Source organism: Leucoraja erinacea, chromosome 8 (assembly GCF_028641065.1).
Source record: "Leucoraja erinacea ecotype New England chromosome 8, Leri_hhj_1, whole genome shotgun sequence".
Lineage (NCBI taxonomy): Eukaryota > Metazoa > Chordata > Chondrichthyes > Rajiformes > Rajidae > Leucoraja > Leucoraja erinaceus.
In genome coordinates, this window is record NC_073384.1 from 36044709 (window position 1) to 36317542 (window position 272834).

The 272834-nt window shown below is 43.8% G+C and overlaps 6 protein-coding genes across 10 annotated transcripts; 2 read left to right on the top strand and 4 right to left on the bottom strand.

The window, feature by feature from the left end:
* The first annotated feature begins 69923 nt into the window (after positions 1-69923).
* On the top strand, positions 69924-102951 carry unc93a (unc-93 homolog A). Of its 2 annotated transcripts, XM_055639449.1 has the most exons (8): positions 69924-70112; positions 84220-84401; positions 87594-87823; positions 93638-93772; positions 94913-95124; positions 98323-98458; positions 98960-99091; positions 102327-102949. In XM_055639449.1, exons 1-8 carry the CDS (start codon positions 70020-70022, stop codon positions 102599-102601), a joined length of 1395 nt encoding a protein of 464 aa, XP_055495424.1. In that variant the 5' UTR covers positions 69924-70019; the 3' UTR covers positions 102602-102949. The 2 variants fall into 2 exon arrangements, with proteins under 2 accessions (XP_055495424.1, XP_055495425.1); XM_055639450.1 differs by lacking the exon at positions 84220-84401 and having other exon boundaries at positions 69957-70112; positions 102327-102951.
* Positions 102952-110387: 7436 nt separating this feature from the next.
* Positions 110388-121622, top strand: ttll2 (tubulin tyrosine ligase-like family, member 2). 4 transcript variants are annotated; one of them, XM_055639451.1, is made up of 2 exons: positions 110388-110448; positions 118747-121622. In XM_055639451.1, coding segments are annotated over exons 1-2 (1953 nt in total). In that variant the 5' UTR covers positions 110388-110446; the 3' UTR covers positions 120698-121622. The 4 variants fall into 4 exon arrangements, with proteins under 4 accessions (XP_055495426.1, XP_055495427.1, XP_055495428.1 ...); XM_055639452.1 differs by lacking the exon at positions 110388-110448 and adding an exon at positions 110482-110778; XM_055639453.1 differs by lacking the exon at positions 110388-110448 and adding an exon at positions 110482-110720.
* Positions 121623-126686: 5064 nt separating this feature from the next.
* Positions 126687-154903, bottom strand: si:ch211-140l13.3 (centromere protein J). Its single transcript, XM_055639457.1, has 11 exons — positions 154803-154903; positions 152597-152725; positions 150642-150794; positions 149881-149992; positions 148618-148727; positions 140764-140907; positions 136953-137057; positions 132890-133030; positions 132216-132300; positions 131032-131152; positions 126687-127635 (listed from the first exon to the last, which is right to left on the bottom strand). Exons 2-11 carry the CDS (start codon positions 152639-152641, stop codon positions 127446-127448), a joined length of 1206 nt encoding a protein of 401 aa, XP_055495432.1. The 5' UTR covers positions 152642-152725; positions 154803-154903; the 3' UTR covers positions 126687-127445.
* Positions 154896-171002, bottom strand: LOC129699551 (centromere protein J-like). The gene is made up of 6 exons (XM_055639456.1): positions 170676-171002; positions 169191-169290; positions 164510-166136; positions 160509-160638; positions 159068-159230; positions 154896-155018 (listed from the first exon to the last, which is right to left on the bottom strand). The coding sequence occupies exons 1-6, from the start codon at positions 170693-170695 to the stop codon at positions 154968-154970; spliced, it is 2091 nt and encodes a 696-aa protein (XP_055495431.1). The 5' UTR covers positions 170696-171002; the 3' UTR covers positions 154896-154967.
* Positions 171003-180112: 9110 nt separating this feature from the next.
* LOC129699553 (uncharacterized) lies at positions 180113-193149 on the bottom strand. The gene is made up of 3 exons (XM_055639458.1): positions 192621-193149; positions 187192-187309; positions 180113-180819 (listed from the first exon to the last, which is right to left on the bottom strand). The coding sequence occupies exons 1-3, from the start codon at positions 193047-193049 to the stop codon at positions 180548-180550; spliced, it is 819 nt and encodes a 272-aa protein (XP_055495433.1). The 5' UTR covers positions 193050-193149; the 3' UTR covers positions 180113-180547.
* A 12455-nt stretch (positions 193150-205604) lies between these two features.
* On the bottom strand, positions 205605-216481 carry ccr6a (chemokine (C-C motif) receptor 6a). Its single transcript, XM_055639459.1, has 2 exons — positions 214464-216481; positions 205605-209062 (listed from the first exon to the last, which is right to left on the bottom strand). Exon 2 carries the CDS (start codon positions 209042-209044, stop codon positions 207968-207970), a length of 1077 nt encoding a protein of 358 aa, XP_055495434.1. The 5' UTR covers positions 209045-209062; positions 214464-216481; the 3' UTR covers positions 205605-207967.
* Positions 216482-272834: the final 56353 nt, after the last annotated feature.

The window sequence follows — 272834 nt, forward strand, 5'->3', positions numbered from 1 at the left end:
CTGATTCAGAGATTCTTGGATTGGTTTTCACTTACATAATATGTTTATCAGCATCAGCAGTTTCTTGTGTATGTCATAAATTTACCATGTCCATATTATGAGAAAAAGATAATTGTAATTCAAGACCCATGTGCATCTTCCACCCACATTGGGCAACAAAAATAATTTGCGTTAATTATACAGGAGAAATCGATTTCCTATGATATGGAAGAGTAAATTGTCCAAAGCTTCCAAAATAACTCGAAAGATAAATGGATTTCAGGAACTAATAATTTTAATGAAAAATGTTCCACCATAACATTATTGATTTTCATCCAACATCTTGCACTTATTCATACATTTAGAGAAATTAAGATTTACTTCTAAGGACATTAAAAAGCAATTATAGATAAATCAGACCAATTCATAACGAGTTGGTCTCCATTTGTCGTCTTTCTGGAATCATATGGTGCAACACAATTGTAAAAGCTAACTGTTTCAGGACTGGACGAGGGATGGTCAAGATTATAAACAATGACCTCCTTACTTCTTTTTTTATTTCTTACTCTCTTTTTCCTATTTTCTTTTCTTCAACTTTCTTCATTCATTCTTCTTTTTTCTTCTCTTTCACACACGATATATCTCACGTTTTTCTATCCTTTACTATCTAATTTCTTTTTCTTATTCTTATTCTTCTTTATTATAATTTAAAAAAAATAAGAAGCTGTACATAAAATGTATTATGAAAATAGATATTAGGCATTTTGGTGCCATATGATTGTACTTACTTCTAATAAAATAAAATAAAAAAAATAAAATAAAAAGCAATTATCTTCTTGTTGTAGAAACAAGGAGCTACTGATGCTGGTTTACACGGAAGGACACAAAGTGCTGGAATAACTCTGTAGGTCAGGCAGCATCTCTGAAGAACATGAATAGGTGCCATTTCGGGTCGGGACCCCTTTTTAGACACTGTTGTTAGGGATGATAATCAAAACCTTTTGAGAGATCATTTTGTAATGTTCCAGTCTCTTCATGGAACCTTGCCACATAGTGTTAGAACGTGTACATGAACACAGGGAATGTTGGAGATAGCAGGTGTGGGGAGAGAAAGCTTATTGTATGAAACAAGGAACTGCAGAAGCAAAGAAAACACAAAGTGATGGTGTAACTCAGAGACCCATGTGCATCTCTGGAGAACATGGATAGATTTTAGGTCAGGATTCTTCATCAGACTGAAAGAGAGCAACAGTTAATGTTTCAGCTTCAGGTTGATAGCTTATTTTTCCGGAATTGTCTTACTGTTTCAGATCAATGATATTTCTTCAGTGATCATTCTGAAAGAAAAGCTATCGATCTGAAATGTTAATTGTTTCTCCCTCCGCAGGTGCTGTGTTTACAGCATTTTCTGATTTTAGTTCAGAATTCCAGCATGTGCTGTTTTATTGCTCTTTGGTTAGAAGTTGCATGATAGCAAAATAAATGATGAAGAGTCAACCCCGGTTCAATGGAACAGGACAGAGTAGTATTAATGTCCCATCTCCGGGAAATGCTCTAAGTGACAAAGCTGGCAGAGCTTCACAGAGGCAGAGATCCAGGTTCAATCCTGACCTCATGTGCTGTCTGTATAGAGTTTGCACGTTCTCCCTGTAATGGTGTGGATTTCCTCCGGGTGCTTTAGTTTCCCACCCACACACCAATGACATGTGGGTTTGTAGGTTAATTGATCTCTGTAAATTACCCCTAGTGTGCAGGGAAAGGATGAGAAAGTGGAATAACATAGAGCTAATGTGAACAGGTGATCGATGGTCGGCGTGTTCTTGGTGGGCTCAAGGGAAACTAAAGACGCTGATAAATTTATTATTTAAGGGAGAACTGATCCAAGAATCTCTGAATAAGTTTCTTACAGATTTTTCTTCAGATTAAAAAAAAAATGTATCTTGATTTCAAACTTTTCAATTAAACCTGTATTCATTCACTCTCGAACAGCCCTTTTCTGTTCTCTATTTCTCTATTTAACTGGCACCATGCAACCACTCAGCAGATCACCTCATTTACAGTTTATCCCCACAGCAATGTTGGCCTCACCCTATCTGACTGTGCCTACCATTTCTGTAATTTAAGAACTTGTTTTCCAAAGATTTTGCAAATTGTAACATTAACTCTCTTTCTCTTTCAATGAGAGGTTACCACTGTTTTCTGTAATTGTTTTCTGTTTTATGATCTCAGCATTTCTTTCCCCTCACTACACCAGATTACATTACCCACCAAAATCCCAAATCTTGCTCTATATGGAAACAGTACTCCATGTTCTGTGCAATAGATCACTCCTCTGCTTTTATATCAGTTAAAATTCCGAGGAACTGAGTCAACCCCTCCTGACAGCAATTACCTGATAACCAATTTCAGTTAGTCACCTACTTAAATGAGTGGTGGGGCGGGAGATTGCAACCTTCACATGGTCCGCCCTGTTTCGACGAATGCAATCAACCTGGCGTGCACAATCAAATAAGATCAAATAGAACAAGTTGTCCTACAACTTTAGGCTGTGCACACCATACGCAAGAAGAAGAACTGAGTGGTTACCAGCAGGAATAGCGAGTGACTCACACTAACACAATAGAGACTGCAAGATCATAATTAAGTTACTTGTTAACAGCTAACTGTAAAAATTAATTAAATACCAGAGAGATCAACCCCACAAAACCCTTAAAATTCTATCTCTAACCAGAATCCTGAGTTTCATACTCTGTAGAACAGTTTCAGGCGAGCTGGATTGTGTGCTCTTGAAAATCAATCAACAATTTATTGGAGATTTTTTTTGACAAGCAGAATGGATAAAGGGGAATCTATATCTGTCAGGGGAAGTAATCGTGGCATTTTATTTTCCAGAAGGAATTCAATAAGGTGCCACATAGAAGATCAGTGCACAAAAGCCCACAATATAGGGATAATATGGGGAATGGATGGAGGACTGGCAAATATCGAAGAGTCAGCATAAGTAAGTCATTATCAAGTCATTATCAAGTTGGCACGTTGTACCTAAAAGGGTGTCACAGAGATCAGTAAAAGGACCTAAATGTTTACAAAAAAGAACACAAGGTTCTGTAGTAACTCAGCGGTTCAAGCAGCATCTCTGGAGAACATGGTGTAATGCTTCGGGTCAGGATACTTCTTCAGACTGATTGTAGGGGGGGTGGGAGTAGAAAGCTGGGAGAGGGGAGCCAGGACAGAGCATGGTAGATGACACGTGGACACATGCAAGGTGGGGGGGGGGGGGGGGGGGGGGGGGGGGGGGGGGAGGTAGATAGGCAGATGGTTGGAACAAAGGCTGGAGATTAAAGTAGCAGGTTTGAGACACACAGAATGAAGAGTTACAAATTGTAGGCCTATTGCGAGTTTATGTACAGGGACATATCTATCCATGCCCTGTATATTTGTATTTATACTTATGCATCTTAATAATAATAATAATAATACATTTTATTTATGGGCGCCTTTCAAGAAACCTTACAAAAATTTAGCAGGTAGAGGAAAAACATGTAAGGGGAATGAAATAAATAGTAGAGACATGACTAGTACACAAATTAAAGACAGAATTCAATTCAAAACACAATATGAGGCAATTCATGCACAGATGAAAAGGGAGGGGGACGTGGGGCTAAGGATAGGCAGAGGTGAAGAGATGTGTCTTGAGGCGGGACTGGAAGATGGTGAGGGACACGGAATTGCGGATCAGTTGGGGGTGGGAGTTCCAGAGCCTGGGAGCTGCCCTGGAGAAGGCTCTGTCCCCAAAACTGCGGAGGTTGGACTTGTGGATGGAAAGGAGACCGGCTGATGTGGATCTGAGGGACCGTGAGGGTTGGTAGGGGGAGAGGAGGTCAGTGAGATATGGGGGGGGCCAGATGGTGGAGGGCTTTGTAGGTGAGGACCAGGATTTTGTAATTGATCCGGTGGGAGATGGGAAGCCAGTGAAGTTGTTTGAGGACTGGAGTGATATGATGCCAGGATTTGGTGTGGGTGATGAGTCGGGCGGCTGCGTTCTGGACCAGTTGGAGTTGGTTGATGTAGGTGGAGCTGATGCCAAGGAGAAGTGAGTTGCAATAGTCCAGTCGGGATTTGGTGCCGAGGTAGATCTGGGTGTCATCGGCGTAACAGTGGAAGTCCAGGTTGAAGTGGCGGAGTATCTGACCAAGGGGGAGGATGTAGATGATGAAGAGGAGGGGGCCGAGTATGGGCCTTGGGGAACGCCTTGAGTGACTGGCTGTAGCAGAGGTGTGGTTGTGGAGAGAGATGAAGTGGGATCTGTTGGAAAGGTAGGAACAGAGCCAGCTGAGTGCAGAGCCTTCAATGCCGAGGTCTTTGAGTCTGGTGAGCAGGATGTTATGGTTCACTGTATCGAAGGCTGCGCTCAGGTCGAGGAGGATGAGGATGTTGAGGAAACCAGCGTCAGCAGAGGTGAGGAGGTTGTGAGGACTTTGAGGAGAGCAGGTTCTGTGCTGTGGAGGGGGCGAAAGCCAGATTGGAGGGGTTCAAGTAGGTTATACGCAAGGAGGTGGGAATGAAGTTGTGACGCAACGATACGCTCCAGGGTTTTTGAAAGAAAGGGAGGTTTGAGATTGGGCGGTAGTTAATGAGAGAGGAGGGATCAAGACCAGGTTTCTTTAAGATTGGTGTGACAGCAGCAGTTTTGAAAGCGGAGGGGACAATTCCTTGGGACAATGAGGAGTTGAAGAGAGTAGTGAGGTAGGGGCAGAGAACGGGGAGGCAGGACTTCAGCAGGGGAGTGGGGAGAGGGTCGAGGGAGCAGGTAGTGGGTTTGGAAGAGCTGATGAGTTTGGAGATTTCAGGGGTGACCAGGTCTTAAATATGTATGTTATGTTTTATACTTTGTCAATATAACAATGTATTTTTATCATGCCAATAAAGTTTTTAAATTGAAAATTGAAAATTGAATTGAGGGGGAGGAGGGGGGGAGAGAGGGAGGAGAGAGGGGGGAGGAGAGGGGGGGAGAGGGGGGGAGAGGAGGGGGGGAGGGGGGGGGGGAGGGGGGAGAGGGGGGGGGGGGGGGAGGGGAAGGAGAAAGAGAGGGGATGGGAGAGGGAGAGGGAGAGGGGAGGGAGGGGAGGGGAGAGGGAGAGGGGGAGGGAGAGGGAGAGGGGGAGGGAGAGGGAGAGGGGAGAGAGAGAGGGGGGGGAGACCTCTCACAAGTTAAGAATGTATTCCCGACCCTCCAATCTGCCTCGTTGCGACCTTTGGATTTTTTAAATCTGAACTGTCTCTATATTTTGTACTCTGTTTCCATTCTTTTTGCACCAGTTGTGCTCACGGATGGTTTTAATTGTACTCATGTATGGATGTTTTGCACCGGGATGGCACACAAAGCAAACTATTTCACTATATCTCAGTACACGTGACAATAATAAACCGAACCTAATAATGTTCTGTCGAACTGAGGGCCATGGATGTCGTCATGCAGGAAATATGCAAACCTGGCAAGCAGGTTGAGCAAGTTAGGAAGTCAAATGGAATGCTGGCTTTTATTGCTAAGTGGATGGAATATAAAAATTGGGAAATCCCTGTTATAATTGCACAGAGCATTGGTGGGACCACACCCAGAGAATTGCAAGGGAAGTTGAACATGCTCGGCAAATGAGACAGCACCTGAGGAGGAAGAAACAAGAGACAACCTTTCAGATGAGGACGAGAGGGCAAAGTTTAAAGGAGATATCTTGTCGGGCAGGAGTTACAGAAGCTTAAAAATACGCACCACTAGACTAAGGAACAGATTCTTCCCCTCCGTTATCAGGCTTCTGAACAGGGTACTGTTCAATTCACCTCTTCCCCATTGACGTCATTGGACTTTGTCTCTGGAACTAGTGTGCTACACTATTCGCAATTCTGCACTTTTACTCCATATATTGTACTTGAGTTTGATCTGATTGTATCTATGTGTGATATATCTAAACTATTTGGGTAGCATGAAAAATAAAGCTTTTCACTGTACCTTGGTACATGTGACAATAAGAAACCGAAACCTAAACACTTGTTAAATAGATCAAGTTAGCAAATGGAACCATGACAGATACAGATTTTTAGCTTGCATTCAATTTTGACGTGCTGCTCATCTATTCTTAATTTCATTACTTTAAATCCTGTTGTTTTCTATCTAAAAATTAATGGCTGCATTAACTTTGACAAGTACTATTAGCCAAGGTATTAAAAATAACAGAGGGCATTAAATTCCTAATTGTGAGATATACGAGTCATTCCATGCTAGTTCAGAACATAATTAACTCAATTTGCCTGTAAATATGTTTGTAATATCATTATTTAAATTCAATTCTGGGAAACATTATCTCTGCTGTCAAAGCACCACTGTTGAAATATTAAACCAAGTTCATTCCTGTATAGGAATGTGGCAATCGCAATTGTTTAGATTTAAACGGGTGAGAGTCAAGTTATAAAGCAGGAAAAATGACAAGGAGAGACAAATAGCAGAGTAGCAATTTGGGCCGTTAAAGCAGAGAATGAGTGAAAGGAACCGTTAGTCCAGTCCATCGGTGAACAAGGTCGCATTGCAAAATGGTTTAAACATTTGTAAATGCTTTATCTTAACGTACAAAGCATGCAAAACAAGATGGACAAATTATTGCTACAAATAGATATGAAAGGAACAAATACATGGTGGTATTCTGAACTATACGCAAGTTCTGGAAGCCCTCAGGTCAAAGAGAGTTTCTGGAGAGAGAGTTAAAGTCTGAGGTCAATAACCGTGCACCAGAATCCCTGATCCAAAATGTTAACTCTGTTTCACACCAGAAATGCTCTGGTATTCCAAGTATTTCCAATGTGTTCTGTTTATTGGAAACGAATAATCCATCTTACTCAGGACTGAAGTTGCAGAGGAACTGATTATCTAGACTATTAATATGCCAATACAACATTAGTTCTCTTTTTTATAAATTATATCGTTGGATAATATATTTTTAAGTGAAGATAGACACAAAATGCTGGAGTAACTCAGCGGGTGATGCAACATTTCAGGAGAGAAGGAATGGGCGACGTTTCGGGTCGAGACCCTTCTTCAGACATACTGTATTCTTACCTATTTTTAAGTAAACCTGGCAAATATAAGGAAGTAGAATCTGGTCTGTTTCTGTTGTAAATTTTGGCTTGTCAAAACACTCTAAACCCCGATTCTGGCTGCAAACCTACCAAAGACCAGAACACATTATTTTAAATATTTCAAATATATATTTTATTCAGTAAAAAATGTATACAAAACAAAAACTGTGTAAAAACTCAGGATATCAGAGGTTATGTATGTTAAGTGATATCCAGAGTCTGGATATCTAATATCGTACATTGATAAAATCAGATCAAACTCAAGTACAATAGATAGAACAACAGGGAAGATATTGAGTGCAGAATACAGTTCACAGCATTGTAGCACACCAGTTCCAGAGACAAAGTCCAATGTCGTCAATGGGGAAGTGAATCAAACTGTTCAATACTCTATTGAATAATGTAACAAACAGCCTTTAGTATTTTTAGCTTACAGTAAGAAAAATACATTTTTAGCTGTTTAAAAAAAACTTTATATTTGAAAACAACTAATTTTATGAAGAAGGGGCTCGACCCGAAACGTCACCTATTCCTTCCCTCCATAGATGCTGCCTCACCTGCTGAGTTTCTCCAGCATTTTTGCCCACCTTTGATTTTTCTGGCATCTGCAGATTTTTCTTAAACATTGTAACATGGAGTGACTGCTTGGTCGTTGGAGCGAATCCCTTACTGGGTTATAGCATAAAATCGGCAATAACTAACACCATACCCTCCCCCATGGTCCGTTATAACAAGGGTTATTTGCATAGTATTATCAGATCTGATTGGACAGAATACAAAACAAAGCTTTTCACTGTACCTCGGTAAATGGGACAATAATAAATGTCAACCAAGGATGACTTGCTTTTACTCTGGTTTTCTGGGTTCTGAGACCAAAGTAGGAACCACAGACTCTTCTACTAACAGGACAGGTGCCACCTGACAAAATGGGTAGATAGTTTGGGAAGTGTGTTTTCACTGATTATGCAAAGTATCGTTGTGTTTGGGATGCCTAGACAAAAGGATATGCGGATACTAGAATCTGGAGCAAAACAGTGTTGGAGGAATCAAGGAGTCAGGCAGCATCTGTGGAGGGGATGAACAGACAACATTTTGGGTCAGGACCCTTCTTCAGACTGGATCACAGTGTTGTCATGAATGGTCCTTCTCTGCTGTGAGTTGATATAGGCAAAGAAGCTTCAACAAAATCCTTGAATCTTTTCCCATGGAAGAGTTCAGAATAGAGTGTCTGCTTTGGGAGGTTGAATTTAGGCAATCAAATTATATGACCTGCCCAGTGTAGACAATTAAATGCAATTGGAAGCTTAATATTGAGGACATAAGGAACTGCAGATGCTGGTTTACAAAAAAAACGACATAAAATACTGGAGCAACTCAGGAGGTCAGGCAGCATCTCTGGATAAGATGACTAGGTGCTGTTTTGGGTTGGGACCCTTCTTCAGACTCAGACGTTTCAGGTCAGGAATTTTTCTTCAGATTTCAGAAGGGTCCCAATTTGAAATGTCACCTATCCATGTTCTCCAGAAATGTTGCCTGACCCACTGGATCAAGCATGTTGTGTCTTTTAATGTTGTGGGTATTGGCTTGGAAAAGGACATTAATGTTGGTTATCTTATATTTACCATGAATTTGAAGGATTTCATAGAAACAATCTTGGTGACATTACTCCAGTGCCTTGACATTAATTGCAGTATGGTCTAAGGCTTAAAACCATACTGGATGGCAGGGATTGTTGCTGTCAAAAGATCTGAAATTCTTTGCCAAATCTGAGGTCTTGATCTTCGATTAACTTTTCATCAATGGGGAGATAGACTTGTGCAGTTCTGGTCGCCCAGCTATATGAAGGAAACAGAGCAGCAGAGATTCACCAATATGTTACCAGGGCTTGTGGGCTTGGGTTATACAGAGAGATTGGATAGGCTTGGGCTTTTTTTCTTTTGATAATAGAAGGCAGCGAGGTGATCATATTGAGGTGTAGAGGATCATGAGGGGCATGGATAAAGTGAACGCTCACAGTTTTCCTCTCCCATGGGGGACCTCAAAAACTAGAGGGCTTTACTTAAAGCCTTCTCCATGGATTGTCACCTTGTCGTGGTGGAGAAGCTTGTGTGGACCTGAGATCCTGAGAGCGATGCCGTCTGGAGCTATGCTCCTGGTAGGGCCACCCATAGCGGTAAGGTCGAGGGGGAGGTCTCTGACAAAGAGCAATCCAACCAAGACCTCAACGGTGGAACAGGCGGAGGATGATAGCTGACCTTAGTGGAGCGTCACAACGGCTGTGAAGGCGGATGAAGGCAGCAGCAGAAATGGGTCTCCGGTCGTGTTGGACTCCATGCCACTGGATCCTGACCCAGATCTGTCAAGGACCATGGGGTGGCTGTCTGTGCACCAGTCTCCCCACGTTAAACAAAGTCATGCACAGGCATCCTCCATATAGGGAATAGCACCCTGGAGACACCTATGGACAGCCATGACTGAAGGGGGCCTAAGAAGAAGAAGATACTTAAAGGTACACAAAAATGCTGGAGAAACTCAGCGGGTGCAGCAGCATCTATGGAGCGAAGGAGATAGGCAACGTTTCGGCCCAATCTGGGCGATAATTAAGATTTGTAAAGAAAAAGTCCAAGACTAAATCAGCCAAGTGCCCCAAGTCCCTAGGCTTCAGAAATAGGTGGCTGAAAAGAGCTGATCCTGCCCAACCTGAATCTCCCAAGCATTCCACCTGTATCCTTCCCTCCAGCTTTACATTTCACTCTTCCCTTTACTTACTCTGTTTCCTTTTCATTTCTAGCCTTTATTACTTACCACACACATCTACCAATCAAACTACCCTCACCCATATCCACCTTTCACTTGCCAGACTTTGTCCCACCCCCACCTCTCTACCAGCTTTTTACTCCCTATTACAATCAGTCTGAAGAAAGGTCCCAACCTGAAATGTTGCCTGTCCATTCCCTCTGCAGATGCCACCTGACCCACTACTCCATACCGGAACACCGGGAAGAAATCCTCGTGGTCACGGGGAGAATGTGCAAACTCCACACAGACAGCACTGGAGATCAGGATTGGACCTGGGTTTTTGGCACTGTGATACAGCAGCTCTATCAGCTGTTTATTCCAGTGCTGTGATTGAAAACATTGGAGTCCACTCTCGTTTAGAGTCAGAGTAATGCAGCAGGGAAACAGGCCATTCGATCCAACTCGTCCATGCAAACCAAGATGCCCCCCATCTAAACTAGTCACATTTACCTGCATTTGGTCCCGATCCCTCTAAACCTCCTGTGTTATAAACTCTTCCAAATTGGCTTTAAACTTGTAACACCTGCCACCTGCCACCAGCCCATTCACTAATAATGCATCTCCTCTTCAAGAGATGCCAACCAGCTCTACCCAGAGCTAACAACACTGGCCATCCGTTATTGAGTTGGTTTAGCACCAGCTGGACACAGGTCATGGGAATAAGCAGTCAGTAAAGATACTGTCAAACTGCCTTAGTGTATGCTGATTAATAGCGCATCACAGTCTCAGTGTTAGTTTTGTTAAATGTGGACAATGGTAAATTTCTGCATTTTCTGTGGCTGGATTCTGTGATTTATTTGACTGCAGTCTTCAGTTTAATTCTGAATATTCCTGTGCAACATTGTTAATTTGGCTACAAATTGCACACACTTTCAGTGACTGAGTTATGACGAGGCGCATTGCTTGCCCATATACTTTCCACTGTCCTAATCCTTGATTTAGTACTTTGTCACATGCAACATCAGCTAACATTAGGAATATTTTAATGAAAGGGTGTGCAAGAACCTTTACTTCAACCACCTAGTCCTTAATTAAACAAACTTGCAGCTGGTCTGATTAATGCTTCAACAATGTTAAAACACCACAACAACCTTCAGTGACTTGACAGTAGAGCAGAATACTGTCAAGCTAATCTTGGCACTTGTCATCTGGGTAAAGGCCTATTCATTTGCAAAGGCTTTAATCATCCCTGCTCAGCTTTCTCAGCAGGTTAGACAGCATCTCTAAAGGCCACGGATAGGTGATATTTCAGGATCTTTCTTCAGTCATCTATCCATGTCCTCCAGAGATGTTGCTTTACCTGCTGAGAACTCCGACACTTTGTGTCTCTTTTCTGTAAACCAGCATCCGCAGTTCCTTATTTCTATAACTTTTTGGCGTGGAATGGGATCTTGAAAGATGGGATAGAAGGGTAGTTTAGTTGGAGAGCTGTGTCGTCATAGCAGACATGAAAGTCAGAGTCTCCTCAGGGCAGATGCACCAAAGTGTCATAACACCAGGTGTAGACTGGCAATGGTTTAAGAGCTCTCTCCTCTCATGTCAGGTCGGGGGGGAGTTCCCCCACCACGGGTACCATGTAATCCCGTGCTACCTGCTTCATGGTCAGATAGTCAGCGACCAAACCGTCTCCCCCACCTGGTTTGCCAGGTGCGGAGGGGGCTGTGGACCCCCAGCAAGACCAAAAACAAGAGGGTGGATGAGCTTCTAGCGAGCCAACGGCCATCCACATTTCAGTAGAAGTTGCGATCACTGTCGTACATAGCATTGAAAGGAATGATGATGAAGCACACACACCAAAATCCTATACTTCCAGCAGCGGAGGTCCGCAGGAACTGGAGGACAGAGATGTGTGGTGCATCCGTCACTGTTCCCATCGGAAACCAGCACTACTGCGTCGCTAATGTTTTCAATGATGATGAATCCTCTCATGTCATTCCCCTCAGTACACAGCTGAATATTTCTGTTATATTTCATAGAGGTATTAACTTTGTCACACTACTGTCAAACAAACTGGTTGCTATAGTGCAATGGCAACTGATACCAGACAAAGAAGATAGAATGATTTTGTGCCAATGACTAAGTGACAGGGTATGTGTCTCTCTTTATTAAACACATATGGGATTATATTCCACTGCACAGAAAAAATGTTTGTCTTTGTGGTTGGAAAGGCTGTTGTTAAATAAACACAGAAAAAATGTTGCTAAAAATATAACCAGCCAGCATATACTGCAGATGGAGACTTAATATCCTGGTAGCATAAAATTATAACCAGCCAGTATATAGATCAGGGGTCAGCAACATTATTTTGCATAGGGGCCAGGGCATATGTCTGTGAGTGGATGGCGGGCCACAGCTATCACATGTACACGTGGATCCCGCCCCCATACTGCCCTGGATGGCAGGCAACAAATCACGTGTTCACATAGATCCCGCTCCTTCGAGAACCCCACCCGGAGCACTGGCCCCTAGTCAAATACTCACACTCACTCGTCCCTGGCCTATTCAGAACCCTGACCCCGACAGTGAAGCCCAGACACAGAAGGTGCGCGGCCGTGCCGGCGGCTTTGCGCAGGATGCGGTACATCCAGAGTTCGGTGCTGCTCTGCGCCTGGCGCTGCTTGGCGGTTCTTCCATTGTGGTCGCCAGCGCAGGCGTCATTGCGTTACCACGCTTGGGCACCGCTACCTCAGGCCCGGGACATACTGGAGATGACGGAAGTCTGTGGGACGGATAATTTACTGGAAAAAATTTACGCCTGCAGGCCGGATGATTTCGGGTTACGGGCTGCATTCGGCCCGGGGGCCGTAGGTTGCCGACCCCTGATATAGATGGAGACCTAATATCCTGGTAGCATTTTTTTATTTCTATGACAATTTTCTCTCTGTGGCGGTTTAAGCTGCCCTAATGATGGGCTACACACAGCTGAGTTGGTTGTTATGTACTGAAACATTTGTGGCTGTGCACGCTTCAACTAAACATTGATCATAAGTATTTTTGTTTCTAATTACTTAGAGTCATCGAGGCACACAGCACGGAAACCAACCCTTCAGCCCAACCTGTCCATGCCAACTGATATGCTACATCTACGCTAGTTCCACGTATCAACGTTTGGCCCATATCCTTCAAAACCTTTCCTATCGTGTACCTGTCCAAATGACATGAACTTCCTATTAAATTTGGTGTCAGATACAAACCTTCACCTAAGCATTTAGCAGAATGCTGCCTGGATCAGGGGGCATTAGCTATGCAGAGAGATTGGACAAACTTGGATTATTTTATCTGGAATGCAGGAGGTTGAGGGAAGGACTGATAGAAATATATAAAATTATGAGCGGCATAGATAGGGTGCACAGACAAAACATTTTTCTCAGGTTGGAAATGTCAAAGTCAAGTGTGTACAGTGAAAGGGGAAAAGATTAAAGGAGATGTGCGGGCAGGTTTTTTACAGAGGGTGGTGAGTGCCTTGAACGTGCTGCCGGAGGCAAATACGATAGTAGCGTTTAAAAGGCTTTTAGATAGGCACGTGGATGTGCAGGAAAAGAAGAGATTTGCATCATGAACAGCCAGATGAGATAATTTATTTTAGTATCATGTCCTCACGGACTGTGGGGCAAAGGGCTGTTTCTGTGCTGCCCTATGCTCTATAAACATGGAACAGCTGTGTTGCTTATACTTTGTAAACTACATGTCATTATATCCTAACACCAACATGCTGTGGAAGAAGCATTTGCTGCTACAAGGAGTCCTTCTTGCTGACTTGCAGAACAGGATTATTCCCAGCTCCACTTTAAATTCTGGATTCATTATATGGGTCGATTTATTTTCTAAATGGAAACAGATATGATCCACTGTAAATATAATAAAGATATTCATTCAACCTATTTTAAGGGAACATTCATTTTTGATTACCTCTTCCACCTACAGATATACTTGGAAGAGGGTGGCACGGTGATGCAGTGGTGGAGTTGTTGCCTTACAGCACCAGCGACCCGGGTTCGATCCTGACTATGGGTGCTTGTCTGTACGTTCTCCCCATGACCTGTGTAGGTTTTCTCCAGTTTCCTCCTACACTCCAAAGATGTACGGGTTTGTAGGTTAATTGGTTTGGTATAATTGTAAATTGTCCCGAGTGTGTGTAGATAGTGTAACTGCGCGGGAATCACTGGTCGGCACAGACTCGGTGGGCCGAAGGGCGCTGTATTCTAAACTAAAAGTAGTTTTTCCTCCGATCTCAATGATGCAATTTGTTCCTGTGGTGTAGTGAAATTATTTTTTTGTGTACAGTTCAGTAAATTATTACTAGACATAAACACAATCCGAGATTGAGTGCAAAGTGTATAGAAATAATCCACCAAGACCATATACAAGAGTCGCCAGGTTTTGGTTCTATTTTCAAAGTCCAAGTTGCTTTAAGTGCATCTGGCTGTTAAGGCCCGTTATCCCTGCGACTTTGCTGGGTTTGCCTGGCCAAGTGAAGTTGAACCATTGCACCACCGCTCTGTATTTATGCAGGTCGCGTCTGGTCCACACATTCAGTCTCCTCGAGAGAGACGTCCGATCCAGTTGAGTCCTAGGCTGCTGCAGAGCCCCCAACCGTCACCTCAATATGAATCGGCCAGCGAACTGTCATCCCTCTTCTCGCCCGTCCACCATTCAGCCTTTGTGCTCCGGGGTGCCTCCCACGTCCGACCTCGCAGGCGTGGAAGATAAAGGGCCTGTCCCACGAGCATGCGACTGCATGCGGCAAGTGCGACCAAACCAGAAGCAGAGGCGGTGCGGAGGTCGAGTGATCCCCGTACAGGGCCTGTCCCACCAGCATGCGACTGCATGCGGCGAGCGCGACTAAACCGGAAGCGGGGGCCGCGCGGAGGTCGAGTGATCCCGTATGAGTTGACAAGAGCGAACTTCGTGCGTGACATACGCCGTCGAGGCGGTGCGTACGGCCTCAATGCGGCTGTGGGCCGGCAGGCCGTTGCCGCACAGAATTTTTGGACAGTGTCAGTTTTTCGGAGTCCCACGCGATATCGGGACCAGCACCGCACAACTCCATACGGCTCTGGCGATCAAAGTGGGACCGGCCCCACGAGGCCGTACGGCTCAAGCGACCACGTTAGGTCGCGCTTGCCGCATGGAGTCGCATGCTCGTGGGACAGGCCCTTAAGACCCTGATACCTCTTACCGGCCTTTTGTTCTTGGATCCGCTGCCATCTTAACTCTCCCTCCCCCACTCTCTGGTCCTTGTGGACAAGCATGGGCCGGGCCTGGCAGCTTCCCTCTTCAGGGCGAGTTTTCCAGTACCGAGGCAGGCAAGCCGGATTTCAGCTAACTTGACAGAGACAGAGTTTGTTTCTGCTTATACCACCATCAATTGATATTGTCATTTGTTTATTACATTATGTACATAACCCAATCAACATGGATGGTGCCGAAGTAGAAATGATTGAGAGCTTCAAGTTAATTGGCGTTGATATTACCAACCATCTGTCGTGGACCAACCACGTTGAAACTTACAAAACTCAGCAATGTCTCTACTTCCTTGGGATACTGAGGAGATTCAGAATCTCCTGAATATGAGATGACTCCAATGACTCTTGTAAATTTCTGCAGGTGGACCATGGAAAGGTTGGTTTGGGAACAGTTCTCCAAGATTGCAGTTAGTTGTAGATGTAGCCTAGTCCATCACACAGACCAGACTTCTCACCATTGACTACATCTATACTTCACGCTGCTTTGGAAAAGCCGTCAACATAATCACAGACATGTCCAACCCTGGTCAGGTTTAAGTTTAGATCTATTATTGTCACGTGTACCGAGGTACATTTAAAAGCTTTATTTTGTATGGTATTTAATGGATCAGATATATCGTACAAAAATACAATCAAGTCAAACTCAAGTACAATGGATAGAGGAAAGAGGCAGATACGGAGTGCAGAATATAGTTCTCAGCATTGTAGTGCATCAGTTCTGGAGACAAAACCAATGTCCACATTTGGTAGAGGTGAATTGGAAACTACCTCACACGTGGCAGGATCGATCGGAAGCCTGATAACAGGTTGAGGAAGTTGTTCCTGAGTTTGGTGTGTGCGTTTTCAAGCTTCTATACCTTTTGCCGGATGGGCGCAGGGAGAAAAGATGATGGTACATGTGTTCCCAACTGGAAACCATGGATGAACCACGAGGTCCCTTCCTAAGTGAAGCCCAAGACTGCTGCATTTTACATCCTTCACAGCACCTTCAAGGATACCACGAAGGAATTACAGACCGCTGGAATCCCAAGGAAATGACATGGATACCATGACAATACAAAACCTAAAACTAAACCTATACGCTTCCAACCCATCAATGAAGTCAGGTTTGTGGATGCTTGTCTTTCCCTTTCCCCTTCTAAAATCAACAATCAGCTCCTTGGTCTTGCTGAAAAATAAATATTCCCTGTCAGCACCCCCTGATCCCCTGAGACCCACAGAATTGCAGGCAAAAGCAAAAACACATCATCGTTTACATTTCTTCCTGTCCCAACTTCATTTTCTGCTGAGTCGACTGGCTCGGTCATCAGCTAGAGGTTCCATATGGAAGCCTCCAATTAAGATAACTGTCAAATCTCAGTTGGATGTAGCTCTTTAAAATCGTCCCCACTAGCATCCCTCTAGGAAGCTCAATTGATGTTAAGACTGTAACCTGGAGACTGGAGTTGGGCCATTAGCAAGTCGGTCTCATGGACCACCTTGCTTACCTGGGCTCTGGTGAATGCTTTGGATTAAACTTGCTCTTGGCAATTTGCGAAAAGAACTGGAAGCACACAAGAGGAAATACTGCTTCATCTAAATGCAGCTTAAAGTCATCATTCAAACTCGGTCTTGTTGTCAACCATCCCAAAGACGTGCCGGTTCATACATTAACTGGCCTCTGTTAATTCCCCCTAGTGCGGAGAGAGTGGATGGGAAAATGAGATAACATAGAATGAGTGTGAATGGATGATCAATGGTCGGCATGGACCTGGTGAGCCAAAAGGCCTCTTTCCACACTGTATTGTAAGCTACGCTAAACCATGCATCTCACTTCGGAAATGCTATGAGACATATGTTCTTTGTAGAACATACGCTGGTATTTAGAATAGGATATATAACACCCACTGCTGCAAAACAAAATTACATCTCACCTTATTTCCTTATGCAATTAAGATTCTAAAATTGTTAGCAGGAGTGCTAATATATGAAATGTCGGAGAATATTTTAAGTCTCAGACACTGATAACTATTGGGAGACCATATGTGCTGCTAGACTTTATTAAAATATCCCCACTTTAAAGGTTGTGGCAAGACATTTGGGTGAATCCATTGGAATACAAGGGTATGTTGCTGGGTTTACCCTGCGTTCGGCAATACTACCATACCTTTACAGATGATACCAACCAACTCCCTTAAAATAATAAAAATTCAGTTCTCCGAAAGCTGGCGAGAAAGATTAAAATCTCAAAAATCTGAAACTTGACATAACCAGCAGTAAAAATGTCCACATAACCACGTTAACCAAGATTAGTTGGGGAAATCACCAATTCTCAAGAGATGGATGCATGATTTAACATAGAATAGTACAGCAAGGGAACAGGTCCTTCGGCCCACAATGCCTCTGCCGAACATGATGCCACGATCAACTCTTATCTGCATCAAATCTTATGTACTGTAAAAATGTATATTCCCACATTTCCTGCATATCCTTGTGCCTATCTAAAAGTTGCTCAAATGCCACTAGTATTTGATATTTCCATCACAGGTGCCAGGCAGAAACAAGTAACAGCTACGAACTATGAACAACTAGAGGGCAAATTAAAGAGGTCGTTGTGAATTCCTTTCCTGACAATCTCCATATAGTTCCAATGACTTTAGAGGTGGGAGAAGGATTTAATAGGAATTTGAGGGCCAACATTTTCACACAGAGGGTGGTGGGTATATAGAATGCGATGCCAGAGGAGGTAATTGAGGCAGGTACTATAACAACATTTAAAAGACATCTGGAGAGATGCATGGAAAGGAAAGGTTTAGAAGGATATGGGCCAAGCGCAGGCAAATTAGACTAGTGTAGATGTGGTAGTTTGGTCGGTATGAGTAAGTTGGGCTGATGGGCCTGTTTCCGTGCTCTATGACTATCTCCAGTTGACTCCCAATCTGTGAACTCAGCACTTCCTTTTGCAGATCTTATAAGGGATGATTGATTCACCGATGTAAATGTTTCCGTTGGATTTTGTGAGCCCTATGCTTTATTCTATGATCCTGCTGAATTCATCATATCCTTATTTATGTAGTGATCCATTAAAGTAATAAATTACAATAATGCAGATTAGATCTTAGAGGCCTAGATAGAGTGGATGTGGATATAATGTTTCCAGTACTGGGAGAGTCTCGGACCAGAGGACAGCCTCAAAATAAAAGGATACTAGACCAAGTGGGACCCGTTCAACGCGCGATTGCGAGGGGAGGGGGCGGCCTGCGGCATCACAAACACACTAACCAACCTCTCACACACACACACTAACCACCCCAATTGATACTATATTAATATTATTCATTCACTCCTTTTACCCCATGCCCCGCCCTAGCCACACGCATAGCCCCCAATTCGCAGGTGCGGCTAGAGAGGTAGGGGGATAGAGAGAGAGACACACAGAGGCACAGAGAAGGACACGGGCCACCTTCTCATCGCGCTGCCCCACGCTCGAGCGACGATAACAACTCGTGGCATTGTCATTTAATTTCATTTCATTTCCAATTAAGCATTTTACTTTCAAGCACAGGCAGGGCAGCAGGCCAAACAACTCATGGCATTGTCATTTCATTTCCAATTATGCATTGCACTTTCAAGCACAGACAGGGCAGCAGGCCAAACAACTCTTGGCATTGTCATTAAGTGCTAACAAATCATTTATTGCAAGTACATTGCAGACGCACAGTTCAGTTGATTCACAGCTTAGAATGACAGTCGTGACCTTTCCCTCGCGATCTTGCAGAGTGACTGACTCACATCCAGGCATCCGGGATTTTATAGTCCTGCGCCCCCCCCCCCCCCCCCCGCCCCCAGAAGGGGCGGTAACTTCATCACGGTGATTGACAGGCGAGAAGACCAATCAGCTGAAGGCTTTTTAAACACTCATAACTTTTTTATCTTTCATCGATGGGAAAATTCCATGGGGGCTGACTCAGCGGAGGAGGACTGTGAGTAAGATGGCCAAAAATAACAGCAATACACGGTAGCATTTTTTTCTAAAATCAATATACAGCGCAGACAGGAAGTGGTCAAGATGAGACTTTTAACTATATAGATATTGTTACAATGGATATGAGAAGAAATTTATTTAGCCAAAGGGTGGTGAATCTGTGGAATTCACTGGCAGAGACGGCCTTGGATGGCAAGTCATTGGGTATTTTTAAAGCAGAGATTGATAGGTTATTGATTAGTCAGAGCATCAAAGGTCACAGGGAGAAGGCAGGAGAATGGGGTTGAGAGGAAAAAATAGTTCAGCAGACTCGATGGGTCAAATAGCCCAGTACAGCTCTGACATGATGTTAGGGTTGAATTTATGTAAGTAGAGTTCTTTCAGGGGAGAAAGATGACAGGGAGGCTGGGCTTGTGAGTCATATCTTCTGAGTCAATGATAAACTGCTATTATAGACAGTTTCTATTAAAAGTAGGTGAGAGCAAATGTGGTGATGAGGAAATACGGGAGTGTGTTGGCACATCGGAAATTATCAATTCTGCAAGCAATGCAGAATTGTAATGGTGGAAAAAAAACTTAGACTAAAAGCAAACCATATCCTCTTACAGTCACATCATACTTTCAGCGCTGCAACTTGGGTTCAAACCAGCGCAGTTCAGAGTCAAGAGTGTCTAATTGTCATACGTACTGACAATAGAACAATTAAATCCTTACTGGCAGCAGCTTTATAGATAACATAACAAAAAATGCAATAAAGTCATACACTAGTACAGAAGTCCATAGTGCAACCATTGTTCATCGGTCATTGTTGTGTAATGTTTTAGAGCCTGATGGTTGTTGGGAAAAACGATTCTAGAACAGGATTAAAATAGTGGAAAAAAATACTTAACCTAAAAATAAACGACCTAACACATAAGCACTCCATATTTTCATCTCTGCAACTTGGATTCAAGCCGACCTTCAGATTGTTTTAAGTTATTTCTCTGCAACACTGCATTAATTGGTAAGACCTAATAAAAATAGCTCTAATAAAATAGTAGCCAATATGCCTGAAACACAATTAGTTGGGAAAGGCAGCAAAATACTAAAAGGGTTTTCCATTGACCAAAGACAACATTCCTAACTTGAATGAACACATTGAATGAACCATCCAGAGAGTTGTAAATCACCCAGAGAGTTGTGACTGTGGAATTCTCTGCCACAGAAGGCAGTGGAGGCCAATTCACTGGATATTTTCACGAGAGTTAGATACAACTCTTAGGCCTAACAGAATCAAGGGATATGGGGAGAATGGGGTAAAGATTTTGATGATCAGCCATGATCATATTGAATGGCGGTGCTGGTTTGAAAGGCCGAGTGGCCTACTCCTGCAACTATTTGCTATGTTTCTATGTTTCTAAATTATTTTTAAAAAACAGCTCTATATTATCAGCAAACAATTTAAACTTGAGGAGCAAGCGGTTTGGTTCTAAGTAAAAATGAGGATGTAGAATCTGGGACTTAAACCTGAAAACTTTAAATTGCATGCATTTCAAAATTCAATGACAATTCAATAAAGTAGGACACTTCACAGAGTGGCTGTTCTGGGGATATGTAACTAATTATGCAATGCATATGCTGCAAATGGACCTATTTTTCGCTGAGTTTGAGAAAATGGTTCATTCTTCATCTCGAAAAGCTCCTGTCAAAGAGCATAGCAGTATTGGAATAGATGCCACACAGCTCCAATCAATAACAATCTGAGGCTAACGATTACTCAAACCACATGAGTATATTTTATTGTTTTGACTAACCGAGTCATTTCGGTGGAGGGTGGGCGAGTTAAATTGAAAGTGTGCCTACCATTGTATTTTAAGGTTTACACAGAAACAGTGTTAAACCTTGTTAAACAGTGTTAAAACTGCTTATAGCTGGAGATACAATTTTAATTAACTTATCACTGATCAAATTATTGCTAGTCAAAAGAGACTGCAGATGTTGGCCAAAAAGCACAAAATGCTGGAGTAACTCAGCAGGTCAGAAGCAGCATCTCTTCTTCAGTCAGAGTACTGAGTATAGAAGTTGGGAGGTCATGTTGCAGTTATATAACACGTTAGTGAGGCTGCATTTAGAATATTGTGTTCGGTTCTGGGCACCATGTTATAGGAAAGATGTTATCAAGCTGGAAAGGGTACAGAGAGGATGTTGCCAGGACTCAAGGGTCTGAGCTATAGGGAGAGGTTGAGCAGGCTGGAGAACAGGAGGATGAGGGGTGATCTTATAGAGGTGTATAAAATGATGAGAGGAATAGATCGAGAAGACACAGTCTCTTGCCCCGAGGAGGGGAATCGAGGACCAGAAAACAAAGGTTTAAGCTGAAGCGAAAAAGATTTAATAGGAATTTGAGGGGTAACTTTTTCACACAAAGGTGATGGTGTATGGAACAAGCTGCCAGAGGAGGTAGTTGAGGCAGGGACTATCGCAACGTTTAAGAAGCAATTGGACAGGTACATCGATAGGACATGTTTAGCGGGATATGGATAGCAGGCAGGTGGGACCAGTGTAGATAGGGTATGTTAGCCGGTGCAGGCAAGTTGGGTTGAATGGCCTGTTTCCACTCTGTATGATTCCATCGCTCTATGATATGGATAGGAAACATTGCCTGTCTGTGTCTGTGTCTGAAGAAGGCACCCGTCCCGAAAAGTCGCTTATCCACCAGAGATGTTGCCTGACCCACAGAGATCCTCCAGCACTTTGTGTTTTTCTTGTTCAAGATTTCAGCACCTGCAGTAACTTCTCCATGTTTGTGGATAACACAAAGCTGGGTGGCAGTGTGAGCTGCAAGGAGAATGCTATGAGGCTGCAGGGTGACTTGAATAGGTTGGGTGAGTGGGCAGATACATGGTAGATGCAGTATATTGTGGAATAATGTGAGGTTATCCAGTTTGGTGGCTAGAACAAGAAGACACGTTATTATCTGAATGGTGTCAGATTAGGAAAAGGGAAGGTGCAACGAGACCTGGATTTCCTTGTACATCAGTCACTGAAAGTAAGTATGCAGGTACAACAGGCGGTGAATAAAGCAAATGGCATGTTGGCCTTCATAGCGAGAGGATTTTAATATAGGAGCAAGGAGGGCATACTGCAGTTGTACAGGGCCCTGCTGAGACCACACCTGGAGCATTGTGTGCAGTTTTGGTCTCCTAATTTGACGAAGGACATTATTGCTATTGAGGGAATAGGTTCACCAGGTTAATTGCCAGGATGGCAGAACTGACATATGATGAAAGAATGGATCGACTGTGCTTATATTCACTGGAATTTAGAAGGATGAGAGGATATCATAGAAACATGTAAAATTCTTAAGGGATTGGACAGGCTAGATGCAAGAAAAATGTTCCCGATGTTGGGGGAGTCCAGAACCAGGAGTCACAGTTTAAGAATAAGGGGTAGGCCATTCAGGACTGAGATGAGGACAATCTTTTTCACCCAGAGAGTTGTGAATCTGTGGAATTCTCTGTCACAGAAAGTAGTGGAGGCTAATTCACTGGATGTTTTCAAAAGAGAGTTAGATATAGCTCTTAGGGCTAATGAAATAAAGGGATATGGGGAAAAAGCTGGAATGGGGGACTGATTTTGGATGATCAACCATCACCATATTGAATGGCGGTGCTGGCTTGAAGGGCCGAATGGCATACTCCTGCACCTATTTTCTATGTTTCTATGCAGTTCCCTGTTTCTTCAGATGTTAGAATCTAGAACAAAAACAGACTGCTGGAATAATTCAGCGGATTCAAAGCATCTCTTGGGACAAAAAGCTTGAATAGGCATTTCAGGTGTGGACCCTACATCAGACTTGAGTGGGACGGGGGCCGGTAAAAAGGGATGGGATACAGGATGATCTCCTCTCCATCTGGTTTCACCAATCCTTTACTAGACAGTTCTATATAGGTGCAGGGTCTATATAGGAAATGTCAACTTACATATTTTGCCTCCACAGATGCTGCTTGATCTACGTAGTCGCATGTTACTGGTACTATAGGATGGAGATCAGACTTTAACTAGTAGTAGTTTGCTCCTTTACAGCTTCCTAAATACCATATCCATGCCTTCTCCTTTATCAATTTTAGCCAGTATTTCTCACCTCACTGTTCCTCCTTCCAAGGAGGAGTAGAAGAAATTAGTGCATGAGTAGGCCTTTCAATCCTTTGAGCTGGGCCTGCTATTCATCAAGATAATGGCTGGAAAGTTACTGCATTGGTCCCACATCCATTTAATTTACTTGTTTCAATTTTGAATGAACTCAATGGCCTCCTTAACTCTCCGGCATTGAGAAATCCAAAAGTTCACCACCATTGAGTGAAGACGTTTCTCCTCTCCTCAGTCCTAAGCAACTTCCTGGTTCTGTTCCCTTCAGCCTCCCTACAACTATCCTGTTAGAACTTTGTACGTTCCATTGAGATCTCTCATTGTTCTAAACACTACAGGCTACAGACCTACTCTCCTCAATCTCTCGCCATGCAGACAATATCTCATCCCTGGAACATTTCTCATGAATTTTTGCCGTGTGCCCTCTGAGGCAGGTAGGTCCTTTCTTAGGCAAGAAGTCCAAAACTATACACAATATACTGCGGTCTCACAGTTTAGGTTTATTATTGTCACATGTACTGAGGTACAGTGAAAAGCTTTATTTTGCACGTGATCCAATCAAATCAGATAATACTATACATAGATAATACTAATCAGATAATACTATACAAGGGGTCAGAAAGTATTCAGACCCCTTCACTTTTTCCACATTTTGTTACGTTACAGCCTTTTTTAAATGGATTAAATTCATTTTGTTATCATCAATCTACACACAATACCCCAGAATGAAGAAGTGAAAACAGGTATTTAGAAATGTTTGCAAAGTAATTAAAAAGAAACAACTGAAATATCACATTTACATAAGTATTCAGACCCTTTGCTATGACACTCAAAACCAAGCCATGAAGACGAAGGAATTGTCCGTAGACCTCCGAGACAGGATTTTGTGGAGACACAGATCTGAGGAAGGGTATCAAACAATTTCTGCAGCATTGCAAGTCCCGATGACCACAGTGGCCTCCGTCATTCTTAAATGGAAGAACTTTGGAAGCACCAGGACTCTTCATAGAGCTGGCTGCCCAGCCAAACTGAGCAATCGGGGGAGAAGGGCCTGGTTTTGCTTTTTTATTCTGTGGTATTGTGTGTAGATTGATGATAAAAAAAATAATTTAATCCATTTTAGAATAAGGAAAATCCCTAAACAAACTAAACATCTCTCTTCACTGTGCCAGGGAGCAAGGATGAAATGCCTTCACAGCTGACGAGAATAAACTTAGCCAGAGGTTCCACACTTGTTCATTGACGATTGCCTCTCAGCTGCAAAATACAGGTGCATTAATTCCGAGTAAGATTAGGTTTTGACTGTACATATACTCAAAAGCGAATGAATAGTTTTTGTTCTGGCCTCATACAATGTTCGTTTGGGTGTAGGCAGGTGATGATAAACATGTCAATCCTTTTATTTAAAAAAAACAGCTTTTCTCTTATGGGCAGCTGAATAAATGACATCAGTTTTCCACAGGATATTCCATCGACACTCAGTATCTATATTCTGCACTTTGGATCTTTCCCTTTGCTCCACCTATTGCACATGAGTTTGGCTTGTCTATTTATGTATAGTTTTATCTGCTTTGATTGGATAGCATGCAAAACAAAGTTTTTCACTATACCACGCGACACATGACAATAATAAACCTAAACATAGAACAGTACAGCACAGGAACAGGCCCTTCAGCCCACAATGGCTGTGCCCAACATGATGTCAAGACCAACTCTTTTTTGCCTACATATAATCCATATCCCTCCATCCCCTGCACATCCATTTACTTATTCAAAAGTCTCATAAATTCCACTATCGCATCAGCCACCACCATCATCCTGGTAGCAAATTCCAGGCACACACCATCCTCTGTGTAAATAAATTGGCCTGCACATCTCTTTTGAACTTTGCCCCTCTCCTCTTAAAGTTATTCCCTCCAGTATTTGATATTTTAATCTTGGGTAGAGAGTCTACCCTGTCTATGCCTCTCATCATTTTATATATTTCTAGCACGTCTTCCTTCAATCTCAGACGATCCAGAGAAAACAATCCAAGTCTATCCAACCTTCCTGTAACACCCCCTATACAGGCATCATTCTGGTAAACCTCCTCTGCACCCTTTCTGAAGACTCAAAATGCGGCCTAATTAAAGTCCTATAAAGCTGACTCTTATACAGTAAACCCTCGTTATTACAGACCTCTTTATAATGGATGTTGGTTATAGCGAACTGTCTCTTTAAGGGTCTGTCCCACTTTCCTGAGCTGCTCATGAATTCTCCCGAGTTTCCCCTTGATTCAAACTCGGAGAATGTTCGTAACGGGTCCGTAGGAGTCCGTAGATATAGCGTAGCGGCTCGTTATGTAAGCCGTAGGTACTCGGGGCATCAGGTAAGTCGGGACGTTTTCTCCAGCAGGACAAAAAATGTCCACGAGTAAAAAGATAGTTGGGAGGAGAAAAATTGCAGCATTTAATGCCCCGAGTACCTACAGCTGACATAACAAGCCACTACAGTATATCTACGGACTCCTACAGACCCATTACGAACATTCTCCAAGTTTGAATCAAGGGGAAAACTCGGGAGAATTTGTGAGCAGCTCGGGAAAGTGGGACAGGCCCTTTACGAACACAAGCTGTTAGTTACACTGCGGAGGTCAGTGAAATTGATAAGGCTATGAAATTGACAAGCACTCCCGTTGATCGACACTTAACTCTATTGAGCAATGTAACAAACAGACGTTAGTATTTTTAGATTGTAGTAACAAAATTACAAAAAATGTATTTGAAAACAACTCATTTCACAGGGTGACCGTGAGGTGGGTGGAGTGAATACCTTACTCAGTTATCGTGGACAATGGGTAATAACAGCACCATTCTCCCCCCCCATAGCCTGTTATAACGAGGGTTTACTGTATTCAATATCCTGGTCGTTGGTCTTGGCATCATGTGTGGCATAAACATTGCCAATTCCTGTGTTCCACTGTTCTATGTTCCAAATTAATAACCATATAACCATATAACAATTACAGCACGGAAACAGGCCATCTCGACCCTTCTAGTCCGTGCCGAACACATAATCTCCCCTAGTCCCATATACCTGCGCTCAGACCATAACCCTCCATTCCCTTCCCATCCATATAACTATCCAATTATTTTTTAAATGATAAAAACGAACCTGCCTCCACCCCCTTCACTGGAAGCTCATTCCACACAGCTACCACTCTCTGAGTAAAGAAGTTTCCCCTCATGTTACCCCTAAACTTCAGTCCCTTAATTCTCATGTCATGTCCCCTTGTTTGAATCTTCCCTACTCTCAGTGGGAAAAGCTTTTCCACGTCAACTCTGTCTATCCCTCTCATCATTTTGACTAGAATACACTAGCATTCTGCTGAGAAGCAATTATCAATGAACAAGAGTGGAATTCAGGGCTAAGTTTACTCTCTTTAGCTGGAGATACAGAATCCACGTGAAGGCATTTCATCTTTGCTCCCTCAATGACTTAGCACAGATAAGGAACTCATAAACTTCTGCTTGCTTTATTAGGTGCAGCACATGACTCTGTTATCCATTGAGCAATTAGTGGAGAGCTACTGGAGGCTTATCTGTACATTACGTCAGAAGGGATAAATGCAGATTTCTCATTCTTATGTCTTTCTGTTCAGGTCCAGTGCTGCTTTTGTGACCTTGAATTAAATCAGTCTTGTTATACACAGATTTACATGTGGTTCCTTCACACAAACGGCAACATTTTAATGAGTTTGGACTTTGAATATCATCCTTCTCGGCACAATGAATTTCACAAGAGGCTTTTAATCTTTGTCACTTTATGAGAATAGCACAAGGGTTCCCTTGATTAAATCTTTTACATTTGGGAATTGAAATGAAGTGAGCTACATAAGAAGATAGACACAAAATGTTGGAGTAACTCAGTGGGTCAGGCAAAATCTCTGGAGAAAAGGAACAAGTGACGTTTCAGGTCGAAACTCCTCTTCAGACTGAGAGTCAAAGGGGAGGGAAACTAGGGGCACAAAAACTTTTGACATCTCTAGTTTTCCTCCCCCCTGACTCTGTCTGAAGAAGAGTTTCAACCTGAAACGTGACCTATTCCTTTTCTCCAGAGACGCTGCCTGACCCGCTGAGTTATTCCAACATTTTGTGTCTATCTTCGGTGTAAACCAGCATCTGCAGTTCCTTCCTATACATAAGAAGCATATTCGCTTGTTCAAAAGTGTGTGCACATCTATATCTATCTATCTATCTATCTATCTATCTATCTATCTATCTATCTATCTATCTATCTATCTATCTATCTATCTATCTATCTATCTATCTATCTATCTATCTATCTATCTATCTATCTATCTATCTATCTATTTATCTATCTATCTATCTATCTATCTATCTATCTATCTTTAAAACTCTGTGGCTGCCATCCGCCGTCCGTCTGGCTGCCTTTCTGCTTTTTGATTCGTTCCATCGTGTGATGTCACAATGCCCAATGCTCGTAGATGTCCAATCGGAATTGATTCATTTACATATGCCTTTGCACCAGCCCCAGCCCCAGCCCCTGGTGAACGTTCCATCATGTGATGTTACAATGCCCAATGCCCAAAGACATTCTTGCCATAGAGGGAGTACAGAGAAAGTTAACCAGACTGATTCCTGGGATGTCAGGACTTTCATATGAAGAAAGACTGGATAGACTCGGTTTGTACTCGCTAGAATTTAGAAGATTGAGGGGGGATCTTATAGAATGTTATGTTTCTATGTTTCCCTCTCCTCACCCCTCACCCTCTCCCACCCATCCCTCTCTCCCCCACCTCCCTTCACTCTCTACCCCACCCCTTCCCTCTCTCCCCGTCCCCTTCCCCCTACCCCTCTGTCCCTCTTCCACCACTCCCCCTACCCCTCCCTCCTCACTCTTCCACTTCTATCCCCCTTCCCCCTCCACTCTCCCTCCCCCCACTCTTTTCCCTCTCTCTCCCCCCCCCATCTCCCCCTCCCTCCCTCCCCTCCTCCCCATCTCCCCCCCCCTCCCCCACATCTCTCTCTCCATCCCTACCTCGCTCTCCTTTCCCTCCCAAATCTGTCCCATTTCCTCCTCGTCCTCTCCCCTCCCTCCCCTCCCTCCCCTCTTCTCATCCCCCTCTCCCCACCACCTGTGTTTGGGGGGTGGTTAATGTGAGTGTGATGATGCCGCCCCCCCCCCCCCCCCCCCCCCCCCGCAAAATGCCGTTGGGGAAACAGACCCAACGGGTCTGCACTTGGTCTAGTTATTATATAAAAGTCTGTGGCTGCCGGTGTCCGTCCGACGTCAGGCGTCCGTCCGGCTGCCTGTCTGCCTTTTGATTTGTTTCCATCGTGTGATGTCACAATGCCCAATGCTCACATATGTCCAATCGGGATGGATCCATTTACATATGCCTTTGCACCAGCCCCAGCCCCTGGTGAACGTTCCATCGTGTGATGTCACAATGCACAATGCTAACAGATGTCCAATCGGAATGGATCCATTTACATATGCCTTTGCACCAGACCTACACCCCAGCCAGAATCCCACCCCGCAACCGTGCTTTGGAGGAATAGACCCAATAAACCCAGGTGGTTAATGTGACGCCTCACCCCTCCAAACGCGCGTTGGGGAAACAGATCCAACGGGTCTGCACTTGGTCTAGTATAATATTAAAACTGTGTGGCTGCCAGCTGGCTGTATGTGTTTTTTGAAGTTTATTTCCATTTCGGTAGAGATTTCACTTTTCATTCCAAGTATCCACTCCTCATTTTGTCGCCTCCTGCTGGCCAGCGACCATAACAGCTGTTGGCGCCCGCATCTCGCCTCAAAGACGGCATTTAAAAACAGCTGCACTGCTGATTCCTGAGCCGCTTGAGTTGGAGGACCACGTTTCCCGGGTAGAGAACGGCTGCGTTGGGGGAGCAGACCCAACGGGTCTGCACTTGGTCTAGTCACTCTTAAATTTAGATTAGTTTAGAGATACAGTATTAATTTAGAGATACAGCATTAGTTTAGAGATACAGCAAGGAAACAGGCCCTCTGGGCCATAGATTCCACGCCGACCATCGATCTCCCATTCATATAAGTTCTTTTGCTTCCACTCTTACTACACTGGGGTTAATTTTACAGAGGCCAATTAACCTACCAACCCGCACGCCTTTGGGACGTGGGGGGAAACTGGAACAGCTGGAGGAAACTGACGCAGTTACAGGGAGAATATGCAAACTCCGCACAGTCAGCACCCGTGGTCATGGGCGAACCTGGGTCTCTGGCACTGTGAGGCAGTGGCTCCACCTGCTGCGAAACTGTGCCGTGTATTTGAGTAGTGCAGGCAGCCAGAAGAAGCTGCCCGCATCACCTGGATGGCATTTCATAAGTTAACGAACTTAAAATGATTAGAACTGAGTTCCACCTTAATTGCACAAATGCACAGCTTTAAGGGGCTGTCCCATTGCGGCAACCTAATCTGCGAGTTTAGATGAGTTTGCCCTCGACTCAAACTCACAGCATGGTTGACACAAGGTCCTAGGAGGTCCTATGTGGTCACTGGAACTCTCCTTCATGCTCGAGGGAAGTTCCCGAATACTCGTGGCCTCAGCTAGGTCGCGGTCAGCATGTTGAGAAATTTTCCGCGACTAAAATTTGGTCGGCATGGTTCTTTGTGACTCGTAGTGCAGTGGAGTGGGGTCGCTATTTAGTTACAGGCAGTCAAAGGCAGCCGTAGGCAATCTCCTTCGCTGACCGGGCATTTTGATTGGCTCAATGGGGTTTTCAGGACCAGGGAAAACCGACTGGTAGGTAAAATTCACGCTAAACTTAATTATACTTCTTAAAAGTGTCTCCACTCCTTCTCCCCCCCTTTGCCCCCCCCTTCTCTCCCCTTTTCTCCCCCTCTGTCCCGTTCTCTCCCCTTCTTTTCCCCCTCACTTCCGCGCTCTCCAAAGGACCTACCATACACTGTGGCAGCCGTTTTACGTTCCTCTTCATCGCGGGTGTGAATTTCAGACAGCGCTCCCCCGCTTTCCCTGGTCCCCGCCTTTGCGATGTGTGTGTGTGTGTGTGTGTGTGTGTGTGTGTGTGTGTGTGTGTGTGTGTGTGTGTGTGTGGTTGTGTGTGTGTGGGGGTTTGTGTGTTTGTGTGGGTGTGTTTGTTTGTGTGTGTGTGTGTGTGTGTGTGTGTGTGTGTGTGTGTGTGTGTGTGTGTGTGTGTGTGTGTGTGTGTGTGTGTGTGCGTGCGTGTGTGTGTGTGTGTGTGTGTGTGTGCGCGCGGTGCGCGCGGTCGGACGATCCAGCTTGCAGTTTCAACGCGGACGGTCGATCCAGCTCGAGGTCTTCCAGGCGAGAGCCCTCGAGCTTGAAGGTCGAAGGCAATCTTTTAAATTCGCGGATTAGGTCGCCGCAGTGGGACAGCCCCTTTTGTATGTTTCAGTGCAGCTGGTAGAGATCAGTAATAAGTCCCTGTAGAGAATAATATCATCTCATTAGGAATCACTCAGACATTCCCAGTTAACCCATATTTAATTGCCTATTTTTAGATTTTCATACTGCAATTAAACAGCCATGTTGAAATAACAAGTTTCCTGCCCTGTACTAAACACTGAATCAAGGATACACATGGAGACAGGCGGCACAGTGCTAAAGGTGGGTGAGCTGTGCTTCACATTGCCGGAGACTCGGATTCGATCATAACCTCGCACGCTATCTGTACGGAGGTTGCACATTCTCACTGTGATCGTGTGGGTTTCCTCAGGGTGCTCCAGTTTCCTCGCACATGCCAAAGAAATGTGGGTTTGTAGGTTAATTGACCTCTGTGAACTGCCCCTACTGTATAAGGCAGTGATTCTTAACCTGGGGGTTGTTTGGGGATTTGCCGGGGGTCATGAAGAGGACACAAATAACATATCAATTTGTTGAGCCCATGTTTAGGAGCCTAACAAAAGTACACACCACATACAGTGTTTGGTTCGCATATGCGCGTACTGGTGACAAAAAGGTTAAGAACCACTGATATGCGGAGTGGATGAGAAAGTGGAAAACATAGAACTAGTGTGAACGGATGATCGATTGTTGCCGTGAACTCGGACTGAACGGTCTGCTTCCATGCTATGTCTCTAAATTAAAAACTAAAAAGTATGTGAGTGCAGTAGCACAGGTAAAGTCCTGGAAAGTTTGTGACAGAACCTTGTGACAATGTTTTAACATCTTGTCATCCAGCTCCTGATCAAAATGACATTAAGCTGCGCCTCAGGTTTCCTGGAGTCGCTTGCCTACAACTCAATGGATCAATGGTACTCTATTGCCACAATTTCACTAGGTACAGTGAAATAATTTGTTTTGCATGCAATTCAGTAAAATCATACCATATCCAAGCACAATCGTAACTAAGTACAAATGTGCAATGATTGTAGTGTAAGAATAAAGAGTCCTCACATTTCCAGTGTCATTTTGCGCCCTTCAAGTTTCAAGTTCTTAAAGAACAGTCTTAACTTGGCCATGAAGGCCCGTTGGCTTGGCGGAGACACTGGGTTAGTGTCGCAAGGGTCAGCTGGCCTGGCAATGCTGTTGGTGTCCACCGCAAATCCGGCACTCCGTGCCGCTGCAGGCCATGTCCGATCCGTGCGCTCATCCGACCACTGTGGGGCCACCAGTAGCACTTGAACCCTGGCTGCTCCCTCAGCCCACTCCACCTACACCTCGTTCTACAAACATGTCACCCCTTGCCTCCCGCAGCCTCCGCGCTCCAGTGCATCTTCCGCCACCAAGGTTCGAATCCCCAGAATACTTTTGAAGGCACAGAGGCTAGCACACTGCCCTCTCACTGGCACCGATGGACTTCTCCTTCCACTGTTGCTGCCATCTTGAACTCCTGAGCTGGGTGTATGGTGGGACTGACCTGGAGATCAGGGCTTGGAAGTGGAAGTGATGGTGACAGGTTGACCAAGTTGGAAGAAAATAAATTGGTATGTTAAGAAGTGAAGGGAAATGGTAAAGATCACCATGAAGGATGAGAGAGAAAGGGAGGGAAGGAGATACCAAGCCAACGTTGGAGGCAGGAGATTAGAGGTTGGAAAGTTGGATGATGCTGAGAATGACTGTCGAAAGTTTTTGTTGGAATGCGAAAACAAGAGATTGGGGTTTGGAAATGTTGGTGATAGGTGATTGAGGGGCAAAGTGTGAGATTGGGATGTGAGGGGAATGAGATTGCTGAAGGGAGAGACAGACCATCGAATGATTGACAGAGGAAGAGCTCGAGGTTTGTTCATGGGTTGGAGTAGGAGTAACCTTCCCAAGAAGGTGGGAAGTAGAGATGTGGACGTGGGAATGGTGGGAATGAAATCATTCCAGGATGGAAGGAGTAAGTGATTGAGGTTCATTGTGGGAGCTAGAGGCCACAGTTAGAGTGGGGGGTTGGAAGGGGGGAGGGGAAGGAGATCTGTTGAGTAGTAGAGGTGGGAAAGGCTGCATCAAAGGACAGTTGTGGAAGGTCTTTGACCAATGAGTACTACAACCCAACTCAATGGTAAGATCACTAATTTCAAGCATCCCTTACATTCCCTCTCTCTCCATCCCTCCTCCTCCTGAGCCATCCTTATAGTTTCATTGTTCGTATCTCTTCGTTATCATCTCCTCCACAGTCAACAATGCACCAGACTCAGTCAAATAGACGGCAAAGATAGAGCGATTTTTGATGACATAGTGTGAAAGGTTATTGCAAGAAAATATGAATGCAGGATTGAGGTTATCAGAACACCCATTACTTTTATAAATGGCAGAACAGGTTTGAAGAGCTGCCTTATTCTTGCTCTTAATTCGTACATTTGTATTCCCCTGTGACAGTTTCTAGTTCCTGTTAGCAACTTCAAAGCTCAGAGAACTGGAATGATGGTGAGTCATCATTCAACCTCAGGGCCAGCCTGCAAGACTAGAGCATCTTTGAGAAAGCGACATCATCACCTGAGGGAGTGTGGCAGGTGTCCTTGTGTTTCTGTTTAATATTTTGTGATGTCACTATTTGCCTTGCATTCGCTGCCTGCCATTTTGTAAAACAAGTATGAAAACCATGTTATCATGGAGTTAAATAATACTTAAATAATAATAAATAATATGTAAGCATTTTTACTGAATCAATGAGCTGCTGTTCACAGCTCAGTTAATTTTCCAGTGCTAATGTTTAATTTACTGATTAACAAGGACATCTAATCCACCTAACACGCAAGTACCTTCTGCAAATCATTGTGGGGACTGCGGGCAGACATGAGTCATGAGATATTTACATAACCTGGAGCCGGTGCATAGTTGAGTTGCTGTGCATTGTGACAAAGGAAGCAATTCACACTTATTATTATGTAATCAAATGCTAATTTATACTTAAATAGAATTTTAGGTTACATTAATGGAGATTTCTGTTTGAGAAAAACTGTCAAATAATTACTGTTTAAGAGGGAGCTGCAGATGCTGGAAAATCGAAGGTAGACAAAAGTGCTGGAGAAACTCAGCGTGTGCAGCAGCATCTATGGAGCGAAGGAAATAGGCAATGTTTCTGGTCCCCAACGCAATATTCCACCTCTCCACCAATTCCAATATTGGTGGGCAGTGGGCAGGGGGGGGGGGGGGGTTGGCTTCTGGAGCGCTGGTATGGGTGTTGTGGGCTCAAGGGACTGGTCTCCAGAGGGCTAGTATGGACATTGTGGGCCAAATGGATTCTTGGGGTGGCAGCTCAGTCCCTCAAGCCTGATGTGCTGGCAGCTCACTCATGGCTGGTGGGCTGTTAGTTGACTCACGGCTATTCCTTGAAATTCCATTTCAAGCAGGGTGCCACCAAATTCAAATCCATTTTCCTACCATTTCAAGCAGGGTGCAAGGCCACCGAATTCAAGTGCAGTTTCATACCATTTCATGCAGGGTGCAAGGCCACCACATTCAAATGCAGTTTCATACCATTTCATGCAGGGTGCAAGACCACCACACTCAAATGCAGTTTCATACCATTTCAAGCAGGGTGAAACCACCATAAAACCACACAAAACTCCACACTCACAGTTCAGCAAACATTCAGTGTGTTCAGTCGATTCACAGCTCAGACAGAGTCGTGACCTCTCCCTCCCCCATCATGCAGAGACTGAACCACACCCACACTTCTGGGTTTTATAATCCCTCCCTCCTACCACCGGAAAAAATGTGGCCTTCATGGTGTGATTGACAGGAGAGACATTCTCAACATTTTTTAAACACTAATAACACTTTTATTTTTCATTGCTGGGAAGAATCCTCTGCACCTGATGAACGGAGGGGGACTGAGTAAGATGGCCAAAAATCACAGCCGTAAATGGTAGCGTTTTATCGAAAATCAATATACAGTGCAAACAGGAAGTTGTCATGTTTAGACCACCAACCATTTGCAGTGCTTTTACTTCAACCCAACTCCCACCAATCATTTGCAATGCTTTTACTTCAACCCAACTCCCACCAACCATTTACAGTGATTTTACTTCAAACCAACCACATTTTCAAACCACATTAAGGGCACTCAAGGTAAGTAAAACCACACTGACAGTTTAGTAGACGTGTTCAGTGTTATTCACAGCTCAGACTGAGAGACGTGACCCTCTCACTTCCCCATCTTGTAGAGACTAACTGAGGCACAACACTTCGTGGTTTTATAGTCCATCCCCCCTCCCACCAGCAGGGGCAGCAGAGAGAATCTCAACATTTTTTAAACATGAATAACTCTTTTATTTTTCATCGATGGGAAAAATCCCCATATCCTGCGCAGCGGAGGGGGACTCTGAGTAAGATGGCCAAAAATCACAGCCGTAAGTGGCAGCGTTTTTTCTAAAATCATGAAACAGAAAAACAGGAAGTGGTCAAGATCAAACTTTTAGTAATATAGATATTATCTGATTTGATTGGATAGAATACAAAACAAAGCTTTCCACAGTATCTCGGTACAAGTGACAATAATAAATCCTAATCCAAACCTAAACCCAAACCCATAGTCTTTTCTACCTTTCTCTCTCTAGCAGCTTATTTAAATCTGCATTGCCTCTTTTCAGTGTACCAGCCATGTTTCAATTTTTTGATATAACAAAGAAGGTTTATGTGATGGATGTCATTTACGTAAACTTTGAAAATGTACTGCATAGGACCCGGCGCAAATGACTGGTTAGGAAATTGATGTCGGTGAAATTGCAGTTTAGGTGGGTTAGAAGCAGAGGGCAGAAATCCTTGGTATAAGATTGTTTCTCAGATTGGTAAATGGTAAGTTGTAGTTTCCCATGGGTACAGTGATGTGGCCACTGCTTTTTATTTTACATCAATGAAGGATGAAAACATGTGGTTTCAAGGTAAAGTTTCCCAATTTAATGTGTGGAAGTGTGAAGTGATACACTGTGGGAAAAAAAGTAAAGACAAATAAAATTAAATGGCACCTTCCTGAGGAGAATGAAGAACAGAGGGACTAGAATGTTTATGTACACAGTCTGAAGAAGCGACCTGATCCAAAACATCACCTATCCATGTTCTCCAGAGATGCTGCCTGTCCCATTTAGTTACTATAACACTTTACGCTATATTTAAGAGGGAGTTAGATGTGGCCCTTGTGGCTAAGGGGATCAGGGGGTATGGAGAGAAGGCAGGTACGGGATACTGAGTTGGATGATCAGCCATGATCATATTGAATGGCGGTGCAGGCTCGAAGGGCCGAATGGCCTACTCCTGCACCTAATTTCTATGTTTCTATATTTCTATGTCTTTTTTGGTATATGTATGCATATATCCATATACTGATATCCAGAGGTCAACCCAATGCTTCACTCCAGGCTGAAATGTACCCCTTTGCTACGATGAATTTAGCTGTGTCCATTTCTGGCACGTTACTTTATGTAGGCCATGATGGTTTGGAAAGAATGCAGATATTTATCATTACAATTCCAGCAATGAAGGAATTTATAATGTTTACAACCCGGAAAAGATGAGATTATTTTGCCATGGAACAGAGGACGCTGCATGGGAACAACATGGGAATATCTTTAAAAGAGATATTTAAAGTCAGGAGGGTATAAACAGTAGAGATTGGGAACAAATCAAGGGATCACTAAATGAAGATTCATTCTTTTGACAGTGAATGGTTGGGGTCCAAAATACACCGCTAGGATTTGTAAAAACAGATTTAATTGTACCATTTAAAAGTTAACTCGATAAGTATCTGAAAGGAAACAATTTTAAAGGCTATTTGGAGAAGCCAGAGCTGGTATTGACTTGATGATCAGAAAAGCCTCCTTCTGAGTTGCAAAATTCTGTAATTCCGTAAAAAACAGTGAATGCAGTACAAGTATAATTTGGTTTGGCTAAACATGAATTAGATAACACAAAATCAGGATGCAGAAATATCACCTGTGTATGCTGCATGACCCGCTGAGTTATTCCAGCACTTTGTGTCCTTTTTTTAAAACATAAAGTGAGGGTTTGTCAGGTTGGTTTATAATGTTTCCTGTGATGTGCGCCATCTTATAAATAAATGCAATTGATAATTCAAATGAAGGAAGAAAAAAAAACATTTAAGTTTTTAAGAATGCTAAATGATTCCGTGTGTTGTGTCAAAGTAGCTCAAATGTCTGGACAACCAACTCTGCTTTTGGAATGTCACTAATGATAAAAAGCTGAGAAACTAATCAGAGGAATGTGTTGTTTCTCAGTAATTCCAACTATCATAAACACAATTGCAGCTCAGAGCTGAAAATCCTATCACCAAGAAGCATTTCAAGGGAGAATATGGAATTTGAAAGACGTGCCAGAAATGTGTTTTGTTGTACAGGGTCAGACACTGACTCCTCTGAGAATGGGTGGAGATAGCAACACGATTCATGTTTTCTTGCAATGCTTTATAATCACTTTTAGTTTTTTTGTATTTAAGGAGAACGTTCACATGCTGCTGGCCAGGGACTTTCAGAACTTTGACCAAGTATTAAAGATACATTTCGAAGCAGCTGCAGATGTCCCCCTCTATTTACTCCCTTCATCCTCCTGGGTAGTCGAGGTCACGGGTTTGGCAGGTGCTGTTGGAGTAGCCTGCAGTGAATTTTGCAGACAGTATGCCGTGCAGTCACAGACGTTGATGGAGGAGCGAATGAATGCTAAGGATATTGGATCAAGATAGAGTGAATGCACAGTCTTTTACCCAGAGTAGGAGAATCAAGAAATAGCGGGCATAGGTTCAAGGTGAGATGGAATAGATTTAATAGGAACCTGAGAGGCAAACCTTCCACTCAGAGGGTGGGGGATACATGAAACGAGCTGTCAGAGGAGGTAGTTGAGGCAGATACAACAGCATTTTAGACATTTGGACTGGTGGATGGATGGGAAAGGTTTAGAGGGATATGGGCCAAACACGGGCAGGTGGGATGCCCATAGCAATATCCATATGGAGGCTGATGACACTGAAACAAAGGACTTTAGTTGAAAAGATAACTTCATGTTAGAATATTGATTGATAACATCACAAATCTGAGGAGGGAACTATCTCCTGACTATCATCCAGACTGGGAGTGTAGCACCTCAGTGAAGTGAAATGTACTCAACCTTATCTCATGCTACAGAAAAATGCTCCATGAGAAGGAAAGAATGGCAAGTTTAAACTCTGATTTTACTTCCTTAAATAGTCACGACAAGGCCAATCTCCCCAGTAGGCTTGCCTCATCTCTCCAGTTGTAAGCTTTTCAACTCTTATTGTTGCTTTATAAATGTTCCTTTTTTCAGTTTACATTGTATTTTGCATTGCCTCATTGTTTGTTCACGGATTAATAAATAATATTGCATTGCCTAATGTTTATCTTCAATGAAATCCTCATTTATGATTCATAGGTAGGAAAATAACACTCTCAGTAATGGAACTCCAAATGTAATAGCATAATGACTCCTTTTAGAGCTGATTAAGTTGACACTTTCACGTCCAAGAATACATCCTGAGGCCTGGAAGGCAGAATTCACTATACAGCTGTACTCTGTGGAAATTATTCTCGCTAAGAATCTCCATCATTATTCTGGGTTCCATTCCTGAGCATCCCGACAATCCATCCAACCACTCCCAAATGCTGGTTTAGTTTAGTTTAGTTTATTGTCACGTGTACCAAGGTACAGTGAAAAGCTTCTTTGATGCGTGCTAACTAGTCAGCAGAAAGACAATACATGATTACAATCAATCCATTCACAGTGTACAGATACATGATAAGGGGATAACGTTTAGTGTAAGGTAAAGCCGGCAAAGTCCGATCAAGGGTAGTCTGAGGGTCACCAAAGAGGTAGATAGTAATTCAGCACTGCTCTCTGGTTGTGGTAAGATGATTCAGTTGCCTGAAAACAGCTGGTAAGAAACTGTCCCCGAATCTGGTGGTGTGCGTTTTCATACTTCTATACCTTTTGCCTGATGGGAGAGAGAAGAAGGAGTGGCCAGGGTCCTTGATTATGTTGCCGAGGCATCATGAGGTATAAATGGAGTCAAGATAAGGGAAGCTAGTTTGTGTGATGGTCTGAGCTGCGTCCACAATTCGCTGCAATTTCCTGTGGTCTTGGATGGAGTTGTTCCCAAACCAAGCTGTGATGCATCCTGATAAAATGCTTTCAATGGTGCATCTGTAGAAGTTGATGAGTTGTAGGAAAAATGCCAAACCTCCTAAGCCTTCTAAGATACTTCTTTGGTCGTTACATCAATATGCGTGGTCCAGGAGAAGTTGTTGGTGATATTTACTCCTAGGAATTTGAAGTTTTCAACCATCTCTACTTCATCACCGTCAATGCAAACCGGGGTATGTGCACCGCTTCACTTCCTGAAGTCCATCACTATCTCCTTTTTTATTGCTGATTGAGAGAAATGTTATTGCCTTGACACAAGGACATGTGGTTCTCAATCTCCTTCCTGTACTCCGTCTCATCATTATTTGATATCCGGCCCGCAATGGTGGAGTCATCTGCAAATTTGAAAATTGAATTAGATTTGTACATAGCTGCACAGTCGTGGGTGTACAAGGAGTAAAGAAGGGGGCTGAGAACTCAGCTTTGCCAAGCTCCCGTGTTGAGGATTATCATGGCGGATGACTTGTCCCCTATCCTCACTGATTGGGGTCTGGTGGTCAGGAAGTCGAGGATCCAGTTGCATAGATGAGTGCTGACACCAAGTCCCGCTAGTTTGGTGATAAGTTTGGATGATATAATGGTATTAAAGGCAGAGCTGTAGTCTATGAATAGGAGCCTGACGTAGGTGTCTCTCTTATCCCGATGTTCTAGGGATGAGTGTAGGGTTAGGGCGATGGCATTATCTGTGGATCTGTTGTGGCAGTAGGCGAACTGCAGTGGGTCAAGGCCGCTGGGTAGACTGGGTTTAATGCGTGGAACTGTAAGCCAAAATCTGGTTAAAAGGTAAATAGACAAAATCAAAAATCATTTCTGTGGTAAACTGAATGATCCTGGAATGAAAAGAAAAGTTAATTAACTATAGTAAGAGAAAATAATTAAAAGATTGAACAGAACAAGGTACATAAAATATTAAATGAGATAGATAGAGTGAACCAAAATGTTAGTATAAAATAGGTAATGACACAAGTTAATAAAAAATTAATTCAAAAGATATGTTTGGAAAATGTTATTTTAAATTATTAATATGTGGTAATAATTTACGAGTCAGAGAAAAAAAAACAAGTATTTAAAAGTAGCTGGATGTTGGCATTGGCGATTTATGATATTGAGGTAAGGGGATGCTTGCCACAGTTGGTCAGATGTCCCCTTGCTTTGGCACATTTTCTCTCCGATAAAGATTGTAGTTTTGTGCTTCGGGGATACAGCAGGACAGAATCATGTCAGAGGTGCACGAACACCATTCAAGCAGAATTTTTACCCCACAGGGTCTGAGCACATTGTCAGAAATAACAAAGGATTTTGAATTACAAGTAATTATTTTGGCTGGCTCAACTCCTTTTTATGTGATTGTGGCTGCCAGTTTTCACAATAGCAAGGTTTTGATGCATATGTTAAATGAATGGTCAATGTCAATCTATTCTTGACAATAATGATTGAGCGATAACAACTCTGGTCAGGAAAATATAAACTCTCCAGTTTTCTTTGATTAATGTTGTAGGATATTTAATATTCATCTAAATGAGCAGACAAAGTCTCACAGTAAAGGTCTTCTGAAGGACAGGACTTCTGGCAAGGAAGCACTGTAAGAGTTTGAGATTCAAAGTGGAATGAGATCACAGTTCACAAGTTGAGGTACTGTACCTGCATATTGAGCTTTGTTACAATAGTAAGACAGACCAAAGATTGGATGGAAATTTAAAATGAAGGAACTGCAGATGCTGGAATCTTGTGTAGAACACAAAGCGCTAGAGTAACTCAGTGGGTCAGGCAGCATCTGGAGGATATTGATTGATGATGTTCTGCATCAGACCCTGCCTACAATCAATCTGAAGAAGAGTCTCAACCCGAAACGTCACCTATCCATGTTCTCCACAGATGCTGCCTGACCTGCTGAGTTACTCCAGCACTTTGTGTCCTTATATGTGCTACTAAAATTTGTCGTCCCAAAGACCATTACCTCACACTTGTCTGGATCAGTGCGAGTCGAGTTGTGGGGTAGGTACCCACTGCAGTTATTTGTGTTGCAAAGCAGCATAAGTAAAGGAAAGCTCTAGGAATGAAAGCACTTACTTTGATGTACCTAGTAATTTCTTGGAAGAAGAATGTACTACTTTGAAACCGTACCACAGGATCTTTTCTGTCTTGCTGAACAGAACAGATAAGATTTTAATTATCATTTGCAGGACTGGGTTTCTGACCAGCCACAGAAAAGCTGCAGACAAGAAGGCACACCAACGCCTACTTACTGAGGAGACTGTGGAAATTTGGCATGTCTCCAATTACTCTTACAAACTATTACAAGCTGCCACAGATGCACCATCGATTGAGTGCTGTCGAGTTGCATATCATTGTGTCCATCTAAAAGACTCTAATTGCCACTATTGTTTCCACCAGGAGCATGTCCCAGGAGGCTGTCACCTTCGGTGTAAAAACACTTGACCCACACATCTTAGGGCAGCATAGTGGCGCAGCGGTAGAGTTGCTGCCTTACAGCACCAGTGACCCAGATTCGATCTTGACTACAGGTGCTATCTGTATGGAGTTTGTATGTTCTCCCTGTGACCACTTGGGTTTTCTCCAGATGCTCCGGTTTCTTCCCACATTACAATGATGTGCAGGTTTGTAGGTTAATTGCAAGTTGCCCCTAGTGTGTAGGATAGAACTAGTGTGTATGGGTGATCGTTGGTCTGCATGGACTCTATCTGTGTGTGGAGTTTGCACTTTCACTCACATGGTTTTTCTCCAGGTACTCCGGTTTGCTTCCACATCCACAGATGTGCGGGATTGTATGCTTTTTGGTCTCTGTAAATCGCCTCTCGTTTGTGGGGTGTGGATGTGAAAGTGGGATAACGTAAACTATTGAAAACGGGAGATCGATGGTCAGAGTGGACATTTCCATGCTGTGTCTCTAATCTAAATTAATTTGTCCCATTCTGTGTCTGCCTTTCCATTCGAACCAAGCCACAATTGACTGACCAGAGACAAGAGATCTACCTTGAGCCATGGCATCTGTTATGTTATATTAGGAGGGACTGCTTTAGTTATATGTACCACATATGATTTTAGAGAAGGTTGGCAGCAGTTTAGTTTACACAATAAATAGTTGTTTGCTCCTGGGCACGGCCCTTTTGTATGATTTTAAATGTGGGGCCATAAATAACATGTGAGATCAAAGGTCACAGGGTATCAGCGAGGCTTATGGTGAGAAGCTGCAGTACACGCTGACAAGACGAAAAAGCAATCACAGCTCACAATCCGCCAGTCTAAAAACAGAGGTCAGTCAAAGGGCAAGCAAGCCGAGGCACTCAATTGTTTGTAAAAGGGTGTGTGTATGCTGATGGACTAGAAAATGAAACAAAGGTCCAGCGTAGATTTGCTTTCTGTGAGTCTCTGTCAGGCAGTTCAGCTCCACCTTAATACAGTGAACAGCATGCCACTCCCCCTGGAGTTTGCTGGTCTAATGATGCACATTAGACTCAAGGAACCGTAGATGCTGGGACCTCGCGTGGAACACAAAGTGCTGGACTAATTCACTGGGTTAGGCAGCATTTCTGGAGGACAAGCGTAGGCGGTGTTTCGGGTTCCGACCTTCTTCAGATGTCATTCCGATACACATTCTTGGGATGCCCTTACACTGAACTCTCCTATCTGGCTGCAGTGTCTGATTACATCTCCACTGTTGTAACTTTGCATTTTATCTCTTTTCTAATGATTATTCCAAGAATCAAATTTTGTTCAGAACATCCTGGCAAGTTATCTATCTGTTGCTCAAAGAACTGCTTTGATTCACTTTAGTAATTCAGAAATAATTTAAAAGGCCCTTTCCCCTCTGAATAGAATGCAACAATTAGTTTAGTTTAGAGAAACAGCATGGAAACAGGCCCTTCGGCCCACATCGATCACCGTTTCTCACTAGTTCTACATTATTCCACTTTCTCATCCACTCCCTAAACACCAAGGACAATATTACAGAAGCCAATTAACCTACAAACCTGCACATGTTTGGGATGTGGGAAGAAACCAGTGCACACACAGGAAGCCCAAATGGTCACAGAAGAGCTTGCAAACTCTACACAGACAGCGTCCAAGGTCAGGATCAAACCTAGCCATGTCACTGTGAGGCAATTTCTTCATCAAAGTTAAATAAATGGATAATGAAGGTTGTTTAATTTAATTTATTGTCACATGTGCCGAGGTATAGTAAAAAACCTTTATTTGGTGCGTGCCTTCAATTCAATAAGCTCATGAATGGAGACACAAGGAACTGGAGATGCTGGAAACTTGAGCAAAACATAAAGTGCTGGAGGAACTCAGCAGGTCAAGCCGCATCTCTGAAGGGAATAGATAGGCAATGTTTCAGGAATTGAAGCGTTCCATTGCTGAGAACCAGGGGAGGGTTGTGGAGGCGGGGAGAGGAGAGAGCTCGGAGAAAAGACGGGGTAGAGCACGAAAGGGGGGTATCACAGGGGAGGGGGACAGGAGCTAGTGAGGGGGACCAGTGGGGAAGGGGCTGGAGCTGGCGGTGCAATGGGGATTCACAGCGGCCGCTGGATGCTCTACTCCGCCTGGACCGGATTATATGCTTTCTGTTTGCCTAGCCGCTTCCAGTCCCTCCGAGAATTGTATCCGGTTGGAGACCTCCGCTGGCCACCCTTAGCTCCAGTAAAGAGACCTCCTAAATGGCTTACCCCTTATTCTTAAACTAAATGGCTTACGTCTTATTCTTAAACTGTGACCCCTGGTTCTAGGCACCCCCAACATCAGGAACATTTTTCCTGCATCTAGCCTGTCCAATCCCTTAAGAATTCTATATGTTTCTATAAGATCCCCTCTCACCCTTCTAAATTCCAGTGAATACAAGCCCAGTCGAGCCATTCTTTCATCATATGTCAGTCCCGCCATTCCGGGAATTAACCTGGTGATCCTACGCTGCAGTCCCTCAATAGCAATAATATCCTTCCTTAAATTAGGAAACCAAAACAGCACATAATACTCAAGATGCGGTCTCACCAAGGCCCTGAACAACTGCAGTAGGACCTCATTGCTCCTATTCTCAAATCATCTTGCTATGAAGGCCAACATGCCATTTACTTTCTTCACTGCCTGTTGTACTTGCATGCTTACTTTCAGTGACTGATGTACAAGGGCACCCAGGTCTCGTTGCACCTTCCCTTTTCCTAATCTGACATCATTCAAATAATAATCTGCCTTCTTGTTCATGCCACCAAAGTGGATAACCTCACATTTATCCACATTACACTGCACCAGCCATGCATCTGCCCTCTCACTCAACTTTTCCAAGCCACCCTGTAGCCTCATAGCATCCTCCTAACAATCCGATTCAGATTCAGATTCAGATTCAACTTTAATTGTCATTGTCAGTGTACAGTACAGAGACAACGAAATGCAGTTAGCATCTCCCTGGAAGAGCGACATAGAATATGATTTCAATAAATAAATCTATTTACATGCATACAGTCATAGTCCCTAGCAATAAGCATACAGTCATACAATCCCTAGCAATAAGCAATAACATTCTGTTGAGCTTCGTAATTCATTGCTGTGCCGGCACGTTAGTCTCTCTACATCTCAGAGCTCTGCAATCCCTCATCATTGACGTTGCCTAACCTTTTGATCATATTCAGCTTGCCAATTATCTAAGATGGAATGCTAAACATTAAAATATGACACTCTCCATCCCCATGTTGTTGTGTTAATTATTACCCTCTGTTTCTTTGATTCGTTGAATGTCAAAAGTCAATCACCACCCATGTTGCTCCATTTCTTATTTAAACTACACCTGACCTTTACTTTTTCCCCTATTTATTCTATCCTTATCCTTATAACTGTAAAAATCTGATCTTGTATATGGATTTGTGTATTTATTTGTTCGTGTGCGATCACATCTTCTCAAAAAAATATTTCAGTAGAGATTTATCCCGTGGTCAAAAATCGCCTTATCTGAAAAATTCATGCATTATTTCTCGAGTTATTAATCAAAATGTTCAAAAATCTGAAGAAACTTGGAAAAATATAACTGCTTTTCCCCTGTGCTTACCAAAGCTCCTCTATAATCTTTGGTGCTTACAGCTGTGATGTCACAATGGGATTGTAGCCCTGCTCGCAACGTTGTTGCTATCCAAGTACACTGAGTCCTGCTAGCCCTAGCAAGTACAATACATTTTTTTTAAGTCACAGTACACTGAGTTCTGCTAGCGCTACCAAGTGCAAATTCATTTTTTTAAAATCACAGTACACTGAGCTCTGCTGGCTAGCAAGTGCAATTGCATTTTTTTTTTTTTGTTTAAAAATGAGGGAGGGTGCATAAGGCAAAATGAGCAGCCCCTGCACTGTTGTCGTCTATGGGTGAGTGGTGGAATATTGCGTTGGGGAACCAATTGCATTGGGGTACCAGGCCTCCCGTGGGGGCTAAGGGTAAGTGGTGGAATTGCATTGGGGAACAGGTTGCGTTAGGGGACCAGGCCTCCCATGTGACAGGGACCCAACGGGTCCCACTTGGTCTAGTATTATACTAAAACTCTTCCCTTTGTTCTCAACATTCTAAATTCCCGTGTGTATGCAGGGTTTTGTTGGCTTTCTTTTAATCTCCATAATTTGCATCTTCTTCCAAAACGCTTGGCCACAGCCTTCCCATTTTCACACATGCTACTCACATTTTTTCCCTCGACAGGATAAACATCTTCCCGTCGCATTCCAACCTATATTTCCAAAGTTTTTAAAGTTTTAATCATCTATTTCAAAAAATTAACTGCTGTTCAGTAGGAGACTCTTGCAGCATTTTCCATTGATGTCACAGTGCCATCTCATAGATGTCCAATTACAATGGATTTCATTTACGTATGACATCATAATGGGACAGGGGTGGAAACTTTACTTTTGTCCCCGAATGCAATCAACCTGGCGTGCACAATCAAATAAGATCAAATAGAACACGTTGTCCTCCCCATCCCTCTAAACCCCCCCCCTCTCTATCTACCCCCTCCCTATCTACCCCCCTCCCCTATTTGCCCCCCTCCATCTCAACCCCCCCCCCTCCCTCTCTACCCCTCCCTCTCTACCCTCCTCTCTCTACCCCCTCCCTCTCTACCCCCACCCCCTCCCCCTACCCCCCTCCCCTCCCCCCCCTCCCTCTCAACCTCCCTCCCTCTCTGCCCCCTCCCTTTTCCGTCTCTTTCTCTGCCTTCCCCCTCTCTGCCCCCCCCCTCCCTCTCTGCCCCCCCCCCCTCCCTCTCCCCCCCTCTGCCTCCTCTCTTCCTCTCTACCCCCCCTCCCTCTCTAGGGAGTGGTGAGTATTGGGACGTATGGGTGAGTGGTAGAGTATTGCGTTTGGGCACCAGCCCTCCCCTGTGACGCAGCGCCCCCCCTCCCCCTCACTCTACCCTCTCTCTCTACCCCCTCACCCTCTCCCTCTCTACCCCTCCCCCTTCCCCTCTACCTCCCTCCCTCTCCCTCTCTAACCGCGCCTGCGCAGTTGGGGGCTATGCATGAGTGGATAGGGCGGGGGATGGGGGAAAAGGAGCAAATTAATAATATTAATATAATTTCAGGGGGGGGGGGGTTAGTGTGTGTGTGTGTGTGTGTAGGGGGTGGTTAGTGTGTGTGTGTGTGACACCACAGGCCACCCACTCCCCCACAACTGCTCGTTGAGGGGACAGGACCCAATGGGTCCCACTTGGATTAGTCACATATAAAGCACAAATTATATTTGGACCACACTCCCGCAACTTGCAGAATCTGCTTCAGACCAATGTCTGGAGTAGCTAGAGGAACTCAAGAATCTCCAAGAGGCCCAATAGGAAAATTTAACCTTCAATACTAGTTAAGTGAGTTTAGCCCTGAATATCGTTTTGCTGCAAGAGTTGAATGCTTGGCCAAGAAAGGCTGGCCAGCATGTTGGTGAATAGCCTATTCCACTTTGAATGTCTGATGGAGCTCATGAAGGAAATTGTGTTGCATCTAATGGCTAATGTTTTTTTCTGCTGCAGGTGACAGCACTGGAAGATATTTCAGTCAGTATCTTCATCCCACACCTCCCCTAGAATTCATCAATCCTCACAAGTGCAGGGCATATCTCCTCCTCTAAACTCCCTGCATCAGGTCCTCCAAACCAAGATGAAGGGTCCAATCTGAAGTGTTGCTAATTCATGTCCTTCAGAGATGTTGCCTGACCCATTCAGTTACTCCAGCACTTTGTGTTTTTCTCTCCTCCAAACTGATAATGAGTGCTTTGACCTGGTAATGAGTGGAGACAATATTTATGGTAGATATAAGCACAGCTAAAGGGGATACGGGAAAAGCAAAACATTACAGATTCTAGAAATCTAAATTAAAAATGCTGAAATTCCTCAGATCAGGAAATCTTTCAATTATTTTGTCAAGGCATCAACACACAAGGAATGTTTCTCAGTGAACCTCGCCTAAAAGGAGTGTGTGTTGCTGCTTCGGCTTATTTTCAGCTTGGCTTGCGAAGAGCTTTGCCCAAGCCTGAGAGAAATTCCAGAGAGTTCTGCATGTAACCCAGTCCATAGACGGATCAGATCGCACCATGACTCCATCTACACTTCATGCTGGCTCACCTTAAAACTTGGCCGTCTGATATTTGATATTTCCATCCAAGGAAAAATATTTATTTTTCAGTAAGTTATCCTTAAAAATCCTAATTGGATTTTGATGGACACAAAATTCTGGAGCAACGACTGACCCACTGAGTTACTCCAGTATTTTCTGTCTATCTTTTGTATAAACTAGCATCTGCAGTTCCTTTTTATTGCATTTAATTAATAAATGTATTTTGAGAAAAATATTTCAGATTATCATAAACCACATATGTTAGATGTATATGTAATTATATGTACATATAATTATTAGTGTTATTGGTAGGGTAGACAGTCAAACTTTTTCACAGGATGGAAAATCAAATACTAGAGGGTATAACTTTAATGTGAGAGGGTAAAAGTTTAAAAACTTGCAGGCAGACTTTTTTTCACACACACAGGGTGGCGAGTGTCTGGAACATGCTGCTAGGGGTAGTGGTTGAAGCTGATACATTAGTGGCATTTAAACTATTTTGGATAGGCATATGGATATGCAGGGTATGGAAGAATATGAGTTATGTGCAGGTAGATAAATAATGATCTTGGAATCATGTTCGGCACAGACATCGTGGGTACTGCGGTACTGTTTTATGTTCTATTTACTGCACAATAGACAGGTGCCATATTAAATTCAATTTATAAAAAACTGCAATGCTTTACTACTGTACATCACTTTCATCTTCTTGCGAATGAAACATAAACCAAAGGCATAGTTAGATCTCACCGGGTGTTGAGACACTCTCATGTGTCTATGTTTTAAAAGAAAGGAGAGAGAATGAATTTAAGAAGGGCTATTATAGGAGCATCATTCTTCACTGTTGAACAGGAATGCATGACTCTTACTCCTCTCCCCCCCCCCCCCCCCCCCCTCCTCCACTCGAGCTCTTCAATGGAATGCCATCTTAGAATGTCAGATAGCAATAAAAACCAAGAGATTGAACAGACAATTTAAATCTTGAGCAAACCCATTCATTTGGAAAGGTCATGGTTTCATTTAAAGCCATGTGCTCTGTGTATCTTTTCCATGAACATTTATCAAGATTGCTGATTTGCACATTGAGACAGGACTCAATTCTTTGACCAATGACTACAAACCAGCCATGGTGAAAGTAGTGTAATTACACCACCTAGCTGCTGCCCGTTTTCATTCAATAACAGGCAATTTGGTTAGACAAAGAATTGCAAGTGCAGATTTACAAAAAATGACAGAAAGTGATGGAGTAACTCGGGGGTCAGGCAGCATCTCTGGAAAACAAGGATAGGTGACGTTTCGGGTCGGGACCCTTCTTCCGACGTCACCTGTCCATATTCTCCAGAGATTTTGCCTGACCCATTGAGTTTCACCGGCACTGTGTCATTTTGACAGATAATTTAGTGATACTTTTCCAATTTATGCCCAGGTCATTCCAATGTCCATTGTTTTTGCTATTTGACAATGATGTTTGGTTGTTCAAGAACACATCCACTCCATGAAGAAGCCCTTGTTAAATGTTTCTTGGCACACAACAGCAACAATTTGGATTTATACAGCATCTCTAATGTACTGAAATGGTTCAAGGCAATTAAAAGGGGCATCATTAAGAAAAAACTTTATAAAAATGTATTATAGAAGACTGCCAGGATGAATGACCAAAGGCTGGGTCAATGAAGGACACAAAGTGCTGGAGTAACTCAGCGGGTCAAGTGGCATCTCTGGAGAATATGGATAGGTAATGCTTCCAGTTGGGATCCTTCTTCAGACTGCTGGAGGACATTTCAATTTTGGGACTCTACTTCAGACTATAATACTCAATGAGGTAAGTTTTAAAGAGCATATTGTAGGAGGAAAGGGAGTAGTAGAGGCAGAGAGATTTATGGAGGAAATTCCAGCGTTTAGGATCTGGGACGGCATGGTGGTGCAGCAGTAAAGGTTGCTGCCTCACAACTAGAGGAACCTGGGTTTGATCTTAACCTCAGGTCTTGCCTGTGTGAAATTTGCACATTCTCCTTGTGACCTTGTAAGTTTGGTTTCCTCACATCCTAAATGGCCACTATAAATGACCATTTAGTGTAGGTTAATGGACATGAGCGTAGAAGGAGAGCTGACGAACATGATTGAGAATGAATATGTTGCACGGGTACAGGACCCTGAGATTAGAGAGGATTAATGGAATCACTCGCCTGCAAGGTGGGGTAAATGGCCTCCTTCTTTGTCAAAAAAAGACAAATTGCTGGAGTAACTCAGCGGGTAAGGCAGAATCTCTGACGAACGTAGACTGAGTAACATTTTAGGTCTGCTTTGGTGGGAGGGAGGGGGGAAGCTGGATGCTGGGGGGGGGGGGGGGGGGGGGGGGGAGGGCAGAACAAAGCCTAATGAGTCCTCACTCTATCCACCGAACACCTGGCAGGATTTTGTCCTGCCCTCATCTATCCATAATCTCCAGAGACGCTGTCTGACCTGCTGAGATACTCCAGCACTTTGTGGGGGTTTTTTGTGAACCAGCATCTGCAGTTCTTTGTGTAATCAGCTATTACCCTGACTTTCCTTCCCAAGTGTGACTTCCAATGCAAGCTTTAATACTTAAAGTGAGCCCACAAAATGTACTTGTTGGTTCGTTATAAACTATCAAGTTCCATGTATCTTTAGATGCATGAGCAAATCCCCGGCATAAAGATTCAGGTGATATTCTGCCATCTACTGGTAGCTCCTGGAAACTACTGGAAATTTGTCAGGAGAATGACTGCAGTCTTCTCCAAGCAAACAGGGAAATACAAGGATGTATTTATACATGCAGATGCGGAGGTCTTGTGGAGAATACAATTGCTGGAGAAACTCAGTGGGTCAGGTAGCAACTCGAGAGGATATGGATAGGCAATACTTTGAGTTAGGACCCTTCTTCAGACTGAGAAGAGAACTTCAAAGTAGGTTTACTTCAAAACAGACACAAGGAACTGCTGGTGCTGGAATCTTGGGTAGAACACAATGCTGGAATAACTCAGTGGGGCAGGCATTTCAGGTTGCCTGTCCATCTTCTCCAAAGATGCTGCCTGATCCAATGAGTTAATTCAGTACTTTGTGCTCTAAGTATTGAGGTAGATATTCTGCTTTCCCTATAACTAGGCCAGGATGAAGAATCACTCACACCTGGTCATTTACTCTTCTTCTCGCTCCCATTGGGCAGAAGATTCATAAGTTTGAAAGCACGCACCACCAGATTCAAGGACAGCTTCGTGCACCAAGTCTTATAGAAATATTACTTGTAACTTATGTCCAATTCATTTTCTGTGTGTGTTTATCTGAAGCCATGTATCTATGATGCTGCTGCAAGCAAGAATTTAATTATAGGACCCAAAATGCTGGAGTAACTCAGCAGGTAAGCCAGCATCTCTGGACCTTTCTTCACAACCTTTTTCAATCTGAAGAAGGGTCCTGACTCAAAACGCCACCTATCAATGTTCTCCAGAAATGCTAACTGATCTGCTGAGTTACTTAAGCACTTTGTGTCCTTTTGTGTAAATGAGAATCTGCAGTTCCTTGTTTCTACAAGATTTTATAAGTTCACAAGTTATAGGAGCAGAATTAGGCCATTTGGCCCATAGGGTCTACTCCACCATTCAATCATGGTTGATCTACATTTTTCTCTCAACGCCATTCTCCCCATACCTTTGACACTAATCAAGAACCTGTCAATCTTCACTTTAAAAATATCCAATGACGGTCTCTGCAGCTGCCTATGATAATGAATTCCACAGATTCACCATCTTCGGACCAAAGAAATTACACCTAATTTCCTTTCTATAGGTACGTCCTTTTATTTGAGGCTGTGTCCTCTGGTCCTCAACTCTCCCACCAGTGGAAACACCCTCTCCACATGCATTCTATCCAGGTGCACTCTATCCAGGACTTACATTATTCGGTAACTTTCAATGATCCTTCTAAACTCCAGCGAGTACTGATCCACAGACCTCATAGAATCGTAGAGTGATACAGTGTGGAAACAGGCCCTTCGGTCCAACTTGCCCACACCGGCCAACATGTCCCTGCTAGCAGAAGACCTCCCGACGGGCCGCGTGGCCAGAAGGCTTCCCGACAGGCCGCGGCTGTGGAATGGGAATGCGGCTGGAAGCCTTTATCGAGGCGCCGCAGTCTCGATTGCTGCATAGAAGCCCGGGTCGGGGCAGAGCCGGGGCAGAGCCGGGTCCTCGCGGGTAGAAGCCCGGGTCGGTGAAGCGGCTTACGGAGTCCGCAGCTGGGGTCCGGGTCGGCACCATGGAGGCGTGAAGTGGGCGTTGACAGCGGTGAGGCCTCGGCAGCAGTGAAGCCTCGCGACGATGGGGCCTCAGCAGTGGTGAAGCATCGCAGCAGCGGCGATGCCTCATGGGTCGATGAGAGCATGGAGGACCACCGTGAGGGAGGAGGGGGAGAACAATGGAGGATCCAGCCTGGGGGAATCGCTGTGAGGGAGGGGGGGCAGGACAATGGGGGGTGAACAAAGGACGATGGGGACCCTGGGTGGAAGAACCGCTGTGGGGGAGGGGGACAAAATGGGGAGCCGGCGTGCTTTGTAACCTTGTCAGTGCCGTAGGTGGCTGCTATTTGTATACATTGTGTCTGCAGCAAAGAATCTCACTGTGCCTAGTCACATGTGACAATAAAGTATTCCTATTCCTACACTAGTTCCACCTGCCTGTGCTTGGTCCATATCCCTCCAAACCTGTCCTATCCATGTACCTGTCTAACCGTTTCTTAAACATTGGGATAGTCCCAGCCTCAACTACCTTCTTTGGCAGCTTGTTCTTTACACCCACCACCCTTTGTGTGAAAAAGTTACCCCTCAGATTCCTATTAAATCGTTTTCTCTTCACCTTGAACCTATGTCCTCTGATCCTCGATTCCCCGACTCTGGCCAAGAGACTGTGCATCTACCCAATCTATTCCTCTCATGATTTTATACACCTCCATAAGATCACCCCTCATCCTCCTACACTCCATGGAATAGAGACCCAGCCTACTCAACCTCTCCCTATAGCTCACACCCTCTAGTCTTGGCAACATCCTCGTAAATCTTTTCTGAACCCTTTCAAGCTTGACAATATCTTTCCTATAACATGTTGCCCAGAACTGAACACAATATTCTAAATGCGGTCTCACCAACGTCTTATACAACTGCAACATGACCTCCCAACTTCTATACTCAATACTCTGACTGATGAAGGCCAAAGGGCCAAAAGCCTTTTTGACCACCTTATCTACCTGAATGCTCATACATCAAATACTCATCAAATGTTAACCCAATCATCCCTGGAAGTGCTAACACCAATAGTGAATAATCCGGTATTTAAACTATCTCTTATGGATAAAACATAAAGACAATGGGAAAGATTGGGAATTAAAAAGGTAGGTGACATGTATGAAATGGGAAATTTATTATCATTTCAAAAATTTAAATTTAAATTTAAACTGAATAACAACCAATATTTTAAATATCTACAGATATGTGACTTTATGAAGAAATATACACCAAGATTTCAGAGTATAATGTTAGATCCACTGGAAAAAGCAATGAATATTAAGGCGGACTCACAAAAATTGATATCATATCTATATAATAATATTCTAAACAGAGAATTACCATCAACAGAGGCAATTAGAGAAAACTGGGAAAAAGAATTAACGATAAAAATTTCAAAAGGAACATGGGAAAAGTATTTGATATATATACATAAATGCTCGATTAATGCTAGACACAATTTAATTCAATTTAAAATATTACATAGATTATATTATTCAAAAACTAGGTTGAATAAATTCTATCCAAATATCTCTCCCATCTGTGATAAATGTCTTTCTCAAAATGCCAATATCACACATTCTTTTGTTTCTTGCACAAAACTTCATAAATGTTGGTGTGATATATTTGATATATTCACAAATCTATTTAAGATAAAAATGGAACGTAATACTGAAATTATTATATTTGGATTAATGGGAGACGGGGACAAATTAAACATACCCCAAAATTCATTTTTTAATTATGGGTTAATAACAGCAAAAAAACGTATACTTACATTTTGGAAAAATGTTACTATACCAACGTTTAAAATGTGGATCAGTAATTTGTTGGACACAGCACACTTGGAAGAAATGAGACTCATCATAATGATTCCTAATAGACAAACAAGACCAATTCTTAACAAGTTGGTCTCCATTTATTGATTTCTTGGATTCATGTGGTGCAATGTGGTAGATTAGTTAAAACAAATGTAGGTCTCTTGCAGTCAGAAACAGGTGAGTTGATCATGGGGAACAAGGATATGGCGGACCAATTGAATAACTACTTTGGTTCCGTCTTCACAAAGGAAGACATAAATAATCTGCCGGAAATAGCAGGGGACCGCGGGTCAAAGGAGTTGGAGGAATTGAGTGAAATCTAGGTTAGTCGGGAAGTGGCGTTGGGTAAATTGAATGGATTAAAGGCCGATAAATCCCCAGGGCCAGATAGGCTGCTACTTAAGGAAGTAGCTCCATAAACAGTGGATGCATTAGTAATAATCTTTCAAAACTCTTTAGATTCTGGAGTAGTTCCCGAGGATTGGCGGGTAGCAAACGTAACCCCACTTTTTAAGAAGGGAGGGAGAGAGAAAACGGGGAATTACAGACCAGTTAGTCTAACATCGGTAGTGGGGAAACTGCTAGAGTCAGTTATTAAAGATGGGATAGCAGCACATTTGGAAGGTGGTGAAATCATTGGACAAAGTCAGCATGGATTTACGAAAGGTAAATCATGTCTGACGAATCTTATAGAATTTTTCGAGGATGTAACTAGTAGCGTGGATAGGGGAGAACCAGTGGATGTGGAGTATCTGGACTTCCAGAAGGCTTTCGACAAGGTCCCACATAAGAGATTAGTATACAAACTTAAAGCACACGGCATTGGGGGTTCAGTATTGATGTGGATAGAGAACTGTCTGGCAAACAGGAAGCAAAGAGTAGGATTAAACGGGTCCTTTTCACAATGGCAGGCTGTGACTAGTGGGGTACCGCAAGGCTCAGTGCTGGGACCCCAGCTATTTACAATATATATTAATGATCTGGATGAGGGAATTGAAGGCAATATCTCCAAGTTTGCGGATGACACTAAGCTGGGGGGCAGTGTTAGCTGTGAGGAGGATGCTAGGAGACTGCAAGGTGACTTTGATAGGCTGGGTGAGTGGGCAAATGTTTGGCAGATGCAGTATAATGTGGATAAATGTGAGGTTATCCATTTTGGTGGCAAAAACGGGAAAGCAGACTATTATCTAAATGGTGGCCGATTGGGAAAGGGGGAGATGCAGCGAGACCTGGGTGTCATGGTACACCAGTCATTGAAGGTAGGCATGCAGGTGCAGCAGGCAGTAAAGAAAGCGAATGGTATGTTGGTTGTCATAGCAAAAGGATTTGAGTATAGGAGCAGGGAGGTTCTACTGCAGTTGTACAGGGTCTTGGTGAGACCACACCTGGAGTATTGCGTACAGTTTTGGTCTCCAAATCTGAGGAAGGACATTATTGCCATAGAGAGAGTGCAGAGAAGGTTCACCAGCTGATTCCTGGGATGTCAGGACTGTCTTATGAAGAAAGACTGGATAGACTTGGTTTATACTCTCTAGAATTTAGGAGATTGAGAGGGGATCTTATAGAAACTTACAAAATTCTTAAGGGGTTGGACAGGCTAGATGCAGGAAGATTGTTCCCGATGTTGGGGAAGTCCAGGACAAGGGGTCACAGCTTAAGGATAAGGGGGAAATCCTTTAAAACCGAGATGAGAAGAACTTTTTTTTCACGCAGAGAGTGGTGAATCTCTGGAACTCTCTGCCACAGAGGGTAGTTGAGGCCAGTTCATTGGCTATATTTAAGAGGGAGTTAGATGTGGCCCTTGTGGCTAAGGGGATCAGAGGGTATGGAGAGAAGGCAGGTACTGAGTTGGATGATCATCCATGACCATATTGAATGGCGGTGCAGGCTCGAAGGGCCGAATGGCCTACTCCTGCACCTAATTTCTATGTCTATGTTTCTAACAGTATCGTAAAAATTAAAAGTTTCAGGTAAGGGTGAAAGATGATCAATAATATAAAAAATCATCTCCTTGTGGCGATTGGATAATTTCGCTCCTGTTTTCCTTTCTTGCTTATTTCTTTTCTTCACTATCTCTTTTTCCCTCTTTTTATTCACACACACTATACTTTCCTCTATTCTTTACTATCTCTTTCTTATTTCTCTCTTTATAAAAAAAAAAAAGTTGTACAGAGAATGTATTATGTTAACATAACTTTGGGAACCTGTAAAAAGGTACCACTGTACTGTACTTACTTCTAATAGATAATTTTTTTTTTAATAAAATTTTTTTTTTTTACAAATCCCTGGAATCATTCTTGTAATCCTCCCCTGGATCCTCTTCCTCAGATATGGGGCCCAATACTGCTGACAATACGCCAAATGCGGTCTGACCAGTGCCTTATAAAGCCTCAGTATTACATCCCTGTTTTTATACTCTATTCCTCTCTAAATAAATGCTAACATTGCATTTACCCTGCTTACTACTGATTGTGTCCATTCTCAAGGCTATCATGTACATTTCCTATCTCCTGACCAAAAGGACAGAGAAGTAAACCAGTTGTAAAAGGGGACACTATTGGGGTCCTTTCAGGCACTTGTAGTGTGTTGCACAGTATAAATAGATGATCCACGAAGACTAGAGTTAGGTAAGAAAGCCATGGCAGACCACTACAACCTCTTCTGACATAAAAAGGCAATTATAAAGTGTAATTAAAAACTTCCTTGATGTGCCTTGTTTACAGTATTTTCCCGATAGGTCTGATCTTTTAGAAAGCAATGCTAATCTTAAATGTACAGATTAGATAATGCTAGCACACTAGTGAAGGATTTTTATACTGGGAAAGGAATCTTCGAATTATGCTACTTGCAATTTATAATCACTTAGGAGAATCTAAAAGAATGCCATAAAAGTGTCCCGCAAAAACCTGTACTACAGATAGGGAACAGTTGCTAAATAAAAATCAATATGTTCCTCTTACTTAGTTGATAAGAAATTAATAAACAACTTGTTTCATAATTGAACCTTCAACTATGTACCTTGTTGATGCAATTAAGCTTATCATTTCAGAGCTTAAAAATATGTTTGGGCTGCAAAATTTGGACCCTGAATAGCGTGTTGCCACAGTGCTATTAGTGTTGTTATGCTGAAGCAATCCAGTAGTTAAATGATTAAGAAGGAACTGCAGATGCTGGAAAATCGAAGGTACACAAAAATGCTGGAGAAACTCAGCGGGTGCAGCAGCATCTATGGAGCGAAGGAAATGGGCAACGTTTCGAGCCGAAACGTTGCCTATTTCCTTCGCTCCATAGATGCGGCTGCACCCGCTGAGTTTCTCCAGCCTTTTTGTGTACCTTCAATAGTTAAATGATGCAGCATAAGAGCAGGCCCTGCCATGCAAGAAAATATAGATGCTGGTTTACAAAAAACAACAAGTATTGGAGTAACGCAGCAGGTCAGGCAGCATTTGTGGTGCACATGAATAGGCAATATTTCACATAGGGACCCTTCTTCAAACTGATTGTAGTACAGGTGCACAACCTTTAATCCGAAGATCCAAATAACGAAAACCTCCGAATAGCGACATTTTTTCGGTCCTTGAAGAAAGGTCCTTGAAAACGTTCACCGAGGGCGGCCCGCAGAGGTGACAGCGGAACCTCCGGTCGGTCCTCGAAGAAAGGGGAACTAAATCCCCATTCATAAAAGAGAAGGTGAGGGTATATTGCGCGGGAGGGTTAATAATTGACAATATGCTGCTACCTGCCAGCTGAGTTAAAAAGTTCCCACGGTAGACTCACGATACACAGTGTATCGTGAGTCTTGCGTGGGAACTTTTTAACTCAGCGTGCAGGCAGCAGTAGATTGTCGCTCCCTTCAGTTTCACCCCACCTACACCCCTCTGCTTCCCGGCCATGTGTGTGACCCCATCCCTCCCCTCTCCAGCTCCCCGCTCATTGCACCGGCGCGGGGGCTTTGTATTGTTTTCGCACTAGCGGCGATGGCAGTCACCGGAGTCGTCAGGCACGTCACCGGAGACCCCCGCCCACTGACCAATTGGACACCGACCACCCCAGCCAGCCCCGCCCCCACCGCAAAGCACGGAGGAACACCCCCGTAGACAGAAGCTGATGGTGCCAACAGTCAGTTCCCAGCCCAGCCCCGCTCCAACTACAGAGGAACCTGGAGTTGAGGGGGATGATTGTGGTTTGCGCAGCTCAGGGAGGACGTCGTAGAGGGCCCATCGGGTGACAGCGAGGTCGGTCCTCGGGTTCCCCCTGAAGGTTGGTCCTGCGCGGACGTCTCCGTCTGCACCTGCTATCCTCCAGGATAACTGTACCTTGCCTTTTTAACTCAGCGTGCAGGAGCAGATTGTCGCTCCCTTCAGTTTCACCCCACCTACACCCCTCTTCCCCGGCCATGTGTTTGCAGTTGCAGAGGGAGGGGGCGCGGGGGCTTTGTACAGTTCCCAGTCTCAGCTCCAGTCTACCGGGGGTGGCCGGAGATGTCAGAGACCAACGGGACAGCGACCCCCAGTCCCACCTGCAAGCACGCGTCGTAGGGGCCCCCAGTTGGTCCTGACGGCCACAGCCAGGAACTGTAGCAGGAAGTGGGGTTGTTTGCTCCAGCCCAGCCAGCTCCCTAGGGGGGTGGCCCAGACTCCAGACAGCGAGGCCCACTGTAGCACGGGCAGAGAAGCGGACGTAGGGGTGTGCAATGGGTGTTCTTGGGGTGTCGCAGCTCGGGCTGTGGGCAAACTGCCACTTGTCGCCGTAGCGGCCCATCGGGGAGCGGATTCCTCTGGAGTTGGAGGGGGAGGGGGGTATTGTGCTGTTTGACCGCCCCCTGCTATCCCAGGGACATATAGACACAGCGGCTTTTTAGACTGGTGGGCAATCACTTCCAAAGTTCTGCCCACACAGTCAGTACACCTCTCCTACACTGCATTTCATACAAACATTTATTCTGCAAGAAAAAACGACATTGAAGACTCAAACTCGCGACCGAGTAACTGCCGGGATCAAGGCGCAAACTCGCGACCTTGCGGATATGAGCCGAGCACTCTACCACTGAGCCAGCCATTAAAATCTACGCTAAAAAATTTCCATTCCGAAGACCGACAAATTCTGAATTACGAAAAGTGCCTGGTCCCAAGGCTTTCGGATAAAAGGTTGTATAACTGTAGCGGGGAGAAAACTGTAATAGTGGTGCGTACAGGACAAAGCCTGGTAAGCAATAGCTGGATACAGGTGAGGAGGGGTGGGAGTTTGATTGGCAGATGTGGACACCTCTTTTATCCTTTTTCCTCATCTGTCTTTTCACCTTTGGCCTTTGACTACCCATCAGTCACCTATCCATGACCTCCAAAGATGCTGCCAGACCCACTGAGTTATTTCAGCACTTTGTGTCTTTACCTGCTGTGCAATCTCAGTTTGTTATTGTTCTCCACTTAAACTCAAGGATGTCAAAACATTACAGCTTCTGGTACAAAGGTTCCCAACCTGGGATAAATTTATCCCCAGGGGGTAAATTTCACCTACCCAGGAGGTAAATTTGTTGATTCTGGATTTGTACATATTTGTTCTCATTGACTGACTGTGTTTGGTTCTGGTATACCAGTATCTGTTCATCATAAATAAGTGAAATAACATTATGTGCTATTAAAGTTGCCAGGGGTAAACGGGATGAAAAAGGTTGGGAACCTTTTAGGCAGTTTTCCTGAGAAGTCTCTGAATGTCAAGGGACAAATGATCTAGGGGTGGGCACACATATTATGGCAAATAATTAGGAAGGCTAATGTAAATTTGGCCTATATTGCGGAGTTTGGAGTATAAAAGCAGAAATGATTTGATGGAACTTTAGATGGTGATGTTGAGAGCACCCACTACAAACAATTTAGTCTGCAAATTTAAGGAAGGATATACCCGAGTACAGAGAAAGTTCACCAGGTTGAAGAAGTCAACGTATTAAGAGAGGTTGGACAGGTTGGGCCAAGAAGTAATGATGACACACGATGATATTCTTGAAACATAAGATTTTCAGGAGGACTGACAAAGTGAATGGTGAGAGGATATCCCCCACCTCCCCCAGCAGAAATATCTAGAACTAGTTGACATCGCAAGAAAATGTAGAAATGTGAATGGAAATTTTTCAGAATAAGGAGTCATCTATTTAAGACACTGTTGAAGAGGATTTTTTTTCTCAGAGAATGGTGACACTTTGGAATTTTCTATCCAGGAAGCTATGGAAGCAGATTATTGAATATATTCAAGTCATAGGCTAACAGATATTTAAACTGATATTTAAACAGGTGATTTGGAAAGAAAGCAGGAAAGTGTTGTTAAAAGCAGAGTGGATCAACTGTGATCTTAGTGAACACCACTGCAGGCTTTAGTGTTTAAGAGGGAACTGCAGATGCTGGAGAATCGAAGGTTACACAAAAAAGCTGGAAAACGCTTGGTCTCCTCCATGGCCACAGCGAGCAGCACCGGAAATTGGAGGAACAGCACCTCATATTCCGTTTGGGGCGTCTGCACCCCGGGGGCATGAACATCGAATTCTCCCAATTTTGTTAGTCCTTGCTGTCTCCTCCCCTTCCTCAGCCCCCCTGCTGTCTCCTCCCATCCCCCAGCCTTCTGGCTACTCCTCCTTTTCCCTTTCTTGTCCCCACCCACCCCCACCCCCGATCAGTCTGAAGAAGGGTTTCGGCCCGAAACGTTGCCTATTTCCTTCGCTCCATAGATGCTGCTGCACCCGCTGAGTTTCTCCAGCTTTTTTGTGTAACCACTGCAGGCTTAAAGGGTTGATTAGTTACTCTACACTTTTCTCTTCGTATGTTTTACAGAATGGGAATGACAGTGCCTAGGTACAATTCCACAGCCCTCACAGTAAGTCTGATTGCATTACTTCTACTCCACCAATGTTTTTGATGTTGGCCTTATGCAGTTTAGTTCAGATGTGTATCTCTCATGGCAAGATAGCATATTTCTAGCTAAGAGGGTGAGGTCTTGGTTCTTGGTTTCTTGGTCCTCCAACATATTCCAAATGGAATTTAAACTGGAGGTGGTGAAGGGTGGTGAAGGGAGGTCATCCCAATGGACTATCTGCATCCTGGTCTATTGCAAGTGAGCAGTGTTTTATCAGCTCTGCCATTGGGGGAGAACTGTACAACATGATCGGATTGGCAAAGGTCTATGAAGGAAAGTATTAAAGATACACAGAAAGCTGATTAGAAAATGAATGCATGCTTTTGATAAATGTTGCTGAGCAATCAATAACTATTATGTAGATAAAAAACTAATAAACAACTTGTTTCAAAGTTGAAACTTTGAAACTGTGTGTAGCCCAGTACCATCGCATCGACTAGACTTCATGCTGCTTTGGAAAAGCAGAAAACATAACCAAAGACTTCTCCCACCCCGGTCATTCCTTCTTCTCTCTGTTCCCATCAAGTAGAAGATATAGAAGTTTGAAAGCACACCGCCAGACTCAGGAACAACTTCTTCCACTCTTTTATCAGGCTTCTGAACGGTCCTTCCATGAGCTAGGGTACTGTCTGATTCACCTCTACCCCATTACGGACTTTGGACTTTGCCTGTTGAATTGATGTGCTACAATGCCCGCACTCTATATCTTCCCCTTCCCTCTATGTATTTAACTTTAACTTGGGCAGGGTGCGGGGTGCGGGGGGGAGGGCGGGGGGGGGGGGGGGGGGGGAGTTGGCGGAGGGAGCGGGGGCGGGCGGCGTGGACTCGACGTGTGGGGTAGAGGTTGCGGGCACTCTCTCTCAGTCTATCTCTCTCTCTCTGTCTCTCTCTCTCTCTCTGTCTCTCTCTGTCTGTCTGTCTCTCTCTCTCTCTCTCTCATTCTGTCTCTTTTGCTCTCTGTGTCTCTCTATCTCTCTCTCTCTCTCCCTCTCTCCCTCGATGGCAGCGCGCAGCATTGTCCTCCCCTGTGACGACCAGCGTTCACGGAAGGCCTCCAGCGTCCCCGTGGACACTGTGTGTTCCCTCTCCAGGGACACGCGAGCATGGACGTAGGCCTGGAAGAGGGGCAGGCAGCCGACTCTGGTGTGACCATCAACCGCCCTCTGCCTGGACCCATGAATGAGCATTGGCCAGTTACAGGTGATGAGTATTTAACTAATCAAGAGACTGACACGGACCATGGACATACTGTGCGAGAGTAAATTTAAAGAAATCGATGAGGATGTCTTATCCTCAGGGGATGTAGATAAGGGAAATGGAAACCTTTTTGTCCATAGATAGACACAAAAAGCTGGAGTAAAGGGGCTGTCCCACTGCGGCGACCTAATGCGCAAGTTCAGAAGTGTGTCTTCGACTTTCAGGCTCGAGACCACTCACCTGAAAAAGCTGGATCGACCGTCAGCGATGAAACCGCGAGCTGGATCGACTGACCGCACACACAAACACATCGCAAAGGCAGGGGCCAGGGAAAGAGGGGGAGCGCTGTCTGACATGCACACCCTTGATGAAGAGGAAGGTAAAAGACGGCTGCACAGTGTACGTTAAGTCCTTTAGAGAGCGCGGGGAGAAAAGGGGAGAAAAGAAAAGGGGAGAAGGGGAGAGAAGGGGTGGAGAAGGGGGAAGAAGGAGTGGAGACACTTTTAAAAAGTCAGATAACGTTTAATAAAGTTTAGCGGGCATTTAACCTACCGGTCAGGTTTCCTGGGTCCTGAAAACACCAATGTGCCAATTAAAATGTCCAGCCAGAGAAGGAGATTGCCTACGGCTGCCCCCGACTACCTATAACTACATGGCGACCCCACTCCACTGCACTACGAGTTCAAAAGAACCATGCCGACCAATTTTTACTCACGGAAAATTTTTCAACATGCTGAAAGATTTTCCACGACCTAGCAAGTATTCGGGAAATTCCCTCGAGCATGAAGGAGAGTTCCAGTGACCTCATAGGACCTCCTAGAACCACGTGTCGACCATGCTGCGAGTTTGAGTCGAGGGCAAGTTCTTGTAAACTTGCAGATTAGGTTGCCGCAGTAGGACAGCCCCTTAACTCAGCCTGACAGGCAGCATCTCTGGACAGAAGGAATGGGTGACATTTCATAGAAACATAGAAACATAGAAATTAGGTGCAGGAGTAGGCCATTCGGCCCTTCGAGCCTGCACTGCCATTCAATATGATCATGGCTGATCATCCAACTCAGTATCCTGTACCTGCCTTCTCTTCATACCCTCTGATCCCCTTGGCCACAAGGGCCACATCTAACTCCCTCTTAAATATAACCAATGAACTGGCCTCAACTACCCTCTGTGGCAGAGAGTTCCAGAGATTCACCACTCTCTGTGTGAAAAAAGTTCTCCTCATCTCGGTTTTAAAGGATTTCCCCCTTATCCTTAAGCTGTGACCCCTTGTCTTGGACTTCCCCAACATTGGGAACAATCTTCCTGCATCTAGCCTGTCCAACCCCTTAAGGCTAGATTTCGAGTCGAGACCTTTCTTCAGACCTTCTTCAGTTGTCCATACCTCTAAGTCAGATAAAACAGTCAGATTAATTAAGATACACAAAAATACTGGAGAAACTCAGCGGGTGCAGCAGCATCTATGGAGCAAAGGAAATAGGTGACGTTTTGGGCCGAAACCCTTCTTCAGACTGATGGGGGGGGGGGGGGGAGAAGGAAGGAAAAAGGGAGGAGGAGGAGCCCGAGGGCGGGGGGGATGGGAGGAGACAGCTCGAGGGTTAAGGAAGGGGAGGAGACAGCAAGGGCTAGCAAACTTGGGAGAATTCAATGTTTATGCCCTCTGGACGCAGGCTCCCCGGGCAGAATATGAGGTGCTGTTCCTCCAATTTCCGGTGTTGCTCACTCTGGCAATGGAGGAGACCCAGGACAGAGAGGTCGGATTGGGAATGGGAGGGGGAGTTGAAGTGCTGAGCCACCGGGAGTTCAGGTAGGTTCTTGCGGACTGAGCGGAGGTGTTCGGCGAAACAATCGCCCAACCTCCGCTTAGTCTCACCGATGTAAATCAGTTGGCATCTAGAGCAGTGGATGCAGTAGATGAGGTTGGAGGAGATACAGGTGAACCTTTGTAGCACCTGGAACGACTGATTGGGTCCTTGAATGGAGTCGAGGGGGGAGGTGAAGGGACAGGTGTTGCATTTCTTGCGGTTGCAACGGAAAGTGCCCGGGGAGGGGGTGGTACGGGAGGGAAGGGAAGAATTGACAAGGGAGTCGCGGAGGGAGCGGTCTTTGCGGAAGGCAGACATGGGGGGAGATGGGAAGATGTGGTGAGTGGTGGGGTCATGTTGGAGGTGGCGAAAATGGGGGAGGATGATTTGTTGTATTTGCCAGCTGGTGGGGTGAAAGGTGAGGACTAGGAGGACTCTGCCCTTGTTCGAGTGCGGGGATGGGGAGAGAGAGTAGTGTTGCGAGCTATGGAAGAGACCCTGGTGCAAGCCTCATCTATGGTGGTGGAGGGGAATCCCCGTTCCCTGAAGAGAGAGGACATTTCCGATCAATTAAGATGGTGGATTAGTTTGGGTTAGCAGGAGTTGGCTCACAGAGCCAAGACCTGTGGGTAAAGCCAGGGGCAAAGATGGCTCAGTATTATCAAACCTAATCAAGTAGAAGTTGGTTATAGTACACACTATTTCACACCACACATTACTAATGTGAAAGACAACCCCATCACATTACTTCAGTCCATTTATTAGTGTAGGAGGAAAGCCAAGCGGTTACAGGGAGAACATGCGAACTCCACATAGGCAGCCACCAAGATCAGGATTGTGCCTGGGTCTGTATCGCTGTGAGGCAGCAGCTCTATCAGCTGTTTCACTGTGCTGCGGATATTTATACAGAAAAGTAAACACGTTTCTTAACGCTGTGCACGAAGGTTCTAGCAAATTGTTGAGCCAAGCAGTTAGTTTTGCAAATGCGGAAATATTTTGGAAATATCTTGCGACAGAGAACGTGATTGAGATGAACTTTGTGACTTGATATGACTAATTATAGCTGTACTTTCACTGTGGTAATAAAATGTATAGCTTTTGTGTCAACTATCCAAGCAAGCACTTTGGCAATTGTCATGTTATTCTTCTACAAACCCTTCTTCAGACTGATCGTCAAGAGTCAAGAATGTTTTATTGTCATATGTCCCAGGTTGTTGTGACCACTGCCCAGTCCATCATCGGCTCTGACCTCCCCACCATCGATGGGATCTATCGCAGTTGCTGCCTCAAAAAGGCAGCCAGGATCATCAAGGACCCACGCCATCCTGGCCACACACTCATCTCCCACCGTTACCATCGGGCAGAAGGTACAGGAGCCTGAAATCTGTTCCATCCAGGTTCAGGAACAGCTTCTTCCCCGCAGCCATCAGGCTATTAAACTCGCCAACTAACAGACTGTGAACTGTAACAGCCTATTGCACTTTATCTGCTTATTTATGTGTATATTGAATTGAACTATTCTGTATTTTTGCTTACAATATTCTGTTGTGCTGCAGCAAGCAAGAATTTCATTGTCCTATCTGGGACACATGACAATAAAATCTCTTGACTTGACTTGAGATGGAACAATGAAATTCTTACTTGCTGCAGCACAACAGAATATGTAATCTTAGTAAATAATATAACAAAAACTCAGAAAAAAAGAACAAACAATAATAGTGCAATAATAATAATAATAATAATAATAATAATAATAATAATAATAATAATAATAATAATAATAATAATAATAATAGTCTATTGTAGTTCATAGCTTATGAGGTTGTAGTGTTTAATAGCATGATGGTTGTGGGGAAGTAGCTGTTTCTGAACCTGGACGTTACAGTTCTCAGGCTCCTGTACCTTCTTCCCGATGGCAGTGGTGAGATGAGTGTGTGGCCAGGATGGTGTGGGTCTTTAATGATGTTGGCTGCCTTTTTGAGGCAGCGACTACGATAGGTCCCTTCGATGGTAGGGAGGTCAGAGCCGGTGATGGCCTGGGCAGTTGTAGTGAGGGGGCGGGTGTGGGGGGTCAGATGAGAAACCTGGAAGAGAGGTGGGAGGGAGACAAGGCCTTGCCAGAGATAGATGAACACAGGTGAATGGCGTTTGATAGGTAGATGGGTGGACAAGGGCCAGAGATGGAAAGAAGATGGAAAAACTGTGAGATAAGGAGATAGGGAGACTACCTGCACGAAATGTGAAGTTGGAGGAAGGGATATAGGTGGAAGGGGATGGGGGAAGAGGAAAGGGTTGTTGTTGGTACTTAAAATTGGGGAATTCAATATTTCATGTTGAATCCAATGTTCTGGTGGTGCTGCCGCGGCGGCAGATGCCTTCTGGAGGTGCCGCTGAGAAGCCGAGTCCATGCCAAAAGTTTCACTGTGACTTGTCACATGTGACAAAGTATTCAATTCAATTCAAAAACTATACTGATAAAGTTAGTTGAAACAGAAGGGATGAGGTTTATAAACCATAACTGCTAGTATTAGTCACTTTAGCGTACTTTAAATATTTTCATTTCCATATAATGCACATCACACATAAACTGCAATTTCTGCAATCCAATCATATGTCAGTCGTTGTATATATAAATGAAAAGTAATATCATATAGTGGAAATAGAAAAGAGCGTATACTGTTTACAGTACTCCAGCATGTATCATTTATCAAGTGTGTAATAAAACATTTTTGGCAAGAACTCAAATATAATTTTCCTTCCATTCTATTAACCTGGTTATTCATTTTAATATTGGCAGCAAAATGCTGTTGATTTTATTTTGTGCATAGATGAAGAATCTCCAACAACTTTTGTGGGATAAATGAAATCCGCTTCATTGTATTTGTCCTGACTGTCTGGTTACCTGAAATTGTTAAATTTGATGGTAGACAAAAGTGCTGGAGAAACTCAGCGGGTGCGGCAGCATCTATGGAGCGAAGGAAATAGGCAACGTTTCGGGCCGAAACCCTTCTTCAGACAGATGCAGGGGGGGGGGGGGGGGGGGGGGGGGGGGGAAGAAGAAAGGAAGAGCCAGAGCGCTGAGGGAGAGCTGGGAAGGGGAGGAGACAGCAAGACTTTCTTTCATTCCTGACTACAATACCCTAACCATTACTCATATATTAAGTTGTTATGTTGTGATTCTATGATTCTAAGTCCTCAGAATCGATGAACCAATATCAGTAACTTCCTCTCACCTGACATGCCCAGCACGAGACTTTAATCACACTTGGTTGTGTCCATTGGGTAGTCACTGACTTGCTCAATACCAGCCCCAAGAGATAGAAACTCAACTCCCAACTTTATTTTTGGAAGAGCTTACCAGGTCGACTGTGACAAAGAATAAAGAATGTTCTCAAAGCCTCCTTGACAAAATTGCAGCATCCCCATTTACTCCTGACTTTGATTGCTCAAAGTGAAGAAACTTTCAGGATAGCACTGAGAATTTTACACATGATAATAATAAACCTAAACCTGAAACATATGCTCGGCAGCACACAGAATCTCAGTGTAAATGACAGAAGGCGCTCCATCTCATAATCCATTCACTCACCCACTGAATCATTTCCTGCTCCATCGGTGGAAGAGTCTGTGGCTCCCATATTGAGCTCATCAGCCCTCAGAACCCACAGAACTGCTGTGGAAGCGAGACATCCAAGGGACTGCCTAAGAAGGAGAAGAATATACTTATGGTGATGGTCATTATGTAATCTAGCAAGATTATTACAATCTTTTAGTCTCCAAGTAATATGTCTATTCTGAAAATCCAGGAAAATTAGAGAAGTACAATTATTGTGCCAAGAAGAAGCACCTCCCTATAACACTTTGTTATTGTTCAATTTCAAAGCAATAAATATTGAAACTGTATGATGTTGCCACAACAGCATAGCTCTAGACTACGGCACATTGTTTCCCCCTAAATCAATGTAATCTTTTAGTAGCTAGGTTTATTATTAACAGGAACTAATTTCAACATTCAGATGCTATATTTGGGATCTGCTCTTTTGCACTATGATTCAGATTCAGATTCAGATTCAGATTCAATTTTAATTGTCATTGTCAGTGTACAGTACAGAGACAACGAAATGCATTCAAGCTATGAAGCTATTTGTCATGTTAAAATCCGCAAAATTTATAAATAATTGATGAAAAAATAATTTAGAACTTAGCGTTTTTTGCACATTATTTAATAGTACTGTTAAGATTCCCATTATCCTTTAAAAAAAAAGCAACATTTTGCAAAGAAAAACTTTCCATAAATATCTCTATGCAAATATAACACCTGGAAAGCAAAAATAATTGGATTATTTTTGTTATTATTATGTACAGCAGCCAACTAAACATTTAAAATTATAAAATAAGCGGTATCAGTAAATTTGATAAGGCAGCAAAATGACAAATAATCATAGGAAAATTACAATGACAACTAGTGAATGTAAGGACAACAGAAACAAGAGCAGTCTACTTTATTTTAAATGGATATAAATTTCAATGTAATACTTGCCTTATGACACATCCAAAAAGTGACAGTGGACTGTTACTTCATATAAAGTTCAATGTTACTTGGAAAGGTTTATTTTGCTACTTTAAAGAAGGTCGGTGGAATTGCAATTGGGGTATGGCAAATTAGTTTAGTTTAGTTTAGAGATACAGCTACAGTTTAGAGATTCTAACTTCTGGTTGTTCTAAGGACTTTTGTTTTGCACTATTGTGGTTAGCTAGTATCACAGTTATTAATTTATTATGTTATTGATTATTACAGATTTATCTGCCTGCTGCTATCTTTACAGGCATGTTAAGCCACAGCAAATAAAGATTTCACCGTTCCCTTAATGGTACAGTTCTGTTTGGGGGCTGCACATTGGTGCAGCTAGTACAGCTGCTGCCTCACACGCCGTGGACTCAGAATCGATCCGGACTGCAGGCGATGTATATATGGAGTTCGTACATTCTGCCTGTGACCGCACGGGTTTCCTCTGGGTGTTCCTGTTTCCTCCCACATCCCAAAGACGTGTGGGCTTGTAAGTTAATTGGCCTCTGCAAATTGCCCCAAGTATGACAGGGGTAGATGTAAAAATATGATAACATAGAACTAGTGTGTGTGAATGAATGGTCGGCCTGGACACGGCCAAAAGGTGTGTTTCTATGCTGTACCTCTAAACTAATATTAAACAATCTTGCCTCTTGACAAATTTATTTTCCACATTTAAGGAAGGATGTGTTTGCATTAAGATAACCATATAAGAATTACAGCACGGAAACAGGCCATCTCGGCCCTACAAGTCCATGCCGAACAACTTTTTCCCTTAGCCCCACCTGCCTGCACTCATACCATAACCCTCCATTCCCTTCTCATCCATATGCCTATCCAATTTATTTTTAAATGATACCAGCGAACCTGCCTCCACCACTTCCACTGTAAGCTCATTCCACACCGCTACCACTCTCTGAGTAAAGAAGTCCCCCCTCATGTTACCCCTAAACTTCTGTCCCTTGATTCTGAAATCATGTCCTCTTGTTTGAATCTTCCCTATTCTCAAAGGGAAAAGCTGATCCACATCAACTCTGTCTATCCCTCATCATTTTAAAGACCTCTATCAAGTCCCCCCTTAACCTTCTGCGCTCCAGAGAATAAAGACCTAACTTATTCAACCTATCTCTGTAACTTAGTTGTTGAAACCCAGGCAACATTCTAGTAAATCTCCTCTGTACTCTCTCTATTTTGTTGACATCCTTCCTATAATTGGGCGACCAAAATTGTACACCATACTCCAGATTTGGTCTCACCAATAGCTTGTACAATTTTAACATTACATCCCAGCTTCTATACTCAATGCTCTGATTTATAAAGGCTAGCATACCAAAAGCTTTCTTTACCACCCTATCTATATGAGATTCCACCTTCAAGGAACTATGCACGGTTATTCCCAGATCCCTCTGTTCAACTATATTCTTTAATTCCCTACCATTTACCATGTACGTCCTATTTTGATTTGCCCTGCCAAGGTGTAGCACCTCACATTTATCAGCATTAAACTCCATCTGCCATCTTTCAGCCCATTTTTCCAAATGGCCTAAATCACTCTGTAGACTTTGGAAATCCTCTTCATTATCCACTATCTTGGTATCAAAAACATATTTTCTACATCAACTATATCTAGACCTTTCATTATTTGGTAGATTTCAATGAGATCTCCCCCTCATCCTAAACTCCAGTGAGTTACGACCCAGAGACTTCAATATAAGAAAATACTTCCTCCCTCATATCTGTCCGGAAATAGCAGCTTGTTAATTTCATCACTAAATGGAATGCATTTTATCAAGTGCAGTATGCACACTGAGTTCCATGTGAACTTTAGCATCAAAGCAAAGTTCATCTGACCCATTTAAAACCGGAAGGAAAGTTTATTGCGGGATCTTTTCTATCCAGTGGCTGCACAATAGGGTCATCGGGAATTGCTCTGGTTTTAACTGCAGTGGGCAGAAGTCACTCGGGCCATAACCAATCTTCAGAATGCTAATTGAAAAAGAAACAAAGAATATCATTGTTGTCAGCTTTGGATTTTTACTGCTATTCACTGCATATGGAGGACTTCAAACAGTCCAGGTACATTTTTTATTGACTAAACACTTAAATGTAACTGCCAATTTTATGGGGAGGGGATGCTGTAGTTTTTTTCTTCCCCTTTTGTGAAGTGATAACTCTACTCCGAGATTCATTTAGTTTATAACAGGGCACGACCATGTTGATTTGGACGGTGCAGTGGAACAGCTGGTAGAGCTGCTGCCTCACAGCGCCAGACACCCGGGTTTGATCCTACCTCAGGTGCTGTCTGTGCAATGTTTGCACGTTCTCTCTGTGTCCTGTTTTGGTTTCCTCTGGGTGCGTCTCCCACATCCCAAAGGCACGTGGGTTTGCCGATTAATTGGTGTCTGTAAAATGACCCTCGTGTTTAGAGAGTGGATATGAAAGTGGGATAACATGGAACTAGTATGATCGATGGCTAGCATGGACTCGGTGGGCTGAAGGGCCAGTTTCTATGCTGTGTCTTTCAATCAATCAGATATCTGTCCCATCGAAAAAACAAACCTAGTCTATCCAGTCTATAATAAATGCTTGTCCGAGACAACATCTTAGTGAATCTCCGCCACAACTCCATTTCACTAATCTCCTTCCTAAAGTCTGGTGAAAAGAACTGTGCACAGTTCTCCAGCTGGTGCTTGTCCAATCTTTTGTAAAATCGTATCAACATCTCCTACTCTCCCAGGCTAATGAAAGTAAGTATCCTGTTTGCTACTTTATCTGCCCGTGCTGCCAACCTCTGGTACACTTCTGCACCAAAAAAACAGACACAGTGTTCGAGTAAATCAGTGGGTCAAGCAGCATCTCTGGAGGACATGCTTAGGTGATATTTTGGGTCAGGACCCTTCTCCAGGCTGTCCTCCAGGGATGCTGAGTTACTCGGGCACCGTCTCTTTTTTTGTTAATCAACATCTGCAGTTCCCTGTGTCCATGACTGGTGTAGGAAGGTCACTCTGATCCTCACTGCTGCTTAGGGCCCTGTCGATCTTTCTGTAAATCCTATCATTATTAATCCTCTCAACGTGCACCACTTTGTGCACCACCCTGTGGGGGCACATAAATTATGGCTCCAGAGATTGAATTAACTCATTTAAATGGGTTGGAGGAAGCCTGGCAAGACTATTGAAGCTATCACGTTTAGAGATAACAAAGGGTTTGACAGATGAAAAGCTACATTGATGAGAGAATACAGAGCCAGAGACAAATAAATGGTGAGGTTTAAAATAGTCTGGTTAAGCCTTTCACATTTTTCAAATGGGATGGTCACAAGAGTAATGGGGACAGGGTCAAGATGACTTTTAAGTCTAATGAACTTGGCGTGCCCATGTTCATAATGGTGACAGGACCTTGGCAGTAGGGCTGTTGAGCATGGTTTGGGAGTAATGTGGCAGTGGCAAATGAATGAATGGCCTCTATCTTAGTGACAGATAATTGGTAATTGGTTTATTATTGTCACATGTACCAAGATACAGTAAAAAGCTTTCGTCTTCATTCTATCATCACTCATTGGAGACGCCCGGACTATCTTTAATCGGACTTTACTGGACCTTATCTTGCACTAAGCACAATTAGCTTTATCCTGTATCTGTATACTGTGGACGTCTTGCAGCATCTTGCACAAAATTGTACAATTTTAACATTACATCCCAGCTTCTATACTCAATGCTCTGATTTATAAAGGCCAGCACACCAAAAGCTTTCTTTACCACCCTATCTATATGAGATTCCACCTTCAAGGAACTATGCACGGTTATTCCCAGATCCCTCTGTTCAACTGTATTCTTTAATTCCCTACCCTTTACCATGTACGTCCTATTTTGATTTGTGGGAGGACCCAACACCGATCCCTGAGGCACCCCACTAGTCACCTGCCTCCAACCAGACAAACAACCATCCGCCTGTACCCTCTGGCTTCTCCCATTCAGCCACGAACCTGCCTCCACCACTTTGAATCCATCTTGTTTCCCCTACCCTCCTGCAGTCATGTCCTCTTGTTTGAATCTTCCCTATTTATACAACTCCAACAGTTGTCCCCCCTTAACCTTCTGCGTCGAGAATAAAGACCTAACTTATTCAACCTTTCTCTGTAACGTAGTTGTTGAAACCCAGTCAACATTCTAGTAAATCTCCTCTGTACTCTCTCTATTTTGTTGACATCCTTCCTATAAACCAAAATTGTACACCATACTCCAAACCAATGCCTTGTACCATGATTTATAAAGGCTAGCATACCAAAAGCTTTCTTTACCACCCTATCTATATGAGATTCTCACCTCAAGGAAATATGCATGAGGAACCCAACAGGAGTCACCTGCCTCCAACCAGACACAAAACAACCATTACTCTGGCATTCAGCCACCATTATATCAAACAGTTGAATTCCCTTCTCAACTGTAACCAACCTTCCATGAGGAATCTTGTCAAAGGCCTTACTAAAGTCCATATAGACAACATCCACTGCTTTACCCTCATCAATTTCCCTAGTAACCTCTTCAGAAAATTCAAGAAGATTAGTCAAACATGACCTTCCAGGCACAAATCCATGCTGACTGTTCCTAATCAGACCCTGTTTATCCAGATGCTTATATATATTATCTCTAAGTATCTTTTCCATTAATTTACCCACCACTGAAGTCAAACTAACAGGCCTATAATTGCTAGGTTTACTCTTAGAACCCTTTTTAAACAATGGAAGAACATGCGCAGTACGCCAATCCTTGGGGACTATTCCCGTTTCTAATGCAGTATGTACATTGAGTTCCATGTGAACTTTTGCATCAAAGCAAAGTTCATCTGACCCATTTAAAACCGGAAGGAAAGTTTATTGCGGGATCTTTTCTATCCAGTGGCTGCACAATAGGGTCATCGGGAATTGCTCTGGTTAACTGCCAATTTTATGGGGAGGGGATGCTGTAGTTTTTTTCTTCCCCTTTTATGAAGTGATAACTCTACTCCGAGATTCATTTACTTTATAACAGGGCACGACCATGTTGATTTGGACGGTGCAGTGGAACAGCTGGTAGAGCTGCTGCCTTACAGCGCCAGACACCCGGGTTTGATCCTACCTCAGGTGCTGTCTGTGCAATGTTTGCAAGTTCTCTCTGTGTCCTGCTTTGGTTTCCTCTGGGTGCGTCTCTCACATCCCAAAGACACGTGGGTTTGCAGGTTAATTGGTGTCTGTAAAATGACCCTCGTGTTTAGAGAGTGGATGTGAAAGTGGGATAACATGGAACTAGTATGATCGATGGCTAGCGTGGACTCGGTGGGCTGAAGGGCCAGTTTCTATGCTGTGTCTTTCAATCAATCAAATATCTGTCCCATCGAAAAAACAAACCTAGTCTATCCAGACTATTCCCGTTTCTAATGACATTTGAAATATTTCTGTCATAGCCCCGGCTATTTCTACACTAACTTCCCTCAATGTCCTCGGGAATATCCTGTCAGGACCTGGAGTCTTATCCACTTTTATATTTTTCATAAGTGTCAGTACTTCTTTTACTTTGAAACTCATAGTATCCATAGCTACTCTACTAGTTTCCCTTACCTCACATAATTCAATATCCTTCTCCTTGGTGAATACCGAAGAAAAGAAATTGTTCAATATCTCCCCCATCTCTTTTGGCTCTGCAGATAGCTGTCCACTCTGTCTCTCCAATGGATCAATTTTATCCCTCGTTATCCTTTTGCTATTAATATAGCTGTAGAAACCCTTTGGATTTACTTTCACCTTACTTGCCAAAGCAACCTTGTGTCTTCTTTTAGCTTTTCTAATTTCTTTCTTAAGATTCTTTTTACATTCCTTATACTACTCAAGCACCCTATTTACTTCATGCTGCCTATAATTATTGTAGATCTCCCTTTTTCCAAACACGATGTCCAATTTCCCTTGAAAACCAGGGCTCTTTCCAATTTTTACTATTTCCTTTCAACCGAACAGGAACATAAAGATTCTGTACTCTTAAAATTTCCCCTTTAAATGTCCTCCATTTCTCTTCTACATCCTTCCCATAAAACAAAATTCCCAGTTCACTCCTTTTAAATCATTTAGCATCTCATCAAAGTTAGCCTTTCTCCAATCAAAAATCTCAACCCTAGGTCCAGTTCTGACCCTCTCCATAATTATATTGAAACTAATGGTATTGTGATCACTGGACCCGAAGTGCTCCCCAACGCATACCTCCGCCACCTGTCCCGTCTCATTTCCTAACAGGAGGTCCAACACTGCCCCTCCTCTAGTAGGTACCTCTATGTATTGCTGCAAAAAACTATCCTGCACACATTTTACTAACTCCAAACCATCCAGCCCATTTACCGGATGTGTTTCCCAGTCTATGTGTGGAAAGTTGAAATCTCCCACAATCACTACTTTGTGCTTACTACTAATATCTGCTATCTCCTTACATATTTGCTCTTCCAATTCTCAATCCCCATTTGGTGGTCTATATTACACCCCTATTAGTGTTGCTACCTCTTTCCCACTTCTCAGTTCCATCCAAATAGCCTCCCTAGATGAGCCCTCCAATCTATCCTGCCAAAGCACTGCTGTATTATCTTCCCTGACTAGTAATGCAACACCTCCACCTCTTACCCCTCCAATTCTATCACACCTGAAGCAACGGAATCCTGGAATATTTAGTTTCCAATCACAGCCCTCCTGCAACCATGTTTCACTGATCGTCACAACATCATACTTCCAGGTGTCTATCCAGACTCTAAGCTCATCCACCTTTCTTACAATGCTCCTAGCATTAAAATATGCACATCTTATTCTCTGTTTATTTCCTTTTTTTTCTTTCTCCTCTTGTGCCCGAGTGCTTCCCTTTTCTGCTTCCTGCCTCCCATTCTGTCTACTAGCTTTCTCTATTTGAGTCCCTCGCCCCAACCATTCTAGTTTAAAGTCTCCCCAGTAGCCTTTCCAAATTTCCCCGCCAGGATATTGGTCCCCCTCGGGTTCAAGTTCAACCCATCCTTTCTGTACAGGTCCCACCTTCCCCAAAAGAACTCCCAATGATCCAGAAACTTGAATCCCCGCCCTCTGCACCAGTCTTTCAGCCACGCATTTATCCTCCACCTCGCTCCATTCCTACTCTCACTGTGGCATGGCACAGGCAGTAATCCTGAGATTGTTACCTTTTTGGTCCTTTTCCTTAACTCTCCTGCCAACGCCCTAAATCCTCCCTTCAGGACCTCTTCCCTTTTTTTTACCTATGTCATTGGTACCTATATGTACCACGACCTCAGGCTCCTCTCCCTCTGATTTCAGGATATCTTGAATATAGCATAGATGGGGCATTTTGTTCGACATGGGCAAATTGTAGGGCCTGTTTTCCTGCCATATGACTATTTAAATCATTTTGTACAATACACGAGTACAATAATGCCATAGACATACAACAGGTAGTTCAAAGAGAAAAATATGTGTGCAGAATATATTTTTACAGCTTTGTAGTATTACAGTTACAGAGATGTCAGCCAGCTTCTGCAATGAGGTAGGTTGGAAGATGCGGACTATCCCCTAACTTATCAGAAGACCTTTGGACTGTTCATTAGCCTGATAACAGAGAGGAAGAAGCTGTTTCTTAGTTTGGTGATACATGCTTTCAAGCCTTTATCTTCTGCCCAACAGGAGAGGGGAGGGGAGAAAAGGAAATGACCGGATAAACCCTTGAGCACATTAATTGAAAGCATTTAAATGAATATTTTGATCATGATCACTTTGAGTCTTTAATGCACAGAGTACATGGCCCTTGGGTAGATTACTATGCTTTGTTGAATATTAAACTCTTCGCTCTTAATCATTTTGTATTTCACGTGGCGTTTGTAGATGGCTAGTGCATGTGCCTTTAACATAGTGACCTCACCACCACTAACCACTCCCCTTATTAGATGTATAATTGCAACCTCCCCGCCTATAGTTCTCTCTCTAGCTCCGGTGACAGACCACGTACAGCTAGAACAGTAGAACTTGTGAACTGTTAATAAACAATTAGTAAAGACACGATGTGTTGGTGAGACCTTTCTTTACATGGTGTCACAGCTGTGACTCCGCGCCTCCTGTTTGCCGGTTTTTGTTTTCTTCTGTCCCAGTACCCCATCCCAGTTTCCTTCTCTCGTGCCATGGCTAACTCTTGCCGCAAGCCCGACGCGCTTGTCTTTGATGAGGACATTGCCCACCGCTGGGATGTCTTCCGACGTGACTTCCAGCATTATGTGACAATCGCCCACCCTGCTGCCACTGCTGAGACGTGAGCCTCTCTGCTCCTCAACCTGGCCGGTCCCGAAGCCCTGGAACGGTCCGAGTCGTTTGTGTATGCTGCTGGTGAAGATGCCCATGACCCGGTATGTCTCATAGCCAAATTTACTGCGATGTGTGACGTCCTCACCAACTGCATTTTAGTGCGTTTTAAGATGTTCAGCCGACGTCAGAACCCTGACGAGTCGGTCAACAATTATATCGCCGCCTTGAGGCACATGGCCAGGCGTTATCGCCTGGATGCTCTGACCCCCGAACAGGTGACCCGTGACATCCTAGTCTATGGCCTCCGTGACGCTAAGCTGAGAGCAGAACTTCTCCGGAGGCCTGATCTGTCTCTGGAGGAGGCTCTGCACGCCTCCCGCATGGCTGAGGCTGTCGCCTCCACCCTGCCGCCTGATGACCATGACATTAACTTTGCCTCTGCCGCCGGCCGGCGGCAGGACGTTGCCCCGCGGCGGCAACAGGGTCCTCCTGCACCCAGGTCCGGCGTCGCTCGCCGTTGCCCCAACTGCAACTTTGCCTCACACCAGTTCAATGTGTGCCCTGCCTTGGGGAAAACCTGCAACTTCTGCAAGAAGCTCAATCATTTCTCTGCAGCCTGCCGCGCCCGAGGGAAGCAAGCCCCCCCTTTTCGGAGAATGCCAGTTCTCCTTGCTCAGGCTGATAGCGTGCCTGGCTCCGTGTCCCTGCCTGACGAACTCCCTTTGTCTGATACCAGTTCCTCCCAAGGGGAGGCCAGCGTGTTTTCGCTCTTGGATGCTCATGCTTTGATAACAAACCCCTCAGTCCGAGTCACTGTCAATGGTACGACCTTCTCGGCGAAGATAGATACAGGTTCTTTTACGAATGTTATGTCAACAAGCCTGTTTCGGCAGATAAGAACTGATGAGAAAGTGTCTGCTGCTCACTCCCGCCTGCATGCCTATGGGGGAGCCGTACTCGTTCCCGTGGGAAAGACAACCCTGCACTGCAAAGTCCTGGAGGCCTCTCGGCCCCTCACTTTCTACCTGCTAGACTCCGACAACGTTACTTTGCTGGGCGCCCGGGCGTGCCAAGACCTCGGTTTGGTCTCCTTTCACCGTGATATCCACCAGGTGCGTACCCTCATGGACCCCCTGCGTGAATACCCTGACCGTTTTGACGATAAGCTGGGAAAGCTGCCCAGCTGCTACAAGATTGCTGTAGACTCCAGCATAGAGCCTGTAATCCGCCCACCACACCGCGTCTCCTTCGCCATGAAGGACAAGGTGAAGACCTTTCTTTACAGCGTTTAAGAAGCTTTTAGATGTTAGCTCATAGGTATGTCAGGAATGGTGGTACTGTATCTGGATCATGCGCAGGCAGAGATGATTAGTTTATCTCGGCATCATGTGTGGCCACAGGTGGGCAGTTCGGGTTGTGGTCCTGGAAACTCCTTGCCGTCCACGGCCAGAGGTGATGATGTAAGATATTCCAAAGAGGCTTTGAGAATATGCTTAAAGTCTGTTGTAGTTAATTAGGAGCATATCGAGTGTGGTGTTCCCAGTTAGTAGGGTGTGAGCTTTGGCTCACTTTGAGGTCTTGATCTCCAATTTCCTTCTCATCAGATCATCTTGTCATGATATCCATGTCCCTATCCAAAAGCCTCTTAAATACTTTGAGGAACTACAGTTAATTTTATAAATCCCTGGTTCCTCAAAGCATACTGACATATTAAGCATGGTAAATTTTTAATTCTGTCGACACTTGACAGTGCAGTCTCTTGACCTCTTTAATGTTGGTTTATTTAAATCGTTTTAGTCTGTCGTTTCGGCCAACACGGACAAGGTGAAAGTCTTTTAGAAGATTAAAGAAAATCCATTAATAGTAGTTAACAATGCACCTTTGACATCAGCAGAGATAACATTTCATGACAATAATCTTTCATTGTTTCTGGTGGAAGGTCATCAACCTGAAATATTAACTCTTTTCTCTCTTCACTGATGCAGCCCAACTTCCAACATTTTATGTTTCATTTCAAGACTTGTGTGTTTTATTGTATATGTACCAAAGTTAAACTATGAAATTTTTCCTTTCAAAAAATTGTCTGCTGAATTTCTTTGTTTTGTTTTTAGTCACCAGTTTATATTATAACCTTTTTTAGTGCTGTTCACACAAATGTGCCCTTTGGCCGAAAGCTCCTGTGATGCCCCTCACCATGGCCGAAAGCTCCTGTGATGCGCCACACCGTGGCAGAAGGCTCCTGTGATGTGCAACGGAGCTGGATGATGGAAGACTACTGGCCCCCTCTTCTCATCCGCTCCATCCTTCTTGACTGACTGGTCCTCAGGGCTGAGCTCAGTGGCTTCAGAGCTTCCTCCTGTGTCCGCAGTCTGCTGGGTCTTTCTTCGCCCCTGGAACACAAAGGCGGTCAGCCGAGGAGAGGGATGTTGGTTCACAGGCCGAGCCGGTCAAGGGCGACAGAAGGCCCTGCAGCAGCCTGGGACTTACCTGGATCCGGAGCCACTCCAGTACATCGTGCACATAAACTGGACTTTGAACTTTTTATAAATGGCAGCAAAATATGTCGACGTGTTAATGTGTAATCCATGCAAAAAGAATTTCACTATTCAGTGCACATGTGACAATAAATGCACCATTGATTTGCTTTCTCACTTTTTAACCATGATTAGTTTAACTTACTTCATGTTTAACACAGACACTGTGGGCCAGAGGGCCTGTCCTGTGCTGTACATTTCTATGATGTTACAGAATTGTGAATTCCTTGTGTAGCTGGTGGGTATCCCAACTGAAGTTAATAATTATAACCAAACAGCGTGACAAAAGATCAAGAAAGCAACAAGCACCACTCACTCTACAGACACAAATGGTGTAGCAAACTTCAAATGGTTTCTTAATTAAAAGTAAATGATGAAACATCTATCTAGTTCCTAAAGGGCCTGTCCCACGAGCATGCGACTGCATGCGGCAAGCACGACCTAACGTGGTCACTTGAGCCGTATGGCCTCGCGGGGACGGTCCCACTTCGATCGTCGGAGCCGTATGGAGTTGTGCGGAGCTGGACCCGACATCGCGCTGGGCTCCGAAAAACTGACACTGTCCAAAAATTCCGCGCAACAACGGTCTGCCGGCCCACAGCCGCATTGAGGCCGTACGCACCACCGCGTCTTGACACCGTACGCAGCGTATTGACGGTGTACGCCTAGCACGAACTTCCCGTGGACTTCGTTTAAACGGGATCACTTGACCTCCGCGCAGCCCCCGCTTCCGGTTTGGTCGCGCTTGCCGCAGTCGCATGCTCGTGGGACAGACCCTTTAGCATATATATGTTAAAAAAAAGTATAATACTGATGATTTTTTTCGCATAGCTGGTATTGTTGAAAAAAATGTTTTTGAATAAAACAGCTCTAAAGAATTTACCCACAGACTTTCTGAACTGACTGTGATTTCACTAGAAACAATAGAAAATGACTTGGCTTGTTGGTTGGTGCTTGTTGCTTCCTGGTAGTTTTTTGTAAATGTGCACCCCCAAGTGGTCGAATGGCACATGTTAATTCAGAGCAGGAAAATGCAGACATGAGGAACTGCAGATGCCAGTTTACAAAACAAGATACAAAGTAATAGAATAACTTAGCCGGGGCTTCAGCGGCGGGCGCAGCGTGGACTCTCGTTTTGGAGCGGGTGAGCCCTCGCTGGGGCTCGCTGGAGGGGAGCACTCCGTTTCGCTGGCCCGGGGCAGCTGGCAGCCTGAAGTCGCAGCCTGAAGTCTGCAGAGCTCCAGCTGGTGCGGCGTCTACAGCCCGGGATCCCTCGTGGGGGACCCGGGGGAAGAAGAAGCCATCACTGCCGGCCCGCGGCCAACTTCTACCGCAGGGCCGGCATGGACTTACCAACGCCCCTGGAGGGGAACTTCGACCGCCGGCCCTGCAGTCTACGGTGCTTCTGGCTGCGGCGGAGACTTTAAATCTCGACCGCCGGCCTGCGGCCTACAACAACTTAAAGCCGCGGTCTCCGGTGAGGAAGAGCTGATCCTGGACTGACTCTGGACTCTGGTCCTGTCCACGGGGGGGAAATGGAGGAGGACTGGACAAATTTTTGTGCCTTCCACCACAGTGATGAATGCTGTGGTGGATGTTTGTGTTACATTTTTTATTGTGGTTGTGTGTTCTTTATTATTGTATCGCTGCTGACAACCCAAATTCCACCAGCCTGGCTGTGTGGTCATTAAAATACAATACAATACAATACAATTAAGCAGCATCTCTGGAGAAATCAGATAGGGAAGCATCACAGCATGGTTTGGGAACAGTTCCATCCAAGACGGCAATAGTCAAGTCAAGTCAGGTTTATTCGTCACATACACATACGAGATGTGCAGTGAAATGAAAAGTGGCAAGGCTTGTGGATTGTGGATTGTGCAAAAAAACTACAAAACAGAATGGAACAGAATCACATATTACATATTTGCGGGAGGAAAAAAAAGAAAAAACAGCAATTTTAAAAAGACACCACACAACAGTAAATTGGTACAGTAAAGTTAGTCCCTGGTGAGAAAGGAGTTTACAGTCCTAATGGCCTCTGGGAAGAAACTCCTTCTCATCCTCTTCGTTTTCACAGCATGGCAACGGAGGCGTTTGCCTGACTGTAGCAGCTGGAATAGTCCGTTGCAGGTGTGGAAGGGGTCTGCCATGATCTTGTTGGCTCCGGAGTTGCACCTTCTGATGTATAGTTCCTGCAGGAGGGCGAGTGTAGTTCCCATAGTGCGTTTGGTCGAACACAATACTCTCTGCAGAGCTTTCTTGTCCCGGGCAGAGCAGTTCCCAAACCAAATTGTGATGTTTCCGGACAAGATGCTGTCCACAGCTGCTGAGTAGAAGAACTGGAGGATCCTCAGAGACACTCTGAATTTCCTCAATTGCCTGAGGTGGTAAAGGCGCTGCCTTGCCTTACTCACCAGTGCTGCAGCGTGTGATGTCCATGTCAGATCCTCTGATAGGTGGAATCCCAGGTATTTAATGCAGCTCACCCTATCCACAGTATCCCCATTTATCTTCAATGGTGTGTACGTCCTCGGAGGATGTGCCTTCCTAAAGTCCACAATAAACTCCTTAGTTTTTTTGATATTCAAGAGGAGGCTGTTGTCCTGACACCAGAGTGCCAGATCAGCCACCTCCTCCCGGTAGGCCTTCTCATCGTTATCGGAGATCAGGCCCACCACCACAGTGTCATCAGCCTGGGCCTGGCCAAGCTGGCCATCCGCGAGTCACGGCGCCAGACGGTGGAGAGCTCTACCCGAGCCAGCTGCCCGCTCCTTTTCCGGGGTTATGTCCATGCCCGGGTGGGATTAGAAAGGGAATACGCCCTGTCTGTGGGCACCCTGAGAGAGTTTCGGGACCGCTGGGCTCCGCAGGGTGTTGAATGTATCCTCAATAAGGATTGTATCATAGTTGTATAGTAGTTTATTACGGATACATGTTTGTATTGTATTATGGTGGTGGGTTCTGGCTTGTTTTATTGTAGTGTAAATATTATTTTTAATAATTGAATACATTTTGTTGTAAAAAAAAAACAAAAAAAAAACAGTGTCATCAGCAAACTTGATTATAGAGTTGGAGCTGAACCTAGCCATGTGTCATGTGTGTACAGGGAGTACAGTAGGGGGCTGAGGATGGAACCCTGGGGGATCCTGTGCTCAGGGTGAGGGACGTCAATGTATTTCCTCTCATCTTGACTACATGGGGCCTGGTGGTAAGAAAGTCCAGGACCCAGGCACACAGGAGGGTGTTGAGCCCCAATTCCAGCCGCTTCTCAGCAAGTCTGGTGGGGACTATCGTGTTGAAGGCTGAACAACATCCTCACATAGCCCCCCTTCTGGCTGTCAAGGTGAGAGAGAGCGGTGTGCAGAACCTGGGAGACCGCATCGTCCGTAGAACTTTTTGGACGGTTTGCGAATTGTAGCGGGTCCATGTTGCGAGGGAGGAAGGCGCAGATGTTTTTCTTGACCAGCCTCTCAAAGCATTTCATGACTACCGAGGTGAGGGCCACCGGATAGTAGTCATTCAGACAAGCTGGGGAAGCATTTTTAGGTACAGGTACAATGATGGATCTTTTGAAGCAGGCAGGGACCACGGACTTGGCCAGGGAGAGGTTGAATATTGTAGTGAGCACCGGAGCTAGCTGCGTAGCACAAGACTTAAGTACTCGCCCCGAGATGCCATCTGGGCCGACAACAATAAATTGCAGAGTTGTGGACATAGCCCAGACCATCACATAAACCAACCCCTTTTCCGTTGACTTTGTCTCTACACTTCACGCCACCTCAGCAAGGCCATCGGCATAATCAAGGATCAGTCTCACCCCGTCCCACCTTCTTCTCCTTTCTCCCATCAGGCAAGAGGTGCAGAAGTTTGAAAATGCATACCTCCAGATTCAGAGACAGTTTCTTCCCAGCTGTTATCAAGCAGTTAATAATAATAATAATAAATGTTATTTTCGGGTGCCTTTCAAAGTCTCAAGGACACCTTACAAAAGTTAACAGAAGAGAAAAAAAACATATAGTCGGAGAAAAATAAATAATAAGGACATCATCGATACACAAATTAAAGATAGAAATCGTTCCAAAGACACAAAATCAAAAAATCAAAAAACACAATGTGAAGAGAGAGCAGCGGCAGCTAAAGCGCGCCAGCGTCCACTCTCCCTTCCGACAGCCATCTTGGACACAGACTAACATGTTAATTTACACACAAAAAATCATCCCCCCACAGTGGATACCACTGTGGGGGAAGGCACAATGTCCAGTCCCCATCCCCAGTTCATCCAAAGTCAGGCCTATAGAGGCCACCGCTATTGCCTCTACGGAGGCCCGATGTTCCTGGCCGTTCTGGCCGGGTGGTGTTTCCCCGGCGTCGGGAGAGTCCTCACAGCGGCTGGGCCACCTGGAACGGCCGCTTCCTAGCAGGGGGTTGTCGGCTTCCGAAGCCGACAGGGCCACGCCAGGTTGGAGCTCCCAGGCTCCCGATGTTAAGGTCGGCACCGCCCGCTCGACTCCGCAGACCCGCAGCCCGGAGGTGTTGATCTCGGCGGTCACATCTAACCAGAGCTCCAGTGCGTCGATCTAGGGACCTAGAAGTATAATTACCCCCTACCCCTCACATTAAGAAGTCCATTTCTCCAACAAGAAGAACAAGACTTACTAAAAACTTAAAAAAGAAAATGAATTAAACGGACGGCTGCTGGATAGCAGCCGTTCCCCAAGATGGCTCCTCCTCCAGTTGAATTGTACTCTCACCAGCAACAGTGCGGTCCTGACCTTCCATCTACCACATTGGAAATCTTTGAACTATCTTTAATCGAACTTTAACTTGCACTAAATGGTATATTCTTTATCTGGACTCTGCAGACGGTTTGATTGTAACCATGTATACCTTTGACTGAATAGCATGCAACAAAAGCTATTCAGTGAAACTTGGTACATGGGACAATATATATTTCAGATGTTGTTATAGCACCTGCATCAACTACCTCCTTTGTCAGCTCATTCCTTATATCCTATGTGAAAAAGTTGTCCCTCAGGTTCACATAAAATCTCCCCTCCCTCACCTTAAACCCATAATCCCTGGTTCTTCATTCCCCTAATCTGGGTAAGAGACTCTGTATTTACCCGATCTATTCCCCTCTTGATTTTATACGCCTCGAAAAGATCACTTAGCCTCCTGCATTCCAAGGAATAAAGTCCTACACTGCCGAACCTCTACCTACAGTTCAGGCCCTCATGTCCTGGAAGCATCCTCATTAATCTCTGCACTCTTTCCAGTAAATTTGAATGTAATTTTAATTTGTATTACATAAATTATCAATTATTTATGTTACTCTTTACTTTGTTTCTGTTTACAGAGCAGTCTAAATAGTGATGAAGGCCTGGGCCTGGCCTCACTAAGTGTCATCTACGCAGCTCTTATCATCTCTTCAATGTTTCTTCCACCTATAATGATAAAATATTTTGGTTGTAAGTGGACCATTGTTATGTCCATGTGCTGCTACGTTACATTTTCAATTGGCAATTTTTATCCCACATGGTAATATAACATTTTAACTTTTATTTGTGGTTGAATGGGGTTAATGTATTCTAATATTACTGTTTTTCCCACGTATTTCCAAAACTACGATCATTGAACACCCTGTTAATATTTGGATAAATACACTTTCATGCTATTGCCACCCTAATGTTTCGGCAACTGGCTCAAATGGTCTATTGTCAGGTCCATCGATCGAGTATGCTCTGCCAATAATGTTTGATCTATTTTACCCTCTCAACCCTATTCTCCTGTCTTCTTTCTGTAATCTTTTGATACCCTTACTAATCAAGAACCTATCAATCTTTGCTTTAAAAATACCCAACGACTTGGCCTCAACAACCAGGGTGGCAGTGAATTCCTCAAATTCACCACTATTTGACAAAATAAACTTGTCCTCATTTCCATTTTAAACCATGATCAAAAGTGAACACAGTATTTCAAGTGTGGCCTTAACAAGGTATTGTACAACTGTAACATAATGTCCCAACTTCTATACTCAGTGCCCTGACTGATGAAGGCCAATGTACTAAAAGCCTTCTTGACCATCCTATTTACCTGTGTTGCAACCTTCAGGGAGCCGTGTACTCGTACATCCATCTGCTCTGCAATATCCCACAGGGCCTTACCCTTCATTATAAATAGGCAGTGATGAAAGGTAATCAATATTTCAGTTATCTTCAAATTCGAGACTATCTGAAAACATATACCCAAGACCACCAAACTCTGCTGCCAGATATACTAGACGAATGTATGAATAGAAATTCAGAGTCAAACAACTTAACAACATATTTGTATAATACCTTTCTAAATATAGAAATCCCATCGTCAGAAGCAATTAGAAGAAACTGGGAAGAGGAACTAGGCCTAAAAATGCCAAATGACAGATAGGAAGAAAACCTTTTATATATACACAATTGTTCAATTAACGTTAAACATACTTTAATTTAATTTAAAATACTGTACAGACTCTACTATTCAAAGACTAAATTGAATAAGATCTTTCCAAATGTATCTCTGATTTGTGACAAATGTCTCCTTCAAGAAGCAACTATAAACACATTCCTTCGCCTCTTGCATAAAATTACATAACTTTTGGAGAGGAATTTTTGAAATTTTCTCAAAAACATTAAAAACAAAACTGGACCCCGACACGGAATTGATTATTCTAGGAACGTCAGAAGCCTGCTCTGAGCTATCAATATTTCAAAGACGTTTCCTCAATTATGGTCTGATAACGGCGAAAAAACTAATACCTGTACTCAAATTTTGGAAACATACATCTGCCCCTACTCTCAAAATGTGGATTACAAACATGTCTGAGACGCTACATCTTGAAAATATGAGACTTCTTAGCAGAAAAACCAGAGCATTTTTCGAAGACATGGACACCATTCATTGATTTATTACAAGGATAGTATGGTTCAACACAATTTTGGAGTTAAATTTAATTACGGGTTGGGTGATGGGTGGGGAGGGATACGAAGCAGGTATATCATCACCTTTTGTTTTTCTTTCTGTTTTTGTCTTTTTATTTTTCTACGTCTTTCTTATTTCTTTTACTTACTCACTCTTTGGCTACACCAATTTGGTAGTCTAGGGGTTCTATTCTTGCACATCCACTTTTTCTCTCTATTGCTTTTTCTCTTTTCTTCTCTCTCATCTTTAGCTAAAAATTAAAATTGAAGATGTACAGTAACTGTATTATGACATATGCAGCTGCTTATATTTTTGTACACTGCTTCTAATAAATTTAAAAAAAAAGTAAATAGGCAGTGATCAGTTTCTATAAATTAACAAATATGTTATTTCAAATGACTGCATTAGTGTGTAAATCTGCAACTTAAAATCTGACGCTGCTCTTGCAAATCCAAACATCTGAGGGATAAGATATACAAGCATTTAGGTGGACAAGGGCTGATATGGGTTAGTCAGCATAGTTTTGTACGTGGGAGAACACATCTCACAAATCTGAGTTTATTTGAAGATGTGACCAAAAAGGTGGTTGAGGGAAGAGCTGTGGACATATATATAAATTTCAGCAAGGCATTTGACAGGGTTCAGCATGGTAGGCTGCTCTAGAAGGTTAGATCGCTAGTGACCTAACCTACTAGTAACTAGTGCTGTGCCTCAGGGTTCAGTCGTGGGACTATTGCTGTTCAAAATCTATATCAATGATTTGGATGAGAACATACAAGGCATGATTATAGAGTTTGTAGATTGCACTAAAATGGGAGGTATTATAGATCGGTTGGGCTGGTGAGCTGATAAATGGTTAATAGAGTTTAATACAGAGAAGTGCAAGGTATTGCATTTTGGGAAGTTGACCAGGGCAGGCCTACACAGTGAATGGCAGGGCTCTGGGGAATGTTGTGGAGCAGAGGGATCTAAGAGTGCTGGTACATAGTTCCTTGAATGTGACGACTCAGATAGATATGGTGGTCAAGAAGGCTTTGGGCACATTTTCCTCTATGATTCAGAGTATTGAGAATAGAAGTTGGGAGATCATGTTACAGCTGGGCAAGGCATTGGTGAGGCATTTAGAGTATTGTGTTCAGTTTTGGTCACCCTGTTATAGGAAAGAAGTTATTAAGATGGAAAGATGCAGGGAAAATTTACAAGGATGCTGCCAGAACTCGAGAGCCTGAGCTATAGGGCGTGGTTGAGCAAGCAAGGGCTTCATTCCATGGAGGATGAGTGGTGATCTTATAGAGGTGTATAAGGTCATGAGAGGAATAGATTGACTAAATGCACAGTCTTTTGCCTAGAGTAGGGAGGTCTTGAACTAGAGGACATAAGTTTAAGGTGAGAGGGGGAAAGATTTAATAGGAACCGAAGGGGTAATTTTTTTTTCACAAACGGTGGTGGGTGTATGGAACGAGCTGCCGGAGGAGGTAGTTGATGCAGGTACTATTGCAATGTTTAAAAAACATTTATACATGTACATGGATAGGATAGGTTTAGAGGGATAATGTAGGCAGGTGGGACGTGTAGATAGGGCATGTTGATCGGTATGGGCAAATCGGGCCATAAGGCCTGCTTCCATGCTGTACGACTATGACACAGTTCGGGAGTATGATAAATTGAACAATTGTAACTTAAGTTTTGAGTCATACAAATTATGCGTTTTCTACAAGTACATTAGGTAACAGTCATTAAGTCCTTGTATTATAATGAAGTTATTGTTTTTCACAGGTACACACTTATTCCCACTGCAGTAATTCTTGGACTGGGTGGAGCTCCACTTTGGTCTGCTAAATGTACATATCTGACCATTTGTGGCAACCGATATGCAGCGAAGTTCAATAAGGTTGCAGCAAATGTAGTAAATCACTACTTTGGAATTTTTTTCCTTATATTTCAATCATCTGCTGTTTGGGGAAATCTAATGTCTTCATTAATATTCCAATATACTTCCAGTAACGGTATGAAGAAATACTTTTTAAATACTACATTTGCCGCATTGTTATTATCTTTCAAAATAAATGTTAATGCCTCAAATACGTTTTATTATTTATATTGAATTAGTTATAAATTCTTTAAGTAAAATTGACTATACTTTCAACTTTTATTTTCAAAATTCATTTAATTGCTCTGTACGAAAGCTCTATATAATCTCCCCCCCCCCCCCCCCCCCCCCCCCCCCCCCCCCCCCCCCCCCCCCCCCCCCCCCCCCCCCCCCCCACCCCCCCCCCCCCCCCCCCTCCCCCCCCCCCCCCCCCCCCCCCCCCCCCCCCCCCCGCTCACACCTTCACCTTAAACCTATGTCCCCTGATTCTTGTTTCCCCTACTGGGTAAAAGACTCTGCACTTGCCCAGTCTATTTTTCTCATGATCTTATATTTCTCCTGGACATCACTGATTTGAGAGTTGTGTACCAGAATGTATGTTGCAGAATTGGATACGTTGGAGAAAATTAAATTGTGAGGGAATATGCACACTTTTCTTAAGCGGCATAATCACGAATTCTCTCTTTCCTCCTATAAATCTAGCGTTCATACGTATGTTATCAAAACATTATTGAGTCTCAAAATAATTTTCAACAAGGACATTAGGGAATGCAGTTTGTAAAAAAAATGAAATAAACAGAAAATGCTGGAGATGCTCAGCAGGCCAGGTAGCATCTGTGGAGAGATAAACAGAGTTTATCCACAGATGATCTTTTATCATCGAAACAATGCTCACCCGTGCCCATAGCTGCCAGAGTTCTAAAAGAACATCTAACATTCTTTAAAATTCCTAACACCTTTGCCAATACTACTCTCGAAGTTCTAGACCTTGGCTTCAACCAAAAATAGACACAAATGTAAATATCAAATCCAAAACAGGCTTTAGTATTGTGGTAGAAACAAGGAACTGCTGATGCTGGTTTACAAAAAAAGACACAAAGTGCTGGAGTAACTCAGCGGGTCAGGCAGCATCTCTGGAGAATGTGGATAGGTAATGTTTTGGGCTGGGATCTCCATCTGGCTCGTGTAGTAGTAGTAGTGCGGTGTGGGGTGTGTGGTGGGGAGCTTGAGTTGTTTTGCTGAAGGGGGCAGATTTGTCGATAGACAATAGACAGTAGACAATGGATGCAGGAGTAGGCCATTCGGCCCTTCGAGCCAGCACCGCCATTCAATGTGATCATGGCTGATCATCCCCAATCAGTACTCCGTTCCTGCCTTCTCCCCATATCCCCTGACTCCGCTATCTTTAAGAGCCCTATCTAGCTCTTTCTTGAAAGTATCCAGAGAACCAGCCTCCACCGCCCTCTGAGGCAGAGAATTTCACAGACTCACAACGCTCTGTGTGAAAAAGTGTTTCCTCATCTACGTTCTAAATGGCTTACCCCTTATTCTTAAACAGTGGCCCTGGTTCTGGACTCCCCCAACATCTGGAACATGTTTCTTGCCTCTAGCGGGTCCAAACCCTTAATAATCTTATATGTTTAAATAAGATACCCTCTCATCCTTCTAAACTCAAGAGTATACAAGCCCAGCCGCTCCATTCTCTCAGCATATGACCGTCCTGCCTTCTCGGGAATTAACCTTGTAAACCTACGCTGCACTTCTTCAATAGCAATAATGTCCTTCCTCAAATTAGGGAACCAAAACTGCACCCAATACTCTCACTAGGGCTCTGTACAACTATAGAAGGACCTCTTTGCTCCTATACTCAACTCCTCTTGTTATGAAGGCTAACATGCCATTCGATTTCTTCACTGCCTGCTGTACCTGCATGCTTACTTTCATTGACTGGTGAACAAGAACCCCCAGATCCCGTTGTACTTCCACTTTTCCCAACTTGACATAATTTAGATAATAATTTGCCTTCCTATTTTTGATACCAAAGTGGAAAACCTCACATTTATCCACCTTAAACTGCATCTGCCATGCATCTGCCCATTCACCCAACCTGTTCAAGTCATCCTGCATTCTTATAGCATCCTCCTCACAGTTCACACTGACACCCAGCTTTGTGTCATTTGCAAATTTGCTAATGTTACTTTGAATCTTCATCTAAATCATTGATGTACATTGTAAATAGCTGCGATCCCAGCACCGAGCTTTGCGGTACCCCACTAGTCACTGCCTGCCATTCTGAAAGGGACCCGTTAATCCCTACGCTTTGTTTCCTGTCTGTCAACCAATTTTCTATCCATGTCAGCACTCTACCCCCAATACCACGTGCCCTAAATTTGCCCACTAATCTCCTATGTGGGACCTTATCAAATGCTTTCTGAAAGTCCAAGTACACTACATCCACTGGCTCTCCCTTTTTCATTTTCCTAGTTACATCCTCAAAAAATTCCAGATTAGTCAAGCATGATTTCCCTTTCGTAAATCCATGCTGACTCGGACCAGTTCTGTAACTGCTATCCAAAGGTGCCGCTATTTCATCTTTTATGATTGACTCCAGCATCTTCCCCACCACCGATGTCGGGCTAACTGGCACTATAATTCTGTTTTCTCTCTCCCGCCTTTCTTAAAAAGTGGGATAACATTAGCTACCCTCCAATCCACAGGAACTGATTTTGTCTCCTGTTTCAATGTCTCCTGTTTCAATTTCAATCTATAGAACATTGGAAAATAATCACCAATGCATCCACAATTTCTAGAGCCACTTCCTTAAGTACCCTGGGATGCAGACCATCAGGCCCTGGGGATTTATATATCAGCCTTCAGTCCCATCAGTCCACCCAACACCATTTCCTGCCTAATGTGGATTTCCTTCAGTTCCTCCGACACCTCAGATCCACTGGCCACTAGTACATCAGTAAGATTGTTTTCTCCTCCTTCGTGAAGTCGGATCCAAAGTACCTGTTCAACTCATCTGCCATTTCCTTGTTCTCCATAATCAATTCACCTTTTTCAGTCTTCAAGGGTCCAACTTTGGTCTTAACTAATATTTTCCTCTTCACATACCTAAAGAAGCTTTTAGTATCCTCCTTATATTATTGACTAGCTTACCTTCGTACCTCATCTTTTCTTCCCGTATTGCCTTTTTAGTTATCTTCTGTTGCTCTTTAAACATTACCCAATCCTCTTGCTTTCCGCTCATATTTGCTACGTTGTACTTCTCTTTTATTTTTATACTGTCACTGACATCCCTTGTCAGCCACGGTCACCCCTTGCTCCCCTTGGAATCTTTCTTCTTCTTTGGAATGAACTGATCCTGCACCTTCTGTATTATTCCCAGAAATACCTGCCATTGTTGTTCCACTGTCATCCATGCTCAGGTATCTTTCCAGTCAGCATTGGCCAGCTCCTCCCTCTTAGCTCCATAGTCCCCTTTATTCAACTGTAACACTGACACCTCCGATTTACCTTTCTCCCGATTCAACTTGTACCCTACATCCAGGCTACTGTTTGGGGGCCTTTAGATTAATCCCATTAGCATCTTTTCACCCTTACAATTCCTTAGTTCTATCCATACTGGCTCCACATCTCCTGTTTCAATGTCACTCCTTGCAAGGAACTGAATTTCATTCCTCACCAACAGAGTTACCCCACCCCCTCTACCCACCTGTCTGTCTTTTCGATAGGAAGTATACCCTTGAATATTCAGTTCCCAACACTGGCCCTCTTGCAGCCATGTCTCTGTAATTCCCACAACATCATACTTGCCCATTTCTAACTGAGCCTCAAGCTCGTCCACTTTATTCCTTATACTTCGTGCATTCATATACAACACTTTAACTTTGGTATTTTCCTCCCCTCTCACACCAGTCACTATTGGCCCTGACCTTACTCTCTTATCCCTTCTCGAACTTTCCATCCCATTAATTCGGGAGTCTTTTGTAACCTTTCCTGTACTCACTTCCCCTTCAACTCCATCTTTATACTCCCAATTTGTCAATCCCTCCCCCCCCCACCCTCCCACTATTTAGTTTAAACCCACACATGTAGTCCTAGCAAACCTGCCTGCCAGAATGTCGGTCCCCCTCCTTCTGATCCAATGTCTTTCCCACTGGTCTATTATCCACTCATCTGCTGATCATTTTCTTAATATTTTCCCTTCCAGCCCCATCTCTCCTTTCATTTGTATTCAGCTTCAGTTTTTTTTGTGGTGATTTTTTTACTCAAATAGCCTGCCGTTAGTAAACTTCTCAATCTAACTAGTTAGCGAACAGGAAAGAAGTATGCAAATAGGCCTTCCAAATTATGAGAGGCAGGGTAGACAGTCAGAACCTTTTTCCTCGGATGGAAAAATCAAATACTAGAGGGCATAGCTTTAGGGTAGGCAAAGTGTAAAGGGGATTTCTGGAGCAAGCTTTTTTTAAGAGGGTTGTTAGAGCCTGGAACATGCTGTCGGGGGAGGTGATGGAGGCAGAAACGATACTGGCATTTAATAAACTTTGGGATAGGCAGGGAATGGAAGGATATGGATTATGTGCGGTTGAATAAGAGATAGTCGTGATATCATGTTTGCCACAGACATTGTGGGCCTGTTCTTGTGCTGTACTGTTTTATGTTCTACGCATGGTTAATTTGGCAGGGCTCTGACTGATCACTGCCTCTGCTTCTTCTCCACTTTCCATAAATGTCCACAATTCAATTTATATTTGAAAAAAATGATTCAGTGACATAATCATCTCACACTAGCTTACTTTTGCCTCCCTTTTGTCATTGTCATAGTGATACAGCAAGGAAATAGGTCTTTCAGCCCAACCTGTCCATGCCGACCATCAATCACCCATCTGGGCTAAACCTACATTAATCCCTTTTTCTATTTTCTGTCATGTCATGTCCAAATTCAAGTAGAGGATGTATCCCCAATGGCTAGGTTGTGTGTGTTAAGGCTATATGATCATTTCATAAATGATCTATAGAGACCATTTATTGGATATTGTGTGTAATTTCTGATCTGGTGTTTGCTTTATACATGCTGATGGCTGTCCTTGGAAGGGCTACTCATCCAGCACTAGTGTAGGGGTTTGAACACTTCCAACAATCAAAAACTGGATTTGTTTTTGTTTTGAATGGAGGATTGATTAATCTGGAGTAAATCATGAAGTGCTGGTGGAACTTAGCAGGTCAGGCAAAAAATATGCTGCCTGACTTGCTAAGTATTTCCAACATTTTCTGTTATTTCAGATTTCCAGCATCTCATGTTTATTTGTTCCTTGAGAGGAAAGCCTGGAACACTGGTCAACAGGTATTATAGTAATGTTGATCTTCACCGCATTCCCTTTGTTTATAGCCACAAGAGAGGAGATAGATAGCTCCTCCTAAGCTTTTGTAATGTTAGCAAAACCCAATTTTCCACCACCTCAAATGAGTGCCCACCCAATGAGTAATGTCAGCAGTACTGACAATGTAATAATTTAAACGTAATTACAAATCTCAGATGTTAATTCAAATTTTTAGGAGTAAATCAATTTCTCAGCCTGTGAATCTGGTAACAAACATTAATGAAACTATTGACTACATTTTAAAAAATTGCTAATTATCTTTTTAATCACTAATTAGTATTATTGCACTCTTATTGGTGAAACCATAAGATAGAATAGTTATTATCTCTTACTTTACATGAAACAAATACATTTCTATGTACAACAAAAATAGTATTTGCATTATTAATTTGACTAAATCTGGGTTGCAAGCTGAAGCTGTGTATATACTCTATGACCACATTCAAAAATCCTCAAACTCTTGGTATAATAATGTAACATAAAGAGTTAATTACAAGACAATGTTGCAACAAAATTTGAATTTGTGTCCTTTCATCTGACTAAATATATTCTTTGTCTTTCAGGCAACATCACTGATGAGCATTTATCATACTGTGGAGCTGCTAATTGCCCAGCGTATGATTCAATAATCAATGAAAATGTAACACAAGCCAGCTATCCAGCGTCCACAATTTACCTTCTCTCAGGAATTTATACTGGTATGTAGAACATAATGTGTTTTTTCAAACAGAGAGTGGTGAATCTCTGGAACTCTCTGCCGCAGAAGGTAGTTGAGGCCAGTTCATTGGCTATATTTAAGAGGGAGTTAGATGTGGCCCTTGTGGCTAAAGGGATCAGGGGGTATGGAGAGAAGGCAGGAACAGGATACTGAGTCGGATGATCAGTCATGATCATATTGAATGGCGGTGCAGGCTCGAAGGGTCGAATGGCCTACTCCTGCACCTATTTTCTATGTTTCTATGGTTTCTATATCCACAACAAAACTCCAATGATTCTGCAAAGCTTAGTTTATAGTGTGTGTGCGTTATCGGATTAATCCTAGTTCTACATCTTTACTATTAGGATAGCATCTATAAACTGTGAAGTGAAAACATGTCATACATACACTGCACATGACTTTGTTTATATTAACCCTGCCTCCGAAATTTTATATTCCCCTTTATTGTAAATCGTGCTGCAATCTATGGGGAATATAATTTTGCAAAAAAAAATTAAGATATATTCTACTGCCATTGTAGTTCATTGAAATTTTAATTCATTCACATGTCAAAGGCAGAAATTAAAATATTTTCGTTAACTTTTTGATTTAAAGTATAAGTACATGGATAGAAAGGTTTAGACTGGGATATGGACCAAATGGACTATGCTAGATGGGGCATTTGGTCAGGAAGTTGGGTCGAAGGGACTGGTTTTGTGCAGTATGACTTTATAATATACTGAGCACAGTATAATAAGGCCTAGGTGTGTTAGTTCTACGTTGTAAAAGGGGAATGATTATTCGAAGAATAACATTTGGGTGGTTCCAAAAATGCCTTTCCTAACTGAGCGTTTATGGTTGCTGTTTAAAGTTGCAGTGAATACGCTTGGACCATTGAATGTGGCAATCTGCAACTTTTTTGTGAAGGATGGGTCTTGCATTGAAATATCTATATGCTTTGGCCAGGCCAGTGAGCACCTCTCACTCATTTGGTCTCTGTATTGAATGGTCCACCATCACAACCATGCGACAAAAAATTCCTGTCCTTGTTAAAATTATGAAATATCAGAAGGAAGTGCCCCCAATCGTTTTATGGCTGCTTTTACTAATGCTGCTTTGTGTTGTTTTGTCCTACTGGTAGGTGTTGGCATAAGTGGAGTGATCTTTGTTGCCATTTTTCTGGACCAGTTCGATAAGAAAGAAGTGAATGAGTTCAAAACGCAGAAGATAAATGTGTGTACTCATTTTGTGGCTACGTTAACACATTTGAAGGATAAACGGCAGATTCTGCTCATTGTCATGACAATGTACAGTGGGTTTGAACAGGGTTTCCTTGCTGGTGATTATACAAAGGTACGAATTCTAAAAGCACGGTTTGATATATTTAAGCAATCTAAATGCATTAAATAATGCATTAGGCCTTGTTTTACTTGCAACATAGAACAGCACAAAACAGGAGCATGTCCTTCAGCACACAATGTTTGTGCCAAACATGGTGCCAAGTTAAACTGATCTCATCTGCCTGTATATGATTCATACCCCTCTATTCCTTGCACTTACATGTGCCAATCTGAAAGCTTAAATGCCCTAATGTATCTGCCTCGGCAATCCAATCCAGGTGCACATCACTCTTCGTGTGTAAAAAAAACGTTTATTCCAAATAATAAAGATCCACAGTGAGACCTTGGAAAACATGGACCACTTTTCATACTATAGTAGCTATTTCACCACCATCCCCAATTTTCCAGCACAAATTTTGGCTATCTAAGGAAAAGAATGTTGCAAGATGAAAATCTGTCCGGCACAACACCGAGCAGCAGTGTTCCTGCCTCTGTGTATGCTTGTGGGATATGAGCTACATAGCTAGTGTTTCTAACTACAGGTATAAACTAATGAAAAAGGCATTGCTCAGTAATAGCAAAAGACTACCAGCAGGGCAGAAAAATTATTCAATAACGATTTCAAAGCTCTTTAGAAATGTGTAACTTGCCGTTAGCTTGTAGGGAAACCTGTTCCATGATTCCTCAGAATGGAGGAGGGGCATTCATGATAGCACTGAGAACTTTTCGTCTCTTTGTCATCAGCACATCTGAAGCCCATAAAATGGCAGGAAAACTGCACCACCTCCTAAACTAGCCACACACCAGCCCAACAAAGCAGAACGTGGTAAAATTGACAAGTTCCGTGATGACTTCATCAGCTATCCATGAAATTGACTATTTTAATAAAGTCTGGAGACATGTAGACCCAACAGACACTGAAAGACTATTGATGAACACATTTTTGCTAACAGCTGTCCGATGCTAATTTGACCTTGTTTGATTATTGACAGCAGATTGAGGTTGCAATTGATAGTTACCATAATTAATATATTTTAATTTGACAAGCACGTAATAGGCTTTTGGAATAGTTGCATTTTTTTTCCAAGATTCCCAAGAGAATCAACATGACTTTATTTAAATATTTAACTTGACATATAGATTCTTTAATCAGACGTACAATTTTATCATCAAACCTGCCGACAAGGGACATGTCATGGTTGTGTGGCGGACTGACCTCTACCACGCCAAGGCCAAGCGCCAGCCTTCCGATACCTCCTCCTGTTTATCCTTGGACCATGACACCACAGATGAGCACCAGGCCATAATCTCACAAACCATTTCTGATTTTATCACTTCCGGCTGTCTGCTCCACAGTCTCTAACCTTATCATTCCGGCCCGCTTTTACCTTCTCCACAAAAACCATAAACAGAACTGCCCCAGCAGACCCATTGTTTCTGTCCGCTTCTGTTCCACTGAATTAATTTCCACATACCCCAACTCCATCCTATCCCCCACAGGTCCAATCCCTCCCGACCTATGTCCAAGACACCTCATGTGCCCTTTTGGCGCTTCAATTACTTCTGCTTTCCAGGCCCCACTCAGCTATCTACACCTCCATCCCCTACCAGAAAGGCCTAAAAGTCCTCTGTTTTTCCTCGACTGCAGAACTAGCCAAACTCCCTCTACCTTTGTTGCGGAACTGGTCCTTACTCTTAACAACTTCTCCTTACTTCAAATCCAAGGCATAGCCATGAGCACTCGTATGGGCCCAAGCTATGCCTGCCTCTTTGTAGGGTATGTCGAACAATCCGTGTTCCAGGCATACACTGGCCCTATCCCCAAACTCTATCTCCGCTACCCCCTGCACCCATGCAGAACACACTGACGTCATTAACTTCACTACTAATTTCCATCATGCACTCAAATTCACTTGGGCCATCTCCGACATCTCCCTTCTGTTTCTTGATCTCACCGTCTCCATCACAGGAGACAGACTATCGACTGCCATCTATTATAAACCTACAGGCTTCCCACAGCTATCTAGACTACATTTCTTCCCACCCTGCCTCCTGCAAAGACTCTATCCCCTACTCCCAATTCCTCCATCTATGCTGCATCTGTGCCCAAGACGAGCTGCTCCATACCAGGGCATCTGAGATGTCCTTATTTTTTAGGGAACGGGTGTTCCTCTCTTCCATCATAAATGAGGTCCACACCCGTCTCCTCAGTATCCTGCAGCTCCATTCTTGCTCCCCCTCCCGCCCCCCCCCCCCAGTCAGAACAGCGACAGAGTTCCCCAAGTCCTCACCTTTCACCCCATCAGCCACCGCATACATCACATAATCCTCCGACATTGTCGCCACCTCCAATGGGATCCCACCAGTAGCCACATCTTCCTATCTCCACCCATTTCCGCTGAGTCTGTTCCCTCCAGAACTCCCTGGTTAACTCCTCCCTTCTCACCCAAACCAACCCGTCCCCAGCGACCTTCCCCTGCAACCACAGAAGATGCAACGCCTGTCCCTATACCTCCTCCCCCGATTCCGTCCAAGGACCACGACAGTCCTTTCAGGTGAGGCAGAAGTTCACTTGCACCTACTCCAACCTCATCTACTGTATTTGCTGTTCCAGGCATGGACTCCTATATATCCGTGAGACCAAGCAAAGGCTCGGCGATTTATTTTGCTGCACACCTCCGCTCAGTCCGCCTGGGCCTATGTGATCTCCCAGTTACTAAACACTTTAAATCCCACCCCCATTCTCATACTGTCCTTTCTGTCCTGGCTCTCCTCCACTATCAGAGTGAGGCCCACCCAACACAAATTGGAGGAACAGCACCTCATATTTCGCTTGTGCAGCTTACAACCCAACAGTATGAATATTGACTTCACTAACTTCAAGTAACCCTTGCTTTTCCTCTCTCTCTGTCCCTCCTCCATCCTAGTTCTCTGACTAGTTTCACTGTCCTCCTGATTACATTTTACTGATTGTTGTCACCTTTGCCTCAGCTAATAATGAACCATTCTGCATTTTCCTTGATCATTGTCCCCTTCGACCTGTTGTCTCACACCTTGCCCTTCCATACCTCTGCCTCCCACTCCCCTGACTCAGTCTGAAGAACGGTGTTGATCCGAAACGTCACCCATTCCTCTCCAGAGATGCTGCCTGTCCCGTTGAGCTACTCCGGCATTTTGTGTCTATCTACAATTTTTTTAATTCTATTACCAGGCCTACATCACCTGTGCACTTGGAATACAATATGTCGGTTATTGTATGATCTGCTTTGGTGCCTCTAACTCCATTTTTTCTTTAACGTTTGGAAAATTGGCAAAATATACTGGACGTATTCCCCTGTTCTTCTTTGGTGAGTTCAAGTGCTTTCATTAAATGGCAAAACTCAAAAGAATAGTTAAAGTTTAATCCATCAAAAAAAACATGTTAATTACTTACTTTTAATTCATTGTTGTTCTCTGACGCAAAATCACAGACATAGAGGTAAGACAACTTGTACACATAGTTCACAGAGCTACAGCAACAATTCCAATGGGAAATTTCATGGAAAGATATTAAACATTATAATTTAAAAATCCATTCAATTTAAATAGATGTAATGATCGTTCAACCAACAATCTCACAAATTATATTAAAAGGGATGGATTATCACTAGTAGTTAAATTTACTAGAAGTTCAAGCCATCAACTCAAATTCTCTGGAGTAGCTTAACATTCTCAGCAAACTGTGCTTTGTACACATAAAGGCATAAATTACTTGCCACAAATTGGTACAAACTTTAAATTCAGGTCTCTAATGATAAGATAAAAAGATCCACAATCATCTAAAATCACTTATTTGCTTCTTGTTACAGCAACCCTTGTTAATTTGGCATCAATAATTTCAATGCTTTTATGGAAACCACATCCGGATCAATTACCAGTTTTTTTTGTGTTTCCTCTGCTGTGGGGAATGGCTGATGCTGTTTGGCAGACGCAGACAAACGGTAAGATGACAAATAATAAGTGATAATGCGACAGCCAAAATGGAAGTTAAATATTCAATAGCAAGATAAATATTCAATAAGAACTGTGCATCACCCTATGTAAGTTGAAGTTTAAGATTTGAATTTTTGGTACAAAATTTAATTTTAATTCAATTTAATTGTCATTTGGACCCCTTGAGGTCCAAACGAAATGCCGTTTCTGCAGCCATACATTACAAACAAATAGACCCAAGACACAACATAATTTACATTTTACATAAACATCCATCACATCGCTGTGATGGAAGGCCAAAAAAACTTATCTCTCCACTGCACTCCCCCCCCCCCCTCCCCTCTCCCGATGTCAGAGTCAAAGTCAAAGCCCCCGGCTGGCGATGGCGATTATCCCGCGGCCATTAAAGCCACGCCGGGTGATGCAAGGTCGCACACCGGGTCTTGGTGTTAGAGCCCCCGGCGTGCGCTCGCAGAGTCCCGCGGCCATTCCAAGCCGCGCGGGGCGGTGATGTCAGGCCCCGCTCCAGGAGCTCTTCAACCCCGCAACTCGGGCGGGGGAAGTCGCCGTTGCAGGAGCCCTGAAAAGCAGTCTCCCTCCAGGGACCCGCGGGCTCCCGGTGCCGCCGTCCGCCAGACCCGCAGTTGCAGCCTCCGAATCTCCGGAGGTCGGGCCGCAGCAGCAGTAGCAGCAGCGCTCCACCACCGCTCCACCCGCTCCGGACTCGGCCAGCTCCGCGACGAGGTGAGTCAGCACCAGAGTCCCCGGTCTTCTCCTGTTGGAGGCCGCTCCATATTGCAGCCCCAACCGTGCAGGGAGAGATTTAAAAGTTACCCCCTCCCTCCCACCCCCCACATACACACACACCCCAACAAAAAATAACAAAAACTACATAAAAACATAGACAAAAATAATAAAAACGCGGACGGGCTGCAGAGGCCGCTGCTGACATGAGTCGCGCCGCCTACCGGAACTATTCTGCATTGTTATTTTTGTGGTCTTTAAAATTTAAGCAACCTAGGTTGTTCAGCTGAGATTAGTGCGGAATCTTACACCACAACAACAGGCCCTTTGGCCCTCTGTATCTTTTTTTATGCATTCATCTATATTAATCCCATTAGTCTGCACTTGGTTCTATGCCTTGACAATTGAAGTACTCATCCGGATACTTCAATATTGTTAAAGACGTCGGTGAAGCTGCATTTGGAGTTCTGCTATAGAAAATATGTCGTTAAGCTGGAGGGCTTGCAGAGAAGATTTACGAGAATGTTGCCACGACTTGAGGCCTGAGCTATATAAGGAGAGGTTGGACAGGCGAGGACTTTAATCCTTGGAGCACAAGAGACAGAGGAGTGATCTTCTAGAGGTGTATAAAATGAGGAGAGAATTGATAAAAATTATCAAGATCTCTTGTAATTTTTGATAACCATCTTTATTGCAGGGGGTGGTGGAGGAGAGTGGGAAAGTGGGAGGGGTAGGGGAGGAGGGAGAGAGGGGGGAGAGAGGGGCGGAGAGAGGAGAGGGAGGAGGGAGAGAGGGGGAAGAGTGGGGAAGTGGGCACGAGGAAAGGCATTGTGAGGTCAGCAGCTGGGCAACCATTATATTTTTTTTAAATGTCAGTTTGGTGATAAACTTTACTAAATATCTCAGGAAATAATTGACCAAATTTATAGAGGAATGGATTTTTGAAATCGTACAGAAATTTTCTACCAGGAGATGTAAAAATTTCAGTTAATGTAACATCAGCAGCTGGGCAGCGGTCAGATTTTTAAAAAAGGTCAGATTAGTCAACAATTTTAATTAAAAATTCAGGAAAATAATGTACCATATGTATAGAGGAGTGGATTTCTACTATCACAAGGAAAATCTCTACTGAAATATGTAAACATTTCCCCGTTTCGGCGTCTGGTTTTCGAGGAGACACACACACACACACACACACACACACACACACACACACACACACAGTTTTAAAAGTTTTAAAATAGATAGATAGATAGATAGCAAAGGGTCTGAAATTCTTATGTAAATGTTATATTTCAGTTATTTATTTTTAATTACTTTGCAAAAATGTCTAAATACCTGTTTTCGCTTCTTCATTCTTGAATATTGTGTGTGGATTGATGATAAAAAATGAATTTAATCCATTTTAGAATAAGGCTGTAGCATAACAAAATGTGGAAAAGGTGAAAGGGTCTGAATACCTTCTGAATGCACTGTATAATCAAAATTAGATTAGAAACATAGAAAATAGGTGCAGGAGTAGGCCATTCGGTTCTCTAAGCCAGCAGGGCCATTCAATATGATTATGGCTGGTCATCCAAAATCAGTATCCTGTTCCTGCTTTTTCCCCATATCCCTTGATTCCATTAGCCCTAAGAAAACTCTTTCTTGAAAACATCCAGTGCATTTGCCTCCACTGCCTTCTGTGGCAGAGAATTCCACAGATTCACATCTCTGTGGGTGAAAACGTTTTTCCTCATCTCAGTCCTAAATGGTCTACCCCTTATTCTTAAACTATGACCCCTGGTTCTGGACTCCCCCAACATCAGGAATTTTTTTTCCTGCATCTAATCTGTCCAATCCCTTAAGAATCTTATATCCCCTTTGGTCCTAAATTCCAGTGAATATAAACCCAGTCGATCCATTCGTTCATCATATGTCCCACCATCCCAGTGAACTCCCACAATAGCAAGAATATCCTTCCTCAAATTAGGAGACCAAAACAGCACACAATACTCCAGATGTGGTCTCACCAGGTCCCTGTACATTGCAATAGGACCTCCTTGCTCCAATACCCAAATCCTCTCACTATGAAGGCCAACATGCCATCTGCTTTCTCACCTACAGCCTGCTGTTCCTGCATGCTTACTTTCAGTGACTGGTGTACAAGGACACCCTGGTCTCATTGCACCTCCCCTTTTCCTGATCTGACACCATTCAAATAATAATCTGCCTTCTTGTCTTGCTACCAAAGTGGATTACATTTATCCACATTATATTGAGAACATTTTAATACAAATTATTTAAATAAAATGATTTCAAACAGGATCTCAACACATTCAAACAAGAATTGGATCAAAATCATTGTAATGTATGTTCTAGATTGGATCAACCTGATTGAGATTTTATGCATGAGACTAGTCTGGGGATAAAACAAGTAGAAAATAGATTGAAACACTGATGATCTTGAAAATAAGATGACTTTGAATAATGTTAATAATTTTGTTTCTTTTCTTCAAGCCCTCTATGGAGTGTTATTTCTGGAACACAAAGAAGCAGCATTTGCCAACTATCGGTTGTGGGAATCTGTGGGATTTGTTATAGCATTTGCTTATGCAAACTTTATCTGTATAAAGATCAAGTTGATTATCTTATTGATAGTCTTGTTAACAGGCATGATTTTGTATGGTGTTGTGGAATACCTTGAATACTCAAAAGTGAGGCAGGAAATTGATGAGAAAGTTCATGAAAGTGGCTCAGAAACACATACTATTATTTCTGAGACAAAGTTTTGACGGCAGATTTTCATTTATTATTTCATTGTTTCCACTAATAACCAAATATCAGCATTTTTTTTAAATCTGTGATTTTGTAAGTTACTAATTGTAAATATATATATATTTAAAATAAAACTCTTGTATTGACTATAAATTGAGGATTGATTTTTGTAATAGTCTTAAACTGAATCAGATAATTAAACAGTTAACAATCACTTTATTGTGCTTAAAATGCAAGCAGATGCACAGTGACAGAAAAAGGACAGTTTATGGTTCATAGAATTTATCTATTTATGGAACCTGTTATTGAGCTATTTGCAGACTAAACGTGTTCAGTCTAAATTGCAGAACAAGGGTCAAAATAATTTTTCAGCATCTTACAATATAAACATTTTAAAGTTCAACATCCAATTGGCTTGAATAGGACTTATTAATATAGATCCACACAATTATCAAACTATTTCACAGCTTACTGAATATCCTTTTGTTTATTATTTATTATGCATTGGAGATTTACCTAAATAAGTTCCAGTCATGTGACATAGAGGCCAGAAACAAATTACTAACAATTAAATGGTAACATAAGTATTTCTGTGCAAAAAAAACTATTTCAGGAGAGCTGTCTAATCAATGTTTGTGTTTAAAATGAAATAGTTAATTTGTTGGAAACATTTGACAAATTAAATTGACAGTCAAATCAAAATATGTGACACAAGAAGGTACACAAAAAAGCTGGAGAAACTCAGCGGGTGCAGCAGCATCTATGGAGCGAAGGAAATCTATCTATCTATCTGTCTGTCTGTCTGTCTGTCTGTCTGTCTGTCTGTCTGTCTGCCTGGCTGTCTGTCTGTCTGACTTGAGGCTGCCAGCCTTTGATTCATTGCCACGACAACACCCGACCCACAAAAGCCCTGATTTTTTTCCATTTCGGTAGAGATTTCACTTTTCATTCCAAGTATCCACTCCTCATTAAATTTCGTCGTGTTTATGTACACATAGGCTGTGGGCCGAGGAGCTTTATTCTGCAGTTTCGTGACCCAAGTCACCAAACTACATGAAATTTTCACATATTGTGTAAAAATATTTATATAAATCACCCCTGAAACTCGATATGAAGAAGACTTGCACATTTTTATTAAATTAGAGAAAAAACGGAAAAATGTTGGGTATTTTTTAGTCCAATCAAAGCACGTTTAACATTGAGTTGTCTGCCAGTTGGCCAATCACGCGCTTTGCTTCAGGCTAGCACACAAAATGGCTGAGGGGGCTTCACAGATGCCTGTTTTACTGGAGATTCCGATTTGTTGTTCTGTGGAATAAATGTTGTGGAAACTTGCAGCAGGTAATTGTATTTAGTGGGAAAAGCATTAAAAAGGCTGAAGAAAGTGCTACGAAGTGGATTAAAGTGCAAGAAAGCCTTCAAAGTCCCTGCTGATGTGCTGGAACACAAAGAAGGCCCCCATGAATCAACTCTAACTGAAAGGTAAGACCAGTCACTGCAGTGGCGGCACCCGTTGGTGAGTTAAAGGGACAGTATTTAATAGAGACATGAAAGACTGCTGATGCTGGAATCTGGATCAAACATCCTCACCATGACAATGTGTTCCTATATACCTCCATCCAGTTCTATTGAAGGATCTCGACCCGACATGTCAATTATCCCTGCGCCTCCACAGATGCTGCCTGACCTGCTGAGTTTCTCCAGAAGCTTGTTTCTTGCTCCAAATTTTAAAGCAGATGTTTTAAAGGGCTTTAGCCACATATAATTTAGATCAGCTACTTGATGCAACTGAAAATTTAAAGAAATCTCTAGTATTATTCGCAGAGTGGAGGGTGCAATAGATTTGGGAAAGGATGATGCAGTATAATCAATGGATCAATGAGTGATGTTTTATCTGTCACATATGCAACTGCACTGTGAAATCCTTTTTGCATATATAACACATGCAGGCGCCGCCAGTTTTGGCACCAATTTTCATAGTTCATAAGTCTGGTCTGCTCACGCTCGGAGTTCTGGGCCAGTTCCAGTGAACTGATGTGTCCCAGGGCGCCTGCAGCCAACCTTGAATGCATTGGAGGCATTACCCCGGTTCACCCTCCTATCCTGGACAGCTTTTATCTGGTAGGATAAAACCTCCCCAGAGGAGCATGGGTGAAGCTCAACAGACTTCATACTGGAGTTGGGTGTTTCAATGCCAGCATGTGGAGATGGGGGCTCCGACAGAGCCCAGCCTGAGAATGCGGAGCAGAACAACGGACAGCCAACCAGAGTGTCTGCTCCAGCACCCACCAAATGGAGCTCAGGGCCTGGCAGACATTGACGCAGAGACAACAACCTGGCTGCTCAACACCCCGGCTTGAGATCTAACTATGAAGAGGAAGAGGAAGAGGAAGAGGAAGAGGAAGAGGAAGAGGAAGAAGAAGAAGAAGAAGAAGAAGAAGAAGAAGAAGAAAGAAGAAGAAGAAGAAGAAAAAGAAGAAGAAGAAGAAGAAGAAGAAGAAGAAGACGACGACCCTCCTATCATCCTTGCTTCTGATGTCTCCAGCTCCCTCCCGGTTCCTCCGACCGATGAGCCTTTGGGCAGATTGACAAGCCTTTGGGCGGGTTACCAGTCCTGCCGACCGACACAGTATATTAACTAATTGCACAGCTAATAGAACTGCTGCCTCACAGCTCAAGTAACCCACGTTTAATGCGCGGGGCATTTAACAGGATTTTGGATAGGCTCATGGAAGTGCAGATAACTTTGCTCATGTACATGCACATGAGATTGGTTTAACATGCCAGTTTCTATGTTAGATCACCCTTATAACCTCCAAGCGGTTCCTTTACTTCGAGTTTTATGCAGTGGCATGAAACTAACGGCGCAAAAGTACAGGGGGAGGCAACCCCTTTGGACCAATCACAGCACCTATTCAGTACACAGAAACAAAGTAGTACAAAGATTGTTTGTGTCTTCCTTAGTGAAGACAGATCCGAAGTACATATTCAACTCTTCTGCCATTTCCTTGTTGCCCATAATAATTTCACCTGTGTCTGCCTTCAAGGGACCCACATTTGACTTTGCTACTCTTTTTCCCTTAACATATCTAAAGAAGCTTTTACTGTCCTTCTTTATATTCCTGGCCAGCTTCCCTTCGTACTTCATCTTTTCAGCCCGCATTGCCCGTTTTGTTGCCTTCTGTTGTCCTATGAAAGTTTCCCAATCCTCTGGCTTCCGGCTACTCTTTGCTGTGTTATACATCTTTACTTTTAGTTTTATTCTATACCCTAACTTCTCTTGTCAGCCACAGTTGCCTCCTACTCCCCTTAGAATCTTTCTTCCTTGAATGAAATGATCCTGCGTCTTCTGGATTATGCCCAGAAATTCCTGCCATTGCTATTCCACCGTCATTCCTGCTAGGATCCCTTTCCAGTCTACCTTGGCCAGCTCCCCTCTCATGCCTTCGTAGTCCCCTTTGTTCAACTGCATCACTGACACTTCCGATTTAACGTTCTCCTTCTCAAATTGCATATTAAAACTAATCATATTATGATCACTACCTCCAAGCAGTTCCTTTACCCCGAGTTCTCTTATCATATCTGGTTCATTGGACAACACTAAATCCAGATTGGGATTACTAAATCCAGAATTGCCTTTTCTCTGGTCGGCTCCATTACAAGCTGCTCTAAGAATCCATCTCGGAGGTATTCTCCAAACTCTCTTTCTTGGGGTCCTGAGCCAACCTGATTTTCCCAGTCTACCTGCATATTGAAATCCCCCATCACCACAGTGGCATTACATTTGTTACATGCCAGTTTTAACTCCTGCTGCAAATTATACCCTACATCCGGGCTACTATTTGGGGGTCTGTAGATAACACCAATTAGTGTCTTCTTGCCTTTACAATTCCTCAACTCAATCCCCAGTGATTCTACCTCGTCAATCCCTCGCAAGGGATTGAATTCCATCCCTCACCAGCAGAGCTACCCCCCTCCTCTGCCCACCTGCCTGTCCTTTCTATAGGATGTATAACCCTGAATATTAAGTTCCCAGGCCCGATCCTCCTGCAGCCACGTCTCAGTAATCCCCACATATCTACCAACCTCTGAGCCTCAAGCTCATCTATTTTACTTCTTATACTTCGCGCATTCATATACAATACTTTTAATTCCTTACGCATCTCACCTTTCACATCGATCCCTATTACACTTGGCCATACTCTCCTATCCCTTTGTGAGCTTCCTTTCCCGTTAATTCTGGGGTCATTAACCATCCCTTTACTCTCTTTCCCTTTAACTCCGTCCTCGACTATCCCATTTGACACCCCACCCCCCCTTATTCAGTTTAAAACCACCCGTGTAGCTGTGGCAAACCTGCCTGCCAGAATGCTGGTCCCCCGCTTGTTAAGATGCAATCCGTCCCATTCGGACTGTAAACTCCCATCTCACCAGGGACTAACTTTACTGAACGTTTTTCCTTCCGCCCACAATATTTAAAATGTAAAATATGTGATTGTGTTTATAGTTTGTTTGGTTGTTTGTTTGTTTGTCTTTTTGCACAAAGTCCGCGAGCATTGCCACTTGTCATTTCACTGCACATCTCGTATGTGTATGTGACGAATAAACTTGACTTGACTTTTGTACAGTTCCCCCTTACTCCAAAACAGATCCCAGTGATCTAAGAATCTGAATCCCTGCCCCCTGCACCAGTTTCTCAGCCACACATTCAGATCCCGTAACTCCCTGTTCCTGCTCTCGCCAGCACGAGGAACTGGAAGCAAACCGGAGATAACAACCTTGGAGATCCTGCTTATCAGCATTTTTCTGAGCTCTCGAAAGTCACGCTGCAGAATATCCATCCCCTTCTTTCCGACATTGTTTGTGCCGACATGCACTACCACTTCCGGCTGTTCACCTTCGTCCTTGAGGATTTTCTGCACTCTGTCCATGACATCCTGGATCCTGGCACCCAGTGGCGGACTGGGTCTAAAAATATTGGTTGCCAGGAGACAAAGGGGGCCTACCCACAACTACAATGCTATCATTTAACAGGGGCCCACTTGGCATCACTTGCTATCACTTCATCAGGGGCCCACTTGCCATCGGGCAAGCTGACACCCTGGCCAGTCTGCCTCTGCTGGCACCAGGAAGGCAGCACACCATCCTCAAATCCCGTCTGTTCCTGCAGAAACCTCTGTCCGCACTTCTCACAATGGAGTCTCCAACTACAATAGTGTTGCCTGACGTTGGCCTCTTTGGTTTTGGCTCAACAGCCCTTTTTGCTTCGCAAGCCAGTCCGCCGCTCAGTGTGATAACGTCTTCTGTCCCGACAGCTTCTAAGTAGGTGAACCTGTTCACAAGAGGTACAACAGCCGGGGACCTTTCCATTCCATGTTTCCCTCCCTTTCTCACCGTCACCAACCTTCTCTCTTCCAGTACCTTATACTATCTGTTGGCCCGTGAGGGAGGGATGCGTGCTATTGTGAAAGACAGATGTATGATGGGAATTCAGGACAGAACTAGTAACATCACCAAACATCAAAATGACATTATTACACTGCTCGATGGGATGAAGGAGGGTATTGAATGGGGATTTGGGGATTATATAATTGGATCATTAGTATGGCCATATAGCTCCTCTGCCGCAGACTCGTGTTGGCAATCCGTTGAGATCCCGGACGAGCCCCCAAATGTTAATTCTGGATCTAATACTCTCTCCCTAATTTGGTTCAGTAAACCACTGAGTCGAACACTGGAGTCCAAATCCTTCTTTATTTGTATACAACACCGCAGAGCCGGCTTCGGATCCACTCACTCGAGCCTTTTCAGCAGCCTCGCGTAAACAGAACAGAAGGAAAGCAACCGACCCACCACAACAAAACGATAACCCCTATATACCCTTATACAGTGGCGGGAAACTAACAGCTCGAAAGTACAGGGGTAGGCAACCCCTTTAGACCAATTACAGCACCTATTCAGTACACAAAAACAAAGTATTACAAAGTAGAAACATACTAAGGCAACACCTCTGGACCAATCACGGGAAGATACAGAAACAAAGTAGAAACATAAAACTCCCCTAACCAATCTTAGACACAGAACGAGTACCAGTGTATTGAAACATAACAAAAACCTCTTTAGGAACCCAGATTTAGTTGCAACAGGTGGGTCACATGGGCAGATGCATTTTGGAGCATCTTCAGAGGTCCAGGCTTAGTGGCGACCAAAGATTATAGAGGATATAATCTTTGGTGGCGACAGCTAGGTCACATGGGTCTCCAGCACCTTGCAATGTATTGTCACCATCAGTGAAGCCCAGTCTTTCACAGACACCTGCCATTTCCCAAAGTACCGAATTCCCTGCATATTCACACATGAAATGGATAAAAAAGGTTGGAGTTGCAGATAAAGTTTATATAAAATAGAGTGTACACCAGTCGGAAAGATTCTGATCCATTATGTTGTCTATCCATATCTTCAGTTTGTTTTATCTAGCCTTAAGAAACTGTTCGAGTCTGGTGGTGCACACTTTACAAATTCTGCCCGTACATATTCTGCCCAACGGGGTCGGGAGAAGGAATGGTGGGTGGGACAAGTCTATGATTATGTTGAAACAAGGAACCATAATGCTGGTTTTCAAGTAAAAATACACAAAGTGCTGGAGAAACTCAGCGGGTCAGGCAGCATCACTAGAGAACATGGATAGGTGATGAAAGATGCACACGAAGAACTGGAGTAATTCAGCGGGTTATGGATGTTTCGGGGACGCTTCTTCAGACCTGAAACGTCACCCACCCTTTGTCTCCAGAGATGCTGCCCGACCCAAAGTAACTCCAGCTGTTTGTATCCTTTTTTGGTATAAACCAGCATCAGCAGTTCCTTGTTTCCACTTTGTGAATAGGGTGATTTCACGAAAGGTCACTGGAGCATAGATCCTCACCCACGTGACCGCAAAATTTAACTGGGGCACAAACGTCACTTCCAGTACATGTTATTGATGCTAGAAACGCGAACTTTCCAACCCGTTAAAAACCGCGAAAAAGGCCCGTTTTTGAGCTGTAAATAACTGCCAGTCGGGCAGACCGTGAGACACAGTTATCTTACTTTAGAGTCCAGAAGATAAAGAAAAACGAAGGTAAAGACAAGAGAGCGCTGAAGGGAAAATAACAGCGGAAGTTGTTGGCCGTGCAGATATAAAGTTCGAAAATATCGGGATTTTATCGCGTTTGCCCGCTGTATTTCATCAAAACATCAATAATGATGAAATTTTGATGAAATGCAGTGGGCAAACGCGATAATTCCCGATATTTTCGTTTTCGCGGTTTTTAACAGGTTTGAAAGTTCGCGTTTCTAGCATCAATAACATGTACTGGAAGTGACGTTTGTACCCCAGTTAAATTTTGCGGTCACGTGGGTGAAGATCTACGCTCCAGTGACATTTCATGAAATCACCCTATAGGCGAGGTTTCGGGTCAGGACCCTTCTTCAGACTTTGATTATGCTGGCTGCTTTTCCCAGGCAGTGGGAAGTGTAAATGGAGTCAATGGTGAGCTGTGAGATGGACTGGGTTCCTCCTTCCATGCGCCCACCACCTTCTGTGTGGAAAAACATTCCCTTCAGGTTCTTATTAAACCTTCCCCCTCTGGGTCATGATTCCATTACAGCGGTTAAAAGACTCTGTGTATTTACCCTATCCATTACCCTCATGATTTTACGCTTCTTTCCTTTCCACTTTTGCGGCCTGAACCGCCTCGACCGCCGGAAGCAAAGATCAAAGAGCGGAGCCGAAGGTCGCCCGCGCAATGCCTGCGTGAACGGGCAGCGTCGGTGGACGTGGTTCCGTCGGTTGGAACAGATCACGAGAGCGGCTGCGGGAACGCATGTGAGTGACCTGTGGGGGTGGGGCATTGGTTGCCATGACACCCGCGTGTTCCCGTGGAACCCGCGCGTTGCCATGGTGTCCGAGCCATGGCGCCGGACGAGGCCTGTGCCCGGGCCCAGTGCAGTCGTGTTGGCTGTTGAAAGAGGTCCCGTTGCGAACTCGTTCAAACACACCTTAGCGGGGAGTTGATCGTACGTCCGGTCTCGCATCCTGGACGGCGAGTGCTTTATATCACCGCGTCGCCGGGCCTCGGCCTCGGCCTCCCGCACCCGGTAAAGTCAGCTGAGCCGCCGGAGGGTTATTCTGCGTGAACGGAGGCTACTGCCTGGGGTGAGCAACAAGGAACGGCTGGGTGCAGAGTGTGGCACCTCACCAAATACTCTTTTCCACTTCTCTTGTACATGCGAAAATTTGTATGAAGTTTGACCTATTAGGGGTTAATGGATCTTGGAGCGACAAATGAACAGAAACGGAAAGTTTTGGATGCAGGGGCGGATCTACTGTGAAACTAATGAAGCTCAAGCTTCGGGGACCCTAATCCCGAGGGGCCCCAGAAGCGACTTTAGTCCAGATATTCTTTTTTTGTTTTCCTATAAATTAATCTGATTTTTCACCTCAACTAAACCCCTCGCCTCGACTAAACCTTCCAACTCACACATAATCCCCGCCTCGACTAATCGCTACCTCTCTCCCTCTCCCGCGGGGAGGGAATGCGGGGGGCGGGGCTCGGGCTCGACGTCAACATCAGCGCACGTGTGCCACTCCCCTCCCCTCCCACTGGTTCTCTCGGGCAATGCGCCTGCGCCGCTCCCCACGCTCGGCCCCGCCCTCCCTGGTTGGACCGTTCTGCTCACGTGAGGCGCCGCCAACGACCGGGAGCAGGAGAGAAGCGGTGATTAGTCGAGGCGCGGATTAGGTGTGAGGTGAGGCTTATTTGAGGGGCGAGGTTTAGCGAGGTGAGGTTTACAATTTATCAGATGAAGGAAGAAGAGGTAGGGAAAGAACAAGAGAGGAAAATGTTACAAAGGAAAGGTATCACATAGGACAAGTACAATATTCCATTTAATTTGGGGGAGCTAAAGAGAGCTCTGGCCAAGTGTAAGAACTCAGCCCCAGGGAAGGATGATATTTGTTACATAATGATAAAACGTCTAAGTGAGGAGGGACTACAAAAGATACTTGCACTATATAACAAGGTGTGGGAAGAAGGGTGAATACCAGAGAGGTGGAAGGAAGCAATCATTGTGCCTATTAGAAAACCAGGGAAAGATGCAAGTAATCCAGTAAATTATAGACTTATAGCTTTAACAGCACACATGTGTAAACTGATGGAAAGAATGGTAAATGAAAGATTAATGCATCTAATGGAAGAAAAAGGTATAGTGGCTAATTATCAGAGTGGCTTTAGAAAAGGGAGAGGTACTAATGATCCAGTTCTGTGCTTGGAAGATGATATAAGGAAAGCATAAGTCAAAAAAGAATCTGTAGTTACCATGTTTTTTGATGTAGAGAAGGCTTACGATATGTTGTGGAGAGAAGGTCTTCTAATAAAGCTGCATTTAATGGAAGTAGGAGGAAATATTTTTAACTGGATAATGGATTTTCTCAACGGTAGAAGTATCCAAGTTAAAATAGGGTCAGACATCTCTAGTAATTGTGTAGTCGAGAATGGAACTCCCCAGGGAAGTGCGATAGGCCCGATCCTATTTTCAATCATGATCAATGATATATTTGCAAACATTCAACCAGAGATGGGGCGATCGCTCTTTGCAGATGATGGCAGCCTATGGAGAAGGGGGAGGAATATAGATTTTATCGTGGAAAAAGTACAGCAAGGGATAGCCCAGGTGGAAGAGTGGGGAGGGAAATGGGGTTTTAAATTCTCTATAGAGAAGACAAAGACAATGGTTTTCACAAGGAAAAAAATTAAAGAGGATGTCCAGTTAAAATTATACGGCAACAATTTGGAAAGAGTAAAAGATTTCTGTTTCCTGGGGTTTCATTTTGACTCCAGATTAACATGGAGGGTCCACATTACAAAAATAATTGAAAAATGCAAAAAAGCCATCAATGTAATGAGATGCTTGGCAGGTTTAGAGTGGGAAGCAGATGTATTATCTCTTAAACGTATTTATGTATCGCTGATCAGATCCAGACTAGAGTATGGCAGTATAGCTTATGGGTCAGCATCTAAGTCAGTGTTGTCCGAGTTGGACAAAGTCCAAGCGGAAGCTCTAAGAATTTGTATAGGAGGTGTGCGGACGTCACCTGTATGTGCACTACAGGTGGAAACTGGGGAGATGCCATTGAGACTGTGCCGCAGACAACTAATGGCTAATTACTGGCTAAGCCTTAAGGGTCAGAGAGAACCACCCAACAAAACAAGTAGTACAGGAATGCTGGGAGAGAAGGGTGGCTCAGTCTGGAAGCTTCGGCTGGATTGGAGGAGTTGTGGCAAGGGACATGGGAGTAGAGGACAAAGAGTTCTGCCCTGCAGTATTGTGGCCATCTGTGCCAATATGGTTACTGAACATCCCAAAAGTTGATCTGGAGATATGGGAGGCAAAAAGGAACAAAAATTCAGACCTAAAGACAGAATATCATAACCATATAGATAATAGATACAGGGAACACCTCTTAATTTTCACAGATGGATCAAAGGACCCAGTAGCTGAAACAACAGGGGCGGCTGTGGTAGTCCAGGGGATGAATGTTGAGCTTTACAAAAGAACAAATAACTATTTGACAGTATATACAGTGGAACTGTATGCTATTTTGATGGAAGTTCAGTGGATGGAACAGATGCAACCATGTAAAGTATTAATATGTAGCGACTCATTATCTGCAATCCAGAGTATTGGGTCTGGTGCATCCCATAGGCGGCCTGACTTAGTGTATGAAATCCTGCTACTATTAAGCCAAGTGACAAGGAGGGGCTGACGTGACTTTGTTGTGGGTCCCAGCACACATTGGTGTTCTAGGGAATGAAAAGGTGGATAAATTAGCAAAGGAGGCTGTAAAAAAAAAGAAACATAGAGGTAAACTTACAACTATCCAAATCTGAAGGAAAACGCATTGTGTGGAAGAAAATAAATCAGGAATGGCAACAATACTGGGAACAGGAGACAAAGGGGAGACACCTCTATTCGCTACAAAACAGAGTGGGTATTACAGCAAGAAGAGGGGGGAACAGGAGGGAACAGGTAGTATTAACAAGATTGAGGATAGGACACACTCACCTGAACAGCACATTAAAAATATTGGGAAAACACCCTACTGGGCTGTGTGAGGAATGCCATCAGCCAGAAACAGTTCAGCATGCCCTAATTGTATGTAGGAGATATGAGACAGAAAGAGGATTTATGATCATTGAAATGAGGAAAATTGGATTGACAGAAATATCAGTAAAGAACATTCTAGAGTGTGGAGGGAAAGGAAAAGGAATAAAGTTGTTGTTTGATTTCTTGAGGGCCTCTGGGCTTATAAAAAGGATATAATGTAAAGACATGAGTACTGTGGAATGAAGCCAGAAGGTGGCAACAATGCAACATTGCGGATGCCGGCTGCCGTAAAACTCCAAAGAAGAAGAGGTGAGGTTTAGCTGTGAAGAAAAGTTTGGTAGTGAGGTATCGTCGAGGCGAGGGGGTTTAGTCAAGGTGTAAGTGTATAGGAGGGTTGCACGGAAGGTCACTGGGTCATAGGGCTTGACGCACGGAGCCGATAAATCCAACTGGAAGACATCCGTCACTTCCGGTATGTTATTAATGCTAGAAACGCGTACTTTCCTACCTGTTAAAAACCGCCAAAATGTTGAATTTTTGCTCTGAAAAATTTCAGAATTCCAAACGTGAAGCGAAATGAAGGTATAGAGAAGCGAGAACTGCAGGGACTACAGCAGCTAAAGTGCTTGGTAAACATTGAAAATTATCGCGTTTGTTCACTGCATTTCATCAAGTTTTTTCTTGATTCCTTTGGTATCTAAAAATTCTCAGAAGTGATAAATCTGGCTGTAAATTTTTCTTCAGATGCGTTTTCATTTTGTATGTAAAAACCCACGAGAACCATGGGCGATTAAAAAAAATTACAGCCAGATTCATCACTTCTGAAACTTTTTAGATGCCAAAGAAATCAAGAAAAAACACAAATAATGCCTTAGTTGATGAAATGCAGTGAGCAAACGGCCAATGTTCGCCAAGCATTCTGGCTGTTGTTGTCCTCTTCAGCTCTCGTTTCTATCTACCGTAATTTCTCTTCACTTTTGGAATTCTGAAGTAGGCTAAATGTCTCTCACACTTATCCCGATTTCCATAATTATTTACAGCGCAAAAATTGACAATTTCAGCGGGTTTTAACGGGCCCGCTACGCTGGAAACAATGGTAAGTGCCTACCTGCAGTACATCACGTGTAATCCATTTGGAGTAGCGTAGCAACAGTACGGGTCATGGGTCGTGACCCGACTGCCGTGAAACCTCCCTATAGGTGAGCAGAAGTGGCTGTCTGCGCTCAGGAAGGGAGACCGAGGTGCTGCTGAAGGAGACAAGAACCAGGGGCCACAGTTTAAGAATGAGGGGTAGGCCATTTAGAACGGAGATGATGAAATACTTTTTCACACAGAGTTGTGAATCTGGAATTCTCTGGCTCGGAAGGCAGTGGAGGACAATTTTCTGGAGGGTTTCAAGAGAGAAAGATAGATAGAGCTCTTAAAGATAGCAGAGCCAAGAGATATGGGGATGGCAGGACTGGGGTGCTGATTGTGGATGATCAGCCATGATCACAGTGAATGGCGGTGCTGGCTCGAAGGGCCAAATGGCCTACTCCTGCACCTATTGTCTATTTCATGAAAGATATATCTTTTGGGGGTTATTTTACTGCTTATGTGTTAAAACAAATTATGTTATGTAAACTACCAGCTTTTGTTATGTAAACTACCAGCAGAAATCTTGAGAATCACTTTTAATGTATTGAAAATGCAGGACCCTGCCGGGGGCCTATCCAGCCTCCTGGACCCCTGGCCAATACTTCTGGAGGTGAATATCATGCATAGTCCACATTGCTTAAAATTTTGGGGTCTACTGTAACCATATAACAATTACAGATCGGAAACAGGCCATCTCGACCCTTCTAGTCCGTGCCGAACACGTATTCTCCCCTAGTCCCATACACCTGCATTCAGACCATAACCCTCCATACCTTTCCCGTCCATATAACTATCCAATTTATTTTTAAATGATAAAAACAAACCTGCCTCCACCACCTTCACTGGAAGCTCATTCCACACAGCCACCACTCTCTGAGTAATGAAGTTCCCCCTCATGTTACCCCTAAACTTCTGTCCCTTAATTCTCAAGTCATGTCCCCTTGTTTGAATCTTCCCTACTCTCAGTGGGAAAAGCTTATCCACGTCAAATCTGTCTATCCCTCTCATCATTTTAAAGACCTCTATCAAGACCCCCCCCTTAACCTTCTTCGCTCCAAAGAATAAAGCCCTAACTTGTTCAACCTTTCTCTGTAACTTAGTTGCTGAAACCCAGGCAACATTCTAGTAAATCTCCTCTGTACTCTCTCTATTTTGTTGACATCCTTCCTATAATTAGGCGACCAAAATTGTACACCATACTCCAAAATTGGCCTCACCAATGCCTTGTACAATTTTAACATTACATCCCAACTTCTATACTCAATGCTCTGATTTATAAAGGCCAGCATACCAAAAACTTTCTTTACCACCCTATCTACATGAGATTCCACTTTCAGGGAACTGTGCACAGTTATTCCCAGATCCCTCTGTTCACCTGCATTCTTCAATTACCTACCATTTACCATGTACGTCCTATTTTGATTTGTCCTGCCAAGATGTAGCACCTCACACTTATCAGCATTAAACTCCATTTGCCATCTTTCAGCCCACTCTTCCAACTGGCATAAATCTCTCTGTAGACTTTGAAAATCTACTTCATTATCCACAACCCCACCTATCTTAGTATCATCTGCATACTTACTAATCCAATTTACCACACCATCATCCAGATCATTGATGTACATGACAAACAACACAGATCCCTGTGGCACCCCACTAGTCACTGGCCTCCAACCTGACAAACAACCATCCACCATTACTCTCTGGCATCTCCCATTCAGCCACTGTTGAATCCATCTTGCTACTCCTTAATTAATCCCCAACAATTGAACCTTCTTAACCAACCTTCCGTGAGGAGCCTTGTCAAAGGCCTTACTGAAGTCCATGTATACAACATCCACTGCTTTACCCTCATCAATTTCCCTAGTAACCTCTTCAAAAAATTCAAGAAGATTAGTCAAACATGACCTTCCAGGCACAAATCCATGTTGACTGTTCCTAATCAGACCCTGTTTATCCAGATGCTTATATATATTAGCTCTAAGTATCCTTTCCATTAATTTGCCCACCACTGACGTCAAACTAACAGGTCTATAATTGCTAGGTTTACTCTTAGACCCCTTTTTAAACAATGGAACAACATGCGCAGTACGCCAATCCTCCGGCACTATTCCCGTTTCTAATGACACTGTATTAGAAGGGATTTTTAAAAAATATATATATATTAATAATATAGTTTAATTCAATACAAAATAATAGTTAAAATAAAAATGTAAAGGTTATTAAAGTATCACGTAGGCTAGCCGTAAATGAAAAAAGGATGTTTTAGGATGTTAAGGATGTTTCATTCTAAATATATTTAATATAAAATAATTTAAAACATTATTAACATTTATGACAGAAATTAAAATTTGTGGTGATCTGTCATGGAACAACCTCATGGAAGAAGATAACAGTGGTTACCCAGACCTTGTTGCTGGTTACGATTGCGAAGGGGTCCCCATAACAGTTCAAGCTTCAGGACTGCCAAAAATGTAGGTCCGCCACTGGTTGGATGTACAGTACAGCAGTATAGATAGGGTTGACAGTCAACTTTTTTTCCAAGGATGGAAATATTAAATACTGGAGGGCATTGCTCTAAGGTGAGCGAGGCAAAGTTTAAAGGAGATATATTGGGTAAGTTTTTCCTACAGAAAATGGGGGGCGCCAGGGGTGGTGGGGGAGGCTGTTACGACAGTGGTGCTTACGAAACTTTTCAAGAGGCACTCGTATAAATGCACGGAATGGAGGGATGTAGATTATTTGCAGGCAGATAAGAGTTGGTCTAGGCATCATGTTTGATGTTCATGTGTTGGACTGTTCTATGTTCTATCTAAGGACAGTACGTGTTGAAAATTAATACAAATCCTTTCTCAGCCATTAACCCCATTGTCAATTATGATTTTTCTATTAGTTATGTTAATCAATTGTTCTTTGACATTGTCTTTTTAGCATAGCAGGCAACAGATTAGTGATAATCAGTTAAATTACATCCATGTGCATATAGAAACATCTGTTTTGTTGTCCGAAGTGTTAGTATTGCGTGTATGTTTCATTTCAGCCACATCTTGAAGCTATCAATATGTAAATATGAGTAATACTTGTTTAAAAGTATTAAGATGATATTGGACTACGTTCATTTATTTGATACATTTATTTATTTGTTGCAGTAGAAGCCTCAATTGATGTTAACTGGAGAAAATGCTAGCTTGGAAAATTGATCCACATTTAGTCTTCTGTTTCTGTGTTTAGGTAGAAGTTGTTTAGGGAAATTCTGTTATAGAACCTGCCTCAACTACCTCCTCTGGCAGCTTGTTCCGTATACTCACCACCCTCCATGTGAAAAGGTTCTCCCTTAAGTTCCCATTAAATCTTACCCCTCTCACCTTAAACCTATGCCCACTGTTTTTTGATTCCTTTACCCTGGGTAAAAGACTCTGTGCATTCACCCCATCCCCCTCCACCCCCCCCCCCCCCCCCCCTATAAACTTTACCTATCTTCTCTTACTCAAATGTGTTGAGTTTGTATGTTCTCCCTGTGATTGCATGGGGTTTCCTCCCATATCCCAAAGAGGTGGGTTGTAGGTTAAGTGGCCTCTGTAAATTGCTCCTAGTGTGTGGGGAGTGGATGTGAAAGAAGGATAACATAGAACTAATGTGAACAGGTGATTGATGGCCGGTGTGTCAAAGGGCTTGTTTCCATGCTGTATCCCTAAAGTAAGCTAAATTAAAAGATGCTGCCTGACCCCCTGAGCTCCTCTAGCATTTTGCTTTTTGCAAAGCAAACATCTTATGATAAAAGAAATTTGAATTTTGCTAAATGGTGGAATTGTTAAGCTTGAAGGCCAAAAGGCTTGTTTCTAAGTAATATGACTCTTTATGATTTTCATTCTTCCTTAAGGTATGATAAGACCATGACAAGTAGATCTGAAGTAGTAGACCTAAGTAGGTCATTGGTTTTTCGCATGCACGAAGGCACTCCTGAAATTATCCGTGATGTTCTTCTTGAGCGTGGATGGGTGGAATATGATGAAGACATTCAGGATGAGGATGACTGGAATCTGTATTGGCGATCTGGTTTTTCCCATTCAGAATATGAGAGCATCATGCCTTGGCAAAGACTGGTCCACTACCCAAACATCGTGGGCATTACTCGGAAGGACAACCTTGCTCGTAATTTGAAGCGTATGTTAGGGATTTATGGACCAAATACATATAACTTTAGCCCTTTAGCTTTCATCCTTCCCAACGATTATACCAAATTTGTTGCTGAATATACCAAGGATAAGAAAGCTAATGGTGGAAAGCTTGGATATTGGATCTGCAAGCCCGTTGATCTCTCCCGTGGCAGAGGAATATTTATATTTCAAGATATTAAAGATTTGACTTACAGCTCTTCTGTTATAGTGCAAAAGTACATAACCAATCCCCTTCTCATTTCCGGTTATAAGTTTGACTTGCGAATCTATGTATGTGTCACCAGTTTTTCCCCACTAACAGTTTACATTTACCAAGAAGGTCTGGTGAGATTTGGGACAGAAAAGTATAATCTCTCGACTTTGGATAATGTGTATGCTCATTTAACAAATACTAGCATCAATAGATTTGGACCCTCCTATACAACAGATAAAGAACGTGTTGGTTCAGGATGTAAATGGACAATGAGCCAATTTCGTGCTTTTCTTCACAGTCTGAATATAAACGAACAACTCATGTGGCAAAGAATAAGTAATATTGTTACAATGACGCTGCTTACAATTACCCCGTCCATTCCATCCCCTCCTAACTGCCTTGAAATGTTTGGTTTTGATATCCTAATAGATGATAACATAAAGCCATGGCTGTTGGAAGTAAATTATAGCCCAGCATTAATAGTAGAGTGCAATGCTGATGTGTTGGTGAAGAAAGGACTATTATATGACCTAATTGATTTGCTGAACTTCAAAGAAATAGACACATTGCGTCAGCGAGGTTACCCAAGACCCTGGCAATATAATACGTTGTCTCGTAGCTACCCGTCCTTCTGCATAACTAACTCGTACAAAAATCTTTCTTCCAACACCTCCAAAAGAAGATTTAAGAACTCTTTGAAAGAAACTTGGTCTTCCAGTATGCACAACCATTCCCTGTTACTCTGCAACAAACCCTGGAATCAGCCTGCTCTGTACTACCAAAGTTGTACAAGCGAGGACCAGGCAATGGACTCTCAAAAGCCAGAAGTAGAAAACAAATCCCCACGCTCCAACAAAGCGCACTGCACCACTGAAGAATCTACCAGAAGATTACATGGTCAAACAAGTGGAGTATCTGCCAATAATTCAGATACCAAGGAAGGCAAAAAGAATTGCAAGGTCACTAGACCACTGCCAAAGAAGACTTTGACTTCACAGTTGAGAGAAAATTTAATCAAAAGCAACCCACTTCGGGCACGGAATCGCATCGACAGGATAAAGTTTCTGGAAGCACAGAATGCACAGTCTGATCAGTATTTTCATAAAATGGGTCCGCGGTTCCCGTCAGTGAAGTTGCAGAAGTATGACTTGGCAACTTACCCACAGTACAGCATCTCGGATTACGATCAGAAGCCCATAACCCGCATTGGTGACTTCATCCTGACCTTCCCATTTAACGAGGTGACGCTGAAGGCATCTCGGGACCCTTTAAACATAAGGGTGATAATGCAGGAGCTGCATAAAATGCTGAAGAGACAGGTATATTGGGAATCAAAGAATCCAAAAAGAAAAAATGAGTCCTATTTGGAGAGTGCTTATAACAGAAGAGAAAGTTTTGACCCACTGTTGTGGGGGCCACGTAATCCTCCATTGCTCAGTGAATGCTGCTTTGAAAACTAAATGGTTGAACATTTGCGTTTTCCCCCCCACCTCCCCCATTTACTTCAATTATATAAATGAGAATACTTAGGAAATAGAAATAGGCTACAGCCCAGAGATCTATATGTTTTTTTTTAATTGAAGAAAAGACATTATTGGTCCAATTTATCAGCCTGGAATGTGTATGGAGCCAGCTGTTATGCAATTCAAAACTAATTTTTATGTTTGCACAGTATTACACACCAGTTGCTGGGACAGGGATCATACTTGCACAATTTACTATCTTATGTACAACAGCCGTACGGCCAGGAAAGGGAGTGACCTTAATGAAACTCGCTGCTTATAGAATCGTGATCAAACATGTTCTGTAGACATTTTCTCGTATAGTTCATGAAATCATCTGGAGTAAACTTTAAACAATGTATTTCTGAGATTGCTTTCACTGTATGGTGTACCTTTGGCAAATCATTCAGTTATCAACTCCAACATTGGCTGATTAATTGATGTTAATTTAATAAAGTATGCGCATATGATCTGTATGTCAAACATCTGCAGTAAATATTCAAACACAAATATACCAACATCGAGAATAAAACTCATGTTCATATGCAAAATGCTACATTTTGTGATCACCTTCCATGTTAATTATTGGTTCTTTTAATTTGTGATTTATTCACTGCATTTCATGATATTCTACATTAGAGGGTCTCATGACTTTCTTCACTGGTGATTTGTTTTTGTCTATCTTAAAGCTAACAAGGTAATGGTGGACATTAAATTGGGTAGTCAGCATAATAATTATTCACTTTCCCTCAAGTTTATCTATGTCTGATGATATCTCCTGATATTAATTGATTTATGTTACTATTTAATAAGAAGGAACTGCAGATGCTGGTTTACTAAAGAAAAATAAAGAATTAGAGTAACTCAGCAGGTCAGGCAGCATCTCTGAAGCACATAGATAGTTGACGTTCGGGTTGGGACCCTCTTGCAGGGATTGGGGGACAGGAAAGGAAGCTAAAAGAGAGGAGGGGCTAGTAATAGGTGAACACAGGTGAGGGGCTTTTAGATAGATTGGTGAACAAAGGCCAGAGATGAGAAGACGGGTGTACCTGGTTACCAATTTGAAGTGTCTGTGCTGTATCTCTAAGGAGTAAATGAGATGAACTAAAATGCATGGAACTAATAAAAGAACAACCTCATGAAATTATAAAAGTTTATTGCACACCTGATATATTTCTTTCAGCAGCTGAAGCATACAAAGAACTTGCATTAAGTGTAAAATGAATAAGGAATGCACCCAAAGTGAGTTGCTACAATTTCTAACACATATAAATTGACACAATTTTTCGACACCACGGAAGAGGTGCTGAACCTGAACTGAACTGAAAGAAATTAAATAATTAAACTAAAATAAATTATTTCACCTGATTTTAAAACCTATTAGCTATAATTAGATCACGGTTACAACCATGTGGCACATTTGTTTGGGATTAACTTGCTTGCCAGAAATCTGTCGGGGGGGGGGGGGGGGGGCGTGGAGCGGAGTGTCGGTGCACTCCTTGGCAAAATCAACCCTATTAACTCGGCAGAACAAGGGTGCAGATTTAAATTGTAAATGGAAGCAAATGGGTTTTGGTCATGAGAAACACGATTGTTTCACCAATGGACATCAATGGGATGTCAAATGTCAAGAGCATCATGGAACTTCAATGCATGGACATGCTTAATGCTGGCAATCAGTGATGTCTTTTACAGGTTCAAACTCCAATAGGTGCTCATGTTGTAAGAAATGTAAGATATATTTACACTTGTGTCCACAGAAACTGACTAGAGAAGGTTGGACAAACTGGGACTGTGTTCTCGGGACCGTCAATGGTTAGAAGAGACCAGATAGAAGTATATTACATTATGAGAGGCATAGCAAGTGTAGATAACAATAACCTTTTCCCGGATGAAAATATGAGAGACAAGAAAGCATAGTTTTAAGATGACGAGGGCAATGTTTAAAGGAGATGTGCGGGGCAAGTTTTTAACTAGGGTGATGGGTGCCTGGAGCGCACTCATGGGTGGTAATGAGGGCAGATAAGATAATGGCATTTAAGAGGCCCTTGGAAAGGCGCATGGATATGCAGAGAGTGGAGGGATATGGATCACATGCAGACAAAGGAGATTTGTTTACCTTGGCAGCATGTTCCTGTGCTTTATTCTGTATTCTAACTTCCCTCATTCACTTGAACTGGTTCACTGCTATTGCAATAATGAGCTCAGCTGCAACCAATTGGTTTGACTGATGGTAACAACAGAACATTCTATGATTGTTATAAGCCTTTGATTATTTTGAAAAACGAATTAAGATTTTTAAAAACTTTAAAAATGACATGTGATTTGTTAAAATTGAAAAATTGGAAACACCTTCTGATTATTTTCAACAAGATTACTCAAAACATCAAATGTTGCTTCATTTAGTTGTGCAATACTTGGTCAATTTTGTTTGTGATAGTTTATGTAATATTTACATTTTACATGGATTAAGTTACATGGTAGAAAGCATAAAATATAAATTGCATGACTTATAAAACAATTTTTAAAAATGTATATTTTACAGTTCAGAGCCTCTGAGTTGTGACCAAATGTAGTGGGATATATTAAGAAATAACTATTTAAAGTCCATATTATTAAAAAAGTGCATCTTAATCAGGTTTTTTCACTGTACAAAATATTTAGTGAACATACATTTTAATATTTGTATTTTTAACCCAGTATCCTGCTCTGAAGTTTGACATTAAAAAACAACTTAATTCATCATATTGTAACACATGTTGCCAGTGGAAGGGTGATCAGTGTAGTTCTGCTGCATTTTATCCATGTGTAAATCTGCTGATTTTCATTAGCAAGTCAACTGAAAGTAAAATGGGGGAGATGTATCGACTTTTTTACTTTGTCAACGGAAGTTATAATCATTAACACATTCCCCCTGCACCTAGAGCCTGTGGAACGCTGTGTTGTGTGATTTCATCCATCCCTCTCTGGAGAAGCATCAAATGAAGGGAGTAGGAATATTCAGAGGCGGACAACTTCGTTCCTCTTGAATGTTTCTTGGTGGTCAACAATGACACATTTGATAGAGATTCAACAGGATGCATCCTGGCTGTTTTTATGGTCAGCAATGTTATCTGGCAAAAGACAGACTTCAAGAGGTATTAATAATAATAAGTATTATTGTGGTCTGATTATTTCATATTATTTACTTATTGCATCATTGACTATTGTATTGACATATTTGTGTCTTATTGCGTTAATGGGCCTGTAAAGCTGCAGCAAGTAAGAATTTCATTGCTTCACTGCTGGTACATATGACAATAAAACACTTGACTAGCTTATGCAGTTGCAGAGCAGGGGGTAATTTAATTTTACCACTACACAGCAAATAGCCGTGTTCTGCAACAAAACGGCCAAGTCACTTCTATGGATTAAAGTAATACACCAGAACTTCTTGGGACCTTAAGAAACAACATTTGGTAGTTTATTGGAACTCCTTCATTGTCCCTTGGTGTATGAGGTCTCGCACTGAGCCCTTTCCCCTCCTCCTCCTTCTCTCCTCCAATGGTAAGCAAACTCTTTCCTCAATCTTCTCCCTATTATTTTGCCAATCTAATGCAAAGTCAGTCAAATCAGATTGGAAAGATGAAACTTCGAGCATTTCAGACTAAATGAGCCCCCTTTTAGAACTGTACCTGTGAATTTCTATGTGCAGATTTCCACAACAGTGGCGACAGTTACCTGCGTCAGTCACACTACGAACGACGTCACATTGTAACTTCAATAAATTAGTGTACGATGGAGATATCTATGAGCTTTGTTTATTAGGTGCAACAAAAGGGAGCAAAGTGCTTAGCCAGTGACAAAGCGATGTGAATCCCTGGTGTGACTCTGATGGTTCACTTACAGCATCTACCAGACCTATTACGTGAAACTCCCCTGAACCGAAATGTTTGTCTGTCCATTCCCTTCACAGATGCTGCCTGACCCGCTGAGTTTCACCAGCACTTTGTTTTTGCTTTTGTTCAGTATACAAGTGCAAGCTTATTTGCCCCTTGCTAATTAACCACATTGTTTTTGTTATGCGTGATCAAGATACCACCAGCAAAATCCATACCAGCAGTGCTATAGGGCCATCTGTATGTGTAATCAAGATACCACCAGAAAAATCCATACCAGCAAAGTTGTACGGCCACTAGAGCAGAGGGCTTAAGGAGGGCAAGGAACCATGTGGAGGATGGCCACACACCCTGGATATTGCGCGCACCCCTCCCCCCCCCCCTCTTTCTGCATTGTTAAAGAATCGTTCAACACGGAAAAGATCCCTTCAAGTCTGCATTTTCCTATGGACCTAACCACACGCCTATACGTTAGCGGCTACTCAGTTTAGCTTATCAACCTGCATATCTTTGGGATGTGGGAGGAAACCAGAGCACCCAAGGAAAAAACATGTAGTCACAGGGAGAACATGCAAACTTCACACAGACAGCACCCGAGGTTATGAGTGAACCCAGAGCAGTGGCACTGTGAGGCAATGGCTCATGTAACTGCACCATTGACCCTCCCACTGCAGTGTCTTCTGCAACTGCTGAGATTCTTTAAGATCTGACCACCTTTTCAGTGTTTGCGTGGCAGGGTCACTGCAAGCGCTGCACAATGTTCTAGGCGGGAACCGCTCTGGTACATGTTTATAGCATGAATCCATCTGTAAAATGCCATGTACCATTTCTTTACTCGGTCTTGTGCATTTTTCTGGGATATCCATGTAAGTGTTAGTGCTAAATACTGTGCAATCTAGTGTGCAAGGTCCAATTTCGCATCAAGCTAGTATCACATGAAAATTACGACATGAACTCACTACGCAGCATTCATTTACTATGTGAGTGGTGCATGCACCTCCATCCTAGCTGGTGTGCTGGATGGGATCAGGTATACTAAAATATAAAATAAATATTGACAAATTCTCTCTCGTATTGTCCAAATAGGAGGCTCTTGCATCCTCATTTCATTATCTTAATGTTCTTGTTTCTGAAACAAGTGAAATAATAAAATGGAGGTGAGAATGAATGTTAGCAAAATATAAAACAGTACAGCACAGGAATAGGCACTTCAACCATGATGACTGTGCCGAACGTGTACCGTTAAACTAATCTGCCTGCATGTGATCCATATCCCTCCAGTCCATGCATATCCATGTGCCTACATAAACACTACTATCGTATCTGCTTCCACCACCACCCAAAGCAGCGCATTCCAGGCACCCACCAAAAAAAAATGTTCCTCCTCTTACCTTAAATCAATGCTCTCTAGTCTTTGGCAATACGCCGTGAGAAAAAGGTACTGACTGTTTACCCTATCTATGCCAATGAAGCTGAATATGACATTAGCCAGAGTGTCTTGTGTAATTCACACATCTGCATACCATTAGAAGATAGTTCATAGTCTTGTTAGAGCAATGTAATATTCCATTACTTGCAGGAGGAAATCAAATTTAAAGGGTCAAGCTTATGAGATTGTCTCTGATAATCAAAAGGGATTTCAAACAAGTTGCACGGATTTCAAACAAATTGCACGTTTCTATGTTTCTATAAGTGAACAGAATGTGGAACCTGTGAGGTAACCAGTTAGAATAGTACAGATGGGTTTAAGGTAAACATGTGAAGGAGGAAGGGGAACTGATGTGGTTAGATGGGAGGTGGGTGAGGATCAAATGTCGTTGCACCGTTATTCAGATGTGTGAATTACACGACACTGTGGCTAATGTTATATTCAGCTTCATTGGCCTAGATAGGGTAAACAGTCAGGACCTTATCCCCCAAGGGTTGGTTGTGCCAAATAGCCAATGTCCAAACAAAACCAAGTTATTCGCTGTAAAGCACAGACATTATCACAACAATTTATTTTACAATTGATTGTTTTGCCTGGCAGTTTTGAGTAGAATGTGAGTTCCTTCTATTCTCAATGAATCTCCCGTTTCCATAATTCTACTCAGTGTGTTGCATGTGGTAGAAATTTCACAATTGTTCATTCTACGGATGATAATAAATTAATACCTGTATCAATAACGAGCGTAAAACGTAACAGCAACAATGCTGTATAGAAGGAACTGTCGGTGCTGGTATACAAAAAAAGACTGCTGGAGTAACTCAGTGGACAGATGCTCTGGAAATCATCGATAGGTGACGTTTTGGGTTGGGACCTTTCTTCAGACTCAATTTTTTATTAATAAACCTGGATTGATTTTGGAGTTTCTTCACGTGATTTCCGGCTTCCAATTAACTCACCCATTCACATTGTCTTTAACAATGTTATTTCAATATATATATATATATTAAAAAGCTTTTTTTAATGTGCTCATAATTTTATCCCTTGTTATTTTGTGCCAGCGACCTTGAGATTAATCTTCATGTCAGGCTCCGGACAATATGTGGTACTGTTAGATCAGTAAAACACTCAGCTGTACATACATCAGTTTTGCTCTAATTCCCTTCCCTGCATACAAAATTCATGCAAGTTAGCAACTATGTTGTAATGCACATGTGGGTATGGCTCAGATTCTAGAGGAGTGTTCAGTCCTTTGTAGTAAATACATGTCTTATAATTTTGAAATAGGATTGGATTTGTAGCTTGTATGCCTTGGAACTCAACAATTTGCAATTCTGTTGGAACTTTGTTTTCCTTGATCTTACTCAATTCTTTGCCATCATACAAGCAGAAGTGTCTTGGGTCACTTTTTATCTGAGACGATATTTCCATCTTTGTCTTTTATTCGAACACGACCAGTGGAATATTTTGTTTCCTGGCGCCCATTAGAATACACAGTCTTTATGGTGCCATCAGGATACTCCCTCCTTTTGTATTGGACCGTGTGGATCTCTCTCTGCCCGTTGGTGAATTCAATAATTTTATCTCCATTTCTAAGAAAGAATAAAATCTTCAGCATCTAATAATGTCAATATTTGCATTTTCAGAAAGAGAAATAGAATGGTATCCTGTGAATTCAATATCCAACTTTCACATTGTTTTTTTTAAAGGGTATTTTTATACATTTTGGTTTCACCATGTAGAAATTACAGCTGTGTTTATACATAGTCATACGTACATACATAACAGGATTGGTCCAAGTCAGCATGGATTTTTTACGAAGGGGAAATTATGCTTGACTAATCTGGAATTTTTTGAAGATGTAACTAGGAAAATGGACAGTGGATGTAGTGTACTTGGACTTTCAGAAAGCATTTGATAAGGTCCCACATAGGAGATTAGTGGGAAAAATTAGGGCACATGGTATTGGGAGTGGAGTACTGACATGGATAGAAAATTGGTTGGCAGACAGGAAACAGAGAGTGGGGATTAACGGGTCCCTTTCAGAATGGCAGGCAGTGACTAGTGGGGTACCGCAAGGCTCGGTGCCAGGACCGCAGCTATTTACAATGTACATCAATGATTTGGATGAAGGTAACATTAGCAAATTTGCAGATGTCACAAAGCTGGGTGGCAGTGTGAACTGTGAGGAGGATGTTATGAGAATGCAGGGTGACTTGGACAGGTTGGGGGAGTGGGCGGATGCATGGCAGATGCAGTTTAATGCGGATAAATGTGATGTTAACCACTTTGGTTGCGGAAACAGGAAGGTAGATTACTATCTAAATGGCGTCAAGTTGGGAAAAGGGGAAGTACAGCGGGATCTGGGGGTCCTTGTTCATCAGTCTATGAAAGTAAGCATGCAGGTACAGAAGGCAGTGAAGAAAGCGAATGGCATGTTGGCCTTTATAACAAGAGGAGTTCAGTATAGGAGCAAAGAGGTCCTTCTGCAGTTGTACAGAGCCCTAGTGAGATCACACCTGGAGTATTGTGTACAGTTTTGGTCCCCTAATTTGAGGAAGGACATTCTTGCTATTGAGGGAGTGCAGCGTAGGTTTACAAGGTTAATTCCTGGGATGGCGGGACTGTCATATGCTGAGAGTATTAAGCAGCTGGGCTTGTACACTCGAGTTTAGAAGGATGAGAGGAGATCTTATTGAAACATATAAGATTGTTAAGATTGTTAAGGGTTTAGACCCGCTAGAGGCAAGAAACATGATCCAGATGTTGGGGGAGTCCAGAACCAGGGCCACAGTTTAAGAATAAGGGGTAAGCCACTTAGAACGGAGACGAGGAAACACTTTTTCTCACAGAGAGTTGTGAGTGTGTGGAATTCTCTGCCTCAGAGGGTGGTGGAGGCAGGTTCTCTGGACGCTTTCAAGAGAGAGCTGGATAGGACTCTTAAAGATAACGGAGTCAGGGGATATGGGGAGAAGGCAGGAGCGGGGTACTGATTGGGGATGACCAGCCATGATCACATTGAATGGCGGTGCTGGCTCGAAGGGCCGAATGGCCTACTCCTGCACCTATTGTCTATCAAACCGCCACTCCCCCTCGCCTGTGTTCATCTATTTCCTGGCACACTTCCCCCCCCCTCCCATGATTAGGTGCTCTGAATGCAATAGGACAGGACATATTTAAATAATTCCACAGGTTTAATTAACACCACAGCAAATGCACAGGCATTTAATTCACAAAAGATAGACACAATTGCTGGATTAAATCAGCAGATCAGGCAGCATCTCTGGAAAAAATGGATAGGTAATGTTTTGGGTCAAGACCCTTCTTCAGACTAAGATTCAGGGGAGAGGGAAACTCACAAGTTGCTTTCCACCAGTAGCTGAGAACTAGGCAGCAAATAGACCCGTGCTGCAAATAATCTGGTTCACCAGGACCAAACATTGACCCGAGTTAACAACCATGTTAGGCGTGCAACCTCTAATGCTTCATGCACTATATTTCTGTGCACTTGCTAATCAAGGATGTGCAATACTATACTGGACTGTATGTAGGTAAAGATTTGTACTGTGTTTGCTCGTGACAATAAATGCACCATTGTCCATTGCACAGCATTTGCGACCTCTGACTTGCGCAGCCTTATATGATAATTTGGACAATATCTCTATTAGTAGCTATTTACACCAAAGTGTCCAAGGTAATGTTTAAATGCACATGTAGTTTCTAAATTTCATGCTATTTTAATATATTTAAATGTTTGGCAAAATTTGTTGGATCCAAAATGTACACAAAATCAGGCTACATAGTGAGATCTCTTGAACAATCTGCTAAGCAGTCCTTCCGTGATATCAATATTCAGGCTGCCACTTATAGACACAGGTGATGTCCTACAACATGGAAGGAGGTACCACTCCTTCTGCTGTCCTGATCCATCTTAATCCCACTCCAGTTCTCTGCCTGTTTGCTTTCTGGGTTACACCACGTCAAGTGTACGTTTCTGCTCCACCACCAGATCAGGTTCTCTCGTCCTCTGGGTGAAAAGATTTCTCTTAAATTCCCTAAAATGACACAACTGAAACTCATCCTCCTAATGAATGATATTACTTTAGTTTAGCTTAGAGATACAGTGTGGAAACAGGCCCCTTGTCCCACTGAGTCCGTGCCAATACGATGCACACTCTCCTGCACACTAGGGACAATTTACAGATGCCAATTAACCTACAAACCTGTACATCTTTGGAGTGTGGGAGGACACTGGAGCACCCGGACAAAACCCACATAGTCACAGGGAGAAAGTGCAAACTCCGTACAGACAGCACCCTACAGTCAGAATCGAACCTGCATCCTTGGAGAGAGAAAGGGAGGCAACATTTCAGGTTGAAGACCTTTCATCCGAACTGGAGAAAGTGGGCGGCTTAATTTGTTCAGATACAGTATGTTATACGAACCATGAACCAGCAGTGTTGGCCAAAGTCAGAACTTGCCAGTGGTGCTGTGAAGCACAGACTGTTATACTTCAAGGCCACCGTGAAGATGTGCAAGCTCAGACTGGACATCAACACTGTGGATCAGATTATTTGAAGGCACTGGTAGAGTGTTACAGCAGTTCAATAACTTGGTCTCTCTCACCACAAGGAGCACTGAAGTGCCACCAATGGGAGCTGCATTGAGTTCAGTGAGCATAAGCTCTCCTGTACTCAATATCCTGACTAATGAAGGCAAGCATGCCAAACACCTTCTTCAGCTCCCTGTCTACCAGTATCAGCATTTTCATGGAACTATGTACCTGCAGAGGTACAATAAATGTTAGCTAACATCTGCCACAATACAGCATCCAGTGGGACATCTCAGGTGTGAACATATGGACAAGATGCTATTTTGGGACCATGGATATCCATTATGGAGATAAGTACCAATACAGCAATACTAATCCCAATTTTATGAACAAATATTTTTCATCTCCTGGAATATTGGCAGAGAAATACACTTACTTTTGCAAATGCACAACTGTACCATCTGGGAATATGCTCTTTTCATAACCATCAGGAAAGAGATGTTTCACTGTTTGGTCTGGAAATATTATTTCCTTCTTACCATCAGGATAATGTTTTTCTAAAATAAACCAAAATATTAATATTTAAGATTCAATATTTAACCATTAAAATTTAAGATGCATTTAATGGGCACTTCAAACCAGGGACCAGGAAACCACCAGCAGCGTCACTGATCCACTTATTTTCAATGTACTTGCGCCATCAATCCTCCCACAGCTGTTTCTTTAGTGCACGGTTAAACACCACAACGATCAGAACATTTACCTCCCTTGCTATCTCTTTGCAAATTCACTATCGTCTACCTATAAGAGAAAAGTGACGACACTTAAAAATAGACTTACTGACAACTTTGGTACATTGCACAAATATGAAATGCCAATTTAAATGGAAGTTCTTCCCTGATATCCACAGCCATCTGACACTCATTTGGATTTTTCATTGGGTATGCAGTTTATATTCAAATGAATTGGCGTGGATACAAGTTTGATCCGAATACAAATTCAGACCAAATACTTTGTGTTCACTCTGTATCATAATCTTGCCTTGGTTTCTGGTCTACGTTTTACATGGTGAAGGAACATGCTAGTGTGAGAGCAGATGCTTGTACACAGATGGATTTTGATGAGATGGGATAATTAAAATATAATTCAGCATGTGATATAAAAATCATTACTGCCTTAAATGCTCAAAAGGCATTTTAACACATGGACAATGTTCTGAGGAAGAAGAGGGAAAGGGGGACCATTTCTGGGTCATATTGACTTTCTATATATTTAACAAGGCACTTGTGGTAAAGCACCCTGCATATCTGATGTGATTCAATTTACTGGAGAACAAGGATGGGTGATGAAGATAGTCAGTTAATGTTGTGGGCAACATTAATCAGCTACGGGCAGGTGGGACTAGTGGAGGTGGGGCAAGTTGGGCCAAAGGGCCCTTTTCTTTGCTATGGGTCTATGACCTACGATTAAGAAGTTGCACCAAAAAAGGAAACAAAAAAAATACACAACCTACCTTCCTGTTTCATTATTTGATGCGTGCACCTGCTTTCAGGTACATTAAAAACCTCATGCCTTCCTCGTCCAGCATTTAAGCATTCACTCACTGGAGCTTCCACTTACCTATCTGATTATTGGGGAATTGTAGCATCTCTATTCCGTTTGGGAAGGTAGTGTGAGTAGTCTTTGCATCAGCATAGTAGTAAATCTGCAAGAAATCAGATCATGTTCATTGCTTTAGGTAGTCACTTCTCAAACCATTTGTTTCCCTATATCCACCCATCTCCAAAAAAAAGATCTTTATTGTTTCTGGCAATCTCATTCCCTAAAATTCACCCACCATTCACCTTCGCTGAACCTCCATGCCAGGGGGTGATAGAGGGATCAGATGTGTCGGAATCTCTAAACTAAACTAAAATTATGGGTGGAATATCTTTCTATTTATTAATTTAGAATTTAAAGATCAAGCATAGAACCAAGCCCTTCATTCCTCCGAGGCCACACCGACCATTGGTCACTCACTCACACTAGTTCTACGATATCTCACTTTCTCATCCATTCCTTACACACAAGGAATCATTTACAGAGTGATTAACATACAAACCCACACCTTTTTGGGATGTGGGAGGAAACCAGAGCACCCGGAGGAAACCCACATGGTCACGGCAAACTCTACACAGACAACACCCGAGGTCAGGATTGAATTTGGCAGTAATAGTTTCTCTTATAAAAATGTAATGAATTCATATTTGTTTCCGAAACCAGTAATGACTACAGTAGACAGTGTTTGCACATACCACTTTTTGGTCTGGCATGAATCGTTTCACATCCCCATTGAAGAATGTGATGGTGACAGACTGACCATCTCCACTGACCTCCTTTCTTGTGCCATTCCGAAAGGTGATCATTCGATTTCCATTTGTCAGGAACTGTTCCAACTGAAAGGAGAAAAAAAAGTGTTTGCTGGAATATACGGTGCCCTCCAGAATGTTTGGAACAAAGACCCATCATTTATTTATTTGCCTCTGTACTCCACAATTTAAGATTTGTAATAGAAAAATCCCATGGTTAAAGTGCAGTCAGATTTTATTATATGCCATTTTTATACATTTGGTTTCACCATGTAGAAATTACAGCTGTGTTTATACATAGGTCACCATTTCAGGGCACCATAATGTTTGGAACACATGGCTTCACAGGTGTTTGTAAGTGTGTTTAAATGCCACCTTAATGCAGGCATAAGAGAGCTCTCAGCACCTAGTCTTTCCTCCAGTCTTTCCATCACCTTTGGAAACTTGTATTGCTGTTTATCAACATGAGGACCAAAGTTGTGCCAATGAAAGTCAAAGAAATCATTATGAGAATGAGAAACAAGAATAAAACCATTAGAGACATCAGCTAAACCATAGACTTACCAAAATCAACTGTTTGGAACATCATTAAGAAGAAAGAGAGCACTGGTGAGCTTACTAACTGCAAAGGGACTGGCAGGCCAAGGAAGAACTCCACAGCTGATGGCAGAAGAATTATCTCTGTAATAATGCAAAATCCCAAACAGGCTACACTGCAAGATGCAAACCGCCGGTTAGCCACAAAAATAGGATGGCCAGGTTACAGTTTGCCACAGGTAGTCACAAAATGCTGGAGTAACTCAGTGGGTGAGGAAGCATCTCTGGAGATAAGGAATGGGCTTCTGAAGTCTGAAGAAGAGTCAAGACCCAAAACGTCACCCAATCCTTCTCTCCAGAGATGCTGCCTCACCCACTGAGTTACTCCAGCATTTTGTGTCTACCTTCGATTTGAACCAGCATCTTCTTTCTTACAGTTTGCCAAGAAGTACTTAAAAGAGCAACCATAGTTCTGAAAAAAGGTCTTGTGGACAGATGAGACGAAGATTAACTTATATCAGAGTGATGGCAAGAGCAAAGTATGGAGGAGAGAAGGAATTGCCCAAGATTCAAGGCATACCACCTCATCTCTGGTGGGGATGTTACGGCCTGGGCATGTATGGCTGCTGAATGTACTGACTCACTTATGTTCATTGATGATAAAACTGCTGATGGTGGTAGCATAATTAATACTGAAGTGTATAGACACATCCTATCTGCTCAAGTTCAAACAAATGCCTCAAATCTCATTGGCCGGCAGTTAATTCTACAGCAAGACAATGATCCCAAACATACTGATAAGAAGTTTTTCAAAGCCTTTTATATGCTGTAGAGAAAACTGAAGGGGACGAGCTCCCAAAACAAGCATAAGCTAAAGATGGTTGCAATACATGCCTGGCAGAGCATCACCAGAGAACACACCCAGCAACTGGTGATGTCTATGAGTCGCGGACTTCAAGCAGTCATTGCATGCAAAGGATATGCAACAAAATATTAAACATGACTACCGTATTTCCCGGCAATGAAGACGCACCTGCGTCAAAGATGCACCCCCATTTTGAGTTACTAAATATTAAAAAAAGGCTGGCGGGACAGGATCAAGGGTTTGGTTCAGTCAGTAGAAAGGAAGATGTGAAACACCTTCAAGGAGGCAATGAGGACCGGGGAGCCTCCATCTTTGCCTGTCCCACAATGCGCTGTGTGGTTCTGGTCTGAGGGACGGAGACTTCTTGGCTCAGGGATGTCACTTAACAGGGAGAGAGAGAGAGAGAGAGCCCGGGACGGAGCAGCCAGCCTTCCACCCAGTAGCTACCCGCCAACCACCACCCCCACTGGTTGTGCCTGTGCCGAAGGACACTGTGGCTGGCTGGTGGATGAGCAGGCTGGCAGAAAGCGCTGAGGTGGCGGCTGGTTCTGCTGTCAGTTCCCTGCGGCCACTCACAGCCACCCGAGCCACTGAGTGTGTTGCTGGCATGATCCCTGACCCCCTCCTTCTCAATGCTCCTGCCCTCCCCGCAACTTTACCCTAGGCAGCCCAGCCGTGCTGACCCGGGCCTGACTCCCCACATGCTGTGGAAGGAACTCTTTCTCTCCCCCCCCCCCCCCCAGTGGCGCTGTCCTTTTACAGCCGCTGTACTGAGGGATAGCCAAGTCTATCTTTCTTGGCTAACAATCTAACATTCAGCCTCCAAGACGCAGGTAAATGTTTGGGCCTTATTTTAGGGTAAAAAATAACATCTTCATTGCCAGGAAATACGGTACTTTCATTTACATAACATTGCTGTGTCCCCAACATTATGGTGCCCTAAATGGGGGGGACTATGTATAAACACTGCTGTAATTTCTACATGGTGAAACCAAAATGTATAAAAATGGCCTTTATTAAAGTCTGTCAATGTGCATTTTAACCATATGTGATTTTTTTTTTCTATTACAAATCTCAAATTGTGGTGTACAGAGGCAAATAAATAAAGGATGGGTCTTTGTCAAAAACATTATGGAGGGCACTGTGATTAATAAACATGCCCACCTTTCAGCTTTTTACATCATGTTATCAGAGGGTATTGGAAGTTGGACAAATTTGTTTTCCTGGATCGTCGGAGGTTGAGGGGAGACCTGATAGAAGTATATAGAATTTGGGAGGCATAGAATGGGTAGACAGTCAGAACCCTTTTCCAGGGTAGAAATCGAGAACCCAAGCACATAGGTTTAAAGTGAGAGAGGAAAGATTTAATAGGAATCTGTGGGTAACTTTTTTTACACAAAGGGTGGTGGGCGTGTGAACGAGCTGTCAGAGGAGGTAGCTGAGGCAAGTACTATCGCAATGTCAAATAAACATTTGGACAGATACATGGATAGGATAGGTTTCGAGGGATATGGGCCAAATACAGGCAGTTTGGACATGGTGATCGGCATGGGCAAGATGGCCTGAAGGGCCTGTTTCCACACTGTATGACTCAATGTGCGTAATGTGCACAACAAGCATTATTTTAATAATACACAAATGTCATACAGAATATCAACAAAGTCTCAACTGAGGAAAATAGAAACTAGAGGCACCATGCAATTTTCGCACAATGTGAAACAAAACCTCCACTTTTAACCTAAACTAGTCAGCAGCAGCATGGTTTTGGTCTGGTGTCCATTCTATATAACAAGATTTACAAATATGTTGTCAGAACTCTAGGGCCTGAGCTATAGGGAGAGGTTGTGCAGGCTCGGATATATGCAGTGCATGAGGCTGCGAGGTGATCTTATAGAGCTGTATAAAATCATGAGGGGAATAGATAGGGTGAATGCACAGTCTTCTTTTACCAGGATTGGTGAATCAAGAACTAAAGGGTATAGATTTACGGCAAGAGGGGATTTTTTTCGTGTGTATATGGAATGATTTGTGAGAGAAAGTAGTTGAAACAGGTACATTTTGTTTAGTTATATAGTGTGGAAACAGGCCCTTTGATCCACCGATTCCATGCCAACCATAAATCACTAGTTCTATGTTATCCCACATTTGCATCCACTCCCTACACACGAAGGCCAATTAACCTACAAACCCGCCGTCTATGGGATGTGGAAGAGCACCCGGGGGAAACTCACACGGTCACTGGGAGAAAGTGAAAACTTTGCACTGACTGCACCCGAGGTCAGGATTGAACCCTGTTTCTGGTGCTGTGAGGCAGCAGTTTTACTAGCAGCGCCACTGTGCTCCCCAATAACAATATTTGAAAGACATTTGGACAGGTACATAGATAGGAACGGTTTAGAGATACGGTGCAGTTGGAGTTCCCATCTGAAGTGACAGTGTAATGTTCTAATATCACAGTGACTGATTATCAACATGATGAGTTATATTTAAATTTATCAAAACTTTCTAAAATGGTTGTTATAAGAGTTGATTGCCCCAGTGATACAAACCATTAAAGAATGGAATGCTTTCTTGTGAATGCTTTCTTAATTTTTATTGCCACATTACCTTGCCATCTGGATATTGGATTTCTTCTCTGACATCATCTTGTGTCACATCACTCTTAAAACAAGTACTTTCTCTTCTTGATAAAACAGAACTTGGCCGTGACACCTGAAGAATCATAACACATCCCTTACAGCTAATTAAAGAATACGGTGCTCCAGGTGATGAGAGCAAAAGAGATTGAACCTTTTTAACAATATTTTATCTTTACATTCAACTGAGATTTCTTTCCATCTTACTCCTTCAGCAGTCGCATGCCTCCGGTGTAGAAAGAAAGAATTGTAGATGCTGGTTTATACCAAAGATAGACGCAAAGGGCTGGAGTAGGTCAGCGGGTCAAGCAGAATTTCCAGAGAAAAAGGATGGGTGACATTACGGGTCTGACGAAGGATCCCAACCTGAAACGTCACCTATCCTTTTTCTCCTGAGATGCTGCCTGACCTGCTGAGTTACTCCAGAACTTTATGTCTAGCTCATACTTCCTCTCAGCTTTCTTTCTCACTTGATGGTTTCTTTCGTAAAACTGTTTAGATTATATCCCAATCTGTAAAGTAAATCATTCACCTTGATTGTAACAAGTTCAGATTTAGGTTTAGGTTTGTTGTTCTCACATCTAGTGACGTACAGAATAAAGTTTTGTTTTGCATGATAATCTAATCAGAACAGATCAGATACCAGGAGAATTTGGAAGAGAAAGTGAGGACGCAAATTGATCCCAAGCTACCTATTACCTGCTAGGCTTTATCTTGCCCTCCTCTCTTCTAGCTTTCTCCCCCCACCCCCACTCCAATCAGCCCGACCCAAAATCTATCCATGTTCTCCAGGGCTGCTGCCCGACCTACTGGGTTACTCCAACACTTATTTTGTAACTAGCATTTGCAGTTCCTTGTTTCTACATTTGGACTGCTACACTGCAAAATCTCCTCAAGCTATGCCTACTTTGTAGTTCTCCTCTTTCTCCTGGGAGTTCTGTGAGACCCCCTCTCATTGCTCCCCATACGTGATTCCTGCTTCTCTCCTGCTCTACAACCATTCTGACTCGGACTCACACCTATTACCTGCCAGCTTTGTTCTGTCCTCCCCTCTTCTCTAGCTTTCTACCCCCCTTCCTTCAATCAGCCTGAAGAAAGGTCCTGACCCAAAACTTAACCTATCCATGTTCTCCAGGGATGCCCACTGTCCCATACTTGGATCCCTTCGTTATCTCTTCTTCCCCAGTCAACGATGGGCCATTCCTTGGTCATCTGTTGCCGGCCCTAATTTTTCCTGGGTTTTTTTCTACCTTCAGTCCCCTCCCTGCTTCTACTTTCATTCTGAAGAAGGGTTCTGTCCAGAAATATCAACCATCCTTTTTCTCCAGAGATGCTACCTGACCCGCTCAGTTTCTCCAGCATTTTGTATCTTTTTTTTGTTGTAAACCTGCATCTGCAGTTCCTTGTCTCTAAATTATGGTGTGGGGTTGGGAAGAGGTAGTGATTGGGTGCACTGGGATCATGTATGATGTAAAATAATCTGCATTCCTGCCAGATGTTCCCATCCAGTGTTACACTGGGATGACCATGTTGCCCTAGGATTGGCCAATACTGGTCTTCCCTGGGATACGATTCTCCCAAAGTCCAATATAATGCTCCAAAAAGCCTATTGTGTAAAATATGATATCATCCCGTGCGAAATTGTGTCAGAAAGATGGGCGAAGTGCCAGTGAAGCAATCTAGAAGTGGTCATAATTTAACATTTTGCAATTGAACTTACTTGAGGGAGAATAGCTTGTAGGAAATTAAGAAAAGAGCTGTGAAAGGGAATAACATTAGTATTCTACTAGAAATCAGCATAGATTTGTTGGGCTGAATGGCCTCCTGTATCGTAACAATACAATGATTCAAAGTATGTAGGAAGAAACTGCAGGTAGACTCAAAATGCTGGAGTAACTCAGTGGGTGAGGCAGCATCTATGGAGAGAAGGAATTGGCGTAGTTTCGGGGCGATACCCTTCTTCAGACTGATGTAAGGGGAGGGGGCGGGACAAAGAAAGAATGTAGGCAGAGACAGTAGGACTAGTGGGAGAACTGAGAAGGGGGAGGGGATGGAGAGGGAAAGCAGGGGCTACCTGAACATAGAGAAGATAATGTTCATACCGCTGGGGTGTAAACTACCAAAATGAAATACGAGGTGCTGTTCCTCCAAATTGCGCTGGTTCTCACTCTGACAATGGAGGAGGCCCGGGACAGAAAGTGCTGGGTCACCGGGAGACCAGCATGGTTAATGTGGACTGAGCAGAGGTGTTCAGCGAAACGATCGCTGAGCCTGTGCTTGGTCTCGTCGATGTAGAGAAGTTGACACCTGGACCAGCATGGATGAGGTTGGACAAGCCTCACCTGGAAAGACCAGGTAAAGAGTTATCTCCTGCAGAGGGGTACCTGGAGAGGGGTCTCTGTGGAAGGGAGCAGAGTTTCAAGGGGTGAAAAGAGAAAGGGGTGGAGATGAGAAGAAGTGGCCAGTAGTGGGATCACTTTGGAGGTGGCCAAAATGTTGGGGGATTATATGCTGTCTGCGACGGCTGATGGGTGGAAGGTGACTCTGTCCTTGTTACGAGTGGGGAGGAGGGGGAGTAATGGCAGAGCTACGGCATATCGAGGAGACCCTAGTGAGACATCTATAATGGAAGAGGGGAATTCTGCTGTTCTCTGCAGAATGAGGACATCTCCGATATGGAAAACCTCATCCTGAGCGCAGACGGAGGATTTGGGAGTAGGGGATAGAGTTTTTACAAGAAGCAGGATGAGAAGAAGTGTAGTCAAGATAGTTATGGGAGTCAGTAGGTTTGTAATAGATGTCGGTCAATAGACTGTTTTCTGTGATGAAGGCGGTGAGATCTAGAAACGGTAGGGAGATGTCGGAGATGGTCCAAGTGAATTTGAGTGCAGGATGGAATTAGTGATGAAGTTGATGAAGTCAGTGAGTTCTGCATGGGTGCAGAAGGTAGCAGCAATGCAGTCATCAATGTACTGGAGGTAGAGTTCAGGGATATGGCCAGTGTAGGCCTGGAACAGGGATTGTTCGTTGTACCCTACAAAGAGGCAGGCATATCTAGGGTCTATGCGACTGCCCATAGTTATGCCTTGGATCTGGAGGAAGTGGGAGGAGTCGAAGGAGATGTTGTTGAGGGTAATGACCAGCTCTGCTAGGCGGAGAGAGTATTGGTGGACGGAAATTGGCTGGTTCTGCGGTCGAGGAAGAAACGGAGGGCTTTAAGACCCTCCTGGTGGGGGATGGAGGTGTAGAGTGACTGGACATCCATAGTAAAGATGAGGGATTGGGGGCCTGGAAAACGGAAGTCATTGTGTCTACCTTTGATTTAATCAGCATCTGCAGTTCTCTCTTAAACAAGGTACTTCAGATGCTGGTTTAAACCAAAGATAGACACTAAAAGCTGGAGTAACTCAAAGGGACAGGCAGCATCTCTGGAGAGAAGGAATGGGTGATGTTTCAGGTCGAGACCCTTCTTCAGACTATCTAATTATTCTAAGTAATTGCTCATAACTTATAGGAGCAGAATTATGCCATTCGGCACATCAAGTCTACTCCGTGCTGAATAATAATAAAATGTCTGAAGAAGGGTCGCGACCCGAAAAGTCACCCATCCTTTTTCTCCAGAGATGCTGCCTCACCCGCTGAGTTACGCAGCACTTTGAATCTATCTTCAGTATAAACTAGCATCAGCAGTTCCTTTCGACACAATAAAATGGTGCAGACTTTGTCAAAATGTATTGATTAGTCCTATGATAGTTATCAGCATCAGTTATCAAAGTACAAACCTTCTGTTCAAGGTCAAAGCCTATTTGTCTACCATCCAAAGGTGTCTTCCTCCCACTTGGAGTTGCACTGCGACTTCTGCGGCCTGAAGGAGGTCTATTTTGCAATCTGGACGGTGTCTCAGTCGCACCCGTGGCCTTTATTTCCTGCATCAGTGTCAAAAAAGAGTATATGAAAATAAATTTATTGGTGTGATCTTAGACTACAAAATCTGCTGGAAACCACATATAAACCACGTCAAAGCAAAACTGGCAAAGTCTATAGCAATATTGGGAAAATCAAGACACATTCTGGACCACAAATCATTACATACTTTGTATAATACACTCATATTGCCATATCTGAGTTACTGTGTGGAGATATGGGGTAACACCTACAAAACCAACCTACAGCCGTTATGCACATTACAAAAAAGAGCAATAAGAATTATCAATAACGTTGGATATCTTGAACATACCAATTTATTATTCTTAAAGTCACATACACTGAAGTTCACTGATCTGGTTAAATTTAAGACTGCGCAAATCATGTACAAAGCAAGAAATAATTTATTTCCAAGAAATATACAAAAACTGTTTATGGAAAGACAGGGTGGGTATAATTTGAGAGGGGAACATAATTTAAAAAAACTCAATGTCAGAACAACTCTTAAAAGTATGTGCATAGCAATCTGTGGTGTGAATTTGTGGAATGGTCTGGAACAGGAGATAAAACTTAGCACAAGCATAATTCAGTTTAAAAAGATGTACATAAACACTTGTTTAAAAGGATATTGGGATGAGGATAGGTGATTGTGATATTTGTTATACTGATTGTATTGGGAAGGGTGATTATAGAGTGATGGGTTGTAAATATGACTAAGATAGTATTTGTGGGTTTTTTTCTTTTCTTTTTTCTTTTCTTTTTCTTTTTTTTCTTTTTTGTATTTGATTAGTGTTCAAATGTAAATAATTTGGTGTACATATAGTGGCTGGTGTACATATGGTGTACATTTAACTGCTAAATTTGTATAAGATAATTACAAGCAGTTGAATAAGGGGTGGGAATTAATAAGCTTTGGCTTCTTCCTGCTCCTTTTCGGACACATATGATTTCATTTATTTATAGATATTGTTTATGACACTTTATAAATATTTTTGTTTTGTTTTTTGTATGCTGTTTCATATTTGCTTTTTATTCTTTTATTCTGTTCGAAATAAATAATAAAATAAATAAATAGATAAATAAATAAATAGATAAATAGGCACATAAATAAACAACTAGATAAATAAATAAATAGACAGATAAATAAATAAATTAATAAATAGATTGTTTTTTTAAAAAAAAGAAGACAAATAAATAAATAAATAAATAGATAAATAAATAAACAAAGTCATGAATCAAAGACAATTCCCACTAAAAAGATACACTTGGGGAAAGATTCAATAGCAACCCAAGGGGCTATTTTTTAATTGAGAGGGTGGTGGGGGTATGGAACAAGCTGCTGGAGGAGGTAGTTTGGTCAGGTACTATCACAACGTTTAATAAACACTTGGACCGGTTCATGGATAGGATAGGTTTAGAGGGATATGGGTCAAACATTGGCAGAGGGGACTAGTGTAGATGGGACATGTTGGTCGGCGTTGGCAAGTTGCGCCGAAGGGCCTGTTTCCACGATACGTGATTCACTTGATCAATGAGACAATTACAAAAAAGCAATTCTTTAGGTTTGGTCATAGTTGTTAATTTTATTCATACATTGCTTCACATCAATATGAAAGCATCACGCTGCTGTGAAAATGTATGTACTGAGTAACTAAAGTTTCATGAACATTGTACATCAAACAAACAATAACACAATTGATTCTGAAAATGTTCTTGCAAAAAAAAAAAAAGAACTACACGTTGGACAACTCAGCGGGTCAGGCAGCATCTCTGGAGAATATGGATAGCTGATGTTTAAGGTCAGGGACCCTTCTTCAGGGTGGAGTGAAGGGACTGACAAGGCCTGGCGAGTGATAGGTGGATACGGGTGCAGGGGTTGTGGGTGGTTTGACAGGCAGGTTGGACAAAGGCCAGAGATGAGAAAACAAAAGGTGTGACATGATAGAAGTATATGTGAAGCCTATCACTCGCCAGTCTTCGTCCTTTCCTTGCCCCTCCTCTCTTCCAGCTTTCTCTCCCCACCCACCACACAGTCTGAAGAAGGGTCCTGATCCAAATCGTCACCTATCCATGTTCCCTAGAGATGGTGCCTGACCTGCTGAGTCACTCCTGCACTTTGAGCCTTTTTTTTGGCCAGCATCTGCAGTTCCTTGTGTCTGAAAATCGTCATTATTATCATCAAAATCGTAAAACATGTGGGAAGGTGAGATACGACATGATTTCAACTTTGAATCAGAAAGTTATGCTGCTATTTCTTTGACACCCTTCAGTCCACAATATCTGTGCCAAACATGATGCCAAGATTGACACTTATCTGCTTGCACAGTCCATATACCCCCATTTCCTGCATATCCACATGCTTATCCAAAAGTCTCTTGAATGAATGAATGAATGTTTGAATGAATGAATGAATGAATGAATAGGTTTATTGGCCAAGTATTCACATACAAATAATTTGCCTTGGTGGTCCTATCATATCGGCCTTCACCAACACCCCTAGCAGCACGTTCCAGGCACTCACCATCCTCTATAGAAAAAAATTCCTCGTACACCTCCTATAAAAAGCTATGCCCTCTGAAGTTTGATATTTGACACCCAACTTCAGATTAAATGCTGCTGTATGGGTTATTAAAAGTTTTAATGTAAACGTCTAGTGTTCAGTGTACAACCCAACACATATAAATAAAATAGGGTGGGTTATAAACATCATTTTCTATTTAATTTTCTATGGTTTTGGACATTTGAATTCAAAATCAATTCTCTTCTTCTGTGGTTCAGAAAATTGAGCTAATATGGGATAGGTGCAGCACACAACTGAAAACTTAAGCTCACATGAAATGGTGGTATAATCTGCAAACGTACATGGAGTTGAGCAGAATTTGGAATACTAAGGGGCTGAGAAGGCAACCTTGTGGGACACTGATGTTGGGAATTAACATGGGGGCTGTTTGTCTTCTTGTCTTATTGATTGTGGTGGATGGGTATCTTCTTGTCTTATTGATTGTGGTGGATGGGTACAGGAAGTCAAGGATACATTGTCAGAGAGGGCTGCTGACTCCTTGGTGCAGGAGTTTGGAGATGGACTTGGTTGATGTTAGGGTGTTCAAGGCAAGGCTCGAGTCAGTAAATGGGAGTGTGATGTAGGTGTCCTTGTGATCAAAATGTTGCAGGGATGATGGTAGGGGAAGGGAGATGGCATCTGCTGTGAACATGTTGCAGCGGTAGGCAAATTGCAGTGGATCAAGGAGGTCTGGGAGGCTGGAGTTGTAAATCCTGAACCAATGAAGCAATCTACATTTATTTGCAATGAGAAATAATCATGGGTTAAAGTACATGGCATTGGGGGTTCAGTATTAATGTGGATAGAGAACTGGCTGGCAAACAGGAAGCAAAGAGTAGGAGTAAACGGGTCCTTTTCACAAAGGCAGGCAGTGACTAGTGGGGTACCGCAAGGCTCAGTGCTGGGACCCCAGCTATTTACAATATATATTAATGATCTGGATGAGGGAATTGAAGGCAATATCCCCAAGTTTGCGGATGACACTAAGCTGGGGGGCAGTGTTAGCTGTGAGGAGGATGCTAGGAGACTGCAAGGTGACTTGGATAGGCTGGGTGAGTGGGCAAATGTTTCACAGATGCAGTATAATGTAGATAAATGTGAGGTTATCCATTTTGGTGGCAAAAACAGGAAAGCAGACTATTATCTAAATGGTGGCCGACTAGGAAAAGGGGAGATGCAGCGAGACCTGGGTGTCATGGTACACCAGTCATTGAAAGTAGGCATGCAGGTGCAGCAGGCAGTGAAGAAAGCGAATGGCATGTTAGCTTTCATAGCAAAAGGATTTGAGTATAGGAGCAGGGAGGTTCTACTGCAGTTGTACAGGGTCTTGGTGAGACCACACCTGGAGTATTGCGTACAGTTTTGGTCTCCAAATCTGAGGAAGGACATTATTGCCATAGAGGGAGTGCAGAGAAGGTTCACCAGACTGATTCCTGGGATGTCAGGACTGTCTTATGAAGAAAGACTGGATAGACTTGGTTTATACTCTCTAGAATTTAGGAGATTGAGAGGGGATCTTATAGAAACTTACAAAATTCTTAAGGGGTTGGACAGGCTAGATGCAGGAAGATTGCTCCCGATGTTGGGGAAGTCCAGGACAAGGGGTCACAGCTTAAGGATAAGGGGGAAATCCTTTAAAACCGAGATGAGAAGAACTTGTTTCACACAGAGTGGTGAATCTCTGGAACTCTCTGCCGCAGAGGGTAGTCGAGGCCAGTTCATTGGCTATATTTAAGAGGGAGTTAGATGTGGCCCTTGTGGCTAAGGGGATCAGAGGGTATGGAGAGAAGGCAGGTACGGGATACTGAGTTGGATGATCAGCCATGATCATATTGAATGGCGGTGCAGGCTCGAAGGGCCGAATGGCCTACTCCTGCACCTAATTTCTATGTTTCTATGTTTTCTATGGGTTCATAAGTCCCAGGCTACGGATACTTACAACAAAAATGAGTGTAACTACCTACCCTTGACATTAAACTGGATTACCATTGCTGAGACCCGCCAACCATCAACATGAGGGAGTGGGGAGCAGGTGGGGATGTCACCATTGCCCAGAAGCTCAATTGGATAGGACTGGCACTGAAGATATAATAGTGGATATAAGAATTGACAATGTATGGATGACGTTAAAGGGAAGGAGAGTACTGGAGAGGTTACGGAAGTCTCCAGAAGTAATAAGACAGAAAGTTTTACGAAGGGATAGGAGAGTAAAGCCAGATAAAGTTTGGACCGATGTGAGAAGAGGGGTGGTGAATGCCAAATTAAAGGTGTTATATTTGAATGGACGTAGTATACGGAACAAAGTGGATGAATTTATAGCACAGCTAGAAATTGGTAGGTTGTGGGCATTATGGAGACATGGCTCAGAAAGGATCTGAGCTGAGAGCTGTATATCCACAGTCGCACGTGCTATCGAAAAGACAGACATGTGGGCAGAAAGGGTGGGGTAGATCTTTTGGCAAGGATTGAAATTCAGTCGTAAGCAAGGGTTAACATAGGATCAGAAAATGTAGAATCTTTGTGTGTAGAGGTGAGAAACTGCAAGAGTACAAATACCCGGGTGGGAGATATTTACAGGCATCCAAACAGTGGCCAGGAAGTAGGGTGCAAGTTACATCACGAGATATAATCGGCATGTAAGAAAGGCAATGTTACAGTGGTCATAGGGGATTTCAATGTGCAAGTAGACGGGAAAAATCAGATTGAGCCTACCAGGGAAAAGGCAATTCTGGATTTGATATTTGATTAGGGAGTTCAAGGTAAAGGAACCACTAGGAGGTCGTGACCATAATATAAAATTCAACCTGCAATTTGAGAGGGAGAAGATGAAATTGGATATGTTGGTATTTCTTTTGAGCAAAGGTGAGTGACTACAGAAGCATGGGGAGGAGCTGGCTAAAGTTGATTGGAAATGGACCCTAGCAGGAATGACGGTGGAATGGTGATGGCAGGAATTTCTGGGAACAATTCGGAAGATCCAGGATCTTTTCATTCCAAAGAGGAAGGAAGATTCTAACGGGAGAATGAAGCAACCATGGCTGACAAGAGAAGGAAAAGACAACATAAAATTAAAAGAGAAAGCATGTAACAATGCAAAGATTAGTGGGAAGCAGAACGAAAGGGGAGCTTTTTAAAAAAAAACCCAACAGAAAGTAACTAAAAAGACAATAAGGGGAGAAAAGATTCTCTCATGAATCTTGACATTACCCAAAACCAAACCCGCTTGATGTACCACTGTAAATATTCTTTCCCTCCTGTAGATCATAGTAATTTGGAAAGACTCCATGCCAGCCATCTACGTTATCCCACTTTTCCGTCCACTCCCTACGCTCTAGAAGTCATTTACAGTGGCCAATTAATCAGAAAGCATTTGATAAGGTGCCACACATTAGGCTGCTTGGGAAGATGAAAGCCCACGATATCAAAGGGCGGATACTAGCATGGATAGCAAGTTGGCTGGATGGCAGAAGCCAAATAGTGGCAATAAAGGGAGCTTTTTCTGGTTGGCTGCCAGTGATTAGTGGAGTTCCGCAACAGTCGGTGCTGGGGCCACTACTGTTCACGTTGTATATTAATGATTTGGACGAGGGGATTGAAGGCTTTGTGGCAAAGTTTGCAGATGATACGAAATTAGGTGGAAGGGCAGGTAGTGTAGAGAAAGCAGGGACTCTGCAGAAGGACTTGGACAGGTTGGGAGAGTAGGCAGAGAAGTGGCAGATAGAATATAGTGTAGCAAAGTCGAATCTGCAAGTCGAATCGGTAGTAAAGAAAACTAACTCAATGCTTACATTTGTTTCAAGAGGGCTGGTATACAAAAACAGAGATGTAATGTTGAGGCTCTAAGGCATTGGTAAGGCTGCATTTGGAATATTGTGAGCAATTTTGGGCATCATATCTAAGGAAGGATGTGCTGGGTCTGGAGAGGGCCCAGAGGAGGTTTACAAGATTGATCCCAGGAATGAGTAGGTTAACCTATGAGCGTTTGTCGCCACTGGGCCTGTAATGAGGGGGGACCTCACTTCTCTGTGGATTGTCACCTTGTCGTGGTGGAGAAGCTTGTGTGGTCGTGAGATCCTGAGAGCGATGCCGTCTGGAGCTATGCACCTGGTAGGGTCACCCATGGCGGTAAGGTTAAGGGGGAAGTCTCTGACAAAGAGCAATCCAACCAAGACTTCAACGGTGGAACAGGCGGAGGATGATGGCTGAATATAATGCATCACAATGGCTGGGAAGGTGGATGAAGGCTGCAGCAGAAAAGGGTCTCCGGTCATCTTGGATTCCATGCCACTGGTTTCTGACCCAGAATTGTCAAGGACAAGTATGTTGGCTGTCTGTGCACCAGATTCCCCACGTTAAACAAAGTCACGCACAGGCGTCCTCCAGGACAGGACAGTCATACTCATTTCGAGTGACCACCGATGATGATGATGAGAACAAACTTGGATAGAGTGGATGTGGAGAGGATGTTTCCACTAGTGGGAGAGTCAAGGACTAGTCATAGCCTCAGAGTTAAAGGACATTCTTTTAGGAGAAATTTCTTTAGTCAGAGGGTGGTTAATCTGTGGAATTCTTTGCCACAGAAGCCTGCGGAGGCTGTCAGTGGATGTTTTTAAGGCAGATAGATAGATTCTTGATTAGTACAGGTGTCAGAGGTAATGGGGAGAAGGCAGGAGAATGGGGTTAGGAAGGAGAAATACATCAGCCGCAATTGAATGGCAAAGTAGATGATGATGGGTCTACTATTCCTTATGCACCTTATGACCTGATGACCTAACCCAGTGTTTCTTAAACTATTTCAATGTCATTCACCCTTGAGTCTTTTATCGCAAAATGTCATTCTCCCTCGACTAAATTTTCTTGTTTTTTGGTAATTTTCGTCTTATTCTCCTTTGTGTATAATTTTATATATAATTTATTTTGTCACATGAGCAAAAAACATAAATTAACTCATTCACCCCAAAATAATTTAATTCACCCTTGTATGAACCATTCACCAGTTTAAGAAGCACTAATCTAACCGACAAACCTTTATGTCCCTACTCCCATTGATGAACAGTAAAGCTTTAAAGATCAGATTGTTTCAATTACCTTTTTGTGTAATCTTTTTTGTAAACCAACATATGCTGTTCCTTGTGTGTACAGTTTCAATTACCTGTTGTTTAGCAACGTAGCCCTGGGACCCAGCCATCGAGATGTGCTCCACTGTTTGTGAATGCGTGCATGAGTTATCCGCAGTGCTACCTGCATTGGAAGACTGAACACCTAAAAAACATGAGAGGCTATCATTAATACTGTATCAGTGAACTCACATTGATGCATCAGGAAATTAATGTTCTTATATCAAAGGGAAGTTGACAAATTAAGCTATTAACAATAAACTGCAACTTTTGACCCTGGGGTATGCAATCAAAGAAAGGTTTTTACAACTTTTGAGTGTGAAAAGCTAACTCCTCCATTCCCTGGCCTCCGACAGGTAATGTGCTCTTTCCAATATGCTTGACTTGGAGTAACAATCTAATGTAAGTCCACTGGGACAATGTTCTTAAAGTCATGGACGGAAGTAATATCACCAATAGATCAATGTAGCATATTCAGGGATGCTAAAGTCAATTTGAGCAGGTTTAGTTTAGTTTAATTTAGTTTAGTTTAGAGATACAGTGTGGAAACAGCCTCTTCGGCCCGACAAGTCCAACCAGCGATCACCGTACACTAGCACTATCCTACACACTATGGACAATTTACAATTTTATAGATGCCAAATAACCTACAAACCTGTACATCTTTGGAATGTGGCAGCACCGGAGAAAATCTACAGAGTCATAGGGAGAGCGTACAAACACCATACAGCAACACCCCTGGTCAGGATCGATCCCAGGTCACTGGCACTGTCAGGTAGTAACTCAACCACTGCGCTACTGTGCTCTAGTTCTCTTTACCTGCAAACACCAGGATCCTGGCCAGGTCAGATTCTAGATATCCAGTGGCAAAAGACTCATCCCCTTGCATCCAAAAGCCTTTCCACTATCTACAAAGCCCGGGGCAGTAACATGATGGAATTCTCTCCATTTGTATAGTTTGAACAACACTCAAGAAGGTTGAAACCATCCAGGACAGAGCAGCATGTTTGATCGGTTATCCCGTCCACCACCCTTATCTCTAATTTCCTCCATCGCGGCAGATTGTGGCTGCAGTGTGTACCAACAATAAATGAACAGTGTTACACCCAATGGCTACACTGTTCCTATGTTTGGTGTGAGGAAGATGGATGTGAGTATTTGAGATGGCCAACTCAATCTGCTCAAACTTTCAATGAAAGCGTCTAATCCACACCCTTGGTTTTCCCACCAGATACTCATAGGACTCCCTTAAAGCCAAACTAAAATTAAATTAAAATTAGAATTTGAAGAAATCTTACCCCTTGCACATCGAGCAGAGTTTGCTCTTTGGAACACATTTTGATTTAAGCTTGATGTGTGTAACTTCCCCTCAAGTCCTCTTTGATGATTTGATGTGGGCCGTTGAAAACTCTGAAAGAGATCAGTCTAACATGATTTAAAGTGCAAGCGTGTCATGCTATAAAGACATTCTACATTTGAGGTATCTCCAATTTCCTCTTAATATTTCTTAGATTTCTTAATATGGTCTTAATATTTGTTTCCATTCTGCCACACCAAATTGTCCCCCAGTTAAGAGAGCAAGCAAGAAATCAATTAGAATCAAGCCATACAGCATGGAAGTAGGCCCTTTGGCCCAACTTGACCATGTTGACCAAAATGCCCCATCTATGCTAGTTCCCACCTGCCTGTGTTTGGCCCATATCCCTCTAAACCTGTTCTATCCATGTACAAGTCCAAATGTCTTAAATGTTGTCGCAGCGGTAGAGTTGCTGCTTTATAGCGTCAGAGACCCGGGTTTGGTCCTGACTATGGGTGCTATCTGTACAGAGTTTGTACGTTCTCCCTATGACCGCGTGCGTTTTCTCCAGGTGCTCCTGTTACCTCCCACATACCAAAGATGTGCAGGTTTGCAGGTTAATTGGCTTCTGTAAATTGCCCCTAGTGTGTATGATAGAACCAGGGTGATAATTGGTCGGCACAGACTTGGTGGGCTGAAGGGCCTATTTCCCTGCTGTAAACTAAACTAAACCAAACATTGGGTGGTTCTGATGGTACTGACCAGCTTCGGGTCAGTTGTTGATCTATCCTGAAAGGGTGTCTTCCGTCCAGTCGGTGTGGCACTTCTGCTTCTTAAATGGCTGGGAGGCCTCTCCTGGATTTCTTGCATTTGCCTTTTTTGCACTTCAGCCATCCTCAACATTTCTTCTGAAACCTGTGATACATGCAAATTATGTTCAGTTTCTTGTCAAAAGATGAGTTTTACTTAACCTAAATTATTTTTATGAGTCATTTCACACAATTTGGAGGACCATCTTTGTTAAAAGCCAATATTCAGAGTTTAGAATTTTATGGTGAAACCAACAGGTAAAATTCAGCAGGGGTAAAAATGAGCCATGACGCTAGCATAATGCTTGTACATCAAAGAGATGTTTTCATGAGGCAAAACTGCACGTTTCTCAGGCTTTTGACCCCCGATTACCTGTTGTTCCTAAAATATGTATAAAAATAAAATATTTGTTGTGTTTGGTTTTTCTCGAGTAGATTAGCTCATATGGATGGGAACAATGCCACTGACGGCTGTGGAGGCCACCAATGGATATTTTTAAGGTCAGGATTGTTAGATTCTTGATGTAAGGGGTTGTGGGGAGGGCAGGAGAATGGAGTTGAGAGGGAAAGATTTTATGGGCCGAATGGCCTAATTCTGCTCCTATAACTTATGAACAAGTGCAGACAAAACAGTTGCCTGGAAATTGGATCAATTTGTGGGTTTGTACAATGCATTTTGAACATAAAAAAGTTTTTGTCTGATTTTAAATATTTATGTTTATTTCTTGTTAAGGGCCTGTCCCATTGTACGAGGTAATTCAAGAGTTCTCCCGAGTTCTCCCCAGATTCGAGCTTGTGTAATGTTCATTGGTATCATTTAAAAATAAATTGGATTCATTGGTATCATTTAAAAATAAATTGGATAGGCATATGGATGAGAAGGGAATGGAGGGTTATGGTATGAGTGCAGGCAGGTGGGACTAAGGGGAAATAAAATTTGTTCGGCACGGACTTGTAGGGCCGAGATGGCCTGTTTCCGTGCTGTAATTGTTATATGGTTATATGGTTAATGTATGTAGGAGCTCGTGGATGTCACGTAGCGGCTCGTACGAGTGACGGTAGGTACTCGGGAAATCCGGTAAACTCGTGACGTTTTTTCAACACTGTGAAAAATGTCCATGAGTAAAAAAATACTCGTGATGAAAAAATTGTTACTTTTTACGCGTACGAGCCCCTACGTATCCGCTACGTACATTACACAAGCTCGAATCAGGGGAGAACTTGGGAGAACTCTTGAATTACCTCGTACAGTGGTACAGGCCCTTTAGGCTCTTCCATTGGAAAATTGAACTGGGCACTCCCTTTTGTGATTCACCCCAAGACATGTTTCACTTTCTTGTTGAGATCTCTTTAAAATCGTTGATGCAGCAGCTGGCTGTGTTGAAAACAGCAGCTTGTTTATAGCGTCATCTATGAGTACTGTGTTTACAGATCTGTTATGCTGCTGCAAGTTAAGCACTCTTAACTGTAACATACCACCATTTACTACAGAATTGTTACAGTATAAACTGAAGTAATATATTGTTTTGAATTCCCCACAAAGTAATATCCAAGTAAGGTGCGGGCGGCACAGTGACGCAGCAGTAGAGTTGCTGCCACAAAGCACCAGAGCTCTGGGTTTAACCCTAACTAGGGATGCTGTCTATATGGAGATTGCATGTAACCCCTGTGCCCGCGTGGGTTTTCTCCAGTTGCTCAGATTTCCTCCCATATTGCAAAGACGTACAGGTTTGTAGGGTTAATTGGCCCTCTGTAAATTGTCGCTAGTGTGTAGGATAGAACGAGTGTAGGGGTGATCACTGTTCGACGTGGACTCAGTGGGCTGAGGAGCCGATTCCATACTGTATCTCAAAACAAAACTAAACTAAACTAAGAATTAATGAAGCCAGAAAGAACTGAAAATAATACCTTCAGTTCAGTATTCACTGGGGTCTGACTTCTTTCAAGAGGCATTCTCCTTCCAGTTGGAGTTGTACTACAGCTTCCATGGCTCTGTTGAGTTGTTTGTGACGTACCTCTAATAATGGCATCGGCCACCTGCACATGATTGGAGGTGATACATTGAAATATATACACACACACACACAAACACACACACCACCGATTTTCGGCAACTAATGGTCCGGCACCTCTGGACAAAATAATGAGAGCACACTTGAAATTCATAGGTGGTTCCTCGGCCAGGTGAGGGTGATGAATCTCGACCTGACTGTAACCGGCATATCCATTCACATAGCCGACTTCCACGGCCAATCAACGGGTCAAATTTGTTACCTGAGGCCTGTACTCTGGAACTTTGGCCTGGCCAGAGCCGGCAGATCCATTCCCATAGTCGACCTCCGAGGCCGACATTGAGGGCCTGTATCTCAGCCCCATGGCAGCTGAGGCGGACCGTTCTGGTGCCATTGGACTCCGTGACCTCTGTTGGACCGGCAAAACGGATAATCCAAAAAGGCACCAAAATCAAGGGTGCTGGAAAATCAGTGGTGGACCTGAACTAATAGTACAATGTGAAATAGGGTGAAAGATATATATGAAAATTAACATGGATGTGGTTCAGTGGGTATAATTGGCTTGCTCTTGAGCTGTCATTTACTGCAATTCCATATAATCAGACTGAAAGTCCTTCCTTGGGATCCGGCCAATATTTATCCTCAACCAACACCTAAAACAAATTCACAAACTGCTGGGGTAACTTTGCTAGTCAGGCAGCATCTGTGGAGAACATGGATAGGTGACATTAGGGACTTTTCTTCAGACTGATTGGTGGGGGGGGGGGGGGGGGGGGGGGGGGGGGGGGGGGGTAGAAAGCGGGAAGAGAGGAGGGGCAGGACAATGCCTGGTATGTAATAGGTTGATACGGGAGTTGGACAAAGGCCAGAGATGAAAGATAGAAGGTGTGAAACAAAAGATTTGTTTTTCCAGCACTTTGTGTCTTTTTTTGGTAAACCAGCCTTGCATTTCCTTGCATCCACCCCAATGTAAATTATCTGGTTGTCAATGTACAGGGGATTCCTGGATTATATAAGATGTGATTTACAGAAATCTGACTTTACACAAGTTCTCGCATAAATGTTTTAAGAATTTTTCAAGACAGGAAGTTAGTTATATAAATGCAAACATCTTTAGGAGTTACAGAATAGGGATAGTAGCTAGTTAACTCAAAAGATAATAAGATTTCAAAACAAACCATTTACATGTAACCACATACAGTAATCAAACGGATATTACAGTGTCTCTAAGAACGCAGCTGCTAGTTCACCGCTGGAGGTCACCTAGGAGGTTTGCTTTGAAAATTGAGAAGGCAATCACGTCTATTGACACTTGTAATATACTTCATCAAACAAGGTCACATCCATTGATACTCTAAGACTATCGAAACTAGCCATTGGATGTGGGGCATTCTGATTCTGTACCATCATAATTAGACAAGGGAAGACAATTAAAACAAATGTTCATGATAATTGACCCTCATTAAAGTTTATTCATTTCTGACTTACTGAAGGATCAGTTTGATTGATTGATTGAAAGATACGGCACGGAAACAGGCCATTCAGCCCCCTGCATTCATGCCAACCATCAATCACCCGTTCACACTAGATATATGTTATCCCACTTTTCCAGCCACTCCGTACACACTAGGGGCAATTTATAGAGGCCAATTAACCTACAAACCCACACATCTTTGGGTTGTGGGAGTAAACCGGACCACCTGGAGGAAACCCACGCAGTCATAGGGAGAACATGCATACTCCGGACACTCAGCACCTGAGCTCAGGATCGAACCTGGATCTCTGGTGCTGTGTTAATGGACTGTTCCCAGGAATGGAATCATTTGGTAACTGAGGAACTGCCTCTATTGTTTTTTTTTGGATCTTGATATCTGTCTTATACTTTATATCATCTGAGGGGCATATTATACAAGTATGAATTTTGTTTTTCTTTTTGATCGTACCAAACACTTTACAATAATGTAGAAAGAAATATCATTCACCTTTTATCTCCAGAGACGTTGCCTGACCCATTGAGTTATTCTGGCACTTTGTGTCTAACTTTAAATTAATGGTTTGTTCTGGAACTTTTAAACATGGTCTAGATATAACAAAATTCCTACCAGTGTTTTAAACTTGCTGCTGATTAGGCTGGGAGTCTCATTTCTTTTTACAGACTCCTGCTGATGACATTCAACAACCTTCAGCTCATCTCGCAGTTCAAAGTTTTCTTTGGTCAATGAATCAATCTTGTTGTGAAGGCAGTTGTGTGCAAGAGACCATTTCGATTAGTTTTTTTTTAAGTCTTCCTGGAGCTGGCCAAGTTGCTTTTTCAAGAACTAATAAAAGCAGAGGGGGGGGGAATGGATTGTGTTAATAATAAATGCTAAGCACAGAGTCTTTCACACAGGGTAGGGGAATCAAGAACCAGAGAACATAGGTTTAAGGCGAAAGGGGAAAAATGTAATAGTAACCTGATGGGCAACATTTTTACTCAGAGGGTGGTGGGTATATGGAACAATCTGCCAGGTTGAGGCAGGTACTTAAAAAAACATTTTAAAGACAATTGGGCATTTGCATGGATAGGAAAGGGTTAGAAGGATATGGGCAAAATCCAGGCAAATGGGACTAGCTAAGATGGGAATCTTGGTCAGTATGGCGAGTGGGAGAAAACGCCATGGCTACGCTTGGCCAGCCGACCCTGCAACGCCGCCTGGGCAGCAGGCCTTCATGGTCAGGTCAAGAAACCTGCACTTACAAAACTGGGACTTGAAAATGGCAACATACTGACGACTGTATACTGCCTACTTGCACTGTGAGATGGTTACTACTGCTATACTCCACTGCACTCTCCCCCCCCCCCCGATGTCAGAGTCAAGTGCAGTGGTGTTAGGCCCCGCTCCAGGAGATTCGACCCCGCAACTCGGGCGGGAGAAGTCGCCATTTGCAGGAGCCCCGAAAAGCGGTCCGGGTCCAGATCCGCGGGCTCCCGGTGCCCCGTCCCCAGACCTGTCGTTGGAGCTCGTATCAGCAGCAGCAGCGGCAGCGGCAGCAGCAGCAGCAGCGGCAGCGCAGCGCTCCTCCACCGCTCCACCCGCTCCGGTCTCGGCCAGCTCCGCGGGAGGTGAGTCGGCACCAGACTTCCTGTTGGAGGCCGCTCCTCGTTGCGGCCCCAACGAGAGTTTGTCCCACCACCCCCCCCCCCCATAACACACAACACATAAAAAAGCCAGCATAATGGCTAAGATGTTATCCCCCAGCAGCAAGCCCCCATGTATCTAAGTGCTTATGTATAGTGAAACGTACTGAGCTGTATAGAAACATGAATTTCACTGTACCTCGGTACATGTGACAAATAAAGAACCATTGAACCATTGATTGTGTCGGGCTGAAGGGCCTGTTTCCTTGCTGTATGATTCTATTTACTTTCAAAAGTAAATCAAATAATGCTCAATCTGAAGTCTGATTGTTTATGGAAGAGACATTTGTCTGTTGTCATTGGCACCAAGCCCTTTCAAAGCTTATCGCTGCTGTGTGCAATCATTGGGTTCAATAGATCTGGATGCTCAGAGGTGGGTACATCCTCTGTATGAATACAAAAAAAAGCTGAATCATTGAACTAATTTTCACTTCTTCACATAAGCGGAGGTGTATTATTCACCCATGAGCGGTGAAGTATTCACGCATGAATGGGGTGGCACAGTGATGCAGTAGTAGAGTTGCTACCTTATAGCGCAAGAGACCTGGGTTTGATCTGACTATGGGCACTGCCTGTGTGTGGAGTTTGTACATTCTCCCTGTGACTGTGTGCGTTTTCTCCAGGTGCTCCGGTTTCCTCCAACACTCTGAAGACATACAGGTTTGGCTTCGGTAAAATTGTCCCTAGTGTGTAGGATAGTGTTAGTGTATGGGTGATCACTTGTCGGTGTGGACTCGGTGAGCAGAAGGGCCAGCATCCTTGCTGTATCTCTAAAGTCCAGTACAATCAGGTATCAATTGATTGAAATGAAAGATGCAGCATGGAAACGGGCCCTTCTCCACATCGAATACAGGCTGACCATCGATCATCTGTCCACAGTTGTTCTATGTTATCCCACTATCTCATCCACTCCTCGCAAACTGGGGATCATTTACTGAGGACAATTAACCTACGAACCCGCACGTTTCCGGGATGTGGGAGGAAAACAGAGCACCCGCAGGAACCCCCGCAGTCACAGGGAAAACGTGCAATCTCCACACAGAGAGTACCCGAGGTCAGGATCGAACCTGGATCTCTGGTGCTGTGAGGCAGCGGCTCCACTAGCTGTGCCACTGGGCCGCCAAAATAATAACATAAAATGTACGTTTGTGAAGCTCTTCTATCCAAGTATTTTAGATTGTGAAATTGTAAAAGGAAAGCTGAGTAAAAAATGGACGATTCTCATCTAAAGAAAACTAGTGTTTTAATATGCTGAGGAATTTATAACACTATATAACCATTATATGGTTATATAGTGTTATAAATTCCTCAGCATATTAAAACATCAATGCATCTTCCTTACGCTGCTTTAAATAATTCTAAAATATGATGGTGCACTATGTGATTTAAAGCCTACCATATTATTTCAACACAGCAGACATTATTGAAAAGGTCTGATTCAATTTCTCACAGTTGCCAGCATTTGGTCACCCAGCTGAAACATAATGCAGGCACACACATATTACAGTAGCAATGTCTTTCCAGCTAAAAGGACACAGTGCTGGAGTAACTCAGCAGTTCAGGCAGCATCTCTGGAGAACATGGATAGGTGATGTTTCGGGTCGTTACCCATCTTCAGACCCTTAGGCTCCAACCCAAAATGTCCCATCTCCATGTTCTCCAGCACTTTGTGTCCTTTTGTGTTTGCCAACAATTGCAGTTCCTTGTTTCTACAGTGTCTTGGCTTTCCGACTACTGGTCAATGCTATATACTTGCAGAGGGCTGCACCAGAGGGTTGGAACCTTTCTCCCCAAATATAGTGAGATGGAGCTGGAGAGGATGATGGATCACATCACCTGTAAGAGGAATGCCCATGGTGTCAAGGAAACCCGGTGGGCCACATATAGACAACACAGACAGGAGGTTGACATCTTCTCAAGGTAGCATTGCTTGCATTGCTGAACCACGTCACAAAAGATAACACAACTTCACAAGGTGGGTCATAGTGAGTCGCAACTTAATTCTTCTTCTTCACATCTATGGTTCTGGCCCTTACCTCCATTCACAACCAGCAAAGCTTTTTCCAGCAATGTGTTCATTCTCTCCCTCGGATTGTTGTCTATCCTGTTTCCCTTTCCGCTGCGTCCTTCCCTTCGTGTCCCTGCTGGATAACATTTGCCTTTGTAGGCTTCTCTGCCTTCCCCCACCATCTTTCTCTTATTGTGTGCCATGCTCTTAATTCTTAGAAACATAGAAAAATAGGTGCAGGAGTAGTCCATTCGGCCCTTCGAGCCAGCACCGCCATTCAATATGATCATGGCTGATCATCTAAAATCAGTAACCCGTTCCTGCTTTTTCCCCATATTCATGTTTCATTTAGCCCTAAGAGCTAAATCTCACTCCCTCTTGAAAACATCCAGTGAATTGGCCTCCACTGCCTTCTGTGGCAGAGAATTCCACAGATTCACAACTCTCTGCGTGAAAAAGTTTTTCCTCATCTCAGTCCTAAATGGCATACCCTTTATTCTTAAACTGTGACCCCTGGTTCTGGACTCCCCCAACATCAGGAACATTTTTCATGCATCTAGCCTGTCCAATTCTTTAAGAATGTTATATGTTTCTATAAGATCTCCCCTCATCCTTCAAAACTCCAGTGAATACAAGCCTAGTCTTTTCAATCTTTCCTCATATGACAGTCCCGCCATCCCAGGGTTCAACCTGGTGAACCTACGCTGCACTGCCTCAATCACAAGGATGTCCTTCCTCAAATTACGAGACCAAAATTGCACACAATACTCCAGGTGCGGTCTCATCAGAGCCCAGTACAACTGCTGTAGGTCCTCCTTGCTCCTAAACTCAAATCCTCTCGCAATGAAGGCCAACATGCCATTAGCTTTCTTCACTGCTTGCAGTACCTGCATGCTTACTTTCAGTGACTGACATCCAGGTCTCGTTACACCTCCCCATTTCCTAATCTGACACCATTCAGATAATAATCTGCCTTCCTGTTCTTGCTACCAAAGTGTATAACCTCATATTTATCCACATTATACTGCACCTGCCATGCATCTGCCCACTCACCCAACCTATCCAAGTCACCTTGTAACCTCACAACATCCTCCTCTCAGCTCACACTGCCACCCAGTTTTGTGTAATCCGCACCTTGTGGCATCTTGACTCTTCCCAAACATTCACTCAAGTAAACTCACCTCCATTTCTTCATGGTCTCTCTTATCAGAAGCACCATTGGTTTGTGAGTTTTTTTCAGACACCATTCTCTCTTCGTTTAACTTCTTCAGTTCCTCCTTCTTGTACACTTCTAGTCGAACGATCTTTTCAGTCTTCTCATGTTCAAACTGATCCATTCGTTTTCTAGAAAGAACAATTCACATACTTTGGTTACAAAACCGTCACAGGGAGAGTTGTTGAGTCATAGAGTCATACAACTTCGGAACAGGCCCTACAGTCCAACTCGCTAATGCCGACCAACATGTTCCATCTACACTAGTCCCATCTGTCTGCTTTTGGACCATAACCCTCTAAACCTACCTTATCCATGTACCTGTCTACATTTTTATTAAGTGCAATAGTACCTCTCAACAACCTCCGTAACTTGTTCCGTATACTCACCACTCTGTGTGAAAAAATTACCCCTCAGGTTCCATTAAATTTTTCCCCCCCCCTCACCTTAAACCTATGTCCTCTGGTTCTCAATTCCCCTACTCTGGGCAAGAGACTCTCCACGTTTACCTGACCTATTCCTCAAATGATTATGTACACCTCTATAAGATCACCTTTCATCTTCCTGTGTTCCAAGGAACAAAGCCCTACCTGCTCAACCTCTCCATGTTACTCAGTCCCTCGAGTCCTGGCATTATCTTGGTAAATCTTCTCTGAACTCTTTCAAGCTTGACAATATATTTCCTATAACATAGTGGCCAAAACTGAACACAATACTATAAATGTGGCCTCACCAACATCTTATATAACTGTAGCATGACCTCCCAACTTCTATACTCAATACTCTGACTGATGAAGGGCAATGTGCCAAAAGCTTTCTTGACCACCCTATCCACCTGACACCACTTTCAAAGAACTAAGTATCTGCATTTCCAGATCCTACTGATCCATATCACTCCTCAGAGATCTACCATTCATCATGTCCAGGCTCACAGGAGAGGATGAAACCAAAGGGGATCCAGATTAGCTTATTTTGGTCAGCATCAGTGTCAAAGTCAAGCCAATTCCATCATTGACACTGCACACTTTCCTGCATGGTGTGGCATATTCTGAGCCTCTTCACACCAGGGACATAAAGTCTAGGCTGACCTAACACGGAGAAACACTACACAACTGGACTCACTGTCTTTCATTAAATCAAAATCCTCATGTTAATTTTTAAAATTCATAGCCGGCACAATATTGGGGGAAAAATCTACAAAGATGGCTACATTTAAAGGACCGGTCCTTTGTAACACCATGTGGATGTTATCAACTATCTTCTGGTGAGGGTGAGGAGTTGTTTGAAAAGCAATGTTTGGCCATTGATTATTTCACTTCAATCAGTGCATAGTGAAATAAAATATTTATTCCTGTATACTCAGACTTATCAACAGAGGTGCTTCTGAACAATACATGAATCAAATTCACCTGAGATTTTCCATGGCTATCGCTTGTTTCTCCTTTAGTTTGGCTAAGGCTGTATTTTCTGCTTTAAATTGAACAATATCCGTTTCGAGTTGTAGAAGTTTGTCTTGGAGTTGTCTTGACTGCGCATCTTCTGTAAGATTTAAAACAATATAAAACTAGTTTAAAACCAACATACTTTTGGTGAAGCACAAATGATTTATTGGTTCCTGTTTCTCATTTTTATTTGAAGAATATTCATCATAAGATATAAAAACAAAACAATATATTTGTATTTGATATAAACCTTTGGCAAACCTCCACTGTGGGCGAATAATGAGTTATAGCGTAATATGTTTTCATTATAAGGATGGGCACAGTTAATCAGAAATAGAAGGCATTGCAGGGAGTAGGTGCTGGTGTAAGAATTTTAACTGCTGGGTGTTCAAGTTTCCTCTCACATCCCAAAGATAGAAACATAGAAACATAGAAAATAGGTGCAGGAGTAGGCCATTCGGCCCTTCGAGCCTGCACCGCCATTCAATATGATCATGGCTGATCATCCAACTCAGTATCCTGTACCTGCCTTCTCTCCATACCCCCTGATCCCTTTAGCCACAAGGGCCACATCTAACTCCCTCTTAAATATAGCCAAAGAACTGGCCTCAACTACCTTCTGTGGCAGAGAATTCCAGAGATTCACCACTCTCTGTGTGAAAAAAGCTTTCCTCATCTTGGTCCTAAAAGATTTCCCCCTTATCCTTAACCTGTGACCCCTTGTTCTGGACTTCCCCAACATCGGGAACAATCTTCCTGCATCTAGCCTGTCCAACCCCTTAAGAATTTTGTAAGTTTCTATAAGATCCCTCCTCAATCTTCTAAATTCTAGCGAGTACAAACCGAGTCTATCCAGTCTTTCTTCATATGAAAATGAACATGAAAGATGTGATGGGCCATAAGCTCATAAGATATTGGAACAGAATTAGGCCATTTGGCCCTTCGAGTATCCTCCGCCATTAGATCATGGCTGATCTACAGTATTTTGTCCTCTCAACCCCATTCTCCTGCTTTCCCCCTGTAACTTTTAATGTCATCACTGATCAATCTCCACTTTAAAAATACCCTATGATTTGGCCTTCACAGCCATTGGTGCCAATGAATTCCACAGAATCACCATACTCTGATTGAAGATATTTAACCTCATCCCCTTTCTAAAGGAACGTACTTTCATTCTGAGGCTGTGCCCTATGGTCCTAGACTCGCCCACCACTGGAAACATCCTCTCCACATCCACTTTATATATGAGAATTGTAAGTTACCCTTTAGTGTAGATAATATGCAAATGATTCAAAGTGAAATTATAAATTCTCACAGCATGGAAACCTACCCTTCGGGCCAATATGCCCAAGCTGTTAGTGGATGGCGATGCTCAGGCGATGCTCGAGCCTACAGTTCAGGTCAGGCGATGCTCGAGCCTACAGTTCATCCAGGGCTAACCTGAAGAGGGGCATCAGGAAGGCCAAGCACTGCCATAAGCTCAGGATTGAGGAGCACTTCAACAACAACTCCGACCCCCGACGCATGTGGCAAGGCATCCAGGCCATCACGGACTACAGACCCTCCAACATCACCCCCACATCCAGCAACGCCTCCTTCCTTGAGGAGCTTAATCACTTCTATGGCCGCTTCGACAGGGACAATCTAGAGACAGCCATCAAGGCTGTGCTACCTGCCGATCACCAACCCCTCACACTCACCCCCTACGACGTGTACGTGGCACTGAGTAGGACTAATGCACGTAAGGCTGCTGGCCCTGACGGCATCCCCGGGCGCGTGCTCAGTGCCTGTGCTGCACAGCTGACAGACGTCTGGACTGACATCTTCAACCTGTCACTTGCCCAAGCAGTTGTCCCCACTTGCCTTAAAGCCACCTCCATCGTGCCAGTGCCAAAACACTCAACTGCGGCAAGCCTCAACGACTTCCGCCCAGTTGCACTTACCCCCATCATCACCAAGTGCTTCGAGAGGCTGGTCCTGGCACACCTCAAAAGCTGCCTATCCCCCACACTGGATCCCTATCAGTTTGCCTACCGCAAGAACAGGAGTACGGAGGATGCCATCTCAACGGCACTTCACTCCGCCGTCTCCCACCTCGACAACAGAGACACTTATGTAAGAATGCTGTTCATCGATTACAGCTCAGCATTCAACACCATTATTCCATCAAAACTGATCACCAAACTCGGTAACCTGGGCATCGACCCCTCCCTCTGCAACTGGATACTGGACTTTCTAACCAACAGACCCCAGTCTGTGAGGTTAGACACGCACACCTCTTCAACCCTCACCCTGAACACCGGCGTTCCTCAGGGCTGTGTGCTGAGCCCCCTCCTCTACTCCCTCTTCACCTATGACTGCACACCTGTACATCGTTCTAACACCATCATCAAGTATGCAGATAATACAACGGTGATTGGCCTCATCAGCAACAACGATGAGCTGGCCTACAGGGAGGAGGTCCAGCACTTAGCAGCATGGTGCGCTGACAACGACCTGGCCCTTAACTCCAAGAAGACCAAGGAGCTCATTGTAGACTTCAGGAAGTCCAGAGGCGGCACGCACACCCCCATCCACATTAACGGGACGGAGGTGGAACGTGTTTCTTGTAGCTTCAGGTTCCTGGGAGTCAACATCTCCGATGACCTCTCTTGGACCCACAATACCTCTACTCTGATCAAGAAGGCTCATCAGCGTCTCTTCTTCCTGAGGAGACTGAAGAAGGTCCATCTGTCTCCTCAGATCCTGGTGAACTTCTACCGCTGCACCATCGAGAGCATCCTTACCAACTGCATCACAGTATGGTATGGCAACTGCTCTGTCTCCGACCGGAAGGCATTGCAGAGGGTGGTGAAAATTGCCCAACGCATCACCGGTTCCACGCTCCCCTCCATTGAGTCTGTCCAAAGCAAGCGCTGTCTGCGGAGGGCGCTCAGCATCGCCAAGGACTGCTCTCACCCCAACCATGGACTGTTTACCCTCCTACCATCCGGGAGGTGCTACAGGTCTCTCCGTTGCCGAACCAGCAGGTCGAGGAACAGCTTCTTTCCGGCGGCTGTCACTCTACTCAACAACGTACCTCGGTGACTGCCAATCACCACCCCCCCTCCCCCCCCGGACACTTATTATTTTTTTTAATTCAAATCGTTTGCTATGTCGCTCTTCAAGGGAGATGCTAAATGCATTTCGTTGTCTCTGTACTGTACACTGACAATGACAATTAAAATTGAATCTGAATCTGAATCTGAATCTGAATCGGATGGGCATGTTAGAGTATGTCGTAGGGAAGTAGGAAGGGGCCAAATGGGACTGATGGAATTTCTTGTTGAAGCTGGCATAGATGCAATACACTTTAAGACTGCAAAATAACTTTTCATCTTACTAAAATAAAGAATCTGAGACTTGCGGTTCTTTAGTATTTGGATACAAATTCAAATCACTTAATATTTTTGTACATTTAGACAACTTGTTTAGAGATACAGCATGGAAACACGCTCTTTGCCCCACCAAGTCCACGCCGACCATCGATCAACCGTTCACACGGGGTTCTATGTTATCCCACTTTCTCATCATCTCCCTACACACCAGAGACAATTTACACAGGCCAATTAACCTTCAAACATGCACGTCTTTGGGATGTTGGAGGAAACTGGAGCATCCAGAGGGAAGACAGAATAGTGCCATTTCAGAGGCTTGTAAGTTGATGGAAGTTCAGGGAATAGAGGGATATGGATCGTGTGCAAGCAGGTGAGATCAGTTTAACTTGGCATCATGCTCTGCGCAAACATTGTGGGTCCAAAGCCCGTTCCTGTGCTGTGCCGTTCTATGTAATCCACGTGGTCACAGGGAGAACATGCAAACTCCACACAGACAGCATCCGAGGTCAGGAATGAGCCCAGGTCTCTGGCACTGTGAGGCAGCAGCTCTACCAGCTGCACCTTGAATGATTTAATTGCACGTACACATACCTTGAACATTTGCACTGTTTGTTTTCACCTGCTGGGAGAGATCTGAGGTTCTTGATATGTTTGGTTTACAATTAAGTGTTGGAGATAATTCCTGTGCAGTGAGAGGAGCAGAATCTTGCACCAGTTCAGAATCCATCGTCCCACAAATGTGATTTTTCACAAAACTACTACTATTTCTCTTTACAAAGTTTGACTTCCTTCTCATGGATTTGTTTTTATTCCTCGTCGACCTATTGTATTGGGAAGGATATCTTCTTGGTAAAGGAGATCTGAGTTCTGAACATTCACTTTCACTGCTACTAGTGCTGCTCACCACATTGCATTTCACGAGAGACATTCCGGGTGCAGGCTTACAACGTGTGAAATGTTGTGACATTTGAAATGTCACGCCCATTTCATCTACTCCACTTGGGGCATCACTTGCATAGTCAGCTTCATCAGATAAGTCCAAACTTTTGCCAACACAAACAGAATTGTGTGGTGTTTCACCAGTGGTTGGTTGCTGAGGCTGAGACTTGAGGCCATTGCTTTCAGGAGCTAAATCGTATACGCTAACATTAGCGTCCCTACAGTGTTGACTGTTGCTTTTTAAAAGACTGTCCATGCTGTGTTTATTACCTGCAAACGGCGCTAATCCTGTGTTCGCAAACCCATGAACGTTATGATCTTTGTTTTCCTGATGCCTAAAATTCCCACCGTGGCACAGTGGATTGTCAGAAATCACTTGAACTATTCTGTCATTTACTTTTTTAAAGCCAATGTTTGGGTTTTTCCAATCAAGTATCTTTCTGGGCTCTTTGATGTTAGCTAGGTTTTTATTCTGCTTCTTCTCCGACCACTTTTGGCATATCTCAGTACTCTGGTGTAAAGCTTGTGATTTGTAAGCACTAAGGTTTTCCAGCTGAGGTGTGTTATTGAAGGATGGCTGATCATTTGAAGATGCTTTGTGCTTTTTATCCACCTCTTGTCCTACTTCTTGGCCTTGGTTCTGCCTCTCCATATTTTCATGAGAAAAACTGCTACCTGTTTGATTCTGGGGTTGAGAACAAACTCTGGTCGATTGCTGTCTTTCGAGAATGTGCAAACTGAAATCTTTATTTGAATCTCTTCCTTGAAATTCCTCCACAGGAGGTAATACTTCTGTTTTGCCCTCCCGATCTGTTTGTTGATTTCCACCATTCCTATCATTCGAGTATTTGTGAGGAGATTCACCCTTGGTGGCCAATTCTGCCACATTTATGTCACTTTGGATGCCCTCGTCTGTACTATTCTTGATTTCGTCCAGCTTTTCCTTCTGCGCATGGTCCTTTTTCTTGCCGTTTGTGAGGGAGCTGCTGGTAGGAATAAACTTCTTTACTTTAGATGCTGCAAGGTCTGAACTACTACCTTGTTTTTTCAAAGAGAACTGTTTTTTAATCTGCAGCTTCTCGTTCTCGTTGAACGTGGGTAAGGAAAGCCGACGTTGGTTGCTGAAACTGACTTTTTGGGGAAATTGCTCCATGGATTCATGAGCTGGGTTCTTGTTTGGTTCCTTCAGAATATTTTCCTTATTCTTCTCAAATCGTGCAATCCCTTCCCCACGCTTTAGGAAAGACTTCTTTGGAGCCACCTTCACCTCATTTATCTCCTGTGGAACAATCAAAGATATTTATGTTTGCAATGGCTTCCAAGAAATGTTTGACTGTTTTCAAGAGCACGAGTGCTTAAATGACATGTAATCTGACAAACTGAACAAGGAAATTCTTAGTTGCAGCAGCATAATAGGTTTTTCTGGTTGGCTGCCTGTGACTAGTGGAGTTCTGCAGGGGTTGTTGCTGGGACCGCTACTCTTCATGTTGTATATTAATGATTTTGGATGAGGGGATTGAAAGCTTTGTGGCGACGTTTACAGATGATAGATGGAAGGGCAGGTAGTATAGCGAAAGTAGGGACCCTGCAGACTAACATGGACAGGTTGGGAGAGTGGGCAGAGAAGTGGCAGATGGAATACAGCATAGCAAAGTCATGCATTTTGGTAGCAGCAATAAAGGCGTGGTCTATTTTCTAAACGGGGAGATAATTCAGAAATCGGAGGTGCAATGAGACTTCGGAGTGCTGGTGCGGGATTCCCAAACAGTTCATTTGCAAGTTGAATCAGTAGTAAGGAAGGCAACCTCAAAGTTAGCATTTATTTCATGAGGACTAGAATACAAAAGCAGGGATGTAATGCTGAGGCTACATAAGGCACTGGTCAGATGCATTATTGTGAGCAATTTTGGACCCTATATCTGAGGAAGGACGTGCTGGCACTGGAGAGGGTCCAGAGGAGGTTTACAAGAATGATCCCAGGATTGAGTGGGTTTACATATTATGAGCGTTTGACAGCACTGGGCCTCTACTTGCTGGAGTTTAGATGAGGGGAGACCTCATTGAAACTTTTCGAATAGTGAAAGGATTGGATAGAGTGGATGTGGAGAGGCTGTTTCCAAGTCATCGCCTCAGAATTAACGGACATTCCTTTTGGAAGGAGTTGAGGAGCAATTGATTTAATCAGAGGGTGGTGAATCTGTGGAATTCATTGCCATAGAAGGCTGCGGAGGCTAAGTCAATAGATATTTTTAAGGCCGAGGTAGATAGATTCTTGATTAGTACAGGTGTCAGGGATTATGGGAAGAAGGCAGGTGAATGGGGTAAAGAGGGAAAAATAGATCAGCCATGTTTGAATGATGGGGTAGACTTGATGGGCCGAATGTCCTAATTCTGCTCCTATCACTTATGAACTTATGAAAGCTATATCAAAACGCTACCACAAACTTTATAGTCTCTCCATTCATTTTATCGTCATGCATCAGTTTGATAAAGGATCTCGACCCAAAACGGCACCTATTCCTTTTCTCAAGAGATGCAGCCTGACCTGCTGACTTACTCCGGCATTTTGTGTCAATCTTCTCCAGAGATGGTGCCAGACCTGCTGAATTACTCCAGCACTTTGTATCTTATCTTGTAAAAAGTTCAGATTCTGATCTTGCCTATAAGTGAAAATCTTTGCTCTATATCACCGCTCTCAAACCTTTTCATAATTTAAAGGCATTTTAAACATACCAGGAGAGTACTTTAGCAGGTGTAACCTTTATTAAATACTGCAAGATGTAGACAAATGTATTCCTCACCAGTCAGACTTCTCTTCTGCAGTACAAAGAGACTTGGCCAAACTGTTAAATCCCAATTTTACACTGCGGTCATATTACAGAATCAGGCCATTTAGTTCAAAAAGTTATTGCTCCACAAAAACTTCAGTTCTGGGACCTTCTGATTGGGCCAGCCTCTACAACTAGTGAAGTGCCACCTGCATTCACCACTGGCAATATTTATGTGTCATCCTTTAGCAGAGCTGCCTTTGTCAATTTATGCTCTGAAACTAGCCTGATGGTTGATCTGATCAGGGTCTTGTGTAACATATTTCCATGATATAGAGCAGTAGTGAAGAAAAAAAATCCACTCACAGATTTGGGCAGGCCATACATTATAATCTACTCCAATTTCCAAATAGACCCAGAAACACCTAAGTACGGGTGCAATCTGTACGGAGTTTGTACGTTCTCCCTGTGACTGCATGAGTTTTCTCCGGGTGCTCCAGTTTCATCCTACACCTCAAAGACGTACAGGTTTCAAGGTTAATTGGCTATAGTAAAATTGTCTCTAATATGTAGGATACTGTTACATGTATGTGGTGATTCCGTGCTATTTCTCAAAAATCTAAAGTCCAAAGAGATAAAACCTACGGCATGCAACATAATTTAGTAGCTCTCTTGAGGAAGTGGGTTGTGACATCTATATATACTGTTAAAAGTCTCATCTTGTATGTATGTATATGTGTGTGTGTGTATGCGTGTGTGTGTATGTGTCTTACTACCTTTGTCAAAACGGCACGCGCTAGTGCAGACATTTTCACAGATTATTAATCACATTAACCCCGTCGACAAAATAAACTGCTTCACTTCACATTTCATGCTATATTTCACAAGTTATAGCGTTTTAAACGGCAAACGTCCAACCCGCTTCAAGTGACGTCATGAAGGGGGAGTGAGCGGCCACCAGCTTCCAGTGACTTCAGGGGGAGGGCTGCATTTAAATTAACGTTCCACTTTTTCTGACCCGGGCTTCTACCCGCGAAGCCCCGGCTGGGGTTTTGAGGGAGAGGAGGGGGGAGGGAGGGTACTTGCCACTTCCACATTCCGTCTCTTGTCCCCTCCCTCCCCCTCTCTACCCCCTCCCTCGCACTCGCCCTCTCCCTGACTCGTTCCCCCTCCCAATCTCTCTCCCCCCTCCCTCTCTCTCTCTACACCCCCTCCTCTCTGCCCCTCTACACACCCCCTCTCTACCCCCTCTCCCCCCCCCTCCCTCTACCCTCCTCCCTCCACCACCCATCTCTATCTCCCTCTCTACCCCCCCCCCCCCTCTCGAGGGATTGAAGAGGAAGAGGAGGGAGTGCTAGGTGATGAGGAGAAAGCCGCGCCTGAGCAGTTGGGAGCCATGTGTGAGTGGTGGAATATTGCGTTGGGGGAACGTGTTGCATTGGGGGAATGGGTGAATGGTGGAATATTGCGTTGGGGGAGCACTGGGGTCTAGTATAAACGGGTCTGCACTTGGTCTAATATAAAATAAAATGGTACTTGGTAACATTGAAAAATAGCATGTATACCTGGAGATCTTGTTGGATTAGTTCTGAATCCACCTTAAGTATTTTTTCAACGAAATCTTCAAAAGTCTTTTGCTTTTCATCAATTCCTGGTCTGATAGGTCTAAAGACAACAGTAAATGTAGTTATATTTGTACTGTTTATTTTGGTCTATATTCTACTTATTTTAGATCTTTAATATGCTAAATTGCTGCCGATTTCTAGGATTATTGAAATAAAAACAGAAAACGCTGCAAATATTCAGCAGGTCAGGTAAAATTGGTGTAAAGAGAATTAGTTAATGTTTCAGATCAAAGATTCTTTGCTATAATTTATTAGGAGTACTAATTGTTCTGTCATTTATATTTTATCGAATTGAAAGAGTGGAGTGTGTTACCTATTGTTGGATAATTTAATGTTCATATGTTAAGGTTGTAAACTAGGGTGTAAGTGGACATACAAAGTGGCTACCAGAGGAGTAGGTCAGGGTATTGAAGAAAAATTGAAAGCGATGAATACTGAACTACTAGAGCACAAGAAGCGGAGAAGCAACAAAGTAGAGCAGCATACATAAGGAACAAAAAAGACACCAAGTGCTGGAGTAACTCAACGGATCAGGCAGCATCTCTGGAGAACATGGATGAGTGACGTTTATGGTCACGACGCTTCTTCAGACTTTTTTTTGTTAACCAGTCTCTGCAGTTCTTTGTGTCTACATTTTGACCAATTAGTCCTCACTGAAAAATATAATCTGGGTGAGATCAGTCCACGCCAACAAACGATCGCCCGTACACTAGTGTTTAAGAAGGAACTGCAAATGCTGGAACAATCGAAGATAGACAGAAATGCTGGAGAAACTCAGCGGTTGTCTACCCATACACTAGTTCTATGTTATTCCAGTTTCACATCCTACACATTAGGGGAAATTTACAGATTTACAGAACATACGAACCTGCACATCTTTGGAATGTAGGGGGAAATTAGAGCGCCAGAATAAAACCCACATGGTCACAAGGAGAACGTGCAAACTCCGCACAGACAGCACCCATGGTCAGGATCAAAACCGGGTCTCTGGCTCTGTGAAGCAGCAGCTCCACCATTGTGGTGCCCTGAGTGGCCTCTATTGTTGAAATACCCACACTAAGATTTATTCACTCTAAGTATCCATTGTCTAAACAATTTGTATTAATTTCCAAAGATTACTATGAATAGTCATCACGAGGCTTGAGTAAATGTTGGCATAGAAAACAACTGTGCCAAACAAGGAATACACCAAATTAGGTTACACAAGGAACTGCAGTTACCAAAAAAGACACAGTTCTGGAGCAACTCAGCGAATCAAGCAGCATCACTGGAGAACATGGATAGCTGATATTTCGGGTTGGGACTCTTCTGCAGACTCTTCAATCTGATGTTCTCTACAGATGCTGCCTGACCCACTGGGTGCACCTACTTATATGATTTTTAATTTATGATAAACATAAAGATTCAACGAAAAACAACTTCTACCTTTCCTCCAGTCTCCCCATTTTCTTGGAATTTCTTTTAATTCCAAATGGAGTGACAAGGCACGGATCTCCTCCTTGCACACCTTTCTCTTCGTTAATCGGAGAAAGATTTCCAGGGCAGTTTTCATCCTCCACGATACTCTCATCTAAAGAGATGGTGGATTTAATTAAAACATGTTTAATTGGTTCAAACGGAATATCACCTTTGGGTGTAATGTTTGAGCACTTGATGTCCTGCCAGAAAAAACAAATATGGATCCAAAGGCCCCCTGCAGGTTGAGTGTTATGTTATCTTTGGCTGGGGAGCACAGGTTGTGTTGATGCAATACTAGGGAAGGGAGGTAAGAATGTACCTAGTTGAAGAAATTTTTCTGATGAAATACAGGGAGAAATTTCACCTACACAGTCAACTTCACGCTAACCAGCCTTTTCTGTGTGACAAAAGGCATAAGAGAAGATAAGGAAGCAGAAAACAAAAATTGAAAAATTACACTTTAATTATCAAGGATTATGTGTTAAATGGATAAGAATATCACAAGTGGTTTTAATTTCTGCATAGTGTTAGCAACCAAAACAATTAATTCCCCCATAGCTGATATTATGTCTGCTAGTGAGTTTTGGAACAACTGAGGCTAATTCATGAGTTGTGGGTTTATTGTGGGTTTATGATCAAACACCAGCATTTTGGATACAGCTATAGAGACAATATATATATTGTAAATGTCTGGATTTCAAAATAGTGAAGTGATTACAATTTACTGAGCTACTAAGGAACTTTGGTGAGACATAGCAACACAGTGGTAGAGTTGCTGCCTTACAGCGCCAGAGACCCAGATTCGATCCCGACTACAGGTCCTGTCTGCATGGAGTTCGTACGTTCTCCCTATGCTGCGTGGGTTTCCTCCGGGTGCTCCAGTTTCCTCCCACACTCCGAAGACATACAGGTTTGTAGGTTAATTAACTTGAGTAAAACCTGTAAATTATCCCTCGTGTGTAGGATAGTGCTGGTGTACGGGGTGATTGCTGGTCGGAGTGGACTCGGTGGGCCAAATTATTGCAAGGGTAGTCAATGCCCCCCAAACAGCAGCTGTTGTATAGTCAAATTGTGTGCGAAATGTTGGACCTGGCAACTTGCGCTTACTGTTGTATTATACCGTAGGGTTAGCAACAGTTGCTTTGCAAAACCGAACAGGTTCTTGATTCAACTCACCTCGATAATGGAACACTATTTCCCATGAATCCACCAGGGGCGCCGGGGAGACGGCCAGCCCTGCCGGCAGTCTGTTCGTTTTTTCAACTTTTTGTTATTTTTAGCGTCTGCTTAAAGTTTGTTTTTATGTTCTTCCGTTTGTAGTAGGTGAGAAATAGTATAGAGTAGACTGATGGGACTGAAGGCTGATAAATTCCCAGGGCCTGATGGTCTGCATCCCAGGGTACTCAAGGAGGTGGCTCTAGAAAAAATTGTGGATGCATTGGCGATCATTTTCCAAGGTTCTATAGATTCAGGATCAGTTCCTGTGGATTGGAGGGTAGCTAATGTTATCCCACTTTTCAAGAAAGGAGCAGGGAATTATACACCAGTTAGCCTGACATCAGTGGTGGGGAATGCTGGAGTCAATTATTAAGAAATAATAATTGGATAGCAGTAAAAGGATTGGTCCAAGTCGGCATGGATTTATGAAGGGGAAATCCTGCTTGACTAATCTACTGGAATTTATTGAGGATGTGACAAGTAAAATGGATGAAGAAGAGCCAGTGGATGTAGTGTATCTGGACTTTCAAAATGAGAGCACATGGTATTGGGGGTAGGGTATTTACATGGATAGAGAATTGGTTGGTAGACAGGAAAAAAGAGTAGGAATAAACGGGTCCCTGTCAGAATGGCAGGCAGTGGTGAGTGGAGTGCCGTGAGGCTCGGTGCTGGAGCTGCAACTATTTACAATAGACAGTGCCCTCCATAATGTTTGGGACAAAGACCCATTTGCCTCTGTATTCCACAATTTGACATTTGTAATAGAAAAAAATCACATGCGGTTAAAGTGCGCATTGTCAAATTTTATTAAAGGCCACAGGAAGGTTGGCGCTGTAATTAAGACGGCTAGCTCAGTGTACAGTAAGTCCTTTAAAAGAGGGGAGAAAGGGGGAGAAGGGGGGGGGGAGAAGGGGGGATAAGGGTGGAGGAGACAACTTTTAAGAAGCCAGACAACTTTTAAAAGCCAGAGATACACAGCTGTGAAGTTCGGCGGACATTTAACATTAACGGTCGGTTATCCTTGGTTCTGAAAACTCCTGCTTACGTTTTTTGTCCCCAATGAGCCAATGAAAATGACTGGTCAGCAAAGATGATTAACTAAAACTACCTACGACTACCTCGACTGCCCATAACTACATGGCGACCCCACTACAACTGCACCTACGACTACAGGATTAGCGATTTTCTCCATGGCGAAAAATTTTCAACATGTTGAAAAATTTGCGGCGACCATGCTGAGGTCGCGACTAGTTCCCAGAATGCAGAAACTCCTTGCGACCATGAAGGGCACTCACCGGAGACCATCAGCAAACATGTGGCGACAATATGGCGACCATGTGGCGAGCACAGATCCTACACTCGCCTAAAAAGTCGCCTAAGTGGGACAGGCCCATAAGAATAAATTGGAGGCCATTTAAAACTGAGATGAGAAAAAACGTTTTCACCCAGATTTGTGAATTTGTGGAATTCTATGCCACGGAAGGCAGTGGAGGCCAATTCACTGGATGTTTTTAAAAGAGAGTTAGATAGAGCTCTTGGGGCTAGCGGAATCAAGGGGTATGGGGAGAAGGCAGGCAAGGGTTACTGATTGTGGATGATCAGCCATGATCACAATGAATGGCGGTGCTGGTTCAAAGGGCCGAATGGCCTCCTCCTGCACCTATTTTTCATGTTTCTATTGGGCCTGTCTCACTTAGGCGATTTTTCAACGGACTGCCGGCGACTGTCAAGTTGCCGGCAGTCGCCTGAAAAGCCGACAACTGGAACGGCGATTGTCAGAGTGGAACACACACACACAAACACATCGCTTCCTTCACCAGCCTGTTATGCAGGCGGGGGACAGGGGAAGCGGGGGAGAGCTGTCTAAAAAATTCACACAGTGCAAAGCCAAGGTGATAGACACACACCGCGATGAACAGGAAGGTTGGCGCTGTAAAAAGACGGCTAAATCTGAGTGTATGGTAAGTCTATTAAAAGAGGCGGGGGGGGGGGGGGGGGGGGGAGAGGGGGGGGGAGAAGGTGTGGAGACAACTTTTAAGAAGCCAGAGATACTGTGAAGCTCGGCGGACATTTAACATTACCGGTCGGTTATCCTTGGGTCTGAAAACTACTGCTTACCTTTTTTTTCCCCAAAGACCAATGAAATTTACTGGTCAGCACCAGATACAACCTACGAGAACCTCTAAGAACCTTTAACCTCCTGACAACCAACTAGGACCTCCAGGTGAACCACCTACAGCTCGAGAATTCTCGCTACTCTCCATGGCGGCTTTATTCTACTCGCCACTAATTTTTCAACATGTTGAAAAATTCTCGGCGAACATAATGAGACCGCAACTAGTTCCCAGAATGCGGGAACTCATCACGACCATGAATCCCATATCGTTTCGCACCACAGGTCCGATGCCCTATAAAAGAGTGAACCCCACATGGATCAGAGTCGATCTTCTGGCAGCGCACTTGGGACTGTGTGACTGTCTGGAGGTGTTTGCTCGCACAAGGCTGAAAGGCTTGGACGAGTAGAGACAAGGATCCAGCCCACGGTGGTTTGGTATCGTATAGGAAGTTCGTAATTGTGTTGGGGAGAATAAAGATTCAGTTGACCAGTGCTTGACTCGGTGTTTTATTGAACTGGACTAAGGGGGTCAGCTGCAGGAGCATAATTACAGAATCAGGTATTATAAGAGCATTTAAAAGACATTTGGACGAATGTGATTGGAAAGGTTTTGAGGGATAGAAACATAGAAACATAGAAATTAGGTGCAGGAGTAGGCCATTCGGCCTGCACCGCCATTCAATATGATCATGGCTGATCATCCAACTCAGTATCCCATCCCTGCCTTCTCTCCATACCCCCTGATCCCCTTAGCCACAAGGGCCACATCTAACTCCCTCTTAAATATAGCCAATGAACTGGCCTCGACTACCCTCTGTGGCAGAGAGTTCCAGAGATTCACCACTCTCTGTGTGAAAATGGGCCAAATACAGACAGGAGCGACTGGTGTAGATGGAGCATTTTGGTGGACGTGGAAAAGCTGAGCCAAAGGGCCTGTTTTCATACGGTAATGACTCTATGACTATAATGTGTTAATTCACACATTTACTCTGTTAGGCAACCTATCACCAAGCAGAGAGCTATCCTGAGCTATCATCTACTTCATTGAAACCCCTCAGACTATTTTTAATTAAACTTTTCTGGACTCTATCTTGCAATAAACGTTATTTCCTTCATCCTGTATCTGTATACTGTGGGCGGCTTGATTGTAATCATGTATAGTCTTTCCACAGGATAGATGGCATGCAACAAACAAAGCTTTTCTGTACCTCAGTACATGCAACAATAAACTAAACTAACTACACTAAACTATGTTTAAGATTTGGAATTAAACAGCAAATCAGAAGCAGTACTGATAAGCTCCACTGTCAAAGTACACAACCTTTGCATGCTCCCATTGTAGAGACTCGATGTTCTCAGCACCTGCCCAGATATTAATTCTCTATTTATAACCCACACAGTCCAGGGATTCCCATGAGTCGAAGAGAACGTTAAACTTTTCTCAGAGACTTTGAGAATCTCCTTTCTCCTCCTGGATGGAATTAGGAGTGTTTGTTTCGAGTGTCAGACAATGTGGCCTATCCATTAGGAACCGGTGTTGGGATGTTGGCCTGAGATGAGAAAACTGACCCTGGTTTGCCTTTTTTGCCTAAGGATTTTCAAACTACGTATTTCTATTCTCCACAATACTACTGAAGTGAGGAGGAGAGTTTGTTCCAAACTATAAACATGTCTACAGATTTTCTTGTGCTTCATCTTTCGTCTGGATCAACATCTCAAGCAGAGAAAACACGGAGAATGTAAAAACTACGTTTAGACAGCACCCGTAGTTAGGATCGAACCAGTGTCAGTTTTCTTCCCAACCAATTGTTCAAGCGCTTTTGATTGCAACATGCGTCTTAATTTAGTTCAACAAAGAAACTGACAAGTTACTAAAGATGGTGCTGTAAGGCAGCAACTCTACCGTTGTGCCATTATGCTGCCCCAATCTCGCAGATCTGACTGATAACTCCACTCCGATCTTCAAGTTGCTGCACTATTCCTAGTTTCACTCTCAACTTTTGCCTAGGTTAATCCAACAGAGTTATGTTACACTTAATTAATATCCGTTCTTGCACTTTCCATTACAAAAAAAGTAGGTTATCTTTATGGTAGATAAGCAAGGGGGCGTTACACTCAACGTGTGGACCAAGTGACATTTAGTAAGATAATACACAGTGACTCAAGAAACTGCAGATGCTGGAGCCTTGATCAAGATACAACCTGCCTGAGAAATTCAGCGGGTCAGGCGGTATCTCTGGAGAGAACGGGCAAATGACGTTTCAGGTCAGGACCCTTCTTCAGACCCGAAATGTCCTCTGTCCATTTCTTCCACACATGCTGCCTCATTCGCTGAGTTCCTCCAGCACTTTGTGTTAAGATAATGCACACATTAACTTGCTCTCATCTACCATTTCCATTAGGCATTTGTATGTAGTACAGCTCTGGCATGTGTCCACTCTATTAGAAAAAATTGCCATTACATGCACATTTACGATTACCCCTCCCTATGTTCCCAGCATGTTCTACAATAGCATGATAAATTATCTTGTTGGGTTTAAGATCAAGATAGCAATGCCAGGCAACAGTTCTCCTTTTCCATTTTCAATCAACAGTGGTATTGCAGTGTGTCAAATGGTACAGAATAGTTCTAAGTCCAACTGCATAGACCACAGTTAGAGGCAGATTAGAAACTTCTGATCCACTTACTGTATTCCTTTCATATTTTTGTTGGTACCTCATGGCTGTAAAATGCTTATACAAGCAGACCATTATACACAACTTTCATAAATTCTGCATAAAATTGCAGAGAATTATGGATGCAGCCCAGACAATCATACAAACCAACCTCCTTTCCATTGACTCCATCTATATTTCACGCTGCCTCGGCAAGGCCACCAGCATAATCAAGGATGCATGGGACAGGTATAAGCAGCTGGGATCAAGCGCATTCCTGGAGGAGTTTCGGGAATTAAGGAGTAAACTAAAAAAGGAAATCAGAAGGCCAAAAAGGGGCCAGGAGATAGCTCTGGCGGGTCGCATTAAGGACAATCCAAAAAGATTTTATAAATACATAAGGGGGAAAAGGGTAATTAAAGAGAAAGTAGGACCGCAGGAATGAAAGCGGTCACCTGTGCCTGGAGCCACAGGAGGCAAGGTACTATTTCTCCTCTATATTTCTCCTCTGATTGAAATTTATGAGTCATTCTTAAAGACAGGAGAGGTGCCAGAAGACTGGAGGGTGGCAAATGTTGTGCCTCTTTTCAAGAAGGGTGCAGGGAAAATGCTGGGAACTATAGGCCAGTGAGCTTTACATCTGTAATTACTGGAGAGTATTCTGAGGGATAGGTTGCACAGGCATTTGGATGGGCAAGGGCTGATTTTGGATAGTCAGCATGGTTTTGTACGTGGAAGGTCTTTTTGAAGACGTGACCAAATAGGTTGATGAGGACAGAGCTGTAGATGTTGTGTACATGGACTTCAGTAAGGCATTCGACAAGGTTCCGCATGGTAGGCTGTTCTGGAAGGTTAGATCGCAAATAGCTGAATGGATAGCAAATTAACTCGATGGAAGGAAGCAGAAGGTGATGGTGGATGGTTACTTCTTGGACTGGAGGCCTGTGACTAGTGGTGTACCTCAGGGTTCGGTGCTGGGCCCGTTACTGTTTGTCATCTACATCAATGATTTGGATGAGAACATACAGGACCTACAAGATTAAAAATTTTGCTGATGATACAAAAGTTAGTGATTTTGCAGATGGTGAAGATGACAGCAGGATCTGGATCGATTGGCCAGGTGGGCAGGAGGAATGGTTGATGGAATTTAATACAGAAAAGTGTGAGGTGTTGTATTTTGGGACGTCTAACAAGGGCAGGACCTACACAGTAAATGGTAGACCTCTGGGTAGTGTTGTAGAGCAGAGGGATCTAGGAGTGCAGGTACATGGTTCCTTGAAGGTTGAGTCGCGGATAGATAAGATGGTCAAAATAGCTTTTGGCACTTTGGCCATCATCAGTCGGAATATTGAGTATAGAAGTTGGGAGGTCATGTTGCAGTTGTATAAGACGTTGGTGAGGCCGCATTTACAATATAGTGTACAGTTTGAGGACACCATGTTATAGGAAAGATATTGTCAAGCTTGAAACGGTTCAGAAAAGATTTCCAAGGATGTTGCCAGGAGTAGAGGGTGTGAGCTATAGTGAGACGTTGAATAGGCTGGGTCTCTATTCCATGGAGCGCAGGAGGATGGTGGGAGATCTTACAGAGGTATACAAAATCATGAGAGGAATAGATCAGGTAGATGCACAGAGTCTTTTGCCCAGAGTAGGGGGATCGAGGACCATAGGACATAGGTTCAAGGTGAAGGGAAAAAGATTTAATAGGAATCTGAGGGGTAATATTTTCACACAAAGGTGGTGGGTGTATGGAACAAGCTGCCAGGGGAGGTAGTTGAGGCTGGAACTATCCCATTGTTTAAGAAACAGTTAGACAATTACAGGGATAGGACAAGTTTGGAGGGATATGGACCAAGTGCAGACAAGTGGGATTAGTGTAGCTGGGACATTGTTGGCCGTGTGGGCGAGTTGGGCCGAAGGGCCTGTTTCCACACTGTATCACTCTGACTCTAAGAATGTGTCCCACCCTAAACATTCCCTCTTCTCCCCTCCCCCATCAGGCAAGATGTACAGAAGTGTGAGAATGCACAACTCCAGATTCGAAGACAGTTTTTTCACAGCTTTTATCAGGCAATTGAACCATCCTATCACCAAGTAGAGAGCGGTCCTGAACTACTATCTACCTCAATGTAAACCCTCAGACTATCTTTAATTTGACATTACTGGACTTTATCTTGCACTAAATGTTATTCCTTTTATCTTGTATCTGCACACTATGGATGGCTTGATTGTAATATTTCCGCTGACAGGAAATCACACAACAAAAAAAAGGTTTTTATTGTACGTCAGTACACGTGACAATAAACTAAATTGAATTTTTTTTTTTTAATCTTTAGCAGATGTTAAATTATATTTGGAGATACAAAAGATTGCAGATGCAGGAAACTCAAGCAAAACTCAGGAGTAACTCAGAGGGTCATGCAGCATCTCTGGAGAACACAGATAGGTGACGTTTCGAGTCGGGTCAGCCAATCTGATGAAGTGTTCCAACCTACAATATCTTTATCCATGTTCTCCAGAGATGTTGCATGAACCATTGAGTTACTCCAGCACTTTGTATCTTTATTTGCAAATAATATTTTTAATAGTTTAACCGGAGGGCCTGGAGAAAACCCACACAGTCACAGGGAAAATGGAGAAACTCCTTACAGACTCGGGTCTCTGGCGCTATAAGGCAGCAACTCTACCACTGCGACACAGTGCCAACCCAATCTCATATCTCATGAACTCATTCTCCTCTTTTGGAGAAGTGGCTGTCCCCTAAGACATATGTGATGCAGAGTGCAGACATTATCACTAGGAGATAATGGACCAGGAAGTATTACAACAACCACTGGGACATCTCATTCCTGGGCATCACTGGGGAAACCTCCAACAAAATCATCTTGGAGGCTGTACCAATTAGCTGGCAAAGTACATCCACAGGTTTAATGGAGCTTCAGAGCAAGAAGATCCAAGGATAACTTTATCTCCTCAGCTTCAAGCAAACTGCTGGGAGTGGCAACAATAACTCCACCCTGCTTTTGTGGGTTTCACCAAATTAGTTTGGGTATTGTGAGCAGGAAAAGACTTTGCACTGTGGACGTCTCGATTGTAATCATGTATAGTATTATCACTGACTGGATAACACGTACCTCGGTACACGTGACAATAAACTAAACTAAACTATGAAACTCCGAGGATTTCAAGTGAGGCAAACCCACGGCCCAAGCCAGGTCAAGGAAAAAAAACAGCTCATCGCTATCAAAATTTCAAGCAAAAAAAAAACAAGGTTAATATGCACTTCATGAGAAATTTTTCTTTCTAAAAATCACTTACTGTCTTCACTGGCTATACCTGAAGTATTTTTTCCATTTCAATTGCAACACAAACTCGCATTCCCCTTGACAATATCAGGATCATTACTACTTTTCTATTCCCATTTAGACGGCTTCAGGCAGTGAAATACTCTGTGTCAGTCAATTAGAGTGCAACAGTATGAAAGCTTAGTTTAGTTTATTATTATGACGTGTCATGAGGTACAGTGAAAGTTCTTTGTTGTGTGCGATCCAGTCAGCGAAACAAATATACAAGAGTACAATCAACCCGTCCAAAGCGTACAGATACAGAATAACATTTAGTACAAGATAAAGTCCAAACGGTCTGATTAAAGATAGACCTAGCGTCGGCAAAGAGGTAGATGGGAGGTCAAGACCGCTCTCTAGTTGGTGATAGGTTGCCTGATAACAGCTGGGAAGAAACTGTTCCTGAATCTGAACAAATGCGTTTTCTTGAAGCTTCCCTGGGTCATGAGCATAGCTAGAGTTTGGGATTAGGAAGTCTGACTTGCTGCTCCAAGTATATTTTCTCTTTATGTCAAATGCAAATGGCCTATTTGTGACTCACCTGTGTCTTGAGATGGATGTGGATGCTTTGCTGTCCAAATGTGGTTGCTGTTCACTGATGATGGCTGTTTTGTGGACTGTGCAGCTTGAACCAGTGGAATGGAAAATGATGCCTGGGCATGGACATTTGAAGATTCTTCATTAGCAGATGGACTAGACAACTGTACCATTGCATCAGGTGGCAGGCCTGCAGAGATACCATTCCATGGAGCTGAAAATCCTACCGGCAGGGTAAAACCTGCGGCAAATACAAGATGGAAAAATTATATAAAATTATTTATATAATGTCCTCCTTACCTTAAAAAAATGCCAATTCTATCTGGTCTTAGAGCTAGTCCTGCTAGTTTTATTTTAGAGATACAGCATGGAAACAGGCTCTTCTGCCCACTAAGTCCACACCGACCATCGACCACCACATTACACTAGTTATCCCAGTTTCTCATCCACTCCCTACACTGTGGGCAGATTTCTCCTGCTACCCCTATTCCCAATCCTCTCTGTCTAGACATTGCTGGCATCATTAGCACTTATATTAAGTTTTGATTCATTAATTCCCTATAGTTTGCTTGCAGCATTTAAACTGACAGCCAGTGATAATTTCTATGAATACCAACTGGGAAGTGACATTTTCTGCAAAGCCCATGACTAATTTGTTTTGTGGATGTGTAACCTTCTCTTGCCTCCAGTGGCACAAAAAAAATAAAGCCAATCTCAGTAACAGTAACCGTGAAATTGCTGAATTGTATAATAATATTTACTTCACTATTGCCCTTTGGGGAAGTAAATCTGTTATCCTTTGTAGGGGGTTGCAGAGAATTGATGGGGTCAGTTTATTAAGAAAAAACATTAACTGCTTGAAAACGGGTCAGCTGAACACAGTGACAAAGCGGTCAAGGTGACAACTAACAGGAGCCTGGACAGAACTGTGAACAATGATCCCTTCATGGTGTCAGGGTTCTTGATATGTCCTAATCACCCTAATAGACAAGGAAGCCTGTTTTTCACCAGTGTGTTCTGTGTGAAAGTTGACAACTCCTACATCAGGCTGCTATTCATTGATTTCAGCTCTGCCTTTAACACCGTCATCCCAGCCAGCTTGATCACCAAACTCAGTGGACTTGGCATCTCCACCTCCCTCTGCAACTGGACATTGGACTTCCTCACTAACAGACCACAGTCTGTTAGGGTCAATAACCTCACCTCCTCCACTATAACACTGAACACCGGAGTGCCACAGGGCTGTGTGCTCAGCCCTCTCCTCTACTCCCTCTTCACCCACAACTGCATCCCAAAGTACGGATCCAACGCCATTATTAAGTTTGCTGACGATACCACGGTAGTAGGACTGAATTGAATTGAATTGAATTTCCTTTATTGTCATTCAGACCTTACGGTCTGAACGAAATTTTGTGCCTGCAGTCATACATACTGATCAGCGACAACGATGAGTCAGCCTACAGGGATGAGATCCAGCACCTGACCACCTGGTGTGCCGACAATAACCTCATCCTCAACTCCAAAAAGACGAAGGAGATTATTGTCGACTTCAGGCAGACCAGAGGAGGCAGTCATACCGCCATCCATATCAACGGGACTGAGGTGGAGCGCGTCTCCAGCTATAAATTCCTCGGAGTGCATATCTCGGAGGACTTGTCCTGGTCCCTCAACACCTCCAAGCTGATCAAAAAGGCACAGCAGCGCCTTTACTTCCTTAGGAGGCTCAAGAAAGCCCACTTGCCCCCCAGATCCTGACCAACTTTTACCGCTGTACCATAGAGAGTATCCTGACCACCTGCTTCACGGTATGGTACAGCAGCTGCACTGCTGCGGGCAGGAAAGCACTACAACGGGTGGTGAAAACCGCGCAGCACATCATCGGTGCCCCGCTCCCTGCCATGGATGCCCTCCACCGAAAACGGTGTCTGAGACGGGCTGGGAAGATCATCAAAGACCCCTCACACCCCAACCATGGACTGTTTGCCCTCCTCCCATCAGGGAGGCGGTACAGGAGCCTCAGGTCACGTACCAGCAGGATGAGGAAAAGCTTCTATAACAACACAATCACACTGCTGAACTCGGAGTCCCGATGATAGATTTCTCTGGTCCCTCCGTCCCCCTTTGTTTAATCATTCTGTATTTCCTGATTATTCTGTATCTTCTCTCTTTCTATTTTTTTCTTGTTTTTTCTCTTTATGTACAACTACTACAGACTGACGCAAAACTGCATTTCGTTGTACTGATACTTGTATTGTGCGATGACATTAAAGTTGAATTGAATTTAATTGAATTGAATTGAATTGAAGTTAGTTGAATGACCACTGTCCTTTGGCTGTTACATGGGTTTTTTTAGTCTTTTAGTTGTAATTCCAGATATTTTTAATTTGGTCAGCTATGATATGTTCTGTTTTTAGTTAATGTCTGCAAATATTTTAATGCTGTCCTCTGATGGCATACAACTGTGGTGCCTGAATAAAAAGTTTTAAACACAACTGGACTCGTCAAGTCATTGGGAATCCAGTGAGCCTGTCTGACTTGAGCCCCATAGCAACCTGGTTGAGGCTTAAGCCCAGAGATGAATAGACATCTATACATTTTAAATGGTATCATTTAAAAATAAATTGGATAGGCATATGGATGAGAAGGGAATGGAGGGTTATGGTATGAGTGCAGGCAGGTGGGACTAAGGGGAAAAAAAATTTTTGTTCGGCATGGACTTGTAGGGCCGAGATGGCCTGTTTCCGTGCTGTAATTGTTATATGGTTATATGGTTACATCACTAAAACTCTGATCTTGTGCTCTCCCAGTTAGCGTGCTTTTTCTATTTGCACATAAACGGTACGCGATAGCGCTATGATTTTTCGTCAGCTCACTCACCGCTCTCCTGTGCTGCGAGTTTTGTTCTGATTGGTAGTATATTGTAAAAGTTAGCAAGGTTTAAAAATCATATTTAGTTAGATAGAACTCTAGGGGCTAGTGGAATCAGAGGATATGGGGAGAAGGCAAGCGCAGGTTATTGATTGGGGACGATCAGCCATGATCACAATGAATGGCGGTGCTGGCTCGAAGGGCCGAATGGCCTCCTCCTGCACCTATTTTCCATGTTTCTATGTTTCTATAAAGACCGCTTGTGTGCAGATCGATCTCCTCTCCTACCTGTCAGCGCCGCGCAGATTGGTCTCATCTCCTGTCACTCCCTGGGAAGGTCCGCCCTTTCCTGCGTCATAGGATCTTTACTGGAGCTGACGGATGCTGCGGGTGGCTGGCAGAGGCCTCCAAACGGACACAATTTTCGGAGGGACCGGGAACGGCCCGGCTCGGAGTCAGAGATGTTGCCAAACGGAAAGTGGGGAGTCTGATCCCGGCGAAGGAGAGCATCCAGCGCCCGCTGTGAGTCCCAAACACACTGCCATTGCAATGCCCTGCAGCTCCATCCCCTTCCCCTCTGGTCCCCCTCGCTGGCTCCTGCCCCGCTCCCCCGCAATATCCCCCTGTCCCCCACCACTCTTTCCCCGCCTTTTCTCCGAGCTCTCCCACCACCCGCACATCCCCCCACACGATGGCTGATGTTCCTCCGGGGCACGCAAGAAGGGAGAGTGGCAACCTCGAGATCCTGGGAAGGTGAGGAGGGAGTGTGGGGGGTTAGAGGGGATAGAGGAAGAGGAGGGGAGGATGGGAGTAGGGAAGGGAGAGGAGTTAGGGAGGGAGTGTAGGGAAAAGGAGATGTGAGGGATGGATTGGGGGAGGGGAGGAGGAGAGGGAAAAGAAAAGGGAGGAGGTGAGGAGGAAGAGTGGGGAGGAGGGGGGTGAATAGAGGGAGAGGAGGGCAGTAAGGGAGGTGAGGGATAGGAGGAGGGTAGGGAGGGGAGAGGAGTTACGGTGGGAGGGAGGGAGGGAGTGACTGAGGGTAGGGGAAAGGAGAGGGAGAGAGAAGTGAGGGAGCGATTGGGGGAGGGGAGGAGGAGAGGGGAAAGAAGAGGGAGGGTGAAGAGGAGATGGAGTGAATGCTAGGGATGAGGGGAAATGAGCTGCGCCTGTGCAGTTGGGGGCTATGGGTGAGTGGTGGAATATTGCGTGGGGACCTAGCCTCCTGTGTGTCTAGTGGACACTAGTGGACACAAAATGCTGGCATTGACACCAACATCCATACCCTGTGAATTAATGCACAAAAAAACCCTGAGGTTTCACCCTCTTCACTTCACAAGTATTGTGAAATTAAAAGACTTTGTAACTGCTTTGATTTTTTTCTGATGTCCAGTAACATTTTATAAAAATTGAAATTATTAAATTTTCAAATGATCTGAACGTATTTTTAAAATTGTTCCTAAAAAGCAACAGAACAATAAACAATATCAACAGCACATGCTGCTTTCAAAAGACACTTGGCCAAAGCTCAGTTTGTATCTGGTGACCATAGAAATATAATTGGTACACTATTTCAGCCAATCGCTATTGATGCTCCTTCAACTGTTGTTTCAACCTAGCAAACTACAATGTTGTCATGTCGCAGATTTTAGCACCAGCAATGTAATATCAAAAGCTATCTAACAATTGTGTAGATATCAACAAGCTTCTTATTAATAATTTCCAGATTACATCTTCAACCAATAACTCATTCAGTGTTCTGCTCAGTCGACTACGTAACATAAGGGAAACATGCCTGGGCATGTCAGTTAATACAATGCAGACAGTAGCTGGCACACTGCCATGGCTCTTCAAAATTTAAGACATTTGAGAAAACAAAATCAGCTGCTGAAATTAGGGTGACTAGTTGAACAGTGTTAATAGAACTACTTCTGACATCAAAATGCTGAAAGACTCAGAAAGACACTAAATGCTGGAGTAACTCAGCAGGTCAGGGGGGAGGGGGGGGGGGGGGCTGGAAGAAGAAAGAAAGAGGTTGCGCCAGTGGGCTGAGGGAGAGCTGAGAAGGGGAGGAGAAATGTAGGAACTACCTGAAATTAGAGAAGTCAATATTCATACCGCTGGGGTGCAAACTGCCCAAGCGAAATGCTCCTCCAATTTATGGTGGTCCTCACTCTGGCCATGGAGGAGGCCCAGGACAGAAAGGTCGGATTCGGAATGGGAGGGGGAGTTGAAGTGCTGAGCCACCGGGAGATCAGGTTGGTTATTGTGAACCGAGCAGAGGTGTTCGGCAAAGTGACCGCCAAGCCTACGCTTGGTCTCACCGATGTAGAGCAGCTGACATCTAAGCAGCGGATGCAATAGATGAGGTTGGAGGAGGTGCAGGTGAACCTCTGTCGCACCTGGAAAGACTGCTTGGGTTGTTGAATGGAGTCAAGGGGGGAGGTAAAGCGACAAGTGTAGCATTTCTTGCGGCCCTTGTTGCAAAGGAAGATGCCCGGAGAGGGGGTGGTACGGGTGGGAAGGGGCAAACTGACCAGGGAGTTCCGGAGGGAGCAGTCTCTGCGGAAAGCAGACAGGGGGGGAGATGGGAAGATGTGGTGGGATCACGTTGGAGGTGGCGAAAATGTCGGAGGATTATTTCTTGTATGTGACAGCTGGTAGGGTGGAAGGTGAGGACAGAGGGGACTTGGCCCTTGTTGTGAGTGGGTGGATGGGGAGTGAGAGGAGAGTCATAGGGCATGGAAGAGACCCTGGTTCTCGAGAGCCTCATCTATAGTAGAAGAGGGGAACCTCCGTTCCCTGAAGAATGAGGACTTCTTCGATCCCCTGGTGTTGAACACCTCATCCTGGGAGTAGGGGATGGAGTCCTTACAGGAAGCAGGATGGGAAGAAGTGTAGTCCAGATAGTCATGGGAGTCAGTGGGTTTATAGTGGATGTCGGTCAGTAGTCTATCACCTGCGATGGAGATAGTGAGGTTAAGAAATGGTAGGGAAATGTCGGAAATGGTCCAGGTGTATTTGAGTGCCGGATGGAAGTTAGTGGTGAAATGGATGAAGTCAGTGTGTTGTGTGTGGGTGCAGGAGGTAGCACCAATGCAGTCGTCGATGTAGCGGAGGTAGAGTTCGGGCATAGGCCACGGTACACCTCGAACAAGGATTGTTCGACGTACCCAACAAAGAGGCAGGCATAGCAGGGGCCCATGCGTGTGCACATAGCTATGCCATGTATTTGGATGAAATGGGTGGAGTCAAACGAAATGTTATTAGGGGTAAGGACCAGCTCCGCTAGGCGGAGGAGAGTATCAGTAGACGGGGATTGGTTGGTTCTACGATCGAGGAAGAAACGGAGGACTTTGAGACCCTCCTGGTGGGGGATGGAGATGTAGAGTGACTGGACATCCATGGTGAAGATGAGGGAATGGGGGCCTAGAAAACGGAAGTCCTGGAGTCGATGAAGAGCGTGTGAAGTCTGTGCCAATGCTTATTTTTCCAATTCCCCCACTCCCTGTATTCTCTCAGCTGCATCCCTCTTGGTCCAGCCATGCTTGTTGAGTTTATTTGATTAGTCTTGAGTGGACAATGCCTTGAGCATCATGAACCACTGAATTTCCCAAAGACGGGACCACAAACCATCTGTTCATTGGCCCAACAAGCACAATTTAAGAAATTCACAAATTATTCAGCAATGGATTTTAGAAAGACACATTGCAAGTTTGAAAATTGCTTCAATGATGGGCAGCACTACCTTGATTGGCCATGGGCCAGCTGAGCAACTTGATGAGTTTCTGCTGCTGTTCCATCAGTTGCTGGAGCTGCTCCATCTGCTGTCTCATTAATTGTCCCTGTTGTTGGCTCTGCACCTGCTGACAGGACAGAGATACATCATTTTCCATAGAGTGCGGCATTCTTTTAGTTATCTATTGCAAATATAAAACATTGTACATAAAGTCTGTGGATGCCCAGGAGAAGGTGAAGAAGTGTACGTGCAACAAAAAAGCTGGACGTGTATTAGTATAGCGTTATGAGTAGTCCATCATTAAACTATGTTTAGGATAAAATTGCGATAGGTAGCACACAAAAGCATTGTACTGGGCACTAGAATTTCTAGGCTACCATCTTCTAAGTTTTGCCTATTTGCACCCAAGGTGTTCCAATCTCCTTCATGTCATGGATTACAATTTGTCAACAAACCTTAAATATCAAGCTAGAAACAGTGCGCTGCAGAGTCATTTATATGATGGGGCAAACTGTTTCAGTTGGCGATCCGCCACAGTAAACTTCAGTATGGCCTAAAACCTCAGCCATGTTATCTGCCAACTATTATATCTGGGTTAAATTCCCTCCTTAACTCCACATTTCTCCTAGAATATTTAATTCATAATATCCCAGTAGAAATTAAATGAGTGCATCCAAATGTCGTCAGGTTATAGGAAAAAAGGGTAAACCCATTCTCATTATCTGACAGAGTAAATGCATGAATTGTTACAATAGCAATTATTAGGTTATACAAAGAGATAGCTAATTCTGTAGCGGGAAATGAAACATGAATAATGCATTATGATAGCCTTTCTGAACTTCCTCCCAAGGAATACCTTCTTATTTAGTGAATGGATTGTGGTAATCTTTGGCAGTCTACCATTTATTGCCATCCTTAATTCTCCCTGAAAAGTGATGGTGGGCCATCTTTCTGAACTGCTGCATGACGTAAGTATTCTCGCCATATTGTTGTGGATGAAATTCCAGAAGATAGACCCCCAAAAAAAAGACAATCTTTTTCCAGATCAAGGTTGTGGGTTGATGGGTGTCCGCATGCTTTTGCTGCTCTTCTCACAAAAGACCAAATGACCATGAGACTTAGAAGCAGAATTAGGCCATTTGGCACATCGAGTCCGTGCCGCCATTCAGTTGTGGCTGATCTATTTTCCCTCTCAACCCCATTGTCCCACATTCTCCCCATAACCTTTGATGCCCTTTCAAACCAAGAACCTCTCAATCTCCCAATGACTTGGCCTCCACCGCCAATGAATTCCAGATTCACCACTCTCTGCCTAAAGAAATTGTTCCTTAAAAGTACAACTTAATGACTTATCTAAAGGCCACCAAACAGTAGTCTGAATATAGGGTGCAAGTTGAATCAGGAGTTAAAATTGGCATGTAGTAAAGGTACTGCTACGGTTGTTATGGGACAACTAAAAAGGCAATACAGGGACAAAGATGAGGTATGAAGGTAAGCTAGCCAAGAATATAAAGGAGAATAGTAAAAGCTTCTTTAGGTATGTGAAGAGGAAAAAATTAGTCACGACCAAAGTTGGACCCTTGATTGAAAAAGGTGAATTTATTATGGGGAACAAGGAAATGGCAGAGGAGATGAACAGGTACTTTGGATCTGTCTTCACTTAGGAGGACACAAACAAACTTACTGATGTACTAGTGGCCAGAGGATCTGGGGTGACGGAAGTACTGAAGGAAATCCACATTAAGCAGAAAATGGTGTTGGGTGGACTGCTGGGACTGAATGTTGTTAAATCCCCAGGACCTGATGGTCTGCATCCCAGGGTACTTAAGGAAGTGGCTCTAGAAATCGTGGACGCATTGGTGATAATTTTCCAATGTTCTATAGATTCAGGATCAGTTCTTATGGATTGGAGGGTAGCTAATTTTATCCCACTTTTTAAGAAAGGCGGGAGAGAGAAAACAGGGAATTATAGACCAGTTAGCCTGACATCGGTGGTGGGGAAGATGCTGGAGTCAATTATAAAAGATGAAATAGCGGCACATTTGGGTAGCAGTAACAGGATCGGTCCGAGTCGGCATGGATTTACGAAGGGAAAATCATGCTTGACTAATCTTCAGGAATTTTTTGAGGATGTAATTAGGAAAATGGATAAAGGTATAGGTACAAATGACATAGGTAAAAAAAGGGAAGAGGTCCTGAAGGGAGGATTTAGGGAGTTGAGAGGAGAGTTAAGGAAAAGGACCAAAAAGGTAACAATCTCAGAATTACTGCCTGTACCACGCGACAGTGAGAGTAGGAATGGAGCGAGGTGGAGGATAAATGCGTGGCTGAAAGATTGGTGCAGAGGGCAGGGATTCAAGTTTCTGGACCATTGGGACTTCTTTTGGGGAAGGTGGGACCTGTACAGAAAGGATGGGTTGCACTTGGACCCGAGGGGGACCAATATCCTGGCGGGGAAATTTGCAAAGGCAACTGGGGAGACTTTAAACTAGAATGGTTGGGGCGATTAAATGTAGTGCACCTGGACTTTCAGAAAGCATTTGATAAGGTCCCACATTGGAGATTAGTGGGCAAAATTAGGGCACATGGTATTGGGGGTAGAGTGCTGACATGGATAGAAAATTGGTTGGCAGACAGGAAACAAAGAGTAGGGATTAACGGGTCCCTTTCAGAATGGCAGGCAGTGAGTAGTGTAGTACCGCAAGGCTCGGGGCTGGGACCGCAGCTATTTACAATATACATCAATGATTTAGATGAAGGGATTCAAAGTAACATTAGTAAATTTGCAGATGACACAAAGTTGGGTGGCAGTGTGAACTGTGAGAAGGATGCTATGAGAATGCAGAGTGACTTGGACAGGTTGGGTGAGTGGGCAGATGCAGTTTAATGTGGATAAATGTGAGGTTGTCCACTTTGGTAGCAAAAACAGCAAGGCAGATTATTATCTAAATGATGTCAAGTTGGGAAAAGGGGAAGTACAAAGGGATCTGGGGGTCCTTGTTCATTAGTCAATGAAAGTAAGCATGCAGGTACAGCAGGCAGTGAAGAAAGCTAATGGCATGTTGGCCTTCATAGCAAGAGGAGTTGAGTATAGGAGCAAATTGCAATTGTATAGGGCCCCTAGTGAGACCACACCTGGAGTATTGTGTGCAGTTTTGGTCCCCTAATTTGAGGAAGGGCATTCTTGCTATTGAGGTAGTGCAGCGTAGGTTTACAAGGTTAATTCCCAGGATGGCAGGACTGGAATATACTGAGAGAATGGAGGGGCTGGGCTTGTATACTTTGGAGTTTAGAAGGATGAGAGGATATCTTATTGAAACATATAAGACTATTAAGGGTTTGGACACTCTAGCGGCGGGAAACATGTTCCCGATGTTGGGAGAGTCCAGAACCAGGGGCCACAGTTTAAGAATAAGGGGTAAGCCATTTAGAACGGAGACGAGGAAACACTTTTTCACACAGAGAGTTGTGAGTCTGTGGAATTCTCTGCCTCATTCTCTGGTGGTGTCCGGTTCTCTGGAAACTTTCAAGAGAGAGCTAGATGGGGCTCTTAAAGATAACGGAGTCAGGGGACATGGGGAGAAGGCAGGAACGGGGATGATCAGCCATGATCCCATTGAATGGCGGTGCTGGCACGAAGGGCCGAACGGCCTTAGACCTATTGTCTATTGTCTACGACTGCCACTGTACCTCAAGTAGCTCAGACATGCTTCCCACAAGAATTTTGATAGTGTGAGAACTGATGGCCTAATTGTTATCTAACTGACGACCTAATAATTGCACGGTGGCTCAGCGGTAGAGTTGCTGCCTTACAACGCTTGCAGCGCCGGAGACCCGAGTTTGACCCTGACTATGGGTGCTGTCTGTATGGAGTTTGCACATTCTCCCCATAACCGTGTAGGTTTTCTCCGAGATATTCGGTTTCCTCCCACACTCCAAAGACGTAATTGGCTTGGGATAAAATGTAAAATGTCCCTAGTGTGCATCGGACAGTGTTAATGTGCGGGGATCGCTAGTCGGTGCGGACTTGGTGGGCCGAAAGGCCTGATTCCGCACTGTATCTCTGAGTTACACTAAAAAAAACTAAAAGTTGTTATTAAATATAATCACAGCTCAGCTTCATAGCCATTCAAAACGGAAAATGCATTAGAAGCAACAACATCACCGTTACTTTTTATTTTCTGATGCCAAAAACCTTAGGCACAACCAAAATCTACAATTTCCATGTAAGCAGAGGTTTCGGATTAATATACCAGCAATACCAGCTCTACAAAATGCACTTTCTGCTTTTATTTTGGATTTCCAGCAACTGTAGTTCTTTGCTTTTCAATTATATTTTAAATGGCTTTATGTTACATCACAATAGTTACACACAGACCAATTGGAAATCACAAATAGTTTCACATACATCAATCCAGTTTGATACTAATTATCAGAACAATGCCTGGTGGCTCCTGACCCACTGAGTTGCAATTTCTTGGATTTGTTTGTAGTTTTAGTTTTAGATATACAGCGTCGAAACTGGCCCTTTGCCCCGAGGAGTCCGCACCACCAGTGATTACCTGTACTCTGGTTCTATCCTACATACCTGGGACAATTTACAGAAGCAAATTAACCTACAAACCTGCATGTCTTTGGAATGTCGGAGAAATCCGGAGGAAACCCACATGGTCACGAGGAGAACTTACAAACTCCGTACAGACAACAGCCGTATTCAGGATCGAACCCGGATCACTGGTCCACTGTGCCGCCCCTAATTTGCTTTGTTATGTTTTGATGCAGCAATTTTGATATAACTGGACATGGTTTGTAGCGCTTCAGAGATTAGTTAACAGTTATTTCAGGGATTAATTAACAGTCAATCATATAGCTATGGCCCTGTAGTCACACATAGGTCAGATTCCCCAAAGTAATTAATGATCACTAATTATGAATAATGTGATTTTTTTTAAAACAGATAATTTGAATGTGTAAATCCTTTACTGTACCCAGGAGAGATTCTATCTCATGTAGATGTCAGGAGTATTATTTTAGACTTTCGCAATACAGCAGGTAAGCAGAACCTACGGCCCACCGAGCCTGCGCTGACCAGCAATCACCCCGTACATAGCAGTATGCTACACACGAAGAACAATTTACAATCTCACCAACGCCAGTATGTCTTTGGAATGTGGGAGGAAACCGGAGCACTGGAGTAAACCCACAGGGAGAACGTACAAACTGTACAGCCAGCACCCATTGTCAAGATTGAACTCGGTCCCCAGGCGCACCAAGGCAGCAATTCTACTGCTGTGCCATCATGCTGCCCTGATATTTGCCCAATAATTTTCCAGTGGTGCACGTGCAGGAGAATTGACTGCATGTTTAATGTAGTTACACAAAATGTAAAATGTGTTGATAACTTTGAAAAGATATATGTGTAAGCTATAATTGTTTACCTGTTGCATGTTCCTGTAAAGTATAGATTGTCGATTCAGCTCATTGTTAATCATGGGATTCAAGAGTCCATTTGCCTTGTCAGCTTGTATTTGCCCAATTTGAAAAGTCTGGCCTTGATTGACGCTGGAGATGCCTTGAAATAAGGTGGAATTAGTTTGCTGGGTCTGTTTTGGATCCAGAGCCAACTTCTTTTGCCCCATATTCTCAAAGCAGTCTGTGCTTGTCATGTTGCTGTATCCAGAATGGACCTTGGTGCATGGTGCAACTTGTGTCTCCTGGCCACTGTATTCTCCCCATCCTTGCTGATTAATTAAAGTAGTAGCATTAGAACCAGAGTCCACAGCAGATTCTAAGCCAGTGGATAGTTGAGGTGCCAGGGGAGACCATTGGGAAACACTGTTCTTCTCCTTGGGGACACCGGATGACATTGCAAGTTGTTTATAATGAACTGCTTTCTTAAAACTATACTCGTCCGTTCATTCTCTGTAGTTCACTGACCATCACTTACAGGTCTGAAGTCTTCACACGAGCTGTTAAAATAGGACTAGTTATTTTCAGGACTCAACAATTCATATTCTAAGTGTAAATATTCACAATTTTTATATTAGAGATACAAGTGGGTTTATTTCAGAAACACGTATTCTTTGCTTATCTACTGTTGAATAACAGGACATTTAAGTACTAGACATAACATTGCAATACAGCTCACATAACACATCAATGTCATATTTCAGGAAAGGTAATAAAGTTTTAACAGTCTGTTTCATTAAATGTTTCAGTCCCAAGTAATTAATATTGTGGGCATAAAATGCTGGAGTAACTCAGTGGATCAGGCAGCATCTCTGGAGAAAAGGAATAGAGGGAGTACAGAGAAGGTTCACCAGACTGAATCCTGGGATGTCAGGTCTTTCATATGAAGAAAGACTGGATAGACTCGGTTTGTACTCGCTAGAATTTAGAAGGTTGAGGGGGGATCTTATAGAAACTTAAAAAATTCTTAAGGGGTTGGACAGGCTAGACAGGAAGATTGTTCCCAATGTTGGGGAAGTCCAGAACAAGGGGTCACAGTTTAAGGATAAGGGGGAAATATTTTAGGACCGAGATGGGGAAAACATTTTTCACACAGAGAGTGGTGAATCTCTGGAATTCTCTGCCACAGAAGGTAGTTGAGGCCAGTTCATTGGCTATATTTAAGAGGGAGTTAGATGTGGCCCATGTGGCTAAAGGGATCAGGGGGTATGGAGAGAAGGCTGGTACAGGATACTGAGTTGGATGATCAGCCATGATCATATTGAATGGTGGCGCAGGCTCGAAGGGCCGAATGGCCTACTCCTGCACCGATTTTCTATGTTTCTATGATGTTTCAGGTCGAGACCCTTTTTCACACTGAGAATCAGGTGAGAGGGAAACTAGAGGTATGAAAACGTACAGAACAAATCACAGGCAAGTGGAGCCCACCAGGGTCCATTGTTGGCTGTGGAAAAGGTGATAACTAAGGGAAAGAACAGTGAATCTAACAGGACAACTAGGGTGGGGGAGGGGGGGGGGGGGGGAGAGAGAGAGAGAGAGATAGAGAGAGAGGGAATGCAAGGCTTACTTGAAATTAGAGAAATCAATGTTCAACCCATTGGGTTGTAAGCTGCCCAATCGAAACATGAGGTGCTGTTCCTCCAATTTGCTCATACCGCTGGGTTGTAAGGATTATGGATTGTGGATGAACTTGCTTGTTTAGAGTATAAAGATACAGCATGGAAACAGGCCCTTTGGCTCACCTAGTCCATGCCAATCATCGATCCAGTCTGGTTCTATGTTATCCCAATTCCTCATATACTCCCTACATACTAGCGGTAATTTCACAGAGGGTGAATTCACCTACAAACACGCACATCTATGGGATGTGAAAGGAAACCGGAGCACCCGCAGGAAACCCATGCGGTCAGAGGGTGAACGTGCAAACTCCACAATAGACAATAGAAAATAGGTGCAGGAGTAGACCATTTGGCCCTTCGAGCCAGCACCATCATTCAATGTGATCATGGCTGATCATCCACAATCAGTACCCTGTTCCTGCCTTCTCCCCATATCCCCTGACTCCGCTATCTTTAAGAGGTCGATCTAACTTTCTCTTGAAAGAATCCAGAGAACCGGCCCCCACCGCCTTCTGAGGCAGAGTGTTCCACAGACTCACAACTCTGTGTGAAAATGTTTTTCCTCATCTCCATTCTAAATGGCTTACCCCTTATTCTTAAACTGTGGCCCCTGGTTCTGGACTCGCCCAACATCGGGAACAGGTTTCCTGCCTCTAGCGTGTCCAAACCCTAAATAATCTTATATGTTTCAAAAAGATTCCCTCTCATCCTAAATTTCAGAGTATACAAGCCCAGCCGCTCCATTCTATCAACATATGACAGTCCCGCCACCCCAGGAATTAACCTGGTGAACCTACGCTGCATTCCCTCAATGAAATTCTGCAGCATGCAAGAATTTCATTGCCCAATCTAGGACACATGACAATAAACTCTCTTGACTTGACTTGACTCAATAGCAAGAATATCCTTCCTCAAATTTGGAGACCAAAACTGCACACAATACTCCAGGTGTGGTCTCACTAGGACCCTGTACAACTGCAGAAGGACCTCTTCGCTCCTATACTGAACTCCTTTTGTTATGAAGGCCAACATGCTATTTGCTTTTTTCACTGCCTGCTGTACCTGCATGTTTACTTTCGGTGACTGATGAACAAGGACCCCCCCCAGATCCCGTTGTACTTCCCCTTTTCCCAATTTGTCACCATTTAGATAATAATCTGCCTTCCTGTTTTTGCCATCAAAGTGGATAACCTCACATTTATCCACATTAAACTGCATCTGCCATTCATCTGCCCACTCACCCAACCTGTCCAAGTCACCCTGCATCCTCATAGCATCCTCTTCACAGTTCACACTGCCACCCAGCAAATTTGCCAATGTTACTTTTAATCCCTTCATCCAAATCATTGATGTATATTGTAAATAACTGCAGTCACAGCACCGAGCCTTGCGGCACCCCACTCGTCACTGCCTGCAATTCTGAAAGGGACCCGTTAATCCCTACTCTTTGTTTCCAGTCTGCCAACCAATATTCTATCCATGTCAGAACCTTACCCCCAATACCATGTGCTCTAATTTTGCCCACTAATCTCCTATGTGGGACCTTATCAAATGCTTTCTGAAAGTCCAGGTACACTACATCCACTGGCTCTCCCTTGTCCATTTTCCTAGTTACATCCTCAAAAAATTCCAGAAGATTAGTCAGCATGATTTTCCCTTCGTAAATCCATGCTGACTAGGACCGATCCTGTTACTGCTATCCAAATGTGCCGCTATTTCATCTTTTATAACTGACTCCAGCATCTTCCTCACCACCGATGTCAGGCTAACTGGTCTATAATTCCATGTTTTCTCTCTCCCACCTTTCTTAAAAAGTGGGATAACATTAGCTACCCTCCAATCCACAGGAACTGATCCTGAATCTATAGAACATTGGAAAATGATCACCAATGCATCCACGATTTCTAGAGCCACTTCCTTAATTACCCTGGGATGCAGACCATCAGGCCCTGTGGATTATCAGTCTTCAGTCCCATCAGTCTACCCAACACCATTTTCTGCTGAATGTGCATTTCCTTCAGTTCCTCCATCACCCCAGATCCTCTGACCACTAGTACATCAGGGAGATTGGATCCGTCTTCCCTAAGGAGGACACAAACAAAGTACCTGTTCAACTCGTCTGCCATTTCCTTGTTCCCAATAGATTGTTCCCCATAATATATTGTTGCCCATAAGAACACAGCACCCCATATTTCGCTTGACCCGAAACGTCACCTCTCCTTTTTCTGCAGAAATACTGCCTGACCCGCTGACTTACTCCAGCATTTTGCTCCATGTTTGGTATAAACCAGCATTTGCAGTGCTTTGTTTCCATCCGAGGTCAGGATCGAACACGGGTCTCTGACGCTACTCTACCTGCTGCGCCTAGTGCAACAACGATATTGAAATATTGAGCAGAAAAAGAAAATCCATAAATAAGTGATCATTTGAAACTGGATGTTTGAAACCCCAGTAATCCCAGTACAACTACAGACTTCCCCAGGTTACCCGCGCCAGAGTTATGGCTGTACATAGGAACGAGTGTTTGGAGACCGGCAGCATGGATTTGCCGGCTGCTGCGGAACTGCGTGCATCTTCTGTTGAATGGGAGATCATGGCAACATCTAAACGGCTGAGTTAAATGCCCTGGGTTTAACTAGATATTACCCTTGATTGACCCGTGTTTTTATTTACATACATTGCCCGGCGACCGCATATCCGGTTACACGCCGTTATCAGGAACGGGAGACACAAGAAACTGCAAATGTTGGGATCTTAATCAAAACACAAAGTGCCGGAGGAACTCATAACTCAGGTCAGGGAGCATCCATGGAGGAAATGGACAGACAATGTTTCAGGATGGAGCCATCTTCCGACTGAATGTAATAATGAAAATATGATTGTGCCTAGTCCAGGGTGTGTGTGGATGTATATATATATATATATATATATATATGTGTGTGTGTGTATAAATATATATGCGTGTGTGTACTTGTGAGTATGTGAACATTTCGCATGAACTTGAAACTTCATGTTGAACTGAACTTTTCAACTCACACTAAACTTTTTTTTCTCATTTATTATATTGTTTACAGTGTACTCTGTTTACATATTCTGTTGTGCTATTGTCGTATAATAGACAATAGGTGCAGGAGTAGGCCATTCGCGCTTCGAGCCAGCACCGCCATTCAATGTGATCATGGCTGATCATCCTTAATCAGTACCCCGTTCCTGCCTCCTCCCCATATTCCCTGACTCCGCTATCTTTAAGAGCCCTATCCAGCTCTCTCTTGAAAGTTTCTAGCGAACCGGCCTTCTCCACCCTCTGAGGCAGAGAATTCCACAGACTCACAACTCTCTGTGTGAAAAAGTGTTTCTTCTTCTCCGATCTAAATGGCTTACTCCTTATTCTTAAACTGTGCCCCTGGTTCTGGACTCCCCCAACATCTGGAACATGTTTCCTGCCTCTAGCGTGTCCAAACCCTTAATAATCTCATATATTTCAATAAGATCTCCTCTCATCCTTCTAAATTCCAGAGTATACAAGCCCAGCCGCTCCATTCTCTCAACATATGACAGTCCCGCCATCCCGGGAATTAACCTTGTAAACCTACGCTGCACTCCCTCAATAGCAAGTATGTCCTTCCTCAAACTAATCAGATCAGGCAGCATCTGTGGTGGGAATGGACAAGCGATGTTTCTGTTTGGATCCTTCTTCAGGCTGATTGGCAAAGTTTCGGTTCGAGACTGATTCAGTTGGAAGATGGATCACAACACCAAACGTCGCCTATCCATTCCTTCCACAGATGCTTCCTGAGCTGCTGAGTACCTTCAACACTTTGTGCACGGGTCATTAAAAGCAGTTTAAAAAAATATATACTTAAATGGTACTTTAATCAAATGCAAATACTTGCGCAAGAAATGTCAACGAATCTTAATACAGTACATGCAGTACTTAGCACCCTAGTAGTTAAGGAAAAGCGGACGGTGTGCAATCAGCGCCTTTGCCCCCGCTTCAACAAGTGGGAGAAAGAGAACTACAGGGGAGCGAGTCACTGGGTCCGCCGAAGCCACATCGAACAGTACACAGAGGAACAGGCCGTTCGGCCCACAATGTCTGTGCTGGACATGATGCCAAGATAAACATCTAATCTGCCTGTACTTGACCCATATCCTTATACTTCCATGTGCCTGGCTAAAAGCCTCTTAAACGCCTGAGTCTATCATGTCTGCCTCCTCCACCACCACCTGCCTCCCTCTCCTCGCCCATAGAGCCGGTCCTTCCAGTCCCATCCCGGGCCCAACCTGACCCCTCTGCCCCCAGCTCACCTGCCCGGGCCCGGGCCCACGCTGCCCCCCCCCCCGCGGTCCCGGTCCCGGTCCCGGTCCCGGTCCCACCTGTGTCGGCCCGGGCTCCCTCGCGCCGCCGCCGCCGCCGTTTCCCGAACAGTCCGCGCCCGTCGCCTGGAGACGCCCGACGCCGCCGGAGTCACGTGGGACTGTCCACACACGTGGTGTCGGGCAGTGGGAGGAGGTGTAAGGACTGGGGTGACACAGGGTGGGAGGGGGAGTGGGGCAGAGGGAAGGGTAGGTTTGTGGAGAGAAGTGTGAGGGAGGGGTTGAGAAAGGCAAGGAGAGGGTATTGGAGAGAGGGAGGGGTTAGGGAGAGAGGCAAGGAGAGGGTAGTGGAGAGAGGGAGGGGTTAGGGAGAGGGTAGTGGAGAGAGGGAGGGGTTAGGGAGAGAGGCAAGGAGAGGGTAGTGGAGAGAGGGAGGGGTTGAGAGAGGCAAGAAGGGTTGGGGATGAGGGAAGGGTTGAGGAGAGAGGCAAGGAGAGGTTAAAGTGGAAGGGAGGGAGGGGTTGAGGTGAGAGGGACGTTTGAGGCAATAGGGAGAGAGAAGACGAGGTGAGGGAGGGAGGGAGGGAAGGAATGGAGGAGTTGAGAAGATTTTGAGGGATTGATGTGAGGTGGATTGAGATGAGAGGGATGGAAGGGTTGTGGTGGGAGTGAGGGCAAGAGGGTGGAAAGGGAGAGAAAACTTGCAACAAGGAGGGGCAGGACATAGCCTGGCAAGTAATGGGTGGCCATGGGTAAGGCGGATTTGATTGATAGATGGGTGGACAAAGGCTAGTGATAAAAAGAAGACAAAAGGTCGTAATAGGAGTAAATAGGAGTGAAATGGAACCCCAGAGGAAGGTAGCGGGAGAAACCGGTGTGAATCAGGTGGGGCACAGGGAAGGGGTGGGGTTGGAGTTACCTAAATTTGGGGAATTTCATGTTTATACCATTGGGTTGTCAGCATATGAATTCTATGCTAACCTCAGATCCACCAAACGAGCTACTCTGCACTCATTTTGCACAAATCCCAGCTTTGTCAGTCCTGATGCAGGGTCTTGACCCGAAACATCATTCATCCCTTTGCCTTCGAGATGCTATCAGTCCCACTGAGTACCTCCAGCATTCTGATTACAGTATCCACACTCTCGTTTGCCTCCATTGTATCTGTTGGAGTTTGGAATGGTGAGAAAGAACCTGATCGAAACATATAAGATCCAGAGGATTAGTAACATCGAAACATAGAAAGTAGGTGCAGGAGTAGGCCATCTGGCCCTTCGAGCCAGCAACTGCTGATGCTGGTTTATAAAAATAACACAAAGTGCTGGAGTAACTCAATGTTTAAGAAGGAACTGCAGATGCTGGAAAATCGAAGGTAGACAAAAATGCTGGAGAAACTCAGCTGGTGAGGCAGCATCTATGGAGCGAAGGAAATTGGCGACGTTGTCATGTGAGGTGTAAACTGCCCAAGCGAAATATGAGGTGCTGCTCCTCCAATTTATGGTGGGCCACACTCTGGCCATGGAGGAGGCCCAGGACAGATAGGGCAGATTCGGAATGGGAGGGGGTGTTGAAGTGCTGAGCAACCAGGAGATCAGGTTGATTATTGTGAACTGAGTGTAGGTGTTGGGCAAAGCGATCGCCAAACCTACGCCAAACCACCGATGTCGAGCGGCTGACACCTAGAGCAGCGGATGCAATAGATGAGGTTGGAGGAGGTGCAGGTGAACCTCTGCCGCACCTGGAAAGACTGCTTGGGTCCCTGAATGGAATCAAGGGATAAAGTAAAGCGACAAGTGTGGCATTTCCTGCGGTTGCAAGGGAAAGTGCCAGGAGAGGGGGTGGTTTGGTGGGAAGGGACGAATTGACCAGGGAGCAGTCTCTGCAGAAAGCCAAAAGGAGAGGAGATGGGAAGATGTGGCCAGTGGTGGGATCCCGTTCAAGGTGGCAAAAATGTAGGAGGATTATTTGTTGTATGTGACGGCTGGTAGGGTGGAAGGTGAGAACAAAGGGGACTCTGCCCTTGTTACGAGTGGGGGGGATGGGGGTGAGAGCAGTGTTACGGGGTATAGCAGAGACCCTGGTGAGAGCCTCATCTATAGTAGAAGAGGGGCACACCCGTTCCCTGAAGAATGAGGACATCTCCGATGCCCTGGTTTGGAACACCTCATCCTGGGTGCAGATGCAGCGTAGACGGAGGAATTGGGAGTAGGGGGATAGAGTCCTTACAGGAAGCAAGTCTGGAAAAGTGTAGCCCAGATAGCCATGGGAGTCAGTGGGTTCATAGTAGATGTCAGTCAGTACTCTGTCACCTGCGATGGAAATAGTGAGGTCTAGAAACGGTAGGGAGATGTCGGAAATGGTCCAGGGGTATTTTAGTGCCAGATGGAAGTCAGTGGTGAAAGGGATGAAGTCATGAGTTCTGGATGGGTGCAGGAGGTAGCACCAATGCAGTCGTCGATGTAGCGGAGGTAGAGTACGGTGATAGGGCCATGGTACGCCTCGAACAAAGATTGTTCGAAGTACCCTACAAGGAGGCAGGCATAGCTTGGGCCCATGCATGTGCCCATAACGCCTTGGATTTGGAGGAAATGGGAGGAGTCAAACAAAAAGTTGTTAAGAGTAAGGCCCAGCTCCGTTAGCGGAGGAGAGTATCAGTAGACGGGGATTGGTTGGTTTGATTGATTGATTGATTGATTGATTGATTGATTGAGTATCTCAACGGATCAGGCTGCAACTCTGGAGAACATGGACAGATGACGTTTCAGATCAGGTCTGTTCAGGTAGGGTCCTAATGCAAAATGTCACCTATTCATGTTCTCCAGGAATGCTCCCTGACCCACTGAGTTATTCCAGCACTTTGTGTCCTTTTTGAATGTGAAGGAGATGTTTTCTCGTGTGGGAGAATCTAGAATTAGTGAGTCACCCATTTAAGACAGATGAGGCAACGTTTTTTTCCCCCAAAGTTTTTTTTCTCATGCGTTTTTTGGGATTCTCATTCTGAAGGATGGGGGGAATGTAAGCAGTCTTTGGTTGTTTTTAAGGTAAAGTTAAATCAATTCTTCATGCGCAATGGGGTGAAAGGTTACCACAGGTAGATGGGAATGGGGAATTTAGGGTACAATCTGATCAGCTGTGATCTTACTGACTATGGGATAGAATGCAAATGGGCTACTCCTAATTGTAACCTTTGAATTTTTACGAGCGGGACATTTGATCAGCTGCATAGACAAGAAAAGTTTAGAAGGATATGGGTTAAGCGCAGGTACTGTATATAGAAAGATAGAAACATAGGTACATAGTCATAAAGCATGGAAACAGGCCTTTGATCCATGCCAACCAAAATGTCCCATCTATAGTCCCACCTGTCCGTGTTTACTCCATATCCCTCTAAACCATGTACCTGTTCAAACATCTTTTAAAAGTTGTTATGGTACCTGCCTCACTTACCTCCTCTGGCAGCTCGTTCCATGTACTCACCACCCTCGATAAAGTTGCCCATCAGATTCCTACTAAATCACCCCCCCTTACACCTCAAATCTATGGTTTTTTATTCCCCTATCCTTGGAAATACACCTATACACCTCTATTAGATCACCCCTCATCTTCCTGCTGCCCAAGGAATAGAGCGTTAGCCTGTCCAACCTCTCCCTATAGCTCAGACCCTCAAATCCTGGCAACATCCTCGTAAATCTTCTCTGCTTCTTTTCCAGCTTAAATATGGGACTAGCTTGGATGGGTTTACTCAAGATGGATACATGATACATTTATTTGTCACATGTACCAATTGGTACAATGAAATGTGTTGTCACCATACAGCCATAAGAAAAATAAAGAGCACAGAATATGATAGACTTTAACACAGGTTAAAGGCCCGCTCGCCGAGATGATGGAACTCCGACGTCGGAATGGGAGAACCACCTCAACGGCTTGGACATCCGAATCGGCCAATTCCGACCGGAGTCCGCGGCTCCCGAAGTCCACAGGCCGCGCTGGGCGGAGATTCAACGCTGGCGGCCCTCGGCAAAAGGTCCCAGGACTCCGCGATGTTGGTCAGTGCTGCCTGCGCTGGAAGCTCCGTGAACCACAGCTCCGAGATGTTGAAGCAGCAGGCCGAGAACTCCGGAGTTTCAAACGGCGATCCAGGTAGGCATCGCCCACTCTGCGGTGAATCCAGTGCTGCGCCGCCACCGCTGAAGCTTTGTCCGGTCCCCGGGAGGAAAGGCCGCGCCAATCCAGTTGGTAGGAGGGGGGGCGAGGACGCGACTCGGAGAATAGTTGCATCCTCGCCAGGAAGTGACTGGGAAAAGGTTTCCCCCCTACCCTACCCCACTCCCCCACATAGAAAAACAAAAGAAACCTCCAAAACACACTTTTAAAACAGACTAAAAATAAAAAAAAGATAAACAGACAGACTGTAGGCAGAGGCTGCCATCAATGTGGCGCCCCCTAGCGATGATCTGGTGCCATGGACAAGTTGGGCCATGTAGTTTAGTCTGTCTTTACTATATATATATCTATATCTATATCTATCTCTATATATATCTCTATATATATATCTCTCTATATATATATATATCTCTATCTCTCTCTCTATATATATATATATCTATATACTAGGGGCCTGGTAGAGAATACCACTAGGGACGCTGCCCTGGCATACCTACAGCCTCTGTCTCTCTCTATATATAGTCCAAATATCTATATCTATGTATATAGTCTATATATTTCTCCTGTTGGCCTACCAAGAGTAGAGTTACAGTGCCATCTGGCGTCATGTGTCTACAATCTGAGCTTCTTTATTGTCAGATGAGTCATTTTTTCTCTCAATGCCTGGTAGAGAAGTCACTTTTTCTCTCAATGCGGATGCCTGGTAGAGAAGTCACTTTTTCTCGGACAATAAAGAAGCTCAGAATTGTAGACACATGACGCCAGATGGCACTGTAACTCTACTCTTCCAACAGGGAGCACTGCACTTTCATGGTATATTTTAGCGCACAATGGAACAACTATTTGCAGGTTAACCAAGCTCTATCATTGTTGATGACATTCTTGTTGCTGGACAAACAGTTCAAGAACACGACGCAAACTTAAAGAAAGTTCTGGACTGCGGCAAGGAGATCAACCTCAGGTTCAACCCCCTAAAGTGTGAATTCCGAATGAGCGAGGTGACCTATGAGCATGTGTTCACCAGCGACGGCCTCAACCCCGATCCATCAAAGACTATTGCAATTAACGAGTTCCTAGCACCCACAGATGTGCTCAGCCTGCAGAGATTCCTTGGGGAAATTTATTCCGAATTTCAGTGAGCTATCGGCCCCACTGTACCAGCTCACTCACAAAGACACTGTTTGGCCCTGGCATGAACAGCAGCAGAGGGCATTCGACACTCTTAAACAACAAATGTCGTGCCCCCACCGTCGATGTTTGATGTTAAGCTATCTGTCACACTGACCTGTGTGTTTGATGTTCAGCTACTTGATGTTAAGCTACCTGTCACACTGACCTGTGACGCCTTGCAGCACGGTTTAGGAGCAGCTTGCCTCCAAAGTAACGTGGATGGCAACAGGCCGATTGCCTATGCTTCTCGCACCATGACCGACACGGAGCAATGCCACGCTCAGATTGAAAAGGAGCTGCTAGCGGTCATTTTAGCTTGCAATAAGTTTAATTCGGGAAAAACGGTCACGATTGAAACTGACCATCAACCCCCAATCAACATTCTGAACATACCGATACACGCTTCTCCAGGATGCCTCCAACGTATGCTGCTACAGTTGCCGAAGTATGACATTGTTCAAACTTACAAACATGGCAAGGACATGCACTTGGCTGACACCTTGTCGCGAGCTCTGTCGGAAGACGTGCGAGAAACCCATGGATGAAGACAGTTTAATTTTAATGACGGTTTCCTACGTTCTTTCGTGCTGTTTGGAGGACCTGGGTCCAGACTGCTGCTGACGATACCTTATGCTCGCTCTCCTCATACATTAAGCACGGGTGGCCAGACAAGCAATACAGATTACCACTCCCAATCCGGCCCTTCTTTGCCGTTAGTGATGAACTAGTACTACAGGAGTTAATTCATTAAGAGGAAGGATGTAGATTAGTCTGCCTTTACTTTATATACATATCACCACACAGATTATGCATACTGCACATTCCTTAAGTAGGCCAGTCTAGATCTTTATCCCTATCTTGGACACACCGGTCTTATTAGTTAGTGCATCACTGTCTCTCTTTAGATTTGATGCAGACCGCGGGGATGAAAGCAGGTTATATTCCCTCCGCTTGTACTGTAATAAAGACTATGAGTTATAACCGCTGTGTGTGGGTCTCATCATTCAACAGGCCAAAGAGCCTGGTTCCATGCTGTATGACATAACTCATTTTTGCCACACTAGGTTTATGGAATAGGGGGTTCTAATAAGTGTAAGATAAGATACTTGGTGATAGGAAGCAACTAACATACAGTCCATATTGTACACATTCAAAGTTACCACCTGCATTGGATTGCACCTTCACTAGAAAATTGTCCCCACTTCCCATCTTTCTTATTGGAGACCCTCAGACTATCTTTAATTAGACTTTACTGGACGCCATCTTGCACTAAATGCTATTCCCTTTATCCAGTATCTGTTTACAGTGGATGGTTTGACTGTAATCATGTATAGACATGTATATGATTTTCACTGTAACTGCAATACACATGACCATAAACTAAATTGAAACAATTGCCAAAATATTTAATTAATGGTATTGAAAGACTAGAAGGCAGAAATCTGTAGTTTCATCACAGTAGCATAGGAAAGTAAAGAGAAACAAGCCCAGCGGCTCAACTTCCCAACACCGAACAACATGGCCCATCTACACTAGTCCCACTAACCTGCGTTTGGCCCATATCCACCCAATCCTGTCCATGCACCTGGACGGTGCAGTAGTACCTACTTCTTTCTATAAAATACAGTATAAGGTATTTCATGATTAAAAGCCTTTACTCCAATCGGCCAGCCACACGTTAAAGAAAACAGTACCACCTCCATTTTTAATTTAAAGAATGGGCTTTTACTCATCTGGTTTCCAGCTTGCATTAGTCTTGACTCCAGTCAATACAGACATTATCCATATGGTTATGAAGAAAACCGCTATGGTACATCTCCTTCTGTTACTTCTTTGTATTCTTCTGTTGGAGATGGTTGGCCTCAGGTCTGCATTCCCCACAGCAGTGTGGCCGAGGAAAGGACCTTTGCAAGGTGTGCAGTCCATTTCAATGCAGAGTTCCCGAGAAAGATAAGTCCTCCATTGCTTGTGCACCTACATAATGCTAGTGACATGTGGGTGGTCCGACAATCAAAATAAAGACAATGAAAATTACAATTCCATTACGTAACGGAGGAGACGAATAACATTTGGGATTTCATTCAACTCACTAAATAGCCCGTAACATCTTGCAGAGAAATCCAATGTTAACAGTCTGTTTAACAGTCAGAATATTAGCATTGCTCATCTCAAAAATAGCCAGAAATTTGAACTAACATAATTACTGACAAGATAGGCACAAAAAGCTGGAGTAACTCAGCAGGTCAGACATCATCTCTGGAGAAAAGGAATAGATGATGTTTCAGGTCGAGACCCTTCATCAGTCTGAAAGTCATGGAAAAGCGAAACAAGAGACATAGATGGTGATATAGAGAGATATACTGTAGAGCAAATGAATGAAAGATTTGCAAAAAAGTAACAATGATAAAGGAAACGGGCCATTGTTATCTGTGGGTTAAATGAAAACGAATCACAGACAATGAGACTCAACAAGACAGCTTTGAAGCTGGAACAATGATTTGAGCGGGGAGGGACGGAGAGAGAGAGGGGATGCAAGTGTAGCCAGAATACATTTCATCCAAAATTAAACAATGACTCATTATGTGCCTCCACTTAGATAACATCTTTCTCTTGCGATAACAACATTATGTACATCCTGGAAATGTTCATAACCTACTTTCAACAGAGGTGTAGAAGACTGCACGTTCTCTTCAGGCCAGGCCAACCCTGCAACACCACCACTGCAATGGGCTCAGATGTTCAGGTCAAGAACCTTGCGCTTACAACAACTGGGACTTGAAAATGGGGCCAAACTGGTGACTCTGTATACGGTCTCAGTGTACTACTGCTATATACTAGTACTGTATCTGAGATGCCCATCTAAAATGTATAGTTATCGTTTTACTGAACTGTATACAAAAATGAATTTCACTGTACCTCAGTACATGTGACAAATAAAATACCATACCATACCCTGATTTATTTATAATTTAGTTTAGAGGTACAGCATGGAAACGGGCCCTCTGGCCATGCGCCCGTATTCTAGGTCTATCCTACAACCTAGGTACAATTTACAGAAGCCAATTAACCTACAAACCTGCACATTTCTGGAGTGTGAGAGGAAATCGGAGCACCCAGAGAAAACCCAGGCGGTCACAGGGAGAACGTGCAAACTCCATGCAGACAGCATCCGAGTTCAGGCAAACCAGGGTCTCTGCTGCTGTAAGTAACTCTACTGTTGCGCTATTGTGCCGGCAAATTTATCAATTCTGATTATATTGCAAAATACGGTCATCTCTACCAAAAACTCTGGGGCATTGTCAAAACATGCAAAACTAAGCTGGAGTCCAGCTGTGGACTTTTCCCAGCCTTTCCTAACATCAATCATGGGCTTGTTCCTTCCCCTTATTCTTTTGTGGCCCCCTCACTACAAAATAGACAAAATCTACACCACAGACTTCTACATTCGGGAGGAGATGCTGGGTGCTGTTCTGGGTTTTCGCAGTATCCTTCGTTTACCACAATGGTGTGATGTGGATCTTGCAAGTCGGATCACTGTGTGAAAATCTGTAATGTACCCAACTGTGCTACTAGATTACAAATATTTTTCTACTATCTCTTAAATACCTTTCATTAAAATGCACTGCTTTTAAACTGTGAAAAATCGTAAAACACAATCTCATCGGAATTTAATTTTTATGGGTAGCAAGTTTGAAACCCCGGATATATTTTGTACTAAGGAACAGAACATTTATACAGCTTTATTTCTGTGGAAGTCATTTGCTCGTGAATCTTCATAAACATAATCAATAGATTCACAGAAAGGACAAAATATAAATGGTCTGTGGAGAGAGTGAGTAACTAGACTTGTAACTATATTATGCTGCTGCAAGTAAAAATTTCATTGTTCCATTGTCAGTACAGATGACAATTAAACTCGCTTTAGTCTTGACTATTTAAGCAGTATATAAAATTTGAAAGGAGAAGAGGTGATACAAAATACACTTAAATGCTTGTTGTGAAATTTGTCTTAGGATATGCATAGATAAAAAAAACACTGATAATCATACAGTAAAAGATGATAGGTTGTCAGTATCAAAGCCAGATGTACGCCTTGACACAAATGTTTCACTGGAAGGCCTTGCAGAAATGTTCCATTTGCTTAAACACCAGATATCTTGGAGAATCTTCAAAAAATAAAACCTGAATTTAACGCCAATAAAGGCATAGAGGACAGGGTTCAAGCAACAATGGAAAAAGGCAAAGGATTTTGTCACCGTGCGGACAATTGCCATCAACTTGAATACCTCGCAGCTCTCTGTCCAAAATAGGTCATAAACTACAACCACATTGTATGGCACTTGACAAATTACAAAAGTTGCCACCACAGCTATTACAACCTGTAAAGCCTTATGCCTCTGGAAATTTCGAGCTTGGAGAAGCGTTTTAATTATCAGAGAGTAACAACAGACCATGATGAACAGAGGTATAAAGAAGCCGAGTGTTAGTTGTATTGTTGTAGCAACTGTTTTCCCTATATTTGAATAGCTTTTTGGGTATCGAAGCTCGCACACCTTTTTTCCTGTTGTGTTAAACTCGTAACTTGTGCTAAAAATGAATGTCGGCATTGATACAACGATTCCAGCGATCCAGATGACTGTGCAAATAATTTCGCTGTAAACCAGTGCCTTTCCCTTGTAATTAAAATACTTTGTTGCATGAACTATAGCAACATATCGATCAATGCTAATGACAGCTAGCAATAACATGCCACTGTTGAAGTTGATACTGTATATGCCCATCAAAATTTTACACCCAACATCTCCAAAAATCCAACCTCCAGAGACGTCCACAGCCCTGAATGGCAAGGTAACCACAAACAGTATATCGGCAATGGCCAAATTCACCAGATACATGTCAGTCATAGTCCTAACTTTCTTGTAAAACATGTAGGTGATCACTACCAAACCATTGCCGATTATGCCAATGACAGTGATGATTGAATAAAAAATCGGAATGAACAGCGATGAAAGTCTCTTGTCGTCACTCGTGCGACACAAGAATTCCACATCTTCATAATCAAAAGAAGTAGTGTACTCATTTAACAAATAGTCTTCATATCCTGCACTGGAATTATCCATTTTTTTTGGTCGTTGTGTCTGCAAGACATAAACATAATGAATGATTGCTAAAGTACAGAACAATAGGATTGTTTATACGACTATAATTGTTAGACAAAAAAAACATGCCAACCTTTCAATGGTTCAACACCAGATGCTTCGCAGCCTTTACTAACTTTTTATTTTCTCTATTGTCCCTTGTGTTAGGTGACTTAAACTTCTACAAGTACAACACAGAATGCTGGAATAACTCAGCGGGCCAAGCGGCATCTCTGGAAAACATGGATAAGCAATGTTTTGGGCAAGGATCCTTCTTAACTTCCCCGATATTGACTGGGACATATTGTCAAAGGCTTAGACAGGGCAGAATTTGTTAGGTGTATCCAAGAGGGTTTCCTGAAACAGTATGATCTAGTCGATCTGGCCTTTGCATCGGGAAACGAGTCTGGCCAGATGACTGGCATTTCAGTTGAAGAGCATTTTGAGAACAAATAAAAACAGGAGATTAGTTTAACTTGGCATCATGTTCAATACAGACATTGTTGGCTGAAAGGCCTGTTCCTGTGTGGTACTGGCCAATGTTTATTGTAAGCCCTGCTGTCAATTACGTACAGTAGCTAACTTTAATTTTCAACACATCTGAATGTTCTGGTCATGGATATAATACAATACAATACAATACAATACCTTTATTTGTCATTTGAACCTCACATGAGGTTCAAACGAAATGTAGTTTCTGCAGCCATACAATACAATAAAAGAACCAAAACACACACCAACACTATTCACATAAACATCCATCACAGGGATATAAGATAGGTGATGTTCATTTAGGGGTCTTATCACTCTTGTGCCTTACTAAATTGGGGCCAACCCACCAAATACCAGCCCAAAGGGTGACATCAGAGCTCAGGGGATTCAAATGGGATCCAACAGAAGGTAGCAGTCTGTACAATTACATTAAAATAGATTGCATTCTTATAGAGTCATATGGTGCAGAAACAGGCCTTCAGCCCAATTCATCCATGTCAACCAGGATGCCACAACTAAGCTGGTCCCAGTTGCCCGCATTATAAACCTTTCCATCTACCTGTCTAATTAATTGCTGTTATAGTGCATACGTCAAATACCTCTTCTGGCAGATTGTTCCATATACCCACCAACCTCTGAGTGAATTAGGTGCCCCTCAGGTTCCTATAACATCTAGTCCCTCTCACCATAAATCTATGTCCTCTGGTACTTAACCCCCCCCCCAGGCTGGGTAAAAGACTGGGCATTCACTGTATCTATTCCCTTCATGATTTATACCTTTATAAGATCATCCTTCAGCCTCCAAGGTAGTCCGAGCCTGCCCAACCATTAGCTCAAGCACGCGAGTTCTGGCTACATCCTCGTTGGTCTTGATAGATATAATAACTTGGACTAATAGGCATGGCCACAATTTTAAACAATAAGGAAGTGTGTAAAATCCTGAAGGTTTTTTTATGGAGAAAATAAAAGCAAGCTCTTTCCATTTACTAAGGGATTTAATGCAAGATACTACAGTTAAAAGACTGTGGGGTAATCTAATAGAGGTATATAAAATCATGGGAAGCATAGTCAAGGTGAATGCATAGTCTTTTTCCCAGGTTTGGGGAATCATGAACTAGAGGGCACAGGCTGAAGGTGAAAGCGGAACCTGTCGGGCAGCTTATTCACACGGAGGGTGGTACATATATGGACAAACTGCCAGAGAAGGACATACAATAATAAGCTATAAAAGACATTTGGACAGGTACGTGGATGGGCAAGGTTTAGAGGTTCATGGGTTAAACATGGGCAAATTGGACTTGCCTAGAAGGGGTATCTTGAACAGCATGGACGAATTGGGCCGTGGGGCATGTTTCTGTGCTGTACAATTGTATTGAAGTGGATAAGCAAAAGGAACACCATGCAGAATAAGTTTGTTATTACATCAACAGAAATATTGGATTAACAGCAGGCCAGGCAGCATCTGTGGTGAACATAGATAGGTGACGTTCAGATTCAGATTGAACTTTAATTGTCATTTGCAGTGTATAGTACAGAGACAATGAAATGCATTTAGCATCTCCCTGGAAGAGCGACATAGCATATGATTTGAATAAATATTTACATTAACATATATACAGACATTGTGTTTTTCCTGTGGGAGGAGTGTCCGGGGGGGGGGGTGATTGGCAGTCACCGAGGTACGTTGTTGAGTAGAGTGACAGCCGCCGGGAAGAAGCTGTTCCTGGACCTGCTGGTCCGGCAACGGAGAGACCTGTAGCGCCTCCCGGATGGTAGGAGGGTAAACAGTCCATGGTTGGAGTGAGAGCAGTCCTTGCCGATGCTGAGCGCCCTCCGCAGACAACGCTTGCTTTGGACAGACTCAATGGAGGGGAGCGAGGAACCGGTGATGCGTTGGGCAATTTTCACCACCCTCTGCAAGGCCTTCCGGTCGGAGACAGAGCAGTTGCCATACCATACTGTGATGCAGTTGGTAAGGATGCTCTTGATGGTGCAGCGGTAGAAGTTCACCAGGATCTGAGGAGACAGATGGACCTTCTTCAGTCTCCTCAGGAAGAAGAGACGCTGATGAGCCTTCTTGATCAGAGTTGAGGTATTGTGGGTCCATGAGAGGTCATCGGAGATGTTAACACCCAGGAACCTGAAGCTAGAAACACGTTCCACCTCCGTCCCGTTAATGTGGATGGGGGTGTGCGTGCGGCCCCTGGACTTCCAAAAGTCTACAATGAGCTCCTTGGTCTTCTTGGAGTTAAGGGCCTGGTTGTTGTCAGCACACCATGCTGCTAGGCGCTGGACCTCCTCCCTGTAGGCCGACTCATCGTTGTTGTTGCTGATGAGGCCAATCACCGTTGTATCATCTGCATACTTGATGATGGTGTTAGTACCATGTACAGGTGTGCAGTCATAGGTGAAGAGGGAGTAGAGGAGGGGGCTCAGCACACAGCCCTGTGGAACGCCGGTGTTCAGGGTGAGGGTTGAAGAGGTGTGCTTGTCTAACCTAACAGACTCTCATGTACTACTCCATTCAGTTTCACATTATCAACAAATGTTAGTTCAGTATACAATATTCTCTTTTGTTATAGAGGTCCCAGAATAGATCGTCAAGGAGCATTTATTTGTAACATTTCATAAATCAGAAATAGGCCCTTTGGCTAATCAAATCTGCTCAGCCATTCAATCATTGTTGATCTATCTTTCCCTTTCAACACCATTCTCCTGCCTTCTCCCCATAACCTTTGACACCCTGACTAATTAAGAACCAGAGAACATACAAACTCTGTACAAACAGATAAATGATGGCCTTGGCATCATATTTGGCACAGGCATTGTGGGCTGAGGGGCCAGTTCTTGTGCTGTACTGTTTTACATTCTATGTCTCTGTTTCCATCATCCTCTTAGATTCATTGCCCATGTGGATGGTGGAAACAAGAGACCATCAAAGATTTAACAAGGTAATCGAGTAGGTAGCTAAGGAAAATAAACATGCAGGGAGGGAGTAGGGGGAAATAGATTTTATCAGACTGCTGTGCAGAGAGCCAGCATGGAGTCAAAGCATGGATCTCTTTCCATGTCTTCATGGCACTATGATAATAGGAATTTGTTGGATTCCCATAAACTTGTTGTAGAGCTCGTTAAATAGTTGTTAGTGCCATGCTCATTGACATTGAGCAGCACACAGTGTAGCGCTGCAGTTTCACAGCTCCAGCAAACTAGGTTCGATCCTGACCTTGGCTGCTGTCCATGTGGAGTTTGCACATTCTCCCTGTGACCACCTGAGTTTCCTCCAGATGCTTTGATTTCCTTCTATATCCCAAAGATGTGTGTAGAGTGCCACAAGATGGTTTCTTAGAGCAGCTTGTAGTTGAGCTTGCCAGGGAAAAGGCAATTCTGGATTTGGTATTGTGTAATGAACAAGATTTGATTGGGGAATTTAAGATAAAGTGTCCATAACATGATAAAATTCAACCTGCAATTTGAGAGGGGGAAGATGAAAACGGATGTGTCGATATTAGTGTTGAGCAAAGGCCACTACAGAAGCATGGGGGAGGAGCTAGCTAAAGTTGATTGGAAAGGGACCATAGCAGGAATAACGGTGGAACAGTAATGAAGAATAATACGGAAGATGCAGGATGTTAAAAGAGGATAATAAAAGTTTCTTCAGATATATAAAGAGTAAGAAAGAGGCAAGAACAAAGCTCCTAAGTTCATGTCATAGGAGGATAATTAGGCCACTCGGCCCATCGAGTCTACTCCACCATTCAATTATGGCTGAACTATCTTTCCCTCTTCACTCATTCTCCAGCCATCTCCCCATAACCTTTGACAGTGTAGGTGGGGCATGTTGGTTGGTTTAGCCAAGTTGGGGCAAAGGGCCAGTTTCCATGCTGTATCACTGTGAGTCTTACTAATCAAGAACTTGTCAATCTCCACAGAATAATGAAATTCTTCCTCACCACCTTTCTAAAGGTACATTGTGAGGCTGTGGTCCAAACTGACCCAAAAGAGCTGCAGCTTGTGAACCAAAGTCACGCACATACCACAGATTTCCAGTGGTGTTTTTTCAGGAACTGCTGACTGGATGTCAGTTAATCACACTGCAGGGTTTCCTGTCCTCAACCAGCTGCGACCTATTTTGGGTTGGTTTGTTTTACAGCCTATCAACATTGGAAAAAAGGTGCTCAACACATCCTGCTACCACAGAAAGACAACATTTTAAAAAATCTTTTAAACCCTGCTACAAACTTGTTTGTGCTGCTGTTTCAGAAGGGGCGGTAAATTTAGACTTTATTTTACTTTAGACATTAGACTTTGGAGATACAGCACGGAAACAGGCCCTTCAGCCCACCAAGTCCATGCCAACCAGTGATCATCCCATGCACTGGCACAATCCTACACACTGGAGACAATTTTACAATTTTACCTCAGCTGAAAGACCTACAAACTTGTATGTCTTTGGAGTGTGGGAGGAAACCAGAGCACCCAGAGAAAACCCACGCGGGGTAACCTTTCATGCAGAAACACATTCACAGCCTGAATTATGAGGGGGTTACCATTGGTGGTTTAATTTAGAGATACAGCATGGAAACACCGACCATCGATCACCCGTTCACACTGGTTCTATATTATCCCACTTTCTCATCCACTAGGGGCAATTTACAGAGAGCAAATAACCAACAAACTCGCATGTCTTTGGGATGTGGGAGGAAACCGGATTACCTGGAAGAAATCCAAGGACAACATGCACACACTACGCAGACAGCACCCTAGGTCAGGATGGAACCCGGGTCTCTGGCGCTGTGAGGCGGCAGCTCTATCATTGTGCCGACCACTGGAGGTGTTAACCTTTTGCAGGCAACAAATGTATTAACTTACAGAAAAAACTGGGGGGACGGCAAAAAATAAAACTTACTCTTAAACTTGCTGCGTTCCAAGAGGGGGTCTTTAAACTCCAGACAGAGATTTATTTCTCTGTGCTTTAGTCAGTTAGGAGGATGTCTACAGATGCATAATTTTCAGTATGACAGCCAGGTACAAGACTGGAGCCGCATATCAACTGCCTGTTGAGAAAAACAACATATGATTTTAATTTCTGTTGAAATGAAACACGAGCCTGAGTGTTCACATCAGTGGGAAGCAGCCAAACACGCATGTATATTGAGCATTGGTTGCATTGCAGTCTACTATTGTTCAGTTGGCACAGTGGTTCAGCGGTAGACTTGCGGCTGTCTGTGCGAAGTTTGTACTTTCTCCCTGTGACTATGTGGGTTTTCTATGGAAAAAACGTACAGGTTTGTAGGTTAATTGGCTTCAGCACTCCAGCACTTTGTTCTTCTTTATAGATTTCCGTCAACACCAACAGATCATTGGCCACTAGGAACCTATTTTCAGAATTTTAATGTGGGTGGACCTTTTGTTAAAATAGGCCAGGGGGAGTTAGATGAGTCTTAGATTGTTTGCTCTGGAATGTCAGAGATTGAGTTTAGTTCAGAGATATAGTGTGGAAAGAGGCCCTTTGGCCCACTGAGTGTGCTAACCAGCAATCAATCATACATTTGTTCTATGCCACACACAAGGGACAATTTAGAGAAGCCAATTAACCTACAAACCTGCATGTTTTTGGAGTGTGGGAAGAAACCGGAGCACCTGGAGAAAACCCATGCTGTCACAGCGACAATGTACAAACTCCGTACCGACAGCCCCATAGTCAGGATCGAACCCGGGTCTCTGGCACTGTAAGGTAGCAACTCTACTGCTGCGCCACTGTGCTGCCCATTACAGCAGAAACTTATTAGAAGTATATAATATTATGGGAGTCATAGATTGGATAAACAATCTGAACGTTTTTCCCAGGATGGAAATGGCAAAGACTAGAGTGCATAGCTTTAAAGCTAGAGGAGCAAAGTTTAAGGCTGATGTGCTGAGTAAGTTTTCTTTTTACACACTGAGTGGTGAATGCTTAGAAAGCACTGCCAGGTGGTGGAGGCAGCTACAATAGTGGCATTGTAGAGACCTTTATACAGGCGCATGGATATGCAGAGAATGGAGGGACATGAATTACATGCAGGCAGAGAAGATTAGTTTAACCTGACCATGTTCAGCACAGACATTGTGGACCGAAAGACCTGTTCCATGTGCCAGACCAATCTTTTTCATCAGGAAAGAATTTGCATTTAAGACTTATTCTTCATAGCCTCAAAGTGACACAACGGGCTTAATAATTAATTACAAAGTGCTAGATTAATTCAGCGGATCAAGCAGCATCCCTGGAGAACGTGGATAACTATCGAAGGGTCTGAATCTGAAATGGAACCTTTCCATGTTCTCCAGAGATGCTTCTGACCCACTGATTTACTCCAGCAACTTTGTGTACTTTTGTGTATTAACCAGCGTCTGTCGTTCCTTGTTCCTACTTAATAATTAATTCATTGTTTTTGCAATTTTGCAGCAGAGAATGCTGTAGATACTCAGCTGATCAAACAATAGCTGTGGAGCAACAGAGTTAACTTTCAGGTTAGTGATCTATTGCAACCAATTCTGATGAAACGTCATCAACTTGTAACCCTGGCTATTTGTCTCACCACAGAGGATGTTTGTAATCTGGAACACACTATATGTTACAACATTTTGAGATTTAAAAAATCAAGTCTGCAATTTATCCCATCAGATAAAGCATAAAAAGAAGTTTAATTTGGCACCTAATTCACTTTCATATATTCAGTATTAAAAAAGTTATGGCCATTTTCATACTCGGAAATTAGCATCTTCTTCCCTATTGCTTTTCCATTGACTTAACACAAAGCTGTGATCGAGGACAGTCAAAAGCCCATAACTTTCTTAAAAATCAAGAGAACTGAATGAAATTTTCAGTTATTATAGATTGAAGCATTCTGAAACAAATATAAAACATCTTACTTGGATGACCTGAAATTAAAGCATATAATTAGTTAATTACCTAATTGTAGTTAATTACAAAATTGACCGTTGTAATAGTAATTCACACCTGGAATGCCATGAAAATTCAAAAATGTGATATTCGCAAGTTCAGAACTATAATATTATTGTATAATATGCTGTAAATCCATAACAGATAGGTAAATACATTACAATTTCTTGTAATAGATTGGCTTTATGGAGAAGATCAGTTGCTAGGTGGTACATTGGCATATCATAATCAGTAGTATCATCATACTCCTCAGATTGTAACCAATAAGCAACTCTGTACACCTTGTTTTTCCTCAACTTTTCAAATATGGCATTGTAAACTACATGTTTTTGCGCTTCAAACCACGCATGACATGCCTTTCTGCCCACTACTTTCCCATTAAGAAAGTCCTGTAGATTCCATTCTTAAGGAAAGGATATATTTTTTAAATAGCCTAAGTACCCAAATAACAAACTAATCCCATTCACAGAAGAATTCACAATATAACATGATTTTTAAATCTCACTGCCATGAATTTATATCCCAGATGGAAGGAATTTAATGTTTAATTCCCATAAATTAATCTAGAAAAATCCACTCCAAATAATAAAAAAAACTTTTATTTGCACAATACATGGAACTAAAACTGATATTTAGTATAAAAATATTGACTGTGGATAGACAATAACACAAAATATAATCGATTTAGATGCTCTTATGACATTATTGTCCAAAAAAAAGCATTTAAATCATCTTGCGAGTGGGTGTTTCTGGAACGTGATCGATTGGAACGTTGCATTTGCGGTGAATTTGAACTCCATATTGGCAAGAAAAACACTGCCGGTTTGTATGGGGCCCAAATCACAATTTCGCAATGTAAAATTAGATTAAAGCCATCCCAAGAAGCACGTTTAGATGTGAAATACACGACTTACCCTTTGTTTTGTCCCGTTCTTGCGATCCGTCACGTTGTAGGCGTTGAGGGCGTTCGAAGACGCTTTTTATTTTAATCTAAGTATTAAATTGTCTCGCGATTAAAAAATAATAATAATAATCGGGAACGGAAATCCGATCGATTTTTCTTCAGCAGCTAGCAGCCCGAGAAAATCCGCCGCCGACAGGCAGTAGAAGACTAGATTTTAATCCCGCCCCCCTCCCTCAAAGGCACCAAAGTCACGCGCACAGTCAGTAGCAGAACTGCAGCGCCGCTGAAGGTAAGATTTGTAACATCGCTACTATATGAATGAGTTGTGAGGGAGGCGAAGACTTGTAAGCAGTATTTAGATGTGCACTTGTACTGACAATGGCATGGAAGGCCATGGAAAATGCATTAACGAATAGTGAAAGGCCTGGATAGAGTGAATGTGGAATGGATATTTCCACTAGTAGGAGAGTCTTGGACCAGAGGGCATTGCCACAGAATAAAAGGATATACCTTTAGAAAGGTGATGAGGAGGAATGTCTTTAGTCAGAGGCTGGTGAATCTGTGAAATTCATTGCCACAGACGGCTGTGGAGGCCGCCATTGGGTATTTTTAAGTACGAGATTGACAGATTCTTGATTAGTAAGGGTATCAGTGGGCATAGGGTGAAGGCAGGAGGATGGGGTTGAGGGAACGATAGATCAGCTATGATTGAATGGTGGAGTAGATTCTATGGGCCGAATGGCCTAATCCTGCTCCTAGAACTTATGAAGGCATTAGTTTGCATAGGACACAAAGTATTACAGTAACAGGTCAGGAACCTTCTTCTTCTTCTTCTTCAGAAGTAGTCTGTCTTAGTTACTCTGGCACTTTGTGTCTTCTTTTGCAAACCAGCATCTGCAGTTTCTTGTTTCTCCAGTTTGATTTAGTTGTGCACAAATTGATGACTGATTACCTCCAATACAATGTGCGCAGGCACCCTCACCATTATTACTGGGAGAAATTCAGGCCAGAGCTCCATAAATGGGTTTAGTATAGACAATGGTGCAGCTGGTAGAGTGGCTGCCTCACAGCGCTAGACACTTGTTTTTGATCCTGACCCCGGTTGCTGTCTGTGTGGAGTTTGCACGTACTTACTGTGACCACGTGGTCTTCCGTCAGGTTCTCCGCTTTCCTCCCACTTTCGAAAGACTTGAGGCTTTGTAAATGAATTGCCCTCATTAAATTGCCCCTAGTGTGAAGGGGGTGGATGAAAAAGTGGAATCACATGGAACTAGTGTGAATGGGCGATTGATTGGCGGCATGGACTCAGTGGGCCGAAGGGCCTGTTTCTATGCTGTATCCCCAAAAGATCTCCCCTCGGCCTCCTACATTCAAATAGGAAATAAACCCGGCCTATCCAATCCCTCCTCATAACTACAACCATCCATTCCAGATAATATCCTGGTGAATCTTTTCTGTTCCCTCAATTGCCACCACCACATCCCTTCCTGTTGTGTGGTGACCAGATCGGCACATGATATGGAATCAGTATTTTGTACAACTGCAAAAAGGCATCCAAAAGGAAACGCCAAAGGGTGGAAAATGATTGGAAAATATATTAACTTCCTTATTTTTTGTGTGGCTTAAAGGTGTCTCAGGAATTTTTCTGAAACATTGGAGGTTGAAGAGAGACCTAATGTATGTACAATTTTAAGAGACATAGATAGGTTAGAGAGCCAGAATCTTTTTTTCCAGGGTAGACATGTCAAAGACTAGAGGGCATCACTTTAAGGTGAGAAGGACAAAGTTTATAGGGGATGTGCTGGATACGTTTTTGACACAGAAAGTGGTGGGTTCCTGAAATGCATTGCCAGGGGTGATGGCGGATGTAGATATGGTAGTGGTTTTTAAAAGACTTTTGGATAGACACATGGATTTGCAAGGAATGGAAGGTATGGATTATGTGCAGACAGATCAGAGTTGGTCCTGGCATTATATTCAGCACAGACATTGCGGGCCAAATGGCCTATTCCTGTACTGTATTTTTCTATATTCTAATTAGAATAAAGCTAGGAACATAATTTTGCTGCAAGATTTATACCCTAGTTTATGGATCATTGTACGCAAAATAAAGAACTTCACTGTTTAGTTCAGTTTAATTTAGAGATACAATGTGGAAACAGGCCCTTCAGCCTGCCAAGTCCGCTCTGACCAGCGATCACCCATTCTATTCTACATACTAGAGGCAATTTAAAAAGGTCAACTAACCTACAAACATGCACATCTTTGGAATGTGGGAGAAAACCAGAGCACCCAGAGGAAACCCACGCAGTCACAGGGAGAATGTACAAACTCTGCACAGACAATCCCCAGGTCTCTAGCGTTATAAGGCAGTAACTGTATTGCTGTGCCACCGTGCTGCCCTGTATCTAGGTACATGTGACAATATAGCACCATTGAACCAAAACCTGTCATTGACATTTTGTAGGTCAAGTGGCTCTTGAAGGAGGTGTAGCAGATGAGGGTGTGTAAGTGTGCATGTCTATCGAGATTTCCACTGCACTGACTAATAATTGGAGTTTCAGGTTCTGAATCGTGCCGTAAGTGAAACCAATGTATGCTAATCAAAAGGTCGAACAATTTCAACATCAAATCCGTGATGCAAAGCGCAATGTCTTCCTCTCCACCGTTGCTGCTTGTCCTAATTGTACTAACCTACATTAGAACGTATGATGTGGGTAAAGCCACCTCTCGTCTCTTCATTAACACAGCAAATTCAGGCTGTGCTCAGTGGTGTTGTAATTTCAAGTTCATTTACTTTGAACATTGCATTTAGTTTTAGATTTATAGATACAGCGTGGAAACAGGCCCTTCAGCCCACTGAGTCCAATCCGACCTGTGATCACCCGTATTCTAGTTCTATCCTATATACTAGGGGAAAATTTACAGAAGCTAATTAACCTACAGACCTGCACGTCTTTAGGATGTGGAAGGAAACCGGACCACCTGCAGAAAGCTTATGCGGTCACCAGGAAAATGGGCAAACTCCGTACAGGCAGTACCCAAAGTCAGGATGGAACCCGGGTCTCTGGCACTGTAAAGTAGCAGCTCTGAGAAATGAGGGAAGTCATGCATCCCAAACACACATGGATTGCATAGAATATGCTTGTCACACTCTTCAAATTTCCAAAGGAATCTACAAGTTCAACAGCATAGATATTTGGGGATAGTGTATACATGCTTATTTAACTGGTACTCAAATATAACTACTAGCCACTGCATTGTGATGGTTTTTGTATCAAAATCATATAGTCATACTGCACAGAAACAGGTCTTTCAGGCCACCTCGTTTATGACAACCAAGAAGCCCCGTCTAATCCAGTCCCATTCTCCCATGTTTAGTCCATATCCCTCTAAACCGCTAAACCTTTCTCATCCCTGCACCAATCCGTGTCTTTTTAATGTCTGTTTCTAGACTAAGTGAGACCCGTTGGGTCCCAGTCACACGGGAGGCCTGGTCCCCCAAAGCAACACATTCCCCAATGCAATATTCCACCACTCACCTGTTCCCCCAACGCAACGGCGGGAGCGTTCTGTAGCCGTGGGACGGGGACGGTTTCGGGCGGGAAGCGTCCTGCAGCCAGGGGAGGGGGGCGGCTTCAGGTGGGGCCTGTCAGGGGCTGGTGCGGGGGGGGGGGGTTGGGGAAGGGGGGGGGGCAGGGGTGAGTATGTGGGGGAGGGGTGGGAGGGTGGGGGTTGAGGGGGGGAGGGGGGGGAGGGGTTGGGGTTGGGGGGGGGGGGGGGGGGGGTTGGGGGGGGGAGGGGGGGGAGGGGGGGGGGGAGGGAGGGAGGGGTTGAGGGGGTAGTGGGGGTTTAGAGGTGGGGGGGGGTTGAGGGGGGGGAAGTGGTGTGGGGGATGGGGGAGAGGTGTGGGTGGTATGGGGGAGAGGTGGGGTGGTAGGGGGGAGGGGGGTGTGAGGGAGAGGGGGGGGGGAGGGGGGGGGGGCCAAGGGGGGGTTGTGTGGGGGGAGGGGGGTTGAGGGGGGAAGTGGGGGGGTGTGGCGAGGGGGTGTTGGGGCAGGGGCAGGGTTTGGGTGGGGGGTTGGGGGGGAGGGGGGGGTTTTGGGGGGGGGGGGGGGGTGTGTGGGCTCACCGGTTCTTGGCCCCAACTCCGACCGCACTCCTGGCTCCAGCTCCAGACTCACTCAGCTGCTAGCATCGCCAGTGCCTGTCGTGCTCACAGCCCCCGCCCGTGAACACCGCACATACTCCGCTGCTTCAGCTTTAATCTCGGCGGCTCCTGGACGGGCGGCTTCTGGACATGCTCACGAACTCAGCCCGGCCTCTGGGGCTTTATTCTCCAGCGGGTGCCAGAAGGGTCGTTACCTTCATGGTGACTGACAGGCGAGAAGATCAATCTAATGATCTCACGATTTTTTAAACCTTCATAACTTTTGTAATCTTCCACCAATCGGAACAAAACTTGGTGGCTTGGACCAGAGGAGAATGGTGAGTAAGGTGGAGAGTAATCCTAGTGATACAGGGTAGCGTTTTTGCGCAAATTTAAATACAACGCAGACCGGAAGTGGTCAAGATGAGAGTTTGAGTAATAGTATAGATAGATAGACAGATAGATAGTACCCGCCTCAACGTATTGCCAGCACAGAAAATACCGCAAATAAAGTATATACTAAAATAATTGAAAATCAGAACCCTGCCTTTTGTTTGAAGATTAAATTGATTTAAAAAAGATGAGGTTTCCTGCTACAATACAATACAATTTTATTTGTCATTTGAACCTCATTGACCAAAAATCTGATTATCAGTTTACCCGGGATCTCACTTTGAAAATAAGAAGGTTTTAATTTTCAAAAATGAATTTAATTCAATTCAGTTATTAAAATAATTACAATGCTGTCAGGAGAGCAACATGATCCACAAAATATTAGAAATAAAGATTGCATCTTATAGCATTTGTCAAACATTCATCATTTTAAAAACTTGTTTTTTTTTAATTTTCTGCTTCAAAAAGATAACCTTCAAAATAGCCACAAAATGAGAGATCTACCCCACATAAAGCATGTGGTAATTTATCAACTTCTTATCATCCAGCTATGCCATATCTTAACATCAACAATTATGGGCAATTTTCACGTGATGTCATTCTTGTTGTAAGTATTCAGCTTATGTAAATCTTGTGGAAAAATCATGTTCCTAGCTTGATTCTAATTGGAACATAGAACAGTATAATACAGAAGCAGGCCCTTTGGCCCACAATGTCTGTGCCGAACGCGGTGTCAAAACCAACTCTTATCTGCCTGCACACAATGCATATCCCACCACCACCACTGGCACTCAACATCCTCTATGTAAAAAACCTTACTCCTTTAAACTTTACCATTCTCACTTTAAAGCCATGCCCTCTAGCATCTGACATTTCCATCTTGGGAAAAAGGTTCTGACAGTCGACCCTCCCATAATTTTATATACCTCTCTCAGATCTCCCCACAACCCCTCCAGTGATCCAGAGAAAACAAACCAGGTCTATCCGATTTCTCCTTGTAGCTAATATTTTAGAAAACATTATATTTTCTGTTCTTTAATGCAGGCATCATTCTGGTAAACCTGCTCTGCACCTTTCCAAAACTTAGCTCGAAGACACACAATTTGCAACTTTCTCCAGTCTTTACAGTTGCCTTTAGAAGTTTTTAGAGGCACACAGTGGCGCAGCGGTAGAGTTGCTGCCTTACAGCATCAGAGACCCGGGTTCGATCCTGACTACATGTCTGTATGGAGTTTGTACGTTCTTCCCGTGACCTGCATGTATTTTCTCTGAGATCTTCGGTTTCCCCACACATTCCAAAGACATACAGGTTTGTAGGCTAATTGTCTTTGGTAAAAATTATATATTGTCCCTAATGTATAGGATAGTGTTAGTGTACGGAGATCGCTGGTTGGTGTGGACTCGGTGGGCCAAAGAGCCTGTTTCCGCACTTTATCTCTGAACTAAAACTAAAAGTTTAAATTTGAGTACTGTTGCCAACTATTGTCTTCCACATTCTTTGTTTCTGCAGTCACAGACTCACTTTCACAGTTGAATCAAGTCATACAGTGAGAGAGACAGATAGACACAAAGTGCTGGAGTAACTCAGCAGGTCAGGCAGCATCTCTGGAATAAAAAGATAAGTGATGTTTTGGGTCAGGACTTTTCTTCAGACTGAAAGTGGGGGATGGGGGGATGGGGGGTGAAGAGCTGAAGGCGAGAAAATACCAGGAAAAATCAGGGCTGCAACAAATAACCTCAGGCAGGGTGGTGCCCTGGTGGTTAGGTTGGTTAGGGAAGGTGTGATTTCAAGACGGATACAATGTGGTGAACTATGGAACTGGTTAAACAACTAGGGTGTATGAAGGAGGGGGGAGTGGTGGTAGAAATTACTTAAAATTAGAGATTTCAGCATTAATAACACTGGTTTGTAAGCTGCCCAAGCAAAATATGAGGTGCTGTTCCTCCAATTTGCATGTGCCCTCACTCTGGCAATAGAGGAGGCCCAGGACAGAGAGGTTAGTATGGGAGGTAGACAAAAATGCTGGGAGAAACTCAGTGGGTGCAGCAATATCTATGGAGCGAAGGAAATAGGCAACTCTTCTTCAGACTGATGCGGGGGGGGGGGGGGGGGGGGGGGGGGGGGGGGAGGGCAGGGAGAAGAAAGGCAAAAGGAGGAGGAGGAGCCCGAGGGCTGAGGGAGAGATAGGAAGGGGAGGAGACAGCAAGGGCTAACAAAATTGGGAGAATTCAGTGTTCATGCCCCCAGGATGCAGACTCCCCAAGCGGAATATGAGGTGCTGTTCCTCCAATTTCCGGTGGTGCTCGCTCTGGCCATGGAGGAGACCCAGGACAGAGAGGTCGGATACGGAAAGGGAGGGGGAGTTGAAGTGCTGAGCCACCGGGAGGTCAGGTTGGTTAATGCGGACCGAGCGGAGGTGTTCGGCTAAACAAATCAAAATGAAAAGGTTAGTATGGGAATGGGAAGGGGAGTTTAAATGGTTGGCAACTGGTAAATCCAGTAGGTCTTGGTGGGTCAAGAAGGTTTAATAGTAATCACCTGTTTCTTACACCTATTGGAAGTCATAGAGCTGCACAACATGGCAACCGTCCCTTCGGCCCACCTTGTCCATGCCGATCAAATTGGTATATTGAGCTAGTCCCATTTGCCTGCATTTGGCCGATAACCCTCTAAAGTCTTCCCATCCATGTTTCTGTGCAAATGTCTTTTAAAATTCATAATTGAATCCACTTCTATAGATTACCCTGGCATTCCAGATAAAACTAAATAAAAAAAGTTACCACTGAGGTCCTTCTTTAATCTCTCCCCTCTTACCTTGTCCCAGGATAGTTGTAGAATCTACTCTGGGAAAAAGACTATGAGCATTCACTTTATCCACAGCCCTTATACTCCTCAATAAGGCCACTCCTCAGTCTCCTATGCTCCAAAGAAAAAAGTTCCCACTATCCAACCTCTCTCTATAACTCAACCACACAATCCCAGGTAACATCCTGGTGAATCTCTTCTGTACACTTTCCTGCTCTTCTTGTAGCTGGGCAGCACCATAACCGCACACTGTACTCCAAGTGCAGTCTTACTTGGAATGATCCATGTGATGCTGCCAGTCAGCCCAATGTCCATAACTCTCTTTTTCATGTATTTATCCAGTTCACTTTTGAAACTGAATTGTCCTCTACCACCTCTGGGATAGCAGGTTCCAGATCATAACACTTCCAGGCATAATAGTTATCAGCATCCCTCTTGGGAAGGGTTTCCAGTAGATACAAGAAATTGCAGATGCAGGTTTACAACAAAAGACACAAGCGTTGGAGTAAACTCAAGTGGTCAGGCAGCATCTCTGGAGAACATGGATAGGTGACGTTTTTTGGGTCGGAACCGGTCTTCAGACTGACCCAAAACGTCACCTATCTAAGTTCTCCAGAGAGGCTGCTTGATCTGCTGAGTTAATCCAGCACTTCGGGGCTTTTTTAATTTCCAGTGTTTCAGGCAGTAAAATTGATAAAGGGTTACAAAGCCACAAAGTTTCAGATCACTGCCATTTACTGATAATTGTAATTTATAACCATAATTCTCAATTATTAGGTTTAAAATTCTAAGCTTCAGAGAATTCTTAACTTCTCGATCTAGACATAAAAAAACACTGAAAAGCTGTAGCAAATGAAATAATTAAATATAAATAAAATGTAAAACATTGAGTGTAAAATTTAAGCAATGAAGGCTAGATCAAATCAGCAGAAGTTGCTCGGTCAAATAACCGCTGAAGGGATTTTCCAATGGCATGCTGTGTCGTGGTTTTTGAACGCAGTCAAAGTATTTGTTTCGGGTTGACGATCATTCCTCAGAGCTGGGAAGAGTTAGTGAGAGCTCAAGTTCTGGATCTGCAGTGAAAGATCTAACATCTATTTTCCTCCTTCTATTGACCTGCTGCCCTGAACTAGGTTTAATTGCATTGAAGTTCCAATAATTCAAAAGAGTGCATATCAGAGAGAGAGAGAGACTTTGGGTCTTTTTTTTTGTTTTAGCATTAATTTTGGTTTCAAAATATTAACACAATCAGACAATTGTGGGGGATGTATCCCCTGTGGTAAATAACAATGGGCTCAAAAGGTGAATGAAATCGTTCAAAGTGTACGCAGAGAGCTCTTTGATTTAAGACTAAAACTAGAAGCAAGCATAAACGTGTTAAAAATTAAGACGGGTTGGGCCGAAGGGCCTGTTTTTATGCTGTACGACCCTCTGAACAAATGACCCTTCTTCAAAGAAGGGTCTCGACCCGAAACGTCACCCATTCCATCTCTCCAGAGATGCTGCCTGTCCCGCTGAGTTGCTCCAGCTTTTTGTGTCTATCTTCTTCAGACAAATGTGTTACACCTGCACTTTGTGTTTTGCTCAAGATTCCAGCATCTGCATTAAACTGTATCTCCAAGTTAAACGCAATGCACGATTCAGTCACAGAACACAAATCGACTAAGATTTAGAGACACGAGGAACTGCAGATGCTGTGGTATTTCAAAAGGATACAGCATCAGTGCAGAATATTATTTCAAATATTATTTTCATTCTTAAACTTAGCAAAGGAAAAGTCAGGAATCGTAAAATATAATTGAATTGCCATATTACTTGTTCTTTTGGAGACGAAATGAACGGCAGGTGCTGGAATCCAGTAAAACATAGAGCGCTGGAGGAACTGACGGTCAGACAGCATCTGTGGAGGGAAATCCACAGGCGATGTTTCGGGTCCAGACCCCCCTTCAAAGGCAACATTTTAAGTGAAGAAGGGCTCCTTCTGCTATAATTAATAAAACAGTTGTTTTATTATTTTTCCTCAACTTTCTTAAAAAGGGGCAGCGTGTCGTTTCATCTTCAGAGAGACGAGCGGGAATTTGCTGTAATTTCCAATTATCCATACCGATCCCTTCATGGGCTCTCCCTGTATCCCGGTTTTAATTCTGAATGAGACGGGAATGAAAACGACTCACCTCTCGTGCACTCCACAAACCTCGCTGTCAATGAGCTGAAGGGTCCGTTTAGCTGGCAGACAGCGCAGAAATGTTAGATGCCGATAGACCCACAGGAAACATAACAGGCAGTTTCATTAACTCACCCAGCCCACGTGTTAGAAACAAAACCACCGCCAGTCAGGTTTGCCTAGAACTGGTGTGTGGTTTGATCCTCAAGACTTATTGCTGGCTAGAGAACTCTCCAGGGCCTTTAGACAATTTGGAGGTCATACAGCACGGAAATAGGACCTTCGGCCCAACTTGCCCATGCCGATCAAAAGCTGCCCCTTTTACGCATGTCCCACCTGTCCACATCCCTCTAAACCTTTACTGTCCATGTACATGTTTATATGTCTTTTAAATGTCATTATAGTATCTGAGTACACGCTAGAATTCAGAAGATTGAGGGGGGATCTCATAGAAACTTACAAAATTCTTAAGGGGTTGGACAGGCTAGATGCATGAAGATTATTCCCGATGTTGGGGAAGTCCAGAACTAGGGGTCACAGTTTAAGGATAAGAGGGAAGTCTTTTAGGACCTAGATGAGGAAATCATTTTTTACACAGAGAGTGGTGAATCTGTGGCATTCTCTGCCACAGAAGGTAGTTGAGGCCAATTCATTGGCTATATTTATGAGGGAGTTAGATGTGCTAAAGGGATCAGGGGTTATGGAGAGAAGGCAGGGATGGGATACTGAGTTGGATGATCAGCCATGATCATATCGAAAAGCGGTGCAGGCTCGAAGGGCCGAATGGCCTACTCCTGCACCTATTTTCTATGTTTCTACGAACATTTTTTCAGAAGAATATGCTTGCTGCCTAACCTGCTGAGTTACTCCAGCCTTTTTGGGTAAACCAAACCTTGTGTTGGAAAGAACTGCAGATGCTTGTTTTTACTGAAGATAGACACAAAAAGCTGGAGTACATCAGCGGGACATGCAGCGTTCCTGGAGAGATGGAATGGGTGACATTTTGGGTTGAGACCCTTCTTCAGACTGGTTAGGGATTAGGGAAACGAGAGATATAGACGTTGATGTAGTGAGATAAAGAACAATGAATGAAAGATATGCAAAAAAGTAACGATGATAAAGGAAACAGGCCATTGAGTTAACAATGAGTAAACTCAAGTGGTCAGGCAGCATCTCTGGAGAACATGGATAGGTGACGTTTTTTGGGTCGGAACCAGACTTCAGACTGACCCAAAACTTCATCTATCTAAGTTCTCCAGAGAGGCTGCCTGATCTGCTGAGTTAATCCAGCACTTTGGGGCTTTTTTAATTTCCAGTGTTTCAGGCAGTAAAATTGATAAAGGGTTACAAAGCCACAAAGTTTCAGATCACTGCCATTTACTGATAATTGTAATTTATAACCATAATTCTCAATTATTAGGTTCAAAATTCTAAGCTTCAGAGAATTCTTAACTTCTCGATCTAGACATAAAAAAACCCACTGAAAAGCTGTAGCAAATGAAATAATTAAATATAAATAAATTGTAAAACATTGAGTGTAAAATTTAAGCAATGAACGCTAGATCAAGTCAGCAGAAGTTGCTCGGCCAAATAACCGCTGAAGGGATTTTCCAATGGCATGCTGTGTCGTGGTTTTTGAACGCAGTCAAAGTATTTGTTTCGGGTTGACGATCTTTCCTCAGAGCTGGGAAGAGTTAGTGAGAGCTCAAGTTCTGGATCTGCAGTGAAAGATCTAACATCTATTTTCCTCCTTCTATTGACCTGCTGCCCAGAACTAGGTTTAATTGCATTGAAGTTCCAATAATTCAAAAGAGTGCATATCAGAGAGAGAGACTTTTTTTTGTTTTAGCATTAATTTGGTTTCAAAATATTAACACAATCAGACAATTAAATTGCGGGATGTATCCCCTGTGGAAACAAACAATGGGCTCAGAAGGTGAATGAAATCGTTCAAAGTGTTCGCAGAGAGCTCTTTGATTTAAGACTAAAACTAGAAGCAAGCATAAACGTGTTAAAAATGAAGACGGGTTGGGCTGAAGGGCCTGTTTTTATGCTGTATGACCCTCTGACTCTATCTGCGGAGGGAGATAAACAAATGACCCTTCTTCAAAGAAGGGTCTCGACCCGAAACGTCACCCATTCCTTCTCTCCAGAGATGCTGCCTCTCCCGCCTCTTTGATCATCAGTTTTGTGTGCACGAGGATGGAAAAAGAGGGTCCTAATACGAGAAAAATAGGATTAGTGTCTGTGGGCAATCGGATAGCATGATGGGGCAAAGAGCAGTTTCCATGCTGTACAACTTAATTTCTAAACGCCTGTTTTTGCTTGTTTTATTATGGGGTATGGTGTGTAGGTTGATGATAAAAAATAAAATCATTTAATCCATTTTAAAATAAGGCAGTAACGTAACAAAATGTTGGAAAAAGTGAAGGGGTCTGAATACTTTCTGAATGCACTGTAGATCCAAGGTGAAGGGGAAAAGATTTAATAGGAATCAGAGGGGTAACTTTTTCACACAAAGGGTGGTGGGTGTATGGAACAAGCTGCCAGAGGAGGTAGTTGAAGCTGCGACTATCCCATTGTTTAAGACACAGATGGACAGGTACATGGATAGGACTTGGAGGGTTATGGACCAAGTGCAGGAAAGTGGGACCAGGGTAGCTGGGATATTGTTGACCAGTGTGGGCGAGTTGGGCCGAAGGGCCTGTTTCCAGACTGTATTACTCTTTGACTCTAAACTGCGAAGTCTGTCATCTTGAGCAACCCAACAATATGAACATTGAATTCTCCAACTTCAATAATTCCCTCTACATCCTCTTTCTTTCCCATGCCTCCTACTTGGTCCGCTTCTATTTCTCCCACCCCTTCACTCACCTTGCTCCTTTGAACACATCTCCGATCCCCAAATTGCCGCTCTCCTTTCCCCACCCTTTGTCCTGGACCAGCCACATCGAAGCAATGGCCAAGAAGGCACACTAACACCTCCACATGGATAGAGAACTGGTTGGCAGTCAGGAAGCAAAGAGTAGGAATTAACGGGTCCTTTTCAGAATGGCAGGCAGCCAGTGACTCGTGGGGTGCCGCAGGGCTCGGTGCTGGGACCTGTTATTTACAATATATATTCGATTTAGACAAGGGAATTAAATGTAACACTCAATGTTTGCGGATGACACAAAGCTGGGTGGCAGTGTGAGCTGAGAGGAGGATGCCATGAGGCTACAAGGTGACTTGGAAAAGTTGGGTGAGTGGGCAGATGCAATATAATGTGGATAAATGTGAGGTTATCCACTTTGGTAGCAAGAACAGGAAGGCAGATTATTATCAGAATTGTGTCAGGTTAGGAGAAGGGGAGGTGCAACGTGACCTGGGTGTGCTTGTACATCAGTCACTGAAAGTAAGCATGCAGTTACAGCAAGCAGTAAAGAAAGCAAATGGCATGTTGGCCTTCATTACGAGAGGATTTGAGTTTAGGAGCAAGGAGGTCGTACTGCAGATGTACAGGGCCCTGGTGAGACCGCACTTGGATTATTGCAATTTTGGTCTAATTTGAGGAAGGACATTATTGCTATTGAGAGAGTGTAGCGTAGGTTCACCAGGTTAATTCCTGGGATGGCGGGACTGACATATGATGAAAGAATGAGTGGACTGGGCTTGTATTCACTGGAATTTAAAAGGATGAGAGGGGATTTATAGAAACATATATAATTCTTAAAGGATTGGACAGGCTAGATGCAGGAAAAATATTCCCAATGTTGGGGGGGGTCCAGAACCAGTGGTCAAAGTTTAAGAATAGGAGGTTGGCCAGTTAGGACTGAGCTGAGAAAAAACCTTTTCACCCAGAGAGTTGTGAATCTGTGGAATTCTCTGTCACGGAAGGCAGTGGAAGCCAATTCACTAGATGTATTCAAGAGAGAGTTAGATTTAGCTCTCAGGGCTAACAAAATCAAGGGATATGGGGAAAAAGCATGAACGGGGTACTGATTTTATATGATCAGCCACGATCATATTGAATAGTTGTGCCTATTTATCTATGTTTCTACGTCCTATGTTTTACTTCCTCAGATGTTCGGCATGTCCCCAACAACCCTCACCAACTTCTACAGGACATAGGTTTAAGGTGAGGAGGGTGGGGGTGGGGGGTGGGGGTGGGGGAGGGTGTTGTATTTAATTGGAACCTAAGGGGTAACTATTTTACACAAAGGGTAGTGGTGTATGGAACAAAATGCTGGAGGAGGTAGTTGAGGCAGGATCTATCACAACATTTAAGAAACATTTAAACAGGTTCATGGGTAGGACAGGTTTAGAGGGATATGGGCCATAAGTGATAAAGTGTGTGTGTGTTTAAATTAAGCTAACCTGACCATGGGAATTGAGTGCAGTGCCAATAGACCAGTAGGTTGTACGACAGGCTTCAGGAAATAACTGTGGTGGTGCTAGGTCTCTGCCAGAGTTTGACTAAAGTTTCATAATGTTCAATGCTGTCGTTGTTGATTCCTGTTAATGCAGGTGACCCAGATTCTGCAACAATTTCAAAAGTGACAAATTTGCAGAAAACCCTAAAATGCCAGTGATCGTTCTTGTGACCCTTGTGTTTCCGTGTGACAATGAAGGAGGCTATTACACTGGCTGTGTCTGTGCCGGCTCGCAGATCACTCCCTGCAGTCCCGGCACACAGGTCTCTTCCTCACCCGCTCAGTTAAAGGTTGCACCATGTATCCTTTATCTGTGCACTGTGGACGACTTGATTATGTTCATGTGTAGTCATCGCTGACTGGATGGAACACCAAAAATGGATGGCACAATGGTAGAGTTGCTGCCTTACAGAACCAGAGACCCAGGTTCGATCCTGACCACGGGTTCAATCTGTGTGAAGTTTGCACGTTCTCCCTGTAACCGCGTGGGTTTCCTCTGGGTGCTCCAGTTTCCTCCCATACCCCAGAGACGGTGTGGACTCGATGGGCCAAAGGGCCTATTTCCCTGTTGTATCTCTAAACTAAACTCAGAGACTTTGAGGCAACGTTGAGCTCTCATGCCATCTTTACATTGTTCTATCCATGCCCAGATGTGCCACTGTGCAGTTGAGGTGGGAGTGCTGGATCGTAAAGCTGTGGCCTGTCATGAGAATTGGTTATTTAGCATTGGGAGGAGGGTTTTTGGCTGGTATGTTTTAAAGTGTCACATGAAGTGAAGCCTCCACGTAAGATTGAACATAGGGAGCAGAAATAACTCATCAACAGTGGAGCTCATTAGCAAGCAACTTGAAAAGGAATGGGATCAGGATTGTTTAAGATATCTGCAGTACAGTGGCGCAGCAGTAGAGTTGCTGCCTTACGGTGCCAGAGAACCTGTGTTTGTACTTAACTATGGATGCTGTCTGTACGGAGATTGTATGTTCTCACTGTGACTGCGTGGGTTTTCTCTGGGTGCTCTGGTTTCACCCACACTCCAAAGACATAGCGGTTTGCAGCTTAATTAGCTTTGGTAAAAAATGTAAAATTATTCATAGTGCCTAGGATAGTGCTGGTGTACGGGGTGATCGCTTGTCACCGCGGAGTTGGTGGGCCGAAGGGCCTGTTTCTGCGCAGTATCCTTACCAAAGTAAGGTCTAAATCTTTTTTTTTTTTTTTTTTTTTTTTTTTTAATTTCTTATGAGGAACTGAGCACAACTTGAAACCTGCACATTTCCAAATCAATTTCTCTGCTCAAGAGGAAGTGCGTGGTTTAAAGAGAAGTGGTTTACAGGTAATTATAAGTTTAGCATTACAACAGGGTGACACAATGGATAATGATTGAAAATTTATAAGAAATAGAAGCAGGAAATTACCTCCACCATTGCCACAATGAGGCCACATGCAGACCGAAAAAATACATCTTATGTTCCAGCTTGTGCAGTTTACAACCCAACAGTTCCAACCTGAAACGTCACCTATCCATGTTCTGCAAAGATTATGCCTGATCCACTGAGTTACTCAAGCACTGTGTCTTTTTTGGTAGGAACACTGAATTTTCCAATTCCAAGTCCACTAGAAATTGCAGTGAATTGTGGACACAGTCCAGATCATCACACAAACCAACCTCCCTTCCATTGACTCCATTTACACCTCATGTTGTTCCGGAAAGGCCACCAGCATATTCAAGGATGTGTCGCACACCGGCCACTCCCTCTTCTTCCCTCTCCCTTCAGGGTACAGGTATAAGGTACAGAAGTATGAAAACGCACTCCGCCAGATTCAGGAACAGTTTATTTCCCGCTGTTATCAGGCAACTGAATCATCCTAACAACAACTAGAGAGCAGTCCTGTGCTTCTCTCTGACTCATTGGAGACCCTCAGACTATCTTTAATTAGACATTTCTAGTCTTTATCTTGCACTGAACATTATTCACGTTATTCCCTTTATCATGTATCTGTACACTGTGGACGGTTTGATTGTAATCAACCGTTCGAGTGGTGGCACCATCGAGTGTGGCAGCCTCGCCTGCAGCAGTTTGTACTTTCATCCTTTTATTATTTTTAGTCCGTCAAAACGTTTTGTTGTGGAGGTCTTTTAGTCTCTTTATATGAGGGGGGGGGGGGGGTGACTGTTTTTCACAGTCGCTACTTGGGTCGAGGATGCGTCTTTCCTCTGAGCCGCATCTTCGCCCCATCCTCGCAGCCTACGATCTGGATTGGCGCAGCCTTTCCTGCCGGAGACTGGCCAGAGCTTCAGTGGCGGCGCAGCACAGAGGTACCATTGCGGAGCGGTCAATGACTTACTAGGGTCGCCGTGTTGGAAGCTCCAGAGTGCTGGGATTGCCGACTTTGACATTGTGGAGCTGTGGTCTACAGAGCCTCCAGCCGCGGGCGGCGCTGACTTTAACATCGCTGAGGCCTGGGATCTTTCGCCGAGGTCATCAGTGTTGAAGCTCCGCCCAGCTCGGCTTGTGGACTTGGGTAGCCGCGGTCTCCGGTAGGAAGCGGCCGATTCGGACACTCCATGCCGCTGAGAGTGTTCTTCTGATGCCAGAGTACCATCATCCGGCGAGAGGGCCTGAAACATCGGGCCGTCCGTAATGGCAACTGCGGAGGCCTCAAATAGGCCTCGACCACGGGTGAACAAGAGGAAGAGGACTGAACTTTTATTGCCTTCCCTCACAGTGGGAAACGTTGATTCCGCTGTGGGGGATGTTTTATATTTTATGTTAAATTCTATAGTGTTGTGTTTATCTTATTTGTGTGCTGCATGGTAACTCAAATTTCACTGCACCAATTGGTGTATGTGACAATAAATGTCCTTTGTCCTTGTCATCATGTATTGTCTTACCGCTTTCCGATTTGTATTCAACAAAACTAGTACCTCAGTACACATGACAATACACTAAACTAAACTTTATTTGAATTGTTTAAACTGGACATTAATCATGTTTCAGCTATTAATTAAGATTGTTCATTTTTTCCCACCTAACACTTTTCTCAGCCAGTCATGCAGCACAGAAACAGGCCCTTCGGCCCAATTTGCCAATGCCAACCAAGATGCCCCATCTACACTAGTCCCACCTGGCTGCATCTTCTACTTATTATTCTTCATTTCCTACTTCTCATCATCTGCAAAAAATTCAAATCAGATCTTTCTTTCCCCAAAGTAATGTGGCATATGAAAAAAAGTCACAGATTTTGTCCAATTAATTCCTTGTACTTTTGGCATTAGTTAGAGGCATACAACACAAAAACTGGCGGTTCGGCCCAACTCGTCCATGCTGACCAAATTGCCCCATCCAAACTAGTTCTATTTGAAGACACAAAATGCTGCAGTAACTCACTGGGTCAGGCTGCATTTCTGGAGAACATGAATGGGTGACGTTTCAGATATTCCAACAGCAATTGCAGGTGATATAACACCAGTCCCTATACCTCCTCCCTCGACTCTGTCCAAGGACCCCAACAGTCCTTTCAGGTGAGGCAGAGGTTCACTTGCATCTCCTCCAACCTCATCAACTGTATCTACTGCCCTAGGTGTGGACTCCTATATATCAGCGAGACCAAGGGCAGACTCGCCGATCGTTTTGCTGAACTCTTTCGTTCAGTTCACTGGGCCTATGCAATCTCTCGGTTGCTAATCACGTTAACTTGCCCTCTCACCCTATGCCTTTCTGTCTCGGGCCTTCCCCATTGTTAGAGTGAGGCCAAGCTCAAATTGGAGGAACTGTGCCTCATATTTCACCTGAATTTTGATTTCTATAACTTCACGTAACCCTTACTTTCCCTCTCTTCGTCCCTCCCCCACCCTGGTTCTCCAGCTAATTTCACTGTCCTCCTGATTAATTTTACTGTTTGTATGCCTGGTTCTTCCCCTCAGCCAACAATGAACCAATCTACATTTCCTTGATCATCGTCTGCTTTGATCTGTCCCTTTCACACCTTACATGCTCTCTGAAGCCTTTCATACCTCTAGTTTATCTCTCCCGAATTTCAGTCTGTCGAAGAATCTCAACCCAAAAAGTCACCTATTCCTTCTCTCCAGAGATGCTGCCTTTCCTGCTGAATTACTCCAACACTTTCGTGCCTATCTTCGGTGTCACCTACCCATGTTCTCTAGGGATGTTGCCTGACCCGCTGAGTTAGTCCATATTTTCTTTGGTAAAACAGTACATGCAATTCCTTGTTCCTATTCACCAGTGTTTGGCCCATATTCCTCTAATCCATTCCTATCCATCTAATCCATTCCTATCCATGTACTGCAGTTGTTCAGGATCTTGGTGAGACCGCACCTGGAGTATTGCATACTGGTTTGGTCTCCTAATCTGAGGAAAGACATTCTTGCCATAGAGGGAGTACAGAGAAGGTTCACCAGACCGATTCCTGGGATGTCAGGACTTTCATATGAAGAAAGACTGGATAGACTCGGCTTGTACTCGATAGAATGTAGAAGATTGAGGGGGGATCTTATAGAAACTTACAAAATTCTTAAGGGGTTGGACAGGCTAGATGCAGGAAGATTGTTCCCGATGTTGGGGAAGTCCAGGACAAGGGGTCACAGTTTAAGAATAAAGGGGTAATCCTTTAGGACCGAGATGAGAAAAACATTTTTCACACAGAGAGTGGTGAATCTCTGGAACGCCCTGCCACAGAAGGTAGTTGAGGCCAGTTCATTGGCTATATTTAAGAGGGAGTTAGATGTGGTCCTTGTAGCTAAAGGGATCAGGGGGTATGGAGAGAGGGCAGGTGCAGGATACTGAGTTGGATGATCAGCCATGATCATATTGAATAGCGGTGCAGGCTCGAAGGGCCGAATGGCCTACTCTTGCACCTATTTTCTATGTTTCTGTTACCTATCCAAATGTCTTTTAAAAGCTGTTGTTGTACCGTTAAAGTCTGAAAGTATGTTTGGTCCCCATTCTCTGCCCTCTTCCCATATTCCTTAATATCTTCCCTGATCGATTGATTATCCATCTGACTTTTGAACAATTAAATTGATTCTCTGCACTAATGAATTTCTTCTATCTGTGTAAAGAAGTTTCTTACATTCACTGTGAACTGGCTCCCCTCTAAGTTTGAGGTTAACTAGGTCACAACAAATGCAATGTATTTACTCGGTAGTCAGGGGCCAGCAAAGATATTTTGACCACAAAATAAAATAATTGTAAATAATTGAAATAAGGGGTGGGAGGCAATTTTTGAACTCAAGTCTTGTTACACTGTATCGATAATGAACAGTTGCCCGAAAAAGCAATTTTCTAATTCATGCCACTATGCACAAGATGAGACCTTTGCTTAGATAGGTGCTTGCAATTCACGCTATCCTTGTGGTTAACCTTAGCAAGGTTTTGGGGTTTTGTGACTAATTTATTGCAGCATGAACTTCACCATCAGACTCAGAGCTGAAGTGACAACTCTGGTGAGAATGAGTGAATTTTAATCAGCAAGAAGACCTATATTCGTCTAATATAACATTGATACCCGTCCTCTGCATTTACAGAAACTGACACTTTGTTCATTCAATTTTAACAAAACATCACTGGCTTCAGTAAAGAGATAAAATGGAACTTACGATAGAATAAGACACACAGATAGACAGTGCTGGAGTAACCCAGCGGGTCAGACAGCATCTCTGGAGTAAAAGGATGGGTGACTTTTCGGGTCAGGACCCTTCTTCAGACTTCCTTTCTACATATTTTGTCTTAATCAGCATCTGCAGTTCCTTTCTACACATTTTGTCGAGTCTGAAGAAGGGTTCCACCCCAAAACGCCACCCATCCTTTTTCTCCGGAGATGCTGCCTAAACCTCCGGAGTAGCTCCAGCACTTTGTGTCTAGATGTATAGATGTCTATCTATACATGAGACATGGAGTGCTGGAGTAACTCAGCGGATTAGGCAGCATTCTGGAGAATATGGATAAGTGATCTTTTGGGTCGCGACCCTTCTTCAGACTTTAAAAAAAAAATAAACCAGCATCTGCAGTTCCTGGTTTCTACATTAAAATGGAATAAATAAGGCAAATGACTGGTACATTATGGTGACTAGTACATTAAGATGTGTGTTAATTTGAATGCCTACTATGTATAATATTACAAACACAATCTTTATGTATAATTTGCAAATTAACAAAAATAATGAACTTGTCCTTAATTTAATTTAAAAAACCTCAAACAGCTAGAAGTTCATTCTTTGTCTGTAATATAACACGCAAAATGTCAACTACAGGGGAAGCAAATCTTGGGAACAAGAAAATAGGTTTAGCCATAACTTTACTGACACTAGCCTAGGATATTTAATCTGAAAATCACAGTTTAAAAAAAAGTTGTGGACATTGGACTTTTTCTATTGAACTGATGGGCTACAATCCTGAGAAATATTTTCCACATTCTGTATTTCCCCCTTTGCTCTATCTATTGAACTTGAGATTGACTTAATTGTATTATGTATAGTAATATCTAAAAGAATTAGATTACATACAAAACAAAGCTTTTTACATGTGATACATGTGATAATAATAAACCTAAACCCAAGTGACCATTTAAACTTACTGGCCAAGGTCCATGCCCAAAATTATAACATGATCTGCTGAACAAAGCTAGAAATAAACGAAAGATAAGCACAAAATGCTGGAGTAACTCAGCGGGTCAGGCAGCATCTCTGGAGAAAAAGGATAGGCGACATTTCGGGTCAGGATCCTTCTTCAGACTTTGTTTAGAAATATCAGCCATTAGCAGTGCATTTTCGATTCAACCCATAGAGCCATTAGCAGTGGATTTTTAGTTCAACAACCCAAAGAGCCATTAGCAGTGCATTTTTACTTCAACCCAAAGAGCCATTGGCAGTGCATTTTTACTTCAACCCAAAGAGTCATTAGCAGTGCATTTCTACTTCAACCCAAAGAGCCATTGGTAGTGCATTTTTACTTCAACCCAACCATATTTTCATTTTCAAACCACATTAAGGGCACTCACAGTTGAGTAAACACGTGTTCAGTGTTATTCAGAGCTCAGAAAGATGTGAACCTCTGGCTTCCTCCATCTTGCAGAGACTGAGTGAGGCACACTACTCCCTGGTTTTATAGTCCCTCCCCTCCCTCCAGCAGGGGAAGCAGGGGGAGGGGGGCTCCGAGTGAGGTGGCCAAAAATGACGGCTGTAGGTGGCGCCGTTCTCTCGGAAATCGCAGCACAGCGAGCCAAGAGCAGTCAAGATCAGACTTTTAGAGATAGATAGATAGATAGATAGATAGAGATAGATAGATAGATAGATAGATAAATAGAATATATATATATATATATATATATACACACAAACTCATATATATACATACATATATATATACACACACACACGTATATATATATATATATATATACACACACACGTATATATATATATATATATACATATATACATATATACACATATATACACACATATATATACATATACATATACACATATATATATACATGTATACATATATACATACATATACACACACATATATATATATACATACATATACATACACACACACACACACACACATATATGTGATTTCAGATGGAGAGAATGTGTTGAGAAACCTTTCTGCTGCAGAATGAGAAAATGGGAGAGACATAGAACAGTATAGGACAGCAAAGGGAGGGGCCCTTCAACCCACAATGTTTGTGCCGAATATGATACCAAGTTAAACTGATCTCATCTGCCTGTACATGATCCACATCCCTCTGTTCCCCTGCACTTCCATGTGCCTCCTGTTAACTGCCACTTTTGTATCTGCCTCCACCACCACACTAATATATGTTTCAGGCCCCCACCACTCTCTGCGTGAAAAACTTACCCCGCACATTCCAGAGAAAACAATCCAAGCATATCGAAGCTCTCCTTGTAGCTAAAGCCCTCTAATCCATGCAGCATTCTGGTAAACCTTTTCTGCGCCCCCTCCAAAGCCTCCATATCTTTCCTGTAATGGGGTGACCAGAACTGCGTGCAATATTCCCCTATCCAAAGACCTATAGAACTGCATCATGACGTCCTGACTCTTATACTCAATGCCCCTAGCAATGAAGACAAATATCCCACATGCCTTTTTTACCACTCTATCTACTTGTGCTACCATTTTGGACTTTTACTGACAATACAAGTGACTTACTCATTGAATATGAACGACAGAGAAACATAGAAAATAGGTGCAGGAGTAGGCCATTCGGCCCTTCGAGACTGCACCGCCATTCAATATGATCATGGCTGACATTACACACCGATTGTTAAGAGGCATGGGATCATCTTGTTGCTAGGAATCAACAGGCTAAATTTCCATTCAGTACAACATAGGGTCTCCTGACACTGTCCCACCATGCATGATTTGTGGAGTCAGTGAGTTATACAATCAGAAAACAAAAATGTCTGCTTCTGAACTTTCCATCCACATCTTCAGCAGCCAGGGTTGAAAAAAGCATTGTACATGGTAGGCGATCTAACTCACACAAGTTGTAATGTACCAGTCATTTGTCTTATTTGTCTGTAAAGTGTTTGTGACTAATCACTGGGGTGGAAGATTGCAACCTTCAGGTGGTCCGCCTTGTTTTGACGAATGCAGTCAGCCCGGCGTGCACAATCAAATAACATCAAATAGAACAAGTTGTCCTACAACTTTAGGAAGAAGAAGAAGAAAAAGAAGAAGAAGAAGAAGAAGAAGAAGAAGAAGAAGAGAAGAAGAAGAAGAAGAAGAAAGAAGAAGAAGAAGAAGAAGAAGAAGAAGAAGAAGAAGAAGAAGAAGAAGAAGAAGAAGAAGAAGAGAGAAGAAGAAGAAGAAGAAGAAGAAGAATCACTAAAGATCGATTGTACATTTTTAGATAGATTTATCATAAAAATACTTGCATGAAACATTTTGCCATTACACCAGTCTTCACTATCATTAACCACTGAAAGACCAACCAATTTACATCAAAGAAACTGGAAACTTCATTTAATTTCACAATTACAGATTGAGCAAATCACATTCTTTATATCATTTACAAAGTAACAAAGATAAACTTGTCCTTAACGATTAAAAATACTCAAACAGCTAGAAGCTCATAGCAAAAAGGAACTGTGAATGCTGGTTTAGCAAGGAAGGACGCAAAATGCTGGAGGAAGTCAGAGACCAGCCAGCATCCCTGGGGAACAGGGATAGGTGACGTTTCAAATCGGGACCCTTCTTCAGACTGGAGATGGGTCTGGACCCAAAACGTCAACTATCCATGTTCTCCACAGATGCTGCTTGACCCGCTGATTTATTTGTGTCTTAGCTAGTAGTTTATTCTTGGTTTGTAAAACAAACACACAATTTGGAGACTACAGTGGGATCAAATTTCAGGAACAGAATAACAAATGAATGGGTTTTGGGATGTTTCTTAATAATTTTGGCAAATTTAATTACGTTACATTGCAGACACAAGGAACTTTAAATGCTGGTTTACAAAGCTCTGGAATAACTCTCCGGGTCAGGCAGCATCTCTGGAGAACATGGACAGGTGACTTTTCAGTTCGGAACCCTTCTCCAGTCTGAAGAAGGGTACTGACCAAAAACGTTGCCCAGCCATGTTCTCCAGAGATGCTGCCTGACCTGTTGATTTCCTGCAGCGCTTTGTGTCTTTCTTTTGATTACATGTATTAATGCACAGAGGGCTTAATCTCAGCATGTTTTTCTCAGATTGTTTTTTATACTCCTTCAATAGTTTTCTGATAACCCTAAGTTAGATTCAGATTACGTTTACGTTTGATTTGCAAAGATTTACACTGGAATTTCAACTAATCCTCTGTAGCTACCCCTAGCATTTCTATAGCACCTGCCACAAATTCAGGACTTCTCAAAATGCTCTGCACGATATCGTAGACTAGAGCATGGGAACAGGTTTAGTTTAGTTTAGAGATACAGCACGGAAACAGGCCTTTCAGCCCACCGGGTCCGCACCGACCAGCGATCCCCGCACATTAACACTATCCTACACCCACTAGGGACAATTTTTACATTTACTAAGCCAATTAACCTACATGCCTATACATCTTTGGAGTGTGGGAGGAAACCGAAAATCTCATATAAAACCCACGCAAGTCACGGGGAGAAAGTAAAACTCCGTACAGACAGCACCCGTATTCGGGATCAAACCCGAGTCTCCGGCGCTGCATTTGATGTATGGTAGAAACTCTACCACTACCACCGTGACTGCCCAACTAATCTATGCTAAGATGCCCCATCTAAGCTACACCCATTTGCCCGCATTTGGTCAATTTTCTTCACGTTATTACTATATTATCGAAACGGTGTTCTGTAGTGCCCAGCAAGATGAGACCACATCTGGAGTATTGTGTACAGTATTGGTCTCCTAATTTGAGGGAGGACATCCTTGTGATTGAGGCAGTGCAGCGTAGATTCACGAGATTTATCCTTTGGATGGCGGGACTGTCATATGAGGAAAGATTGAAAAGACTAGGCTTGTATTCACTAGAGTTTAGAAGGATGAGGAGGGATCTTATAGAAACATATAACATTATAAAGGGACTGGACAAGCTAGATGCAGGAAAAATGTTCCCAGTGTTGGGCGAGTCCAGAACCAGGGGCAACAGTCTTAGAATAAAGGGGAAGACTGAGGTGAGAAAAATCTTTTTCACCCAGAGAGTTGTGAATTTGTGGAATTCCCTGCCACAGAGGGCAGTGGAGGCCAAGTCACTGGATGGATTTAAGAGAGAGTTAGATATAGTTCTAGGGGCTAGTGGAGTCAAGGGATATGGGGAGAAGGCAGGCATGGGTTATTGATAGGGGACGATCAGCCATGATCACAATGAATGGTGGTGCTTGCTCGAAGGGCCGAATGGCCTCCTCTTACACCTATCTTCTATGTTTCTAAGATCACAACAAACAAATATAACAATGTGAAAATGACCAAATCACCGAGTGATGCTAAATGAGGAATGAATATTGGAGAGAGCAAGTTATTTCCTCCCTCAGGTGGCACCCTAAGAATTTAGAACACAGAGCAGTACAACATAGGAACAGGCCCTTCAGCCTACAATGTCTGTAAAGAAGTGTGAAAACACATACAGTGCCCTCCATAATGTTTGGGACAAAGACCCATCATTTATTTATTTGCCTCTGTATTCCACAATTTGAGATTTGTAATAGAAAAAAATCACATATGGTTAAAGTGCACATTGTCAGATTTTAATAAAGACCATTTTTATACATATTAGTTTCACCATGTAGAAATTACAGCTGTGGTTATACATAGACCCCCATTTCAGGGCACCATAGTATTTGGGACAATGTCATGTAAATGAAAGTAGTCATGTTCAGTATTTTGTTGCATATCCTTTGCATGCAATGACTGCTTGAAGTTTGCGAGTCATGGACATCACCAGTTGCTGGGTGTCTTCTCTGGTGATGCTCTGCCAGAGAAGACACCCAGAATTGGAGAATTCAACATTCATACCATTGGGGTGTAAGCTACCCAAGTGGATTGAGCCTTTGTAACAGTGCAACATTTCAGAGCTTGAGTGATATGCGATTAAAGTCAAATACTAGCTGTGGCCCAAACCGTATTAAACAACAACCATAAATCCAATATAGCCACAAACATCCAAGTCCTTCTTTGACTTAGTCCCCTAGCAGCACTGAATCAAGGAAGTGGGTTCTTTCTCAAGAATGAGACCACTTCTCCAATTCACTGCTGCTGACTTACATGCTTTGGTGCTGATAAAATTTCAAATAGACAATAGGTGCAGGAGTACGCCATTTGGCCCTTCGAGCCAGCACCGCCAATCTATGTGATAGAATAGAATAGAATAGAATAGTTTCTTTATTGTCATTGTAACATGAACCATGTACAACAAAATTTAAAAATGTCAGCCAGTCAGTGCAACATTCAAACATTTCTAAAAGCTAACGATACATACAAGGTAAAATATTAAAAAGATAAACAACTAAAATAAATATCATGAAAATAGCACGCATAAACACCCAACCCTCCATCCTTCTGTCGATTTCACAGTGTACCACAGTCCCTTAGTATGTATCGCCCCTGCGTTCCTTGGCGGCTACATTTAGTGCCTTTATAGCAGTGGGGTAAAAACTGTTTTTAAGTCTGTTTGTTCTTGTCCTTGTGGATCTGTACCGTCTGCCCGACGGCAACAGTTCAAACAGGGAGTGTCCGGCGTGGGAAATGTCCTTTATAATACTCTGGGATTTTTTGATGCAGCGGGAACTGTGTAAGTCCTCCAAGGTAAGGAGAGGGCAGCCGACAATCCTCTGGGCATTGTCAATGGCCCTATGGAGCGCTTTCCTCTGAGCCGCTGTGCAGCTGGTGTACCATAAGCATACACAGTATGTTAGGATGCTCTCAATGGAGCACCGATAAAAGGACAGCAGCAGTCTCCGAGTGATGTTATTCTTCCTGAGCACCCTCAGGAAGTGCAGTCTCTGCTGGACCTTTTTCAGCAGCGCAGAGGTGTTCATGCTCCACTTCAGGTCCTCCTCAATATGGATTCTCAGGAAGCGGAAATCCGCCACCCTCTCCACACAGTCCCCTCTGATAATTAATGGTACCATGTCCGTTTTATTCTTCCCTGAAGTCTTATTATTTCCTTTGCCTTTAAGGTGTTTAAGGAGCAGGTTATTTTCTCCACACCGCACTGTCAGCTGCTCCGCCTCATCCCGGTAGGCGTACTCGTCCCCCCCCGGAGATGAGTCCCACCACCGTAGTGTCATCCGCAAATTTGACAATGGTGTTGCTGTGGTGGGCGGGGGTGCAGTCATGTGTGTAGATGGTGTAGAGCAGGGGGCTCAGTACGCAGCCCTGTGGAGAGCCGGTACTGAGGCTGAGGGCCGTGGATGTATGATGGCCCACTCTGACTGCGACCCGACAGGAAGCTATTTATCCACATGCAGGTGGAGTGTGGAAGTCCCAAGTTCCCCAGTTTGTCCACCAGTTTGTGGGGAAGGATGGTATTAAAAGCAGAGCTGTAGTCCACAAAGAACATCCGCACGTAGCTCCCCCGCTGCTCCAGGTGGGACAGTGCAGCATGGAGAGCTGTGGCTACAGCGTCCTCTGTAGATCTATTCGCTTTGTACGCAAACTGGTGGGGGTCAAAGCTTCGGGGCAGGAGTGATGTGATATGACCCCAGACCAGTTTTTCAAAACACTTCATCACCACTGGTGTGAGTGCGACTGGCCGGTAGTCGTTGAGGCTGGAGATGTTGGGTTTTTTTGGGCAAGGGGACTATGGTGGAGGACTTCAGACAGGGTGGAACAGTGGACTGGGCCAGAGACTGGTTGAAAATCCTCGTACAGACTCCAGCCATCTGGTCTGCGCAGTCCTTCAACACGCGTCCAGAGACGCCGTCAGGTCCAGTAGCCTTCCTAGATTGATGGCCCGCAGCGTGCGCCTCACCTCATGCTCCTCTATCTTGAGGGTTAGGCTGCTGTGGACCATGTGGTGTGATGTGGCTGTCTCGGGTGGCTCCACTTCAAAGCGAGCAAAGAAGTGGTTCAGCTCCTCTGCCAACGAGGCGTCACCTTCAGCAGCTCCAAGGTTGGTCGTAGTTGGTGAGATACTGGATCCCCTGCCACACCTGCCTGCTGTTGTTACTGTCCAGGTGGTCCTCTATCTTCCTCCTGTAGTCTGATTTGGCCTCTCTGATGCCTCTCTTCAGGTTAGCTTGGGCCGTGCTGTATAAAGCCCTATCGCCAGACCTAAAAGCGGTGTTTCTCTCTTTTAACAGCCGCTGGATCTCCCGGGTCATCCAGGGCTTCTGGTTGGGGTAGACCTGGATGCGTTTGTCCACTGTGACCGTGTCCATGCAGTTTTTAATGTAACACAGTACACTGTCTGTGAACACCCCCAGGTCCCGGTGTTCAAACACATCCCAGTTGGTCCTGTTGAAGCAGTCCTGCAGCTGCTGAGATGCACCATCAGGCCAGGTTATGATGGTCTTTGTGATGGTAGGAGTGGTTTTCCTGAGGGGGGCATATGCAGGAATTAAAAGCAGGGACATATGGTCCGACTGACCCAGGTGTGGTAGTGGTCTAGCCCTGTAGCCCCACTTGATGTTGGAGTAGACCTTGTCCAGTGTGTTAGCTCCTCTTGTAGCACATTTAACATGCTGGTAGAATTTGGGGAGCATTTTCTTCAAGTCCGCTTGATTAAAGTCCCCTGCTATGATGTGAACACCGTCAGGATATATGCTCTGTTGACTGCTAGTGCTACCATACAAATGTCCGATAGCCGAGTTAGCATTAGCATCCGGTGGTATGTACACAGCAGTTATCATGACAACAGTAAACTCTCTAGGGAGATAAATGGGCCTGCATTTAACAGTCACATACTCCAGGTTTGGGGAGCAGTGACTGTCCACAATCACTGTGTTTGTACACCAGGTGTTGTTCACGTACACAAAGAGCCCTCCACCTCTGCTCTTACCAGAGTCTCTTGTCCTGTCATGACGCTGTGCTGTGTAGCCTGCTAGCTCGATAGCAGAGTCCGGAATGAAAGAATGAAGCCAGGTCTCCGTGATCAACAGGATACAGCTGTCCTTCACGGCGTTGTTAGCTGCAGTCTGTAGCCTCAGTTCATCCATCTTGTTAGCGAGGGATCTGGCGTTCGTTAGGAACAGACTGGGGAGCGGTGGTTTCAGTGGCTGCCTCCGTAGCCTGGCCAGTGCGCCGGCCCTGCCGCCTCGCTTTTGCCTTCTCTCTCTGCGCCGTCTTCGCCTCCTCCCCGCGGGGATGGTGATCCACAGAGAGCCGGGGCTCCTCGCAATGTCCGCCGGGATCTTATATGAGCGGACAAACTCGGCGGTAACCCCCCGTTCGCGACCGGCTCCAATCCTAAGAAGATCCTGCCGGCCGTAGATGTTATTCACCCGACAGTAAGTACACAGGGCACAAAACAACACGCACACATACACAAAAAACACCAAGCACTGACCGGGAGGACATCGAGCCGCTGCAACTGTGTGCGCCGCCATTTTGAATAGATATTGATCTGTTTACTGATCAATATATCAACAGTGAATAGAATGGCTGATCATCCCCAGTCAGTACCCCAAATCATTAAATCATCCCCAAATCATTAAATCCAGCTGAGGCAAAGTCCACCGAGTCCAGCCAGCACATGTTCAAGCTCCAATCAAGCCTCCTCCAATCCATCCAGCATTAACCTCTAGGACATAAAGTGCTGGAGTAACTTAGTGAGTCAGGCAGCATCTCTGGAGAACATTGATTGGTGACGTATCGTGTTGGGACCCTTCTTCAGATCGAAGAAGGGTCCAGATCTGAAATGCCAATTATTCATGTTCTCCAGACATGCTGCCTGACCCACTAAGTTGCTCTAGCTCTGTGTGTCCTTTTGTGTAAACCAGCACCTGCAGTTCCTCGTTTCAAAAGCATAAATCTCTTGTTTCATTATCTGAGCTAGTCGGCTTTGAGATATACTCATCAAGCTGCCCAAGACCGCAAGAAACAGCAGAGAGTTGTGAATGGCCAAGGCCATCACACAGACCAGAGTCCCCACCATCAACTCCATCTACAATTCATTCTGTCTCAGGAAAGCAACCAACAAAATCAAGGACCTTTTTCCTCCCAGGTCATTCCTGCTTTTTCCCAAAACCTGAAAGTGCTCAGGAACAGCTCGACTCCTGCTGTTATCTGACTTCTGAACAGTGCTGCCCATAAGCTAGTGTGCAATCCAGTTGTTACAACCTTGCTCATTGTGAACATTGGACTTTTTCTCTGGAGCTCTAAATCTGAAAACTATATTCTGCAAAAAAAGACAAAGTGCTGGAAGAACTCAGCCTGATCCACTGAGTTACTCCAGCACTTTGCGTCTTCTTTTAAAAACAGCATCTGCAATTCCTTGTATCTACAACTATATTCTGTACACTGGTATATTTTCTCTTTGCTCTACCGGCTGTACTTGTGTATCACTTGATTGTACTTATGTACATTATTATCTGATTTAATTGGATAGCATGCAAACAAAAAGCTTTTCACTGTACCTCAGTAAACAGATCAATAATAAATCAATGACAATCGGTCCAGTTTTCCTTTACGATTTAGAGTAAACCAAGTTACAAAAGCAAGAAATCCCCAAAGGTTTTTTCTCTGCTCAGTTAATAGTTTCACTCATTGAACAAAACACTGGAAATTCACACCTTCACCCTGAGTGCAACCACAAGGGCATGAAATGGAAGTGGTTTGTTTAGTTGCATTACAGCCATTGCACTCAGCTTGTCTCATTGGATATCCACTGCAAAACAAAACAATTTCCTTCCTGTTTTTAATACATTAAAAAATATTATTTCAATCAAAAATTACAAAAGAGAGATGTGTGAGAGGTATAGATAGGGTAGACAGTCGGGACCTTTTTTCCCCCAGAGTGGAAAGGTCCAACACTAGAGGCATAGGTATAAGGTGAGAGGGGAAAAGTTTAATGGAGATGTGCATGGCAATTTTGTTTTTACACATTGAGTGCTGGGGACCTGGAATGAATTATCAGGGGAAGTGGTCGAGGTAAATTTGAGAGTGGCTTTTAAGAGGCTTTTAGAGAGGCATATGGAACTCAGTCAGTATCAGTATCAGTATCAGTATATCTTTATTGTTATTTCCTGAGTACTCACATACCCAGAGGAAACAAAAAAATGTTGCTCAACCAGTGTCCATTCAGTGTGCAGTGCAAATAACAACAAGTAAATAGAAATTAAAAAATACATATATCATGAACGAATTAAATTAAACACTCTACTCTCTACTAAACATCAACAGGCGTTCCGATCGACAGCTGCTGCAGTGTGTCCAGGTTGGTGGTTGGTGCGCGATACTTTGGCAGGGGGCTAAGTCCGTTTATCAGTCTTATAGCCTGCGGGAAGAAGCTGAGGAGCATCCTGCTGGTTTTGCAGCTAATGCTCCTGTACCTCTTCCCAGATGGCAGGATGGCGAATATGTGATGCGATGGGTGGTAGGGGTCTTTGATGATGGAGATGGCTCTGTTGATACATCTCTTCCTGTATATGTCCAGCAAGAAAGGGAGTGGAGCACCAATAATCCTGCTGGCGGTCTTCACAATCCTGTCAAGTTGGTGCCGTTCGTACGCCTTGCAGCTCCCGAACCAGGAAGTGATGCCGTTGGTTAATGTGCTCTCGACTGTCCCCCTATAAAAACTGCAGGGAATCGAGGAATATGGATCTTGTACAGGAAGATTAGATCAAACCTGGCATCATGTTGGAGGTGACAAACCTCCATAGATGCTGCCTGACCCGCCAAGTTCCTCCAGCACTTTGTATTTTGCTCAAGATTCCAGCTACTGCAGATTAGTCTAGAGATGGAGCTTGGAAACAGGCCCTCTAGCCCACCGAGTCCGTGCTGTCCGACGATCTCCATTATACTAGCACATTACACACCAGGGACAATTTACCATTTTTACCGATGCCAATTAACCTACAAACCTATACGTCTTTGGAGCGTGGGAGGAAACAGGAGCAACTGGGGAAACCCAAGTGGTCACGGGGAGAACATACAAACTCTGTAAAGACAGCATACATGGTGAAGATTGGACCCGGGTCACTGGCACTGTGAGGCTACTGCTACTGCTACTGCTACTGCGCCATTCCTTGTGTCTCCTTCTGGGAGAAACCACCGGTCGCAGAGAGAAAGTGTAAACTCCTCGAAGGTTACACTTCAGCAGGGGCGGAAATCGTTGTCAAAACATGGGGGGGGGGACACAATTTCTTGGCATCCCGTGCATATGCGCGCGCGCGAGACTTTGGAGGCTTCACCCATGGGCCCTGTGAACGGTGACATCTAGAGCCGACCTGGTTGGTGACCGACTCCGAACTCCAGCAAAAGCAGCTTCATCCGCCCCGAATCGTGGGGCTTCAATCAGCCTGTTCGCGGGGCATTTCATCGCCCGGCGGGGGCTTCAACATTGGGAGCCTCGATCGCCTCGACGCAGCAATTTGACTGATTTTACGTCGCGCCGGTTGATGAAAGGCCCCGCGAACCAAAGATCGTAGAGCGAAGCTTTGCCGCGAATGGGCCGATTCAAGCTCCGCTCTATGATCTTTGCTCCCTCCTCCAATCGCCTGTGCCACCCCTCATACTTCCGCCTGTGACCGACATCTCCCTCCTCCAATCACCGCACTGAATCATCATGTCCCCCCCCCCCCCCCCCCCCCCCCCACCGCCGCCCCCCCCCCACCACTGCCTGCTGACCGACGTCACTCTCATCCAATCGCCACACTCCCACGAACATCAGTCCCCCCCCCACGGACTTGCAGAAAACGAAGATTTTTAATAACTTTTCTTTTCCACCGAGTATTAAAATCCAGATTACAAAACATGGGGGGGTGGGGGGGGGATTGTCCCCATCTCTCAAAACATGGGGGGGGGGGGGGACGGGGACGTGCCACCTGTCCCCCTTGGGATTTCCGCCCATGCACCACAGGCCTGCATTGAACCCTCATCACTGGAGTTCTGAGGTAGCTGAACTACCTGCAGCCTCATTGCACCTCGCCTTTAAAAGGGGTGGAACATTCCTTCAGCTAAAGGTACATCTGTGGAAAATCACTGGGCCTGAACCTGGGATTTTTTGCATTTTGTGTTATATCAAGCAACACCTGGCCGAGGAACAATTTGACGTGTGCACCCACAATCTGAGACGGACTGATCTCCTTAGAAGCCGGCAGCCGAGGCCTGTGCAACAAGTCAATGACAACGGAAAAGACGAGGTACTGAAGAAGTCTGAAGAAAGGTCCCAACCTGAAATGTCACCTATCCATGTTGTCCAGAGATGTTGTCTGACCCACTGAGTTACTCCACCACTTTGTGTCTTCTTTTGGTAAACTAGCATCTACAGTTCCTTGTTTAATTTAATAGACACTTAAAAAATCCAAGAGATTATTTCTGAAAATCAGTATGTTGAGGAACCACATAGCAGAACAATGGAGCAGTCACAACCCAATGGGGTGAACATTGCATTCTCCAATTTTAGATAACCTCTAACAACCCCCCCCCCATCGCCTTTTCTCCTCCTTCCCCCTTCCCCCTTCTTTCCCCCCCCCCCTTGTACCCCACCTGGACATACCTATTTCCCCCCCCCCCCCCTTACATTCCTTCCTCTGTCTCCATAATTAGTAACTCCTCAACCCTTCTGTTTCACATCTTCTTGTTTTAATCTCTGGCCTTTGTCCAACCATATGCCTCTCAACCCCCTACCCCTCACCTGTGACCACCCTTTACCTGCTGCGCTATGTCCTGCCTCCACTCTCCCAGCTTTCTGCCCCCCACTACAGTCTGAAGAAAGATCCCGACCCAAAACATTTCCTTTCCATGTTCTCTAGAGGTGCAGCCTTTCGTGCTGCGTTACTCCAGCACGTTGTGTCTTTGAGTTTGAGTTTAGTGTATTGTCACGTGTATCGAGGTACAGCGAAAAGCTTTTGTTGTATGCTAGCTACTCTCACGTTGTTGATAGGATGGTTCAGTTTGCTGAACAGTGGGATGTGGATGTGCAAACAGTTTTGGTGCTCCTCAGGGATCTCAATGGGGAAGGGAAGGAGTTATGTTCTCACGGCCTCTCACATCATTGCCTACGATGCCACTGTTAATGTTAAGGTTGGCTTAGACGTGTCACCCACATCACAAGGGACTGGAAATGTCACTGTGATCACTCCCCTCCCACACCTCCCTCACGTTGCCTCATCAATAGAGCTGGCACAAAGCAGGCTGCCGTCAAACAACCACATTCAACATTTCCGTCAGTTGCTATCAATTCATGTTCTCACATACATCATCAAACACCATAAAAGACAACCAACACCTCGGCCCCAAGAACAGATTAGAACAGAAAATTATGTAAAAAACATTGATGTGATGTGAATAAATAGCAGAATTTATGAAACAGGGTGAGAACGGAAAGATAGAGAATACGAGGGGCAACATTTTCACTCAGAGGGTGGTGGGTATATGAAAGAGCTGCCTAAAGAAATAGTTGAGGCAGGTACTATAACATTTAAAAACCACTTAGACAGATACATAAATAGGAAAGGCTTTGAGGGATATGGGCCAAAATACAGGCAAAAGTAGCTAGCTTAGATGCAGCATCTTGGTCGGCATGGATAACCATATAACAATTACAGCACGGAAACAGGCCATCTCGGCCCTTAGTCCCACCTGCCTGCACTCATACCATAACCCTCCATTCCCTTCTCATCCATATGCCTATACAATTTATTTTTAAATGATACCAACGAACCTGCCTCCACCACTTCTACTGGAAGCTCATTCCACACTGCTACCACTCTCTGAGTAAAGAAGTTCCCCCTCATGTTACCCCTCAACTTCTGTCCCTTAATTCTGAAGTCATGTCCTCTTGTTTGAATCTTCCCTATTCTCAAAGAGAAAAGCTGATCCACATCAACTCTGTCTATCCCTCTCATCATTTTAAAGACCTCTATCAAGTCCCCCCTTAACCTTCTGCGCTCCAGAGAATAAAGACCTAAACTTATTCAACCTTTCTCTGTAACTTAGTTGTTTAAACCCAGGCAACATTCTAGTAAATCTCCTCTGTACTCTCTCTATTTTGTTGACATCCTTCCTATAATTGGGCGACCAAAATTGTACACCAAACTCCAGATTTGGTCTCACCAATGCCTTGTACAATTTTAACATTACATCCCAGCTTCTATACTCAATGCTCTGATTTATGAAGGCTAGCATACCAAAAGCTTTCTTTACCACCCTATCTATATGAGATTCCATCTTCAAGGAACTATGCACGGTTATTCCCAGATCCCTCTATTCAACTGCATTCTTCAATTCCCTACCATTTACCATGTACGTCCTATTTTGATTTGTCCTGCCAAGGTGTAGCACCTCACATTTATCAGCATTAAACTCCATCTGCCATCTTTCAGCCCATTCTTCCAAATAATAATAATAATGTTTATTTATATAGCACTTTTCAACAAAACCAGTATTTGAACCAAAGTGCTTTACAGAGATTGATTAAATTAATTGAACAGGTCAATGCAATAAATCCATACAAATCAAAAAAAAAAAGAGAAAAAGAAAAAAGACACAGACACAGTACACTATAGAAATCAACATGAAACGTCCCCCCACAGCAGTGAGGGAAGGCACTAAAAATAACCAGTTCTCCCCCTCATAGTCCACCCGATGTCGTGGCCTATATCTGGCCTCCTCAGCCAACCCGGTGTTTTCAGGCCCTCTTGCCGCGAAGGTGGATCATCGGCGTCGGTGAACATCCATCAGCGGCTCGGACTGAAGCGGCCGCTTCCCCCCCGAAGACTGCAACGACCAAAGTTCACAGGCCGCGCCGGCCGAACCTCCGACTCTGGCGATCTCGGATCCCAGGCTCCGCGGTGCTGTCGGCGGTCACAGTGCCCCGGAGCTTACCGCAAGGTGACCCGGTAAGGCATCGCCCGCTCCATGTAGGTGTCCCAGCATCTACACCGCCGTCGAAGCTGCAGTCCCGGCAGGAAACGCCGCTCCAGCGCTGCTCCAGTTCGACTGTAGGCCGCACAGAGAGGACGAAGATGCGGTTCGGAGAAAAACCGCATCTGCGACCAGGTAGGACTGGGGTTAAAATAGTTTCCCCCTTCCCCTCCCCCACCCACCACATAAAAGAAGACCTCCAACAGGACTAAAAATAAAAATAAAAAAGGGTGAAAGGACGGACTGCAGGAGGAGCAGCCATACACAACGGCGCATCACCCCCGCAGTCCGCCATCTTTTGGCCTAAATCACTCTGTAGACTTTGGAAATCCTCTTCATTATCCACAACACCCCCTATCTTGGTATCATCTGCATACTTACTAATCCAATTTACCACACCTTCATCCAGATCATTGATGTACATGACAAACAACAAAGGACCCAACACCGATCCCTGAGGCACCCCACTAGTCACCTGCCTCCAACCCGACAAACAACCATCCACCATTACCCTCTGGCTTCTCCCATTCAGCCACTGTTGAATCCATCTTGCTACTCCTGCATTTATACCCAACAGTTGAACCTTCTTAACCAACCTTCCATAAGTTGGGCAAAGGTTCTGTTTCTGTACTGTATGAATCTATGAGTTTAAGAAATAAGTCTCATCCTTGTCCAGTCTCCACCTCAGTTCTGGTAACATTAAATTGTAGAGTCATAGAGTCATACAGTATGGAAACATACACTGTGGCAGCTCACTCCATATAGAGTGCATTCAGAAAGTATTCAGACCCCTTCACATTTTCCACATTTTGTTACGTTACAGCCTTATTCATTTTTTTAAAAATCATCAATCTACACACAATACCCCATAATAAAAAAGCAAAAACAGGTATTTAGAAATGTTTGCAAAGTAATTAAAAAATAAATAACTGAAATATCACATTTACATAAGTATTCAGACCCTTTACTCAGTACTTTGTTGAGGCATCTTTGAAGCGATTACAGCCTCAAGTCTTCTTGGGTATGACGCTACAAGCTTGGCACACCTGTATTTGGGTAATTTCTCCCATTCTTCTCTGCAGATCCTCTCAAGCTCTGTCAGGTTGCGCATTCATATACCACACTTTGACCTCAGTATTCACCTCTCGCACCGCTCGCAATTGGCCCTGACCTTACTCTCTTATCCCTTCTTGAACTTTCCTTCCCATTAATTCGGGAGTCTTTTGTAACTTTTCCTGTACTCACTTTCCCTTCAACTACCTTTATTCTCCCAATTTGTCAATCCCCCCCCCCCCCCCCCCCATTTAGTTTAAACCCACACATGTAGCCGTAGCAAACCTGCCTGCCAGAACTTTGGTCCCCCTCCAATTAATGTATAACCCATCCCTTTTGTACAGGTCACCCCTATTCCAGAAGAGCTCCCAGTGGTCTATAAATCTAAATCCTTGCTCCCTGCACCAGCCCCTCAGCCACACATTCAGATCCTCTAATCCAGAGGTAACCAACCTAGAGGTCCTGCTTTTCAGTCTTCTTCCTAACTCTCTGAACTCACGTTGCAGAACCGCCTTCCTCATCTTCCAGATGTTGTTTGGGACTACTGCTGGCTGTTCACCTTCCCTCTCGAGGATGTTCTGAATTTGGTTCATGACATCTTGAACCCTGGCACCACGGAGGCAATAGACCATCCTCGCGTCTCACCTGCCGCCACAGAATCTTCTGTCCGCTCCTTGGACAATGGAGTCACCCACCACTATGGCTCTGCTGGTCGAGTCCCATCTCTAGGATTGGAGCCACCGACGTGTTCGCCGCTCGGACTGGAAGCGTCGTTTCCCCCCACAGCTCCCAAGAATGTGTACCTGTTTTCATTAGGCGCAGTCACCTGGGTCTCCTGCACTCCACGGTTATCACCCTTTCTCTCAGTCACACACCTTTGTTCTTCCTGTGTCCTTGGTGTGACAACCTCACTGTAGGTCCTGCCCAGGAAACTGTCGTTTTCCAGGATGGCCCTGAGGTCATCCAGCTGCTTCTCCAGTGCCCAACACGGTCCTTCAGGAGCTGAAGCTGGACGCACTTGCCACAGTTGTAGCAGCCAGATACTCTGTGTCCCTGGCCTCCCAGATCCTGCAAGCATCACACTGACTCATCTTACCCATCATGTGTTCGCCGCATCCCATCCTCTCCAGCTTTTTGCGTAGTCTCCTTGCCTCAGCCTCTTGAGCCAAAGACTCGCACTATACTCACAAGGCCACTCCCCTAGAGCAACCTTGCTTATATTGGCTGATAAATTGCCTAATTCGCCAATTTACAAATCAAATTCCTGAGTTTAAAACAGTTTTTTTTTTCCCTCTGACTCACCTTCTTTCCCACGGGTTTCATTCAATAATCTCTTCTCCCTGCTTCTGTTTGATTGCTGCTTCTCCCAGTTAGGAAGAAGACTGAAAAGCAGGACTTCTCGGTTGGTTACCTCTGGATTAGAGGATCTGTCACAAAAGGACTTTTTCCTAACTCCTTGGGCTAAAATCAAAGTGCTAGAGGATGTCAGTGGGTCAGGCAGCCTGTGTGGGGAGTACGGACAGGCGATGGTTCATGTCGAGACCCTTTCTCAGACTCTGAAGAAGGGTCACAACCCAAATGTTGGATAGAGCAGGGAAACAGGCCCTACAGCCCGAACTTGCCCACATCGCCCAACATGTGCCACCTGCTTGCGTTTGGCCCATATCCCTCTAAACCAGTCCTATCCATGTACCTGTCTAAATGTTTCTTAGATGTTGCTATAGTACCTGCCTCAACTACTTCCTCTGGCAGCTCATTCCATACACCCACCACCCATGGTGTGAAAAGGTTACCCCTCAGTTTCCTATTAAATCTTTCCCCCCTCACCTTAAACCTATGTTGTTTGGTTCTCAATTCCCCTATTCTAGGCAAGAAACTCTTGCGTGTCCACCCGATTTATTCCGCTCATGATATTGTACACCTCTATAAGATCACCGCTCATCCTCCTGCTTTCCAATGTAAATAGTCTTAGCCTGCTTAACCTCTCCCTACAGCTCCTGGCAACGACCTACGTTTCCACCACAGGTGCTGCATAGATGCTGAGTTCTTCTTGCACTTTGCGTTTTGCTCAAGATTCCAGCATGTGCAGTGTTTTGTGTCTTGTTTGAACTTTGAGTCCCCCTTTAAACACAAGTGCTGAAATAAGATTACGTAGCTCACATCACACCAAATGTAACTGATGGATGGGAACTCCAGTTTAAAACGATGGTGAATAAAAGACACAAATGCTGGAGTAACTTAACTGGTCAGGCAGCATCTCTGGAGAACATGGATAGGTGACTTTTTGTATTGGGACCCTTCTTCAGAATGGCAGGGAGTGGCGAGTGGAGTGCCGCAACTGTTTTCCATATATATTAATGATTTGGAAGAGGGAATTAGGAGCAACACTAGCAAGTTTGCAGATGACACAAAGCTGGATGTTAGGAGGTTGCAGGCTGACCTGGACAGGTTGAGTGTGTGGGCAGATGCGTGGCAGATGCAGTATAATATAGATAAATGTGAGGTTATCCACTTTGGCGGCAAAAACAAGGGGGCAGATTATTATCTCAATGGGGTTAGGTTAGGTAAGGGGGAGGTACAAAGAGACCTGGGTGTCCTTGTACACAAGTCATTGAAAGTTGGCATGCAGTTATAGCAGGCAGTGAAGAAAGCTAATGGAATGTTGGCCTTCATAACAAGAAGATTTCAGTATAGGAGTAAAACGGTTCTTCTGCAGTTGCATAGGGCTCTGGTAAGACCACATCTGGAGTATTGTGTACAGTTTTGGTCTCCTAATTTCAGGAAGGACATCCTTGTGATTGAGGCAGTGCAGCGTAGGTTCACGAGATTGATCCCTGGGATGGCAGGACTGTCATATGAGGAAAGATTGAAAAGACTAGGCTTGTATTCACTGGAGTTTAGAAGGATGAGGGGCTATCTTATAGAAATATATAAAATTATAAAAGGACTGGACAAGCTAGATGCAGGAAAAATGTTCCCAATGTTGGGCGAATCCAGAACCAGAGGCCACAGTCTTAGAATAAAGGGGAGGCCATTTAAGACTGAGGTGAGAAAAAAACTTTTTCACCCAGAGAGTTGTGAATTTGTGGAATTCCCTGCCACAGAGGGCAGTGGAGGCAAAATCACTGAATGGATTTAAGAGAGAGTTAGATAGAGCTCTAGGGGCCAGTGGAATCAAGGGATATAGGGAGAAGGCAGGCACGGGTTATTGATTGTGGACAAGAACGGAACTCGCTGTCAAAACATGGAGGGGACGGGGAACACAATTTTTTGGCGGCCCACGCGCGCGTGCGCACACTCACACACACACGTGCGCGTGGCTTCGGAGGCTCAATCCAGCGCTAAATGCAGCTCAACTGCCTGTCTCACCGGGTTAATCTACAGCCCTGTCTGGACTGACGGGATACCAGCACTGCTTCTCCACCCTGACCATATTTCCCGCAAGTCCAGGAAGGCTGTAGACTCACCTGGCAGGACAGGCAGAGTTGAGCTGTTTTTTTGCGCTGGCCCGTCTGATTCCCGACCAAAGATCCTATACCGGAGGATCTTTGCCACCGACCACTCTGGCCCACCCGCGCGGGGGGGGGGGGGACGGGGGGGGGGGGGGGGGGTGACGGGACAGCGCCGGAGAGCCGGCCGGGATCGATCCTGGTGCAGGTCTGTGCCATGTCTCCCTCCCCCAATCACCGCTCTCTATCCTCAGTCCCACCCCCCCTCACTCCTCCCTCCTCCAATCATTGTGCTGAATCATGTCCCGCCCCCATTGCCTGCTCTCTCCTCCTCCAGTCTCTCTCCTCCAATCGGCGCCCTCGATCAGCAGTCCCACCCCCACTGTCTCGCGCAAAGCGGAGATATCACCGGGTTTTAAAATCCGGATTAGAAAAACTTGGGGGGGGGATGTCCCCCACCTCTCAAAACATGGAGGGGACATCTGGCCCCCCCCCGGGTTTTCCGCCCCTGATTGTGGACGATCAGCCATGATCACAATGAATGGTGTTGCTAGCTCGAAGCGCTAAATGGCCTCCTCCTGCACCTATTTTCTATGTTTCTATGTTATGTTTCAGTCTAACGAAGGACCCCAACCCAAAGCATCACCTATCCATGTTGGCCAGAGAGTCTTAGAAGGATCACGATCCAAAATGTCACCTATCCGTGTTCGACAGAGATGTTGCCGGACCCGCTTGAATCACTTGATCACTTTAAAAAAAATAAACCAGCATCTGGAGTCCCTTGTTTCTGCACATCAAACTGATGGCAACATCATTTTCCACTCACTGACAATTAAGTGCCAAAATCAATGGTAAGATTGGAGCAGAAGATGTTATTGGGGAATTTCAGTTAAAATGTGTTGAGTTTCCTAGGTTACTGAAGATTTCCCGTTGCGTTATTGTAATTGCCACCTAAATGACACGTTGCAACTTTAAAGTATCCTGGTGTTCGATATACAAAGTGCTAAAGGATCAGATTGCATCTGTGGAGGGAATGCACAGGTGACGTTTCTGTTGGGTTCTGGTCCGAAATATTATTTGCCACATTCCCTCCACAGATGCTGCCTGACCTACTGGATTCCTCCAGCACTTAGTGTTTCGCTAAATATTCCAGCATCTTTGATTCCTTGCAACTCCTGGTGATCAATATGTCTCCCCAGTATTCACAGCCCTCTACTTCTAAGCCATTGTAGAGGAGGCACTGCACAAGGTCATAAGTAGAGCCAGGATGTTTAGGCACTAAAAAACTCTGAAATAGGCAGGCAAAAAGGCAGAATAAAATGACAAAAATGGCACGAAAATGGCATTTATTTATAAAAAAGGCATTTATTTCCACCACCAAAATATGGTTAAAAATAATAATATAAAGGGCCTGTCCCACTAATGTGGCTTTTTGGGCGACGCCAGCACCCGTCATAGGTGTCTTTATAGGTCGCCGAAAATATTCAACATGTTGAAAATCCAGCGGCGTGCAGAACAAGGTACGACTCTTTGGGCGACTACTCACGACCATACAGGCTTCACCCCGAGACATCTCGCCAGGGTGTCGCCTGTATGGTCGTGAGTAGTCTCCTCAGTCACCCAAAGAGTCGTAGTGTCTTTCTGGTCGCTGCTGAATTTTCAACATGTTGCAAATTTTCACAGACCTGCAACAACCTTTGACGTGTGCCGGCAGTCACCGAAAAAATTGCGTAAGTGGGTCAGGCTCTTAAAGGTATACTACATTAAATGACCAAAGTTGCCTGGTTGCACATAATTACTAGCATTTCTATGCCATCTGTCAGACAGAATATGTTTCAGTTGTGAAAAACTTAATTCTACCTCAGCTGAGGTGACTGATGCATACCCAAAAATAGCTACAGACTCTATATTCATGTCGATATCTTGTGCATTACACCTTTGAGCAACTACCTTTGAGAACTTTTGCTATGTTTTCTATTTCTTTAAGATCTTTGTTAGCTAAAATCACTCTCTCACATTTTCCTTGTATGTATTTACCTACATCGCCAGGAATTTTACGAATATCGTCAGTTATTTTGTTGAAAACCTGCAAGTTATTCACTAATGTTTTGCCACGCTTCTCAAGGGAACTGATAGCTTGTGGAAAGTTTGCAAAATTGGAAGCAATAAACACAAGATCGCAGTGGAGGGACTTTTTCTGCATGATTTCACTGACGATCCTGATTGCAGCAGATTCTTCTTCTTCAAAACAGTTGACGATTTATTTTCTCTTTTCAAAATTTGCAGCATAGCAGAGTACAGCAGAGAGCCATGTACCCCACCTAGTCCAAAACGGGCTGAAGAGGTAGTGGAATCTTGTGTGCTATTTTCTTGAACAACTGCACATGTGATGGTACTTTGAGGAAGATTTTCTTGACATTGCCTAGGCGATCGACATTTGGAAACAAGCTATGTCTGTGCTTGGCAATTTTATGAAGTCCTTGAGCTAAGCATGTCAAATGCAACATTTTGGGAAATAAAACTTTAAGTCACAAACAGAAGTGCATTCTCGTGTTTTATACCTTCTGGCCAAAGTACAACAAGTGAAGATGTAAACAACTGAGCAATAGTTGAGCTGTTTGACTTCTCCAATACTTCCGATGTCAACAAATGCTCCTTTCATGGTTGACCTGCCTCCAGTGTACCGATGACCACATTGGCAACATATCTCCCCAAAGCATCGGTTGTCTCGCCTATTGGGATCCATATTTTGTTGCATGCAACTTCATCTCTAATTATCTGCACAACAATGTTGAAGTTGCTGTCAACATAATTTTTCCATAATGACTTGCTTGGTATATGTTCCTCTGTGCGTTTCTCTAAAAAACCTCTGAGAGATTTGTTTTCCAATTTCCACAGTGGAATTCCAGCATCAATGAATGCCTTGCACAGATCACTTTCATTTCACTGCACATCTCGTATGTGTATGTGACAAATAAACTTGACTTTACTTGACTTGACATCACTCAAAAACTCAGATTTGTAACTGGAGCCAGCAGTAAATGTAGTGAGGAGACAAGCTTGGGTATTTCGCTTGGGTAGTCTGCAACCTAGTGGTATCAACATTGACTTCTCTAATTTTAGATAGCCCTTGTCTTCTCCCTCTTCCCCCTCCCCTTCCCAGCTCTTCTTCTAGTCCTACTGTCTCCGCCTCTTCCTTTCTTTTTCCTTCCCCCCCACATCAGTCTGAAGAAGAGTCTCGACCCGAAACACCGCCTATTCCTTCTCTCCATAGATGCTGCCTGACCCGCTGTTTCTCCAACATTTTTTGTCTACTTATAATTTTTCCAGCATCTGCAGTTCTTTCTTAAATAGATCTTGGAGAAAACGGAACCAGAGGGAAGCGGCACGAATGAATAAACAGCCGACGGTGGCGCCCCCGGATTTGCCCTGGTGGTGGAAGTTTTCTTGTGAGATACTATGTTAACACGTTAATAATAACATTAATATTAATGTGTTAACATAGAACATGTCATTGTAATCACAGTAAAACTAGAGAAAACAGCACGACCTTTTAGCAAAATGGCAAAAAAGGGCTGATTTAGGCACTCAGTGAAAAAGGCATTATCCTGGTGAAATCATCAAAAAAGGCATAAAAATGCACTTTTGGCATTTATGGCAATTTCCTGGCTCTAGCCATGTGATAGGAATAGAATTAGGCCATTCAGCCCATCAAGTCTACTCCGCAATTCAATCATGGCTGATCTATCTCTCCCTCCAAACCCCATAACCTCTGACACGTGTACTATTCAAGAAGTACAAAAGTTCCAAAAAGGAAATGACTTGTTAAATATAGATCAACAGCTTCACCTCAGTGGCAGAAGAAAGGGAAATAAAGGCCAGAGCTTGACATGAAGAGGCAATCTACATTCAGTTAAATGAGGAAACCCACGCTTCATTAAGAAAATAATTTAAATTTCTTCCTCATTCTTCATGTGTCACTAACAAACTTCATTGGAAGTGTAATGGCATAAACTAAAATCACTACCAAATTATATTTATGCAGACAATCAGTAGTCACTTAATTAGAACAATTAAAATATCGAAAAAAAATATTTTCAAAAGGTAAATTACTCGTACTAGCATATGGGAACAGAGCCAAGTAAGAAAAGTGTAGCCGATTAGTTTCTGCTTTTCAGCTACAAGAAAATAACATACAATATTTTCAACATTACCTGTAAAGCACTTGACAGAGAACATCTGTCATGGAAACATCTGTGCTTCCTTTTCTTGGTCTAAGAATGATTTTACAAAATTGAGCTCACGAGCCTGAGCCTGACCCCCAAAATGTTCTGTCCATTAACCGTGAAGAGCGTGCAATCAAATTTCCTAGGTGCATCATTTGTGTTTCTAGCTTATTTGAAAGGCCATTTATGTTTTTCTTATCATAGAAGAACAGTACTGCACAGGAACAGGCCCTTGGCCCACAATGTCTGTGCCAAACATGATGCCACAATAAACTAATCTCATCTGCCTGCACATAATTCATATCCCTTCAGTCCCTGCATGTCCATGTGCTTATCCAAGAGCCTCTTACATGCCACTATCGTATTGGCCCCCACCACCATCGCCAGCAGCACATTCCAGGCACCTACCATCCTCTGTGTTAAAAACTTTGCCGATCTCACCTTAAAGCTGTGGCCTCGGTTCAACATGTCCAACCTGGGTAAAAGGTTCTGACTGTCTACCTTATCTATGCCCCCCATAATTTTCTATGGTGCTATCAGGTCTTCCCTCAACCTCCAGCGTTCCAGAGAAAACAATCCAAGTTTAGTTTATTATTGTCATGTGCACCAAGGCACAGTGAAAAGCTTTTCTTTGCACGCTAACCAGTCAAAGAAAAGATTACACATGAACACAATCACTCCGTCCTTTTCTTGTAACTAATATCCTTATCCAAGCAATAATCTGGTAAATCTCTTCTGCACTTTCTCTTAATTCTTCCTGTAACTGGGAGAGCAGATCACTAAATGCAGCCTAACAATGTTTTACAGAGCTGCATCATGACTTCCTCAGTGGAAGGTGTTACACTAAGTATTTTATTACAACAATGTGCAGTGTGACACGGCAATCCACCTGGCTTGCTGTACCAAATGCCATTAAAATTGTGAACAAAATAGAAAGCGCTGGAAGAACTCGGCTGGTCGGGCAACATCTGTGAAGGGAATTGACAGAGTGTGTTTCAAGTCAAGATACTTCTTCAAACTGGAATAATAGGAGGAGAGACTGGAAAAGAGAGACAGAGGTGGGACACAGCCAGACAGGTTGGGTTGATTGGCAGATGGCTGGATGACAAAGGCTGGAGATAAAAAGGAGACCAAAGGATGTCACAAAAAGAGGAGCGAAATGTAAAGCGAGAATGGGTATATGGATGGAAGGGGGCAGGGAAGAAGGGAAAGAGCATCCTCCTTTACATTTCACTCCTCTCCTTATGAGAACACTGTCTGTTCCTTTGCTCCACAGATGTTGCCCGAGCCGCTGAGTTCCACCAACACGTTACATGCTCAAGATTCCAGTGTCTGCAGTTTCTGGTGCCTCCAATTAAAATCCGTAACTTTGTATAATTCTCTTTAACTAATCCAGAGTTATATTTTCCTGCACAAGCAGTACAATTTTCCTAATTCTTTGACTTATTTGAACAGTGAATATAAATGAGGTCACAATAGTCTGGGATCTTCTGGATAGGCAAAACTTAGTACTTACAGTAGTTAGAAAATAGCACCTATTCCAATGTTCTTGTTGCCAAAATTGCTGAACTTAAGATCCTGTTATACCTATAGAAATATACTAAAAAAGATATTGTTACACAACAGTCGGTGCACCAGGAAACTTTGTAAACTTTAAGTTAATTGAAGTCTCAACTTAAATAACCGTCTGTCAAGTAAGAACGGTAGATTTTCCATTTTAAATCGGGCATGCCATCAATTTTCTTTGCTCATATTGGTGGGGATGTATGTGCTGGTAAGGCCAATATTGAATGTCCATCCCTAAATCTTCTTGAGGAGGCTGGCAAGTCACAAGTGACATTCTTGAACCACTGCAGTTCTTCTGGTGACACACATCTTCACTAATGAAGGATCACGACCCAAAACATCACCTTATCCATGTTTTCCAGAGATGCTACCTGACCCACTGAGTTACTCCAGCACTTGTGTCTTTTATTCGCCATCAGTTTAAACTGGAGTTCCCATCCTATAACGTGCATTTGATGTGATGTGAGCTATGTGATATTATTTCAGCTCCTGTGTTTAATGAGGGACTCAAAGTTCAAACAAGACACAAAAAACTGCACATGCTGGAATCTTGAGCAAAAAGCAAAGTGCAGGAAGAACTCAGCAGGTCAGGCAGCATTGGAGAGATAAATGTACATCCTACGACTGGGTCAGGACCCTTCTTCAGAGTCTGAGAAAAGGTCTCAACCTGAACCGTCACCAGTTGGCTGCTTGACCCACTGAGTTCCTTTAGCACTTTATTTTTTGCCAAGGAATAAGCAGTTGTTTTCGATTGAAGGTTAGAGGCTTGGAGTTGATGCATCAGGCTGTCGCTGCAGCCAAGGGCTACTTCCTACTGCACAGATGCCTTTCTAGATGAGGAGGAATTTCTTTGGCCAGTGAATCTGTGGAATCCGGGAACAAAGGAGGAGCTGGCACGGGATACTTTGTAACTTTGTCAACTCCCTTTATGTGACGACAAACAAAGAATTTCACTGGGACTCGTCACGTGACAAAGTATTAATTCAATAAACTTACAGCACGGAATCAGGCCTTTCGGCCCATCGAGTCCGCATTGTTTCAACGATCCCCACACATTAACACTATCCTACACTAGTGACAATTTTACATTTACACCAAGTCAATTAACCTACAAACCTGTACATCTTTGAAGAGTGGGAGAAAACTGGAGCACCTGGGGAAAACCCCCACAGTCACAGCGAGAATGTACAAACTCCATACAGACAGCACACATAGTCAGGATCGAACCTGAGTCTTTGGCACTGTAAGACAGCAACTCTACTGCCAAGCCATTGTGACACTTAATTTTAATTCAGTTAAAATTCTTGCTGTAAAATCAGCAAGATATGGGCAGCAAAGGGAAAGGTTGACATCCTGCTGTCATGTTGGGGTACTTTGAGAGAGCATTTGTCTTTGTGAGCTGTGTATTAGAAGGCAATTTTTTTGGCAGAGTTCAGTGGAAAATCGGTGCTACAAGGACGGAGTAAACGGCAACAGAGGAAGTGGAGATGCATGCAAACATGCACTCATTTTTGAAGTGGAGATTCATGCAAACATGCACAACAGAGGCGGCTTGTGGTACCAAACCCACCTGAGAGTTGGCAGAAGCACAAACAGGTTTTATATATGGACTTTCTGAACAGACCCATTGCTGGAATCAATGATCACAACAATAAAAGAAAACTGTTGTCAGGGCAGCACGGTGGCGCAGATGCCTTAAGGGCCTGTCCCACTTTCACAGCCTAATTCACGACCTCAGCCGAGTTTGCCCGTGACTCATACTCGCAGATGGTCGTCATGAGGTCGTAGGAGATCGTAGGTAGGTCATGATGCTAGTCGTAGATACTTGTGGCATCAAGTAGGTCGGGGCATTTTTTCAACATGATGAAAAATGTCCATGAGTAAAAAAGGTCGTGAATTAGGTCTTTTACAGCTCCAGAGACCCGGGTTTGTTCCCAACTACGGGTGCTGTCTATACAGAGTTTGTACCTTTTCCCCCATGACCTGTGTGGATTTTCTCCAAGTGCTCCGGTTTGCTCCCACACTCCAAACACGTACGGGTTTGTAGGTTAATTGGTTTGGTAATTGTAAATTGTCCCTCGCGTGTAAGGTAGTGTTGGGGATCGCTGGTCGGTATGTGCTGTATCTCTAAACTAAATTCAAAATAAGTTGTTAGGTGCATTGTGTTCACTTTTGGTCCACCTGCTATAGGAAGGATATCATTAAGCTGGGAAGAGTGCTGAGAAGATTTTCAAGCACGGGACTTTTGTTCTGGCAAATTGAACAACTTTTGTATGTAACATGAAGTTACTATGTAAGTATGTAGTAAACCTTGTTTCTCTCTGTTCCTACAAAGGAATTACAGTGTTCATTTATCTGCTGAATCTCTGTTTTGTGTTCACAGTATATTTTTATACTTTGTAGATAGACACAAAATGCTGGAGTACCTCAGCGGGACAGGCATCATCTCTGGATAGAAGGAATGGGTGTCATTTCTTCTGAGTGGCAGTTACTCCGGCATTTTGTTTCTATCTTTGGTGTAAACCAGCATCTGCAGTTCTTTCCAACACATTTTTATACATTCTCCTGTGTTCTCTGTTTGTTTAACCCAGGTATTGAATACATCAGAGGCTTCAAAATAATTCTTCATGTAGATACATCGATTTGTGCTGAGAAAACATGTGAGGCGTTGGTTTTAGAATTAAAAAATCAACTCAAATCAATAAAACTCTGGTACGTATGCTGGCCTTCATCTGGAGCAAATGCTTTCCAGATTGTAGACAAAATATTTACCTGCAACTTTTGATATTAGTTTAGTTTAGAGATACAGAGCAGAAATAGGCTCTTCGGCACACCGAGGCCGTGTCATCCAGTGATCCCCGCACACTAAGTTTACACGGGGCGACTTGACGCAAGATGTAGCCAGAGTGGAGTGGTCGTGGTCTAGCACGATATCACACGATATAACGGGGGTAGAGTAAAGAGTTCCCACGGTACTCGGCAATTCTGTCATTTGTGCGAGTGACTTGTCCGTCTCCCGATCTTTCCCGAATGAACATCGTGGACTGTAGTGTAGTTAATCACGTGGCACAAATGATGTTACTTTGTTGTCACACACTCTATTCGTTTTTTTCACCCGAGCTCTTTAATGAGCTGAAGAATAATCTGTTTTTTTAGACAAATGTTGTTTGGTGTGATGCACCTTCTCTCAATATGTGCAAGAAGTCGTCTTTTTATTTTGTCAAATATGAATAAAGACTGTATCTCACATTGACCGTGATTATTGTGTTCTTTTATGATCTACTGAGAGGTGAAACTTTCAGTCTGAAGAAACTTTCAGCCCGAAACGCCACCCGTTCCTTCTCTCCAGAGATGCTGCCTGTCCCGCTGAGTTGCTCCAAGCAACTGGTGTCTATCTTCAAAGGACTGACCAGGACTGCCTCTCTCTCTCTCTCTCTCTCTCTCCCCCTCCCTCTCTCTCACACAGGCATGAATGGAGGAACTCCGCGGGCCAGGCAGCATTTACGTTCCTTCTCTCCAGAGATGCTGCCTGTCCCGCTGAGTTGCTCCAAGCAACTGGTGTCTATCTTCAAAGGACTGACCAGGACTGCCTCTCTCTCTCTCTCTCTCTCTCTCTCTCCCTCTCTCTCTCTCACACAGGCATGAATGGATGAACTCCGCGGGACAGGCAGCATCTACGGAGAGAAATGAACAGCGACCCATTCTTCAGGCTGCCTTATGTCTCTCCCCCCCTCACCCCAACTCCCACCCACACACGCGAATGCTGGAGAAACTCAGCGGGTGCAGTCTATTTCCTTCATTCCATAGATGCTGCTGCACCCGCTGAGTTTCTGCAGCATTCGCGTGTGTGGGGGTGGGAGTTGGTGGGGGGGGGGGGGGGGGGGGGGGGGGAGAGGCTTGGAGCAACTCAGCGGGACAGGCAGCATCTCTGGAGAGAAGGAACGGGTGGCGTTTCGGGTCGAGAGCCTTCTTCACACTCTCCCTCCCTCACTCTCACACAGGCATGAATGGAGGAACTCCGCGGGCCAGGCAGCATTTACGTTCCTTCTCTCCAGAGATGCTGCCCGTCCCGCTGAGTTGCTCCAAGCAACTGGTGTCTATCTTCAAAGGACTGACCAGGACTGCCTCGCTCTCTCTCTCTCTCTCTCTCCTCCCTCCCTCTCTCTCCGTAAATGCTGTCTGGCCCGCGGAGTTCATCCATTCACGCCTGTGTGAGAGGGAGGGGGAGAGAGAGAGAGAGACGCACACAAGGTGGATGCGAAATCTTACCTGCCTGTTTCAGTGACAGACACCCACCGCCAGTAAATGAAGACACCCCCATCTTTCAGACAAAAAGAGACACACTGACATTAATGAAATGCTTAGCTAGTTTTATTAGATTTGTATGTAAATAGCAAACTGGCTGGATTCACTCTATCCAACTTCCGGGTTCACCGTTGGCAGGAGTTCCCACGGTGACCGCAAGAGTTACTACCGATATCGCACGGGACACTTCGTTCATAAAATGTTGCAATGCTTAACCACAAGTGCACAAGACACTCTTGGACAAATTCAAACATGTTTGAATTTTCTCCCGAGTACCCAAGGTACACGATTACATGCCGTTAGCGCCACGGTGGTCCACGAATGCCGTATTGTTACCGCACGAGGTTCCCACGATGTCAAACTCTGGTTACCTCTTGCGTCAAGTCGCACCGTGAAAAGGGGGTTTGACACTATCCTACACACACTAGGGTCAATTTCTTACAATTAACCTACAAACTTGCATGTCTTTGGAATGTGGGAGGAAACCGAAGATCTCAGAGAAAACCCACGGTCACAGGGCGAACATACAAACCCTGTACTGACAGCACCCGTAATCACAATCTAATCCTGGTCTCTGGCACTGGAAAGCAGCAACTCTACCGCTGCACCACAGTGCTGCCCTTCTTCAGCAAATGCACAGAACACATCTGATTAAGTTTTGATTGTTCCTAATTTTGGTCCTTCTTAAAAGTTAGGTTAACAGATAGAAACATAGAAAATAGGCGCAGGAGGAGGCCATTCGGCCCTTCGAGCCAGCACCGCCATTCATTGTGATCATGACTGATCATCCCCAATCAATAACCCGTGCCTGACTTCTCCCCATATCCTTCGACTCCACTAGCCCCTAGAACTCTATCTTAAGGGCCTGTCCCACGAGCATGCGACTCCAAGTGGCAAGCGTGACCTAAAGTGGTTGCTTGAGCCATACGGCCTCGCGGGGCAGATCCCACTTCGATCGCCGGAGCCGTATGGAGTTGTGCGGAGCTGGTCCCGACATCGCGCGGGGCTCCGAAAAATTGACCGTGTTCAAAATTTCTGCGCGGCATTGGCGTGTACAGCGTCTCAACGCCGTACGCACGTCTTGACGCCGTACACACGCGGACTTCGCTCGACCTCCGCGCGGCCCCCGCTTCCGGTTTGGTCGCGCTCGCCACATGCTGGTGGGACCGGCCCTCAACGGGGATCACTCGACCTCCGCGCGGTCCTGCTTCCGGTTTGGTCGTGCTTGTGGGACAGGCCCTTTACTCTCTCTTAAATCCATCTAGTGATTTGGCCTCCACTGCCCTCTGTGGCAGGGAATTCCACAAATTCACAACTCTAGGTGAAAAAGTTTTTTCTCACCTCCGTCTTAAATGGCCTCCCCTTTATTCTAAGACTGTGGCCTCTGGTTCTGGATTCGCCCAACATTGGGAACATTTTTCCTGCATCTAGCTTGTCCAGTCCTTTTATCTATATTACTAAAAGTCTCATCTTAACCACTTCCTGTTGTTCTGTTGATTTTAGAAAAAACGCTGACACTTACAGCTGCGATTTTTGGCCATCTTACTCAAAGTCCCCCTCCAGTGTGCAGGACAAGAGAATTTTTCCCATCGATGAGTTATTAGTTTTTAAAAAATGTTGAAATTCGCTCTCCTGAAGGCCACACCCCTTCCGGAGGGACTATAAAACCCGGAAATGTGGAGATGCCTCGGTCAGTCTCTGCAAGATGGGGGAAGCGAGTGGTCGCAGTCTGAGCTGTGAATAACACTGAACACATGTCAATTAAACTGTGAGTGTTTTTACTGACCTGTCAGTGCCCTTAATGTGGTTTGAAAATGTAGTTTGAAAGTGCTAAAGCTGTGGTGACATTGGTTTGAAAGTGCTAAAGCTGGGGTGACATTGGTTTGAAAGTGCTAAAGCTGTGGTGCCTTTGATTTGAAAGTGCTAAAGCTGGGTTGTCTTTGGTTTGAACGTGCTAAAGCTGTGTTGCCTTTGGTTTGAAAGTGCTAAAGCTGCGTAGCCTTTGGTTTGAAAGTGCTAAAGCTGCGTAGCCTTTGGTTTGAAAGTGCTAACGCTGCCTTGCCTAATTAAAGCTGCCTTGCCTTCTCTATATAAATAAAAGTTTAATCTTGACCACTTCCTGTTTGCACTTTATATTGATTTTAGAAAAAACGCTACCACGTACGGCTGTGATTATTGGCCATCTTACTCAGAGCCCCCCTCCGCTCATCAGGTGCCAAGGATATTTCCCTTAGATGAAAAATAAGAGATATTAGTGTTTAAATAATGTTGAGATTTTCTCTCCTGTCAATCACGCCATGAAGGCCACGCCCATTCTGGTGGGAGATATGATGGTTTGGAGCAGATCCATTTCAAACCAGCCCGAATAAGTCAACGAGAGCCAGATAGTGTTTCCCATGCCATTCGGATAGCTCCGTGGCTACCGTGGATCACGGGAGAGGAGGACCGGGCGCGTCAGGAAAGGTTGCTTCTGCTGGTGTAGCATCAGGCTTTTGCAGATGGCGCAGACCTCTCTCCAGTTTTGTCAAGTATATCCTTGGTCACGCCAAGCCATCATATCCGAAGCAGTTAACCAGAAGTTGCAACACCATTTCTCCGTGCACGGTTCCCCTGCACACCTTTTATCCAACAATGGCAGTCAGTTTACCAGCCAGCTCTTCAGAAACTTCGCTCAACGATGGGACTTTCGACATATCACCAGCAGCCCTGAGTTTCCGCAGTCCAACGGACTCGCCGAACGGGCCGTCCGAAGCGCAGAACTAATGGAGCGTTCTTATCTTGCAAAATCAGGCGTCTACCTGGACCTGCTCAATTTAAGGAACATTGCCAGGGATCCCATATTGGGTTCTCCGACCCAACGACTGATGTCTTATCAAACCCGTTCTGCCCTGCCTGTACCCCAGCAGCTTTTGCAGCCACACGTCCGGTCACCTTCCATGGTTCAGAAACAACTACAATTAAAGCGTGATGCACAAAAACGATTTTTTGACAAGTCCTGCAAGCCACTTAAACCTCTCCCCAGTGGCCTCCAGAACAACAAGAGCTATGGCTGTCTGGGTCACATCTACAGTCCGGCTAAAGAAACGCGCTCTTACCTGGTAAGCGAGGACGGGGCCGTTTACAGACGCAACTGTCAACATCTCCTTCCTGTAAAGGAACCACGTCCCGTGGCTCTGTATAAAGCATCCTTTATTGTCATTCAAACTGTCTCCAGTTTGAAAGAAATTGCATACCTTTCAGTCATAACAGAAAATAAAATAACAGAACACACAATGAACACAGTTCAACATCCACCAGTGAGTCTACAAGGCACCTCACTGTGATGGAAGGCAAGAGTCTTAAATTCCTTATCTTTCCTTCCTTGTTCTCCCTCTGCGTTGAGGCTATGAAGGGTTTCGATGTTGGGCCCCCCGCCGGGAGATGGTAAGTCCCGCGGCCGATTCCGTGCTCCGTGAATGGACCTGTTCAAACTCCGCGGCCCGGGGCGGTCAAAGCTGCCACCCTCCAGTCCAGCGGACGAAGCTGTTGTTACGGAAGCTCCCGAGAATTGTTCACCAACCTGGGACCTGGGAGCTCCCAACATTGTTCCGAGGCTCCGAAGTTGGGCCTCCGCCGCCGCAGCGCCACCACAACCTCGAAGTCAGCCAGCTTCACCATGGTAATTCCTGGCTCTGCCTCCGAAGCCTCGAGGTCGGTCCCAGTTGGTGGCTGCTAGCACCGCGATTAGGCCTCAGCGCAGACGGAGATGGGGATATGACCAAGAAAAGGTCACATCTCCCCCGAAGGTAGAGACTAAAAACAAGTTTCTCCCACCCCCCCCCCCACACATACATAACTAAAAACAAACTAAAACATACGTCCAGCAGGACAAAAGGAAACAAAAAAAAGACAGACGGACTGCAGGCGCTTGGGCAGCACCGCCACTTCCAGAGGTCTCGCATTTTGTATACTCTCCCACTCAACAACCAGAAACTGTGTCGCCTGCAGCCTCTCCAGTGTTCAGCGCCCAGCTCGCCTATTTCACCAACCCCTCGGTGGGTCTCCGGTGCTGCCCCCGGTCTTTTCCCCGGTCCCCTCCCCAGTCACTTCACCGGTGAAAGGAGGAGACGTGGATTTATACCATACACGCGCCGGACCGGTCAGCAGGTGATTTTGTGTAACCATCTATACTTTCCCCATATGCTTTATTAGCGTTTCGGCTACTGTATTATTCAGCCACCATGTATCCATACTTTATTTTGTTTCCACAAGGAAAGATGGATATTGGTTATTTCTTACTAACCAACTGTAGTGCTTGTTAGTACTCTGCAGTTTATATTATCAGAGGTTTGCTTAAGTCAGTCTGAGTAGCTGCTATTTACTGTAACACCTTGCAGATGAATGCTGTAAGAGTAGCGATGTTACAAAACCTACCTTCAGCGGCGCTGCAGATCTGCCACTGGCTGTGTGTGCAACTCCAGAGCCTTTGAGGGGGGCGGGATTAAAATGCAGGTTTGTATTGCTTGTCGGAAAGGGAATTTCCTCGGGCTGCTAGTTGATGAAGAAAAATCGATCTGACTTCGGTTCCCGTTTTTTTATTAAATCACGGAACAATTTCATCGCTGGATTAAAATAAAAAACGACCTCTAACGCCCCCAATGTCACGGATCGCAATATCAGGACAAAACAAACGGTAAGTCGTTTATTTTACAAGACATTCTTAATGAGAAAGTAGTGGGCAGAAAGGCAGGTCATGCATGGTATGAAGAGCAAAAACCTGTAGTTTACAATTCCAAAATTGAAAAGGTGAGGAAAAGCAAGGTGTACAGAGTTGCTTATTGGTTACAATCTGAGGAGTATGATGATGCTACTGAATATGATATGCCAATGTAACTGATCTTCTCCATAAAGACTTGGTCTATTGCTAGAAATTGTAATTTATTTACCTAACTGTTATGGACACAGCATATAATACAATATTAAAATTCTGATCTTGAGAATATCACATTTTTGAATTTTCAAGGCAGTCTGGGTGTTTATTACCATTTCCGTCACAACAGTCAATTTTGTAATTAGCTACAATTAGGTAGCTAACTACTAATATGCTTTAATTTCAGGTCATCCAAGTAAGATGTTTTATATTTGTTTCAGAATGCTTCAATCTATAATAACTGAAAATTTCATTCAGTTCTCTTAACTTTTAAGAATGTTATGGGCTTTTGACTGTCCTGGATCACAGCATTTGTGTTACGTCAATGGAAATGCAATAGGGAACAAGATGCTAATTTACGAGTATGAAAATGGCCATAACGTTTTTAATACTGAAGATATGAAAGTGAATTAGGTGTCAAATTAAAGGTATTTGTATGCTTTATCTGATGGGATAAATTACAGGCTTG

What these genes read in the sequence shown, in the direction of transcription:
- unc93a (XM_055639449.1), top strand. Translation starts at nt 70,020, where the DNA reads ATGCTAATTGAAAAAGAAACAAAGAATATCATTGTTGTCAGCTTTGGA. An exon ending in CCAATATACTTCCAGTAACG is followed by an intron (nt 87,824 to 93,637) that starts GTATGAAGAAAT and finishes TTTGTCTTTCAG; the next exon opens with GCAACATCACTGATGAGCAT. An exon ending in TCTCTCAGGAATTTATACTG is followed by an intron (nt 93,773 to 94,912) that starts GTATGTAGAACA and finishes TCCTACTGGTAG; the next exon opens with GTGTTGGCATAAGTGGAGTG.
- si:ch211-140l13.3 (XM_055639457.1), bottom strand. Translation starts at nt 152,641, where the DNA reads ATGCCTCTTGAAAGAAGTCAGACCCCAGTGAATACTGAACTGAAG. An exon ending in CAGTGAATACTGAACTGAAG is followed by an intron (nt 150,795 to 152,596) that starts GTATTATTTTCA and finishes CATGTATCACAG; the next exon opens with GTTTCAGAAGAAATGTTGAG. An exon ending in TCCAATATCCAGATGGCAAG is followed by an intron (nt 133,031 to 136,952) that starts GTAATGTGGCAA and finishes TTCTCCTTTCAG; the next exon opens with TTGGAACAGTTCCTGACAAA.
- LOC129699551 (XM_055639456.1), bottom strand. Translation starts at nt 170,695, where the DNA reads ATGGGGAGACTGGAGGAAAG. An exon ending in TAATCCAACAAGATCTCCAG is followed by an intron (nt 166,137 to 169,190) that starts GTATACATGCTA and finishes ATTGTTCCACAG; the next exon opens with GAGATAAATGAGGTGAAGGT. An exon ending in GAGACCATGAAGAAATGGAG is followed by an intron (nt 155,019 to 159,067) that starts GTGAGTTTACTT and finishes TGCTTTTATTAG; the next exon opens with TTCTTGAAAAAGCAACTTGG.
- LOC129699553 (XM_055639458.1), bottom strand. Translation starts at nt 193,049, where the DNA reads ATGTCATCCGGTGTCCCCAAGGAGAAGAACAGTGTTTCCCAATGGTCT. An exon ending in TTTACAGGAACATGCAACAG is followed by an intron (nt 187,310 to 192,620) that starts GTAAACAATTAT and finishes CTGTCCTGTCAG; the next exon opens with CAGGTGCAGAGCCAACAACA. An exon ending in CTGGCCCATGGCCAATCAAG is followed by an intron (nt 180,820 to 187,191) that starts GTAGTGCTGCCC and finishes TATTTGCCGCAG; the next exon opens with GTTTTACCCTGCCGGTAGGA.
- ccr6a (XM_055639459.1), bottom strand. Translation starts at nt 209,044, where the DNA reads ATGGATAATTCCAGTGCAGGATATGAAGACTATTTGTTAAATGAGTAC.